Genomic DNA, 224,163 nt, shown 5'->3' with positions numbered 1-224,163 from the left:
TTGGCAGACAGGGTGTTGGAAAAATGTAAGTTGATGTCAACGAGGAGGAAGAACAAACCTGTAATGTTAAGATACAGTATTACTAGTGTCCTGCTTGACACAGTCAAGTTGTTTCAATATCTGGGTGTAACGTTGCAAAGCAGTATGAGATGGGAAAACTGTGGTAGGGAAAGCACATGGTAGACTTTGGTTTATCAGGAGAATTTTAGGAAAGTGTAGTTCGTCTATCAAGGAGACTGCATATAGGACATCGGTGTGACCTATTCTTAAGTACTGCTCGAGTATTTGGGATCAATACCAGGTCAGATTGATTAAAGATGTCAAAGCAGCTCAGAGGCGGGCTGCTTGATTTGTTACCGGTAGGTTCAAACAAGTAATTGTTACAGAGATATGTTGGGGACTCCAGAGAACTGGCATTTGAAGCTGACTGCTGGACAGTTGTAGTGGTACCATCAGACATTGTGCACACGTACCACGAAGATACGATACGAAAAATTAGGGCCCATAAGGAGGCGTACAGACAGTCATTTGCCCCTCGCTCTATTTGTGAGTGAAACAGGAGGGAAAGTGACAAGTAGTGGTACAGGGTACCATCTGCCACACGCCATACAGTGGCTTGTGGAAGATCTACATAGATGTAGAATATTTCTGCAGCTATTTTAGATTGTTACATATAATGAAGAACTATAATCTGAAGCTACTGTTAATATTATTCACCAGATCATTAATGTACAATATGAATAGCAATGGCTCCAACTTGCTTCCCTGGGGCACATTTCAGTCACTTTTAATTGATTATAGTGAATATCACACACACACACACACACACACACACACACACACACACACAGAGAGAGAGAGAGAGAGAGAGAGAGAGAGAGAGAGAGAGATGCTTCCATAAATGCTGTCATAGACAGGTACAACAAAAAGATTGCTAACAACTTAATCATTAAGACAAAAGGCTTTATTCTGTGTTAGACATCACACACACACATTCACATGAATGAAATTCACACTACATGACCACCTGGTCATTTAGAAAGACAGAACCATATACACAAAGAAAAAAAAATACAAAGACAACACAAAAGACAATGGAATTCTGCTGGGATATGCACCAGAAATCAGTACGCGTAAATACTGGCTCTCTAATCAATGTTAACCTTTGACATTGGCCTTGTGGCTGCCATAAGTTCATAGATGTTGAAGCTGATTGAAAACACACACACACACACACACACACACACACACACCTGACAATTCACAATACTTGAAACAACCTAGTTGAAGGCCATCTTTCTCATTTGCTGGCAAAGAAGTCCCACTTCTGGACTACTCCTTATGTACAGTACAAAGGTAGGACTCCACAGTGACATCGAAGCCTCTCAGCACCAACTTGCATCATCAATGATACTTCACAACGGCACCATGAGGTGTGTGGGCAGTGCATGCTCTGATAGCCTAGATGTAATCTTACCCAACAGTAGGTGACTGGTGTCTAAGAACAAATGGTGCCACCCACATCTGGTGGCAGATGCAGAGAGGACCACACCATATCAAGCAGCAGACCCGGTGCCCCCAGAGAAGATTCCTACTCGTGTTGACCACGACACAGGACAGCCGTTAACTTCTGTACCTGCTTTTAGTGGGCAGGTTACCTTTTCTGACACTTGGTGAGCTCAAGCATTATGTGCAGGAAGATGTGCCAACTGTCGGTTAATGAAGACATGTCATTTCCCGGAGCAACTCAGCCTCTGCCCTAGCAAAAGACAGGGATGCTGCTTCTGGTCAGTGTACCCAATTCTCCCAGGATGGTTCTCTTCATTGGCTGCCTCCATATGTTTGCAGAGATGAACTACAGATCCACTTGTGGTGGTGAGGTCACAATGGCATACATGACAGCAGAACATCTGGCCCGTCACAAGATCTCCATCAGGCCTGATTGCCAGCTAGGAGTTGGAACGGTTGGGGTGGCTCCTTCAGTGGAAGGGTGACAACCTGTACACTCTTGATTGCAGGTCCCCCAAATTGAAGGGGGTGTTATGTAAGAGGGCTGAGAACTACTCCTAGCCCTGGTGCAGTCTCCAGTCTGTATATTGAATAGTGATTTTGTGAGTCATTTCTGCTACCATTCTTGTGGATACATGTTATCTATGCTTTTTTCTAACCACTGGATACAGTTATTTCTATGGAATTCTGTATAGGTTCTGATACTGATTCCATCAGGCCCTGGAGCCTTGTTTGGTTTAGATGTTTCCCAACACCACTAACAATAATACCTGTATTGCTCATGTTGTCAAGTTGTGCAGTTTTTGTCCTGTTTCCTTCTGGTTTATGCAGGTGCAAAGACACATCTGAAAGCTCCCTTCAAATTTCTGCTTTATAAAATTCAGTTACTATTAACAGGAACATGGGGAAAAAAGAATTCTCTTTGTTTGTGCCCTAATGTGTGACACTATGGATGCAATATTTTTCCTCATTTATGAGTAGCACTGTATGTCAGGACCTTTAGTTCATGCACATAAGTTCAACCACTGCTAAATTCAGGTATCTTATTTGGAAAAATGTCATGGTTTGGTTGGTTTTTACGGATTTTAATTTGTTAAATTACCATAAGCAGTAGAAAAAATACGATGGAGTATTCCTTACCACAAGGTGCAATGCAAAGCAATTTCAGGTACTGTAGAACTATGTCACAGTTGCTTCCATGCTCTTGAGGAGCACACCCCAGTAGTGTGTAGAAAATGTGAGGGGGGACACCTCTCTGATTAGAATGGACTCAAGCATAAAGGAGTCAGTACAAGTGCAGGCAAGAACTGTAAGATTGCACCTTTAAAATTGTACCATGAGAAACATGGTTATAAATATTCTGTGGCTTTAGTTAGAAGCAGCCAAATAAAAAGTACAAAAAAGAAATTAGGTCACAAAGCAAAGAAAAAGACAAGTCTATAAGTAGGAGTTCTATCCCAGCACCCATGCCCACGGTGGAGTGTGGGGAACTTCTCGTACAGTGCACCTCGCAGATAGCTTGCTGCTCTGCCATCACTCCAGGTACAGTCACTGCCTCTGGATTGTGGTGCAGACATTTTTGGTCCCCACTTCATGATTGGCTCATATTTAAGTAAGCCACAAATGTAAAAAGCAAACAAAAGATGGCAAACAGTGTACTGAAGTATGCATTACTCTATTGCATTTCAAATTTAAAGCAACTGGTTGAAATCAAAACAAAACTGTCTTTACTGTGATGGTAGAATACTAGAAAATTAAATTCCAAAATGTGTTATTTTTTCAACATATAGAGTGAAATAACAGTGTCCTTGTTATTGATGTTCTGTGGTTATATGTGCTGGATATTATCATTATAAAGAATACTGTCTTTCCATTTTGGTGCTGTTGATTAATTTTAATAATGAAGTAATTGGAATGAAGTTGTGCCATTCATGACTATCATACTATGCAGCACTTACAGTAAGTTTTAAACATGCTCAACATGTTACCTCATTCACTATCAAAGACCATGTTCGACATGTTTGAACAGTTTACATTGTTGCTGCTGCTTTCTTCTCTTATTAAAGAGTTTTATAATTTTCAGGCATGTTATAGCTGTAAGTGCTGCATAAGTATAAGAAAAATTCTCTTCAGCCCCTTTCCATGAATAGCATACTGCAAATACTGTAGGTGTATTGTGTATCTGATACTTTTTGAAGTTTTAACTCTTCAGCAGCCTAAAATTTATAGATATGAAATTTTTATTTAAAAAAAAAAGTAAAAATAAAAAAAGTAGATAGGTTTCGACTTTATTTTATGTTGCTTCATTTATTTTTAAACATTTACAATTAAACAGAATTAATAATTAAACAGCAGAAAAAAGTTTGTTTCTGTACTTTTATTTATAGTTCCAAAACATTCTGTAAGAATCATGCTCAATTATACAGGTCCAAAATTTGAGTGATATGGACTTTCAGTTCCTTGTCCAGTTTATCATTCTGAATGTGCTTTTGTATTACGGGTGCCACTCTTCTATCATGGTTCATTACCCAGTACACTGAATTACCTAGATATTTTTTTGCTTCAAGAGTGTTCTCTGTGCCAGTGATTGTAATGTATGCCAGATTATCTGAAAAAATATTCACAAAATATTACTCACTGCACAATTAATAAGAAAAAAATTGAGTGATAATTTGTCCCACAAAATATAAATCTATGAGAGAAACGTAAAACAAATACTTTTCTCTTGAATGAAACAGCACAACAAACAGAAAGTGAGGACAAAATTTTCGTATCAGTAAGATGATTATGATGCACCTGTTGTGTGAATGAGCAATTTATTTGCTTTAAAACACATTTTGGGAAGACATACTTCCATTATCAAGTGCTACAAACAAGGAACACACAACTCATTATTTTAATCAATGGGAAGTCCAGTATGGAACAGAACCAATATGGAAAGTTTGCTACTCACCATATAGTGAAGACACTGAGTTACTGACAGGCACAACAAAAAGACTGCTATATATTTAAACTTTTGGCCAAAAGGCCTTCTTCCATAATAGAGAAAACACACACACACACACACACACACACACACACATATATTTCTGTCATTCTTTTTCTCTGTGCCTGTTTGGGACTGAATGCCTCCTCTATATGGCGAGTAGCAATCTACTGAATCATCATTTCGCAAAGTAACATATATAATAGATAGTTTTCTATTTTGTCCATGTGGCATTCCATACCTTAAAATTCTTGTGCTAATATACAGAGTTAAAAACATGCAAGCAGCAAAACTGCATTGTCAAACACACTTGAATCTCCATTATACATCCCACTGTATAACATTGCTAATTATTGTAAATAAAATAGAAAGAAACTTCCACATGGGAAAAATATATTAAAAACAAAGATTCCAAGACTTACCAAGCGGGAAAGCGCTGGCAGACAGGCACGTGAACAAAACACACAAACACACACACAGAATTACTAGCTTTCGCAACCGATGGTTGCTTCTTCAGGAAGGAGAGGGAAAGACGAAAGGATGTGGGTTTTAAGGGAGAGGGTAAGGAGTCATTCCAATCCCGGGAGCGGAAAGACTTCCCTTAGGGGAAAAAAAGGACAGATGTACACTCGCGCACACACACATATATCCATCCGCACATACACAGACACAAGCAGACATATTTAAAGGCCTAATTTTTGCTAATTATTGACAGCACTTAACCCTCTTACTGAATTCTATTCACTGGCTATCAGTCAACAGTCATTCCCCATCAAAGATTGTAATACCTTGCTACAGGATGCCAACCAATGATTCAGCTGTCCAGTCAAAGACCTTTGAACAGCTGTCGTATAGCACACAGACCAACAGAATGTGTAAAATTATCTTATATCCTTATGAATTATGTTACAACTCTTTTAACTTTGAATCATTTATTTTTACTGCTCGCAAAATGAAATAGTTAAGATTTTGTAAGAATATTTTATGCTAGTGTGGCCGCGGTGGTCAAGTGAGTAGAGCGCTAGAGGTTCCTAGATCAATCCTGAATATGGGTGGGGATTTTTCCTCGTTCTAGTCCCTCTGGGACAGCCCCATGTCTACTCAGCCTGGTATCAAATGATTACTGGAGGTAAAAGGCGGCCGGAGAAATGGGCCTGAACTGGCTAAACAAGATCGGAAATGTAAATCTCATCTCTTTCAACTCCTTGGAGATGGTCTCTTGGTATATGCAAAAGATAAGGTAACCTCTTGATTTTGTGGACATCTCTGTGCAATTGCTAGTCAACTATTGTTGAGAAAACAACAGTTAATTGTGAAATTTAATGCAACAAATGATATGCCAGTTAATCTTTTTCTAAAGTTTGATAAATGGATTCAAGATTTATGTTCGACTAAATCTACTATCAAAGATATCAACATTGTGTGCAACCTACTTTTAATGATGCCTGCAGAATACAATGAAGTGGTTATTGTAATCAATGGAAACACTCTCTCGCAAAGAAAGACTTTACGCTGAGTGGAGGGAGGGGGGGGGGGGGGGGGGGCAATCAGATGCCAACAAGGGGAACTCATACAACTTCACTGGTCAATGTTGTGAAAAGCCTGGTCACAAAAGGGCTTACTGAAGTGTGAAGTTACCAAACAAGAACTCGGGAACCAGCAAACATCAAGGAGGAAGATGGTTTTTGTTTTGCAGCATCACGTGAGTACCAATCAATGAACAACATAAATTGGTTCTTGGACTGGAGCAACGGAAAACTTAATTAAATGGTTTTAGCATCATGTTTGAAAAAGCTTACGGTTTAAACAAAAAAGGAAAGAAACTATTGCCACTGCAAATAGGAACGAATCTCAGTTATATTTTTAAATTTTTTGCAATGTAAAGCCTTGTCATCTGCTTCATCTGAATCTCATGTGAAACTGTGGCACAGAAGATTAGGCCATTTGAGTTACGATAGTACTAAACGCCTCCAGTCACATGTTGACAGTATGGAATTGGACACACCAACAATCCCCACCAGTCGATGCTAAGATTATGTCAAAGAAGAACAATTACAGCTGTCATACTGTCACAGTCATCTCGAGTTGATCCACAGTGACCTGTGTCGGCCAACGTCACTGTAATCATTTGACAAAAAGAAGTATATCCTCGTCAGAGACTTTATACATTTCGCAGTGGCCTAAGCACTGGAATTGAAGTTGGAGGTACTCGCTACCTGAAGATGTTTTGTGCCGTGGCTATTCAATTTGAAAATCACACGATGATTGTGAACACGTATCGAATGAGTTGAAGCACCTTTTGAAGAACAAAGAATGCAGTTTGAGTTTAAAATCAGATATAGTCCTCAGAAAATGGTGGAGGAAATGAACAGAATTCTTATTGAGAAAGCTCATCGTTTGCTACTTCAATGTAAATTAAATAAGACTTTTGGTCAGAAACGGTTTGTACTGCTCTGAACTGTGGCTCTGGAAGGAAAGGTTCCTGTAGCTTTGTGGTACAATGGGAAAGCTAACTTGAGGAAGCTGAGAGTATTTGGATGCACTACTTATCTACTGGTACCACAGGAACCAGGGAAGTTTGGCAAGCAAGTTCTTGAAGTACTACTTCACTGGCTACTGTCCTATTGACTGCAGACTTTAATGTCAGAGGAAGGAAAAATAGCTAAAGGAAGGAATATTGTTTTCTATGAAGGAAGATTTAACTTTGATAGTGCACTGATTGAGGACTGGATTCCAGAACGTGTACAGGGATAATCAGAGAAGGAACACAAAGGTGATAACAAAAGAGACTTTACCGAAGAAAGTGTTAAGTCAAATAATGGGAGTCACAAAAGAACTGGCATACCAGAACTGACCGATGACAGAGAGGAACTGAAAAGGAAACTGTTAGATGTTCTACCAGGAAAAGAGGAACCTTCTGAAATACCTGGATGAGTATGCTGTTCGTGCACTGAAAGCTGAATCGTCTATCAATGCTGAATTGAAAAGCTACAAGGAAACTGCAGCTTGTGAAGGTAAGAAATACTGGTTTAAAGCTAAAGTGGATGAAACTGACTCTATAAAGGAAAACAAGACTTGGACCATTGTTAAATTACCCCCTGGAAGGAAGGCCAATGGTAGTAAGTGGGTATTCAAATTGGAGGAGGACAAGGATGGAAATATCGTAAGACATAAGGCTAGACTTTTGGGTGCCAGGAGTTCACAGAAAAAAAGATTTGGCTGTGCGGAAACATATGCACCAGTGGCTCAACCTGCAACTGTTAGAATAATGCAAGTTACTGCAATCCAGCAAGGACTGGTTCTCACTTATGCTTTTCTTCAAGGATTGCTCTAGGAGGAAATATACACAGTTATTCTTGAAGGAGTGGCTATTCCTCAAGAACTGAAAGACAACTGGTTTGGTTTGCAAGTTACAGGAATCTTTAAACAGCTTAAAGCAAGCACCACTCGCATAGAATCATTCTATTCACACATTCCTTATTTCTTAAGATTCACTCAGTCAGAAGCAGATAAATTTCTTTACTGTACGATTTTAAAGGAACTTCTCATTTACATTGTGATCTATTCTGATGACAGGAAATAACAGAGAGGAAATGGTCAGAGTGAAATTTGATTTAAAATACAAGTTTAAAATAAAGTAACTGAGAGAACTGCAACCATACTTGGGAATTGAGATTCTAAGGAACAAAGGAGATACATATCTGAGCCAAACGTTGTATTTGAAGAGTTTGTAAGATTGATACAACATACAAGATGGTCAAGACAACTACAGATGTTAGACTGGGCATAAAGGAGAGAAAAAGGATCAATAAGCTATGCAAAGTGTCAACTGGATGTTTGATGCACGCAATGACAGCACCAAGACCAGATTTGTGTGCTGTGGTCAACTTCTTGGGCTGATATCAAAACAATCCATCAGAAGAACTCTGAAGATGCTGGAAAAGAGTTTAGAGCGATATTAAGGGAACCACTGATAATAAATGACATTATTGAAAAGGGAATCAAGGAGTTCTTCTGGCCTATGCCATGCAAACTGGAACAAGAAGGAAGATCTGTTACTATTTTTGATGACACAGTCTGTTGGGCAACAAAGAAACAGATTAGTGTTGCTTTGTCTTCTACAGAGGGAGAATATGTAGCTCTGCCAACAACTGCTGCTGAGTTACTCTAGCTGAAATACTTGCTGGACAATATTCAAATTCCACTCCAGCTATCACATCGTAATCACTTCTGTACATGGTTACTGAAGAAATGAGAATATCACTGGTTGAGGAACACGAACATTAAGATATATGTTTGTGCGTCAACTTCACCACTGCAAAAACATCACTGCCGAGTGTGAACATTTGGAGGACCCGATTGCAGGCATACTAAACACTTACCAGCCCTTAGATTCACTGCTTTGAGAACCTTGTTGGGTTTATCTTAATTTCTCTTAATATTAAATGTAAAATCATTATGGTGAGGAGGGGTGTTAAGATTGCAGTTTAATAATTATATCTGTGACTTACATCGAGTAATTTCACAGATTTAAAAACATAAATACTTGCTGCCATTTTTCATTGCTCAATTATTTGTTCAGTTTGATAAAATCAACTTTTAACATTTTGTGAGTGTTATTTAAGAGTGAGAAACTGAAAATTTGTCAGTTCTGATTTAATTCTCTGTACAGGCAGTGTGTTAGATGCCTCTGTTTAACTTCCAATCCACAGTGAGTCAATAAATAGGTGTCTTACAGTTCAATGGTCAGAACTCTTTCTTTTCATGGCACTGCTGTCCGCTTAATGACTAATGCATCCTACGAGCCCAACTCTTGCCTGTAGCTTTTGTTTTTAAGTCCTATTTTTCGAACTAGGAGAGAGAAAATGCTAATGAAGTACACACAAAACTACATTATGAATTGCTGGTAGATGTTTAGTTAACAGTTGGCAGAATGTGTCAGAGTTTACAATAGAGACCGAGACCGCACACAATTAAAAGGAGCTAAGAAGCGTAAATCTCATTTCTAAGCCACAATGAGTTTCTGGCTATCCAATGATTTCAGTGTGTCCATTTTTTCCTATTTCTTAATCTGATAAAGTCACTAGTACACAATGCCTGGCTGCTGTGTCCAGCATTTTCGTGGCCAAGTAAATGATGAAGCAATTGCTGGTTCATTATAGGTTCTACACAGGACTCATTGTCAAAGAATAGTACTCTCACTGCACGGCCTCTCTGACACCCCACAGCAGCTGGCTCCTTTTGTCATTCCATCTGCTCACCCTACAGACAGGGAGTTATCTGCTTCCTGCACCTCCCCCCCCCCCCCCCTCCAACTTCAAAACAGTGTGTTTCTGACATGTAGCAAAGGGAAGGAAAGACAACAGTGCCTTAAAAATAAGTAATTAGAACCTCTAAGAAAACTGGACAAGTCAAGGGGGCACAGCCTCACCATCAGAATATCACACGGAGATGCCAGTACTCGACATTCAAGATTATTCACAAAAGGAAGTCAAGTGGTTGTCAATGATAACTAAGGCTTGAGCTTTTCCAGTTGCTGGAAAGATAGTCTTGTCACTTGTAATGCAAAGAAATGAATAATTATCACAGAAACTAAGAAGAGAACTTAAAAAAAATGAGAGAACTTGAGGAATGTGAAGATTATCCATAAAAGCTTGGAAATGATCCACCGGATAGTTGCACACATTAGCACACCACTTCTGGGATTTGGGGAATCATGCCAGCACTCAATCAGATCTGCCCAGCAGGTTAATGATGAGTGCTGTTGTGCCAGCCATTCTGAATGTGATTTTTAGGCAGTTTCCCACATCCAACTAGACGGATACCCAGATTCGCACACTTTTGCATGCAATTATGCTATTAGCTCATGGTCTTGTGGTAGCATTCTTGCTTCCCGCGCATGGGGTCCCAGGTTCGATTCCTGGCAGGGTCAGGGATTTTTCCTGCTTCGAGACGACTAGGTGGTGGTGCATCATCATCATCATCATCATCATCATCATCATCCTCATCATCATCCATCCATCCCCATTACAGTCAGAAGAAGGCAATGGCAAACCACCTCCGCTAAGACCTTGCCTAGTAAGGCGGTGCGGGTTTCCCGCATCGTCCCCTACACTCCATGGAGTATGGAACTTCATCATCATAATCATGGTACGCAAATTCCATCCACGAGGAGGAAAGAGTCAGCAGCAACAGAAGGTCATCTGTAGTAATAGGACAACAGGCTGGTTTTAACTTTCTTTCTGTTCAAGCAGTCTCTGACAGTTTTGTCAAACAATGGAAAAACCAGGAGCTAATCATGAAAATATTATGAAAAGCATAGATTGCTACTCACCACATAGTGGAGATGTTTAATTGCAGACAGGCACAACAAAAAGACTGCTAAACAAGTAAGCTTTTCGCCAAAAGGTCTACTTCTGAAATAGACAACACACACACACACACACACACACACACACACACACACACACACACACACACCACATCATGTGTTTTTTTCTGCTATTTCAGAAGAAGGCCTTTTAGCTGAAAGCTTACTTGTTTAGCAGTCTTTTTGTTGTGCCTGCCTGCAACTCAACATCTCTAGTATATGGAGAGTAGCAATCTTAATCATTTTCATAATATTGACAGTTATGTCAGTTATATGAATTATATGAATGTTTTCACTCGGTCTCCAGGTTTGAGTGGTTCCATTTACATACTTTTTCATTCTTTTTGGTTATAAAGAAACCAAGACTAGGGTTGCCAACATTTTTTTTGACATGTATCTAATTTCAAAGAGAGGTACATAGCAAGTATATTTCTAAAAATGATGCATTTTGAAACTTCATGTATTTCTTTGCTTGAATGTGATTTTTTCATAATTCTGGCATTAACATTTCACTGCTATGGGCCTGTTTACATGGCCTGCTACGCAGTTCTCCATGTGTTGTGGAGGTGTATACGCACTCTGCTTTTAGTTTCCTAGAGGGCTATGGATATCTGAATGTGTCCTGAGCCACCAAACTCTCACTGCTGTGGACATGTTTTTGCCATATCCCAGTGAACAAAAAAGGTTTCAATATCTTGACTTGTTTACAAGATATGACAATTTGTATGACCGCATGATTCGCGATGCACAAGGATGTAAATGGCCATATCACACACAACCTTCCTTTGAATATAATACCAAATAACTCGAGAATGAAATGGGATATTGTTCTACTCTCAATTTTAAACAAAATTCCGATATCTTATGTACATTTCATTCACTGCAAGCTAAAATCAACCTCACACTATGTGTTTTTACCTCTGCAAGATCTTTAAAATTTCATGCAATATTTTACTTAAATTGATTCAGCACACTAACCATGGGATTAACGAAAAGAAAGTCAGTCCCTTATGAAGTGAAGATATGCAAATATAACATTTTTTCACCTAACAGTTTTCTTAAGAACAGATGATATCTATTTCAAAGCATCTGGCAAGTCTGCATGGGCAGAACTGGGCACATCATGCCCGACTATCCATTGGGTATAAAACACAATAACTCGTGAACAAAATGAGATATAGTTCTGCTCTCAATTTTAAATCAAATTTCAAATCTTACCCACATTTCATTCACTGCAGTGCAAGCTGAGATCAACCATAAGCAAAATTTATGCAATGCATTTTTACCTCTGAAAAATCTTTAAAATTTCAATCAAAATTTTACTTAATTTACTTACAGTGTAGTTTGTATTATGAATAACAAAAATAAACTCAGTTCTTTATCGAGTGAAGATATCACACTGAAAGATGCGCAGAAATTAATTTTTTACCCAATACTTTTTGAAAAATTTGATGCTAAGTATTTCATATAGGCTGGAACGCCATCTCCCAGTACAGGTACCAGCATTTGGCAACCAGTACAGCCATAACAAAAACACAGAATACAAACAGCACTTATCTAGCAGAGAAAGGGTTAAATATGGATTTTTGGTTGGTTTGAAAAAGTGAATAACTGCTGCTACATTATAAATTTATGTTTGAAGAAACAATCAATTTCTTTTTAATTTAAGTTTCTCAAAGCTCGGTCTCTCTCTCCCCAATGGCTCAAACTTGTCACCAATAATTCCTTTGGTAAATGTTAAGATGACTTAAACAGAAAGCATTTAAGATATATTTCTTTTATTGTTTAGTGGCTTAATCACTTGTTTTTTAAGCATGTCAGTTTGCAAGAAATATTTCCCATTGTGCATTAATTTCCTTAGAATTTCTTTAATTAATATAGTTTCAAAATATGAATCCCCTTTGCAGATATGGTGTGTCACATTTAATTTATCTCTAGTATTCCTTTTTACCCAGTCATACGAGTTCTCCCATTTCCATGACCAGTATGTATTTCAGCATTTTGATCAAGACAAAGTTCGCTATGAACATGTACAAAGAACTGAACTACACTGTCAAGTCATATTATACTGGCTACATGCCAATAGCCTAAATAACCACCTCTCGCAGTGCGGACTGTCGCGAGATATGCAGTAAGAGAGTCAATGAGGTTCGAGAAGGTACCGACGTGGGTGCGGAACCGTGCTGACCCTAGTGCTGTGGCCAGCTGCACTAGGTCTCTCAGCAAACATCAGGGTCACGAACAGCCTGAATGAGGTGGTCCCACACATTCCTGATTGGGATTAAATCTGGGGAGTTTGGTGGCAAGAGGAGTATGGTAAACCTCTACCAGTCCTCTTCGAACCACACATGTACACGGCAAGCTGTGTAAAATGTTGCATAATCCTGCTCGTGGATGCCATTGTGCCGAGGAGAAACACACTGCTTGTAGGGGTGCACATGGTCCCCAAGAATAGATCAATACTTATGTTAATCCCTCATGCCTACCAGAATGACAAAATCACCCAGGGAATGGCCTCTGGCCTGGATCCTTCTGGCAATTGTTGTAGGGTGTTTGCCTTCAGATGTTTCAGAGCCTACAAACCGACATGCATCTGACTAAGACAGCATAAAATGTAATTCATCTGGAAAAGGTCAGCTTTTGTCTCTGAATGAACATCCAATCGGGGGAATGGTGGACAAATTCCAGTCTTCATCGCAGATGGAAAACAGTCACTATGCGTGCTTGAAGCAGACACCTGCTGCGGAGTCCCGTACACAACAATGTTCATGATGAGTCGTTGAGGAGACACTGTTGGTGACCCCTTAGTTATCTGGGCAGTCAGTTGCTCAACATTGCACGTCTATTCGACTGTACACATCTCTGCAGTTTTCATTCGCCCGACATCTATGGCCCGTGTTACACCAGTTACCTCGGCACTGGTTTTGAATTTGCTTCGGCATCAGTTTTGGTTAGTGCCATTTTGCCATGCATGGTATATTTTAACCACAGTGGCATACAAACAGTTTACAAACTTAGCCGTTTCAAAAATTTTCTCACCCTTGACCCGAAAACCAATGACCGTGTCTTTGTCGACATCAGATAAATCACTCCATTTCCACATTATGATTGTTCATGCCTGTGAAATACTATAGCTACAAGATTGTAAAATTTAAACAAGTTTTTTTGTGCATGGGTACGGTTTGGACATATGTAGCTGCCAACTTAATTTTCTGCACGATACATTTACTTTCTACACAAATAAATCGCTGAATAAGTGTTAAATATTCGTTTCACATTAATGTACATCATAAGGACCTTCCAGTAAAACAGAATGCAATCAGTCGCTAAAATTTATCAATGTTCATTTCTTCTTTATGTACTCCTAAGGGAAATTTTATGCTCAACTTTGAACCCCAATGATACATCAGCTTAGTTAGTTAACATGTTACACTTGGAAAGACTTAATCCACAGCAATATACTAATCAAAATAAACAACCATGTGCACAAAAGAAATTTAATTTCTTTACTGTTGGTGCTGTGATCATGTGATCATATGGTTCACAGTGTCTCCGCAGAAACATTTTGCTGTGAGCCTCTTAATGCTGACACCTGCAAATAACTCAATACATGTAACTTTCTGAAGAAGGGCACTAAGTGCCCAAAACTGTTCAAAAAATTAAATTTCTTTTGTGCAACTGGTTGCTTATTATTTTGTCACATAAAACTACAGTTGCTGAGGATGGATAAAATGCTAAAAATATTAACCACAAATGATAAAAACGCTGGTTTCACTAAGAAGAACGAGTGGATATCCAGCCAACTAAAGTACTGGAAAGTGGTTTCAGCTGAAAGAATGAATACATGGTTCCACCAACATAACAAATACAGACTGATGTCACTTCAAAAGAAATAAGGAGTAATTCAGTCAATATTCAAAACTAAACTAAACTGAACTGATTGTTTTTACTCAGTTGTTTGCACAGACAGTTTCACTTGACAGAATAAATGACTAATCCACCTGATACATAAATCTACAACTGAAGTAGTCAGTTGTTTCCAACAACTGACTGAATTGACTGTTTTCACTTGGCTGTTTCTGTCATCAGCAATTCAGGCACCCTCCACCAGAACCATCACCAAATCCAATAATTAACATGCTAACACCATGAAGACATGGGATAAATGCCAAGAAAAAAAATGAAGAAACTTCATAAAAGGTTGGAAATCTAAGACTGATAGCAGGATGTTTATTAATGACAGATAAATGCTGAAGATCACATGCAGATAAAAGAAACACAAATGGTGTAAACAGATGCAATAGAAAACTGACGTGCCTACATAAATATGATAGTCTTGTGTGAGGAGATTCAGTCACAACATGCGGGCAAGTCCCTGTAGTTTCAACAGTTGCAGTAGTAGTACTAGTTTTGTTGTTTTTGTTGTTGTTGGGAAGAATGTTATTAACTATAGTAACTATTTTATTTGAAAAATAAAAGTACCAAAATACTCAAGTACATAATAATCTATGAATATGAACTGAAAAGCAGCTACTTAATTTAACTGAGGAGGTAACAGGGTTGTTACTAAAGTTCCGTTGGCACAGGCATCACAATAGCAACATGATTGCTCATTATACAGTATGCATATCTAGATTTTATGATTTCTTTGTCAATGTATGGCTTGAATCATTCCACACCCCGACTGTTTTCCTTGATGGAATCTACAGAGAAAGACGAATGGATTGTATCCCAGAAAGTTTTGTATTCATAAGTGTAATGCCATATATTTCTTTATAATGGATGGTAATGGCAATTCATATTATTCAAAAATGGTCATGAGACAAGTGTACAAAGCAACTTGAAAACAACATTTTGGGTTCCAGCAACCACATAATTTATAGGAAAGAAACTGTATTAAATTCTGCATGAAATTTGAGAGAAATTATAATGATACAAATTCAAACCCTCTTCTTCTACTTATATTATTGCTTGCACTCTGAAATGTAGGCAGATTACTAAGCCTGCCATTTTTCTTCCAACTCCTAACAAGTCATCCCTTTATCCCATTACCCAGGGAAAGGCAGTTGTGTTCCAATAGTTTGAAAATATGAGTTGTTAACACCCCATTTCATTTCAGCTTTCTTTTCTGACTGTTTCTCATTCAGAACAAAAACAAATTCTGAAAACAATAAATAAACTATTGTTTGTTATTGCCAGTCTCTTCATAATTTATATTGTATTTTGCTGACTATTCATCCTATCCTTCAGTATGTGCGGCACAGATTTTCATCTCCAATTTTCTTTTTTCCAGTACACAAATGATTTTGAGCTGACAAGTTGAACCATCATGGCATGTGTCCATAATCTCATAATCCAGTTACGTGAAAGATAGTGTGAATTGAGAGTCACATATATTACATGTGTTATATATAAAATATCATCGGCTTAGAATGAAACCATCTTATAAGTAATAATTGAGATCCAAGGTTTTTTACGTAATAATTATTCTGTAAAAAAATTTGTATCTCAACTATCAGTATGCTGATGGGAGGTGCTGTGTTCAGTGAGGAAAACAAGAAACCATGTATACTGCTAGGTGAGCATGTTAAATGAAAAAAACCATGCACAAGAAGTTTGTTTTATGTGTTTTAATAATTTGCAGCAGTTTTCAACAGCCAGGCATACATTTATCGCCACTAGGTATGTACAATTCTATTTCTATTTATCTTTACATTAATATCTTAATCAATATACCCGAATAATTTTATTTCAAAATGCTACAATTATAAATGAAAACCAAGTATAAAGGTTATGTCAGATAGAATGCAAAACTCATTAACTCAAAACCAGTTTACTTCACCTCTTGTTAAATTTGTGCTTTCTGAGATAGATTTTCATTATAAGCCGATGATGTGTATTTAAGCTGATTTCCAATGGACGTGAAATGAAACAGCAGTAAAATTACAGAGAGAAACGAATGCTAGTTGTACTAACATGACATAGTATTTCAACATCAGTCACAGAGTAGCTCTGACACTAAAATACCACAGTAAAACCAGTGAACGAAGTAGACTTACCGATTATTTTGTGAATCTTATGACATAACTGCTCAAGCAAAAGAACATTCTTCTGGGATAACAACTGATGGACAGCTTGAACAACTTTGTAAGGAACATGCTCTTTGCATAACTCATCAGGTAACAGACAAATCCACTTCTTGAATGATGGACTCCTGAGGAAGAAAAATACTTGGTTTATTATTGCCTGCACAATGGAAAAAGTAGAAAAAAAAGAAAGAAGTAACGTAAAAATGAAACGTGAACTGAATTTTTGTCAGTTCCGTAAACTACATGTATTGAAGGTGTGAATTAGGAAATTTTATGAAAGCTCACCATTTTCATTTTCAAAGTGTGGTATTTTTTATTTAATAGGCAGCATCACTTTAATGATAATGGCATAAGCAAATTCCACAAATTATCCTCATTCACAGGGGTACTAAGCTGGGACCATGCTCTGTTTAAAAATTTGACTTTCATTTTGAAACGTCGTATTAAATCATTATCCCAGAGGATCACGGTCACATTGTTTCATATTTACTGTCTATGCATCTGTATTTATTGTTTTATTGTACAAAAGGTAATGCACACGTGATACTGACACATTGTGTGATCACAGCTGTGCCCTTTCCTTTCTTAATTTGAATGCCCCATTGCATATGAGGAGTACTGATGTACAATTGAGAGTGGCGGAGAAAGTCCAGCAACAATTTTAGGTCACACGAAATGAGAAGTGAGTGAAATTATTTTTTGTTTTTTCTCTCCATACACACACATTGCCTACAGGCCTATTTCAGTCACTGTCTCAATGGTCAGTAATGACCGCAGTGTGGCATAAAAAGTTAGTGCCAGCAAGGAATAAATGATTGGCAAAACTTGCCATTGCTGGTTAATGACCTATGTGTTTTCTTTCTGCTCGAAACACAACAGGAGACAGCAGCTTCCCACATGAAAAGAACAAGGACATTCCACAGTGCAGAAGTGGAATCTGTGTCAATATTGTACACACATCTACTATAGGAGTATATTTTGAAAACTGAAAGTCAAAATTAAGGGTTCACAGATAATGAGCAACTGAATAGGTTCAAGATGGGCCACACCGTGCTCCTACATGGAGCCCTTTTACAGGACTGTCAACAGTTTTTGGATGTGAAAAAGGTGATAAAAGTGACAAAATTTAGCAAACAAGGGACTAACTTTATTTAACATATGCTGACATTTACTTAAAAAATAACATTATTGATATAAGTAGAGAAATATTCCACACCAAAAAGGCTAGATAAGATCATAAGTAACTGTTTAAAAACAAGAATAAATCATTTCCTTAACTTTTTTTCTAATAACTGTCAAATGTGACATGCTTAATACTTATTTTATCTTCCTGGACTGTATAAGGGGAATATCAAACTTCTATGTACTGCACCGTTATCAACAGTAAATGTACAACTTTGGATGTTGTTTGCTAACTAATTACATAAGTTGTGTACAGTTTACAAACTTTCCACCATTATTAATAAACACTTTAGCTCATAATGTAAGTCATGTACTGTAAAGAGATAAAATAAAAAACAAGCTTGTAATTGCATAGAAAATTAGATTGGAGTAATTAATGTTTTTAATTCTTTGATTTTTTGTTATAAATGATGTTATAAATGCATTTTTTCTTTTATTAAATCTAGACTGGAGAGCATCTGCATCTTTTTTCTGATTCTAAACTACTTTCTGGACCTGAAGAGCAGCTGTCGACATGGCCTGGGCAAACCTTGCTTTTTAAAAGTCTTTCTTTTGTAAGGAAGCCACAAGCCTCACTAGTATCAGAGCTTATTAGCTGCGATCAGTTTCCCTGTGCCTGCTGTCATTTTTAAGTATTTCTTCACATGATGAAAACACTCTTCCCCCCCTTCAAGTTTATGTTGACTTTCTTCTTTCTGAACTGCTATTTTTTCCTCTTCATATTTTTGTTTTTCCCTTTCTTCTTCTAGATAGTTCTGGTATTTGTTGTATGCTCTATGCACCAAAGAAATCAGCTTTTTGGTCATAGGTAGTTTCTCTGGTTCATTGTCATCGAATATTATTTTACCTTTTACTGTCATAACTGCAGTGACGTTTTTTCTGAGTGATGCCTGTGTTCTGTAAGATATCGTCTTGATGGAAAGCAACTAATTTACACCCTCAGCAATCCCATGAGACAGAGCTGGAGCTGCTGCCACCACTCTACTTGTCCATGACATTTCGCTTGAACTTTTGCTGGTTTCTAACTGGAGAAGCCTCCTTCCATCCACCAGCTGATCACAGTCAGTATCCTGAGGTAATATTTTTGAGATGTTTACAATGTCACTGACACTTTCTGCTGATGTTCTGTTACATGGATGAAGACACCAGAAATGCTGCAGATTCCTTGACCCTGCCAGCTTGGTTTTATGAACATATATACAGGCCTTAGTAAAATGCTTCTTAACATGAGCCAAGAACTGAAGGTGGTTCTTTCCAGATACCTGCTTGAGAGGTGCTGTCAGAAGCTGAACAATGTGCCTGCCACCGTTTTCTTCTTAGCTAGAATAAAATGCACGAAGTATTTTTTGACACCATCCCATTGCTGAAGCACTCTCTCTGCAACCGCTTGCGGGGTTAACCATCTGGATGGGCTACGCTTTATTAAATGAAGCCTAGGCAATCCCTGTGAAAGCTGCTACTGTTCAGAGAAGATGATGAACTGCACAATGCAGCTGTAATATGAAGCTGTTGTGGTGCCATTTTTGTACAAAATAACTGTTTATGCCTTGATGAAACTGCATGTTGGTTCACTGCCTGAAACCTCTTCTTTTCCACATTTATGACGATATCACACACTACACAAAACACTTCATGATCACCATTTTTCTGTCCACTCAGACACCTTGACTCCTGTTTCATTCTCTCTTGAAAACTAGTTGCTTCTAACAAAACATATGCCCACTTTACTTGGGATGATGGTTCAAATAGCTCTGAGCACTATGGGACTTAACTTCTGAGGTCATCAGTCCCCTAGAACTTAGAACTACTTAAACCTAACTGACCTAAGGACATCACACACATCCATGCCCGAGGCAGAATTCGAACCTGCGACCACAGGGGTCGTGCGGTTCCGGACTGTAGCACCTAGAACTGCTCGGCCACCCGGCTGGCACTTGGGATCATGCACCGAGGCAGGAGGTTATTGTGGAAGAAGATACAACAACTGGGAAGTCTGATGTCAACTCTCACAAGACCATGGGGTGTAAACAAAAGGTTAGTCAGAAATCAGAAAACAGGAGTGGTGCCATATGGACAACAGACCTTTTCAATTGACCCCAATATCAACACTCAGTCGAGATGACATCGTGGACTGGTGAACAATGCACTGTTGCTGTGGAGGAGTTTTACAACGCAGTGGCAGCTATGTGGGTGTGCAACGTGTATTTTCTGCTCTATATAATCATACAGAGGGTCTATACAAGGGTGATGTACTTGACGACAATATTATGGAAATGGAAGAGGATGCAGATGAAGATGAAATGGGAGATACGATACTGCGTGAACAGTGTGACAGAGCACTGAAAGACCCGAGTTGAAACAAGGCCCCCGGAGTAGACAACATTCCACTGGAACTACTGATGGCCTTGGGAGAGCCAGTCCTGAAAAAACTCTACCATCTGGTGCGCAAGATGTATGAGACAGGCGAAATACCCTTCAAATGGAAAAACTAATCCACGGAGAAGAAACAAAAACTCTGAGGTTTGCCGATGACATTATAATTCTGTCAGAGACAGCAAAGGACTTGGAAGAACAGTTGAATGGAATGAACAGTGTCTTGAAAGGAGGATATAAGATGAACATCAACAAAAGCACAACGAGGATAATGGAATGTAGTCGAATTAAGTCGGGTGATGCTGAGGGAATTAGATTAGGAAATGAGACACTTAAAGTAGTAAAGGAGTTTTGCTATTTGGGGAGCAAAATAACTGATGATGGTCGAAGTAGAGAGGATATAAAATGCAGACTGGCAAAGGCAAGGAAAGCGTTTCTGAAGAAGAGAGATTTGTTAACATCGAGTATAGATTTAAGTGTCAGGAAGTCATTTCTGAAAGTATTTGTATGTGGTGCTACAGAAGAATGCTGAAGATTAGATGGGTATATCACATAACTAATGAGGAAGTATTGAATAGGATTGGGGAGAAGAGAAGTTTGTGGCACAACTTGACCAGAAGAAGGGATTGGTTGGTAGGACATGTTCTGAGGCATCAAGGGATCACCAATTTGGTATTGGAGGGCAGCGTGGAGGGTAAAAATCGTAGAGGGAGACCAAGAGATGACTACACTAAGTAGATTCAGAAGGATGTAGGTTGCAGTAGGTACTGGGAGATGAAGCAGCTTGTACAGGATAGAGTAGCATGGAAAGCTGCATCAAACCAGTCTCAGGACTGAAGACCGCAACAACAACAACGGAAAAACTTGTAGAAGCTGACCTCGGGGAAGATCAGTTTGGATTCCATAGAAATGTTGGAATACATGAGGCAATAATGTCCCTACAACTTATCTTAGAAGCTAGATTAAGGAAGAGCAACCTACGTTTCTAGCATTTGTCGACTTAGAGAAAGCTTTTGACAATGTTGATTGGAATACTCTCTTTCAAATTCTGAAGGTAGCAGGGGTAAAATATAGGGAGTGAAAGGCTATTTACAATTTGTACAGAAACCAGATGGCAGTTATAAGAGTCAAGGGACATGAAAGGGAAGCAGTGGTTGGGAAGGGAGTGAGACAGGGTTGTAGTCTCTCCCCGATGTTATTCAATCTGTATATTGAGCAAGCAGTGAAGGAAACAAAAGAAAAATTCGGAGTAGGTATTAAAATCCATGGAGAAGAAATAAGAATGTTGAGGTTTGCCGATGACACCATAATTCTGTCAGAGACAGCAAAGGACTTGGAAGAGCAGTTAAACGGAATGGACAGTGCCTTGAGAGGAGTATATAAGATGAACATCAACAAAAGCACAACGAGGATAATGGAATGTAGTTGAATAAAGACGGGTGATGCTGAGGGAATTAGATTAGGAAATGAGACAATTAAAGTAGTAAAGGAATTTTGCTATTTGGGGAGCAAAATAACTGATGATGGTCGAAGTAGAGAGGATATAAAATGTAGACTGGCAATGGCAAGGAAAGCGTTTCTGAAGAAGAGAAATTTGTTAACATCGAGTATAGATTTAAGTGTCAGGAAGTCATTTCTGAAAGTATTTGTATGGAGTGTAGCCATGTATGGAAGTGAAACATGGACGATAAATAGCTTGGACAGGAAGAGAATAGAAGCTTTCGAAATGTGGTGCTACAGAAGAATGCTGAAGATTAGATGGGTTCATCATATAATTAATGAGGAAGTATTGAATAGGATTGGAGAGAAGAGAAGTTTGTGGCACAACTCGACCAGAAGAAGGGATCGGTTGGTAGGACATGTTCTGAGGCGTCAAGGGATCACCAATTTAGTATTAGAGGGCAGCGTGGAGGGTAAAAATCGTAGAGGGAGACCAAGAGATGACTACACTAAGCAGATTCAGAAGGATGTAGGTTGCAGTAGGTACTGGGAGATGAAGAAGCTTGCACAAGATAGAGTAGCATGGAGAGCTGCATCAAACCAGTCTCAGGACTGAAGACCACAACAACAACAACAACAACAACAACATAATCGTGAACATCATGCCCCACGCCAGTCAGCACATACTATAAAAAGTCTGAATACAGAACTTTGAGGTAAATGGGTGACATACTGAGAAAGAGATGTGGAAGTGTAAAACACAAGTGCACACCGGAGAACGTTGCTTGAGTAGAAGAAGCCTCCAGCCCAAGTCCCACCAATCTGCAAGCAAGCACACACTGCAACCTGACATATCAAATGGCGGGGTGTGGCTAATATTGTATGAGGAACTGCAATACCACCTCTACGAGGCAAGGCCACATGCAAAATCTCAAGGCATTCTATTAACGTGCTAAAGAACATCTTTCCTGATCTCCAAGATCCCCTGAACTATCAGCATATGATTTTCTCCATTGGGGTAATTTGATATCTCAGATATTCTAGTGTGACCCACTACACAGCATCCAGGACTTGAAGGATCAAATTTGGGAGGAGGTTAATCAAATCTCAGTGCCAGTCTTGCAAGATAAGACGTCTTACTTCCATAAATAACAGATTATGAGCATGAAGGAATATGGCGGCCATTTATGTGGTGTCATTTTTAATTACTGGGCATTTTAATTGCTAGCATTCTAAATTATTGTAGTGTTTCTTTTATATTGCTCTGAATAAATTTGTATCTCTGGTTGTGGTTTGAAAATCACCTGTAAGCATTTTCCTTCTCTGCCAAAAAGCTACACAAACCACCTCAGATTGCAGAAAAAGTGACTAAAAGTGATTTATAACAAGAAAAAGTAACTCAATGATACAAAGTGAATTCAGGTGATGAAAGTGACTTGTTGGCAGCAATGCCTTTTGTTTTCGAAACATTACTATCATGAAAAGTCACTAATTCACATTATTAGAAGCAAGTTGTGATGGTAAGCATTCACCACTCAAGAAAAGGATTTCTGTTGTGACTCGCCAATCTTTCAAAGTGCCGCCGTGCAGTTACACGCATCCTCTACAATGCGGCACTGTCTGCCAGCAGCAGTGCTGCTCTAAGTGGCCAGCTAGCCAGCGGCCCCTAAACTTGGACTCAGTTATGATTTGACTGTTAAAGTGTACACTGGAAACTGTCGCTGCGATCGATGCCCTTCCTTGCCCTACATCTGTTAAGGAACTGCAGGCCTTCTTGGGGAAAATAGCATACTATTACAAGTTTTTACCGTCTGCTGCTTTGGTGGCTCAGCCGTTGCATCGTTTGTTGTCACGGACGCCTCTCAAAATGGGGTCAGTGCAGTCCTTGCGCACCATTTTTTTTGACAGTTCTGAACAACCCATGGCTTATGCCTCCAAACTGCTCACGGATGACCAACAAAAGTATTCTCAAATTGAAAAAGAAGCTTTGGCCATTATTTACGCTCTTCATAAGTTTGGAGTTGTTATCTATGGATACAAATTTCATCTTGTTATGGATCACAAACCACTTGTTTACTTGTTTCAGCCATCAACGTCACTTTCTGACAAGGCTGCACACCGCTTCCAGCGTTGGACTCTTTACTTGCCTCGTTTCAATTATGAGATTCATTTCTGGCCGACGGCTCAACATGCGAATGCTGATGCACTATGTCGCCTTCCCATGGGTCCTGATCTGGCATTCGATAGCGACGAACTTTTGTGTTTCCACCTGGATGTTGCCGAGTGGCAGGTTGTGGATGGGTTCCTATCACCGGGGTACCGGCTGGCGGCTGCTACGAGTTCTGACCCTACCCTCTCCCGGGTTTTACGCTGTATTCAGAAGGGCTGGACAGATTGTCCGTCTGCTAAGACTTCTGATCTGTTGCGGAACTATTACGCTTTGCGTTACCGCCTCACGGCTAGGGATGGTGTTATCCTCCTTTCCACCGAAAATGCTTCGCCGCGTGTTGTGGTACCTCCGTCTTTGCGTGCTTAGGTCTTGCACCTCCTTCACCAAAGGCACTGGGATCTCTCTCACATAAAATCTCTGGCGCACTGTCATGTGTATTGGCCTGGCATCCACTCTGAAATCGCACACACGGTCGAAGCCTGCGGCCCTTGTGCGTCAAAGGCCGCTGCACCGAAGTCATCTTTGTCACCGTGGCCTTCGCCTGAGAAGCCCTGGGAGCGTATTCATGCTAACTTTGAGGGACCTTTTTTACATACTTATTGGCTTCTCGTTACTAACGCCTACTCTAACTTTCCTTTCATCTTCCGTTGCACGTTGCCTAACACCTCGGCAACCAGCAATGCTCTAGCTCGCATTTTCTCTTTGGAAGGACTTCCCTCTACTCTTTTTACAGATAATGGTCTGCAATTTGCCTCTTCCAATTTTGCGGATTTTTGTGCCGGTCATGACGTCATGCATATCACGGCCCCTCCGTTCCATCCACAGTCAAATGGTGAGGCTGAACGACTGGTCCGCACATTTAAGGCTCAGATGAGGAAACTCCTGACTTCTTATGCTGATGATGCGCTTCTCCAATTTCTGGCTTCTTACCGTTTCACCCCCATGGGCGACCACACCCCGGCTGAGCTCTTACATGGCCGACAGCCTCGCACACTACTTCATCTTCTGCAGCCTTCCACCTCACAGCCGCGGGTGCCTTCGCTTAGACGGTTCACCACCGACGACCTTGTATGAGTACGGGGACATGGCAAGTGGCCAAAATGGAGTCCTGGCCGCATCTTATGACACTGTGGCCAACGCCTGTATGAAATCCAGATGGACACGGGTGTTGTAGTGTGTCATTTGGACTAGCTTCGGCCTCGTGTGCCGGAAACGCCTGTTCTGGATGCCACTACATCACCTTCGGCTCTACCTGACGCTCAGGATACTGGAATCTCTCATTACTCACAACGCAGTCCTCTCACCATCATATCGGTGCCAGCACAAGAACTGGCGCCGCCAGGGAGATGTGCACATGCAGGAACCAGATGACCATCATCTGTCCGAGCAACTCTACTCGCCTCCTTCTCCTACGGATGCGGACACCGCGCCCACGTCTCCTGTTATAACAACCGGACTTGCCACAATGGGCAGATTGGTGCACGGGGCCCCAGCAGATTTGACCCCCCACGTCTCCTGTCATCACGATCCGTTATCATCGGGGACACTTCCGTCTGTACGGGAAGCCTCCTCCTCGAGACTTTACGGCCAGTCAAACAACACCTATGAACATTAGCAATCTACAGGCCACCTCCATCAAGACCTGTGAAAAAAATTCAAAGGGGGAAAGGTTGTGACTCGCCGATCTTTCAAAGTGCCACTGCGCAGTTACGGGCGTCCTCTACATGCCATGCAGCAGCAGCGCCACCTAAGTGGGTAGCCAGCCAGTGGCCGCTAGACTTGGACTCAGTTATGATTTGACTCTTAAAGTGTACACATGTCTTACTCTGTTTACTTCATCTGTGACTTTCACGTATTGCGTCTTCGTTGAAATATAATTGTTCAACTTGAAGTTATTACAACTTCAGAAGACCCAGAGAGAACTGGAAAATCAACTAACAGCCTCTGTACAGACCACCTGCTGTCCGGCTGCCTAGCCCCAACACTGCTGCAGTCACTTCAGTTCAGTGCCCTTGTTAGGAATGAGGACATTATTATTTTCCAAAACCACCTTTTTTTACACCTGGTCACCTTTCTGATGGTATATTTTCTTCAAAGCCCGAATCTTTTTTAAAAAACTGACAGAGAGGGGTGTGGGGTGAGGAGGAGCATTCCAAACTCTTAAAATAATTGTATGCATTGACAAACACCTCCCACACAGAGGGTGTGGCACCAATTCAAATGGGATGAATCAGAATTTTTTTTGTGATATGTGGCTGTGTTTCATTCACTTTATTGGTGCAGCTGTAAAATATTTTACTGGTATATTGTTCTGTGTCCATTCTTTCTTCAGATGCCATATTATCATCGCTAGAACTTTTGGACGGATGGGAATATCTCCATCTTCTTGCAGCAAATTTACCAAATTGCTCCCAATACAGCTGCTTCCATGTTGAAAGCCGCACCCACCTGTCATTCACTGTCTGCCTTCACAAGGCCCTTTGGGTGAATAATTTTTCTGTCGGCAACTTATCTTGTAAAATATTAACTGTCATTTCTATTGGCATGCTCCTACAGGCTCTGCTGCTTCACTTACTTTCAACTGACAATCGATGAGAATCATATTCTGGGCTTTTTCAGTGATTTCTTTGATAACCACATCTGCTGGCTCTACTGGGGAATCCTTGTCAAACCCAGGTGTTAGAACCAAGAACTAACTGTTCTTACTGAAAAAGTGTCATCACAAACAAAATCCATTTTTGTTTTTATCTTGTCACGTGTAGGGGGAGGGGGGACGGGACGGGGAGGGGGGGAACAACAACAACAACAACAACAAACCGTGTAGCACAACTTACTGCAGTGACCGTCAAATCTAAATATCTCTAAAAATCAGATAATTTTGTCTCAATGTAGTCTAACAGATGGCAGTACACGACAGTACCACATTAACCTGCACTTACAGTGACATCTGTCTTTGAACACAGTCTCTTACTGAACTGCCAATATAATTATTTCGAGGATTACATTCCTTAGTCACCTGCAAGTGTGAGAGAAAAACTGGTATGTTGTCACGCCAGCGAACCATAGACATACACATATTGGCAGCATGTGGTACTCACTTCTGCCTGCACAGGGCCTACCAATAAATCCACCCATAAAGGCAACCCTGCCAGTGCTGAATGGCAGAGTGCAGCAATGCGATGCTGGCCTGAGCATCGGGCAAATCCAACCCTCTGTTACACCTCTGTCTCAGTAGCCAGTCGACTATCGGTTGCCGACCAATGTGTTTTGAGCATTTGTGTTGCAATCTCTGCACTGCAAAGTGGTGAATCAGAACCTTCGTGGACTGAAGGTGTGCGGAGAGCTCTCTGTACTGAGGCACTTGTGAATGTGAATCCATGTTTTGAGAGGCAAACAAGTGTGTACCAATCCCACTGAAAATGGGCTTGAGGGGGTGGCCGCTAGTGTTTGGTGGTGATGGTGGTGGCGGGAGGGTGTGGGTGGGGGTGGGGAGTGTAGGAATTGGCACCTCCCATGGTTTTTAAACCCCCATCCTCCCAGGAAAGTTGCAGAGAAATGAAAAGAAAACTTAACATTCAGATCATTTTAACAAACAAGTACAGGGGACTGGTACATAATTTTGACATATAGAGATTGACCAACATTGAAGCTGTTATTTTCTTTAATCAGTTTTAACCATTTATAGGTTTGGGGACATTCCAATAGGTGCAACATTTCAGTGATTTACAGACAAATTTCGTTTTTATGGCTGCATGCCTCAGAGGGAAAGCTTCACCACAATGTAGTTCTCACACAACACAACAAATTGCAGGAGCATAGTGCCATTATGATTAAAAGAATGACCTCACTTTGTATTCCTGATGATATTTGCTGCACTGAGTGCCTCTCCTAGTTTGTCAGTACATGTATTGCTGATGTTAGAGGAATTTTGCCACCTATTCCCTGAAGCTTTCTCATTGGGAATGTGACTTTCGGACCTGTAGTCTGGCACTTGGACACTGAGTGATTGTGGCCGAAAACAAAAACAATGTGCCAATTGCTACAGCCTGCTCACACTTCATCAGGACATCGACAAATTTGTAACTGGAAGAGGAGTCAAAACCAAGAGATTCCATACAGCCAAAAATGACCAAGAGGAATTTTTCACAACCTCACACTGGAAAAACAAAGAAGGAACAGGTGTTAGTGGATAACATTTGAATCAATTTTGTTCTCCATATGTCGCTGCACTTCAGGCCTCTTTTTCGATACTCTAGTGAAAACTATCGACTTTGAACATCTACTTTTGTCAACTTATTTGTCATACAGACATAAATTCTTAATTCAATCATTTGCAGACTCGCCAGATGTAGCTTATAAGTTATGCTAAATAGGAGTCTGTGCACAGGCCTCAGCTGTTAGGCCGCACTGCCCCTATCGCACAGTCGTCGTTTAGTCTGGATCCACCACCACCACCCCCTTCTCTATCCTGTTGTCTGTGCAGGTAGTAGTGAATTTATTGTGTGTCCACTCTAGCTCAGATTACTAACAAGGAGGTACTGAATCAAACTGGCAAGGAAAGAAAATTATGGCACAACCCGACTGAAAAAGACACTTTCTGAAGCATCAAGGAATTATCAATTTGGTAATGGAAGGAAGTGTAAGGGGTAAAAAGTGTAAAGAAAGACCAAGGCTAAAATGAAGTTAGCAGGTTCAGACAGATGGAGGTTGTGGTGGTTATGCAGTTATGAAGATGCTTGCACAGGAGAGACTAGCATGGAAATCTGCATTAAACCAGTCTTTGAACTAAAATCAACAACAGCAACCACCACCACACAGTAACATGCTCCTGTTCGGTGCCTCTGACTTCCAAACTATGTTATGTATAACATAGCTGTAGAAACAAAATGAATTGGGGTAGATTACTTTTCACCATATAGTGGAGATGTTGAGCAGCAGACAGGTTCATTTAAAAGCACATATATATATATATATATATATATATATATATATATATATATATATATATATATATATATAAAACAGAAAGAAACTTCCACATGGGAAAAATATATGTGCGGATGGATATGTGTGTGTGTGTGTGCGCGAGTGTATACCTGTCCTTTTTTTCCCCTAAGGGAAGTCTTTCCGCTCCCGGGATTGGAATGACTCCTTACCCTCTCCCTTAAAACCCACACCCTTTCATTTTTCCCTCTCCTTCCTTCCTTCCTGACGAAGCAACTGCCAGTTGCGAAAGCTTGTAATTCTGTGTGTGTGTTTGTGTGTTTTGTTCATGTGCCTGTCTGCCGGCGCTTTCCCGCTTGGTAAGTCTTGGAATCTTTATTTATATATATATATATATATAAAAAAGACTAAACGATTAGACAAAATCCTTCAGATTTACACACACACACACACACACACACACACACACACACACACACAAGTATTTATATATGCACAAATCACATATACATATACCCTCTATCACCTTCAAGTTCTGAGGTCAGGCTGCAGCCAGAAGCAATTTTGTATGGTGTGGGTTGGGGGTACAGAAGAGACAGGGGCCAGAGAGATGAAGATAGAGCAGGTCAGGGGTGGGGTAAGCTGCAGTAGTACTGGATGTGGGAGAGTACTGGTTGATTGTGGAGACAAGGTGGTGGACTATAAGTGCAGCAGTGTGAGGCTATACTGTGGTGTGGTGGGAATGGATGAAAGGAGGGGGGGGATATGTATGTGTGACACTGCAGTGGGAGCAGGGAAGGGCATGGAGGCAGGCGGAAGAAAGGCATTGGTGATGTTTGAGGCCAGAGGGGTTATGAGGATGAAGGATATGCTGCAGTGACAGTTTTCAACTATGCAATTAAGATAATTTACTGTTGGTGGAAAGGTTTCAGTAGCACGTGTTGCGAAGCAGTCACTGATGTCGAGCATATGGTGCTGGTACCATGCTTTGGAACAGATAATCACGCATAGTGACACCCACGTAGAATACAACACAGCCGTCAGAGTTAAGTGTGGTACTTTTACAGTTGCCCCCAACTTTGATGGGATAGGCAATAAACTGTGGCAGGACTGAGGAAAATAGTAGTGGGTTGCCCCCAACTTTGATGGGATAGGCAATAAACTGTGGCAGGACTGAGGAAAATAGTAGTGGGAGGATGTATGGAACGAGTCCTTCATCTAGGTGTTTTACAAGGACACAAGCCACAAGAAAAGGGTTGGGGACAGGGGTAGAAAGTGATAATGTGGAGTTGCGTGGGTGGCAGGGGGCACCGAGAGGCAGAGAATGCAATTCAATTGCTCTGGTCTCTGATGGTACAGAGACATGTAGGGTGCGCTTCTTCGTAACTAGGCCAGTGGATATATGATGGATAGTAGGTGACTTGAGACAATGCACAGGTGATCTGTTTCTGGACAGTGAGTAATCTCCATCTGCGAAGGCCACAGTGAGACTCTCCAAATATTTGGAGGAGGAATGCTTGTCACTGCAGATGCAACAACTGTGCTAGGCTGTATGAAAAGGCCATCCTGGAGTGGAATAGGCGCCAGCTGTCAAAATGCAGGTATTGTTGGTGGTTGATTGGTTTCATGTGGACAGAGATGCTGATGGAGCTCTCAGTAAGGTGGTGGGCAACACTGAGGAAGTTGGCTGATTGGGCTGATGTGGACCAGGTCAAGTAAATGGAGGAAAAAGCACTGAAGTTCTGAAGGAATATGGATAGGGTGTCTTCCACCTCATTTCAGATAATGAGGACGTCATTAATGATCTGAAAAGCAGCTTCAATATTTTTAACTTCCTAAATCAGGATGATAAGATTATTTTTTAATAAGCGTCTTATGTTCTTATGGAAAACACAAAGTTTATCATGTCTGTTACCCTCTGTGCTGTCCAAACTGTCATTTTTTGTTTCTCCAAAAATTGTTGCAGTTGTATCCGGTTTTATCTTACATCTCTGACTTTCTGCGAAAATTTAACCTAAAAGAGACATAGCAAAAATACTGAAAGTCACACAGATTTGGTGCTCTTGTTATACTCAATGCTTCTGGAAATTAAGTGTGTAAGTACCCTCTAACTAGGAACATTGAGATATAGACCGTGCCATCTGTGCTGCGACTATGTGAAGGGTGATCACCAGTCACACTCACTTTCTTGAGTTATTTTTGAAGTTATGCATTTATATGTTCGACTGAATGCATCATCCTGGGCTAGTAGTATCACTCGAAGAGTGACAGTCTTCACATTAGTACGAGCAGCATTCTGAGTGATGTGCTTGATGTTGTCCTCAAGTGTACAAGTTGTTTCTGTCAGTTCCCATAATTACTAATAAGCACTACACGGTATGCTATACCACAATCTTTCCCCAGATGGCCAAATTCTGGCATCTACCCAGATTGGTTCTTTTAAGCTTCACTCCCCCATCCCCCTTCCCCCCAAAGTCTTGATAATCATCCTTTACAGCCACCAGTACAATTACTCTCAGCTGTAAATCCATAAACTTTTCATCAGTTCAAGAAGCTAAGGTAAACTAGCTCTACAGACAAACTACGTGAGATATGTTGGAGATGTGCCAATGTAAAACAATTTGGTTTCAACAGTTTCCAGAGATTTAGCATAAAAATGTTATACTTGTTTCTTAGACTTTTTATCACTGAAAGTAACACTAGAGACAAAACACTATTTCACAGAAAGCTTCAACAAGAAGGAATTTCAAAGTGAAAATTAGAATGTTACCTTTGCCAGTAGGAGATTTCAGACCTGGACAGTAACTCACATAGGATATGTATGAGTTTTGCTCTCCTTCCGATGACAGCAACAACTACATTCAGGAGCTCTGGCACCCCACTCCATGTCTTCGCTTCTCCCACGAGCAACTCTCGGAGCACAGGCAGCAGCTCAGCATCATCAACGGTGCGAGACTCCAGGCACTCTGCAAGACAGTGGACCCTCAATCTGTCATACTGTAACACACTTATGATGCATTTATTTACTGTGAGATCAAGCTGTAGATGAAATAGAAGTTAGCATTGAGCACAAAATGTGAATCACTTCCTCGTGACGTGTTAAAATGTTACACCAAATTCCCAATTCCAGCTCCTTATCCTTTACAGCTTTGTGCCCTTCCATTAAAGCGACCTGTTTTACAGACATATTCAAACATTTCATTGCTCCTTTCCAGCCTGAACCAACTGTTGGCATACACTTTTAACATGTTACAAATGTACAATACATACAATAGACCGTTAATCTAAAATAACTTCAATTTTTAACTTAAATCTTCATTACAGAGATGTATTCAGTAACCTATTCAGCAAAATATCATGGGGCTAGAAAAGTAACTGCATTATACTGACATGAAATTATAAAAATAATGAAAGGAAAGGAAATACACTGTAACAGTCACCAACGTCCAATCAAATTACCCTCTTTCGTTTCGTAAAGATACAAATATCTTCTCTCTCTCTCTCTCTCTCTCTCTCTCTCTCTCTCTCTCTCTCTCTCTCTCCCCCTCCCTCCCTCTCTCTCTCTCCCCCTCCCTCCCTCTCTCTCTCTCCCCCTCCCTCCCTCTCTCTCTCTCCCCCTCCCTCCCTCTCTCATATATATATATATATATATATATATATATATATATATATATATAAAACAGAAAGAAACTTCCACATGGGAAAAATATATTAAAAACAAAGATTCCAAGACTTACCAAGCGGGAAAGCGCCGGCAGACAGGCACATGAACAAAACACACAAACACACACACAGAATTACGAGCTTTCGCAACTGGCAGTTGCTTCGTCAGGAAAGAGGGAAGGAGAGGGAAAAAATGAAAGGATGTGGGTTTTAAGGGAGAGGGTAAGGAGTCATTCCAATCCCGGGAGCGGAAAGACTTCCCTTAGGGGAAAAAAAGGACAGGTGTACACTCGCACACACACACACATATCCATCCGCACATACACAGACACAAGCAGACATATGTCTGCTTGTGTCTGTGTATGTGCGGATGGATATGTGTGTGTGTGTGTGTGCGCGAGTGTACACCTGTCCTTTTTTTCCCCTAAGGGAAGTCTTTCCGCTCCCGGGATTGGAATGACTCCTTACCCTCTCCCTTAAAACCCACATCCTTTCATTTTTTCCCTCTCCTTCCCTCTTTCCTGACGAAGCAACTGCCAGTTGCGAAAGCTCGTAATTCTGTGTGTGTGTTTGTGTGTTTTGTTCATGTGCCTGTCTGCCGGCGCTTTCCCGCTTGGTAAGTCTTGGAATCTTTGTTTTTAATATATATATATATATATATATATGAACCTTGCCGTTGGTGGGGAGGCTTGCATGCCTCAGCGATACAGATAGCCGTACTGTAGGTGCAACCACAACGGAGGGGTATCTGTTGAGAGGCCAGACAAACGTGTGGTTCCTGAAGAGGGGCAGCAGCCTTGGCAGTAGTTGCAAGGGCAACAGTCTGGATGATTGACTGATCTGGCCTTGTAACAATAACCAAAACGGCCTTGCTGTGCTGGTACTGTGAACGGCTGAAAGCAAGGGGAAACTACGGCCGTAATTTTTCCCGAGGGCATGCAGCTTTACTGTGTGATTAAATGATGATGGCGTCCTCTTGGGTAAAATATTCCGGAGGTAAAATAGTCTCCCATTCGGATCTCCGGGCGAGGACTACTGAAGAGGATGTCGTTATCAGCAGAAAGAAAACTGGCGTTCTACGGATCGGAGTGTGGAATGTCAGATCCCTTAATCGGGCAGGTCGGTTAGAAAATTTCAAAAAGGAAATGGATAGGTTGAAGTTAGATATAGTGGGAATTAGTGAAGTTCGGTGGCAGGAGGAACAAGACTTCTGGTCAGGTGACTACAGGGTTATAGACACAAAATCAAATAGGGGTAATGCAGGAGTAGGTTTAATAATGAATAGGAAAATAGGAATGCGGGTAAGCTAATACAAATAGCATAGTGAACACATTATTGTGGCCAAGATAGACACGAAGGCCACACCTATTACAGTAGTACAAGTTTATATGCCAACTAGCTCTGCAGATGACGAAGAAATTGAAGAAATGTATGATGAAATAAAAGAAATTATTCAGATAGTAAAGGGTGATGAAAATTTAATAGTCATGGGTGACTGGAATTCGGCAGTAGGAAAAGGGACAGAAGGAAACGTAGTAGGTGAATATGGATTGGCGCTAAGAAATGAAAGAGGAACCCGCCTGGTAGAATTTTGCACAGAGCACAACTTAATCATAGCTAATACTTGGTTTAAGAATCATGAAAGAAGGTTGTATACATGGAAGAATCCTGGAGATACTAAAAGGTATCAGATAGATTATATGATGGTAAGACAGAGATTTAGGAACCAGGTTTTAAATTGTAAGACATTTCCAGGGGCAGATGTCGACTCTGGCCACAATCTATTGGTTATGAACTGTAGATTAAAACTGAAAAAACTGCAAAAAGTTGGGAATTTAAGGAGATGGAATCTGGATAAACTGACTAAACCAGAGGTTGTACAGAGTTTCGGGGAGAGCGTAAGGGAACAATTGACAGGAATGGGGGAAACAAACACAGTAGAAGAAGAATGGGTAGCTTTGAGGGATGAAGTAGTGAAGGCAGCATATAATCAAGTAGGTAAAAAGACGAGGGCTAGTAGAAATCCTTGGGTAACAGAAGAAATATTGAATTTAATTGATGAAAGGAGAAAATAAAAAAATGCAGTAAATGAAGCAGGCAAAAAGGAATACAAACGTCTCAAAAATGAGATCGACAGGAAGTGCAAAATGGCTAAGCAGGCATGGCTAGAGGACAAATGTAAGGATGTAGAGGCTTATCTCACTAGGGGTAAGATAGATACTGCCTACAGGAAAATTAAAGAGACCTTTGGAGAAAAGAGAACCACTTGTATGAACATCAAGAGCTCCGATGGAAACCCAGTTCTAAGCAAAGAAGGGAAAGCAGAAAGGTTGAAGGAGTATATAGAGGGTCTATACAAGGGCGATGTACTTGACGGCAATATTATGGAAATGGAAGAGGATGTGGATGAAGATGAAATGGGAGATACGATACTGCGTGAAGAGTTTGACAGAGCACTGAAAGACCTGAGCCAAAACAAGGCCCCCGCAGTAGACAACATTCCATTGGAACTACTGACGGCCTTGGGAGAGCCAGTCCTGACAAAACTCTACCATCTGGTGAACAAGATGTATGAAACAGGCGAAATACCCGCAGCCTTCAAAAAGAATATAATAATTCCAATCCCAAAGAAAGCAGGTGTTGACAGATGTGAAAATTACCGAACAATCAGTTTAATAAGCCACAGCTGCAAAATACTAACACGAATTCTTTACAGACGAATGGAAAAAGTAGTAGAAGCCGACCTCGGGGAAGATCAGTTTGGATTCAGTAGAAATGTTGGAACACGTGAGGCAATACTGACCTTACGACTTATCTTAGAAGAAAGATTAAGGAAAGGCAAACCTACGTTTCTAGCATTCGTAGACTTACAGAAAGCTTTTGACAATGTTGACTTGAATACTCTCTTCCAAATTCTAAAGGCAGCAGGGGTAAAATACAGGGAGCGAAAGGCTATTTACAATTTGTACAGAAACCAGATGGCAGTTATGAGAGTCGAGGGACATGAAAGGGAAGCAGTGGTTGGGAAGGGAGTAAGACAGGGTTGTAGCCTCTCCCCGATGTTATTCAATCTCTATATAGAGCAAGCAGTAAAGGAAACAAAAGAAAAATTCGGGGTAGGCATTAAAATCCATGGAGAAGAAATAAAAACTTTGAGGTTCGCCGATGACATCGTAATTCTGTCAGAGACAGCAAAGGACTTGGAAGAGCAGTTGAATGGAATGGATAGTGTCTTGAAAGGAGGATATAAGATGAACATCAACAAAAGCAAAACAAGGATAATGGAATGTAGTCGAATTAAGTCGAGTGCTGCTGAGGGAATTAGATTAGGAAATGAGACACTTAAAGTAGTAAATGAGTTTTGCTATTTGGGGAGCAAAATAACTGTAGATGGTCGAAGTAGAGCGGATATAAAATGTAGACTGGCAATGGCAAGGAAAGCGTTTCTGAAGAAGAGAAATTTGTTAACATCGAGTATAGATTTAAGTGTCAGGAAGTCATTTCTGAAAGTATTTGTATGCAGTGTAGCCATGTATGGAAGTGAAACATGGACGATAAATAGTTTGGACAAGAAGAGAATAGAAGCTTTCGAAATGTGGTGCTACAGAAGAATGCTGAAGATTAGATGAGTAGATCACATAACTAATGAGGAAGTATTGAATAGGACTGGGGAGAAGAGAAGTTTGTGGCACAACTTGATCAGAAGAAGGGATCGGTTGGTAGGACATATTCTGAGGCATCAAGGGATCACCAATTTAGTATTGGAGGGCAGCGTGGAGGATAAAAATTGTAGAGGGAGACCAAGAGATTAATACACTAAGCAGATCAGAAAGATGTAGGTTGCAGTAGGTACTGGGAGATGAAGAAGCTTGCACAGTATAGAGTAGCATGGAGAGCTGCATCAAACCAGTCTCAGGACTGAAGACCCCAACAACAATATATATATACCAAGCGGGAAAGCGCCGGTAGATAGGGGGGTAGTGGGGGGGGGGGGGGGGGGGAAGGGGTGGAGGAGGCAGGTATACACTCGCACACATACACATATCGATCCGCACATATACAGACACAGACAGACATATGTAAATGCAAAGAAGTTGGGCAGAGATGTCACTCAAGGCGGATGTTCAGAGGCAAAGATGTTGTTGAATGACAGGTGAGGTACGAAGGGTGGCAACTTGTAATTAGTGGAGGTTGAAGCCTGGTAGGTAACAGGAAGAGAGAATATATTGAAGGGAAAATTCCCATCTCCGGAGTTCTGATAGGTTGGTGTCAGTAGGAAGTATTCAGATAACCCGGACGGTGTAACACTGTGCCAAGATGTGTTGGCCGTGCACCAAGGAATGTTTAGCCACAGGGTGATTCTCATTACCAACAAACACTGTTTGCCTGTGTCCATTCATGTGAATGGACAGTTTGTTGCTGGTCATTCCCACATAGAAAGCGTCACAGTGTAGGCAGGTCAGTTGGTAAATCACGTGGGTGCTTTCACACATGGCTCTGCCTTTGATCGTGTACACCTTCCGGGTTACAGGACTGGAGTAGGTGGTGGTGGGAGGGTGCATGGGACAGGTTTTACACCGGGGGCGGTTACAAGGGTAGGAGCCAAAGGTTAGGGAAGGTGGTTTGGGGATTTCATAGGAATGAACCAAGAAGTTACGAAGGTTAGGTGGACGGCTCAAAGACACTCTTGGTGGAGTAGGGAGAATTTCATGAAGGATGGATCTCATTTCGGGGCAGGATTTTAGGAAGTCGTGTCCCTGCTGGAGAGCCACATTCAGAGTCTGATCCAGTCCCAGAAAGTATCCTGTCACAAGTGGGGCACTTTTGAGGTTCTTCTGTGGGAGGTTCTTGGTCTGAGGGGATGAGGAAGTGGCTCTAGCTATTTGTTTCTTTACCAGGTCGGGAGAGTAGTTGCGAGATGGGAAAACTGTTTTCAGGTTATTGGTCTAATGATTCAGGGATTCAGGACCGGAGCAGATTCGTTTGCCACGAAGACCTAAGCTGTACAGAAGGAACCGTTTGATATGGAATGGGTGGCAGCTGTCATAATAGAGGTACTGTTGCTTGTTAGTGGGTTTGATGTGGATGAATGTGTGAAGCTGGCCACTGGACAGATGGAGGTCAACATCGAGGAAAGTGGCATGGGATTTGGAGCAGGACCAGGTGAATCGATGGAACCAAAGGAGTTGAGGTTGGAGAGGAAATTCTGGAGTTCTTCTTCACTGTGAGTCCATATCATGAAGATGTCAATAAATCTGTACCAAACTTTGGGTTGGCAGGTTTGGGTAACCAAGAAGGCTTCCTCTAAGTGACCCATGAATAGGTTGGCGTACGAGGGGGCCATCCTGGTATCCATGGCTGTTCCCTTTAATTGTTGGTATGTCTGGCCTTCAAAAGTGAAGAAGTTGTGGGTCAGGATGAAGCTGGCTAAGGTAATGAGGAATGAGGTTATAGGTAGGGTGGCAGGTGATCGGCGTGAAAGGAAGTGCTCCATCGCAGCGAGGCCCTGGACATGCGGAATATTTGTGTATGAGGAAGTGGCATCAATGGTTACAAGGATGGTTTCCGGGGATAGCAGATTGGGTACGGATTCCAGGCATTCGAGAAAGTGGTTGGTGTCTTTGATGAAGGATGGGAGACTGCATGTAATGGGTTGAAGGTGTTGATGTACATAGGTAGAGATATATTCTGTGGGGGCTTGGGTTTGTGAATTTTAGGAAGAAGGTAGAAGGTAGGGGTGCGGGGTGTCGGTGGGGTCAGGAGGTTGATGGAGTCAGGTGAAAAATTTTGTAGGGGGCCTAAGGTTCTGAGGATTCCTTTAAGCTCCGCCTGGACATTAGGAATGGGATTACCTTGGCAAACTTTGTATATGGTGTTGTCTGAAAACTGACGCAGTCCCTCAGCCACATACTCCCGACGATCAAGTACCACGGTCGTGGAACCCTTGTCCGCCGGAAGAATGACGATGGATTGGTCAGCCTTCAGATCACGGATAGCTTGGGCTTCAGCAGTGGTGATGTTGGGAGTAGGATTAAGGTTTCTTAAGAAGGATTGAGAGGCAAGGCTGGAAGTCAGAAATTCCTGGAAGGTTTGGAGAGGGTGATTTTGAGGAAGAGGAGGTGGGTCCCGCTGTGACTGAAGGTGGAACTGTTCCAGGCAGGGTTCAATTTGGATAGTGTCTTGGGGAGTTGGATCATTAGGAGTAAGATTAGGATAATTTTTCTTCATAGCAAAGTGATATTTCCAGCAGAGAGTACGAGTGTAGGACAGTAAATCTTTGACGAGGGCTGTTTGGTTGAACCTGGGAATGGGGCTGAAGGTGAGGTTTTGGATTGGGAGAGAGGTTTGGAGGAAAGGTTAACTACTGAATTAGGGTGATGTGTTTCCAGATTGTGTTGTTTGGAATTTTGAGGTTTTGGAGGGAGTGGAGCTGGCAGTGGAAGATTGAGTAGATGGGAGATACTGGGTTTGTGTGCAATGAAAGGAGGTTGAGGTTTGCTGGAAAGGTTGTGAAGGGTGATTGAGTTGCCTTTCTGGACATGGGAAACCAGGAGATTGGATAGTGTTTTGAAAGTTTTTTGAGGTGGAGGTTGCGAAAGCTTGAATTTTGTGTGTATGTTTGTGTGTCTATCGACCTGCCAGCCCTTTTGTTTGGTAAGTCACATCATCTTTGTTTTAAGATATATATAAACAAAGAAGCTGTAACTTACCAAACGAAAGTGTTGGTATGTTGATAGTGACTGGTCCACACATCTCACATCGTTTGATACAGGTGACACTAATAGCTTGATAACTGCCCCAATCATGATCAAGAATACTGACTTTTGTCATACATACATCAAAATTTTGATTTCCTTGAACGGAAACACAAATTAAAAATAACTGTTTTCACAGTCACTTTACCAGAATTTGTTATTCTGTTTGTCTTTCAACTGAGCCTTCTTTGGAAAATTTCTTACTTATAACAACAGATTCCCTTGAAAACAGTTTTATGCATTCTTTATTTTTGCAAAAATTATTGGCAAACATAATTTACAACTTGATGACAAGAACTCACTTCTTAAATACTGCAACACCATCTCAGAGACTTGGCTGTCTACCGGCTGCAGCAGACAGCACGCCAAATAGCAGAGGGTTAGGTTCTGCTGCACACAGTCAGCATCAAGAGCTGCAGGCACTCCGGATTTTGTTAGTAGTTGCATATTTCTGCGGTGCTCCCGCTGCTCTCTCTTGTCACTTGATGGCAACCTGTTGATCGAGTAAGGGAAGCCTGACATCAAATGCTGTCTGAAGTCAGAAGAACTTTGTTGCCTAAGCAACAGTGTCTGGAAGAAGAAAGGAAAACTGAAAGTAAATGTGAAGCTCAGTTAATAACGAAACAGTTCCGTAGATCTAGTCTACAGAACAACTAATTGAATGCTAATACACTAACATAAAACATCCAAGAGTGGAAAGAAAATTCTGACTTAAAGACACTGAAATAAAATGTTTTTGGCGAGATCAACACAACAGCGGAAACAAATTGAATTGTGAGGTAGCCTCAATTAAATGTTTTTGTGCACTAATTCCATAAATTATAATTATTTGTGAACTCACAAAATGTTGTACATCACAATACAAACCAAACCAAAAGGAAATTAGATAAATAACTAGAAGGATGAAAAAATTGCAAATTATTCTCATATTAATCATTTCAGTCACTATTTTTTTCAGCTGTGGAAATAAAATTGCATTTTCCTTTATCAAATAATTTACCTAAACACCCTGACTGAAAAAGAAACAGATATCTCACCAACAAATTTTGAAAAATATTTCATGAATTGATATATCACAGAACTATATACCTGTGAATCACGTGCAATTAAAAAGCGATACCACTCAATAAAACTGAAGTTTCCCCACATTGATACGGAAATGGTTTCAGATGTGATGCGCATGCAGCCTACCCTCCCATCATATGACATGCATTGTTTGCTAACTGTTTTATTGATCTCTAGTGTTTTCTAATAGTAGTGTATTTTAACTAGTTTAATAATTTCTATAATAGTGGTTTGGAGTCTGAAGGATGTTGGGAAAGATTGTGTCAATAATGGTAAGATCATGGGCACGAAGGATGCTGGCATATAAGGAGGTGGCGTCAAATAGTAACGTGTACGGATCCAGGAGGTAAAGGTGTGAGCATGGTGGAGAGTTGATGAAGGAAATGGTTGGTGTCTTTGACATGGGAGGCTAGATTACAGACAATTGGTTAGAGATGTTGCTCCATGTGGGCCAAAATTCTTTCAGTGGGGGCACAATACCAGTGACAATATGGCATCCACGATTCTTGGGTTTGTGGATTTTGGGGGGCATGTAGGAGGTGGGTCTGCAGGGTATCGAGGGAAGGGTCTAAGGCTTTAAGAAGAGATTGGAGTTGGTTTTGAACTTGTGGGATGGGATCACTCTGGCATTGTTTATGGGTGGAGGAGTTAGATAACTTGTAGAAGCATTCTGCCATGCAGTCACTGTGATTCATAACAGTGGCAGAGGCTTTGTCAGCATGTAGGATGATTAGGTCAGGATTTGTTTTGAGGTTGTGAATGGCTGTTCTTTCTTTTACTGAAAGGCTGGTGTTCAGAGGAAGGAATGTGGGGAAGGATGGTGAGGCTAAGTTGAAGGTAAGGAATTCCTGAAAGTTGACCAGCGAATGGTTAGGTGGGGAGAGGGAGGATCATAGTTGGATAGTGGGATGAACTGGAAGAGGCAAGGTTGAATGTTGGAATTAGGGTAGTTTTGGTAGGAGGGATTGCCAGCAATGAATTCCTTCCATTGCAGGGACCAGGAGAATGAAAGTAGGTTTTTGATAAGTCCAGCATGGTTAAATTTGGGTTTAGAGCTAAAGGTGAGTCCATGGATAGCACTCAAACTTCTATGGAGCTGAGGGTATTGGTTGGAAGCTTAATAACAGTGACACGAGAATTTGTTGGCTCTGGATTTGGTGGAGTTGGTAGGGAGTTTTGGGGAATGTGGCAAGGTGGAAAGGTCACAAGTGGACGAGGAGGAACACTGTTGGTATGAAAGGGGTTGGATAGTGGTACCCTGAGGCGGGAGTAGGAAGACAGCAGGTTGGATAAGTTATGGAGGTGATGTCTGGAATACTACTCCAGGAGCTCAAGAGCAAGGGGATACCCACTGGATCTAGTCATAACCCGATCTCCCTAGCCAATTCCCCTCACAGTTGCAATCCTCCCCCCACTCCCCAGAACCAGCCACAATGGAGTGTCCCCTTCATCACCCAGAACCACCCCAGACTGGAACAACTGAACAACATCTTTTGCCAGAGCTTTGATTACCTATTTGTACGTCGTCTCATTGTCACTGTAGGCCTGTACCATGGGACACAAGGGTAGGATGTTGTTTGGTGGCCGGTATCCTCTTCTATATCTCAAACTGAACACATATATTAAGAAGGTTCTTTATTAACCAGAACAGGAAGTTACTCATCTCAGCTGTTAGCACGAGCGACTTAAAGGTAGGTATTTTAGGTGTTGCGAAACAACTCAAATCACTTAAGAAAGGCAAGTCTTCCAGTCCAGATGGTATACCAGTCAGGTTCCTTTCAGAGTATGCAGACACAACAGCGCCTTTCTTAGCAATCATATACAACCACTCAATTGACAAAAGGTCTGTTCCTCAGACTGGAAAGTAGCACAGGTCACACCAATATTCAAGAAAGGAAATAAGAGTAACCCATTGAATTACAGACCCATATCACTGACCTCAAATTGCAGTAGGATTTTGGAGCATATACTGTACTCGAACTTTATGAATCACCTTGAAGAAAATGCCTTATTGATACATAACCGACACGGATTCAGAAAATATCGTTCTTATGCAACACAGCTAGCTCTTCATTCCTATGAAGTAAAGAGTGCTGTCGACAAGGGATCTTAGATCGATTCCATTTACCTAGGTTTCCAGAAGGCTTTTAATGCCGTTCCCTCACAAGTGACCATTAATCAAATTGTGTGCATATGGAGTATCGTCTCAGTTCGTAGTGATAGACGGTAAATCATTGAGTAGATCAGAAGCGATATCTGGCATTTTGCAAGGTAGTGTCATAGGCCCTCTCCGGTTCCTGATTCACATAAATGATCTAGGTGATAATCTGAGCAGCCCCCTTAGATTGTTTGCAGATGACACTGTAATTTACCATCTAGTAAAATCATCCACACAATCGATTCCAATTACAAAATGATCTAGAGAGAATTTCTGTATCTACATCTACATCCATACTCCACAAGCCACCTGACAGTGTGTGGCGGAGGGTACCCTGAGTACCTCTAACGGTTCTCCCTTCTATTCCAGTCTCGTATTGTTCGTGGAAAGAAGGATTGTCGGTATGCTTCTGTGTGGGCTCTAATCTCTCTGATTTTATCCTCATGGTCTCTTCGCGAGATATACGTAGGAGGTAGCAATATACTTCTTGACTCCTCGGTGAAGGTATGTTCTCGAAACTTTAACAAAAGCCCATACCGAGCTACTGAGCGTCTCTACTGCAGAGTCTTCCACTGGAGTTTATCTATCATCTTCGTAACGCTTTCGCGATTACTAAATGATCCTGTAACGAAGTGCGCTGCTCTCCGTTGGATCTTCTCATCTCTTCTATCAACCCTATCTGGTACGGATCCCACACTGCTGAGCAGCATTCAAGCAGTGGGCAAACAAGCGTACTGTAACCTACCTCCTTTGATTCCGGATTGCATTCCCTTAGGATTCTTCCAATGAATCTGAGTCTGGCATCTGCTTTACAGACGATCAACTTTACATGATCACTCCATTTTAAATCACTTATAATGCGTACTCCCAGATAGTTTATGGAATTAACTGCTTGCAGTTGCTGACCTGCTATTTTGTAGCTAAATGATAAGGGATCTATCTTTCTATGTATTCCCAGCACATTACACTTGTCTATATTGAGATTCAACTGCCATTCCCTGCACCATGCGTCAATTCGCTGCAGATCCTCCTGCATTTTAGTACAATTTTCCATTGTTACAACCTCTCGATACACCACAGCATCATCTGCAAAAAGCCTCAGTGAACTTCCGATGTCATCCACAAGGTCATTTATGTATATTGTGAATAATAACGGTCCCATGGCACTTCCCTGCGGCACACCTGAAATCACTCTTACTTCGGAAGACTTCTCCCCATTGAGAATGACATGCTGTGTTCTGTTATCTAGAAACTCTTCAATCCAATCACATAATTGGTCTGATAGTTCATATGATCTTACTTTGTTCATTAAACGACTGTGGGGAACTGTATCGAACGCCTTGCGGAAGTCAAGAAACACAGCATCTACCTGTGAACCCGTATCTATGGCCCTCTGAGTCTCGTGGACGAATAGCGTGAGCTGGGTTTCACGCGACCGTCTTTTTCGAAACCCATGCTGATTCCTATAGAGTAGATTTCTAGTCTCCAGGAAAGTCATTATACTCGAACATAATACGTGTTCCAAAATTCTACAACTGATCGGCGTTAGAGATACAGGTCTATAGTTCTGCAAATCTGTTAGACGTCCCTTCTTGAAAACTGGGATGACCTGTGCCCTTTTCCAGTCCTTTGGAACGCTACACTATTCGAGAGACCTACGGTACACTGCTGTGAGAAGGGTGGCAAGAAGGGGTAAAATCGAACTGGTATCCCATCAGGTCCAGCGGCCTTTCCTCTTTTGAGCGATTTTAATTGTTTCTCTATTCCTCCGTCGTCTATTTCGATATCTACCACTTTGTCATCTGTGCGACAATCTGGAGAAGGAACTACAGTGCAGTCTTTCTCTGTGAAAGAGCTTTGGAAAAAGACATTTAGTATTTCGGCCTTTAGTCTGTCATCTTCTGTTTCAGTACCATTTTGGTCACAGAGTGTACGGAAATTGTGTGTATGGTGCGAAAAGTAGCAATTGGCACTAAATAAAGGAAAGTGTGAGGTCATCAACATAGGTACTAAAAGAAGTCCGATAATTTTGGGTACACAATAAATCACACAAATCTAAGAGCTGTAAATTTGACTAAATACCTTGGAATTACAATTACGAGCAACTTAAACTGGAAAGACCACATAGATAAATACTTAGAAGATGCGACAAACCCACTAAAGAGACAGCCTACACTACACCTGTCCATCCTCTGCTGGAATATTGCTGTGCAGTGTGGGATCCTTACCAGGTAGGATTGACGGAGGACATCGAAAAAGTGTAGAGAAGGGCAACTCGTTTCGTGTTATCGCACAACAGGGGTGCGAGTGTCACTGATATGATACGCGAGTGGGGGTGGCAGTCACTGAAACATAGGGTGTTTTGTTTGTGGCAAGGTCTATTTACGAAATTTCAGTTACCAACTTTCTCTTCCGAACTGTAGGGAGAAATGATCATCATAATTAAATAAGAGAAATCAGAGCTCGAACAGAGAGATTTAGGTGTTCCCTTTTCCCACGTGCCACTCGAGAGTGGAACGGTAGGGAAGTAATATGAAAATGGTTCGATGAACCCTCTGCCAGGCACATAAGTGTGAATTGCAAAGTGACGATGTAGATGTAGATCTTAGGCTAGCTTATGTGGTACAAGCTCCTCACTGCTGGTGACGTGCACTGCACACTATCCTGGCTGCTGTGTGCTGACTGACTGAACTGGAGGCCGAGCTAATTGGGACTGCGACTCCCACTGGGCTGCAAGTGATGGCTCCACTCACTGACTCAATGGACGCCTGACTGGGCCCTCCAGTACATGGCGGCAATCTAAATACTGGCAGTCGGGGGGAGGTAGGGGTGGGTTGGTGGCACGTTTCTTGCAAGTTTATCTTTGGCCTCTCTCTCGATAGCTGCATTGCTTGCACCTACTATTAATCTTCTCGCAACCTCTTTGACGCCCGGTGTGCTGGCAGCAGCTTACGCTAGAACACGTGTTATCGTGCCCTGCAACGAGTGACATCCAATCTGAGATACTTCCCATCCCTTCCGAAGACGTGTTCCGTTGCCCACCCAATCTTCACAATATCCTAGTCCGTCTCTTTGCCACTGCCACTCCCAATCCCCATATCAATACCCTGTCACACGAATCTCATCCCTGTGGAAGACCCAGGTGTAAAACCTGCCAAATGTGCATACCCAGTACTTCCTATTCCAGTCTGTCACAGGTTTATCCTACCCCATCAGTGGTTGGGACACCTGTGAAAGCAACTATGTCATTTACCAGCCACTGCCCAGTGTGAAGTAGTTCTTGCGCTAGCTGCCGGAGTGTACTTTGTCACACTGCGGATTCTATAACTGTGCTCGATGACCCGTCTGCAATGTGCTCGGTGTCAGAAGTCATGTGGTCAGTTGATCTCTCTACCCCTACCTGAACGCCCCTCAGTGTTGAATAGGAATGTGGACCCCGAGAGGTTCTGTTGTTGGCTTCTGCATTGGAGTCTGGCATTGGTGGCACATTGTGATTTGGTGTTGTCGGAAGATAGGTAGCCTCTCCATCGGAAGATGGTAGGCAGTGAGCAGCATGAAATTCGTCAGGTGAAGGCCATCATCTAGGGGAAATTTTGGCTAGTTCATAGACTGTACTGGAGCATCTAACACATAGATTCATTGCAGTATAGGGATCACTGAATTGAGTGCTATTACTGTGAATGCCATCAATTCCAATGATCAGCTCATGATGAGAGCTGGAATATTTAAAGGGAGCCATCGTGAGGCTATTACGCAAAGCTTGGTTCGTTATGATGAAATGGGTCCTCCTCACTCTGCTATATTCACTTAACAGGCTGTTAAACACTGTGTTGGCCACTCACTATGTGTTGTTATGAAAGAGGTACAGTTTCTTGCAACAGGTATTATGAGTTAACAAATATGCTTGTCTCACATCCTTTGGTTTTGTGTCGCAATCTCTTTTCTGCTGGAAGCGTATCTTGCTCGGCAAACAGTGCCGACGACCTGACCTACTTGCAACATATTGACTTGCTTCCTGCTTCTGTTTCTCATGACTTGAATTTCCCTGTGGCAGTGTGAGTGAGTTTTAATGAAAAAAATTTCTGATTTCTGCCCCTTACTATTAAGTGTGGTAACAGTACTATGAAGTCTGAACCATCTGAAACTATGTAATTCTAACTGTTTGTAGATTAAAATGATGCAAAATGCTGTAATTGAATCTACTATTCTAACAAATCCAGCACTTTAAGAGGTCTCTCTCATACCCCATATACCAATCATTCCACCCAATTTACCCATCATTTTCACAATAATTCCCAATAAATGTTTCCTTTGCAAAAAAAAAAAAAAAAAAGGGGGGGGGCTGAGTCTCAGAAGTGGTGGCGAGGGGAGGGGTGGGGGGGAGTGGGGGGAAATGAACGCAGAGATGGGGAAGGATGAGACAGAAATTACGACGTACATCCAATTCCCATAATATTCAGCAACTGTAAAGCAATGCTGCGTTCGCTAGTATAATATAAATACAATTCGTAATGGATATTTGAAATTGTATTAATATATTTGCATTTTATATGTTTTTACAATTATATATATAACTGCTTTTATCCCGATGTTCATGCAATCATTCAAGTTGCGAGTTTGTGTTATGTCTGTGTATGTGAAAGTTCTGAACAATGAAAATTATCAAATAGTTGTTGTCTTATACATACACACAAACATATATATCCGTCTTTATATGGATTTCAATGTTGAATCTCCTAAAAATGAGGTGTAGATATGAAATAGAAGATGAATCAGAAGTATAAATATGAATGTAAATTTACAGATGAAAACTTTATCTAAGCTTGAAGCAAATAACTGTAGATTTCTATTGCATCGCCTCATGCAATCGTATAGGTTTTACATAACCAATAGGCTTATATATGTAAATTAAAAGACAACCGACAGTGTACAGACAGCTTTCTTTTTGTATTCATTTTTAAGCGTCACTTTTAGGGCTTTACTATCGCTGTAATACTACCCCGACAGAAATGAATGTAAACAAGTTACTTCAGCACAGTAAATTGCACAAGTTTAGTACAGATTTTATACTTTTTGGTTTCATGTGAAATTGAAGTGAACAACCAATCTGACGCAAGTTAGAAAGAAATAGACAACACAGTGAAATATGGAACATCAATTCCTGGAGCTTCAGTCAAAGTGTGAACTTGTCTGCCTGAATTTGATTTTAACAATCGTTTCACATGGTCAAAGCAGTTTTATGACCCTGAAAGGTGTTGTGTAATAAAAACAAGAGCAGGAAATGAATACAATCCTGATATCAGTAAAATCAATAGAGAAGACAGAAGTTTAAATAAAGATTGGTTTCAAAAGGGGGACAAAAGTTAAAAGATCATGGCTGTTTTATACTTCCTGGCAGATTAAAACTGTGTGCCGGATCAAGACTCAAACTCGGGACCTTTGCCTTTCGTGAGCAAGTGCTCTACCAACGGAGCTACCCAAGCATGACTCACGACCCGTCCTCACAATTTTATTTCCTACCTTTCAAACTTCAAAGAAGTTCTCCTGCGAAAGTTGCAGGACCAGCACTACTGGAAGAAAGGATATTGCGGATACATGGTTTAGCCACAGCCTGGGGGATGTTTCCAGAGTGAGATTTTCACTCTGCAGTGGAGTGTACGCTGGTTTTGAAAATTCCTGGCAGATTAAAACAGTGTGCCAGACCAAGACTCGAACTCAGGGCCTTTGCCTTTCGTTTGAGTCAAAACGAGCGTACACTCCGCTGCAGAATGAAAAATTCATACCGGAAACATCCCCCAGGCTGTGGCTAAGCCATGTCTCCGCAATATCCTTTCTTCCAGTAATGCTAGTCTTGTAAGTTTGCAGAAGAACTTCTGTGAAGTTTGGAAGGTAGGAGACGAGGTACTGGCGGAAATAAAATTGTGAGGACGGAACGTGCGTTGTGGTTGGGTAGCTCCGCTGGTAGAGCACTTGCTCGCTAAAGGCAAAGGTCCCGAGTTTGATTCTTGGTCCGGCACACAGTTTTAATCTGCCAGGAAGTTTCAAAACCAGCATACACTCCGCTGCAGAGTGAAAATTTCATTCAGCTTTATACTGTATACTGTGCAGGTTATTTTCTCAATTGTGTTCAGATTAAAAATCATTGTTAGCTGAAGAGGAAGGGATGTTTAACTGGAAAAAGCTTAGTTAAAAATTGCCTGCTCATGAAAATTCATCACACCATAAGCTTTGGTGTTGCTCATGGAAGGCTTTAGAACCTTCTCTTGAAAATGGGGTTATTGGTAACGGTCTACAAGACCAGGTAACCAGATAAGAAAAAAGGAATCTCATTGGAGAACAGAATTGCAATGTAATACTGATGCTGCCCCCCCCCCCCCCCCTTTGTAGCAAAGCACAGGAGTCCATTCACAGGAACAAAAGAAGTTGGAGATTTTGATGATCTACAGAGTTGTAAATTTCCAAATACCATTGATCTCATAACACACTATGTCATATAACACTACAGTGTTCCTTTGTCAGCATACTGAACGCAACAAAAAAAGGAAGACAGCTATTTTTTTTCCAGAAATGCACAACATGAATTCCTTGACATAATTGGCAAGAAAATAAGACACGGTATTATTAAAGATATTTTAGATACTAAATGCTTTTCATTGATGTTTGATTGCACAGCAGATAACAGCCACAACGAGCAGATGACTCAAGCAGTTTGCTATGTCATGTCAAATGACTCAGAAGCTGTGGAAGATTTTGTTGACTTTTTGTAGCTAGAGACAAAAGAAGTGGAGGTTATAGTCAAGAGATGCTGCAAAAAATAGAACAAAATGATTTCAACATGAATCACTGCGGAGAGCAGTCTTATAACAAAAGGATAAAAATGGTTGCAAAATATGAAATAGACCAGTCAAGAATACTTGAGAAGATTGTACTGGCCTATTTTGCACCACATGTTGGTCACTCTTTAAATTTAGTAGAAGCACAAGGAGCCCACTTAACATTGAAGCGAAAACTATTTTTGTAACTACCTCTCATTTATATCCATTCTTGTAGCTTCAACAGAAAGATGGGAACTCTTGCAAAAACATGTACCCACAACACAAGCAGGTGGTCTGCAAGAGTAGAGGCGGTCAAAGTTATTTACTAGTATTTTGATAAAGTTATAAAGGCTCTGGAAGTACTTGAAACTTATAAGTTGTCAACACCAGGAACAAAAACCGAGGCAAGATCTATTTTAAACAATACGAGAAAACTCAATTTTATTGCTTTAACTTGCTTCTGGTTGGTGTGCAATATTTTTAAAAATCATTGTACATCCAAAGCTATTTCTGAGGCTCAAGTATTAGCAGAAAAGAACAAGATATCAATGGAATTCTCAACAATGGATCAAGGGACACAAAAAATGGCCATCGAGCTTGTGGAGATGAAATATCCAAACATTCACAGGAATATTTGTTTGGGATGTCCCTATTAGAAATAACTGACAGAGTGGTAATGGTGTTGAGTACCAGGTTTAAGGCACAAGAGAAAATTTGTGCCAAGTTCTGTTCTTCGTTTGGTGTCCAAACTCAAGAAATGGAAGTGGAGCATTTAAAGACCGAAACAGTGGAATTGGCAGATACCTATGTAGAAGATCTTAACAAGGAATAATTTATTTTTGAAACTAAATGTTCCAAACATGATGCACAGGCAATAGAGTGTGGCTTGCCAGACGTCATTATATCATCCGTATTAAGTTCAGTTTATAAAAACAAATTGGTAGAGGGGTAATCCAAAATTACGACAGCCTTAAAATATTCCATGCCATGCCTGTTTCTCTTTCCTCTGGAGAGCGGAATTTTAGCAAGCTGAGACTAATACAACATTATTTTACGAACACAGCTGCTCAACAAAGGTTAACAAATCTCAGTACAATCCCCAAATAGCACAAACAAGCTGCTTCCATAAATTATGATGAATCATAAACATTCTTTGTGCAAAAAGAGCTCAGGAAGTGAAATTTTAATTTTATTATTTGTACAGAGAATAATAATTTCCTATTTTTTTGTATTTTATGTTTATTTGGACTTCGGCCTTACTTCAGTCATTTATATAAGTTATGAGATGGTGATGTTTATTTTGAAAAATATCATTTACATTACTGTTATAAAACTGTGGAAAATCCACGATGAAATAAGACAATATTGTGAAAAGGAAAGACTGCTACTCGTCATATAGAGGAGATGTTAAGACATAGACACAACAAAAACATTGCCATACATGTTGAGCTTTTAGCCAAAAGGCCTTTTTCTAAAGCAGTCAACACACACATATTCACAAAAGCACAACTCACATTCTCTAGCCTCAATGGCCGTACACAGTGGTCATGTATGTGTAATTTGTGCTTGCTTGAATGAGTGCATATTGTCTATTTTAGGAAAAGGTATTTTGGTCAGAAGCTCAACATGTATGGCAGTCTTTCTGCTAAGACCTTGTCGGACCCCTCCTTTTGCCCAACGTAGTGCAGCAAACCAATGTACCATGGACTCAACAAGGCATTGGAAATCGTCTACGGAAATATTGAGCTGTGCAGCCTCTAAAGCCATCCACAGTTGCAAAAGTGTTGCCAGTGCGCAGGAGTTTGTGCACGAACTGACCTCTCTATGTCCAGTAAATGTTCAATAGGATTCATATTGGGCATCCTGGGTGGTAAAATCATTCGGTCAAATTGTCCAAAATGTTCTTCAAACCAGTCGTGAACAACTAAAGCCCATTGCCATGACACATTGCCATACACAAAAATTCCATCATTGTCTGGGAACAGAAAGCCTATGAATGGCTGCACATGGCCTCCAAGTAACTGAACATAACCATCTATAGTCAATGATTGATTCAGTTGGACTAAAAGATCCAGTCGAGTCCACCACACCATTATGGAGCCACCACCAGCTTGTACAGTACCTTGTTGATAACTTGGGCCCAAGAATTCAAGAGTGTGGACGGGAAAGGGGGGGGGGGGGGGGGTTGCCAAACTCGACCCCTACTGCCAGCTCTTACCAACTGAATTGGCACTCATCTGACCAGGCCATCTAGGCTCCAATCGATATGGTCATGAGCCCAGGAGGGGGCTGCAGGAAATGCTGTGCTATTAGCAGGGGCACTTGTGTCGGTCGACGGTTGCCACAGCCCACTGACACTGAATTTTGCTTCACTATTCTACTGAATATGTTCCTCGTACATTCCACATTGATTTCTATGGTTATTTCATGTGGTGTTGCTTGTCTGATAGCACTGACAACTGTACACAAAAGCCACTGCTCTCAGTCGTTACGTGAAGGCTGTCAGCCACTGCGTTATCTGTGGTGAGAGATACTGCCTGAAATCTGGTACTCTCAGCACACTCTAGACATTGTGTATCTCAGAATACTGAATTCCCTAACTGTTACTGAATTGGAATGTCTCGTGTATGTAGCTTCAACTACCATTGTGCATTCAAAGTCTGTTAATTCTCATTGCGCGGCCATAATCATGTCAAACATTTTCACATAAATCACTTTATTACACACAACTACTCCACATATGTACTGCCCTACATAATTTGTGTGCATGATAGAACTGCCATCCGTTTAAAATTTGCATCGTAGCACTACAAGGAAATATTGGATCAAATAAAAATGGAAACAAAAAAAAAAAAAAAAAAAAAAAAAAATGCTTTAGGAAGCTTAATTACGGCACATATGCGGAATTGTCTCAGTATTTATGCCATGACCTGTTACTTACGCGGTATTTGTTTGTCAGTCACCCGGCACGACTTGACACATTTACATTGGTATTTGGTGCTGAGAAAGCTAGTAAGAGCAAGTTTTGGAGCATTAGTCATTTTCTTTATTGAAAGATTTCATAGAAACATTATAAATAAATATACTATTTACATAGTTCCGACAATGTCTGAACATTTCTTCAAGAAAATTTTGCTCGGACACATCAGTAATTCTTACCACACCTCATTGAAAGAGCACTTGCAGTAAATAATACCATTTGGGCGGTACTGTAGCCCCCTCCGAACGGTAACTGTAGGCTCATTTTTTACAGCTATTCCAGGCCTAATTGAGTTGTACAGCCACAAACTTTTCTCTGCATAGTTGATGAAAAAGGAATAATCTAGGTAATGGACTTGGTATGGCTGTGGCTTTTTTCTCACTTCTTTAGATATAGCGTATTGGCTAGAAAGTGTAACTTCACATCCTTTAAGCTTGCACTCACTGGAACTGTGAACTGAGCCACATTCCATCTGAGTATGGCCTTTCTCCAAAAACTTTTGAGTAATCAATACTCCAGTATCGATTGCTAATCATAAAATAGCATTTGATAATATCACGTTTCTGTTCTGATATGTGCAGCCATCAGAATTAAGAATTTTTGAATGGGATTTTACTTAATCGTTCTGGATAAGGTATCCATGATGCATGAGGCAAAACATGATGCAACCAAATCACCTTGCGTTATATTGAATCAGTAACATACTGCAATATGACTTTCTAAATTATACATTGTAAAGTTATGAACAGCTAACTTAGTTTTATAATAAACTGCACTTGCACTTAAAAATGGGGCTACTTTCATGACCTGTAAGTCCATGGTGTACACTGAGCAGAGCTTCTGCTGGGTTTCTTTCTTGTCAGCATCTATTTGCATCCTTGCCTTCTCTTCCCATTCTGTGTGTTGCTACCACACGTCTTCACTCAAGTTACCAAGCCTGTAACTACAACACAAGTCGCATTGGTCTTTCTTGGGGAAAATAAGCTAATATTACCATCTTCTAAAAATCAGGTTAAAGGTTGTTGTTGTTGTAGTCTTCATTCCTGAGACTGGTTTGATGCAGCTCTCCATGCTACTTTATACTGTGCAAGCTTCTTCATCTCCCAGTACCTACTGCAGCCTACATCCTTCTGAATCTGCTTAGTGTAATCATCTCTTGGTCTCCCTCTACAATTTTTACCCTCCATGCTGCCCTCCAGTACTAAATTGGTGATCCCTTGATACCTCAGAACATGTCCTACCAACCGATCCCTTCTTCTATTCAAGTTGTGCCACAAACTCCTCTTCTCCTCAATTCTGTTCAATACCTACTCATTAATTATGTGATCTACCCATCTCATCATCAGCATTCCTCTGTAGCACCACATTTCGAAAGCTTCTATTCTCTTCTTGGCTAAACTGTTCATCGTCCATGTTTCACTTCCATACATGGCTACACTCCATTCAAATACTTTCAGAAACGACTTCCTGACACTTAAATCAATACTCGATGTTAACAAATTTCTCTTCTTCAGAAGCGCTTTCCTTGCCGTTGCCAATCTACATTTTATATCCTCTCTACTTCGACCATCATCAGTTATTTTGCTCCTCAAATAGCAAAACTCCTTTACTACTTTAAGTGTCTCATTTCCTAATCTAATTCCCTCAGCATCACCCGACTTAATTCGGCTACATTCCATTATCCTCATTTTGCTTTTCTTGATGTTCATCTCATACCTTCCTTTCAAGACACTGTCCATTCCATTCAACTGCTCTTCCAGGCCCTTTGCTGTCTCTAACAGAATTACAATGTCATCAGCAAACCTCAAAGATTTTATTTCTTCTCCATGGATTTTAATACCTACTCTGAATTTTTCTTTTGTTTCCTTTACTGCTTGCTCAATATACAGATTGAATAACATCGGGGAGAGGCTACAACCCTGTCTCACTCCCTTCCCAACCACTGCTTCCCTTTCATGTCCCTCGTCTCTTATAACTGCCATATGCTTTCTGTACAAATTGTAAATCGTCTTTCGCTCCCTGTACTTTACCCCTGCCACCTTTAGAATTTGAAAGAGAGTATTCCAGTCAACATTGCCAAAAGCTTTATCTAAGTCTACAAATGCTAGAAATGTAGGTTTTCCTTTCCTTAATCTTTCTTCTAAGATAAGTCATTTAAGGTAACCTGACTTAATGGTGAAACCTTTTCTGCATGACATTTTTCCACATAGAGTCCGTATAGCTGTTGTTTGGATTGTAGAATAGGCTCAAGGTAAAACTTCGAGGAGGATTTCCTGCAGTAATGTGACGGAAGTTTTGGAAGAGAGTCCAGGAATTCTTTCATGAAGGTTCTCTCATCTTTCTTCTTCGTCTGTTTGTTTTGTGGTCATAACGATTTTGTATCAGGACTCATCCCGTGTGTGGAATTAAACAGCCAATATCGGACAGTCCATTCTTTAATCCCAAGAGTATTGAGAGACATCTTTTTGCATACTTTGTGTTTCCTCAGCTCATTTTTGAAAAGATAAATGAGCGTCCCTTTTCGCCTGGATTCGCCATTGTTTTTCCCTGGACGTTTGGTAGCGTAAACCTTCCTCTGACCCCTTAACATCGTTTCCCAAAATGTATTAAATACTGCCTGCCTATCATCAGCAGAAAACGGATTTCTGGCAAATCTTCAAAGTACATGTTGGACCTAATTTTCGTGCCTTCCTTTTGAGCATCATGAAGTGATTTTACCAATTCGACAACATTTGTATCCAATATATGCCTGTCCATGCATTCTTAGAATTTTATTGGCATTTTTCTTCCAATCTTCAGGATGTGGTTTAGACTTCCTTTTCCTGTCACTACTTACGTCACCACAAAATTCTTGGTCTCCACTGTCAGCATCATTATTGCTCCCGTGATCTTCCGGTAATTTATCAAGTGTTTGGCAAACAATGAGCACCATTGCATGGTAATGAGTGTGAAGTACGGTCGTCTCTAGTGGACACTATGACTGTGGTTTCATTTTGAGCATTGTTAGATACAGCAACTGAAGTTTCTAGAAGGAAAAATATTTATTAATTAATTTAAGCAAAGATGAAGCTCAATTTCATCTATTTATGAGAACGACAGCATCAGTAAAAAACTATTAACAATAATCAAATGGCTCTGAGTGCTATGGGACTTAACATGTGAGGTCATCAGTCCCTTAGAACTACTTAAACCTAACTAACCCAAGGACATGACAAACATCCATGCCCGAGGCAGGATTCGAACTTGCGACCGTAGCCGTCGCATGGTTCCAGACTGAAGCGCCTACAACTGCTCGGCCACACCGGCCGGCTAACAATAATCCCAAGAAAGTTAACATGCGTCATTAGATGTTGCAGTGAACAGTAACCAAGAACTTTATATAAAGTAATTCTTCTTCGGTAAATGTAACTTTTCTTGCCTGTTGTTTGTTCTGCATTTACGGGAGATCCTATAAGAATGTGGATAGTCTAGAAATCTTTGGCAGAAATAAATAAAGCACAGAACGAGTGAAGTGGGGGCATTCTGATTTAAATCTCAATAAGACACTTGCGATGCTACTAACATTCAAAGGTGAATAATAAAACAATTTTCTTACCGCTGTCAGTCACTCTCAGGAACGATTCTCCACTTTCATAAGCTGATTTCAGCTAAGAAGCAATTTCTTCTTCGGTAAAAAGATCATCATCTACATCGCTGTCCATTATCACAAATGAAGCTACAAGCATGGAACCACTTTCGAGCACTGTTAAATACATAATAAGTCAGTAACAATGCGCTGTGGCTGCGCATGCTTTTGTATTTTTGTGGTATTGTTTACAGTATCCATAGATTGTAGATACGTGGTATTTAATTCTCTACAGTTCCATGGTATTGCCATTTATTTATTTGGTGTGTCACATACGCAGTATTGTTTTATATAATTTTTTCATTGTAAATAATTAAAAATTCGGCACTATAGCATTAAGAGCAGATGCGCCTACGGTCAACGATATCATCTAACTGAAAAATGAAAAATCGGCACTTTGTCAGTTACGCGTTATTGTTTCTTCATCGATGATATGTTCATTATCTCAGTGTATGGTGAGGAGCAATGTTTCCTTTTCATAATATTATTGTTATAAGAGTGCCAATTTTAATTGTGGGTGGGGGTGAAAAAAGGGATGGCAAATTTAAGCTTGTCCCCCTTGGCAAAAATCCTACTTCAGGTCCTAAGTAGACACAATACGGTGTTAGAAGTGTATTTCCAATACAAAGAACACAATTTAAAACTAGTTATCGTACATAAGGTTCTTAAGGGTGAGCAGCACAACAAAAATGAAATGTTAGCAGTAACAGAATGTTAGAAAATCAAGAAAAATCTAGGACTCGACTGAATAAAGATTAATCATTTATTGAAAGTGACGATGTCGAACAGTAGACAAGCACATAAATTAGAACATAATTACAGTAGGTCACTTGCTGAACTAGGAATCTTCTTCAGAGGACATATAAGCTCGATTGGGTGGAATGGATGAGGTGAACAGAAGGGCGGCAAGAGGGAGGGAGGAAAGGAGGAGAAGATCGAACAGATGGGCATCGGATCTCTGAATTAACAGTGTGGATAAGATTCAATAGATCATAGGCACCTAAACAAAATAAGGGAAGTAAGAAGTTGACGAGGAGGTAGGAAGTGAAACAGGAACAGGGAGGCTGGTGGATATTATGACTGGGACTGCAAAAGACTTGAGTCCAGGGTCATCTCAAAAATGAAAGACATCTCAGAGGAAGAGTTCCCGTTGTCAGAGAAGCCAATGCCGAGGTAAGGGTAGACAATCTGTGTGCAAGATCTGCCCCACAGAACAACATTCCACTTATTCCACTATAAAGACTGCACTGCTTTTAAAGTGAGTGCGACTCCTAACAACTGTTCTCCAACACGTATGGCCAAGGCTGAACTGCAATTGATCCTCCTCTTCATATAAAGATCACCTAAATTTAAAGTGTGGGAACTTTCCATATAAATTGGCCTTAATTTTACAATCTTTGCAAACCTCTGTTCTAGTCCGCACTTCAGGCGAACCTAGTGCACACTATTTCCCTGGCGACCTTCCTCGTGTCACTTCCCTATCTGTATTCCCAACTGTCCCCGTTTTCTGTTTTCCCATCACTATAACCCTTCTCTCCCATTCACCTCTCTTGTTCACTCTGCTTGCTCTGGCTGATATAATAATTCACTGCAGTCAGGATGAAGCAGTTCTGGACAATGTGGCTTTTGTGTGTGTGTGTGTGTGTGTGTGTGTGTGTGTGTGTGTGAGTGAGTGAGTGAGTGAGTGAGAGAGAGAGAGAGAGAGAGAGAGAGAGTGCAACTATGGGAGCCATTGCTGACATGTGTAGTGTCACATGATACCTTCATTTAAGTTACTGGTTATCTGCAAATAATCAACATAACTATATGAGATACTGACCTGTAGTGATTTGTCAAGTTTTATGTCAGGTTTCAAGGAAGTTGATAAGAAACATGAAATCCCTGAAAATTAAATTTACATCAGCTCAAATGTTTCATAATACTGATCCTTTTTTATGCCATGAAGAGTTTTGGAAAGCTTCATGCCTAAAGAGCCTCAGCTAAGCAAATAAATTTTTTTATCATTGATAAATCAGGATCTACAAATTTGCCACTATGCTGTAGCAATATATCGGCCTGTAACTGTTGGCAGTGGGAGCAGCCAAGTGATCTGTGATGCAATGCTAACTCATGAAGAAACATTTTCTGCATACCACCTGTGGAGAATGTTGACCAAAGAATCAGTCACTTACACTTAGAAAATACTGCTATGTACAACCAATAATACTACTAAAGGATCACTGTGATGTGTGACAAAGAATTTTTAACTTGTACCATTTGTTAATGTTTCCCCATTGACAGATAGTCATGGAAATAATGACTGCTTGTCTGCCTCTTTGTGACCTGTTGTTAGCCTACTTTTATTTTTACGAGCACTACAGAATTGACATGAAGGGGGCTGAAGACTACAGTATTTGCAGTTTCTACACAGAAAGCCAGTTCTAAGAGTTATCAAAGCATTCTTTTATGTGTAAAAGATTGTGTCCACTGAGTGGCTATGAGTCGACTTGAAGCAGGTCAAACAATTTCTACTTTTGTGACCATCATGAGAGTGTCAAAAAGTGTGAACTCATCACTGGAGGAAATTGCTATTGGACCATTCTATGCCAGGTGGTCTAGAGGCTTCCACATGACCATGAAGGATTTTGATGAAATTGTATGTGAACATTCACACATGTTCCCAACAAACATTGGTAAAGTTTTCTGCAAACTGTTTTAAACCATTTTCATTACAAAGACCATGTTCTAAACCACCTAAAAAGTAGATTTGATTTGCAAACTTCACATTTTCTTTGAGAGCCAATTTGCTTGAAATTGTCCATATATTCATTATTTCCTTTAAGAGCGAAATGTTGTACAAGATAGATTAGTTTTGTTTTTTTAAAGGGAATATTGCCAGAAATATTATATCTCAAAGCTTCCAAAAACTCATGGGTGCAATGTTGGTAGCTACGCTATGGGGTCAAACAAATGACTATATCTCTGGAAGTATTGAATTAGTGCTCATGAAACTTTACCAATGTTTTTGTGAACCTGTGCAAATGTTTTTGTGAACCTGTGCAAATGTTTTTGTGAACCTGTGCAAATGTTTTTGTGAACCTGTGCAAATGTTTTTGTGAACCTGTGCAAATGTTTTTGTGAACCTGTGCAAATGTTTTTGTGAACCTGTGCAAATGTTTTTGTGAACCTGTGCAAATGTTTTTGTGAACCTGTGCAAATGTTTTTGTGAACCTGTGCAAATGTTTTTGTGAACCTGTGGAAATGTTTTTGTGAACCTGTGGAAATGTTCTCACAAAATTTCAGCAAAATTTGTGAAGGTCATGTGGGAATTTTTTCTGATATTAGATGACTTGGCATGGAATGGCCTTATTACCAGACAACCAGATGAATTTGTGCATAGTGGTTGTCACAGAAGATGCAAAATGAGCAGATAAGGACGGAGTGGACATAACCTGGCAAAAACAAACAGGTATGTTGCTCTGTGCAGAATAAATGTGTACTCTAATCATGACCCTTTGAGCGTTCAGTTGAGTTTTCGATTCCATTTTTATGCACAATATTTTGACAACTGATCCACATTGTCTCCTTCAAACATAAAGAGCTGAGTCATTATGCATACTCACTGCCCCAACACCTACCAGTCAGAACTATTGCCACTGTCACACCACTACTTATAGCAGAGTTCAACTCCTGGCAGTTACTACACGCTTTGCAGTTCTTTCATTTACTAAAGTGCGCGCTGTTACTCAGGGAAACACACATTCTCTCAGTTCTTCAGCTCTAGTGGATGAGATGACCAGTGAGATTTTAATAAATGCAGTACAGGATCACAATTAATGTTTAAAGTGAAACCTCCATCTCGGTTTATTAGGTTTTTTGACAATTATTTTGACAGTTTCATTAATTACGTCACCCAGATGGAATGTAACGCACCACATCCCCTTCTCGCCGTATTTCGTTTCACGATTCTATTTGAGACAGTATTCAATGACAGTCGATTTGCTCTCAGTTTTCATACTCTGGTTTGTCGCTGATGTTTGCCACACTTCTCTACAGTTCCAATAGTATTCCCCATGTGAGAGCTGCCACATCTGCATGGAATGCAGTACATGTGCTGCTATCAGAGGCCTAGATCATCTTGGAAAAATCAGTTGAGAGAACTAATAAATGTGAGATAGAATTGCTGGCTATTACTTACCTTTAGGAAGTGAAATGTGTTGTACAGCTAATAGACACACACAAAAGTGCGTGTGATGACATTATCTATCCTAGCTTTTAGACTATCAGTTCCGTTCTCGGGGAAGAGAGAGGGATAGAGTGGTCACTCAAATCCAAGAAAGAGAAGCATCCAACTGTAGTGAGGATGAGGACAGGCAAAGGATGTAGGAGGGGTCAGGGATAAAAGTGGTATACACTGGTAAGCATTGTGCCGAAATTAGTTCAGAGCTGATAGATGCGTAGTGCTGTTAACAACTTGGACTGCAGGGATGGGAGAGAGAGAAGCAAGGAGGGAATAAAAGTTGGGGGAAAGAGGAAGAGAGATGGTACAAGGACAAAGAGAGAGAGAGGGGGGGAGGGGGTAGAGGGGGAGAGAGCGGGGGGTGGGGGGGTTAGGGAGGGAGGGAGTCAGATGAGTTAATGAAGACTTGGACCAAGAGGGTGTCCATATGTGAGGATGAGTCAATGCGAAAGTTCCCATGGCTGGAGTTTAGTGAAACTAATATTTGGCAGGGAAATCCAAACACCCGATATAGTATAGCAAGTACTTAGGTCCCTTGAGTCATGCTGCCAAATAAGTTTATCTTGCAGAAGCCTTTTCAAGGCGTTTGACACAGTTCCCCACAGTCGTTTAATGAACAAAGTAAGAGCATACGGACTATCACATCAATTGTGTGATTGGTTTGAGGAGTTCCTAGATAACAGAACGCAGCACGTTATTCTCAATGGAGAGAAGTCTTCCGAAGTAACAGTACGCTTGTTCGCCCAATGCTTGTGCCGCAGGGGAGTGTCATAGGGCCGTTGCTATTCACAATATACATAAATGACCTGGTGGATGACATCGGAAGTTCACTGAGGCTTTTTGCGGATGATGCTGTGGTATATCGAGAGTTTGTACTGAAATGCAGGAGGATCTTCAGCGAATTGACGCATGGTGCAGGGAATGGCAATTGAATCTCAACGTAGACAAGTGTAATGTGCTGTGAATACATACAAAGATAGATCCCTTAACATTTAGCTACAAAATAGCAGGTCAGAAACTGGAAGCAGTTAATTCCATAAATTATCTGGGAGTACGCATTAGGAGTGATTTAAAATGGAATGATCATATAAAGGTGATCGTTGGTAAAGCAGATGCCAGACTGAGATTCATTGGAAGAATCCTAAGGAAATGCAATCCGACAACAAAGGAAGTAGGTTACAGTACGCTTGTTCGCCCAATGCTTGAATACTGCTCAGCAGTGTGGGATCCGCACCAGATAGAGTTGATAGAAGAGATAGAGAAGATCCAACGGAGAGCAGCGCGCTTCGTTACAGGATCATTTAGTAATCGCGAAAGCGTTACGGAGATGATAGATAAACTCCAGTGGACAACTCTGCAGGAGAGACGCTCAGTAGCTCGGTACGGGCTTTTGTTAAAGCTCCGAGAACATACCTTCACCGAAGAGTCAAGCAGTATATTGCTCCCTCCTACGTATATCTCGCGAAGAGACCATGAGGATAAAATCAGAGGGATTAGAGCCCACACAGAAGCATACCGACAATCCTTCTTTCCACATACAATACGAGACTGGAATAGAAGGGAGAACCGATAGAGGTACTCAGGTTACCCTCTGCCACACACCGTCAGGTGGCTTGCGGAGTATGGATGTAGATGTAGATGTAAAAGGATACAGGAATTCTTAGTCTCACTTCTCACAACATTTACTCCTTAAATGTTTTTGTTGCTGCTGAGAAAAACCAGTTTCTGCTATATATCAGCCACAGGCCATCTATGTTATGTTTCCATTGGAGTGCCTTCACCCTGCAGTTGCTTACTTTCAGCATGTGCATGCCTTTCCTTTGGAGACTATTTACAAATCAAGGGCATACTGCATTATGGATGTAATACCATTTACGAACAGTGAATCGACACGTTGATTGTTACGAGTGCCTCCAGAAGGCACCAGCCACGAAGCTACAGGAAAATGGTGGCACTGGTGTCCTGGAAACAAGTTAAGCCTGCACATCACATGGTCGCAGATATCCTTCGCCTGCTGGATATTTAAGGGAAAGTGCAAACTCCAGCAGCAGCATTCAATTGCTCACCAAATTCCTGGCCGTGAGCTGGCTACAACTCATAGCTCACCAGACAGAACTCGTCAAGACCGGCCCAGATGCTCACATCTACCAGCACTGTCTCTGCACTGCTTCAGGGTACGCTGCACAGAGCAACACCATGGATGTCACTCCGACAGCCACTCAGAATGAGGCTCCCCGCTGGTATCGGTATTATACCAGTGGACTTTGTTTCTGTTACTCTCACGTGATCATGGATGATGTTCGAGTTGTTAGCTTGAACCAAACTCTATTGTTAACTTATGCTGTGAATAAAAGTGTTCTTAAGTTCAACCGGGAAATCGTAATTCACTGGAGTGTGCATCACCCATAATGGGTTTTAACAATTTTGGCTGAATTGTGATTTACACAGTTACTGCACTAGGCACGAAAATATTTTTCATGTACATTTTGCCTTTTTGCCTGGCATTTAGGATAGGTTTATGTACTCTGGTAAGAATGTATTCTACAAGCTCCAGTCCAACACAAAGCAAGAAATTGGCAATCTCAACTGGTTCACAAGAAAATTAAAAATGTATCTCACTTGGCATTCTTTCTACGGAATATCCAAATAGCTACATTCTGGAATTGAAACATTTTGTTAGCTACATGGCAAGTAGCAAGGTTTGTTGTAAAGCTGCACGACAAGTAGATGTGTACTATGGAAAGAGCTTGAGTTGCAGATAGGCAGAACAAACAGACTAGAACACACTTGACATTTTGCGCAAAAAGGCCTCCTTCTAAAGTAAAACATTCATACACATTCACGCACGCACAATTCAAACACATGACCACTGTTTCTGGCCGCTGAGGCCGGACTATCCTTTTCATAATACTGTTGTTATTCCATCCTAGAATTTCCACTGTTTGAAATAGTAATGTACTGTAAATATGACTTAGTATTTCCAGGTACAGGTAAATATTTTCTTTGAGATCATATCACTGTAATACAGTGAACATTAAGCTACCTATAGCAGACAAACAGCAGCTATATGGTATAACTGAGGAGGCAGCAACTTCTTATAAAGCTGCAACTCTGTCTCTTATTTACTAGAAAAAAAATTTAGCTGTCATAAGTACAAATAGCACTAAGTAAGGCAGTGATAGTTTATATGTAACATATTATTCAATTATTGTTCTATGTATTTATGGTCTACCATGTAATTTAGTAATGAATGATCTCCAACACAAAGCACTATATCTTTACAGCGTTATTATCTTCAGTTTGTTTATGTTATCAGTTAGTATTCTGTGAGACAAACTAAGTTAAAAATGCATATTATGTTGAACTCTATAACCTTTTGAAGTTTATTGTCTTAGTGTCACACTGCCAAGTAGCTGTTACATGTTTTAGTAGCAACATGAAATCACAACAAACAACTGGCTGCATCCAGCTAGCAAAAATGTAACACAATATTATTTTTCCACCTGAAGACGAGTGTATCAACTTTCGAAACATGTAGGTGGATGAAATAAAAAGAGTGACTAATGCAGGTAATTGTTTTATTTGCACATTTAATGTTCCATGGAGCTGATGCAATCTACTATTTGGGAAAAGAAAAAGGACACACTCTCTCAGAGATTCAAGTGATTGACTAAATACGCTCTTTTGTAATAAAATGTTGACTCTCATGGCAGTGATTACTCCAATTAAAACTCCGAGAGGTCATGGTTGATACAGAAAATCATTCCTTGATGTTTTGTCTCAGTCTGATGGAGAGATTTTTAGAGATAAAAGAGAAAGAGCATAAAAACTTGAGGGACAACCAGCTTCTAGAGCTGTATAGTGGGCTCCACAATTTGCCACATATGATTCCAGCTGCAGGATTATCTCTGGCTGGCAGCATCATTCTCAGTTAGAAGTAATTGACTTGTTCTATTGGCACATTTTACCTAACTTAACATGTTCTTCTCTGTTAAATTATTATGGTGTTTGTAAATTTTTATGACCTCTCTACACATCCACGCACAATAATGTGCTGTGCTTGCTAAACCACTGAATTTTATTTTGTGGTTTATTTATCTTAAAGCACGTTTCACTATAACCGATTTGACAGTTCGTTCCCACCAGTAGTTCCTCTTTTGTTCCACTAAACAGATGCTAACACTTATACCATCATGTAATTGCCCACGATTACGCAGAATGTTTTTATCTCAGTCATTGTTAATACATGCCTTACATCTTGTGCCATTCTTAATCATTCTTTTGTTTTGTTGGCTGGTTTACAGATCATTCCAGCACCAAAATTTGCCAACACTTTCTCAATGTTGTTAGTAAAAGGATGGATAACTTTACAGGTTGGCAGCCATTGTTTCTAATTAATCCTGGCTTTCTCTCTTCTTAGATGGAGTATCTGATCCCCTCCTTACATGAAATTTGACTAGAAGTGATTCAGCTAATACTGCAAATTAAACAGCTCACATATTTTATTAACCTTGTCCACCAAGATTTTAATGAAACTTCTTTTTTGTCTTAGATGATGGTTGGTTTCCTTAGGATGGACCAATCGGTGTGTGTGTGTGTGTGTGTGTGTGTGTGTGTGTGTGTGTGTGTGTGTGTGTGTGTGCGAGAGCGCGTGCGCTGGTTTTTTGTAATTGAGTTTCTTGGCTTTTCTGACACACCCAAAAAATGAAGTTGACCGCTGCTCTATTTTCCCATCGGAACTTCAATTTTTGGACTGATTCTACTCAGATGATACCTGTGCTCGGTTGAGATGATAGCTTTGTAGTATGGACATACAGTGAAGGGTTCTATGTCTTTTTGGTATATCTTAATTTTGTGTTTGACTGAGAATTTTCTGAGCGGAATGATGTGTTCACCTTGTTAGCTCTCTTTCTACCCAGATGCCCAACATCTTTATGGGGGGCTTGCAGGAAACAGCTCTTAAGCCAACCACATTTCGGAGGTATAGGGATGATGTTTTCATAGTGTGACCATGGAGTAGATACATCTACATCTACATGACTACTCTGCAATTCACATTTAAGTGCTTGGCAGAGGGTTCATCGAACCACAATCATACTATCTCTCTACTATTCCACTCCCGAACAGCGAGCGGGAAAAACGAACACCTAAACCTTTCTGTTCGAGCTCTGATTTCTCTTATTTTATTTTGATGATCATTCCTACCTATGTAGGTTGGGATCAACAAAATATTTTCGCATTTGGAAGAGAAAGTTGGTGACTGAAATTTCGTAAAAAGGTCTCGCCGCGACGAAAAACGTCTATGCTGTAATGACTTCCATCCCAACTCGTGTATCATATCTGCCACACTCTCTCCCCTATAACGTGATAATACAAAACGAGCTGCCATTTTTTGCACCCTTTCGATGTCCTCCGTCAATCCCACCTGGAAAGGATCCTACACCGCGCAGCAATATTCTAACAGAGGACGAACGAGTGTAGTGTAAGCTGTCTCTTTAGTGGACTTGTTGCATTTTCTAAGTGTCCTGCCAATGAAACGCAACCTTTGGCTCGCCTTCCCGACAATATTACCTATATGGTCCTTCCAACTGAAGTTGTTCGTAATTTTAACACCCAGGTACTTAGTTGAATTTACAGCCTTGAGAATTGTACTATTTATCGAGTAATCGAATTCCAACGGATTTCTTTTGGAACTCATGTGGATCATCTCACACTTTTCGTTATTTAGCGTCAACTGCCACCTGCTACAACATACAGCAATCTTTTCTAAATCGCTTTGCAACTGATACTGGTCTTCAGATGACCTTACTAGACGGTAAATTACAGCATCATCTGCGAACAGTCTAAGAGAACTGCTCAGATTGTCACCCAGGTCATTTATATAGATCAGGAACAGTAGAGGTCCCAGGACGCTTCCCTGGGGAACACCTGATATCACTTCAGTTTTACTCGATGATTTGCCGTCTATTACTACGAACTGCGACCTTCCTGACAGGAAATCACGAATCCAGTCGCACAACTGAGACGATACCCCATAGCTCCGCAGCTTGATTAGAAGTCGCTTGTGAGGAACGGTGTCAAAAGCTTTCCGGAAATCTAGAAATACGGAATCAACTTGAGATCCCCTGTCGATAGCGGCCATTACTTCGTGCGAATAAAGAGCTAGCTGCGTTGCACAAGAGCGATGTTTTCTGAAGCCATGCTGATTACGTGTCAATAGATCATTCCCTTCGAGGTGATTCATAATGTTTGAATACAGTATATGCTCCAAAACCCTACTGCAAACCAACGTCAATGATATAGGTCTGTAGTTAAATGGATTACTCCTACTACCCTTCTTGAACACTGGTGCGACCTGCGCAATTTTCCAATCTGTAGGTACAGATCTATCGGTGAGCGAGCGGTTGTATATGAGTGCTAAGTAGGGAGCTATAGTATCAGCGTAATCTGAAAGGAACCTAATCGGTATACAATCTGGACCTGAAGACTTGCCCATATCAAGCGATTTGAGTTGCTTCGCAACCCCTAAGGTATCTACTTCTAAGAAACTCATGCTAGCAGATGTTTGTGTTTCAAATTCTGGAATATTCCATTCGTCTTCCCTGGTGAAGGAATTTCGGAAAACTGCGTTCAATAACTCCGCTTTAGCGGCACAGTCGTTGATAACAGTACCATCGGAACTGCGCAGCGAAGGTATTGACTGCGTCTTGCCGCTTGTGTACTTTACATACGACCAGAATTTCTTCGGATTTTCTACCAAATTCCGAGACAATGTTTCATTGTGGAACCTATTAAAGGCATCTCGCATCGAAGTACGTGCCAAATTTCGCGCGTCTGTAAATTTTAGCCCATCTTCGGGATTTCGCGTTCTTCTGAACTTCGCATACTTTTTCTGTTGCCTCTGCAACAGTGTTCGGACCTTTTTTGTGTACCACGGGGGATCCGTTCCATCTCTTACCAATTTATGAGGTATGAATATCTCAATTGCTGTTGCTACTATATCTTTGAATTTGAGCCACATCTCGTCTACATTCGCATAGTCAGTTCGGAAGGAATGGAAATTGTCTTTTAGGAAGGCTTCTAGTGGCACTTTATCCGCTTTTTTAAATAAAATTATTTTGCGTTTGTTTCTGATGGATTTGGAAGAAATGGTATTGAGCCTAGCTACAATGACCTTGTGATCACTAATCCCTGTATCAGTCATGATGCTCTCTATCAGCTCTGGATTGTTTGTGGCTAAGAGGTCAAGTGTGTTTTCGCAACCATTTACAATTCGCATGGGTTCGTGGACTAACTGCTCGAAATAATTTTCGGAGAAAGCATTTAGGACAATCTCGGAAGACGTTTTCTGCCAACCACCGGTTTTGAACAAGTATTTTTGCCAACATACCGAGGGTAGGTTGAAGTCCCCACCAACTATAACCGTATGAGTGGGGTATTGATTTGTTACGAGACTCAAACTTTCTCTGAACTGTATCATCGGAGTCTGGGGGTCGGTAGAAGGAGCCAATTATTAACTTAATTCGGCTGTTAAGTATAACCTCCACCCACACCAATTCGCACGGAGTATCTACTTCGACTTCACTACAAGATAAACCACTACTGACAGACACAAACACTCCACCACCAATTCTGCCTAATCTATCTTTCCTGAACACCGTCTGAGACTTCGTAAAAATTTCTGCAGAACTTATTTCAGGCTTTAGCCAGCTTTCTGTACCTATAACGATATCAGCTTCTGTGCTTTCTATTAGCGCTTGAAGCTCAGGGACTTTTCCAGCGCAACTACAACAATATACAACTGTAATTCTGACTGTTCCTTGATCCAAGCACGTCCTGTAATTGCCAAGCACCCTTTGACATTGCAGCCCATCCCGCACTTTCCCGAGGCCTTCTAACCTAAAAAACCGCCCAGTCCACGCCACACAGCCTCCGCTACCCGTGTAGCCGCCAGCTGAGTGTAGTGAACTCCTGACCTATTCACCGGAACCCGAAACCCCACCACCCTATGGTGCAAGTCAAGGAATCTGCAGCCAATACGGTCGCAAAACCATCTCAGCCTCTGATTCAGACCCTCCACCCGGCTCTGCACCAAAAGTCCGCAGTCGGTTCTGTCAACGATGCTGCAGATGGTGAGCTCTGCCTTCATCTCGTAAGCAAGACCAGCAGCCTTCACCAAATCAGATAGCCGCTGGAATCCAGAGAGAATTTCCTCAGATCCAAAGCGACACACGTCATTAGTGCCGACATGTGCCACCACCTGCAGCTGGCTGCACCCTGTGCTCTTCATGGCATCCGGAAGGACCCTTTCCACATCAGGAATGACTCCTCCCGGAATGCACACGGAGTGCACACTGGATTTCTTCCCCTACTTAGCCGCCGTATCCCTAAGGGGCCCCATTACGCGCCTAACATTGGAGCTCCTAACTACCAGTAAGCCCACCCTCTGCGATTGCCCGGACCTTGAAGGCTGAGAATGATCCTCTGAAACAGGGCAGGCAGCTGCATCTGGCTCAGCCAGAGACAGTGCCTGAAGCCGGTTTGTCAGATGCACCGGGGAGGCTTTCTGATCAGCCTCCGGGGACGCCTTTCGCTGCCTGCCACGCCTTGGAACGACCTCCCAATCAACCACAGGCGAGGGCTCAGCCCCACTGCGGACAGCAACCGGGGCAACCACAGCGGCAGACCGATCTGGGGACAGACAGGACGAGGCTGACACCCCCGTGATACCCAAGTCCGGCTCCCCACAGTGGTGCCCATTGGCAACAGCCTCAAGCTGCGCGACCGAAGTCAGCGCCGATTGCAGCTGTGAGCGAAGGGATGCCAAGTCAGCCCTCATCCGAACACAGCAATGGCAGTCCCTGTCCATTCTAATCGATGTTGAACAACAGTTACTGAAACACGAGTCCATGCCTAGATAACGCAAGCGAAACACGCAAAGAATGTATCAACTAACCTGTACAAATGCCTAACGACTGCGCTACAATCTGCTGAATTTACTATTACAGTAACTAAAACTTGAAATTGCGCCTCCTATACGAAACTCACACGCAATTTAAATAAGAATCTACGAAGTAAACACTAAAGCGCGATGCTACAACTGTCAAATACTATAATACGCCCGAAATATATGAATTAAACAATGCAAGTACCCAAAAACACGCAAAGAAATTAATTAAACTATCTAACAAATAAGTAAGCTAGGGTTATATGACTTGCTGCTGCAGCTGCTTATCCAACGGCGGCAGAGAGCACAATTAAGGTTTTTTTTTTTGCATCACCACAACTACATTCATACGAACGTTTAATTTACTATGGAAACGGAGAAAGAATACCGTCTATCTTTCCTGGTCATCATGAATAGACAGAAGAATGATGGCTCTATGGTGTACTGATTATATTGTATGCTCACTCATGCTGAATCACATTTATAATTGTACACATCAAGTTGGCACACCCTGTCGCAAGCTGTGTGTACTTAAAAGATCTGCACACAAAGCTGACAGTCTCCGTCCCAGGTAGGTTGCCTAAAGAGCTCACCCACCTAAAAACAGTATTCAGAGAAAAAGGACAACAAGGACACTATCAGTTAAAGACAAATTCCGGGAAGTGGATAAAGAGCAGAGGTCACAGGAAAAAAATCTATAATTTTTCTTCCATTTACTGGCAAATAAATTTATTACATATAGCCACATTCCTGTGGAAATCTCAGATGAAAGTGGTTTTTGCCACTGCAGACCTTCTACGATCAGTGAAAGACAATTTGCTACTGTGGAAGGCTGGAGTTTTTAAAATACGTTGCCAATGTGGGACGGCTTACATAGATCACACTACATGCACCGTGGAAGAATGCTGCACCAAACATCACACAATACTATCCTTCTACAACCAACTCACTCTACTATTGCCTAATGTTGTATCTATGCATCGCATTCAATGAAGTATGATAAAACAACAATTCTGGTCACAGCAACGGCTTTCTGGACTCCTTTATTACAGAATTCATGAAAATATGCACATCCAAGAATACTATGAATTGTGAAAGCAGGTGCCAGTTGGAGAACGCGTAGAACCCCATAAATTCACGTTTTGCTCTAAACGGAAATGATTGGAGTACATCAGTGGCCACAGCGAGTGGCAACCCTGACAACAGCAGGGTTCTGAAATTCCACCAGCGATGACAGTGCACACTTTTGAGCTGTAGCTATCGAGAATGCAGGGTGCAGTCGACTGCAAGTTGTGTCTCACATTGGCACCAACGACATCTGTCACATGGGTTCTGAGGCAATCCTCAGTTCGTACAGGTGGTTGGTGGAGGTGGTGAAGATTGCGGGCCTTGTGCGCAGGGTGTAAGCAGAGCTCACAATTTGCAGCATCGTTATCAGATGAGCCAAGCGGAGGATCTCAACCAAAGGCTTTGTCAACTCTGTGATGATCTGTGCTGCAGATTTCTAGTTATTGTATGGGGATCTGTAGGGCTCCCCTTGATATGTCAGGGGTACACTACACAAAGGAAGCAGCTAATTGGGTAGCAGAGTACTTGTGCAATGCACATGAGGGTTTCTTAGGCTAGGCCATAGTTTGAGGTGCTGTGATGAACACTTGCCAATCGATTCACAGCAAGTGAAGTCAAACGGCGTTCAGAATAAAGACACTTTGACAGTCACAATTTTATCAGTACACTGTTGAAGTATTCATAGTAAAGTTTTCGAATTTTCTGTCCTCCAGGACAGTTCTCACATTCAAAGTTATTCTCAGTACAGAGAGGTGGCTGAAACCCGAAGTGGAAAGCTCTGAGATATTTAGTGAGTCTTGGAACATCAGGGTGTATACACGGACAAGCAAAAAAACTTCCCGGATTTTTCCCACATTTCCCGGTTAAAAATACACTGTCTCCCGGGTGAAAACACACTTTTTCTGTGTTAAATGAAAGTATATTTTCCGTCAGAACTGCAAAACTTATCAATCCTTTGAATGGTTATGGTCTTATACAAGGGCGCAGAATTTCCTGGCACCTTAGAAAATGAAACTCAGGGAAAAGAGACACGTTTTGGAAATATCTTCAATGTGCAGCAACATGTACGCAGCGTATTTTCGTATTATGAAAGTATACATTGGAATTCCATTAAACGCAGCATGTTACTTTCCAAATCACTGAAATCGAGATTGCGATGCGCTTTTGTGAGCCAGTCATAGCTCATGTCACGTGAACTCGCCAGCTGATGACAGTGGATATTCAGAGCATAGGACACGTGATGTAGTCGGCCAACAACAACATTACTGATAAGTGGCACGAACACACAAACAGGGACAGTTAATAGTTTAAGTTAATATACATAGTGTTACTAAAAGGAAAGCAAAGTTTCCTCATATATTATTGGTCTCTAAGGTTAATAAGCTGCAAGAGAAGCTAAGCTTTGCCATATAATGTTGATCTTTTTTGTGCGAGTTACACTTTATGATATATCACACAAATGTGCCAGTAAATTTTTAATAATGACATAAATGCCTGATCTTCAGGGTTTGAAATCCTTCTAAATCGCTCATCATCAAAGAGTTGATTTTTAAATGAGAGTCGAACACTCTGCGATTTAAGAAATTCATGGTACATTCTCACACATAGACCAACTTACGTAAAAGGTTATTTACTTTGAAAGTAACGCATTCGCAATATTTTCCTGCGACCTGTTAAAAATACATTCGTTTCTGCAGTTGCCAGAGCACGCAGATAATAGGCGAGACCGCACTCGTGCAGCTACCATGAAGTAGGAATCCCAAATGTACATACGTGTAAAACATTGAAAGATTATACATTATGTCATAAAAGAAACAGGACATCAGAGGATACTCTGAGATCATCGGAATTTCATGAACCATAACTGAAATGTGCACATTTAAAGTGCATACTGAAAGTGCACATTCGTATGTCCAGATTCCCAATGAAGTAGACCTCGACTTGATATTAAGTTTTTCAGAGTGGTTTTAGGGGTGTAAATTTTGTTAGAGCATCAGTATTGTATTACATCACGTTTGGTTCTTTATAATGGCATAATGCCATACATGCTAGAAGATCAAAACTTGCACTTCAAATGCAGCAAACAGTTGAAACTAGCCAGTACTGTGGAATTAAACATTTTGTTTCAAATCCATTGACTGCCTCTGCGGAAAAGGTCAATAAAAGTCAATTTTTTTTAAGCAAACCAACAAAAATAACTTCATTGTTCAGCAAGGTGATTAATGCTTGACTGTCACAAAGGTGGAAATAAAATAAAATTTGAAACTAAAAATATATGATAGCCTTCAGTAATTATGTGAATGTATTTTAATTCACTTGATAGCTCCTGGCCACAGATATCCGCTTTATTTTCATTTGATGTGAGAGTAAATGAAGGGTAAACAACAAAATCACTGAATGTAAACACGGGTCACGTGGAAACTACCCACTACAACTCAGACTGCTCTGCACATCAGCCCCAGATCTACAATATTTGCTAACCGGATCAAAACTAAAAAAAAAAATTGAATTTTCAAAAATATGTTCATCTTGTAGTGCACATCTTTCTGGAAAGCCTGAAACGTAAAACATATGTGTTCGAGGAAATGTAAGACATGTTATTTGGTCTTAAGTGTGCCAAAGTGCAGTGCCACGCCTCTTCATACAGCAGTCTTCTATCGCACGTCACTATATTTCGCTCTGTGGACACACATATCCCAAAACCTCGCAATTAATTGTGAATGCGATTATTTGTAATCGGGAGAACAAGAAATTTTCAGAAAATTTGGACTCTTTATTGCCTGTTAGCAAATAACTTGCCGTTCTGTGTGACATAAAATTAAATATAGGATACATAAAACCAATAAAGACAAGAGACTAGCAAGAAAGTACACATTTCTCCAATCCTTAGCTCCTAGCATTTTTTCTCTCTAATCTTGCTACAGCTTTACACAGTGTGCTTTCCTTTCTGCGACAGAATCTATTACCTCATCAAAGTTCGTCAAACGTTTTGCTACATGAAAAAGCTAAATGTTGTTATCTAATACTGAAAAAGCTGTTAATACAAATAATACCCAAGACTGGTGTGGTTTCTCGATCTGATTACGTCTATTTTCTCACTGTCTGCTAGATAAAACAAAATAGGCCTTTCTAATATTGCAGCAATTTTGTAACACACACCAAATAAACGAGACTGTTTTGGCACAAATGGTCATTTTTATTATACGACAGAATATAATTCACGAATTATCAATACCAAATGCCTATTAGGCCTACTACAAGCAAAAAGCTTTGTGTTAAGAAATAGTTTCACATTTCATTCATACGCACCAGTTTCTCAAATGAGATCGAAGAGTAGTATCACAAAATTTTTATATAAATTTGGAATCCTTTTATTCCTCCTTAATTCATGTGACGTCCTCGTTTCTTCTGGTTCCTCATTCTAACAAACAATCTTGTTGTCACCAATTCTGTAGCTATCCCTGCCATTCTCAAAATTTGCTCGCCAATTAACTTCTCTAACCCTGCCAGAATCACAGGTTTAGTAACCTCATGATTATTCTCCGGTTAAGCATTGTTAAATGTTTGTACAACACGTTTTGTGTGTTACTTCCAGAATAGAACTTAAGTGGCTGCTAGCTGGGGTCTGTACAACTGGTCCTTACTAGTGTAGCGATCTGGCCAAAAATTTTCTGTCAAAATTTCATTTTCTTTGATACACTGAGAAGATAATACGGAATCTCTCTCACTTGTTACTGCTGTTAAGTCATTTATTTCCATTCTAGTAGTCTGAATCTATGGATTTCCTTAGTAATTATAACAACGCTGATCATTCGCAAACCCAATCAACCATATAATCAGAAAGCAATTGGCATTTATCCATTCGGCTTTACTCCGCTCAGCTCGTATAGCCCCATCCCCTTTTGTCTGCGGAAAGTTTATTTCTAGATGCGACGAAGATTCTTCTGACAGAGACATCACGTTCACTATGCACACATTCAAAAATAAACTTATGATTCATTCAGAAATCAATTTAAAATGTGTTCAAGAATGATCAAAACCAACAGGGATGCGTTTCAAAATCATATGAATAATCAATTGGCCAACCTGCACTGGATCTAAGAGATTTGTGAAACAATTTATTTTCCCCCCCCTGAAGAATACGAATTTGGCACCCCCTTTCTCCGGTAGCCTCTAGCTGCTTCCTGCGACTGCTTGCACAGCCAACAGCCACATTCCTGTAGCCAGAAGCGGGACAATCTACTACTCAACTGCGCATGCGCATGAGCCTGCTCGTAACTGCTAAAATGAATCTAATGTAAACAGTTGTGACTTCACACTCAGCGGAGGCAATTTGTTGTTATGAAGCATTGCATAGTCTTTCTAAGGCCTTTGACACATTTTGCTGTTGGCAAACGCTTGTATGAGCACTGTGTTTTGTTGTTGTATATCGGTAGCGGGATACAGTAATATCCTTTGTTAGAGTATTGATTCTTACCAGACAAAATTACAAAAATTTAACTGAAAACTAAACAAAAAAATCGTGGTATTCTAAAAAATTCCCAGGTTTTGCCTGGTTTTCTCCCAGATGAAAAAATTCCCCGGTTTTTCCCGGATCTCCTAGTTGTCCCGGGTCGTATACACCCCGAACATATATTAGAAAGACAGTTCATTGCAGTTGACAAAAAATATTGTCTATTGAGGTCGAAGTTGAGTGTGAGAGTGAAGTCATCTGGTTGCATATAACACGTGTAAGTGAAACTAAGTAAATTGTTGGATTTTTTTACCGGCCACCCGATTCCGCTGTGACAGTTACAGAGTCATTCAAAGAAAGTCTATGATAAACAGCGTGTAAATAACAAGATCATGCAATACTAACTGGACGCGACTTTAACCCACCGAGTATAGACTAAGATGTCTATGGATTCATTGGGGAGGAGACAGACAGACAGGCAGGCAGTCATGAGAAATACTTCTGAACATGTTTTCTGAAAAGTGTCTTGTGCAGCTAGCTCAGCAGCCCACAGGCAATGGAAATATCTTAGACCTTGTAGCTATAAATAGGCCGGACCTTATTGACAGTGCCAGTATAGAAACAGGGATTAGTGATTGTGATGTCATTATAGCATCATTGATCACCGAAGTTAATAAATCAGTCAAGAAGGCTAGGAAAGTGTTTCTGCAACATGGAGCAGATAAGCAGTTATTAACATATCACTTACACAGTGAATCTGCATCTCTTAGTCCCACTAAGGTGGATGTAGAGGAATTATGGCAAAGTTTAAGCACATTGTAAATTGTGGTCTGGACAGTTACGTACCCAGTAAGTGGATAAAGGATGGAAAAGCCACCCCATTGTTGACCAGTCTGGTGTGGCAGTTGAAGATAGCAAAAACGAAAGCCAAAGTTTTAAATTTCACATTCAAGAAATCATTCACAAAGGAGAACCGTACACAACACCATCATTTGACCACTGGGCAGACTCCTGTATGGAGGACATAAAAATAAGCATACCTAGAATAGAAAAATAACTGAAATATTTGGAGGAGGGGGAATCACCAGGTCCAGATGGAATTCCAGTTCAATTTTACAAAGAGTGCTCTACGGCACTGGGCCCTTACCTAGCTCACATGTATTGTGAATCTCTCGGCCAGCACAAAGCCCCAAGCGACTGCAAAACAGCACAGGTGATTCCAGTGTATAAGAAAGTAAAAGAATGGACCCGCAAAATTACAGACCATTATCCCTAACTTCTGATTGCTGCAGAATCCTTGAACTTATTGTCAGTTTGAATATAATACAATTACTTGAGACTAAGAAGGTTATGTCCACAGATTAGCATGGTTTTCGAAAGCATCACTCGAGCGACAGTTTGTTGCTGTTCATTCGCATGAATGGACACAGGCAGACAGTGTTTGTTGGTAATGAGGATCACCCTGTGGCTAAACATGCCTTGGTGCACGGCCAGCACATCTTGGCACAGTGTTACACCGTTCGGGTTATCTGGATACTTCCCACCAACACCAACCTATCCGAACTCTGGAGATGGGAACTTGCCCTTCAATATATCCTCTCTTCTCGTTATCCACCAGGCCTCAATCTCCGCTAATTTCAAGTTGCCGCCACTCATACCTCACCTGTCATTCAACATCATCTTTGACTCTGCACTTCCGCCTTGACTGACATCTCTGCCCATACTCTTTGCCGTTAAATATGTCTGCTTGTGTCTGTATATGTATGTATGGATGGGTGTGTGTGTGTGTGTGTGTGTGTGTGTGTGTGTGTGTGTGTGTGTGTGTGTGTGTATGCGCGCGCGCGCGAGTATATACCTATCCTTTTTCCGCCCCTAAGGTAAGTCTTTCCGCTCCCGGGATTGCAATGACTCCTTTCCCTCTCCCTTAAAACCCTCATCCTTTCGTCTTTCCTTCTCCTTCCCTCTCTACTGAAGAAGCAACCGTTGGTTGCGAAAGCTAGAAATTTTGTGTGTGTGTGTTTGTGTGTTATTTTATTGTGCCTGTCTACTGGCGCTTTCCCGCTTGGTAAGTCTTGGAATCTTTGTTTTTAATATACATAAATGATTTGGTGGACATGGTGGGCATCAATCTGCAGTTGTTTGCTGGTGATGCCGTGGTGTATGGTAAGATGTCGAAGTTGAGTGACTGTAGGTAGATACAACTTGGACAAAATTTCAAGCTGATGTGATGAATTGCAGCTAGCCCTAAATGTGGAATAGTGTAAGTTAATGTGGACGAGTAAGAAGAATAAGCCTGTAATGTTCGGATACAGTATTACTAGTGTCCTGCTTGACACAGTCAAGTTGTTTAAATATCTGGGAATAACATTTCAAACTGATAGGTGGAACGAGCATGTGAGAACTCTGGTAGGGAAGGAAAATGGCTGACTTTGGTCTATTGGGAGAATTTTAGAAAACAGCAGTTCACCTGTGAAGGAGACTGCATGTAGGATGCTGACCAATTCTCGAGTACTGCTCGAGCGTTTGGAAGCTGTACCACATCGGATCGAAGGAAGGCACCGAAGCAATTCAGATGCGGGCAGATAGATTTGTTACCAGTAGGTTCGAACAACACGAAAGTGTTGCAGAGATGCTTTGGGAACTCTCACGGGAGTCCCTGGATGGTAGGCAGTGTTCTTTTTGAGAAATACTATTGAGAAAATTTAGAGAACTAGTATTTTAAACTGACTGCTGAACAATTCTACTGCCATGAGCGTACATCATACACAAGGACCACAAAGATAAGATACAAGAAATTAGGGCTCATAAGTAGGTGTACAGACATTTGTTTTTCCCTCGCTCTGTTTGTGAGTGGAACAGGAGGAAAAATGACAAGCAGTGGTACAGTGTACCCTCCACCATGCACTGTACAGTGGCTTGTGGAGTATCGATATATATGTAGATGTAGATGTGATGTGGTCAGTCTGTCGCCACAATCTTAACACGTGTGGAACACACAGCTTGCTAATAAATTGCAGGAAGGACAGGGGATGTCTCAGTTTGTTTTTGATGGCACGCTTGAGAATGGCTGGCTGATGCCTATTCAAAATATCATGTAGTGAAGTGAATGACAGCTGCAGGCCCGAAACTTCTCTGAATATTCAGTTCACTGCAAAAGTTTTAAAATTCACAGTTATGCAACTTGTCTGCCTAGTGGAACACATGATCTCTCAGGTTTTCCTCTGCATGATTAATTACACACTTCCAGGTATTCAGATGAAATGATGTTTCAATTTTTATGCACAATATTTTGATGACTGGTACAGTCATCTTAATCAGGTGCTGCAAGTTGTGTTGCAGCAAGTACTTGCTGCTTGAACTCCAACCAGATTACGAGGTACTGTTGGCACCACACCGCTATTTATAAGTTCATCTCCTATCACCTGGGGATAAGATAGTTGGTGAAATATTAATAGAGAACCAGACCCCAAGACTTTTTAAAACTGATACCTATGTCACGGTTTATTAGGTTTTCTGACATCTTTATTTCTATAGTCTCCTTAATTACAATGCCTCAGAAAATTGGTGTTTGCACAATCACACTGATCTCATTGTACTGCATCTCGCAATTAAGTATGAGGCAGTGCTCAGTGGCAGATAATTTGCTTAGTTGTTTTACTTGGTGTGCCAGTGATGTTCCTTGTACCTCTCCTCAAGTGCTCCAGTAGCCTACCCCACAAATATGAGCCACACTCATATGGAATGTGGTACATACAGAGCATTCAGAGACCTACACTGACTTAAACGTGACTAAGAAAGTGTTTTAACTATGCCGACTGGAGTAAAATATGCTGGATGCCATGCTTCTGCAGGGGGTTTACCTATTCATGCTTCTGTAGGAGGTTTACCTATTTTCCCACAGAAAGGAGCAAAATAAGGAGAATAACCAATTCTAGTCTTCACTTTCTCTAACTCAGTCTCAACCGCTTCCTCAGACATTGCTGATTTTGACTGCAACACCCGCTTGATCTGTCGATCTTACTACTCAATCACCTGGAACACTATTCTCGATTCTACTGAATGTACCTTTCATACACAGCATGCAGCAAAAGTTTTTGAAGCCAGCTAAAGACAAAGATTTAGTTTACAATGTACAGATGGACCATTCTGTTAGCATACATCTGATATAGCATTCTGCATTGCTCAGATAAAACAACATAGCAGCTACATGAGAATACTACAACAGGAACCTTAACTTGAAGTTGTTTGAAAATAACGACTGAACCAAAGGTGAGCACCCATCAGGGAAACAGAAGGCCATTGAAGTTTTAGGAATTCATATTAGCTTGGACTGTGAATATTAACATACACATTTTCTGTCTCGATTTTAGCTATCATCTGATCAACATTGTTCACAGTGTGGTCCATCATGTGCAGTGATGAGTAAAGCAGCAGAATGATGAACTGCCATGTTCCAGGCACTAAAAGGAAAGAAGGAAACGCAAAAGCAGTATCAAAGGTGTAAGCCAGAAAAAAAAAACACACACACATACACCCACACACACCCACACACACACACACACACACACACACACACACATTCAGTCAACAGGTGAGATTCAACACCATCCTCAACTGATGTGTGGTAACTTCAGCAGAGGGGACCAAGTAATTTGTACAGTGAAGCTTTACGGCATCTTATAAATGTGAAGTTACCCATACCAAGGATCCAGACAGCCACTAAAATGTTGAAGCTCATCCCAATTAATAGTGAGAAAACAAAAAATGAAAATGTGCATAAATATTGAAAATATTTGGAATTTAAGAGAAGTGTATATTCAACATGCACTGAAACACGAACAGCTGGAGCAGAGATGGCAGGCAGATTTAAAACTCCTGCACACTTTACCTCTCACTTCTCTGCTTGCCACTGGTTGATGCACAGGAGCAGCCAGGTTCCTGGATTTCAGTACCATTTGCCCCTGTGGCACAGAGCAATTGCAAATGGTCAGAATAAAATATGCAGTATACAGTCTAACTTGAAAATACTACTATTTATTTATGACATGTTTCAGATTGCGATCATCCACTATCACATTTGAAATTTTGATGAAACATGTGTTCTGTCACAGATATTTTACAGAGGATTTGGAGATATAATACAGGGTGTCTCACTCAAATCTCCCCGATTTCAAAGACCAAGGGGAATAATGGACCACAGTAGATACAGCAATGAAAAATTCACCACACTGTAGAGCATCTCACAGAATTTATTTATCATCAATACACTTTTACATGTGGACCATTTGTAGCACAAACAATATCGAGTCTATATTCAACTTCTTGACACGCTCTTTGTAACATTTCCTCTGTTATTATTGCAATCCCATTACTGATATGATGTCGCAACATAGGAATATTGTCCACTTTGGTCGCACACACGTGGTCCTTCATGAATCCCCACATGAAGATATCTAGCGGCGTAATGCCGGGTGAACGTGGTGGCCAGGCAATGGGTCCTCCACGTCCAATCCAATCCAATGATTGGGATATTTCTTATCCAGGAACTTGCGAACAGCTGTTGACCAATGCAATGGAGTTCCATCTTGTTAGAAAATGATGTTGGGTTGCAAGTCTTTTATCTGAGGGTACACAAATTGCTCCAACATGTCCAGATACCCTGAGCCATTCACTATTTGTTCCACAAAGATGAACGGTACAATAATCCTGTCATGCATTACCCGCACCAGACATTTAGTTTAGGGCTATCACGAACATGTTCAATGACAACGTGTGGATTTTGCGAACCCCAAATATGAACATTATGCCTATTAACCTTTCCTGATAGGTGATAGGTTGCCTGATCTGAGAATAAACATCTTTCCAGGACGCTGGCATCAATATCAGTACGCTGCTGCATGTCCGCAGCAAACTGTTGTTGGTGGGGTTTGTCGTTCGGCGTCAGATGTTGCAGAATTTGTACTTCGTAAGCACACATACAAAGATGCCGGTGAACTACACGATGCAAAGTTGATCGAGGTACATCAAGTTGCCTAGATGCTTGACGAATTGACTTACGTGGGCTTCTGTGAAACATTTGTCTGATGTTCACCGTCTCTTCCGAAACTCCGTAATGTGCAAAACACTTCCTGTTGCCAGAAACTTCCTGAAGCATTCCTTAATTGTTTTCATATCAGGTGGATCACATTCATACATATGACGATAATTTCTTTGCACAGTAATTGACGATTTTGTTTCCGCAAACCACACTACTGCTTGCGTGTGCTTCTGTGGAGTTTTCATTTTCACTTCATATGACCATGCTGCACTCTGGCGATGATACTTGGCACTTCTGATGTGGGAATATAAATTCTTTGAGATGCTCTACAATGTGGAGAATTTTTCATTGTCGTATCTACTGTGGTTTTTCTCTCCTGGGTCCTTGAAATCAGGAAGGTTTGAGTGGGACACTCTGTATAAACTCTCAGAAAAACCTCTGTAAATTATTTACAAAACTGTTTCATCACTATTCCAAATTCAATAGTGAATGCTTGCACTCAGAAACTGGTTGTCAATAACTTGTTACATGCGAGTAAGACTCTATATACTGTGTACTATAAACCAGATCCAGCTATTCCGTTGTTTCCTGCCTCAGTGCTGAGATGTTTACTTTGAAGACACAACTTTCCCTCCTCCTCCTCCCCAGTCAAATGTTCCGTCCATATAATTACCACATCATTGGTGGGATGTTAAACCTTACCACTGCTCAGTTTTCCTGTTTGCTGTTTCTAGCATTTTAAATGTTAAGTAAACCTAGCCATCAAAAAAACACACACACACACACACACACACACACACACACACACACACACACACACGCACACACTATTTCATTATAAAGGCAATCATCACTGTGCATAGGAGTGACTTATCAAACCTACTAATGTTTCGCTTTCCAACTGCGTTGCTTCCCAGTTTTTTAGGTACTTCCACATGTAACTCATTATACCAAGGATGCACTGCAGGAGTGCTGCATTTTCTTCACCCAAGGAATTATCTGCAACAAGAAGATGACAAATCAGTAACTGGCCAATTACAAGTCTATTTTTTTATAAAAATCATTATATGTGTTATATGAGTACATTCCATATATCCTCAAACTACTGAATTGATTTCAAACTAACTTTGTACACATGTGACTTACTATCTATAAAGAATCACTGTGGAGATAATAATTAACTACCTCCCTTACAGATGGCAGAGTGACATGAAGTATAACTATGAAAAGACTGAAGCGAATCAAATTGTGTGTACACATGACTCATTTTTTGTATAAACATACCGTGGGGATGGGATTGGATATGACAGGATTTAGAGAAAAAGTGCAGGGTGAAGTTTGCTACATGTACCGATGAAATGTGTGTGCAAATATGGGCGAAATATGTTAAACAATGGAAAGGACAACTGCTACTCACAATATACCACAGATATTGAGTTGCAGAGAGACATAACAAAATAACTGCTAAACATGTAAGCTTTTGGCCAGAAGGACTGCTTTTTTAAAAACCTCACACACATATTTTCACATAAATTCAAATCACACACACACACACACACACACACACACACACACACGACCACTGTCTCTGGTTGCTGTAAAACATATGTATAACATGTAAATGTTTGAAATATACTAACACAATTGTATGCAGGTGAATATGCGAACAAAAGGTTAGTATAAAATAATTTTGAACAATTAGCACTTACATGGCTCACAGTCAATCTTTAGCAGAGTATGCACAGTGATAAAGATTTTGTGACTCATTAAAACAGTGCCCAGACCAAATGAACTCAGAGGCCTGTGCCACTCTACAAAAACACACTGCATTGGCTGTCTAACAGCTTCAGCCTGCTAGTGATTGCTCCCAGTGCATTTCAAACCTCACACATCCTGTGTGGTCACATCCTGCATATAGTGTGCAGTTCGGCTTATCCACAGCTTTGGGAACATCAACTGGATAAATGAAAAAGCGAAGTTCTACTGGTTCTTGATAGAGTATTTTGTAATGCCATGTCATCAAGTATACATATCTTTGTATCTGACAATGGCATAACAGCTAGAAACTGGTTTGTAACATATGATAATTAATAGTGTAGAATACTACATCAGTGTCATTTGTTTTTTCGTTTCTAACATTAAATCTGTTCCTAACACATGCTCTCTCTCTTTTCAAGCATTTATCCCAACTGGCAGAGTCTGCTGTTATAGTTAACAGAATTTGGCATGTTAATTTTAAGGGGTGGCTGGATGCCCTTCCTGTCGCCACCCCGTACCCCCCTAGGACAGAATGTGGGTACCACAACTGTCTGTGTCTAGTGTAATCCATGGAATAGTGCGAATGTGTTTCAAAGGTCTGTGAGTCGTGTAGCTAAGGCAGAACATAGAGACCAGCCGGGTATTCACCTAGCGAGATGTGGAAAACTGCCTAAAAACCAAATCCAGGTCAGCCAGCACACCAGCCCTCGTTGTTAGTCTGCCAGGCGCATGCAATCCGGGCCCAGCGCGCCTACCCAAGTCCAGAAAGCAGCGCATTAGTGCTCTTGGCTACCCTAGCGGGTCCTTCCTAACACATGCTCAGGTGGCATAATTAATAGTGCACTACCTGCACTAAGATACGGTTCTGGGTTTGCCAGTTTGAATCTGTATGTGGCACACCTTTAATTTTAGAAAATATTTAATCAACACTTATTTAATCATTAACACATATTTCACACAGTAGTAGACTCCAACAAAATCTTTAGTGTCCAAACTTTGGAATACAGGACCTGCAGAGACAGAAGAAACCAATTTAAAGGTTGATCTGCCATGACTGTGAATCTAGAGGTGTGTTTCATCATCAGAAGAAATATTTTGGTTACTTTCATTAAGACTTTAATGCTCCACTGATAGATGTAACAGCTCTGATACAGAATGGAGAGCCGCTGTTTAACACAATTCAGATTGTAGCAGCTTTTTACAAAGCAGTAGAAGATTGATTTCTTTCTTTCCTTTTAACATATTATGTCAAATTTAACTGGGGGACTTCACAATGCCATGCTGACACTATGGGTTAACTTACAAAGTAGACTGCTGTGAAAATGGGTATAGTCATCCAAAATTGCTTTAGGACTGACAGTAAGAACAGAGCTGGTAGGAAGCGAAGCCCACACAGCAGGCCAGGTAACTTTCCACAAACATCACACTACTTGCAACTGCAGCAATTCCCCTATGTTACCGAACCTGCAGCTGACACTACAACACTTTCAGTTTTCAGTGGGCTTTAGCTGCAGCCAGCTTGCTGTCCTGTAAGATCACTGTGCCCTCTGAATTTCTGTGTTTGTTATTACAGTTTTAAGAGCTATTCTTGTATTTGTTGTAACCATTATTCATTGTTTGGCACTGAACAATGTCAGCAAGAAGTTCACTGAGAGTTATAACTGGAAAAGTTTGAGGTGATTCTTTTGGCCAGAGGATCGTCATATGAAGGCAATCAAGAAAAATGGTTTGCACAATATGTGCTTACTTTCAGATGAAGAAACATTGAAACCTAACACCCCTGAGCAAAAGCGTCACGTGGATAACCAGATTACCAGTTTTGATTTGTTTCCAGAACTTGTGATTTTTCGTCATGTTTATGATTATTGTGGCAGGAAGAATTATGCAACTCAGGAAGTTTTGGTCACAATTAAAGAAGCAGGACAACTGCAAACCTACATTTATAGCATACATAGTTTTGGAGAAAGCTGTTGCCAATGTTGATTTGTAAACATTCTTTGAAACTTTGAATGTAGCAGGGGAAAATGCAATGAGCAAAAAGTTATTTATAGCTTGTGCAGAAACCAGACTGAAGTTACACGAGCCAGAGGGCCTGAGAGGGAAGCAGTGGTTGAGAAGGAAGAGAGATTGGGTTGTCGCCTATCTCCAACATTTTCAATCTACACACTTAGCAAGCTGTCGAAAGAAACCAAGGACAAATTTGGAATAGGAATTAAATGTCAGGGAGCAGAATAAAAACAATGTGGTTTGCCAATGGCACTGTAATTCTGTAAGACACACCAGATGACTCAAAAGAGCAGCTGAATGGAGTCGACAGTGCCTTGAAAAGACGTTACCAGATGAACATAAACAAAAATAAATCAAGAGTAATGGAATGCAGTTGAATTAAATTAAGAGATTCTGAGAGAATGATATTAGAACTCTTTCCAAGTCTTTGAAGGTTCTCTTTACTGATACAAGTTCTGGAACATCAACAGTGAATTAATCTTTTATATTACTATATAAAGAGAAGACATCACTTAACATTGTCTCCAAAAATCTCAAAGTACAAGATCGATTTACTTAAAATTTTTACACTATACACTAATGAACATTTGGATGGACATAGGAATGTATGTAATTTATGAACCATTACCACCCCAGTGGCAAGTGGGAGAATTGTTTTCCACTATGTTGTCAAGCCTCATTTGACACTATTTTTCATGGCTCTCAAATGCTTCATTCTCGAATCTGACTGTACTAGGCATCAACTCTCCATAGTACTGTCATATAGGGAAGCCTGTGTTATTTCGGTGTTGGAACTGCAGCAGTTGTGTTCAGAGAAAGGTTGTAATAATCATGAACAAGTTAGTAGGAGCAAAATGGCTACTACTTCACACGCAGTCCTTTCTGAGGGAGAGATTGTAGAGCTTTTAGAGAAATGTACAAGTGTAAATGAGGTGACAATGATTTACCATTATTTGTTGTTTCCGTTAATCGTTGTGTGGTACTGAACAATGTCAGCGGGAAGTTCATTGAAAGTTACAACCGGAAAGTTCAACATCATTCTCCTGGCCAGGGGATTGCCATATGAAGGCAGTTAGGAGAAATGGTTTGTAAATTATATGCTTATTTTCAGAATGAAAAACTTAATGGTGGCCCCCCCGCTCTCCATTACCAAAGTGATCAACAGAACTGCTGCATCTTTGCATATAAACAAAAATATTGTTGTGAAGGAAATGTTGAATAAAGAAAAGGAAGCTGAATAACCACCGAAATTTAATGCCCCTGGGAAAAAGAGTCTTATGGATAAGCAGATTACCAATTTCGATTAGTTGCAGAGCGTTGAATTTTCACTCTGTAGCACAGTGTACACTGATATGAAACTTCCTGGCAGATTAAAACTGTATCCTGACCAAGACTCAAACTCGGGACCTTTTCCTCTCGTAGGCAAGTGTTCTACCAACTGAACTACCCAAGTACAAGAGCTGTGGGGATGGGTCATGAGTCGTGTTTCAGTGGCTCAGGTGGTAGAGCGGCTCCCCACGAAAGGTCATGAGTTTGAGTCTCGATCCAGTACATAGTTTTAATCTGATGATGTTTGGTTTGTGGGGCACTCAACAGTGCGGTCATCAGCCAATTTTTTCACATTCCCATCTAACCACTGTCACGAATGATGATGGTGAAATGATGAGGACAACACAAACACTCAGGCCTTGGGCAAAGACAATCCCAACCCAGGTGGGAATCAAACGCAGGGCCCCATGATCCACACACTAGCCACTAGACCATGAGCTACGGACACAATTTTAACCTGCTAGGAAGTTTCATATCAGCGCACACTCTTGGAAACATCCCCCAGGCTGTGACTAAGCCACACATCTGTGCAATATCCTTTTTTCGCTTCTGTGAAGTTTGGAAGATAGAAGATGAGGTACTGGCAGAAGTAGAACTGCTGGGATGCGCTATGAGCTGTGCTTGGGTAGCTCAGATGGTAGAGTACTTGCCCGCGAAAGGCAAAGGTCCCGAGTTCGAGTCTCGGTCCAGCACACAGTTTTAATCCGCCAAGAAGTTTCCTATCAGTGCACACCCCGCTGCAGAGCGAATATCTCATTCTGGAAACATCTCGCAGGCTGTGGCAAGTGGGAGAATTGTTTTCCACTATGTTGTCAAGCCTCATTTGACACTATTTTTCATGGCTCTCAAATGCTTCATTCTCGAATCTGACTGTACTAGGCATCAACTCTCCATAGTACTGTCATATAGGGAAGCCTGTGTTATTTCGGTGTTGGAACTGCAGCAGTTGTGTTCAGAGAAAGGTTGTAATAATCATGAACAAGTTAGTAGGAGCAAAATGGCTAGTTCTTCACACGCAGTCCTTTCTGAGGGAGAGATTGTAGAGCTTTTAGAGAAATGTACAAGTGTAAATGAGGTGACAATGATTTACCATTATTTGTTGTTTCCGTTAATCGTTGTGTGGTACTGAACAATGTCAGTGGGAAGTTCATTGAAAGTTACAACCGGAAAGTTCAACATCATTCTCCTGGCCAGGGGATTGCCATATGAAGGCAGTTAGGAGAAATGGTTTGTAAATTATATGCTTATTTTCAGAATGAAAAACTTAATGGTGGCCCCCCCGCTCTCCATTACCAAAGTGATCAACAGAACTGCTGCATCTTTGCATATAAACAAAAATATTGTTGTGAAGGAAATGTTGAATAAAGAAAAGGAAGCTGAATAACCACCGAAATTTAATGCCCCTGGGAAAAAGAGTCTTATGGATAAGCAGATTACCAATTTCGATTAGTTGCAGAGCGTTGAATTTTCACTCTGTAGCACAGTGTACACTGATATGAAACTTCCTGGCAGATTAAAACTGTATCCTGACCAAGACTCAAACTCGGGACCTTTTCCTCTCGTAGGCAAGTGTTCTACCAACTGAACTACCCAAGTACAAGAGCTGTGGGGATGGGTCATGAGTCGTGTTTCAGTGGCTCAGGTGGTAGAGCGGCTCCCCACGAAAGGTCATGAGTTTGAGTCTCGATCCAGTACATAGTTTTAATCTGATGATGTTTGGTTTGTGGGGCACTCAACAGTGCGGTCATCAGCCAATTTTTTCACATTCCCATCTAACCACTGTCACGAATGATGATGGTGAAATGATGAGGACAACACAAACACTCAGGCCTTGGGCAAAGACAATCCCAACCCAGGTGGGAATCAAACGCAGGGCCCCATGATCCACACACTAGCCACTAGACCATGAGCTACGGACACAATTTTAACCTGCTAGGAAGTTTCATATCAGCGCACACTCTTGGAAACATCCCCCAGGCTGTGACTAAGCCACACATCTGTGCAATATCCTTTTTTCGCTTCTGTGAAGTTTGGAAGATAGAAGATGAGGTACTGGCAGAAGTAGAACTGCTGGGATGCGCTATGAGCTGTGCTTGGGTAGCTCAGATGGTAGAGTACTTGCCCGCGAAAGGCAAAGGTCCCGAGTTCGAGTCTCGGTCCAGCACACAGTTTTAATCCGCCAAGAAGTTTCCTATCAGTGCACACCCCGCTGCAGAGCGAATATCTCATTCTGGAAACATCTCGCAGGCTGTGGCTAAGCCACGTCTCTGCAATATCCTTTTTTCCAGGAGTGCTAGTTCTGCAAGGTTCGCAGGAGAGCTTCTGTGAAGGTTGGAAGGTAGAAGACAAGATACTGGCAGAAGTAAAGCTGTGAGGACGGGACGTGAGTCATGCTTGGGTAGCTCAGATGATGCAGCACTTTCCTATGAAAGGCAAAGTTCCCAAGTTTGAGTCTCGGTCCAGCACAGTTTTAACCTGCCAGGAAATTTCATTAGGATACCACTTTCCCACTGCCATTTCAACCCAATAAAGTTAATATGGGACCAACTAAAAGGTTGCATTGTCAGGAATAATAATAATAAATTTATCCTATCTGCAGCCGAAGCACTCACACAAGAATCTGTCAGGAAAATCACTGCTGAAAATTGGAAGAAAGCTGTCAAACATACGGACAGCACCAAGGAAAGAGCATGGCTCAATGAAGCTCTTTCGGAAAGTCAGTGGAGGGCATGATAATTTCATTTAATGACAACTGTGACAGTGATAAAGACACTTCAAGAAGCCATCACAACAATAAGAGTGACATCAGTGGAGTTTTCCTACTATCACAGTAGAAATGGAGCACAGGCAGATTCTGCTACATGTCTGGCATGTGCAGTTTAGACCTGGAAGTACCCACATAACAAAGTAGAGTGTGGCCTCAGTTGCCGGAGGCTGCAGTCGTGTGTGAGAGTTGCGTTTGCGCATGCGCGCTCACCTGTGTGTCGTCTATTTATGATGAAGGCCTTACTGGCCGAGAGCTTTATTTGTGACAGTCGTTTTGTTGTGCCTATCTGTGACTCAGATCTCCACTAATGGTGAGTAGCAACTTCCCTTTTCATAATATTGTAACAAGATTATAGCATCGTAAGTTTTGAAATTTTAATAAGGAGGCCTTAAAAACAACTAATTCCAAAGGACATTCATCTTACAAATTCAGTATGTATCTCAAAAAATAAATATTACTGTTTACAAAAGGCTTATACGCGGAAAAAAAGGATTTTTCCCAGATTTCCTGGTTAAAAATACACTTTTGCATGGGTGGAAATACGGTATACCTCTGGTGCAAGTGACATATGCTTTCCCTTGGAGCTATAAAACTTACCAATCCTTTAAATGGTGAATGTTTTATACACTGGCATAGAACTTCCCAGCACTTTAAGAAACAAAACTCAACAAAAAACATTGTGTTTTGGAAAGATCTTAGATGCATGCCAACATTTGCACTGCATGTTTTGGCATTATTACTGTATAAACAGGAATTCCACCAAGTACATCACAGTAGCTTCCGAAGCATAGAAATTGAGACTGCGATTTACTTTTGTCTCAGCCAACCATACCTCATGTCACATGATCTCACCAGCCAATGACAGACTACAGGCCATGTGATGTACTCAGCCAATAGCAACATCATAATTAAGTAGCACGAACACACAAATAAAAAAGTTAATGGCCTTCGAGTATAGCTACAAGAAAAGCTAAGCTTTCATCTACAATATTTGTCATTAAAAACTCCCTCATGCTCCACCTCCACCCCACCCTAACCTCCACCAATGGTGTTATTAGGCAGGATCGTAAGAACACTGCTTAAATTCCAGCAACTGGATATTTCTAACAAGTACAATTATAAATTTCAGTACAGTGCACCGAACCTTTTGTGAGTTACCTGGCTGACTACACGTTCTGTTGAGCACTTGAACTTTTCCGTAGAAGAACCAATCAAGGATAAAATTGCCCAAAAACTCACATCACACATTTTTTAAGAATAATTGTACATTTTGCCATCATTACTGCCTAATTTGTAATCTATGTAACAACTAACATAAATATAGAAAGTTAACCTTGAAACTTGGTCTTTTTTAGCACGTGTTATCCTTTAAGACATATCAAACACAAATCTGCTGGCAAAATTTTAAATAGTGGCATAAATTACTTGTCTTCTGCACCCAGAATTTTTCTAAAGGGCTGGTCCTCTAGTTAGTTTTGAATGACAGACTGCCGCTCTGTGATTTTAGAAATTCATCGCACACTCGCATACATAACATAATTTATCTAACATAAAAGGAAATCTACTTTGAAAGTAATCCTTCTCAAACCATCATTCGTAACATTTTCTCACAACCTGTTAGATATGTAAACAGTTGTGACGTCATACTCATCGAAACAAAACCCACGAGCAAGATGTACTGAAAACAGTTGATTGTTACGAAATATTGCACAGTCTTTTGACACATTTTGTTGTCGGCAGATGATCGTGTGTGGGCTGTGCTTTGTTGTTGTAAATGGAGCATGTTCTTTGCAACTGAAGTTTCATCTTGGTGTCATTTTTCCATTTATGTTTTATTGCTGCAGTAGCAGGCTACAGTAAAATTCATTGTTGAGAATTATCTGTTCTTACCAGTCAAAATTACAAAAATTTAACTGAAAACTAAAATAATGAAAAATTCCCAGTGCAACAAACTACCATGTTTTTCCCAGATTCCTACCAGATGAAAAAATTCCAGTGTTTTAACTGGATTTCCCAGTTGTCCCTGGTCATACACAGCCCGTTACAATATCACTGCTGTGATTCCAAGGCCTTGTTATTTGTACTACTTTTGTTCTTTCTAAACAATTGTGGTTATCTATTTAAGAAACATTTCTCACCATGATAAACAGGCTTAATCTCATTTTTTGTTGAGTTAGAATTAAGCAGGGTGATCAGAAAACTTAATAACAGTTTCAATACAAACCTAATGTGATCTGTTTCTCGTGTCAAAAACGTACGGGCACCTGATTAGTAGTTGACATATGAGCAGACCCTTGTGCATCATATTTAACTCAAATTATCTCACATTAGAGATCTCTGACAGTGTTCTTGTTATGAGCATATGAAAATATGATGTATTCTTAAGATTTCATTTGCAGAATGTGTTCACCTAACTTCAATAACAAAAAAAGTTTCCCATATGACAAAAATTCGGTAATGCCTTGAGAAAATGCATTGTTGCTTCAAATAAAACTAAAATCATAATGTACTTTAACTCTTCCAGAACACATTGATCCAATTTTCCTATTTATGTTTCGTGCAGGATGTGGTAACTCTGTTCCAGGCTTTCAATACTAACATTATTTTGCACAGACTATAGTTTCATTTTCTTTCTCTCAGTCAGTTTCAATTACGATAGCAGGGCATTGCTTCTTCCTTATATATTCTTTCCTCATACCTGTAATTTCAAATAAAACTGTACGCATAGCAATGAGCTGTTTTCTTTTCTTCCTTGCCATCAGTTTTACAGGAAACAGGAAAGTTGTATTTATGGCTCAGTTCATGATTAGAATACCATGAAAGAATATGAATCATCCAAAAGTTCGTAGTCCTACCCATTCACAGATTAAAACTGTGTGAAATACTGCCACTGAAACTACTATCCTCATAGATCCAGCAGCTGAAGAGGCCTCTACATCAAATGATTTACCCATTCACTCTAAGTGACTTTAATTCCCAATCAAGATTTCTTTTGCAATAACAATAAACAACGCTCAAGGTCAGAAAGGGGGATAAGAGAAAAGAAAGGTAGGAGGAGGTATTGGGATGTGACAGGGTGGGGCAAAACAGTTTAATAAGTATATACAATTCCTATACATATTTAGCAATTGCGAAGTACTGCCAGATTTGCTAAGCGTTAATACAGTATTTATGAAGGAAGAAGAAGAAGAAGAAGAAGAAGAAGAAGAAGAAGGAAAATACTACAGAAAGCTTTTGGACTTTTAATTGATGAAGACAAGATACTACAGAGGATAAGAAAAAAATGCACTACAGAAGGTGTACAAACACTATAACTTCCTCAATATTCTAAAGAAGACAAAACTGAGCTGTTATGGCCACATAGCAAAAATGACAGGGAATAGACTACCTACGGTCAAGTCAGCGTGAAAAGATCCCACACGTCCATCAGCACTGTTGCAGTTTCAAATGCAAATTGCAAACAGCTGCAGGCGAAAACAATAGCTGTAAATAGAACTGTGACAACACAGCTGCAAGGCCATAGAGATGTTAACAAAATCACATTACGTGATTGACTGAGGTAAGCACAGTACGTTACCACACCCAGGCCACTGCAACTATCGGGGATCTTTTAATGCCGACATGACTGTAAAACAGTGTTCTGCAGAACAATATATAGAATGCGAGGAAGAGGATGACCCAGAATACGGTGGTGAGATAACTTCTGGAAGAACACAGCTGGGATAAATATCACCCTCAAATGAACAAACAGTGCATGCACTTGACAGAAAGAAATTGAAGTGTCTCGTAGAATGCACATACTGTTGATAATGTCCTTGCCACACATAAATTGTAAAGTAATGACTGAATTAATAAATGAAGGACTGAGTCATTTCATTTTTCAAGAACTAATATTAACACAACAAAATGGGACGTGCGCACACACGAACAAGTGAATTCGAGTTTGGCAGATTGGATTTGGACTTGGTTGCTAACTTTTATGATGCCCACCACCCTTCCCTTCCTGTTGTGTAGCAGTTGGTGTTTCTTCAGACGACGCCTAAATATTTCTTGGATGTCAATTTTAACTATTCCCCTAGCTAGATATTTTTGTAGAGCTTTCTCTGAATTTTACACACATCCCTCTATATCTGCCCAAATTAAAAAATCCTGGCTCATGTCCACGTTACGACAAGCACGCACTTACCCAGTTTACATAACAGCAAGATTTCTTACTTTCTTCTACTGTGCTCATTACTACTGGCACAACTATACTGCGACAAAACTTTTCATATCTCCTAGTCCTTGGACTAAATTACTTTTTGCTCTCCTGTTCAATATGGAACATGAATTTAACAAGATGAAGAATCAAAACTACGTATACCTCAATATGTTTTGTCAGTTTCAGTTCTGTTCTAGTTCTCCCTAATGCAGTGTCTGGTAAGGGAACATTCCTGTAGCGTCGCAAATATTATTAGCATTCTTTTTTTTTTTTGCATCGTGCAAATAATGTAAAGTACAGTATTATACTGATTATCGTACTTAAGTTAAAAACTTCAATTTAAACTTACCATCATCTCCATAGCCTGCAGGAGCTACTTCAACCCATGTTTCGAACAGCAGTGGTACGAGGGTTATTACGTAGTTCTGAAGTACTTCTTTCTCATCTGCTGTTGTCGAAGAGCTGTCAGAGCCATGCTGTAGTATGTTTGGTAGGTCACACACACTATTAACATCACCCTCAAACAGAGGAACATGCTGCTGTTCTGATTTTACACTGACAGTCCTACAAGCATCTTTAAATCCAGTGTCTACAGCAGCAGATAGTGAACTCATCAACGTATGGAGCCGTGTTAACACCTATAAATAATAGACATTAACATTTTATGCAGAAAATAACAAAAAATTCGAACATAAAAATACTTAATAATGGCGCCAAATATACATCAGTAAACAAGAGTAAGAAAAAGTGGATTTTTTTATTTGAAATGATCTATGAATATAACTTCTTATCAAAATTCATTGCATCATAATTTCCTTTGTAGTACAATAAGTAGCTACAAGAATATATTCCCCCCCATGAACCATGGACCTTGCCGTTCGTGGGGAGGCTTGCGTGCCTCAGCGATACAGATAGCCGTACCGTAGGTACAACCACAACAGAGGGGTATCTGTTGAGAGGTCAGACAAACGTGTGGTTCCTGAAGAGGGGCAGCAGCCTTTTCAGTAGTTGCAAGGTCAACAGTCTGGATGATTGACTGATCTGGCCTTGTAACACTAACCAAAATGGCCTAGCTGTTCTGGTACTGCGAACGGCTGAAAGCAAGGGAAAACTACGGCCGTAATTTTTCCCGAGGGCATGCAGCTTCATTGTGTGATTAAATGATGATGGCGTCCTCTTGGGTAAAATATTCCAGAGGTAAAATAGTCCCCCATTCGGATCTCCGGGCAGGGACTACTCAAGAGGATGTCGTTATCAGGAGAAAGAAAACTGGCATTCTACAGATCGGAGTGTGGAATGTCAGATCCCTTAATTGGGCAGGTACGTTAGAAAATTTAAAAAGGGAAATGGACAGGTTAAAATTAGATATAGTGGGAATTAGTGAAGTTCTGTGGCAGGAGGTACAAGACCTATGGTCAGGTGACTACAGGGTTATAAACACAAAATCAAATAGGGGTAATGCAGGAGTAGGTTTAATAATGAATAGGAAAATAGGAATGCGGGTAAGCTACTACAAACAGCATAGTGAACACATTATTGTGGCCAAGATAGATACGAAGCCCACACCTACTACAGAAGTACAAGTTTATATGCCAACTAGCTCTGCAGATGATGAAGAAATTGAAGAAATGCATGATGAAATAAAAGAAATTATTCAGATAGTGAAGGGAGATGAAAATTTAATAGTCATGGGTGACTGGAATTCGGGTGTAGGAAAAGGGAGAGAAGGAAACGTAGTAGGTGAATATGGATTGGGGCTAAGAAATGAAAGAGGTAACCGCCTGGTAGAATTTTGCACAGGGCACAATTTAGTCATAGCTAACACTTGGTTTAAGAATCACGAAAGGAGGTTGTATACATGGAAGAACCCTGGAGATACTAAAAGGTATCAGATAGATTATATAATGGTAAGACAGAGATTTAGGAACCAGGTTTTAAATTGTAAGACATTTCCAGGGGCAGATGTGGACTCTGACCACAATCTATTGGTTATGACCTGTAGATTAAAACTGAAGAAACTGCAAAAAGGTGGGAATTTAAGGAGATGGGACCTGGATAAACTGAAAGAACCAGAGGTTGTACCAGAGTTTCAAGGAGAGCATAAGGGAACAACTGTTAGGAATGGGGGAAATAAATACAGTAGAAGATGAATGGGTAGCTTTGAGGGATGAAGTAGTGAAGGCAGCAGAGGTTCAAGTAGGTAAAAAGACGAGGGTTAGTAGAAATCCTTGGGTAACAGAAGAAATATTGAATTTAATTGATGAAAGGAGAAAATATAAAAATGCAATAAATGAAGCAGGCAAAAAGGAATACAAACGTCTCAAAAATGAGATCGACAGGAAGCGCAAAATGGCTAAGCAGGCATGGCTAGAGGACAAATGTAAGGATGTGGAGGCTTATCTCACAAGGGGTAAGATAGATACTGCCTACAGGAAAATTAAAGAGACCTTTGGAGATAAGAGAACCACTTGTATGAACATCAAGAGCTCAGGTGGAAACCCAGTTATAAGCAAAGAAGGGAAAGCAGAAAGGTGGAAGGAGTATATAGAGTGTCTATACAAGGGCGATGTACTTGAGGACAATATTATGGAAATGGAAGAGGATGTAGATGAAGATGAAATGGGAGATACGATACTGCGTGAAGAGTCTGACAGAGCACTGAAAGACCTGAGTCACAACAAAGCTCCGGGTGTAGACAACATTCCATTAGAACTACTGACAGCCTTGGGAGAGCCAGTCCTGACAAAACTCTACCATCTGGTGAGCAAGATGTATGAGACAGGCAAAATACCCTCAGACTTCAAGAAGAATATAATAATTGCAATCCCAAAGAAAGCAGGTGTAGGTAGATGTGAAAATTACCGAACTATCAGTTTAATAAGCCATAGCTGCAAAATACTAACACAAATTCTTTACCGATGAATGGAAAAACTAGTAGAAGCCGACCTCGGGGAAGATCAGTTTGGATTCCGTAGAAATACTGGAACACGTGAGGCAATACTGACCTTACGACTTATCTTAGAAGAAAGATTAAGGAAAGGCAAACCTACGTTTCTAGCATTTGTAGACTTAGAGAAAGCTTTTGAAAATGTTGACTGGAATACTCTCTTTCAAATTCTAAAGGTGGCAGGGGTAAAATACAGGGAGCGAAAGGCTATTTACAATTTGTACAGAAACCAGATGGCAGTTATGAGAGTCGAGGGACATGAAAGGGAAGCAGTGGTTGGGAAGGGAGTAAGACAGGGTTGTAGCCTCTCCCCGATGTTATTCAATCTGTATATTGAGCAAGCAGTAAAGGACATAAAAGCAAAATTTGGAGTAGGTATTAAAATCCATGTAGAAGAAATAAAAACTTTGAGGTTCGCCGATGACATTGTCATTCTGTCAGAGACAGCAAGGGACTTGGAAGAGCAGTTGAATGGAATGGACAGTGTCTTGAGAGGAGTATATAAGATGGACATTAACAAAAGCAAAACGAGGATAATGGAATGTAGTCGAATTAAGTCGGGTGATGCTGAGGGAATTAGATTAGGAAATGTGACACTTAAAGTAGTAAAGGAGTTTTGCTATTTGGGGAGCAAAATAACTGATGATGGTCGAAGTAGAGAGGATATAAAATGTAGACTGGCAATGGCAAGGAAAGTGTTTCTGAAGAAAAGAAATTTGTTAACATCGAGTATAGATTTAAGTGTCAGAATGTCGTTTCTGAAAGTATTTTTATGGAGTGTAGCCATGTATGGAAGTGAAACATGGACGATAAATAGTTTAGACAAGAAGAGAATAGAAGCTTTGGAAATGTGGTGCTACAGAAGAATGCTGAAGATTAGATGGGTAGATCACATAACTAATGAGGAAGTATTGAATAGGATTGGGGAGAAGGGGAGTTTGGGGCACAACTTGACAAGAAGAAGGGATCAGTTGGTAGGACATGTTCTGAGGCATCAAGGGATTACCAATTTAATATTGGAGGGCAGTGTGGAGGGTAAAAATCTTAGAGGGAGTCCAAAAAATGAATACACTAAGCAGATTCAGATGGATGTAGGTTGCAGTAGGTACTGGGAGATGAAGAAGCTTGCACAGGATAGAGTAGCATGGTGAGCTGCATCAAACCAGTCTCAGGAGTGCAGACCACAACAACAACAACAAGAATATATTATTCTTAAGAAAAGTAATGTTCACAAATTAGTGTCAAAACAGACATATCAAGCAAATACTACGATATAATAAACCCAGAGCTTTTTTTTTTTTTTGAAGAGGTTACTATTTATGACCCAGTCACCTTACCCAAAAATATATTTTTATATTTCCAAGTTGAGCAAAATACACTTTTTTTTATCTTACAATAAATCATCAGTAACTCAATATCTGCTACTGAATGAAGGCATTCACCAGACTCTTCCATTTTAGACTTTAGTTATATGCACCCCATTTAGCTTCTACCTGTTGTCTAATGTCATCTACTCCACCTTCCATCTGCCTGTCCACTCATTCTCTTCCTGTCTCTCTTGAAAGTCAACCTCATCCACTAACCTGGCTACATATCCGATCCACCACCGACATTTCATTTTCTTCATAGTCATAAATATGTCTTCACTTCACTGTATTCCCTGATCAATTGTTTTCTTTTCCTGCATCTTCCAGTACTTCCCAACAGCTATTTCTACACTACTCACTAAATGATCCTCAGTTTTTGAAACTTTTTTGTAGTAAAAATTCATGTCTCTCAGCCCTAAGTCAAACTGGTAACACACACTTAATTGTAAACTCTCATTTTCATCAGAAGCTAAATTTTGAAAACTTTTTTGTCAAAACCATCTCAGATGATCTACCTTCATATGTTTCTTTCTCTTTCCAATGACACAGTCATTGTGTTCAACTGTTGCAAGTTCAAAAATACATTAACTGGTCATATGATTTTCACAGCTGATTTGTGCCATTTTCTTTAAATCTGTTGCATACAGTTTAGTTTGGTCTTATTAGGTTTACTTTCAAACTTCTCTGTTGAGTTCCTCCACAAGTTCTTGAAATTTATATGCAGCAAAGCTCATTGTTCTATACTACAGCCTAGTAACACATTCCTTCTTTGCTTCCTTTGTCCTTGCCTGACTCTCTTTTTATCTTGAATTTCTCCCAATCCTGATGAGGCCTAATGGAGGTTATGGTCTTGACATACATTTTTTTCAGTGTGCTAATGTATATGCATCAGTGCCTTGTTTTCAAAAGGCTATTGGTAACCTATCAGTTTAGTTCAATGAGTCAAATCTTTTCCAAAATCTCTGAAACCCATACCAAACAGTAACTTATAGTCATTGTTTCATTTGCGAGTGATCCATGCTGTGATATGAGGGCTGTTCAAAAAGTAAGGTGACTTTCCAAATTGCATGGGCAACATACATTTGATAATTTATTGTTTGTTGGTGTTGTTGTATTAGTAAACATGTCCCGAACGTTATTCACAGCATACTTCATTTGTTTTTGACAGATAGAAATGTTAGATGTTTTTCAAAGTGCTCAGTGATTTTCAATTATTATAAAAAAAATGTCGAAGCTGTGAAGAAAATTGTTTTAGAAAATCATCGAGTTACCATAACAGAAGTTGCTGAGGATGTTGGCATATTGGTCAGCTGGTGTCATGCAATTTTTTCAGGTGTTTCGGGCATGAGACGTGTGTCAGCGATGTTTGTTCCAAAACTTCTCAATTTTGATCAGAAGAATCGTTGCATGAGCATCGCTCAGGACCTCTTGAATTATGTCAGTGATGATGCTGATTTGCTCAAAAGGGTCATAACTGGCGACAAAACATGGGTTTACGGTTATAGCATGGAAACCAAAGTCAGATCGTCCAAGTGGAAGCATCCCAGAGAGCCAAGACCGAAAAAATCATGCCAAATTCGATCAAATGTCAAAGTTTTGCTCACTGTTTTTTTTTTTTTAACAATTACTGTGATGTAGTGCACCATGAATTTTTGCCCCAAGGTCATACAGTCAATAAGGAGCATTACCTTGATGTTATGCGCAGTTTGCGAGAAGCAATACGCAAAAAACATCCGGAACTGTGGAAAACAATTCATGGCTTTTGCATCACGATAATGCACTTGCTCAGTCACCTTTGCTTGTGTGAGATTTTTTGGCCAAAAACAACACGACAATCATGCCTCAGCCACCATATTCACTGGATTAGGCCCCCTGATACTTTTTCCTGTTCCCAAAACTGAAGAGACCTACAAAAGGATGAAGATTTTCAATGATTGAGGAAAGAAAAACTGCATTGCTGGAAGTACTCAAGATTGTACCAAAAAGTGCTTATGAGAAGCGCTTCGAGGATTGGAAGAAGCATTGGCATTGTATCTGAGGGGGGATTACTTTGAAGGGGACAACACGAATATTCTACATCTACATCTACATCAATACTCCACAAGCCACCTGACAGTGTGTGGCGTAGGGTACCTGGAGTACCTCTATCGGTTCTCCCTTGTATTCCAGTCTCGTATTGTTCGTGGAAAGGAGGATTGTTGGTATGCTTCTGTGTGGGCTCTAATCTCTCTGATTTTATCCTCGTGGTCTCTTCGCGAGATATACGTAGGAGGGAGCAATATATTGCTTGACTCTTCGGTGAAGGTATGTTCTCGAAACTTCAACAAAAGCCCATACCGAGCTACTGAGCACCTCTACTGCAGAGTCTTCCACTGCAGTTTATCTATCATCTCCATAACACTTTCGCGATTACTTCATGATCCTGTAACGAAGCGCGCTCCTCTCCGTTGAATGTTCACTATCTCTTCTGTCAACCCTATCTGGTACGAATCCCACACTGCTAAGCAGTATTCAAGCAGTGGGCGAACAAGCATACTGTAACCCACTTCCTTTGTTTTCGGATTGCATTTCCTTAGGATTCTTCAAATGAATCTCAGTCTGGCATCTGCTTTACCAACGATCAACTTTATATGATCAGTCCATTTTAAATCACTCCTAATGCGTACTCCCAGATAGTTTATGGAATTAACTGCTTCCAGTTGCTGACCTGCTATTTTGTAGCTAAATGATAAGGGATCTATCTTTGTTTGTATTCACAGCACATTACACTTGTCTACATTGAGATTCAATTGCCATTCCCTGCACCATGCGTCAATTCACTGCAGATCCTCCTGCATTTCAGTACAAACTCTCGATATACCACAGCATCATCCGCAAAAAGCCTCAGTGAACTTCCGATGTCATCCACAAGGTCATTTATGTATATTGTGAATAGCAATGGTCCTACGACACTCCACTGTGGCACACCTGAAATCACTCTTACTTCGGAAGACTTCTCTCCATTGAGAATGACATGCTGCGTTCTGTTATCTAGAAACTCTTCAATCCAATCACACAATTGGTCTGGTAGTCCATATGCTCTTACTTTGTTCATTAAACGACTATGGGGAACTGTATCGAACGCCTTGCAGAAGTCAAGAAACACGGCATCTACCTGTGAACCCGTTTCTATGGCCCTCTGAGTCTCGTGAAGGAGTAGTGCTATCTGGGTTTCACGCGACTGTCTTTTTCGAAACCCATGCTGATTCCTACAGAGTAGATTTCTAGTCTCCAGAAAAGTCATTATACTCAAACATAATACGTGTTCTAAAATTCTGCAATTGATCGACGTTAGAGATACATGTCTATAGTTCTGCACACCTGTCCAACGTCCCTTCTTGAAAATGAGGATGACCTGTGCCCTTTTCCAATCCTTTGGAACGCTACGCTCTTCTAGAGACCTACGGTAGACCGCTGCAAGAAGGGGGGCAAGTTCCTTCGCGTACTCTGTGTAAAATCGAACTGATACCCCATTAGGTTCTAGCGGCCTTTCCTCTTTTGAGCGATTTTAATTGTTTCTCTATCCCTCTGTCGTCTATTTCGATATCTACCATTTTGTCATCTGTGGGATGATCTAGAGAAGGAACTACAGTGCAGTTTTCCTCTGTGAAACAGGTTTGGAAAAAGACATTTAGTATTTCGGCCTTTAGTCTGTCATCCTCTGTTTCAGTACCATTTTGGTCACAGAGTGTCTGGACATTTTGTTTGCTGGAACATTTTTGAAATGAATTTTACGGCAGACAAATGCCTGCATCCAGGAAAAGAAATTATAATATTACCAACTCATCCATTTGAGGAGAGGATGTATACAAGGTGGTTCATTGACCGTGACCATGCCAAATATCTCACAAAATAAGTGTCAAACGAAAAAACTACAAAGAATGAAACTTGTCTAGCTTGAAGGGGGAAACCAGATGGCGCTATGGTTGGCCCACTAGATGGCGCTGCTATAGGTCAAACGGATATCAACTGCATTTTTTTTAAAAGTAGGAGCCCCCATTTTTTATTACATATTCGTGTAGTACGTAAAGAAATATTAATGTTTTAGTTGGACCACTTTTTTCACTTTGTGATAATGGCGCTGTAATAGTCACAAAAATATGGCTCACAATTTTACACAAACAGTTGGTAACAGAAAGGTTTTTTTAAATAAAAATACAGAATGTAGGTACATTTGAACATTTAATTTCGGTTGTTCCAATGTGATACATGTACCTTTGTGAACTTATCGTTTCTGAGAACGCATGCTGTTACAGTGTGATTACCACATTAATGCAATAAATGCTCTAACTGATTTCCATCAACCTCAATGCATTTGGCAAAACATGTAAAGACATTCCTCTCAACAGCGAGTAGTTCGCCTTTCGTAATGTTTGCACATGCATTGATAATGCGCTGATGCATGTTGTCAGATGTAGTCGGTGGATCGACGACCAATCCACCTGTCATGAAATATGCTATTCAATACCGCGTCAACCACACGCGAGCTATGTGCCGAACATCCATCACGTTGGAAGTACATCGCCATTCTGTCATGCAGTGAAACATCTTGTAGTAACATCGGTAGAACATTACGTAGGAAATCAACATACATTGCACCATTTAGACTGCCATCGATAAAATGGGAGCCAGTTATCCTTCCTCCCATAATGCCGCACCATACATTAACCCACCAAGGTCGCTGATGTTCCACTTGTCGCAGCCATCGTGGATTTTCCATTGCCCAATAGTGCATATTATGCCGGTTTACATTACCACTGTTGGTGAATGATGCTTCGTCGCTAAATAGAAAGCGTGCAAAAAATCTGTCATCGTTCCGTAATTTCTCTTGCGCCCAGTGGCAGAACTGTACACGACGTTCAAAGTCGTCACCATGCAATTCCTGGTGCATAGAAATACGGGACGGGTGCAATCGATGTTGATGTAGCATTCTCAACACAGATGTTTTTGACATTCCTGATTAGCGCGCAATTTGTCTGCCACTGATGTGCGGATTAGCCGCGACAGCAGCTAGAACACCTACTTGGGCATCATCATTTGTTGCAGGTCGTGGCTGACATTTCACATTGGCTGACCACTTCCTGTTTTCTTAAATAACGTAACTATCTGGCGAACAGTCTGGGGACTTGGATGATGTCATCCAGGATACCGAGCAGCATACATAGCACACGCCTGTTGGGCATTTTGATCTCAATAGCCATACAACAACACGATATCGACCTTTTCCGCAATTGGTAAACGATCCATTTTAACACGAGTAATGTATCACGAAGCAAATACCATCCGCACTTGCGGAATGTTATGTGACACCACGTACTTATATGTTTGTGACTATTACAGCGCCATTTATCAAAAAGCAAAAAAAGTGGTCCAACTAAAACATTCATATTTCTTTACACACTACACAAATATGTAACAAAAAAATGGGTGTTCCTGTTTTTAAAAAATGCAGTTGATATCCGTTTGACCTATGGCAGCGCCATCTAGCGGGCCAACCATAGCGCCATCTGGTTTCCCCCTTCAAGCTAGACAAGTTTCATTCTTTGTAGTTTTTTCGTTTGATGCTTATTTTGTGAGATATTTGGCCCGGTCACCATCAATGGACTGCCCTGTATACCCTAAAAATGCTTAAGCAGAAAATTAAAGTGACTGAGAAGGATCACTGTTTTAACTTGTCCTTTATCATTACACCAGTGTTCCAGTTTTAGACTTCTCTTTATACAGAGTCATTTTATAAACATTTTGCAACTTCCTTTTGTATTACTTTTCTGCAACTTTATCCATTTCTATCGAGACACTATTGTCTTCAGGTGCTTCTACTTCCTTGAATGGCTTCATATACCTCATTTGTTATTACTAAGAGGCCAGATTTTTATGTAGTTCCATACTCGTTACCTTCACAACTACTCAGGTGAAAGATGTAAATGTTCACAAAATATGTTGTCCGTATTACTATATTTCATTTTATCATTATGTATTTTATATATTTCATTATAACAACAGGTTTTTAACTTTACACTATATAAAATACTGTATTTAATTTTTTTACTGTTCCTCATATTTCTCCACACAATCAGTACGCCACTACCTTTGGAAAACATCCAAATCCGACATACCATAATGGTTGGAGACAAAGTACATTATGTATAAAAATCAGATTCTAGTGCAATAAAACACTATTGGTTCCACTTTAATTGGGTTATGAATAACATACTTCTGCTTGATTTTCTAAGATTCGTAATTTCAGTTCTCAATATCAAGGGACAAACAATAAAAATAATATTTGTAGGATTGTAGTAGCCATTACTGTGTGTAACAAAGGGCTTCGTGTGCTGTCGTGTTTGCCACTGAAGCACACAAAAGACTAATGGCCCAAAGTTTTCTGACTACTTATAACTTGTATTGATTCAGAACTACAGCTGAGTTGGCATAAGTTGATACCTGATAGTTGCAGTGGCCTTGACACAATATCTTTGCACAGCTACAAAAACCAATCACGTAATGCGATTTATTAAACGTCTCTGCGGCAACATCTCAACTGTTGTCACAGTTCTACAGACATCTATTTTTTTCATCAGCATTTGTTGGTGCTTCACAGTTGAAAGCTCGCAACAGTACTGGCAGCAGTCAGGGTTCTTCTTCTGCCAACTGAACTTTAACAGCTGCTTGTGCCAAAAATGATTTGCCAAATAATACTTCTTAAGAGTTCACGGCTGTGTGTATTCGTGACGTCCCCTGATGCATCAAAATAACCTTCAAAATTAAGATATTTGGTTACACTGGATGGTGCTTCCACTAGTGATGGAGAGATTGTACTATGTCAAGTGCGCAATAAGCAGACTGGTTCTCTGCAAAGTTCCAATTTCTGAAATATATATGTATTGATGTGCACATACAGAACAAAACAGTGCAATCGTCTAAGAAGCAAATTTTCCACAACCTGTGTTCTGTTATTGTTGCTGCGAAGTTTCCACGGTACAAATATCACGGTAAGTGCTGTGGGCAATACATTCCTGATAAATTGACATTAAGGAAAACTATTTAAATTTTTGTTGCCAGGAGGCTCTTAAAAGTGTGACGACTAGACAATGGACGTATGTGTACATTTGACTGGCAACCTCACTGATGGAAAACTTGATGGAAAAGAACCGTTAAAGCCATTATTGATTTCTTGCTAATTATTGGAATGCACAAATCATTCAGCAGTAGCTCATTTTGTGACTGGCAGTCTTAAAGGGAATTGAAGAAGGAAAATTCCTTGTTATTAGATGTCACAGCCCTCATGTTAGCAGTGGCAACTGTCCTGCAGACATTCTATCCACAAGTAACACACTTCATCAGTCTGGTCCGTGCACTGCAACAAATCACCAAACAAATGTGTGGTAGTTATCCAGAAGTAAATAAAATAATTTCATACACCAAGCAGGTGTTCCTCAAAGTTTTGTGGTATATGTTACTTCACACAGCACTGCTCCTGCACTTGGTGTTGCTGCCTGAGCAAATCCTAAGGAGGAGTGGTACACAGAATGATGCTGTAGGTTTTTATAATGAACATTTTCAAGCCACACAATCATTTCTGAGGAAACCTTCAGTTTATACAAGAGGCATAAACTGCTTTCATTGAACATAACAACTCCATCTTCCTTGCCAGCAGAATCAAGGAATTAGAATCTATCAGGTTGCCTTTGCAGAAATTGTTAGAAATCTTTGGGATGCAAATGAACACTGACTGACATTAGAGGTGCTACTGCGCAGAAGGTAAAAATCAGTTTGACTTTTTTTGCTAAGAGATCAAGGCTACTTGACTTTTGCTACTATCTACATTATCCTCAGAGGGGGAGAAGATGATGTTGCAGTGGACATCTCCAAGAATATTTCGTCCCTAAAATTTGCACCAACATCCTGTGACAACTAGAGATCATTTTCCTTGTACAAAAACACTGTTTCTGATTGGTGTCATTCTATGATTGTAGAGAATGTGATTAAATACCTAGCAGTTCACAGCACCCCAAATTAAAGGGAAGTTAAGGTACCTTAGTAATTTCACTGAAGGTGGAATTTTAGTAGAGAGATGTGACCAAAAACATTTTTTTTATTAGTGCAGCATAGACTTTCAAAATAAAAACAAATTAACTAATGTAAAGTGCATCTTTTCAACGTACTTTTCATATTTTTGTTACATTTAAGTGCATATTAAGATAACACAGCTGGCTGTACAAAAGTTGATTTGATTTGAAATTATTATTTTACATTAAATCTTTAACATATTTTTGTGATATTAAATATTCTCTTACACATTTCAAATGTTTTCATTACATACATATGTGAATATTTTGCATGTTGACATAACATTATATAAAAATCCACACTACTCATTACTGTTGGAATATCATTATTTTTAACTGCCCAATACATGTGTTTCTGATTTGCCCCACCCGCCTCCTCTTAGTATAAGAAAGAGTTAATTTTCCATCTATTTCTGTTTATTTACGTACTACTGCACAATTTTAAACTTGGGTCATTTTCACGTACCCTGTTAACGATCCCCTTACAAAAACAATGTTAAATCTTCAGAACACTGTTTATAGATACTATTAAAGCTAAAAGCAGAGAATAAACAGAACACTGATAAAGTTATCTGCAATAAAATAGTATGTATACAGCTGAGACAAAACATTATTACAACTGCCCATCACAAGACTGAATGCCAGCTGGTATCATTGCAGTCACTTGACAGAAAAATATGAAGCAGAGATGAATCGGGGATCATTGTAGCGAACGACGTGGCATGGCAACCGGCCGCTCAGCTGTTTGCATACTACTGTAATGAGCATCTGCGGAAAGGACAGTGAAGCCACAAGTAGGCAACAAGACATCGGATGCCAAAACGTCATCACAGCAGGATAGATTGTGATCTGTGGCAAATTTGATGACAGAGTATAATACTGGTGAAGGCAGAAATGGTTCGGAGTACACCAATCAGTGGACACCGTGGAACATTAGGCTCTGTAGTAGACGACCACATTCCATCATCGATCTGACGACAGTGTCATTTCTGACTGCAGTGTATATGTAGGCAAGGAGAAAATAAATTACCTGATTTTTCCCACATTTTTCAGTTAAAAATATGCTTTTTACTGGGTGAAAATACGCTTTCTCCATGTTAGGTGACTTTCACTTGGAACTGTAAAACTCATCAACTCTTTGAATGGTAAAGATTTTATACAGCAGTTTAGAGCTTCCCAGCGCTTTAGGAAGTGAAACTCAGCAAACAAGAATGCCTATTGGAGACATCTTTGATGTGAAACAACATGTACACTGCGTATTTTTGTACTACAAAAGTATAAAACAAATTCCACCAAATATAGCACTAAAATTGAGATCACGATGCACTTTTAGCAGTCAGTCATATATCATCTCACATGACTTCGCCAGCCAATAACAGCAGATATTCAGCATAGGATATGTTGTGTAATCAGCCAATAGCAACACCACCGTTAAGTAGTGCAAATGCACAAATAGGAACAGTTAATGGCTTCAATTAATATACATATAGTATAGCTACAAGAAAAGCTAAGCTTTCACACATAATATTGGTCTTCTTTGCATGAGTTACTGTTTAAGATATATCAAACATGACTGTGACAGTAAAATTTTAAATACTGACATAAATGGCTGGTCTTGGGGGCCTGGAATTTTTCTAGGTGGCTGGCCTTCAAAGTGGGTTTTCGATGATAGTCAAACGCTCTGCAATTTAAGAAATTCTCACACATAACATTATTCATTTTCTGTAAAAAAGAATTTACTTTGAAAGTAATGCTTCTTAAATGACCATTGACAATATTTTCCTGCACTCTGATAGAAACTGGTTCGTTTGGCCACTAATCAGAGAGCACCAGAAAGCTGGCATTACTGTGTATGTGCAGCCGCGATGACATAGGAAGCCCATGCTTCGTGTTTGCTCTTCTTACACTCCTCCTGCTGCATTTCTGTTTGGAATTTTGTGTGTAGTGGGGCATATGTGACCACATACTGCACTGTGGAATGATGTTTGGAGGGGACACATGGAGATATTCTTCGTATGACAATTTTTTTTATCATATCCTACACAGATAAGGAAGGCAGAATAAGAAAGCAGTCCTTGTCACAATATTCATTACGAGGTACCCCACTATTTTGCAATGTCGTGATTTCTTTTTTTTATTCACACTCTGCAATACTGTTACATAGCATTTTCAATCAGGTTTACAGCAACACAACACTGGGAAAAGCTAAGAAGAAGGAATACAAGTTTCTTACAAAAAGCTAGTTGTTTGCATTACCAGAACTAAGGACAATAAGTTTTTCATGGCTTTTTCAAACTATGTAAACAATTAACAAGGTTGTTTGTGAAGCCAAGAAACTGTGTAATAGGCTGTTCATATTCTGCTCCATGGTAAATAAAAGCAATGAGTTATAGTGATAAAACACAGTGTGCTGCCAGTCTATAATCTATCAAAGAACAGTTTCTGTAAATTCAATAAGTAACAACACAAATTAAGAAATAAAGTCAAATGCACATTCATATGCCAAGATTCACAATGAAGTAGGCCCCTACTTGGTACTATGCTTTTCAGTGTGATTTTCAGGATGCCAATTTTCCTCGTGTACCCAGTACTGTTTTACCTCGTGTTTGGTTCTTTCTTATAGCATAATGCCATATGTGCCAGAAGACGAAAATGTGGACTTTAAATTCAATGAACATTTCCAACTAGCCAATAATGTGGAATGCAACATTTCATTTCAAATAAATTGACTGTCTCTGTAATGTGATTAATGCCAGATTGCCATTAACGTAGAAGTAAAATAATCAGGAAACCACAACTAATAAAATATATTGGTCTTCCATAGTTATGTGAATGATTTTAATTCACTTGATATCTCCCAGACACAAAAATCCGTTTTGGTTTCATTTGACGAGACAGTTGTAAATGAAGAGACAGCAGCAAAATCACGAAATGAAACACAAGCCATGTGGCGACCACCACTGCCCCACTACAGTTCAGATTGCTCTGCGCATGCACATATCTGGCAACTTGGATGCACTAGAAAAAATTTTCTGGGTTGCTTCTGGCTGCTTGTTGCTAGTGCTCATACAGCTAATAGCCACACTTTAAGTAGCCAGAAGCGAGAGAAGGCTCTGCTCGTATGCTATCTTAAGTTTCAGCCTGCCAGCCACTACTCAAACCAATATAAGTTTAAAAGCTGCGATGTCACACTCAAGTTTGTCGTTAGGAAGTATTACACAGTCTTTGTCGGCAGAGATTTGTCTGCACACTATGTTTTGTTATTGTAAATGGCAGGTTTTCTTTGGAATTTAAATATTATTTTGGTGTTTTTCTCTCATTTATGTTTTATTCCTGCAGTAAGAGGCTAAAGCAATATTTTTTGTTAGGTTATCAGCTCTTACCAGTCAAAAGTACGAAAATTTAACTGAAAATTAAAACAATGAAAAATTCCCAGAATTCTAAAACAATTCCCACGGTTTTCCCAGTTTTCTCTCCGATGAAAACATGTCTGGGTTTCCCAGTTGTCCCAGGGCTTATACGCTCTGAGTGGGCACTGGATCATTATGATTGGACTGTGTTTCAATGGAAACATTTCAAACAGCCACACAAACCATGCTTCTTGTTACTCCACATCGACAATTACATTCACTTCCACCATCACCGACGTGAATGTCTGCTCGGAACATGCACCACACTACAGACGTGGGCCTCAGGGGGTCACATTACGCTATGTCAGACATTCACCTGAGCCTCCGCAGCCCCTGTGGCAGTAACAGAAGGGACCACAATAGTAAAGTGAAGTACGTGAACACCACTGCCGAACACCCACACCCCTCGAAGCTCGCAGTATTCCCAACAGCAGTGGCACTTTCCAATGCGGACAACTATCTGTAGCAGTATCATGCTACAGGGTCAATCCAAATGAAGTGATCCAATAAAAACTAAGTTAGTTGCTTGACCATTTTTAAATATTTTAATTTTTTTGTATGTGATTACCCTATACTTGAGAAGTTCAAAAATGTTTTTTAAAACATTTTGCCTTTCACCTTTACTGAATGGTGGCCATTTTTGTTTGTATGTGCGCCAGCATGTTTCAGTTTAGAGATGTTGGCAAAAATAGTAATATCCCTGCACTGGGTTAAGTTACAACATTCAATTGACATGATTGTTTTTAGAAAAGTGACCTCTACAACATTGCCTATTACATAAAATATCCTAAATTCAAAAATAACCAGCCAAAATGACCTCCAAAGTTTGGTATCCAAATCTTCAAAAATCCACTTTTAGGCCCAAAAATAACAAACAAGGAGTGATTTATGAGACAATTTTTTTTCCTATAACTAGATATCATACACTGCCAGCCTCATATAGAGCAAGAACACTTACAAATGTTTCCTTAATTTTTTATGAATTTTTGAAATTTGAAAAGTTTCATTTTTTGTAAAGTTTGGGGTTAGTTATCTCAGGTGGGACTGAATATAAAAATATTATTTTTGCACTGTTTGTACACCTATATGATAGCAACATACTGTAAAAACTTCAACATTTATATCTGACTGTCAACAAAGATACGAATTTTTGAAAATGAGGAGTTAATTCACATTACTCTACAACTGATCTTATGGCTGTTGCCTATTCATGTGCGATATTGGCGGGATATAATCAATTATTATTGAAGTATGGTACTGAATTATATTAAAAAGTGGAATCTTTGAAGGGCAGACAAAACTGCAACTAACCACATATGGAGACGATTTCAATGGGCGGTGGTCACTGTGGTTAACCATATAATATTTTCCCCCCTTTACTGCTCAGGGGCAATTAGTCTCTCCACCAACCACCTAATTGTTGCCTAAAATGCCACTAGACAGCAGTGCAGGTCTTCTGTGTGAATTTTTGCTGTGTATTCAGAACAATAGTTGATACTTCTTCATTGTTAGCACTGTTCTTGGAAGTGGCATGTAGTATTCTGTGTAGCTCTTCTTTATACGACTGTTTTTAGTAAGTAATTGCTTATATTTGTGTGTTGAACATATATAAGTCTACGTGCACTGTAACTTTAAATTGAAATAGAATTTTCCATGTCTTACAGACAAATTTCTGTGTGGTTTGTCCTGCTAATCACCGCCCTTCCGCTCCACCCAGTATATTTTCTTTGTCTCCATCGAATATGTCTAGCTGAAAAGGAATAACCGAGGATGAATGTTACCAAATTTTATTTGAAGAAATACCTTCCAGTGACAGCAGTGTTGACAGTGATGGCGGTGATAGAAATGACCCCACATTCACAACAAGCTGTGCAAGTTCTAGTCTTGTGTGCAGTCGTGATTCTTGGGATGACAGTGAAATTGATGACGTCAGTGAAAATAATATTTTGCCATCTACTGTTCCATCAACAGTCACGGTAAACTGGAGCCAAGAAACAAGTGTTGACCAAGTGCCATTATTTATTGGAGAAGGTGGCATGATCGCAGAAATAAAGAACAAAATTAACCTAAAGCCAATTGACTTGTTTTGTGAATTTTTCGATGAAACACTAATATAACACATAGTGTTCCAAACTAATTTGTATGCTGCACAGAAAGGCAAAAATTTTGTGCCCACCAACAAAGTTGAAATTAATAACCAATATCACTTGTCCAATTGTATTGAAAGACTACAATTCCAGTATGAACTATGTGGATAATTTTGATGGACTAATGTCAGACTATGCAATTGACAGAAAAAAGCAAGAAATGGTGGATGAGACTGTTTTTTCACTTTTTAGGTGGCAGTGTGACAAACACGTTCATTATTCACAAAGAAATCGAAATGGAGCAGTTCTCCAATAAAGACTTCTGTCGAGAGGTGTACAAAATCTTGTTGACTCCAAAAATAGTTTCAGTGGCAGCTAATTTTGCTTCTGTATCTCAAAGTAGTATAGCAACCCAGATCAAATCACACAAACCATACATAGACGAAAATATTCACCACGAAAGCAGTAAACATCAACCAATTCACTCATCATCTAGAAGATGCGCAGTTTGCAGTTCAAAGAAAAATCCAGCGTGAGCAGTGTGGATGTGTTCAGAGTGCAAGTACCTTTGTGTCTGAGATCAGGCAAGGACTGTTTCAAGAGATACCATGAAAATTAAAAACTAGTTATTTCAAAGTTCAACCACCAAATATCGAATTTGTATACTGTAATGGGGTGGTGGTTACCTGTAGTGACCACATTTAATGTTAATATTTTTTTGTTGTTTAAGTGAATTTTTACAAACTCAATGTATAAAACATGTCAAAACAATAAAACAAATGTGTTACAAGTAAAAGAAATTTGAAATTTGCAAATAATTTTTCTTGCCCCACTAGAGTAAATTTTAGAGGTATTTACCTGCCCATCAAAGAGTTATACTATCCTTCGAGATGTAACTGTTCCTAAACCTGGAGGTGAATGTTAAGAACACTTATTTCTTCAGACAGCTTCTGTGATATAGAATAAGACCTCCCAGTTGCTGTGGAAGTTCAAGCACTGAAAGTTTCTTTGAAACATTTTTCATTGGTATCCAAACTTTGTCACTAGTAGATTTCTTGAACGATGTTCTTGGGCCATCATGGTGGTAACAATGCACAAAACATCATTGTTTTCCAAACTTATTCTTTCAACCTCTGCAAGCCACCGCTGCTTTCAACCTCTGCAAGCCACCGCTGTCCATCATACACACATACCACTATGTCATTCAACGTTAAGGACAGAAATGAAATCTTATCGACACAATGATCCTCAAAAATTTCAGTTTCTGATGTTACATTGCACTGAACTAAGTTCTCTGCAATGCCAAGGAATTTGTGGAAATGCCTTGTTCCTTTTATTGCTATACAGTTTTCAAATCTGGTATGAAATGTTGTTTTCATTTGCAGAACCATTCTTCTTTCTTGATCAAAAAATAGGAATGCCTTTAATATTATCCTTGCAAAAGACATACATGTCCTGTATTGTGCGAATTTGGTCTGTGGTTGCTATTTGTAGGCTGGCTTTACTTACTTCATCACATGCATTTTTACCATGGCAAGATGCAAGAAAGTGACATTCAGCCTCCAACCCTACTTTGTGGTTGCACAGATTTGAAAAATTCTTTTTGTTCTTATACTGACTACCACTTCCATCTGAAAAGTATATCGGCTTCTCAACCTTGGGAAAACTCTCTTTTATGTAATTTATTACATACTTTTGAAACACATGTACAACCAAAGTCTTGTGCTCCAAGCAGTTGCTTAGAATGCAAACTGAAGAACTTCAAACTTCATCTTTCTCATTTTTACAGTAGAGAGTAAATGAATGCACTGTTGCCTGGTCATTGACCCAGTGGTGCCCTTGTATTACATCCTGAATCACAAATGTAAAATTGTGCTTTTTTTGTCCTTTGAAAACTTACTTTGGATTTTAGTAATATAGTGGACACTTTTGAGTTTTTGTAAGTTATCAATTAAAGATTACAAGCACTCTTCCTGAGATTTAACCACTGTTATCATTTCTGCCCTGTCAGTTGTGACCCACTGCTTGAAGGTAATGGTATCTGGCATTTCCTCATCATATTCGTGAAACAATTCAATAACGGTTTCCTTACCAGGGTATTTATTACACAAACTCATCATGCAGTCATAACTGTTAGTATCACAGACCATTAAATCTAGTAACTCTTTGTAGTTAAGATCGCTGACGTTCACACTTGTAATCACCAGTTTTTGCTATCTTTGCAACCTGGGTACATTCAACTGTTTTCATCATCTTCAAAAAACAGCTGGATTTTTTAAATAGTTTCTTCACTTATACCTACTCCTTTCTTCTCTCCTAAAACTGGAAAAATGCTTGTTCTTTCACTAATTTTCGGATTAGTTTAACCAAACGATGAGAAACGTTGAATTCATGAACTATGTTTTCTCTTGGCAGTGAGTCAGGGAGCAATCTTAAAATTTTAACATTTTCCGCTTTAGGTGTCACTGAACATTTAATTTTTAATTTCTCTATTAAGCTCAAATATTCAGTGTCAGATGATGCTGAGGGTATGTTTTCTTCTTCTTTAGAAATAATGTTGGTATCTGTATTATTAAAGCATGATTCCAAGTCTTTTCTAATTTTGTCTGAAATTTGTTGCACCTTATTTTCAATAGCTGCTTTTCTTTTTGGTCTACTTAATTTTATTCCTTTCGAAGCAGGAGATATGTCTAAGTTAGGACAAGCAAAATCCAATATGCTAACAGCTTCCTCATTAGGAATATAAATGTCATTAACATGATTCTGGTTCTGGATTCACAACAAACATCTTTGAGTAGCAATTTGGGCACAGAGGATTCCCAGGAATCACTTTATGTTTCACATGGGAAGCTATTTCACTCTCACATAACAAGGACAAATGTTCAAATTTAATTTCCCTCACACCTTTAGTAATAGGCTTATAATGAACATTAAGTGGATCACAGCACTTTCTTCCAAAAATGTGGTTGTACTTCAGAATATATTTCTTCTCATGATACACACACAAATGTTAGAGAAGAACTTATTCAGAATTTTAAAAAAGTTTGTCTAACTTCATCAAAGTCATTGACATTTTTTAAGTTTTTTGAAACAACAGTAAACTGTTTTGTGACACATTTCACTTGCTATCTGTCTAACAGAGCACTGTTCAGCCATGTTATTGCATACCTGTAAATCTCTCACAATTATTTACAAATTACACACAGAACAAAGCACATTACACATTCTACACTCTCCATGATGTATGTACATCCACTCTAACAGAGGTTTCAGAAACAGACTGACTACAACAATGCCACACCCACCAATAATGTACTTCTTTACTGACGATACACCTAAACGTAGGGCATTTTTATTACCATAGAACAAACGCGAAAGCTCCTATTGTTTAATATTGCATTATTAAAAATAAATAAACTATATGAGTATTGGGTGATAATGTTAATTAAATATGTGTTACAATTCAATTTTATTACAATGAAACAATAAACCATTTAAATAGCAAACAGCCATAAGATCAGCTGTAGTGTAATGTGAATTATTTCCTCATTTTCAAAAATTCATGTCTTTGTTCACAGTCAGATATCAACATTGAAATTTTTACGGTACGTTGCTATCATATTGGTGTACAAACTGTGCAACAATCATATTTTTATATTTAGTCCCACCTGAGATAACTAACACCAAACTTCACAAAAAATGAAAATTTTCAAATTTCAAAAATTCATTAGAAATGAAGGAAACATTTTATGTGTTCTGGCTCTATATGAGGCTAGTAGTGTATGATATTTAACTATAGGAAAAAAAACACACACACTCATACTCACCCCTTGTTTGTTATTTTTGGGCCTAAAAATTGGATTTTTAAAAATTTGGATACCAAACTTTGGAGGTCACTTTCACTGGTTACTTTTGAATTTAGGGTAGTATGTGTTATAGACAATATTGTATATTTCACATATAAAAAATTAATATATTTAAAAATGGTCAAGCATCGCTGGACCACTTCATATGGATTAACCCTACAGTGGATCGAGGAGCATGACAGTGAACTGGAGTGGATGCCTCGGCTGTCCCATCAGCCCTACCTGAGCCCCGACGAAACACACCTCTGTGACGTTACCAGGCACCAGGTTTGCATCCAGAAACCACTGGCCCACAGTTTACGAGAACTGTGTGACCTGTGCGTATGCATCTGGTGCTGCAGTACATAACTCTGAAAATGCACAAGGGACCTGCTCAACCCCTGCCACACAGGATTGCTGCTGTACCACGTTCCCAAGGTCGGCTGATGTGCCCGTATAAAGTTCTAGCTCATCAGCATACATTTGTTGGTTGTTGGAGCATCACAACTCTGTGACAACAAACATATTTCGGCACCAATGACACAGTACTGCATTACTCAAACAGAATGATGATACAACGAAATTGTACTTGAGATACGGTTTCAAACGAATGGCAGTTCGTGCAAACACGTTCGGTGGCAGTCATGTTCGGACCTTATGCAAAAGGTACACCAAATATTTACAAAGATGTTATATATGTATCGTATGTATCCAATTTTTATCGAGTAGTATGCACACAGGAGGAGGAATGGTACAGTAAATTTAATGATGTTGCAACTATAGCAGAGTGTAGTCTACAAATTACAAAAACATAATAAAACATATTGTAAGATATTACATGTACATATTAAAACCATAATATCTTAGGAAAGAAGTGTCTTGATATAATCACCTGTTTCATGTCTGTGTCTGTCTCGAGTCACTGTAATTGTAGGGCGAGCTTTGAGACAGTGCAAAGCTTCATCATAGAACTGGTAAAAAATTGTTGAGCAATTTCTCATTTCCTAAGTAGTTCTGTTCTTTTAAAATACTATTGTATCGGCCTTCGAGACAGTTACACATTTCCACTTCTTTGTATACATTCCATATAGCGCTTTTTATGTCTTGTGCAGAACCTCCATTAAGTCACTGATGCCAAGAGCTTTCTGTTTTAACTCCTTCAGATGTGCTTCAAAGGTAGACAGGGACAAATTGTGGTGCATCCTTCAAAATAATGCTGAAAGTTCTTCCCGTTTGGCCAGTGTAAAATTTTGAGTGATTTCCAAACAAGTTTTGTACATACCTAATTTTTAACATGGCTAAGCTTTAAGAGGAATATGTTACAATTATTGATGATAAATCGCAATGTAAAATCCAGGCGAAAACAACACAGAAGGGACAGATTCCTACTCACCTCATAGAGAAGTTAGCACAATCAAAAACGCTGCTAAAACATTACAGCTTTCGGACAAAGTACTGCATCTGCAGTAGAAAACACACACACACACACACACACACACACACACACACACACACACACACACACTAATAAAAACACAACTCACACACATGGCTACTGTCTCAAGATGGTGGAGCTTTAATAGTGCATAAATAAACTGAAATTTGAAGTGCCATAGAGTCATTTAAAGAACTTTTCCCAGGTTACTAAGCTAAATGCCATTTGAGAAATATAGCATTGATGATAAGTACATCTTCTACCCATAAAGTTTCATACATCCGTTTATCAGACTGTTTTAATATTTTAGCAGTAGTAGCAATGTTTTAATGATGAATATGATGTTTGCTCTCAGAAGTACTTGGATGAGTAGCGTGCTTCATACTGACAGAGACAACAAACACGTATGGCAATATGTGTCGTTAAAGAATTGTGACCACTTAACATCCAACAAATATACATAAGCATCTACCATATATAATGTTAGCTATGTTCTGTTTACTCTCTGCTTTTAACATTAACATTAACAATAAATACCGTACTGAAGATGTAAATTTATTTTCGTAAAATAATGTTAAAAGCGCACTTGAAAATTATCAAGCCATAACTGTGCAATAGTGCAGACAAAAACCAAAATTAAAGTGGCATGCAGTCATTTAATAAATGCTTCCAAGGCTATTAAGTGAAATCCCATTTGCAAAATGTAGCACTTGCTTACATTTTTCTCAGCACATAAGTTCTAGTTTCTATCTTTTTTTAAACTGTAATTTTTATTTCCTTTTGCTGTTTCCATCCTGGACAACACCACCATATTTCCGAGTTCAAAACTGCTAACAAAAACAACAGAAATGATGGACTGCCACCTACTGAGACATACAGAAGTTCAAGTAGTAATGATGGATAATCAGACAGACAATCACTGCCCAAATCCAGACATGTGCACAAAATGCATTAGGTTTGCAGTGTTTGTGTAGATGCTACGTGCAAGTGTGTAGAGGGCTACATATGACACTGCAGACGAGAAGAGTACCTGGTGAACAATGGAGGGCAAACCTGCACCACGGGCACTAACCAAAGCTCTCCTATAAACATCAGAGCGAGTACCTCATGTTGCTCACCTCTGTATGCCTCAAAGTAATATTCTTATCATTAAATATATGCATTTTTTTTATTATTCTCTTCGTGTAATACATCACCTGTATTCTCCACCTGACGCTCGTCAGACGGCTCCCGAGATTCACTGTAAGCATCCGTCCCGGCTTCGAATCTGAACGAAGTCTTGAAATCATATCGAAAAATTTGGGAAGAACTGTGTGTATGTGGTGAGCCATAAGTTTCGGATATGAGTCCAAAACTGCATCCAGAAGCAGCAGAGAGTCTTCCTGAATGGCATGGTTTATGTGTGTCATGGCACAGCACATGTAGGAGAACAGCACATTCATCAATGGCAGTATATGGACTTCATCTACCTGTTAAAAGGTATTGTCATTAATACACAGTAGCTGAAAACATTACTATACAAATGAATTGAGACATCTCAGATAATAATTATGCAAACCATAAAAACCGAAGAAGAGTAAGACAACTCAGATCAATAAAATGTGATTACGTACACTCAAATATTAAGTGAGGGGAGAACATTAGAAATGGTATACAGTCTGTCTTGCGCATAGCACTGACGAAGCGCAAGGGCTTAAAGAGCCAAGAGTGTGAAGTAGACAAATAAAACTTCACTGGACAATAAACTTCAGTGGGCACCAGGAATGATGTACAGTGGCTTGTGCTCACTGTGACAAATACATTGTATCAGGAGATAACAAATCCATAATCAAAGTTTAGACAAGAAGAGAATAGAAGCTTTCGAAATGTGGTGTTACAAAGGAATGCTGAAGATTAGATGGGTAGAGAGGTACTGAATAGAATTGGGGAGAAGAGGAATTTGTGGCACAACTTGACTAGAAGAAGGGATCGGTTGGTAGGACATGTACCGAGGCATCAAGGGATCACCAATTTAGTATTGGAGAGCAGGGTGGAGGGTAAAAATCGTGGAGGGAGAAGAAGAAATGAATACACTAAGCAGATTCAGAAGGATGTAGTAGGTACTTGGAGGTGAAGAAGCTCGCACAGGATAGAATAGCATGGAGATCTGCACCAAACCAGTCTCTGGACTGAAGACAACAACAACAACAACAACAACCAATGGCGTTATAGTAATTTATAATAAACAAAACAAAAAGAAGAAAAATAAAATGGTACTCATTTATGATGTTGAAATGAACGATAAGTGTTGACACAATATAAGCATATAAGTCAATAACAAAAGTTGTGCACTGGTTCAAATAAATGTGAACTGGATATTTGCATATCTGAGGAACATCAAATACTAAAATAGACTGTAATCATTTATTTGTTATTTCAAAAATATAATGAAAACTGAACAAAGTGAGGCTGAGAAATTTTGTTTTCTGGTGAACAAATGTGCCACAGATACTGTTGTGATGTTGGAAACAATCTACAAATCATTTCTTCGTTTAAAAACATGTAGATAAATAGTAAACATCATCTGGGGATTTGTAAACCACCAATCAGATAACAATTTCAAGAAAATTCACAAACTAGTCCTCAATGCTGATTATTTTTCAATATTGTAACAGTGACAAAGGGGCTACAGTTTTGACACTGAAATTCATCAAATGAAGTAGACATCATGACTGTGTTAACTTTTTTTTATGCAAAAAGGATAGTACTATCGTAGATCCTTTCGACAGGTCATACTCCCCGTAAAATTTCTATTCTCAGATTCTGAAAAGATTGCAGAACAGCATGCATAAAAAAAGACACAAGTTGTGGTAGCTGGTAGAGATTAGAAGGAGAGTGAGTACGAGTCTAGGGCCTAATACTGAGGGATGCACATATAAGGAATTAAATTAACACACTATGTCAGTGCAATGCAGACTTACTTCCTTCCCACTGTACCAGATACGACGAGTCTGAGAACAGGGCGCCATGGTCACTTACTAATCGACTCATTCTCTCTTGCTGAAGTGCACTGAACACTGACAGGGCAAAATGTCTGTCAGGATCTGATAGCCTCTAGTGGAGATTTTTGTGAGACTGTCGAGAGCGCAAGATGAAAACTAAGTAATGCAATGTGCACAATTAAAAACTGCAAATGTAGTGTCTGGAATAAGTTTGATGCCATAGTCCACACTTCAGACAAAAAAGTATAGACATCATCCTATGCAAACAAAGTGTTCGTATTCTTGTTTATTCTACCTCCACAGTGACAACACATATGAACTCTTTCATACAAAAGCTAGGCACAGAGCAATGTCACTGTTGTATCCTTGCAACCAAAAATCACACTATTTCTATATTGTTTTTGTCATGACGAGTTCTGTTTTGAGCTAATGGCAAGTTACGTAATTTACCTGTGTTCACAAGCTAATAGCAAGTTGTGTAGTGTATCATTGATTCCTGTAACTTTTTTGGAAGTCTGCTGTAAATTTACTTTAATAATTAATCATCATTTAGATAATACATTTCATCCACATGTTCTATTCTCTTGTACTGTTGTCAAAGACCCAGTAATATGCCAGCAATGTGTGTGCATCAACTTTACTGTCAGACATTCTCTGAAGAGAGACTACTCTCTAAAATACACATGCACTCTCTCTCTCTCCCTCTCTCTCTCTCTCTCTCTCTCTCTCTCTCTCTCTCTCTCTCTCTCTCTCTCTCTCTCTCTCTCTCAAGTTTTCAGTTAAATGGGCATACATACATACATACAGGACAATATGCACTCCTGATCGGTCAGTCACTGTTTGTACCAAAAGACTGTAATGATGAGTTTTTAGTTAAATGGGCAGTGGTGGAGACTCACCAGTCGAGTCTCCGAGTGTACATAGATCAAAAGTTCGGTGATGACATCAAAGGACCTGCTGGAGAGTTTAAAGCAAGTATTGAGAGCTTATTTCCAATACCTAGTAGCTGGGAGATTGGTTATTCTGCCACAGTGATGTATCTGCTTATGTAGCCCTCCCTTGATGCAGCCATTTTGCTCCCCTAAGCAAGATTCGTGTGATATCTTCTTGTTTCTGAGCACTAAAGGATACAGATTTGATGACAGGAGCAACTGAGAAAAATAGCAAGGGAAGAGATATCAGTCATCACTGAAGGCAACTATCAAAACTGTTACGACGACATTATCACTTTTTGGACAAGAAGAGGACTTTGAAACAGATGAGGTTGCTTTATTAAATGAAATCCAAATACATAACTTTAAATATTGCTCTTTTTTGCTGGTACACCATTATACAAACCAAATCTGGTGAAATGTAATTTAATTACCTTAACAAAATCTAGCACATAATTAGACTTAAGCTGACACAGATGTGTTTCATTGTGGCTCATCCTGAACTGTGTTCTTTAAGTGGAACACTTGCAGGCTCCACAAAAAACTTTGAGAAGATGCCACCAATTCTCATGTCCTGAAGCATACTATCTGAAGATGTGAAGAAAAGGGTCCAGAAATCAAAGAATTTGCTTTATCTGCTCAAAACCTGCAATTACAAAACAGTACAACTGAGGAAAAACTAACCTAAAATCACTGCACAGTTTCTCATATATGGATGAGAATGGACACAGTAAAAACTGTCAGCCTTTGGACGTTTAGTGCTCAGACACTGAACTCCAGACACCTGAGTGCCACTGGGAACCTCTCACACAGCATTAGTTGTCCAGAACTGTGGATATGGAAATTTTCCCTTCACCACACTCCTTTCATCCAACATCTATAGTCCCCTTATACCACATCTATTTCTTCTTACATTGTATTTTAAAATTGCATCTTATTTCACATTTATTGTTTCTGTTTATATTTTCTTGTAACCATAATGTATTTATATTAATGTCTCCAGTAGTCATTTTGAACTTTAGTTCTCCTTCCATTCTCACCCAGAAGAAACTCAGATAGATCTCCTACCCCCACTCAATCTCTCCTAACAAATTCCTTGTTCCCCCCTGCAGAATGATATTGTGATACTGCAGTCTGAGGCCCAACTACCTCAAAATGCATGTCTGAAAGAAGAGACGTTATTAGCGAAGTACAGCTGTATGAAATACTTCAAAATTAATTCACTCACAGAGAATTCCTTGACATCAGCTGTATTAGGTACAGAGCTACTACACAATAGTGACAGGAACACTTGTTTCATTCTCCCTGTTGTGGGAAACCAAGTGGGGATGGGAGCATTAGAAGGTGAATTTAGTGGACTACAATGCAAGGATGTTGACAGCGTGACATGTGGAAGTTTGGGTTAATCCGTGGATCGTGCAGCCAAAGTGGTTGTGACGACCACTTGCGATAAGCAGAAAATCTGGGTCTGAGTTGTGATCCGGCACAAATTTTCACACATCACTATTGGTTAGTAGATCTATACCTAATATAGCTGATGTCAAAGAATTCACAGACAGCAAATTAATTTAAAAATAACTAACTTTACCTATTTCTGTTAGTTATACTGGGAGTAGCACCTTCTGAAGGTAAACTTATCTGCCCATTGGTCAGAATGGGAGAAAATAACATGTAGAGTGCCACAGGGGTCAGTAGTGGGCCTATTCTTGTTCCCAACCTAAATAAATGATGTTCCAATGACTTCAAAGTGCAGTTTCAAAACTACAATGCTTGCTGACAACACAAGCATACTAATCAAGGATCTAAACTTAACTCTAGTAGACACAGCTCATCTAATAACTCAACAGACTACAAGTATTCACAGCAAGTAGTTTGTCTCAAGCTCTCACACTGTGGTGGTATACACCTAGTCAAGGTAGCAACAAGTCCCACATTGTTTCTACTGTGCAGATGAAAGGTGGTTATGTAGAAACATTAATTTATGGTAGCAATGGTAGAGGAATCACTGCATACTGTGCACACTTTTTCTTAAGCTTAAATGTGCATGCTTAATTTATATGTTGAAAGTGTTATGGGGGCTGTTAAACACAGAAGGACTTTGTAAAGAAGTGGTTATGTGACTTTGTAGGTAGGGGGTAGCCGATAATCTTCCATCGCCACAGTGCTCTCCTGCTGACGGTGATGCTCCTGCAGTTGGCGAAGTAGTTCACTACTGCTTCCAGTGGCACTGTGCACTGCACAGCAGGACTGCAATTTTAAGGAGTGACATGAGGACAGAAACAGGAGACTGAAAGGTAACGGTAATTATGAATATACGACTGACAGATCACAGTAACGAAATTGGCATCTTGGTTAAGCACTCTCCAGCAGCTAATACCAGCAGTTACATTCTATACAGCAACCGCAGAATGAAAGAAAAAAAATGCCGAGACAAGGTTGGTAATACAAAGAATTTCACTGCAAACACAACACTGCTAAGGACAACAACAGTCAATAGGGATAACAGGAAGCAAAGTACCTGCAATGTGTTATCACAATAAGTGTGAAAGATTTAACAGCGTGATAACAACCAATTCACTAGGTAACAGTAAAATAAACAAAGGAAAGAAGAGAGGAGAGCTACCATTCAACATGAAAAATGGTTGCTGTGTGAGTACTGGCTCAGCACATAATACAAGATATAATAAGTCTTCTAAATGGAAGAGTCTGCAAATGGTTTCAACATCTACAAGTCTGACCACAGTTACTGACGGCAAAGCTCCACAAGTCGAACTTCGGTGGCAAGGTGGTTAACTCTGGCAACAGCAACAGCTACGGCTACAAGACACCCGATCGACGTGTCACGGTACATCACACACACGTGAAGGCGTCAGCTTCGTACTGGGGTACAATCCACTAGAAAACTAGATGAGCTGTGATGTGGACCATCTACAGTTGTATGTAGTGTTCCATATTCATGTACATCTACATCTACATGGATACTCTGCAAATCACATTTAAGCACCTGGCAGAGGGTTCATCGAACCACCTTCACAATAATTCTCTATTATTCCAGTCTCATACAGCACATGGAAAAAACAAATACCAATATATTTCTGTGAGAGTATCATTTCCCTTATTTTATTATGATGATCATTTCTTGCTCTGTAGGTTGGTGTCAACAAAATATTTTTGCATTTGGAGGAGAAGTCGGTGATTGAAATTTCACGAGAAGATTCCTCCGCAGCAAAAAAGCCTTTGTTTTAATGATGTCCATCCCAAATCCTTTATCCTCTATTTCACGATAATACAAAACATACTGCCCTTCTTTGAACTTTTTCAATGTACCCCATCAATCGCATCTGGTAAGGATCCCACACCCCCAGCAGAGGATGGACAAGTGTAGTGTAGACAGTCTCCTTAGTGGATCTGTTACATTTTCCAAGTGTCCAGCCAATAAAACGCAGTCTTTGGTTAGCCTTCCACACAAAATTTTTTCTGTGTGTTCCTTACTATTTAAGTTGTTCTTAATTGTAGTTCCTAGGTATTTAGTTGAATTTCTGTCCTTTAGATTTGATTGATTTATTGTGCAACCGAAGTTTAACGGATTCCTTTTAGCAATCATCTGAGCCACCTCACACTTTTCATTATTTAGGGTCCAACTGCCAATTTATGCACCATATAGATACCTATTTTAAATTGTTTTGCAATTTGTTTTGATCTTCTGATATCTTTATTAATCAATAAACAACAGCGTCATCTGCAAACAACCTAAGATGACTGCTCAGACTGTCTTCTAAATTGTTTATGTAGATAAGGAACAGCAAAGGGCCTATAACATTACTTTGTGGAACACCAGAAATCATTTCTGTGCTCATGAACTAAGTACTTTAAATAATTTTCAGAGAATGCATTTAGCATAATTTCGGATGATGTTTTGTGTGTACCCCCAGATTTAAACAATGAAAAATCCAGGATGAAATGTAACAATATATTATGAGTAGCAACTTTCCAGATTTAAGCATGTATTTTTGCCAGCATATTGAGGGTAAATTGAAGTCAGACGATCTGAGCAGACATACGCCCGGAAAATTTCAGAAGTCACATCAAATACCTTTACCGGGAGGAGATGGTTCAGGATATCCACGTACTGGATAAATTACGCGAGAAAAGAGCCAGGTTGCTGTGTTCACTAAATTTTTTACTGAAATGTAGAAACAATAACTTGATTCCAACTTTCGCCAGAGTTGTTCATTTTATTAATAGTGTGGCCGCCAACAATATAAAACGCAAGGCGAGTCTGGCTTTATTAAGAGAACGAATCCGTTATACGCGTCGTGAGTTAGACACTGTTGCCAGGAATTTATATTATTTACATCTGAAGATTGCAGCAAAATGTTCTTCCCTTAGCTGGGACTGGATTGACGGTGTATCTTGGGCCAAGGCAGACTGGGCTCACAGGAACAGTACGAACAGGCAAAGTGCGAAGTTTAGCCAACTCGTAACACGAAAGCAGCAAGAAGCTATCTCTGGACGATCCGTGGTGAACCTTACGGAGAAATCGTTTGACGATGCGACGATGTCAGTGCTTGCGAAAGGTTTAAACTTCGCCCCTACTCCCTCCTGTTTCACTGCCTTTAACGGATTTCATCAGTTCCATTGAGGAAGCTATTAGACGTCTCCCTGCGGATAATGCAGACGAAATTCGACGTGAATCTTGCCGAACATTGTTGAAATGTGCGCCACAACGGAGTAACATCTCGCCAGCTGAAAGAGCTGCTCTCCGCAGCCTCAGAGAAGATACTAGCACAGTCGTACTGCCTGCGGATAAGGGTAATGCCACAGTTCTTCTGACAAGGGAAGCCTACAACGAGAAGATATATTGTCAGCTAAATGATTCCACGTACCGCAGAATTGAAAAGGACCCAACAAGCCGAATATCAAGGAAAACTGCTACCCTTTTGAACGACTGTTCTCTACCTGAACAAATTATCAAGAGATTGAGACCACACAATGCAGTACCACCAAGACTCTACGGTCTTCCCAAGATACACAAGGATGGTGCCCCACTACGATTAATAGTGAGTAATATTGGTGCTGCCACCTATTCTACAGCAAAATATCTGGCCTCACTACTAAAGCCGTATGTGGGTAAGTGTTGCCACCATATACGTAATTCCGAGGATTTTGTCAGTCGCTTGAAGGAAGTTAAGCTTAGCAGTTCGGATTTATTAGTCAGCTTTGATGTGGTCTCACTATTTACCAAAGTGCCTTTAATGGAATCGTTACACCTTATTGGTAACTTATTCAGTGCAGAAATGACGGCCTTGTTTGAACATATACTCTCCTCAACGTACTTTCTATTCAATGACGAATTCTTTGAACAAACAGACGGCGTCGCCATGAGGAGCCCTTTGTCCCCTGTGGTAGCTAATCTCTTTATGGAGGACTTTGAGGAGAAAGCACTTGAGTCTGCTGTCTTAAAGCCTACGGTCTTCTGGCGGTACGTAGATGATACTTTTGTTGTATGGCCTCATGGCAGACAGGAACTGGAGAAATTCCTTCATCATTTAAACTCTTTACATGAGAACATCAAATTCACGATGGAGATTGAAAAAGATGGCACTTTACCATTTCTAGACGTGCTAGTATGCCGTAAAAATGATGGGTCATTAGGACATTCTGTGTACAGGAAACCGACTCGCACAGATCTGTATCTCCAGGCGTCAAGCTGCCACCACCCAGCACAAACAGCCGGTGTTCTCAGTACCTTAATACATCGAGCGCATGTAATATCGGACGATGAAAACCTCCACGCAGAATTAGAACACTTGGAGAAGGTTTTTAAAGAGAATGGCTACACTTCACGCCAAATAAGAAAGGCCATGCGCAACTGTCATAACAAGAAGCAGCGCACTGAGGACGCTGATGACGACTTTAAATCAACTGCGTTTCTTCCATACGCCGGGAATGTGTCGTCGAAAATAGGCCGATTACTGATGAAGAATAAAATCAAGGTTATCTTCCGTCCACCAGCAAAGAACCGGGCCCTGGTTGGATCCGTTAAAGACGATTTACAACTGAAGAAAGAAGGCGCCTACAAAATTCCCTGTGAATGTGGCTCTGCATATATTGGCCAGACGACAAGAACTGTCCATGAACGATGTACAGAACATGAAAGATACACCCGTCTGCGGCAACCGTCAAAATCGGCAGTAGCAGAGCACTGTATTTCATTGGGACATTCAATGGAATACAATGGAACAAAAAAATTTTTGCTCCGGTTTCTGGATTTTGGGATCAGTGGAAATACGTCTTGCCGATAATCTTATAAATCGTGACAACGGCTTTGAACTGGATAAAACTTGGAATCCTGTTATTAAAATTATACATTCACAGCGGAATAGACAGCGTCACTCGATACTCAACGACTAGATGATCTTTTACTTTCACCACCGAGGGCAGCACGTACAACTCGGCTATGCCGCGCATGTCAACACGTGCGCGAGAATCGGTATAAATACCGCGACTGCACCTGGGCTCTTCAGTAGGAAGAAGAGTTCCACCAATAACGGTATATGAAACTAAAGGGTACACCACCCTGATAGGACAAATTCAGAGCAAACTAACTGGTGCTCTTAGCACAACGTACAAAGGGGACCATATAGTCTACCAGGTGACCAACGCAGAAGACTTTCTCTATCTAAAACAAGAATTCCGAAAACGAAAGTTTGAATTTTTCACTTACAGCGATGACCCGAGAGGCACACTAAAAGTAGTCATCAAACGCCTCACACCCCACTGGACTACAGAAGAAGTTAAAGAAGCACTTATTGCCAAAGGCTTCCCAGTCAAGGAGGTATACCAGATGGCAAAACCAGTCAGCATCACCACAGAAACGGGCGACGTCATCCCACAACCCCGAAATAAAATGGCAAATTTTCAAATAAACCTGCCAAACACTGCAGATGCACAGAAAATCTTTAAACTCGACATACTACTGCACATGACAGTTTCAGTCGAAAGATTTCGGAAACCAAGTGGCCCTACCCAATGTTATCTCTGCCAGAAGTTTGGCCATGGCGCAAAACAATGTGATGTAACACCAAGATGTGTAAAATGCGCCGGTCCCCATCTCTCCAGCGCCTGCACCAGGAAGCCTAGTGACCCACTAGTCTGTGCAAACTGCTCTGGAAACCATCCAGCTTCATTCAGAGGATGTCCAGTTAGACTCAAAATCGCCGAAGTGCGAGCCCAACGTACAGCAGCTACTGCAAGGGGACACCAAGTCCCCCCCTCAAGACAGCAAAGACCACCAACCATAGCTCACCAGGGGATAAGCAACAACAGACCCCAAACCTCACCTATGCCTCCAAGCCTAGCAGATGAGACATACCGCCCTCTGCCACCCAGAGTAGAGGAAAACCCGCCAGGGACACAAACCGAAGCTCATGAAACTTCACCCCAAGGAGTTAAAACGATGGCGCAAATAGTAAAGGCTACCACCTCAATCTGCACACCCACTATCAGACCCCACCCACAATCGCGCCCACAATCAAGACCAGAAGTCGTGAAGCAGCAAGCGAAAGCAAATGTGAAAATGGCCCCCCCACCAATAGCTCAAAGCACATCATCGTCATCAGTTCTTCCCCCACCCCTACCCCTGCAAACCTGCACTAAGCAGACGAAAGCCACAATACAACCCCCAAACCCAAATCAAGAGCAAAGAAAATCCACCCAACATCAGGCAAAAGAAGAAGCTGCTCTCCCAACCAGTAACACGGCTGAAACGACGGAAACAACCACTCTTCAGGCGAATACCACCACACCTGAGCAACCGACCGAGCAAACAGACGAAAACGGGAGCACAGCAAACTCCACCCCAGAACAAGAAACTCAATCCACCCCACAAACCTGTGAGCAGACACAAGATGCTGAACCAAAGCAAATGCTGGAACAATTATGGGACTTCCTCAAGTCACTAACCCAAACAAACCTCAGAGTCATATTTGGCAAACTAAAAGACACCTTCGCACAGATCATGGCCGCCCCAGACATGATGACAAAATTCACCCTGCTTTTCACCACCATCTTGCCAATCTTCTGCAGTGGAGGATAGAAGCAAACACCCACAAATCACCATTTGGAATGCCAATGACATATACCAACAACGACACGAGGTGGAACTCTTCTTGGAGGAACATGGAGTGGACATAGCTCTCATTAATGAAACCCATCTGACCCCAAACCAAAATTTCCAGATCCGTAACTACGTCACACACAGAACAGACCGGCCAAACCGCCCAGGTGGTGGGACAGCAATTCTTGTAAAACAGAGGATATGCCATCAGAGAATAACTCTGCCTCAGCTCCAAGTCGTAGAAGCAACCGGAATCGAACTCCTCATAGAAGGCCACGTCACCCATCTCATCGCTGCATACAATCCACCTCACCATAACATCCCTACCATAGATCTAGACGCCTTATTAAACGGAAACCACAGAGTCATTATAGGGGGGGGACCAAAACTCAAAGCACAGAGCCTGGGGTTGACGCACCACGAACACTAGTGGTAGAACACTCTTAAGATACCTGGACAATGATCCAGACATTGAAATAGTCGCTCCAGAAGAGCCCACTCACTTCCACTACGACTCCAGATGCCGGCCAGATATACTGGACGTCTACCTACACAAGAACATCTCTCTGGCCATAACAACTGAAGTAGTGAATGCTCTTGACTCGGATCATAACCCAGTTATCCTTAGATTCGAGGACGATCGGGATGGTCCGGAGGCGAGAAGGAGAGTTACATACCATACCAACTGGGAGCGCTACAAAACGCTCATCGCCCAACACATACCTGACATTGCTCCAGAGATGCCCCGCAAAAAGGACATCGACCAAGCTATTCAGGAATTCACCCATATAGTGTCCTCATGTAGCAAAATCGCAACGATAAAGATCACACATGAGCAAGGAGGCGGCGATTTACCACCTGACCTGGCCCAGCTCATTGCGGACAAGAAGAGAATCCGAAAGCTCTGGCAACGATTCCGAGATCCTCAAGACAGAAGAAACATGGAAAGGATGGCCAGAGAAATACGGCAGAGACTGCAAATGCTCAGAAATTCCCGCTGGGAAAGAAGCCTGCAGGAGGCAAACACAACCCGGACCACCTCTGGAGCAAAATTAGAGCCAGAAGGCAACCCCGGAAGGCCATCAATCCTCTACATGGAGAAAATGGTATCGTGTACTCGCCAGAGGAAAAGGCAGACGCCATGTCAAACACGCTCGAGCGCCAATTCAGAGAAAACATCGCGGATGAAGACGAAGAGGAAGTAGAGAGGAACGAAAGAAGGGTCCGCCGCTACCTCAACAGAAAACTTCGACAGAGACAAGACACCTTCTTCACCCCAGTCAGCGAACGTGCAGTTGGCGCTCTTATCAGGCGAATCGGCAACTCCAAAGCCCCTGGTCCTGACAGTATCAAACCTCCCTTCCTCAAAAACCTTCCTGAACCCGCTATATCACATCTCACAGCCATACTAAACAACTGCCTAAAAATAAACTATTTCCCTTCAGCCTGGAAGGTTGCAAAAATCATCTCAATCCCTAAACCCAATAAAAACCATCTATTCCCACAAAACTACCGGCCAATCTCCCTGTTAAACCACCTCTCTAAAATCCTAGAAATCTTAATACAGATCCCATTGTTGCACTACCTCCAAACAAACAACATCCTCTGCCCTGAGCAATTCGGTTTTCGTGCTGGCCATAGCACCATACATCAGGGCATTCGCCTGATAGAGCACATCTGTACAGAGAAATCCCAAGGACATAGCACAGCTGCAATATTTCTAGATATTGAAAAGGCGTTTGATCGAGTTTGGCATGGCGGGCGGCCTGCTCTACAAAATGTTCCAAGTAAACATCCCAACCCACATAGTAAAAATTATTAGATCCTTCCTCACAAACAGGAAGTTTTACTCAGCAATAGAAGGCGCTGAAAGCGCACCGAAAACAATAGAAGCAGGGGTACCACAGGGTTCTGTGCTTGGTCCCCTCCTATACCTCTTATATACTAACGACGTACCTAAAGCACCAAGAGGAAATATAGCGCTGTATGCAGATGACACAGCGCTATATCACAGCGGCAGAAATTTAAATTACATAGTGGCCAGCCTGCAACGACACTTAGAAGATATGATCAAATGGTGCAATGTCTGGAAAACGAAGATAAACCCTGACAAGTGCCAGGCAATAATATTCACAACCAAACGCAAACAGCCACTTAGGAACTTAACAGTAAACAACCAAAATCTACGGTGGAGAGAGACAGTCCAGTACCTAGGCCTAAAATTGGATAAACACCTGACATTCAAACAGCATATAAATGAGGCGTGCAACAAGGGCGCTGCACGCCTCTTTCAGCTGTACCCCCTGCTAAAAGGAAGGGGTCTCACGACAGCAACGAAAATCAAGACATGGAAGACAATCATCCTACCAGTTATACTATACGGATCGGAGGCATGGAGTATGGCCGCTGACACAAATTTAACAAAAATTGAAACGTTACAAAACAAAGCATTTCGCATCATAGCTGAAGCAAACCGCTATACCAGCAATGAAGAAATCCGAAACATGTTAGGACAACCCACCATCTATCATATCATCCAACAAAAATCAATCAACTTTTATGAGGCTGCACGCACATCACGATACCACCTCATCAACACCCTTGGCAGGGATATCCACCCCCAAATTAAAACCCCAAAAACAACCATCGATCGAATCTTTAGGATCTAGATCTAACAAATTTCAACCTCCTTACAAACACCACCATCTAAGCCCCTCACAAAAATATCTTACCTACATCACTCATTAGGAAAGGAGACCCCAAAATAATTACCAAATAAGTCAAAGCTCCGAAACACAAAAGATAAAGAGGAGAAGACAGAGTGCAAAACGCACTGGTTCTTCTAAAACATGGGGGAAACCCAGCTAATTCGACTCGGCTCTTCAGTAACGCAGACGAGTCGTCGCCTGGACGCCGAGCGGGGAGGACCTCGCAGCGCAGCAGAGCCGCCGACCGCCAGCAGCCGTAGCTCGCCCGCTACCCCCTCCAGCCGGCCGCGCGTCAGCCGGCTGCTACCAGCGCCCCACCGCCAGTCGCCCGGCTGCGCCCGGGGAGCGCGCATCCGCCGCTCTCCGCGTAGCCGCCCAGCGGCAAACCGGCCGAGTGCCGGAGGGTTGAGCCTGCTCCCCTTCGACACAGAGCCGCGCAACTCACCGCGGTCCGCCGCGTAAGAGCTTCTGCTCATAGCTCACGGTAGCCTACGGTTACCCAACGCCCCCAGCGTGATTATCACGTTCTATTAGGGACTCTGAGGCAGTACCAGGGCTCCTTAACCGGATCACACCCGCGTGCTGCAGGCCTTTTCTTCTCCCGCACCTCCTTTAGGTGCCGCGCTTTGCGCATGCTAGGTCGCAGGGAACTCCCACTTCAGTAGGGAACAACACACCTTTTACTTTTCGCGCTCGTGAAAAGCAAAATTGTCGTCCCCCCTCTCTAATAAAAATCCTGAACGCAAGATGGCGGACGCCGCTTGTACCTCCCCTGCCGTTACCCGCAGCATGGCTGCAACGCAAGAGGCGCGAGGGTCGACTGCACCCGTCGACACTCGCGTCCCGCCCGCTACCGTGGACAAGGGGCCAGCTGGTGACGTTCGGCAGCTTGGCGCGAAAGCGCAAAAGCAGCTCGAGAAGCGCCGGCTGATCAGCGAACTCTTCGGTGCGGACGTATCTCCCACGAAAACAGCCACACTGAACATTATGCTACACTCGCCTGCTACTGGGCAATCATGTACCATCGTCCCTCCGACGCCGCAGCCTCAAAGAGACCGAAGCCGTGGCGGCGGATGCGGACCCAAATAACCACTACACAGGGGCCTGGCAGGTGAGGGGTCCAAAACGCTAACACCAAAACACGACACAAACACGCGAGCAACCAAACTCGCTAGTCAACCGAAAGGCGCTGTTGCCTACACCGACTAGCACACCTCAGGCTAGCAACACTAACACGAGACAAGACACAAACACGACTACGGCGAACAACAACCAAGCACACAAAGCCGCAGCTGTGCCCACACAACACAAGACTGGTTTTCCCCCAGTCGTTATACAAAACTATGGGAACCTCAGTGCCCTTAATACCACATTCGCGAGGAGGCACCCTAACTGCACACTACACGCAAAGTACTCTGGGGATAGGGCCTCACTGTACGTTGCCACAGACAATGAGTACAAAGATCTTCTGACCTTCCTCAAAGGTCAGAATATCGAACACTATACGTACAGAACACTGGACGAGAAAACCCAGCAGTACGTGATTAAGGGAGTGGATCCCAGTACCCCTAACGATACAGTACGGGAGGCGCTCTGTTATCTGGGATTCGACTGCAAAAGTGCATCCCGCATGACAGGGTTCCGAACACACGCACCACTACCTCACTACATGGTTGAGTTGGCCAACACGGCTGATTCCCCCGACATCCTGCAGATAAAAAGCTTTATGCAGATGGATGGACGTACGTGTAGAACTCTACGAACCACCCATGGCCCCCCAACAATGCAACAATTGCCAGCGATTCGGCCACTCGGCCGTCCGTTGCGGCCTGGCACCTCGTTGCCGCGGATGTGCTGGCAATCACAAATCCAACACATGTACACAGACACAACCACATCAGCGACGCTGTGCCAACTGCAATGGGCCGCACGCGGCCAATTACAGGACGTGCAGCGCATACAAACAAGCGCTGAAGCGTAAACTAGAAAAACATAGGGCACTCAACGACATCCCACGTCCAAGGTCGGCGCCGCACCCAGTTAGGAACGGCGTCACGTTTGCCAAGGTTGTTCGCCCTGGCGGGACGGCACAGGCTGCGGAACTTCAGCGCCCTACACCCACACAAGAAACAACCGCTGCCACAACCACACAGCAGCCACAGACAACACCTGTAAACCAGGAAGCACCGGTGCCAACACCTCTGCCTCCAAACAACACGACCCCACTCCCTGAAATCACGTGCTGCGGAGAAACGCACGCCACACAGGGAAACGCACCAACACAAAAACCCCCAGAACCCCAAGCCCAGAGGAAGAACAGACGTACACGAGGGCACAGGGCAGGGAACTCCAAGACGCCACAACAAACCACCCAGCAACAACAGACCAGTAACACACAGGAAAACAGTCAACAAGACATAGAGACTGTAACCCACACTACTATCCCCCTCACCACAGAAGTAACACAGGCGCCTCAACTTCTGTCACAAAACATAGATACAAACGCCGCCCCTAACAACATACCACTACCCGCACAAGCGGCCGCTAACTCTGCAACAGCATCACAGGCTGCCACATCCAACACCAACACATCACCTGGGAGAATAATGGAAACATTATTTCCTCAACACACGACCACTCATATCCTTGCCAAGGTGCTGACGGTCGTCACTACACTCATTACACAGCTCATGAGCGCCGAACCCGGCCAGTACTGGGCTATCATACGCACTGCCATCTCGACACTTTTCACTCCCCTACATGGATAACATTCCACACCCGCCCCGTAACGCAAACCCACGCACACTATCACAGATCCTGTTCTGGAATGCAGACTCGATCTACAACAAAAGGGCAGAATTTGCCGCGTTCTTAGAGCGCAAGGGAATCCTTGTGACACTATTGAGCGAGACTAAGCTCAAACCGCATAAACAATTAAACTTTCCTGGCTACTGCGTCTATCGTACCGACCGACCGGGCAATCGTCATACACAAAGACATTGAGCACACAAACATAGAGCTCCCTGAACTGGAAAAAATCGAGGCCACGGCCGTCAGGGTCAAGTTCAATGGAGCCTACACTACACTGATATCCGTATACAACACTCCTGAAAACATTTCAACACGCGATATCAGCACGCTACTCAACATATCACCGCGAGTAATAGTCGCTGGAGATCTGAACGCTAAACACCCAGAATGGAACTCACGCATACGAAATCCCAACGGCAAAAAACTGTACGAACATTCACTAGGCAGAAACTACATCACACTAGCGCCGACTGAACCGACGCACATTCCCTATCAGAGGGGACACAGGCCAGATGTGTTAGACATGGCCCTCATCAAGGGCATTACATCGACACTCAACGTTACCGTTGTAAACGATCTGCCCTCAAATCACCAACCTGTAATACTATACATAGAGGAAACACTGCAGCACATGGAACAACGCAAGATGCTGGACTATAGGCGTGCGAATTGGACCTTGTTCAAGGAAACGCTCGATAGCCACATCCCACCCATACACGAAATTAACGAAACAGCGCAAATCGACGAGGCAGTAGAAACCCTCACTAACGCCGTCCAGGACGCAGTGGCGGGCACCATACCGGAACGCACGCCACAACAACACAGTGCTGCGCTGCCCCAGGAAATCCTGGGCCTCATCTCGATGAGGAATCGCCTGAGGAGACAATGGCAGCGTAACAGGCGACAGTACTTCAAACGGCACATTAACAGGCTACAGGGTATCATACACAACAAAATCCAAACACACAGAACACAACAGTGGGACAACAAACTCGAAGGGCTGGACACCTCACGTCCTGGCGTGTGGCAACTAGCCCGACACTTCACCAGAGAGAAAATGTACACTCCAACGCTACAAGGGCCAGACGGATCTGCATACTCAGCGGAGGAGAAAGCAGAACTGATGGCCCGCACACTCGCAGCGTCATTCACTCCGAACCTGGTACCATCAGATCCAGTGTTCACACTTGCTACTGACCAGGAGGTTACACGCATTTTAGCCCAACCATCGCGCGATGACATTCGACATGCTAGCACAGCCGAAGTCTCCTGGGCTATAATGCATACCGCTGCTAGGAAAGCCCCTGGCCATGATGGCATTCAAAACCGTGTTCTCCAGGAGTTCACGGATAAAGCTGTAGAATACCTCACACATATCACGAATGCCATACTAAAACACCAACACTTCCCCGCCTTTTGGAAGACGGCCAAGGTCCTGATGTTCAGGAAGCCGGGGAAAGACCACTCCCTCCCACAAAATTACCGACCCATCAGTCTGCTGAGCGCACTCAGTAAGATCGTTGAGAAGGTAATACTAAAACTACTCACTAGGCACTGCATAACGAACGACACCCTGAGACCGGAGCAATTCGGCTTCAGGAATCACCACTCAACAACACAACAACTCCTCCGTGTTGTTGAATACATCACACATGGATACAACATGAACAAAGCAACTGGCGTGGTGTTCCTGGACATCGAGAAGGCTTTCGATCGTCTGTGGCACAACGGCCTAATACGCAAACTTAGCGACGCAGGGTTCCCAGACGGGCTGGTGCGTCTCATACACTCATACCTCACAGACAGGAGTTTCAACACTGACGTGCAGGGAAAACAATCAACACGACACGGTATAAACGCGGGAGTACCCCAAGGAAGCATCCTAGGGCCCCTACTGTTTAACCTGTACATAAACGATCTCCCAACCACACACAACACAACGATGGCAATCTACGCGGATGACACCACCATCCTCGCGCAAGATTGGAAACCATCAAACATTACGTCACGATTACAGACTGCACTCAGAGCGGCTGAGCCTTGGTTGGAGAAATGGCGTGTTAAAGTAAACATCGACAAGTGCGAAGCCGTTCTGTTCACAAGAAGACCGAAACATCTGTGCAAACATCGGCACTGTAGACCAATAACACTACATGCACGCCCAATACGTTTCTGCGAGAAAGTCAAATACCTTGGTGTCTGGCTGGACCGGAAACTACTCTGGGGGGACCACATACAACACATGACCAACAGAGCAAGCGCGAGGCTCAGACAACTCTACCCTATGCTCAACAGGCGTAGTACACTGAACAGACGGGTGTCGAGGTCCCTATACATGACACTTATTCGACCCCTGATGACGTATGCAGCCCCTGTCTGGGGATACGCTGCGCCCACACGTCTGCGCCGTCTGCAGATCATACAAAATCAGAAGCAAAATCATAAGCAATGCTCCACGATACACACGCATCGCGGATCTTCACCGGGAATACCGCCTTGAGACTCTCACGGAGGTAATCCATAAACTCGCCACGAGACTATACAGAAACTCTAGACACTCGCAGAACCCGTTTATTCTGAATCTGGGGAACTACGACCACAACCATAGATGGAAACATAACATACCAAAAAAGATACTTGCTAGGACCTAACATCTATGGCCAAGTGCACGCAAACACAACGGTACAGGTGAGCCCCTGCCTGTCAGCCACGACTACTGGATAACCAGCTGTAACACACCTGCCGAAGAACCGGCAACACGCAGGGAAGCCGTACCGTACACAACATGCAGACAAGCTACACCCACCCCTCACACAGTGAGATGATTTTTGGCCAATCACCCACTAATATATAACGAACCTTGATTGTTTCAGGACTGTTTCAGGAATGCAGCAGCAGATCAGGACACATCGCCATCGCGTCACGGTATGATGCATGATACCCACACTAACAAACCCAACCTTACATGAACTGTCGCAGCTAGTAAGCCACTACTGCTCTTACTACCCATCCCACTGTCGCAGAGGTTTTTTTCCCTCGGCACGAGCCTTGGCACTTTTTTTCCTCTGCTCTTCAAATCGCTACCCTCATTCGCGTTTCGCCCACAATCTATCACCTGATGGACCGTGTTAATGCGTAATCTTACCCAGACGCACGGATAACATCACAGCCCAGCATCCTGTGATCGACTAATTAGATAACTAACAAGTTGACGGAGGTGACAGTAGAACTTTTGGTTTGGTCACCACGTTGGTGCGGGCGTGGAGGGGCCCCATCTCTGTTTAAAATGTTTGAAAAAATGGGCTCTTCAGTAGTTGTGTACTCACCTGATGATGGCCGGACGTCTCTGGGCCGAAATATCGTGGCAGAATGTCGACGGGATCCGGCTACATACCCGGAAATTATTAGAAGAACAAATACGCCGGGAAAATTTCAGAAGTCACAACTTAGGTTGTTTTCAGATGATGCTGTCACTTGTCATCTAATAAATCAGAAGATCAAAACAAACTGCAAACAATTTAGAAAGAATATCTGTATGATGTAAAAATAAGTAATTGACCACAAATAAGGAAAAATGTGAGGTCATCTAGATAAGTGCTAAAATAAATCTCTTAACATTTAGCTACATGACAGATCAGTCAAACTTAAAGGTCGTAAATTCAACTAAATACCGAAGAATTACAAATACACTGAAAAGCCAAATAATCTGGTATAGGCATGCATATTCAAATACAGAGATATGCAAACAGGCAGAATACGGTGCTTGCGATTGGCAACACCTATATAAGACAACAAGTGTCTGCACAGTTGTTAGATCGGTTACTGCTGCTACAATGGCACGTTACCAAGATTCAAGTGAATTTAAATGTCATGTTATAGTTTGCGCACTAGCGACGGGACACAGCAAACTCCGAGGTAGTGATGAAACGAGGATTTTCACGCATGACAATTTCACGAGTGTACCATGAGTATCAGGAAACCGGTAAAATATCACATCTTCAACATCGCTGCGGCCGGAAAAAGATCTGCAAGAATTGGACCAACAACAACCAAAGAGAATCTTTCAACAAGACAAAAGTGCGACCCTTCCACAAATTGCTGCAGACTTCAATGCTGGGACATCAACAAGTGTCATTGTATGACCCATTCAACGAAACATCATTGATATGGGCTTCGGAGCCAAAGGCCCACTTGTGTACCTTAGATTAATGAACGACAAAGCTTTATGCCTTGCCTGTGCCAATCAACACCCACATTGGACTGTTAATGATGAAAACATGTTGCCTGGTCAGACAAGTTTTGTTCAAATTGTATTGACCGGATGGACGTGTACGGGTATGGAGACAACCACATGAATCCATGGACCCTGCATGTCAGCAGGGGACTGTTCAAGCTGGTGGAGGCTCTGTGATTGTGTGGAGCCTGTGCAGTTGAAGTGATATGGAACCCCTGATATGTTTAGATATGACTGACAGATGACACATACATAAGCATGCTGTCTGATCAGCTGCATCCATTCATGTCCGGTGTGCATTCCAATAGACATGGGCAATTACAGCAGGGCAATGCAACAACCCACATGTCCAGAATTGCTAGAGTGGCTCCAGGAACTCTCTTCTGAGTTTAAACACTTCCATTGGCCACCAAACAACCCAGACATGAACATTATGAGCATATCTGGGATGCCTCGCATCATGCTGTTCACAAGAGTTCTCCACCCTTTCGTACTCTTACGAATTTATGGACAGCCTTGAAGGATTCATGGTGTCAGATCCCTCCAGCACTGCTTCAGACATTAGTTAAGTCATGCCACGGCACTTTTGCATGCTTGAGGGGCCCTACAAAATATTAGGCAGGTGTACCAGTTTCTTTGGTTTTTCACTGTACAAACAACTTAAATTGGAAATAACACACAGAACACGCTGTGTGGAAGGCAAACTAAAGACAGTGTTTTATTGGCAGAACACCTAAGAGAAGCAACAGATCTACTAAAGATACTGCCTACACTACACTTATCCATCCTGTTTTGGAGTACTGCTGCACAGTCTAGGATCCTTAACAGATAGGATTAATGGAGTACACCGAGAAAGTGCAAAGAAGGGCAGCATGTTTTGTATTATTGTGAAATGCAGGAGAGAGTGTCACTGACATGATACAGGATTTATGGTGGACATAATTAAAACAAAGGTGTTATTCATTGCAGTGAAATCTTCTCACAAAATTTTAATCTCTATGTTTCTCCTCCACATGTGAAAGTATTTTGTTGACACCAACCTAAATAAGGAGAAATTATCATCATAATAAAATAATTGAAACCGGAGCTAGCAAGGAAAGGTGTAGGTGTTCGTTTTCTCCGTGTTCAGTTTGAGATTGGAAAAACAGAGAATTGTTGTGTGTGGTTCAATGAAACCTCTGCCAGGCACTTAAGTGTGATTTGCAGAGTATCCATGCAGTTATAGATGAAAAGAAACTGTACATTAAGCCCAACTGACAGAAGGAAAGAGCTAGAAATAAGAACTTCCATATGGAGAAAGGTCCAGAAAATACACCATAGAGACAGCGGAGTTCCTGAACTGAAGATTAAATGTCCTTTGAAATATTGCTATGAAAGAAAAATAAATAAACAAAAAGTGGCTAGTAACCCACATGCTGTTTGCTAACATGGTCGATGACTCAAGACTGCAAACATTCACTGGAATGTAAGCAGTTAAAAAAAGGGCATTGAGTCACAAAATAGCGAATCATCAAAGATTGATCACAGGAGCACATCTAAGTGATGGAGTGTCACCTCACAAATGGTGATGACTAAAAAGAAAGTGCCAATACGCACGTGAAGACAAGACCAGTGGTGGTGCCAAAGTGGCACCATCTGCCAACAGATGGCAACACGCAGATCATCCGAAGGAATGGAAGCGCTAGCAGGCGGTTTGCACTCAACTTAGCGATAGCACCTTTGTGTACACTGACGATTCTACGACAGACTGTGGTGTTGGGTGTACCTTCTCCATTGGCACTGACAATTTTCAGTATTGGCTTCAAGAACAAACTCAGTTTTTACAGCAGAGCTCTTTACCCTCGATCAGGCTAGCCAGTACATCCGGCAACACAGAATTCTTAATTGTGCAACACACTCCGATTCTGTCAATACCCTTCAGAGCACTGCTGTAGGCAGTCCATGCCTTAGTGCAATGGGTCTAAGAAAGCTAACACTTGCACGTTGTTGAGGGAGCCACCATAATATTCCATGTGAGTTCCTCGTCACACCTGTCTTACAAGAAATGAGTCTGCTGATTCTGCTGCCAAAACAATTGAAAATATCTGAATGTGTGTATTGTGTTGTGGAAAAAAATGGGAACAACACTTTGTTTTAAAAGGCTCTTGATGCAGAATTAATAGTAATTTATGGAAAGTAAAAGTTATTCCATACTGTGATTAGTTATTTAAATTATTGTACATGACATCTTTCATCTTAGCCAGAGGATTTGTTGTGATAAATGTTGCTGCTATTCAAGGTAGCAACTTGTCCCACTACTGTGCCGATGAAAGTCTAGAAGCGTTCATTTACGGTAGTGGTGGCAGAGGTAAGACAGCACACACTGTAGGTGCATTTTTTATTTATGCACAGATTGTTGTTGTTGTTGTTGTGGTCTTCAGTCCTGAGACTGGTTTGATGCAGCTCTCCATGATACTCTATCCTGTGCAAGCTTCTCCATCTCTGACATCCTTCTGAATCTGCTTAGTGTATTCATCTCTTGGTCTCCCTCTACAATTTTTACCCTCCACACTGCCCTCCAATACTAAATTGGTGATCTCTTGATGCCTCAGAACATGTCCTATCAACCGATCCCTTCTTCCTGTCAAGCTGTGCCACAAATTTCTCTTCTCCCCAATCCTATTCAATACCTCCTCATTAGTTATGTGATCTACCCACCTAATCTTCAGCACTCTTCTGTAGCACCACATTTTGAAAGCTTCTATTCTCTTCTTGTCCAAACTATTTATCGTCCATGTTTCACTTCCATACATGGCTACACTCCATACAAATACTTTCAGAAACGACTTCCTGACACTTAAATCTATACTCAATGTTAACAAATTTCTCTTCTTCAGAAACGCCTTCCTTGCCATTCCCAGTCTACATTTTATATCCTCTCTACTTCGACCATCATCAGTTATTTTGCTCCCCAAATAGCAAATCTACTTTACTACTTTAAGTGTCTCATTTCCTAAACTAATTCCCTCTTAACTTAATTCGTAGCTAGTGGGTAGCAAACATAATTTTCCATTATCACAGTGCTTTCCTGCAGGCAACGAGGAAGTTCAACACAGCTACAAGTGGCACTACACAGCAGGACCACATGCTGAAAGAGTGGCATGATTGCAGAAAGTGAAGATTTAAAGGTACAGGTAACTACAAACATATGACTGACAGATCACATTCACGGAGTTGGTACCCTGTTTAAGTACTCTTCAGCAGCAAATACCTGTGGTAACATCCATTATACACTTTCAAACAAGTAGCAATGGCCTTTTAAAATAAGAACTAGACATTACTGGTCATACACTCAATAAACATAGTGTCAAATTCCCTGGTGTCAACTACATAACAAGTTACAGCAGAGTCATCACATGGAGAAACTAATCAAGAGCCTCAGTTTAAGATGCTGTGACCTCAGAAGCATCTCCCACTGTGTTGACCTGCAAACAAGAGAGTCAGCTTGTTTTGCATACTTTTGCGTTTACTTCCTATTGCCTAAGGGAATTATCTTCTTTGGCAGGGCACCTGAAGCACATAAAACGTTGTTATGCAGTAATGAGCAATAAGAATACTGTGTGGTGCAGATAACTGTACATCTCAGAGGCCTTTTGGAGAATCTTGGTAATCTTAAAATTACTTCCCAACAAACTTACTTCTTAATGGTTTTTGTTGCTCATGACAAAATTCAGTATCAACAGAGCTATGTAGTACTCAGTCTCACCACAAGACGCAAAAGTAATTTTCGTGTAGATTTTTCCCCCTTGTCCATGGCCCAGAATGGAGTTATGTACTCTGGTAGTAAGATATTTGACAAGCTCCCATCTGACATAAAGCAATAAATTTTACAAATTATTTGAATACTTGCTGCAGCACTCAGCATTGCCTGTGACGTTTAGTATCTGCCACACAAAGTTACCAGCCCCGTGCCTTGTCGCATGGAAAACTACAATCGCTTTAAATCGACGGGCGTCATTTTGGTTCAGTTTTCAGTTTCGAGTAAGGCTGTGTTTAAGCACGTCTTGAACTGTTCAAACAGTTTATGACACAGTTCGGGACATCTCACATCATGTTCGAAGAGCATGCAATCTAGTACCTTTTGTTGGTATTATATCCACAAGCTGTCTTACCACTTGTATGACACTGTGGATTTTTATTATAAAAATAGCTATGAAACACTGACTAAAATATATTCTAGAGTATATACCATATGTCACAATGGCACCTTTCTGTCATATTCTGGAGCTTTTGCTCATCCTGCAATCTAGTGATATCTGATGGTAATATCTTTGACACGCGTATTGCCACTGTAATTTATTCTTGTGATAGCAATTACAGTCAATTCACCTCAATATATTTACATTAGTAACAACCTTTACCCTTCATATATTACATACATATATGCTTCAAGTCAGATTATGAAATCTTATGAAGACGATCTTTCTCTTGTCTTTAAGGTGAAGTGTGCAAAATTTCAAAATCGGAATAAAACTGAAGATCTATATGAATTACAAAATAAACAAATGGACACTAGTTCTAGATTTAAGAAATCAAATTTACTGATATATATGTGGCAAGGACTCAGAAATTACAGATATAAAATTATTTTCTTTGAAAAAAATACAACTGTAATCAAGTAAATGTCAAGTTACTGACATAAGATAAACAGCAGCTTATAGTAAAACTGAGGAGGCAGCAGCTTTTTTGAAAGCAGCATCATCTTTACTACTTCCTTACTACTAAAAGAAATCTGATAAATTTAGGGTATACGATAAATTGCACAAATCTAAGGGCTGTCAATTCGACTGAATACCTAGGAATTACAATTACAAGCAACTTAAATTGTAAAGATCACATAGATAATATTGTGGGGAAGGCGAAACAAAGACTGTGCTTTGTTGGCAGAACACTTATAAAGAGACAGCCTACATTAGACTTGTTCATCCTCTGCTGGAATATTGGTGCGCGGTATGGGATCCTTACCAGATAGGATTGATGGAGGACATCGAAAAAGTGCAAAGAAGGGCAGCTCATTTCGTGTTATCGTGCAATATGGGTGAGAGTGTCACTGATATGATACGCGAGTTGGGGTGGCAGTCACTAAAAAAGAAAAAAAAGAGGCGGTTTCTTTGCTGCGATATCTATTTACGAAATTTCAATCACCAACTTTCTTTTCCAAATGCAAAAATATTTTGTTAACACCCACCTACGTAGGGAGAAATTATCATAATAATAATAATAATAGAAATCAGAGCTTGAACGGAAAGATTTAGACGTTCCTTTTTGCCAGGCACTTAAGTGTGACTTGCAGAGTAACCCTGTAGATGTAGATTCAACTAAATTTCGATGGCATAAGCATGAACAGCACTGGGCTGTATAGCGATAGCTTCTTGTTACGATAATATACAGTTTAAGTTTCTGTGATTTCTTATCTTTTGTTATTGAATCATAAAGGATTTGAGCAAATGTTAGCAGAGGTTAAAGTCTCTGTCGAATGCCTATTGGCGACGAGCACTTTGTGTCAGCCACATTTTTTTTAAGCATTTGGTATGAAGGTTACTAACGATTTTTCGTTAGCACATATTTGTTCAGTTTTTACTTATTCTCTTAAGTTGTATGAGCCCATACGAGTCAAAGGTACTCAATTATGGATGAAGTCATTAGGTACAACGAACAAAGCAAAGCAATTTATTTATTAAAAATTCTGAATTTGTGATAGTATGTTCACACGAGTACTGGATATCGGAATTAAGTACTCTAAATTACTGCCAAAACTAAGAATGTCTCTCCAGAGTAAGAGAAGTGTGCCACATATGCCTTACATATGGGAATCTCATGTTTATCACTCAAATGATTCACTGACACTAGCAACCTACTGCCAATGGAGCATGCAGGCTATTGTGAGCCTTTCTGTGCAAAGGAAAAGGATAGGTTATCGAATGAAATTCATATTTTTTTTGCCTAGTGTTCCCCAAGTAAATGCTCCAGGTTCTTTTGGGAGAGTCTTTGTAGTTAGCTGCAAATCATCTATAAATTTCCAATCTGACACAGTAAACTACTGACATCTTCCTCTTGGTCCAAGTACAATATATGATAAAAAATATCCAGATGAGGTGGACATTAATATAGGATATGTCCACCCTTATGTTTATGACAGGTTGAACTCTGCTGGGGACACTCTCAATGAGGCGTCTGAATGTTTCTATAGGAATGGTTGCCTATTCCTCCTCAAGAAAAGAAACCAGTGAAAGCACCGATGTCGGACACCCACTTGAACGCTATTGTCTACAAACCACTGCCTCATTCGTGCTGGTTCTCGAGAGTGTGAAACGTCATGCAGACAAAAATCAATCATTGACTCCCAACTGTTTCCCTTCTGTTCGCAATACACAATTCTATAAAACAACAAGTGAAATTCTCAGTATTTATAATACTAATAAGGAAATTGCAACCATTCATCTGAATCATCCTGATGTGCGATGCATAGAAAAACATAACAGCAAACAACATTCCCACTAACTTCTGAGCTCTTGCTCTTTTTCTAGCTATGTGAGTGACAAATAGAAACACGTAACAGAAAACAATATTCACACAATCCTTTGAGCTCTTACTCTTTTCTAGCAAGGTGTGTGACACACAGAAAAAGAGCAAGAGCTGAAAACTTAGTGTGAATATTGTTTTCCATTACATGTTTCTGTGTGTCACATCAGGCAATTTTATGCAAGTGGTTGCCTTTCCCTTAATTTATGAACAATCCTGTAAAATGTGTTCATATCCTTCCACATATAGCGTTTTCTTAGGTGCAGTAAGTGGACCATACCCAAATCAACATTAACATTGAGTATAGATTTAAGTGTCAGGCAGTCATTTCTGAACGCATTTGAATGGAGTGTAGCCATGTATGGAAGTGAAACATGGACGATAACTAGTTTGGACAAGAAGAGAATAGAAGCTTTCGAAATGTGGTACTACAGAAGAATGCTGAAGATTAGATGGGTAGATCACATAACTAATGAGGAGGTATTGAATAGAATTGGGGAGCAGAGGAGTTTGTGGCACAATTTGACAAGAAGAAGGGACCGGTTGGTAGGACATATTCTGAGGCATCAAGGGATCACAAATTTAGCATTGGAGGGCAGTGTGGAGGGTAAAAATTGTAGAGGGAGGCCAAGATATGAATACACTAAGCATATTCAGAAAGATGTAGGTTGCAGTAAGTACTGCAAGATGAAGAAGCTTGCACAGGATAGAGTAGCATGGAGAGCTGCATCAAACCAGTCTCAGGACTGAAGACCACAACAACAACAACCCAAATCAACCACAAAAAATGCCCCCATACGGTAAATCCATCACCTCTGTACATCACTGCTGCCATTATGGCAGGTAGTGTCCTCCCATCACATTATCAGAGGATATAGCACAATTTATCAATGTGAGTCACTCATTTCCAGCCATCCACTGTCAAATAGCACCACTTCTTATACCATTTTAAGCATCATTTATTTTTGATTATAAAAATGTGTGCCTTACAAATAGGTGCTCAACCAGTGTACTCCATTCTTTTTAACTTCATGCACACAATCACTGTGTTAGTTGGACAACTGGTGACACTCACGTGATTCCTTCCACAAGTTTCACGAAATTTTTTACAATCACCATACGCAATGTTCGGCAGTCCCTGTCCATTAGTATACGAGTACTCAGTTTAGCTACAGTTGCTCCTTCATGTTTCCACTTTACAACTACATTGCTAACAGATGACATGGCATGCTTTAAAAGAGTTCGCATATCCCCAATAGATTTGTTGCTCACGTGGCATCCAATGACTAGTCCACATTCGAAGCCACTGAGCTCTCCTGGCTGACCAACTCTGCTCTGCAGCTTCTCTGCTGACAACAATGTACTCCCTGCCTCCTTTTATGCTGGTGGGTCTGCCTGTCGAGGCATCTAGCGATCAATTCAGTGTTACATAAAGGTCCCCAGACAGTTTGATCAAATAGTGTATATGCTTTGTAAATGTGCACAGTTACCCTGGAACGTAGCTTCTTACAATATACAGGTATCAGAGTGAACATTATAAAAGTAAATAAACACCTGTATAAAGTGTCAATGACAACAGGTGTCACCCTGATAATGAACACAGCAGTACTTGGTCAGAGGCTGTGCAAATGACACGAACAATTTTGTACGGCCGCACGGCAGCAAGGTCTTTAGCGCCCACGCAAGTGTCAGTAAAATACACAAAACAGGAAGATAAAACAGCACATAAAACTCAGGTAACAAATGTTGGAAAACTACTTGCAAACTCGCACAGAACCACACAAAAAAGTATTACATCAGTAGTAAACATTAACGACACAGGATGAAAGTGGTGTCAGGAGCTAAAACAATATAGCAGATGGACACCGCTGGCTGACCACAAGAATAAAAAATGCAGAAGACAGCCACTCTGCAACACACTAAAACCTCCAGCCTAAAAGTTAAGCCCTGAGTCCAGAAACATCACAAAACATTAAAACCTTTATCACACTCGTCTCACCATCAGCTAAAATAGAGTGCAGATCCCCACCAATATTTGCTCCTGTCCTTGCGTCACAATATAAAATGCACTCTGTTAAAATATGGCAGATAGAGATGTGCACGCCACAAGCATCACAAAATGGGGGATCCTGTCGACATTGTAAAAAGCTGTGTGTGAGGATGCGTGAGGGCCACTTCATCTCGCAGAAGCAACTGACACTAGGAATGCCGCGGCCGGGTTGTCGTCTGCACCAACCACAGCTTATTGGCAGTCATTGCCAGCCAATCCTCATCCCATAAATGACAACTTGCAAGGGAATAAGGCACTGTGCCACATCCTGTCCTCTGCGGACCTCTGCGGGCCTCCTCGGCAGCCTGATCGGCCCGTTCATTTCCCCGTATCCATACGTGACCTGGCACCCGGCAGAGTGACATCTGCTTATCCTGCCACTGGAGCAAGTACAGTTAGTCATATACCAGCCAGACTAACTCCTCAACTGGGTACACGTTCTGTAACAATTGTAAGGCACTGAGGGAACTAGAGAAAATGAGAAACCGTCTGCCCCCAATACGAAGCATCTGCTCCCGTGCCTTCAGACTCGTGAAGAGTGCAGCTGAGAAAATGGCATATTCGTCAGGAAGGCGAATCCTGGTGACGCGGTTGGGGAACACGACAGGGCAGCCGAGGAAATTTCCTTGCTTGGAGCCATCAGTGTACACTATTGTGGAACTGTGATGCATATCTAAAATGTTTAAAAACAGAGATTGAAATGTAAAATCTGATATACGATCTTTCTTAAAATTTGTCAACTCTAAAATAAGTCTGGGCCTCCACAGAAGCCACAGTGGAAACCTGCTCCTACCAATGATGTAAGACGTGAAGACAGGCCACATCCATCTCTAGAAGGCAATTCTGTGCATGAATCCCATAGGTCTCATTGCATGTTGCCAGTTACGAAACAGCCTTTCCAGTGGAGGCTAAGCAACAGTATGGCAGGTGGGTTTGTACGGTGTGGACAGTGTTTTATACAACTGGTGCACCGTAAGCAGCCATCGCCTGACGTGAAGTGGTGGTTAACCGGCCTCTGCAAGAGGCTTGGTATGGGGCTTGTTCTGAATGCCCCAGTGGCCAACTGAATCCCTTCACGGAGCGCCACGTCTGACATCGTTAAATAAGAGTGTCTTGCAGACCCATACACCGTGCACACATAATCGAGCCAAGATCACACATATGCCTGTAAAACTACTTCCTTGTGCTGTGGCTACATCTACATCTACATGGATACTCCGCAATTCACAGTTAAGTGCCTGGCAGAGGGTTCATCGAACCATTTTTGTACTACTTCTCTACTATTCCACTCTCAAATGGCGCATGGGAAAAAAGAACACCTAAATCTTTCCGTTCAAGTTCCGGTTTCTCTTATTTTGTTATGATGATAATTTCTCCCTATGTGGGTGGGTGTCAACAAAATATTTTCTCATTAAGAAGAGAAAGTTAACGATTGAAATTTTGTAAATAGATCTTACCACAAAGAAAACCACCTTTGTTTCAGTGACTGCCACCCCAACTTATGTATCATATCAGTGACACTCTCACCCCTATTGTGTGATAACATGAAAAGAGCTGTCCTTCTTTGCACTTTTTCAATGTCCTACGTCAATCCTACCTGGTAATGATCTCACACCATGCAGCAATATTCCTGCAGAAGACACACAAGTGTAATGTAGGCTGTCCTTTTAGTGGGTTTGTCGCATCTTCTAAGAGTTCTGCCAACAAAGCACAGTCTTTGTTTTGCCCTCCCCACAATATTATCTATGTAGTCTTTCCAATTTAAGTTGCTCGTAATTGTAATTCCTAGGTATTTAGTCGAATTGACAACCCTTAGATTTGTGCGATTTATAATATACCCAAAATTTATCAGATTTCTTTTAGTACCCATGTTGACGACCTCACACTTTTCTTTTTTTAGTACCAATTGCCACTTTTCGCACCATTCAGAAATTCTCTCTAGATCGTTTTGTAATTGGAATTGATAGTACGATGATTTTACTAGATGGTAAATTACAGCATCATCTGCAAACAATCTAAGAGGACTGCTCAGATTATCACCTAGATCATTTATGTAAATCAGAAAAAACAGAGGGCCTATGACACTACCTTGCGGAGCACCAGATATCACTTCTATCCTACTCGAAGATTTACCATCTATTACTACGAACTGTGACCTCTCCGAGAGGAAATCATGAATCCAGTCCACACAAGTGAGACGATACTCCATATGCACGCAATTTGATTAATAGTATTAATGGTATTAAAAGCCTTCTGGAAATATAGGAATATGGAATCAATCTGAGATCCCTTGTTGACAGCACTCATTACTTCATGGGAACAAAGAGCTAGTTGTGTTGAACAAGAATGATATTTTCTGAATCCCTGTTGGTTATGTATCAATAAGCCTTTTTCTTCAAGGTGATTCATAATGTTCGAGTACAGTATATGGTCCAAGATCCTACTGCAAATTGAGGTCAGTGATATGAGTCTGCAATTCAATGGGTTACTCCAATTTCCTTTCTTGAATATTGGTGTGACCTGTGCTACTTTCCAGTCTTTGGGAACAGACCTTTAATCAAGTGAGCAGTTGTATATGATTGCTAAGAAAGGCGCTAATGTGTCTGCATACTCTGAAAGTAACCTGATTGGTACACCATCTAGACAGGAAGACTTGCCTTTCTTAAGTGATTTGAACTGTTTTGCAACACCTAAGATATCTACTTTTATGTCATTCATGCTAACAGCTGTTTTGGTTTTGAATTCTTTAATATTTACGTCATCATCATTCATGAAGGAATTACGGAAAACTGGATTTAGTAACTCTGCTTTAGTGGCACCATCATTGGTAACATTTCCATTGCTATCATGCAGTGACGACGGTATTGACTGTTTCTTGCCACTGGTGTACTTTACATAGGACCCGAATCTGTTTGGGCTTTCTACCATATTTTGAGAAAATGTTTCATTGTGGAAACTATTAAAAGCATCTCGCATTGACATCCACACTAAATTTCGAGCTCCTGTGAAACTTAGCCAGTCTTGGGGATTTAGCGTTCTTCTGAATTTGGCATGCTTTTTTCGTTGCTTCTGCAACAGTGTCCTCACATGTTTTGTGTTCCATGGTGGATCAGTCCCATCTCTTACTAACTTATGCGGTATGAATCTATCTATTGCTGTCAGTACAGTATCTTTGAATCTGAGCCATATCTAGTCTACACTTACATAATTAGCTTGGAAGGAATGAAGACACTCTCTTAGGAAGGCATCAAAGCAAATTTTTGTCTGCTGTTTTAAACATAAATATTTTGTGTTTATTTTTAGTTGTTTTTAAAATAGAAAGAAACTTCTACATGGGAAAATATATTAAAAACTTCCACATGGGAAAAAAATATATATAATATATTTTTAGTTGTTTTGGTTGATATGGTTTTGAGCATTGCTACAATGACCTTGTGTTCACTAATCCCTGTATCCGTCATGATGTTAAGACATTTTAAGATACTTAAAGCCTTAAGTGACTATTTTTTTCAGGTCCTTAAGACGTGGTAACTACATAAGCTTAGAGTCAAATATGAGGCACAGAAACCTCACCGTGCCTTTAAAAGTAAGGGCAGTGTCAGTCATCTTCAACTCAGGAAAGGTTACAATGGAATGAGAATGGTTAAAAAGAACACACACAGACTTCTCGTTGCAAAACTCAATATAACTCTTTAGTGCCCATTCATCCAAATGTTGAAGAGTTAGTTGCAACTGATGTGTTGTTTCTGCAAGGCTTGAAGAACAACAAAACACAAAGAAGTCATCTGCAAACAAAGAACACTGGACAGGACTTTTCACTATGACTGTAGTGCTATTAATAGCTATGACAAAGACAGTTACACTTGAAATGCTTCCTTGAGGGACACCATTCTCCTGTCCAAAGGGATCAGACAGGACATCCCCAACTCAGTATCTAAAATATCATGGCGAGAAGAAAGGACTGAATAAAAATAAGAAGACAACCACGAATATCCCCTTCCTGGAGCAGCGTCACGATAAGATGCTCCAAGTAGTATCGTAGGCCTTCTCAATGTCAAAAAATATACCTAGAAGGTGATGCTGGCATAGGAAGACAGTGCAAATGAGAATTGTCTAAAAGAGTCTCTCTTAGGCACTCAAGGAATCCTGAGGAGTAAGTTGACTTTTGTGTAGAAAGGAACTCTAGCATTAGCTCAAGATAGTTCATAAAAGTACAGTGAACATACTTCAGTTTGACTGCTTGGAAATTCAAATCATACAATGGAAATCCAGGAAGGACTGTAACAATATTATTAAAAGGATAGTTGCTCCTCACCATATAGCGGACGAAGACACTGAATCGCAGATAGGCACAATAGGCACAACAAAACAGTCTTCTTGTTGTGCCTATCTGCGACTCAGCATCTCTGCTATATGGTGAATAGTAATTACACTTTCCATAGTATTTAAATTCAAATCATGTTATACATGAGTAAAATCTTTACATTACAGCTAACAGTAGTACATAACACAGACATTTATTATAGAATTTTGGGACTCACATTCTAAATCTTAAGTCCTGGGATGCACATACTTTCAATAAATATGCGGAACAGAAAGAGAAAAAAAGACAAAGAGGGAGAGAACTGCTCCCAGGTTATCAAGTGCTGGGCCACTGGCTTTTGGGTACCTCTAACCAACATGCAGCGAAAAAAATTAGAAACTCAGTTTCTTGGAAATGGAATACTGAAACTATTTAAAAAGTTGTAAAACTGAAATGGCTGACAAAAATCATTGACCAAAGTGTAGTAATTTGTTTCTACAAGTTTTATGGATCAATACATTATCAAATTTGAAAGTACAAGATTTCCTGTAAAATAAACCTGGAAAGTGCACAATGAAAGGCATGCCTCACTATAAGATAGCTTTTGTTGTAAAGAAAAGAGTAACAGACTTGGTATAAGAAGTCCCTCTGAAAGTATTTCTCCATTAACCATAAAATCTGTAAACTAAATGTACTCACTAACAAGTGCCGATGCATGAATTTATGAAGAAATCTTTAGGTCTAAAGATATGTTAAGACAAGAAGATGGTTTTCTTGAATACATAGTATGGCAAGTTTAAAAAAAAAAAAAAGTCTATGAATCCAAATACTTTTGACTAAGATAATACAAAAGAACAGATATGGCAATGAGACCAAAAATTCAAGACAAGACAGACAGGAATGACTCATACATTGGATAATACTGTGTAGCGAAAGTTGTATTTCCACTCAAGAAAAGCAGCAACATTACGATGATAAAATCAGAATGTTTATAAGTAGCGGAGTGCCTATATTTGACTGAAACAATAGAAGTAACTGATTTTGTGACATTTTACGGGTTCCTTGCCAGGAGCGAATTGTATAGTTTCATCTATGTGCTTTGGTAATGAAGTTTTTGAATTTCTGCAACTTAATTTAATATTTAATAGACACAGTTCTTGTGTTTTCATTTGTGTGAGAAAGTAAACAGTTCTGTGACATTTTAAAAGTTCCTAACCGGGAGAAAATTATTTAATCCCACCTGTGTGCTTTCGTAGTTTGGTTTTTGAATATCTGTATGTTAATCTAACAATGGAAAATCCAGGATGGACTGTAACAATATTATGAGAAGGATAATTGCTACTCACCATATAGCAGAGATGCTGAGTCACAGATAGGCACAACAAAATGACTGCCACAAAATAAGCTTTCAGCCTTTGTCCAGAATAAACACACACAAACACACACACACACACACACACACACACACACACAAATGCAACTCTCACACATAACTGGAGCCGGAAATAGTCTAATATTGTATGTTAATCTATTTTATTAGACACATTTCTTACGTTTTTGTCAGTTTCTACAGTAGACTTTCACAGCATGTCATTAGTCATTTGTTTGGTTGGGTAATGCAGTCTTTAGTATGGATAGGGACTGTAATTACTGTGTGCAGATGCGGGCTATGCAGGTGACACTTTGCTCTCAGGTCCAGGCTGTGTTGGCTTTGGTTACATAGCTTGAGGCTGCAGTGGATGGGAATCACAGCGGTGTACTGACTGGGGCGATCCAATGAAGATCCAGGACAACTAACATGTCTGCCAAACAGTCTGCACTGATGGCCAGCCCAGTTACTGCTTGGGCTGACGTTGACCCCTTACCTGCTGTCAAGTGTGAGGTTGCCTTGGGCCACAACAGTCTTGCTGGGAGACAAACATAATGCCTCCCTGGATAGCCTGACAAAAGGTTAAAGCTTGTCTGTGGCTGACAATGTCCCTCAGCCAGATGTAGCCACTTGTCCTGCTTCAGTGGAAACATCTCAGCCTGTAACTACCGTGTTATGGGGCCTCTTATTGTAGGCAGCAGATTCCTTGACTTGTGGCATAGGGTGGTGTGGTTTCGGGCTCCGCTAAATAGGTCTGATGTCCATTACACACAGAAGGCCGCTACACAGGTAACTGAGGCTGTGTGACATTTGGCGGTTTCTTAGGTTATAGGGTCATTCTGTGTCAGTTCAACCAGGGGTTCCATCTCCCAGTCTCAGATTTGACTGAAATTCAGTACACTAATTCTACCATGTGTGGAACACTCGTGTACAAAGTATTAGTTTCCCCTGCCAATTAGTTCCAGAATTATGACTTGTGAAAGAAGGTGGCGTGACCCGGAAATTGCAACCCGCATCTGGCAATCTATCTTCAAACCCAACTTCAGGTCATAATAACTTTGGAACTATTCCACACAGTCCAGTGAAATTTTTACAACCCAGTAACATCCATTTAGAGAACACACTCCATGAATCAAAACACCAACAACATATTTCTGAGGGAAAATAAAAAATTCCAAAATGTTATTAAAAAATGTAATGCGTTTAAAGGTACATATTGTAGGTGCCCTCTATGCCAAATATAATTCACTCAAAAAGGGTATAATTTTTTGTGGTAAGCTTTATGTGGCCTATCAGTCACAAAAACTAAGTTACATGCACACGAAAATACAAAAATTTGAAAAATTACCTGAAAAACATGGATTTTTTAAGTGTGGTAGTACAAAAGGGACAAGTGGTATCCAAGCCAAATTTCACACACTGCATAAGTAGACCATAATGATATATATCTCAAAATTTCAGCATTTTATTGCAAGACATTTGTGTACAATGGAACTTGACAGATGTATTTGGTGATGTGTCCATTGTCCACAACACAATTTTGTAAAAACATATAGTAAAGTGTTTTGCCCCTTCTTATCCTCTCCCACAACTGTTTAATCACTAAGCAACAACATATAGACAGATTAACACAACCTATCATTAATGTTTACTGCACCTTAACTGATAAAAACCAGTCGATTGTGCTCCGAACAGAAATTCTCCCACACTTTAGCTACTGTACTCTGTACACTGAGTGGCAAATTGTACTGTCTTCCTGGCACTGTGGTAGGAACTGGAACTGCCATAAGAATATGTTCAAAAGGAATCCAACACCTGTCTGCCAAACGTGGCCAATGAAATGATCTTGCTGGTCCTGCTGGTGCCATGAAGTTCACAAATACGTCACCTTCTGCTTCACAGCACTCTGCAACACATCCTAAGCACCACTTGTCATCATAAACAGCAATAACAGCAACCTGGTTGTATGTTGCTGCTTTTGCTTCTGAATCCTGAGTCAGACACACTGTGAAGACACATGTTGTGCATTAACCTATAGTTATAACCGAACAGTCTGCTATCTGCACATTGTCAGAGTCTGCTGGAGAGAAGTGATGATGGCTCCTTGTGCCTGAAACAGTTTTAACGTGTTCTAGTCTGCTTTTCAGCAACTCTTCGACTGATTTCATCTCAAAACATAGAATGATTGTATACCAGAGATATTTTTCTGTGTCCAGGTAAATAATTGAAGAGTTGTTAGAATGTGACCTGCTGTAGGGTGCTGCAGACTAGCTCGTGATGCCATGCTCTTAATGGTAGCACCAATACCATCACATACATTTTCACCATGACTCGTTGCGAAAACATTTCATTCTGCATTAATCTGAATATCATGGTAATGCATGCATAAATTGTTGAGGTTTTTTACTGTTTTTGTACTGACTACCTGCCCCATCACTGAAGTATTTCGCAAAATGTATGTGAGGCGGTTTGTTTTTCACTTATGCCATGACAGTGTGAATGTGGGCATGAACTGCAATGGCATCATGAATTAAACAGTCACTAAAAATGGACAGGTTCATGGCAGACACATCACCTGATTCACCTCCATAGTAAATCGCAAATGGCTGGAGAGTTGCTTGACTCTTGTCCGAATGATATCCTTGGATGGCATCTTGAGTTGTAAATGCATAATTTTCAGAAAAGTCTAGTATTACTATAATTTGATCTTGTTTCAAATTATCCTTACAGAACTGGAGATAAGTCAATTGTGCTGTTGCTGTGAAGCTGTGTGGGGTCAGTTTGTCCGTTTTTTGACAACACATTTCAACCAAATCTTCCGCTGTACCATGCTTTGTTTCAAGACTTGTGCAATCCATGTGTTTCCATTATTTATAAGAACCAAGTTCATCGTCATCCATAAGGAGTTCACCGTATAGTTTGTAATTCATGTGTTTTGCACGATTTGCCTTACCAGGACACTTTTCACACCTGTAGGAACTGATGTCAAACACTAGCAGCTTCATTGCACCTTTGTAATCCAGACCAGAATCCTTTATAGCAGCAAACATCAGCTTAGCATTTTGATGGGTCTCACATACACAAACATTGTATGTGCCCCTTGCACTTACAGGCACAACCCATTTTGGCTGAAGATTGAAAAAAAGACTATAAACCTACTTTGGTATTGGGATACTTTTCCTTGAATTCTACATATAGTTCTGATATGTTGCATAGCAACAGTCTTTTTTGCATCTGTACACGTACATTTCCCATTTTCACCGTTACATAGTCTTTTTTCCAAGCATTATTCAGCTGTAGTCATTATTTTCATAAAACTCCGACACTAGCACCTTTATTTCTGAACTCAATTGCGTACCCTGAGCCTGCTGAAGTTGTGGAAGCACTCCTTGGGTTGCTTTTATTTTCCTAGCTTGCTTTACCATATATGTAGAAACATTGAATTCCTTTGCAGTGTAGTCAATAGACCAGCTGAAATGTGCAAGGGTAAGAATAGCTACTTTTTTCTGGTGTGTGGATATGGCACATTTTTCTTTCAAATCATGCACAATTTTGTCCAAATCAGAGCATTTCTGGCATGATTTTTGTTCCTTTGGAGCAGATAGTTCTTCCTCTTCCACCATTAGTGTGTCAGCTATTTTGTGTTTTAATTCCATTTGAGCTTCTTGTAGTTTTCTTCTACCATAGCTGGGACTGACTGTTTTCCCAACTTTAGGTGTTTTCATGGGAGACAAACCAAGAGCAGTCACTGAAGTATCCAATTGCTAATCTGCTGTGGTTGTAGGTGGCTGATGCTCTTCATCACTGTCATGTAAATTATCAGAATATTCTTCATTTTTTAGCAGTGTAACACACCTGGAACATAACTTTTGTCTTGGTTTCATGTTAAGTCCCATGCACTGATTCACTTTCAATACTGCTTTTACCAATTTCTCTGAGGCTACACTTCACTGTCATCTTATGAATCCGAAATGGATCAAAACAACTTCTTTGCAGGAAAGAATACTTATCCAGAAACACTTTCATATGATGATAACAAACACTAAAGTTTCCTGGAACCATACTTCTTGTGCCCACAGGGTGTATCCCGGATCTCCATAGCAACAAATCTTGGTCCAATTCATCCAGATCATACAGTACAAAGCGAATGCCACACTTCATTCCATATGTTACTTTATGACATTCAGATGCTTGTGATTTACCAATACTGCAACTTGTTTGAACAAAAGCACCACTAGTACACTCTTCTACCCCCATACTGGACTTTCCACAACAGTACTGACCAGTCTGAACTAGAGTGTTAAAAACATGAGTAACCTGTAATTGTTGCTTGTTTCCTTTGTTGTTCCTGCCTAACAATGACTCATTCTGTACCTGAAAACTACCACTGTTTAACTTTCTGTTGCCTAATGGTTCCCAACAATTGCTGCAGCTTTATCTGAAACAAACTGTATGCATCATCACTATTACTTGCTAAATCGTATTAACAGAAACTTAACCAACTACCTCTTTATTATACACATATGCATTGCAATAACAAGTTGAAATTTGGCCACATATTATGGTCTACTTATGCCGTGTTTGAAATTTGGCTTGGATATCACTTGTCCCTTTTGTGCTACCACACTTAGAAAATCCATGTTTTTCAGGTAATTTTTCAAATTTTTGTATTTTCATGTGCATGTAACTCTGTTTGTGTGAGTGATACAGGCAAGATGAGTTGTGTGCGCTTAGGCCACTTTTTGAGTGAATTATATTTGGCATAGAGGGCACCTACAATATGTAGCTTTTAACGTATTACATTTTTTAAATCACATTTTGGAATTTTTTATTTTCTCTCAGAAATATGCTATTGGTGTTTTGATTCATAGAGTGTGTTCTCTAAGTGGATGTTACTGGGTTGTAAAAATTTCACTGGACTGTGAGGAATAGTTCCAAAGTTATTAAGTTATTAAGTTGGGTCTGAAGATAGATTGCCAGATGCGGGTTGCAATTTCCGGGTCACGCCACCTACTTTCACAAGCCATAATTCTGGAACTAATTGGCAGGGGAACTTAAAATTTTGTACATGAGTGTTCCACACTTGGTAGCATTGGTGTGCTAAATTTCAGCCAAATCTGAGGGTATCAGCTGGAACATTTTCTCAAATTGGTAGAATTGACATGGAATGATCTGTTAGTGTATCTCTGAGACTGGAGCCCTTTCTGTTTTTCACAAAGGGTGCAGATCACACACGCAGGAACAAAATCAATTTAGAAACCATACAAATAACAGTCATAATTAGGAAAGTACCACAGCTCCAAGCGCTAATAGACAGCAATGATGCTCAAATCGTTACAGGCACTGAAAGCTGGCAAAAGGCCAAGATAAATTCAGCTGAAATTTTTACAAAGGACCTAATGGTATTCAGAAATGATAGGCTAAATACAGTTAGCAGTGGTGTCTTTGTTGCTGTTTGAAGCAGTTTACATTGTTGCAAAATTGAAGTAGATACTTCTGGTGAGTTAGTATTGGTAGAGGTCATTCTAGGCAACTGAAATAAATTAATAGTTGGCTCCCTATATTGACCTCTCAAGTCATATGATGAAATTGCTGAAAGGTTCAAAGAAAATTTGTCTAATTTCAAACACATACCCGATTCACAAAATTATAGTTGCTGGTGACTTCAAGTCACTCTCAACATATCGGCAAAAGTACATGTTTAAATCTGGAGGTATGCATAAAACATCATTCAAAATTGTGCGAACGTATTCTCTTAAAATTATTTTGGGCAGTTAGTACATGATCCCACTTGAATAGCAAATGGTTGTCCAAACACACTTGAACTCTTAGAAACAATTATTCCTGTGTTAATAATGAGCATCAAAATGGATACACACATTAGTGAACACAGGGTTGTCATAGCGACACTGAATAATGTAACACCCAACTCTTCCAAAAATAAATGAAAAATATCTCTATTCAAAGAAGCAGATAAAAATTCTGCTTGACATATTCCTGCGAAACAAACTCCACTCCTTCCAAATTAACACTGTAAGTACAGATGATTTGTGGCATGAATTCACAGAAACACTGTCAACAGCAACTGAAGATATACCTGCTTCCCCGTGGTACACAAAACAGGTCAGAACATTGTTGCAGAAACAACAAAAAGAGCATGCCAAATTTAAACGAATGTAAAAATCCCCAAGGTTGGTGATCGTTTACAGAAGTTCAAAATTTAGTGCGGACTTCATGGTGAGATGCTTATAATACATTCCACAACAAAACTTTGTCTCAAAACCTGGTAGAAAATCCAAAGAGAGCCTGCTCGTATGTAAAATATGCAAGAAACAATCAATGCTTTCTATGTGTGTTAGCAATCGAAATACTATTGATGACAGTGCTGCCACAGCAGACTTACCAAACACAGCCTTCACCAAAGAAGAACAAGCAAATGTTCCGTTCCAGAATTTGAATGAACACCACCTGCCAACATCAGTAACTTGGATGCAGATAGCTTCGGAGCAGTGAAGGAACTTAAATCACTTAATAAAAGCAAGTCTTCCAGTCCAGATTGTGTACCAGCAGGGTTCCTTTCAGAGTATGCTGATACAATAGCTCCATACTTAAAAATCATGTACAACCACTCGCTCAACAGAAGATTTGTAGCCAAAGACTGGAAAGTTGCACATGTCACACCAATATTCAAGAAAGCGAGAGAATTAATCCACTAAATTACAGGCCCCCTACCATTCATATCTATGTGATGTAGGATTTTTTAACATATATTGTGTTCGAACACTATGATTTACCTTGAAGAGAACAGTGTCTTGACATATAGTCAACACAAATTTATAAAAAAATTGTTATTGTGCAACACAAGTAGATCTTTACTCTGACGAAGTGCTGAATGCTATCGACAGCGGATTTCAAACTGATTCCTTATTTCTAGAGTTCCAGAAGGCTTTTGACACCAGCATCTTGTACTCGAACTGTGCCATTATGGAATATCATTTTAGTTATGTGACTGGACTCACAGTTCCTGCCAGAGAGGACACAGTTTATAGTAATTTACGGAAAGTCACTGAGTAAAACAGAAGTGATTCCTGGTGTTTCTCTGTTTCTCAAGGTAGTGTCACAGGCCCTCTGCTGCTCCTCTTTATCACTGATTTAGGAGACAATCTGAGCAGCCATCTTATGTTGTCTGCAGGTGATGCTGTCATTTATCATCTAGTAAAGTCATCAGAAGATCAAAACTAATTGCAAAACAATTTAGATATCTGTTTGGTGTGAAAATGGACAATTGACCCTAAATAATGAAAAGTGTGAGGTCATCTACACGAGTGCTAAAAGGAACCCACTCAACTGTGTTAACATGATAAAATCAATCTAATCTAAAGGCCATAACTTCTACTGAATACCTAGGAATTACAATTTCGAACAACTTAAACTGAAAAGGAACACACAAAAAAATGTTGTGGGGAAGGTGAGGCAAAGACTGTGTTTTACTGGCAGAATGCCTAGAAGATGTAACAGATCTACTTAAGATAATGCCTACACTACACCTGTCCACCCTCTTTTGAAGCACTGCTGCATGATGTGGGATCATTATGAGATAGGATTAACGGAGTACATTGGGAAAGTTTAAAGAAGGACAGCACATTTTGCGTTCATTGAGAAATAGTGGAGAGAGTGTTGCAGACATGATAAAAGATATGGGATGGACTTCATTCCAACAAAGGCATTTCTCATTGCGGCAAGATCTTCTCACAAAATTTCAATCACCAGTTTTCGCCTCTGAATGCGAAACTATTTTGTTGATGCTGAGATACATAGGAATAAATGATGATTATAATAAAATATGGGAAATCGGAGCTCACATGGAAAGATATAGGTGTTCATTTTTTTCCACGTGCTGTTCAAGAGTGGAATGACTGGGAATTAGTGTAAGGCTGGTTCAAGAAACCCAGCGCCAGTCGCATAAATGTTATTTGCAAAGTAGCCATGCAGATGTAGATCAAAAAGAGCGAGAAGAAAATCCTAAGAAAAATACTAAAAACGAATCATCACATGCATGAAGAGAGTTTATGAAGGTCTGTGTACCAAAAGTCAGCAACTAAATGCAACCAAATGCAGAACGATATTTCAAGTACATCTAGATCACACACAAAAGAAAACAGGCTATGCAAGATGACTGTCAAACATGTCAGACACAAACAAATCTCCTTGTCACTAATGGCTGAAAGAAATAATAAATGTTCTGAAAGAGAGGAAGGTTGAAAATAATAAAATTCTATGGAAAATTTCAAAAGGTTTTTAGTTTCATCTCCAAAGTAAATCAAAATAAGAACTTGAGCAATATGGTCAAAAGTTTGAAAATGATGACACTGATCAAATGAAACAATTTTAGATATATTCATTTTGGATACTGCTGAACACTGTTAACTCTATATTAAAGGATGTGTGACACAAATACACAAAAACCAGGGATTAAATCAGTAATAGTTATTCACAAAGTCAATTAAAGGCTCAAATGGAAAAGGTGAATAGATTGAAAATCTCTTAATGGCTCACAAAATCTCACAAGGTAAGTTAAAAGAAAGAAGATGCTAAATAACAGGCAAACACAATGAGATCTACAGACGAATGTCACAGATAACTTCTCTCTCTCTCTCTCTCTCTCTCTCTCTCTCTCTCTCTCTCTCTCTCTCAATGTTGTTTGTATTGAATAAATTCTACTTATTTTTTGGATCATGATTCAAAACTAATTTTCCAAGATGAATTTTACAAAGATACATCAATTACCTTTTTGAAAATTGATCCAAGAAGTTTTACTGCCTCTCTACGAACAGCAGATTCACACTCTAGAGAAAGGCGAGTAACATTTTCAATCACTTGGGGCAAGTGCACACCATCTAGAACTTCTGATGAGAAATTTGCCACCAGTTCAGCCAGACCCCGTATAGCATCCTGACGCATTGAGCTATTGTGATGCTGCAGTCTAGTAAGAAGCTCCTGGACAAATGAAATTCCAAATTTACATTCACCTTAATCAAACAATCATGTATTCTTAAAAATATCATTTAATGCACCTTAGGTCTATCAGTTTTGCACACTAATTATCCACAACAATATCAGACATGCCTATCTTTGTAATAAACATATACAGTGCAAGGTTTTAAAAGTGAAATTCTAATAACAATAACAGACACCAGATTATTTCTTTTTTCCAACATTGGAGACAGCTTTTGAATAACTTTCTTTCTTTCACTCACTCCTTTTTACAGCCTCCCTTCCCTTATTTCTTCATATAAACACAATTCCCAACCCACGGTGGAAGTGAGAAAATGATTCTAGTTGTTACACAACAAGTCAAGATTTTTATTGTTGCCTTGAATCCAAAAATTACTCTGATGTAGCTCTCCATAATGATCTACCTTGTGCAAGTCTCTCAATCTTTGTATACCCACAGCAACAGACATCCATTTGTAACTGTTTACTGTTCAGATATGAAGAGAACAGAAGCTTTTGAATTCTGCTGGTACAGAAGGAAGCTGAAGGTACACTATGTTCGTAATCAGACAAGATACCTCCCTCTGGTGATGCATACGATGCACACAATTTGAAGGATCTCTCCTATCTGCATAGTTCACAGTAGCTGGTGGCAGAGTGAAGGGTTCAGGGTAATCTATATCCTCCCCTCCACCACCAGCCTTTCTGAACTACACAGATGGGAGCTATCCTTACAACACATCCTCCACTCCAGTAATCATCATGGCCTCAATCTCTGTTAACCTAATGTGCCTGCACCGTCCACCCAAAAGTTCTCCTTCCTCTGTCTTGTCATTCCCTCGAAACCTTCAGCGTGCACTGCTCCTCACTGGCTCTGATAACCGTACATCACGTGCCTGGACTGTGTTCTTGCCACCCCTCATAGTCCTAGGCAACAAACCGGCTGTCTCCCTCCAAGCTGCTAGCCAACCACCCACAACCACTCTCCAAGTCTCTCTCTCCCTCTCTCCATCCAACTTGACACTACCCCCACCACAACCTAGTCTACCTGCAAAAATGCAGCATTGGCACTGTTTGTCCGGCAGGCATAGACACATGTATTCAAGTGTGTTTCCTCTGTGCGGCTTACTTTCTAGTTCGAAAAAGAGTTACTTCAAGAGCTAGTGAGTTTTTCTTTCTTTTTGCGTGTGCCTATCGACGACTTTACGCTTTTGCTTTTCGGTGTGTGGGCTCCTTTAATCCAAAAGTATCTGCATGGTGCCAGAACTTTCCTACAACATTTATATACATTACTGGATTTCTCAACTATATTACGGACACTTACGCACAGTACATTAACTGAAGTCCTTGAGACACACAATATTCAGTTTATACATGTATTTAATTTATACATGAATATAATTTTCCAAAAACTGAAATATAAAGGAACATCTATTTCTGGCCTAACACAATCCATTACAGATGCATTACACAAATGAAACTGTGTAGCTGCTATGTTTCTGGATTTGGCTAAAGCTTCTGAAACAATGACCCACACAGCTCTGATGCAGAAACTTTAAAGCTGTGGCATACGTGAACGTGCAGCACAATGGATAAAATCATATGTTGACAACAGGAAGCAACATGTTACAACAGATCACGGTTGTTCAGTCTCTTTATAAAGAACAATAAATATTGAGCACCGATGACGACATCAGTAAATGCAGAAAAAAAATTGGAAACACTTGAAACAAGCACATTTATCTCAACAAATAACACAGTTAATGGCTCATATAAATTGTCTCTTTTGATTACATACATGTTCATGTTGTTTTCTAATAAATATAAAGCAGGTCACACAGATAAGATCTGTAAGTGAAACAATACTGGAAGAAGTTTCTGGGTAAAAGTTTTGGGTACTGTGTTAGACAATAACATCCAAAGGAGATAACGTGTAGAGCATGTCTGCTCTAAGTACAAAATAACTTTCACATTATGCCAGTAACAACATCTGTATACAGTATACCACTGACTTTTTAACAATACATACAGCATGGAATTACTGTGTAGAGAATCTCCAGCTGCATGAACACGAAAAAGAATGTGTACTGGGAAAAAAGCAAAGTCATTAGGATCAATGTGAATAAAAATCTAAGTGACTCGTGAAGAGGTGTTTTCCATAATCTAAAAGTAATAAATTTTTCATCTATGTACATTTACAGAACAACAGTGTCATTAATAAAAGACAATACACTATTTGCAAAAAATGCTGAGGTCCATTCTTATGACACAAGAAATAAGTATCAGCTGAAAAGTATACCATACAGAAAAAGTTGTTGAAAAAGGGCCAGAGCACTCAGGTGCACAACTGGCACAGTGGTAGCTAAGAATCTACGAGACAGTGTGAATGAGAAGACGTTCCAAAAATTTCTTAAAGATACTCAATGCAAAAAGATTTTTAGTGTAGAGTAGTATATATGTAAACAATGGGGAATGTTTTATCATCATTATGTATTATAGTTACATATGTGAAAGAGTGAGTGAAAATGATCCATGAATATAATACACACATAAGGTAAATTATAGAATGTTGCATATGTTGTCCAAAGTCTGTGCTGCAAACAGCTGATATAAAGACTATTTAAGTAACTCTAAGGCCCAAACATAAATACAAAAGTAACTACACACAATTAATACCTCTTATTCATATTTTTTTTATTTATTTTTTTTTTCTTTGTAGCATGTAGGATAAAATATGTTAGACATTGGATTAATAATTACATGCATGCCTGAAAGAAATCAATTCACTGATCACAAATTCCTTGACATCAGCAGCATTAGTTATAGATCTACTAGCCAATAGTGAAATGTGAAAATCTGCTTATTGTGAGTTGTCGCCTTAACCACACAGGCTGGCCCAGCCCAAATCAAGGTTCGAGTCCCAATCCAGCACAGATTTTCAAATGCCGCTATTGGCTAGTAGATCTATACCTAATACAACTGATGTCAAGGAAATCACAATCAGTGAATTAATTTCAAAACATTAAATTATAAGCAGACTTATCCTATCTAATGAGGCGTGTTCAAAGAGTATTGCACCTTCTCCTTTTCTGTGTAAACCAATGAAGTGTGGGAAACTAGTTTCAGTGGAGATTTGGTAGGAGACATTCACACTCATTCATGAATTTTTCCCACCTGCAGAAAGTCAGTCACTGGCACCTGGGCTATGAGTGAGGACAACTCATCAGATTCCAGTTAAGATGTAAAATGAAGGAAAAAATGACATTGCACCAAATTCTACCAAAAGCTTGGTGATACCCAAGTGGAAACCATTCACAAAATTCAACAAGCTTTTGGGGATGGTGTCACAAACAACTTACATATAAACGAGCAGTACGACTACTTCAAAGATGGCCGCACTTCAATGGACAGCAAATTGCCTTGACGCAGACCCTCAACAAGCGGAAACAACATTGTTGCTGAGTAAGTTTTTTTTTATTTTTTTAATTATGGTTTTAGGGCACAAAACTGCTACGGGCCTAAGCGCCCATTCTGTGTCTTAGTGAGGGGTAAAAAACCAAAAGATAAATCAACAGCAATGGGAGCGAAACTCCAGGAGGAGGGAAACTAAAAATGGAAGGAAATCTTAGAAAACTGCTATTGAAGCAGGGGAGAGGGGGGGGGGGGGGGAGGGGGGAGGTCCCAGGAAAAGAGCTTCAAATGACTAATGTCATCTCAATGATACTGACAAATTCAAGGACACGAACGCCTGAGTGTGTGTCAACTGCTAAAAGGGAAGATATAGCAGGCGACTTCTGTAAACAGGTGCGTAGCAGATTCAAATAGGGGCACTAAAGTAAAATATGTGTCACCATCCACAGTTGAGAGCAGTGGGGACAAAGTGGGGGAGGATCGCCACTTAAAAGATGTTTATGGCAGTGCCCAATCCAGAGTGTAGTTAAAATTACCTCCTCCCAACGATGAGGCCAGGAGGAAGAGGTCCAAGCACGGGGAAGAGGTTTTATGTCCCACAATTTATTATCGGGAAGTGCAGACCAATGTGTGTGCCATAAAAGAGCAACACGACAACATAAAACGCTATGTAGATCGGCAAAGGGAACCATGCGAACAGCGGGCTGAGAAGAGAGACTGTAGCCTTTGCCGGGATCCAATGATGCTGCCCCCCCCCCTCCCAAGTGGAGCATGTGGAGGCAGTCCTGAATCCAGTAGATCAGAGGGTGGACAGGATAAAGAGCTTGGAGGCTGAGAAGGGAGCTGAGTGAATCTGAGAATATAATATACTGTATCTGGATGCAATGGACAGCGTAAAGCTCCGCAGGAGCCGAAATCTAATAAGGGTGTTGCCAACAATATAGCCACTCCCGACGCCAAAGGTGGTCTTGGAGCCATCAATGTAAATACAGGTGGCATCCTCCATTTGTGTGCATACAGCAGCAAATACCCAACAATAAACTATATGGGGGGTACTATCCTTGGGAAGTTGGCAAAGGTCACGGAGAAGACAGGTCCAGGGGTGAAGCCGAGGTGGCCCCATTTGTCAAGAAAGTTTTAGGAAATTGGAAAGAAAGTGAACGTAACAGTTGACAGACGTGGACTCCTAGTAGTAATAGTAAGGTCGGCCTGTGTAGCCCAAATCCAAGGAGGCGTCAAAGAAAAGGGCATAGGGCGGATGGGCAAGCATGGAAGACAGAGGAATAGTGTAACAACTCAGAAGGACAGCTTACTGATTTGACAGCAGAGGTTTAGCAGTCTCGGCGTAAAGGCTCTCCAGTCACTGAACGCATTCCATGGTGGTGCAGGGAGTGGCAACTGACCCTTAACATAGACAAATGTAATGTATTGCAAATACATAGAAAGATGGATCCTTTATTGTATGATTATATGATAGAGGAACAAACACTGGTAGCAGTTACTTCTGTAAAATATCTGGGAGTATGCGTGCGGAACGATTTGAAGTGGAATGATCATATAAAATTAATTGTTGGTAAGGCGGGGTACCAGGTTGAGATTCATTGGGAGAGTCCTTAGAAAATGTAGTCCATCAACAAAGGAGGTGGCTTACAAAACACTCGTTCGACCTATACTTGAGTATTGCTCATCAGTGTGGCATCCGTACCAGATCGGGTTGACTGAGGAGATAGAGAACATCCAAAGAACAGTGGTGTGTTTCGTCATAGGGTTATTTGGTAACCGTGATAGCATTACGGAGATGTTAAGCAAACTCAAGTGGCAGACTCTGCAAGAGAGGCGCTCTGCATTGCAGTGTAGCTTGCTGTCCAAGTTTCGGGAGGGTGGGTTTCTGGATGAGGTATCGAATATATTTTTTCCCCCTACTTATACATGCCGAGGAGATCACGAATGTAAAATTAGAGAGATACGAGCGCGCACGGAGGCTTTCAGACAGTTGTTTTTCCCACGAACCATATGCGACTGGAACAGAAAAGGGAGGTAATGACAGTGGCACGTAAAGTGCCCTCCGCCACACACCATTGGGTGGCTTACGGAGTAGGAATGTAGATGTAGATAAAGATGGTGGACAGAGTCTAGACGCCGAAGAATAGACAGCCGGGCAGAGGAGTAAACTATGCTTCCATAGTCAAATTTTGAGTGCACTGAGCATTATATAGGCAGAGTAGGAGCACTCGGTCCGCTCACCAGGAGGTACCACTCAGAACACGGAAGATGTTAAGGAATTGCAGACAGCGAGTCGACAGATATGAAACATGGGAAGTCCAGCACAGTTTTCAGTCAAAGGTAAGTCCCAAGAATTTGGCGACGTTCACGAATGGAAGGTCGATAGGGCCTAGATGTAGGGAAGGTGGATAAAACTCAAACTCTGTGCGACGCCAAAAATTTCCACAAACGGTCTTACTGGGAGAAAATCGGTTTCAAAGCCCCACGAGTGGAGGCAATCGAGACATCCTTGAAGATGTCGTTCAAGAAGACTGTTCCGTTGAGAGCTGTAGTAGATTGCAAAACCATCGACAAACCTGAGACATTGGAAAGGAGACAATCCATAATTGGATTTATAGCGACGGCAAACAGTACAAAACTTAGCACGGAGCCATGGGGAACCCCATTTTCTTGGGAGACAGTACAGGAGAGAGTAGTGTTCACCTGCAACTTAAATGTGCGCTCTGTCATAAATTCATGGATGAAAAGGGGTAGCTGACCTCAAAATCCCTAAGAGAATAGTGTGCAGAGGATGCCTGACTCCCAACAGGTATTGTATGGCCTCTCAAGTTAAAAAATATAGCTACTGTTTGACGTTTCCTGAGAAAATTGCTTGTGGTGTAAGTAGAGAGAGCAACAAGATGGTCAACTGCGGAACAATGCTTTTGGAAACCACATTGGGCAGGTGAAAGGTTTCACACACCAGCCACAAGCCCGAACGGCAATTTACGATAAGCTCCAAAACATTATATACACTACTCCTGAGAGAGAGGGGCAATAGTTAGAGGGGAGATGTTTGTCCTTTCCAAGTTTTGGAATAGGAATGAAAATAGCATCTCGCCATCTTCTGGGAAAAGTATTGTCAGTCCAAATTTGAATATCAAGGTGAAGGATGTACACAGACTATAGTATTATAAATGCGGCAACATTTGGACGTGGATGCCATTCGGTCCCAGGGCGGAAGAGTGAGAGGAAGGTGGTACGTGTTGGGAGTTCACACATAGAAAAAATGGTACTGTAGCTTCCACGATTTTGATAGGAGAAAACAAGATGTCGTACTTCCGATGCTTGTTTCTTTGGGAGAAAGGCTGGTGGGAAATTTGAAGAGCTCAAAATCACAGTAAAGTGTTGACCCAATGAGTTAGAAATTGCAACTGGGTCCACTAAGGTATCATGCATGACAGTGAGGCCAGAGATCAGGGAGGAACTAGACACACCAGATAACCGCCGAATTCGACTCCAAACTATAGGCGAGGGAGTGAAGGTTTTAAAGGAGCTGGTAAGAATGTCCCAGCTTACCTTCTTCCTATCACAGATGATGCAAGGGCATCGTGCATGTAATTACTTACAGCAAATACAGTTGGCCAACATAGGATGATGGTGGAAAACGTAAAGAGCATGTTTCCACTCATGTATTGCATCATGGCATGCTTCGTTCCCCCAAGGAACTGGGGAAGGGGGGGGGGAGGGGGGCAAAAGATAGATATGAGGTATCAAACATTGCGCGGCTGTTAGAATAACTTCTGTAACATGAATGTTGTCCAATCGGCTTCGAAAACCTGCTAGCGTCTTGGCGCTTACATGGCAGTTGTGGCTGTAATCAAACGACACATGGAAAATGGTTACTCAAGTGTGTAACAGCAAGAGCAAACTATTTAAAGCACTGAGCTAAATGAATAGTACCAACCGAAAGGTCCAAATGAGAGTAGCGAATTCTGTGGATATTCCAAAGGTTAATTGACATAGGGTGGACAGAAAAAGGGGAAAAAATGCACCTCTGTTGCAGGCAACTCAACGACTGCTGAGAGCCAGTGGCCGACGGTGCAGAACAGCATTCAGCCAAAGGCAGAAGATCCTAATCCATAGGTTGTTCGGGGGCAGCTCCTGCCGCCAGTGATCAGCTGGTTGATCGGCTGCCAGCACGTGCCTCTCAGTGACACGGAAGAAGGCTGAGGGTGGCTACCGCTGGGTGGCACTGTAGAAGAGAAACGCCATGGAGGAGAAGGAGAGGAACTGTTTTTCTTATGAGCACTGACATGAGGGAGGAGTCGATAGTTGTGAGGTCTAGGTATGTATAAAATCTTCACGAGTAGGCTCTTTTTTGGAAGTATGGGCGTCCGATTTTAGGGCCTGTGATTTAGCAGCAGACTATGTAGTTTGAGCCTATGAGTGAGTAGGTGATATTGGGGAGGTAGAATGGGCAATCTCTGGGCTGGCCGAACTGACTACCGTGCCGCTGAAAGTGAGATCCCAAGTCTCCATGACTACCTCCTCAGTAGGTCGAGGAGATGCTAGGACAGTGTTATATTTACCCATTGGGAGCACAGAGGGCTTTCTACTGGCGAATAACTTACGAGTGGCTAAGGTAGACACCTTTTCATTTACTCGGATTTCCTGAATAATTCATTTATCTTTAAAATTAGGGCAATCTCTAGAGGAAGCAGTGTGGTCACCCATACAGTTCATGCAATAAGGGGATGGAGGTGGATAATCACCCTCATGGGCATCCCTGCCACAGGTAACACATTTGGCTGCATTGGAACACGACAGGTTGGTATGATTACACTGCTGACACTGATAGTAATGTGTGGGGTTGGGGATGTAAGGACGAACTGCCGACACCGATAGCAATGTGTAGGGTTGGGGATGTAAGGGCGAACTGAAATTATCTCATATCTCGCTTTAATGTTAGATAGAAGCTGAACTCTGCCAAACATCAAGAAGAGAGTGTGGGTCGTCAAGTGATCTTGTATAAACCACCCTGTGGTGTCACCGCCAGACACCACACTTGCTAGGTGACAGCCTTTAAATCAGCCGCGGTCCAGTAGTATACGTCGGACCTGCGTGTCGCCACTATCAGTGGTTGCAGACCGAGCGCCACCACACGGCAGGTCTAGAGAGACTTCCTAGCACTCGCCCCAGTTGCACAGCCGACTTTGCTAGCGATGGTTCACTGCCTACATACGCTCTCATTTGCCAAGACGATAGTTAGCATAGCCTTCAGCTACGTTATTTGCTACGACCTAGCAAGGCGCCATTATCAGTTACTATTGATATTGTGAATCATGTACCATAAAGACCGACATTCGTCATTAATGGATTAAAGTTAAGTATTCCACCAGCTACGTCCATTTTTCTAAATTCTAATTTCCTTGTCCTGTTCCAGACCTCACGCCAGCCTGCACGAGCTAAAACGCGTGCCTTTCAGCCTCCTCTAGTAACACAGTGTTGGCTCTCCTGACAACCACAACATTGGCGACGAGGCACAACCGCGTTCTTATCGATATTCCCCTGATTTACTTGTGTAATGGCTTCGCCACAATCTCCAGATGTACTGTCTGAATTTTATCGCTTACAGAATCAGCAGACGCAGGCCTTACTGGATGCCCTTGGACAGCTCGTCCAGGGTCAACGTGTGATGCAAAACGATGTGGCAGCCGCCGCTCCACTGCTAACGCAGCCACAACACGCTGTTGCACCCACTTTTCGACCTTTTGATGCTGCACTGGAAAGCTGGACGGATTGGTCATGCCAATTTGGATTCCATCTCGCCACCTACAGAATTCAAGGTAACGAGCGGCAGCCATTTTTGTTGTCTTCGGTCGGCGTACAAACGTATCGTGTGATAGTCAAATTATTTTCCCAACGCGACGTAGCAACTATATCCTACGAAGAAATTTTGTCTGCATTAGATGCATATTTCAAAGAATCAGTCAATGTTGTTGCGAAAAGGTATACCTTCTTTCGTACAAAATGTACGGCAGGTCAGACTAATCGGGAGTGGGTTGCAACCTTGCAAGGCCTTACTAGGGATTGTGCTTATGAGTGTCAATGTGGACTCCCTTATTCAGATACTATGGTACGTGATGCAATTGCACAGAACGTTTCTAATGTTCGTATAAGGGAACAGATTTTGAAACTAGTCAATCAATACCTTCAACAAGTGATGGACATATTGGATCGGCAGGACACATTTGACTTTGCTTAGGAATCATTTGAAACTTCGGCAGCAGTGTGTCAGATTAACCGGCCTGCCGGGCAAGCTGCATGGAGCAGTAAACAGCCCCCGCGCCCAGCTGCCGCCAGGCTCTAAGCCACGTGTGCCACGCCGGCAAGCAAATGCAGTGATGAAATCATGCCCGCGGTGTGCTACTAAACATTCGCGTGAGAATTGCCCGTCCTGCCAATCTATTTGCTTTTATTGTAATAAAAAAAGGACATGTTCAAAGTGTTTGCCAGAAAAAGCTCAGATCAGAAGCTCAAAACCGTTCCAGGCCCTTTGCTTCGCGCTGGTATCGGAATCGAACCAAGGATACTCAGGCTCGCAAAACTTCACAAATGGAAATTCATGTAGTTCATTCCACTCCGCCCAATGCCACTCTCTCTAATAGTGACTGTGTTAGTCCCAAAAATAGTGTGCGTCGACATCGCCGGAACTCCCGTCAAGTCGCAAGTGATTATGTACCAGTGTCAGTTCACGTTGCACGAGACTGTCGCTCTTGTTGTCAGCAGGACAATAAACTTTTTGTAAACTTGGACATTAACGGCAAAGTGATATCATTCCAGCGATACCGGAGCTGCAATTTCACTGATCAATCAAGACACTTACAAACTGCTGAGCACACCTCAGTTGCGTGCCACAAATGTTAACTAGCTATTTAGGTCAAGAGATCCCTGTGTTAGGACAGTGCAGCCTTCTTGCAACATACAAAGGACAAACAAAACTTGTGTCATTTTATGTCCTTCGTTCTTCTTCTGCAGTGAACTTGTTTGGTTTCAATTTATTTCAGTTGTTTAACATGTCTATAGTAATCAGGTCCTATCAGTGAACCAGACGGTGCCTTCAGACAGTGTTTCTCGTCTATGTGAAGAATTTGCAGACATTTTTGCACCGGGCCTCGGTTGAGCTAAAAACTATAAAGCACATTTGGAACTGAAAGTAAACACGCAACTGAAATTTTTCAGAGCGCGCAATGTTCCCCACGCATTGCGTGATCAGGTCGCAAAAACATTACACAATTTGGAATCACAAGGTGTAATTGAACATGTGCAGGCTTCTCTCTGGGCATCACCTTCAGTAATTCTGCCAAAACCTTCCGGCAAATTGAGACTTTGTGTGGTCTTCAAGGCAACAGTGAATCCACAACTAGTAATTGCAACTTTTCCTTTACCCCGCACAGAAGATCTTTTTGACAAACTGTGCCCGGGTAAATATTTTTCGAAGTTGGACATAGCAGATGCGTACTTGCAAATACCAGTGGACGAAGAATCCCAGCGCGTTTTGGTGGTTAACATGCATCTTGGTTTGTATCGATTCAAACGACTGCCATTCGGGTGTGCATCCGCCCCTGCATTGTTTCAGTAATATCTACAAACTGTTTGTGTGTCGGTCCCTACTGCAGCAAATTATCTGGGCGATATTGTGATCGCCGGAAAGACGGAAGAAGAACATTTGACCAATCTCAGAACATTATTTTAGGTCTTGCGACAAAATGGTCTTCGCTTGCGGAAGGACAAATGTGTGTTTTTTGCTCGGGACTTGCCATACTGGGGACATGTACTCAATGCCCGAAGCATACATCCCAGTCCAACGCACCTCCGTGCCATACAAGACTTGCCGTTGCCGCAGAATTTGAAGCAGCTACAGAGTGTGCTCGGAAAAATAAATTACTACCACTGCTATGTGCCGCGTGCCTCTTCCATTTCAGCTCTGCTTCATCGCTTACGCCGCAAGGGTGTTCCGTTCGTTTGGACGACGGAATGCGAACGCGCCTTTTGCCGGTTGAAATCGGCGTTGCTTTCCAATACTTGCCTTACGCCATTCGATCCCCAGAAGCCCCTCTTGTTGACGATGGATGCATCGGATTTCGGGATCGGTGCTGTGTTTGCGCACAAAGATGGATCGCACGATCGCCCTATTGCCTTTGCGTCCAAATTGCTCTCGTCTGTGCAAAGAAATTATTCACAGATCGAGAAAGAAGCATTGGCTCTCATATTTGGTGTTACAAAGTTTCATGATTTCTTCTATGGTCGTCACTTTACCATAATCACAGACCACAAACCTTTGACATCGCTTTTTCATCCGACCAAGCCTGTACCTCCACGTACAGTGCAGAAATTCATTCACTGGTCTATTTTCCTCTCGCAGTACTGCTACGATATCTTGTATAGGTCCACTGCTAAGCACGGAAACGCCGATGCATTGTCCCGCTTGCCTGTTGCTGAGGAAAGGGCATTCGATTCCTCCTCATTGATGCAGAAACCGATGACGTGGTCGAATCGTTTTCGATTGATTTTTGTTGTGTAGCTACAGCCACAGCTGCCGACCCTGTCCTTGCTCCCGTTCTGCATTTTGTTGCTACGCAATGGCCCTTGTCAAAGCCGCGGATCAGGGACCCGTTGGTTCGTCGATTTTTTGCTCACAAGGAGAGACTTTTTGTACGACATGGTGTTTTGCTGTTGTGTTCTGATAATGATCAGTCCAGGGTCGTGGTACCACGTTCGTTACAGTCTTCTGTCTTACAGCTTCTCCACCAAGGACACTGGGGTATAGTGAGAACGAAACAACTTGCTCGCCAGCACTGTACTTGGTTCGGTATCGATATGGTGATTAGGAATGTGTGCTCTTCTTGCATGGCAATCAGCACCAACGTGGAAATTCTTTGCGTGGCCAAAAGCCACTTCCCCTTGGCAATGCTTGCACATTGATTTTGCTGGTCCATTCTGGAATGCTCGATGGTTGGTTGTGGTAGATTCATTCAGTAATTTTCCTTTTGTTGTCCGCATGTCTTCCACGACGTCATCTGCCACCATCCAAGCGTTATCTGCTATCTTTTGCATTGAAGGTCTTCCACAGACTATTGTTTCCGACAATGGCCCACAATTCATGTTTGCAGAATTTCAGTCATTCTGCAAGGCCAATGGTATTCAACATCTGATGTCCACGCCGTTTTAGCCACAGTCAAACGGTGCCGCTGAACTATTGGTCAGGACTTTCAAGTCACAGATGTTGAAGTTGAAAGAGTCGCATTCTTGGGAGGACGCGTTATTGCTCTTTATGTCCTCTTATCGCTCTCAGCCCCGAGATGGTCGCTCGCTGGCTGAGTTGCTCCACGGTCGTCATCATCGATCCTTGATGTCTTTGCTACATCCGCCGCATCAGGTTCCTGTGCAGCGGGAGACACCTGCTTTTGCTCCAGGCGACGTTGTCTACTGTCGCCACTATCGAGGTTCATGGCGTTGGCTCGAAGGGCGCATTCTTCGCTGCCTCGGACGCGCTATGTATCAGGTTTTGGGGGCCTCTGGTAAGGTGCGCCGGCATCTCAACCAGCTGCGCCTCTGTCGCTGCACGGGATCTGCCGCTCGCCGTCTGCTTTCAGCGACGGTGCCGTCTGGTCAGCGCCCCGGGGACCCATCTACTGTCTCGCCTCAGCCCCAGGTGTTACCGACACTGCCTTCCATTTTGCCCCATGGCGACACACCACCGCCACTGCCGCCTGGTTCTCCCGCTGGCGACGCCCGCAGTGGACATGTCGCTGCAACCGCCGGGTGCCTCCATGGGTCACGCACCGCCGATCGCTTCCCGTGACCAGTTGTCCTCCGACATGGAACTCTTGCCCGCTCCGGACCATATGTCGTCTTCGCGCGCCGGGTGCATACACCGCATATTGGCGTCCACCCTGGAGAAAGTTTTCAGGCGTTTCCTAGCTCCCCACAGTCCGAATGGCAGGGTGCGGGTGGCACAGCCTCGCCTGTTGTTAGGCTCCCCACCTCGTCGCATACGTCAACTTGGGGTCCTCCCCACGGCAGGCGGAAGCCTTATGCCACAACCGTATGTCGATTTGCGGGGGAGGAATGTGGTGTCGCCGCCAGACACCACACTTGCTAGGTGGTAGCCTTTAAATCGGCCGCAGTCCGGTAGAATACGTCGGACCCGCGTGTCGCCACTATCAGTGATTGCAGACCGAGCGCCGTCACACGGCAGGTCTAGATAGACATCCTAGCACTCGCCCCAGTTGTACAGCCGACTTTGCTAGCGATCGTTCACTGCCTAGATACGCTCTCATTTGCCGAGACGATAGTTTAGCATAGCCTTGAGCTACGTCATTTGCTACGACCTAGCAAGGGGCCATTATTAGTTTCTATTGATATTATGAACCATGTGCCGTCAAGACCGACGTTCGTCATTAATGGATTGAAGTTAAGTATTCCACCAGCTACGTCCGTTTTTCTGAAGTCTAATTTCCTTGTCCTGTTCCAGACCTCACGCCAGCCTGCGTGAGCTAAAATGTGTGCCTTTCGGCCTCCTCTAGTAACACGGTGTTGGCTCTCCTGCCAACCACAACACACCCTGCATAATGAGTTTCAAAAACGGCGCACTTCCGTCCAGACAGAGAAATTGTGTAGCACTGTAGTTCACAGCAATGTGTGCGCCTGGAGCGTATTCTCTGTTTCTAACAACAAGGTGTCATTTCATAACTGGGAACAAGACTTTACAGAACCTGTAATCACCCCTCCCTGGGCCTGGCCTTTGCCAGAGGGTTCATACATGACCTGCTTGTCTACCCAGGATGGGGAATTACGCGTTACCCTGTCACCAGCTACGCATGGGTTGGCCTTGAGACACACTCAGGGAGGAAAGAGAGAGAAAGGGAGGAACAAATAAAAGGAAAGAAGAGAAGAATTACCAAACACCGCAGCGGAGCAGAAGGTAAAGAGAAGAATCGCAGAAAGGAGGAGGACAAAGTATGGACAGAGACTTTACAGTATAGAGATAAAAGAAGAGAAACCATGTCTTACAATCACAAGTGTCTGTCTCCGGACATTGTCACAAAACATACTCCAAAGAGAGGGAGAAGGAGAGGAAGGGGCAGGAGGGGGGGGGGGGAGGGGGGGAGGTGGAGATTGGGGACAGGGAGGGATGTGGAAAGGGAAGGTATGCAGCCCAGAAAAGAAAGAGAGCTGCACTTGCTCAGGGTCCCATGCTTTCCACGCATGTACCACAACAGAATTGTGGACTCGAGGAGGGGGTGGAGGGTGGGGGGCTGGTTTGGTTGGTTGGTTGAATGAATGATTAAAAGCACTGAACAATGAGATCATCAGTCCCTCCTTTCTGGAACATATAAGTCGGCAAAACAATACACCAAAAAAGGCCTAGAGAACAAAAACAAGGAAAGAAAACCTCCAAGACCTACTGAAGGTTGACAAAGCCTAGAAAAAGTAACAAGAACAAAGAAAATGGGGAGAAGGAAGAAGGCAGGTGTGGTGCCCCATCTAGGGAGCATCCACAGACTGCCAAAGGCAGAAAGTACAATGGCCACATACCAGAGGCACCCCAACCAACAATACCCAGCAAAGACTAGGTACACATACAGGGCGAGAGAAGCACAGGAAAATATAAGAAAAACGCAAAGTGAAACAGAACGTGCAAGAAAGGGGAACCAGAGCAAAAGAGCAGGTAGGGTGAGGACTGGGGTGGGCAACCAAGCCCAGACAGCTGCAGCAAAGTGAAACAGAACGTGCAAGAAAGGGGAACCAGAGCAAAAGAGCAGGTAGGGTGAGGACTGGGGTGGGCAACCAAGCCCAGACAGCTGCAGCCCATTCGGGGCAGAGGAGGCAACAGGGTATCCTGCTAACCCCTCAATGGGCTGACAAGGCTGAGGCACCCCGTCTAAGAGGGAAAAAACCATTCATGAATAAACCATAAAATCATGGCTGCTGCTGAGGCATAGTCCGCTAACACGAGCAGTAGCAACTTAAGAGTCTGCCAGAAGACATCTATGTTAGGGCAGTCCAGCAATATGTGGACCGTCGTCAAGTGAGAACCGTAGTCACAGTAGGGCAGATCCTCACAACAGAGGAGATGACCACGTGTCTGCTACGTATTACTGATGCAGAGCTGGCGAAGGACAATTGAGTCCTTGCAGGGGGCCCACAGAGAGGACCTCCGCAAATTACCGTCTCCTCTATTGCCCATAGTTTGTTCGGCAGTCAGAGTATGCCATTCCATATTCCAAATTCCTAGAATTAGAAGGTGTAATACTGACTGAAGATCCTATTCCGGAATACAGAGCTTGCTGGTAGCAAATTTGGCTAGCCTGTCAGTGAGCTCATTTTCTGGGATACCAAAATGACCAACAGTCCAGACAAAAACCACTGAGTGTCTACTTTGTTCGAGGGCAAAAAAGGAATACTGAATAGTCAGGACCATGGGATGGCGAGCATAACACTACTGCTCAAAGAATCACTACACATGAGGAAGGACTCACTGGAGCAGGAATGGATATGCTCAAAGGTATGACAGATGGCTAACAACTCTGCAGTGGAAATACTGGAGCCATCTGGTAAGGAGCATCCCACATTAATGTAAGCAAAGACAGCACAACCGGCAACCATTGAGTCTACAGTACAGATTACTTCTGAACCTCAAAACACACCGAGAATGGAGAAAAACAGTTGGCCGAGGACCTCAGGGTGAGCTGAGTCTTCCGGACCGGGTGGTGTGTCAAGAGAGAAGTGTTGATTAAAGATGCACTAAGGAAGTGCATGTGAGTGGGCCAAAAGAAGAGGTGGTGGAGGGGAAAGCTGTATTTCAGAAAAGGGACTGGCTGCAGATAGTAATTGTAACCCCAGAACTGAGCTGCCACTGCAGGAGATGGATCACCATATCTGGAAAGAGGAGACAGTAGTTTGGGTGCTCCAGGTAGCAGCAGATGGGTAACACATAAGCGATAAACTGCTGCTGACACAGACACCAGTATGGTGCAGTCCCAGCCCCACTAGGATGCTGATCATGGGGCTAGTCGGAAAGGCACCAGTTGCCAGTTGTACCTAGTAGTCCAGCATCTGTAACATGATGTGATACTGAGGCATCAAAGAGCACTGGGGTGCAACCAACATGTCCGCTTTAGTCGACAGAGATGGGGAAGCCACATCAACCGGGCATCAAAGATCATTCCCAAAAAACAATGAGAGTCCACCACACTGAGTGACTGGCTATCAAGGTACAGATCCAAATGGGAATGGACTGTATGGCTGCAACACAATTGTATAACACAGGTCTTAACAGCTGGAAAATGGAAGCAGTGAGTCAGCCCACAATTGCATTCAGTATACTGTTCCTGCTGTCTGCAATCAACAACACTCATAACGGAAGAACAAAAACAAATACAAAAGTCATGAACATACAAGAAGGGGGACACTGCAGGAGCCATCATTGTGACAAGACCATTAGTCATTAAAAAGAAAGGGACACTCAAAACAGAAACCCTTGGAACCTCATTCTCCTGCAGTGAGGAGGTGCTATGGAAGGCACAAACCTGTACCTGAAAAGTGTGACACAAACGAAAGTTCCACATAACAATCAGGAATGGGCCATGGAAGCCTCATTCGTGTACAGTGGCATGAATGTGTTGACACGTGTGGTGTCATAAGCCTTATGCAGATTGAAGAAGACTGCATGCAACAAGGTGATGAGACTAGGTAAAAGCCATTCAGATAGCAGAGTCCCCACTAACTGATCTGCAGTAGAGTGGCCTCGGCAAAAACCACTCTGGTTCAAAGAAAATAAAGGTCGTGGGACTCAAGGATCCAATACAGTTTTTGACTCACCGTTCATCCAAGTAACTTGCAGAGGACACTGGTTAACTTACGGTTGGTTGGTTGGTTTGTTGGTTTAGAGGCGGGAGAAGGTACCAAACTACGAGGTCATTGGTCCCTTGTTCCTAATAAAACAATGCCACAAGTGTTAGAATGAAACGGACTAAACATGTAACACAAAACTGAAAGAAAGGAAAAGTCACAAGAACGAAGGGATGGCAACGAACACTAAAAGGAACAAAAGAGGACAAGAAAACAACAGAGAGACACTAGAAACAGAAGAGCACATTAAAGTGGCTGGCCAACCACGAGAATAAAAAGGGAAAGCCAGCCACTCTGCAACACATTAAAACCTCCACCCTAAAAGCACTAGGGTAAAGGACACAGAGGGACAAAGGACATGGGCTAAAACCTACATAGAAGTATAAAACCCACTCTCATGGATAAAACTCAAACCTAAAGCCGCTGTGGAGGCATTGTCGCTCAACACCAAAGGCAGGGTGCTGGGAAAGTTAAAAGTCTGCTGCAGAGTGGCTAAAAGTAGGCAGTCCATCAAGAGGTAGACGACTGTCATTTAGGAGCCACAGCGGCACTGAGGTGGGTCCTCGCGACGGAGTACATAACCATGCATTAGCCATGTATGGCCAATGTGGAGCCGGCAGAGGACAACTGATTCCCTGTGAGAGGCATGCATGGAAGACTTCCACATATTCATAGTCCTCTTAATGACATGCAATTTGTTGTGTGTGCTGTTATGACATTCCGTCTCCCAAAGCCGGAAAACCTTGCGATGCAAGACAGAACGCAGGTCAGCTTCGGAGATGCCTATCACCAGAAGCGGTTTCCGCGTCGCCTGTTTGACGGGTAGCACTGGCGATAGCTTGTAGGCTGCTCAAAGAGTCAGAACACAGGAGAAATGACTCACCAGAGCATGAGTGGATGTGCTCAAGAGGATGAGATATGGCCGCCAGCTATGTAGCGAAAACACTGCAGCCACTTGACAAGGAGAGCTGCTCAATATGTCCTCCATGAACATATGTGAAGCCTATGTGACCATCAGCCATTGAGCCGTTGGTGTAAATCGCTATAGAGCAACAGAACACGTCAAGAATCAAGTGGAAGTGACAGCGGAGAGCGGCAGGGTTAATAAGAGTCATTAGGGCCATGCAAAAGGTCCCGGCGAAGCTGCAGCTGAGGTGTACACAATGGAGGCAGACATGAACGGACTGCAAGTAGAGATGGTAAAGGGAAAGATTCCAGTTCATAGAGAAGGGACCGCACATGAATCGCAATCGTTAGCCCCGATCTGGGCCGCTGATGCGGGAGATGGACTGCCGCAGGCGGGGAAAAGGAGACAGTAATTCAGGTGCTAAGGGAACTATGAATGTGTCCTGCCTAACTGGCGAGCAGTCGCGCACGTCTGATCTGCAGTGGAGGATCACCAGCCTCCACCAGTACGCTGGTCACCGGACTCGCCCTAAAACCTCCTGTTGCTAATCAAACCCCACAGTGGTGCACAGGGTCAAGTAAATGCAATGCTAAAGGCACTGCTGAACCATAAACGACACTCCCATAGTCAATTCGGGATTGGACAAGGGCTCTGTAGAGCTGCAGTAGCATACAGTGATCTCCACCCTCATACAATGTGGCAAGGATATGATGTCGCCAAATCGTGTCATATGCTTTAAGTAAGTCAAAAAAAGACGGCAATCAGGTGTTGTCTTCTGGAAAAGGAGGTGCGGATGGTAGACTTGATGGATACAAGATTATCAGTGGTAGAGCGACTTTGGTGAGAGCCGCCCTGACATGGAGTCAACACGCCACATGACTCCAGGGTCCAACCCAACTGCCGACATACCACACATTCCAGCAGCTTACAAAGAATGTTGGTGAGGCCGATAGCTATCCACATCAAGCGGGTTTTTACCTGGTTTGAGCACCAGAAGGATGGTGCTCTCCAGCCACTGCAATGGAAAGACGCCATCGCACCAGATCCGGTTGGAGATGACAAGAAGATGTCGCTTGTAGTCAGATGAGAGATGTTTAATCATCTGGCTGTGGATGTGATCAGGCCCAGGAGCAAAGTGCTCGGCAACTGCATTTGTGTTGGTACATAACTCTTCATTTATGGTAACACTGGGAACATCTGTTGGTGCCTGGTACGTGAAAAGACGTTTGGTCTTTGCCCAGACTTGGGAAGGTGACATGTGGCACCCAATGGTGGAGATGTATCTTTCCCAACGCTCCTTCTTCTGTTGTTTGATAAGGTAGCGAACACGGGCATGGAGCCGTTTAAAGGCTATGCAGTGCTCCAGGGAAGGGTGCCGCTTATGTCGCTGTAGAGCTCGCTGACACTCCTTAATTGCTTCAGCGACTTCCAGCGACCACCAAGGGACTGCCTTATGCCTCGGGCACCCTGAAGAGCGAGGGATCGCATTTTCTGCAGCATAAACAATTGTGTTAGTCACCTGCTCAACCATCACATCGATGTTACCATGTGGGGAAGATTCAGCAGCGATAGCAGAGGTGAAAGTTCCCCAGTCCACCTCGTTCAAAGCCCATCTGGACAGGCATCCATGCATCAGACACTGGGGCAGTGACAGGAAGATGGTGAAGTGATCACTACCACACAGGTCGTCATGTGCTCTCCAGTAGCTAGATGGGAGAAGTCCTGGGCTGCAAATTGATAAATCAATGACTGAGTAACTACCATGAACCACTCTGAAATGTGTGGCGGCCCCAGTATTTAAGAGACAGAGGTCGAATTGTGACACTAAAGTTTCGACATATCTGCCTTGGCCAGTAAGCATGGTACCACCCCACACGGGGTTATGGGCATTAAAATCTCCCAGAAATAGGAAAGGTTTAGGGAGTTGATCGATCAGTGCAGCTAATACATTCAGGGGTAGTGCACCATCTGGAGGAAGATATGCATTGCAGACAGTCATTTCCTGTGTCATCCTTATTCAGACAGCCACAGCTTCAAGAGGGGTTTAAGGGGCACTTGTTCACTGCAGACCGAGTTTAGGACATAAACTTAAACTCCACCTGACACTCGATTATACTCGCTATGGTTCCTGTAATATCACTTATAGCCGCGGAGGGCAGGGGTCCGCATTGCTGGGAAACAGGTTTCCTGGAGGGCAATGTAGACAGCAGGTGTAAAGCTTAACAGTTGCCGCAATTCCACTGGAGGATGACATCGTGAGACTGGGAAGGCATGGAACATTCAATGAGGCAGTTTATGCCTCATTCACCTGCTGCCACCGACTTACTGCCTGAGCAGTCTATATCCAAACTGTCTGAGGGTCTGGCGAGATCTACGTCCTCAGTGGATGCCAAAATCTCCACCCCATCCTTAGCTGCAGAGCTTACAGGTAGTGGTGGTGTGGGTGCCACCGGAATTTCCTTGGTCTTAGGGGTTTTCTTTTTGGATTTCTCTCACTGCTCCTTGGGTTTCCCTGGCTGGGAGGACTTCACTGGCTCAGTCTCCGGGACTGAGGATGAGTGTGAAGCCCTACCACCAGCTGCTTTTGAGCTCTTCAGCCACTGACAGGTGTCGTCTTTCCCACTAGAAGAAACCTGGGAAGGGAGTGACCCAAGCGACCCATTTCTAGCTAGAGAAGGTGAAGAAGGCTTATGCCTCTCCGGCTTAGATGTGGGGCCGGACATCCCTGATGGTTCGGGGGTGTTGCTCCCGAAGTAGGTGGTGCAGGAGCAACAGGGAGGGAAATGCCCTCCCCCCCCCCCCCCCCCCACCACCACCACCACCACCAAGGATGCAGGTGTAGTCTTCCGGCTCTGAGAGGTGACCTAGGTTGGCAGAGCTGATGAAGCCAGAACTGCTGTAGCAGCGGCATAAGACAATGTCATACGCACAGGATACAGGCGTTCAAATTTTCTCTTAGCTTCAGTGTAGGTCAGTCCATCCAGGGTCTTGTACTCCATGGAGAATCCTGCAGTCAGGCGAGCAAGGCGAATGGTACTCTCCGCAGCTGACACAGATGGGAGGCGGTGCACATGGAGTATTGGGATGTGATGGGCGTTCAAAATCTCAGCATGTGATGCTGGAAGAACAGAGAAAAGACATATGGCCGAACTTCCAGCACTTAAAGCACCACATCGTGAGTGGGATATAGGGCTTTACATCACACCGTTAGACCATCATCTTGACCTTCTAAGGTAATGTATCACCCTCAAAGGCCAAGATGAAGGGACCTGTGGCAACCTGATTATCCTTTGGACCCCGGTGAACAATCCGGATGAAATGTACACCTCATTGCTCTAAATTGGCATGCAGCTCATCTTCGGACTGCAAAACAAGGTCTCTGTGAAATATGATACCCTACACCATATTTAAGTCTTATGCGGCATGATGGTTACAGAAACATCCCCCAGCTTGTCACAAGCGAGTCACTCCCGTGACTGGGCAGAGGATGCTGTTTTGATCAAGACTGACCGAGATCTCATTTTGGACAGGTCCACCTCCACGAACTTGTCCTCTAAATGCTCAACAAAAAACTGAGGCTTCAGCGACATGAAAGATTCCCCATCGGCTCTCAAACATACAAGGTACCAGAGTGAATAAGATCCACTGCCATCCTTAGCCTGACGTTTCTCCCATGGTGTGGCCTGGGAGGGGAATGATTCGGGATCGTACTTCTGTGCGTCGAATTGAGCTCCTGATTGCTTAGAGACTGCTGGTGTTTCACCACCAGCAAGAGATGATGGACTATGCTTCATTGCATGGCTTCTGCCCTGATGCCACCCACTCCGACTAGAGGCCCTCCACACAGGCGCCACCAGGCAGGATGGCCATTGCCGGGAGTCCCTATGCCCCAGGGGGATGGGCATCTACCCCTTGGCATACATGGGGAGTTAACGGCGCAGGCATCAGCAGAGAAATCCCTGGGGCATCAGCAGAGAAATCCCTGTATGGTCAGGGGGCTACAACCAACAGGGCACATGGTGGCCCAGACTGGCTACCGTACTGGATATCAGTTGCAAAGAAGTCCACGGTCATCGTTGACGCAAAAATTGACACTGCATAGTGCATGGTGGAAAACGCGCCCAGGAAGGTGTCCTCGCCCAAGAGATGGAGAATGGGGAGGACTGCAATGTGACAACGAGAAAGTGGGCTAAAGATCTCAATGCACGACGGACATGATGCACCTTGTAAGGTGCCCTTCCCCAATTGGCTCACTCTTCGGGAAAATTTTGAAGAATGGAGGTGGAGGTCAAACTCTACAGGGGACCATTACATAAAGGCTGAAACGTGTGAAACTCCTTTTAGTCGCCTTGTGCGACAGTCAGGAATATCTCGGGCCTTTTCTAACTCTCGGACCCCCAGGGGGGACTGGTTAACTTATTGGACAATAGCTGTCCACCTGAAGAAGCAATTTACCCAATTTCAAAATAGGAATAACAACTTTTCTTGCCAATGCGAAGGGACTTCCCCCTCATTCCAGGGACAATTACAAAGGAGAGTCCGGGCCGGTGAGGATAACACTATTCAGGGAAATTCCAGGGACACCCGTAGGAGGGCAACAGTCAAAAATGTGCCTGGTTGTAGCCACTTCCTGTGAAGAGGGAGTATACGGCCCTATGGCAGCAACATATCCTTTGCAACAAATCTGTTTCTGGCATTCAATAAGATAAAAGGCCCAGGTATGAAGCCGTTTATAGATCAAGAGGTGGTCGAGAGATGGATGCTGTTTGTAATGCTGAGGGCATGACGGTGGCCTTTAATAGTCACAGAATTTGGGGAAGACCACCAAGAAACAGTCATCTATTAGCGAAAACCCATGGAAGAAGGAATCACCAAAGCAGATGCTGAATGGATGGTATTTGTCAAACTCTGTATAGACTCATCAATGCTATCGTGTGGTGGAACAGTTGGGGTGGCAGCCTAGGAATTGGCATCCAAATCTGCATTATTAATGGCCCATCTGGTAGGGGTCCTGGCAAGTGATGCTGGGGAAAAGTTAAGGTGATGATCGCTGTTGCACAAATTGTCATGTTTCCAACAATGGTCAGGGGGGCTAAGATAAGTGTGTGCATTACCAAGTACAATATTTTGATGAGATTAGGGTTTTGTACCTCCAAATCAATAAATGTGTTTCCGACAGCCAAACGTTTAATACTTTTTGAACACTCCTCGCAAATGTACACAATCTATACACAATGCACTTAAATGGGACCAAATAAAAACCAACTGACCTTAACTTGGGTCACAGAAATTTAACATCAAGTAAATGCAGTCTTGGCTGTACTGTTTGAATAATGTGCTGTTTTTACCACTGCTGTCCTGTTTCAACCCTAAGAGTTGTTTTGAAGTGCACATGTACATGCGACCATACATATGCTATATGTATATTGAAAAAGGCATCAAAAACAAAAACAAAATGCCAAGGCATGTTCCAAATGCATCAGTGATCCTTCTAAACACAAATCAATCTGTGAAACATAACACCTGTTAACTATGCTCATACCTGTTGGCAGAATGAAATAAACAGTACAAACAGGTTTTCGTGTCCCACACATAGGACAATGCAAGGACTTGTCATTGTTGAGGTAAGCCTACGTGGATATAGAAGATGTATCCGTGTTGTAATTTCATTCTGACAATAGATGAGTATGTAACTATCTAGTATTATGTTCCATAGTGTGATTTATATTAAATTGGATCAATCATGCATTTGGAACATGTCCCAGTACTTTATTCATGACTTCATTTACAATCTGTGTATTGCACACACACGATGGGGCATGTTAATCCATAATGGGGCACAACTCATGATAGAGGTGCGATACAGCAAATTCTTTTAGTTAAAAGTTGTAAGTGGCAAAGAGGGTCACACATTGCTACTAATAACTGTGACCTTGAACATGATTTTCAAAGTGATTTGGAGGTTAAAGTGATTTTTTTAAAGGGAGGACCCTAGAATTTAAAATTTGAAAAGAGCAGCAAATTTTATGTATAAAATGATCCATTATTATAGGTCACAGCAAGAATTAATGAAAGTTGAATAAGCAAACACGGTTTGAGTTCTAGGAGGGATTAACTTTGAACAGAGAAGGGATACAGCAAAATATCAGGGTGTATACATGGACAAGGAAAAAAAATTCCCAGATTTCCCGGTTAAAAATACACTTTCTCCCCGGTGAAAATACACTTTTTCCGTGTTAAGTGACAGTATATTCTTATTCGGCACTGTATAACTCATCAATCTTTTGAATGTTTATGGTTTTATATACCGGAGTAGAATTTCCTGGCACTTTAGAAAACTTAACTCAGGGGGGACCTTTCATGTGCAGCAACATGTACGCTGCATATTTTCATACTACGAAGGTATAACTTCAAATTCCACCAAACGCTGCGGGTCACTTTCCAAAGCATTGAAATCAAGCTTGTGATGCACTTTTGTAAGCCAGTCATAGTTCATGTCACGATCTCGTCAGCTGATGACAGCATAGGTCACGTGATGTAGTCAGTCAACAGCATGATTACTCTTAAGTAGTGCGAACACACAAATAAGAAAAGTTAATGGTGTAAATTAATATACATTGCATTCACCTATAATATTGGTCTCTGAGATTAATAAGCTGGAAGAGAAGCTAAGCTTCCATGTATAATGTTGATCTTTTTTGCGCTTGTTACACTTTAAGACACATCACACAAATGTGCCAGTAAAATGTTTAATAATGACGTAAATGTCTGATCTTCTGGGCTCGAAATTCTTCTAAATTGTCACCCTCAATAAGTTGATTTTTAAATGAGAGTTAAACGCTTTGTGATTTAAAAATTTCATCGTACATTATTGCACACAGCTCATCTTCGTAAAAGGAAATCTCCTTTGAATGTAACGCTTTTCAAATCACCATTCAAAATATTTTTTCGCGACCTGTTAGAAATAGGTTCGTTTCAGCAGTTGCAAGAGAGTGCCAGATAACAAGCGTCACCGCGCTTGCGCAGCTACGACGACACATGAAGCCTATATTTTCGTATGTGTAAAACATTAAAAGATCTTACATTATGTCATAAAAGAAACAAGACATCAGAGGATACTTCAAGAGCGTTGGAATTTCATGAACCATACTACAACGCATAATTCGGCTTGAAATGCACACTCATATGCAAATTTTCTTGGAGTACCAGTACTGTATTATCTCATGTTTGGTTCTTTATTATGGCATAGTGCCATACGTGCACTTGAAATGCAGTAAACAGTTGAAACTAGCCAATAGTGCGAAATTAAACACTTCGTTTCAAATAAATTGACTGCCTCAACAGAAAAGATTAATAAAAGCCAAATCTCTTCAGCAAATTGGCAAAAATAACTTCATTGTTCTGTAAGGCAATTAATGTTTGACTGTCAGAGAGGTGGAAATAAAACCTACAACTAATCCCATATTTTAGCCTTACGTAATTACGCGAACGTATTTTAATTCATTTGATAGCTCCCGGCCACAAAAATCCGTTTTGTTACCATTTACTGTGAGAGCAATATACAAAGAGGAAACAACAAAATCACTAAACGTAAACACAGGTCACGTGGAGACAACCCACCTCCCCACCACAACTCAAGACTGTTCTGTGCATCAGCCCCTGATTCACTAATTTCCGTATTGGGGTACATTAAGTAGTGGTGACCAGCCACACTTCAGTAACCAGAAGTGGGAGAAGATACTACTCATACGCGACTGAACTGCGCTTGCGCAAGGACCCGCTTGCAACTGCTCAAACGAATCTAATTTAAACAGTTGTCAAGCCACATTCATCGGAGGCAATTTGTTGTTACAATGCATTGCACAGTCTTCCTAAAGCCTTTGACACACTTTGCTGTTGGCAAACGCTTGTACGAGCACTGTTTTGTTGTTGTATACGGCGCATTTAATTTGGAACTTAAGTTTCATTTCCTTCCCCCCCCCCCCCCCCCCCCCCTCCCCTGTTCATGTTTTGTTGCTGCAGTATTAATCTGCAATAATGGGATACAGTAATATCCTTTGTTAGAGGACTGGTTCTTACCATTCAAAACCATAAAAATTTAACTGAAAACTAAAACAATGAAAAATTCCCGGAATTCTAAGCAATTCCCGGGTTTTTCCCAGTTTTCTCCACGATGAAAAAATTCCCGAGTTTTTACCAGGTCTCCCGGTTGTCCCGGGTCATATACACCCCGAATATAATGTTCGATACAAATTAGATGGGGCATCCTGAGGGATGAGGGGGCACACTTAAGGACTTGTAAATCAATTATCTCTGCTTTATTTGTGTTTGTTCTGTCCTGCAAATGTCAAAATAACTTTTATATGTTGCCATGTATTTATTTTTTCCAGTAAACATGTTAATTAAAGTGAAGTTCAAATCTCTCTTCAATCTTTCCAAATCTGACACCACAAATGAAACAAAAGTCAACCTTTGAATGACCTTCAGTTATTAACTTTATGATCATGATTACCAGTAAATGATACAGGACCCCTTATGCCTCTTCCAATTTGTATCTAACATCGTATTTTGCTGTATTCCTCCTGTATTCCAAGTTAATCCCTACTAGAACTAAAGAGATACTTGCTCATTTGACTTTCATTGAAGCTTGCCACAACCTTGTATAATGTAGCATTTTATATTTAAAATTTGCCGCTCTTTTCACACTTTGGATCAAATATCAGTGCTCCCATTTTTTAAAAACAATCACTTTAGCCTCCAAATCATCTTGGAAACTACATTCAAGGTCATGGCCATTAGCAGCAATGTGTGATCCTTTTTGCCACCTACAACTTTATCTAAAGCATTTTGCTGTATGTCATCTGTATCCAGAGTTATTTCCCATTATGGATTAAAACGGTCCACCCCTTATATGATCACAAGCACATGTAACAAACTTCAAAATGACTGTATGGATTGAGACTGACTTGTGTTGTAAATAAAGCATCTTATTCCAATAACATACCGTCTCAACAAATCATTATTGTTTTAAATGTCATGATTTTGCCAAGTTTGCATTCAGCTGAAGCTATTTAGGGAAAATGAAAGGAAGTTAATCAACAAATCAATTTTAGGATTTTTAAAAAATCAGTTCCTCAATTCTTTAAGTCCATCATTTTATACAACACTCAATGAAAATACTTACACATCCTTTTTAATTACCTTCACATTTAGTTTTCTGCTTGAGAGGGGCTCCTCTGAAGATGGTGCTTTCAGTTGTTCACGAATAACTATCTTTTTAACTTTGAAAGTAGTATCTGTCACATTCTGTCCTTTTGGAAGAAGCTGCTTTTTCTTGAGTTTAACTTTGGACTTTTCTTCCCTTTCAAATTTTTTGCTTCTATTTTTCTTCCCCATGATGCTCCAAAGTACCAAGCTGACCCTATGGCCTGGAATAAAAAGAAATTAGTCATCCTCTTATAAAACACAAATTACTGAGCCTTCCTACAGAAACAAAATTTCTGTTTATGTCAACAGTATTAAAACCTGATAGTTTACTAAAAAAAAAGTGTCAGCAAGTATTTCAAAACTCTTAGCTAAAATCAAATTAAACCTAAACCAAATAACTGCTACCTAGAACACAACTGTAGAAACAGGTAAAGATTGAGAATCTCACAGAAGCCAGCTTTCAGAGTCAGAGGTTCCTTGAGCTGAAACAACAGACAAAGGGCTGGAGAAAATGAGACCAGCAATTGAATAGAAATGCTTAGAAAAAACTACACAACATATTCTCTCTTTGGTCTTATGATAGGTAACATACACAACAAATTCTCACTTTGATCATATGACAGATTACCCTGTGTATTAAGCAGTCAGATATGATGTTTAAAATAACATAGGGAGATGAGGAACGTATAAAAACATGAAGACATTCTCAGAATCCACACTCGTCGAGTTGTCTGAGGACATTATACCTACAGTTGAACAAAATCGGACTGCTCAAACAAAAAGGAAAACCTCTGTTAGGGGGTGTCTGCACAGGAAAGCCCACTGCATAACTATTTCCAGTAGGGTCAAGTAACTGAATGTGGAGTGATATTTCCCGAATCCCCACTGAAAACAACTACGCAGTTGTGTGGATTCTGAGCTCCTGACAGGGGGACAGATGACCAAATGCTTCAACATCTTTCTGATGCAGTTACTGTGGGCAAGTCTAAATACAACAACTAATGCAGCATTTGAGGTCCTTCCTTGTTTAGAAGAAACTGGTTAACATAGTTTACTTCCGCAATTCTCCTGTTAGCTAACTAAAACAGTGAGGATATTTCTTTTACTCCCTGTGAGGTCCCGCACCATAGATCGACATATCCTCCAGTGCCCAGGTGACATATCATGTACTGCAGACAGTGAAATGGCCCCATGGAAACATGGCAAACATATTACAAATGGTTGAGGCTCTCAAGGCTAATTATTGACCTATTACCGGTTGGCTGTCTCAGAATCTTCTGCACATGTTCGATTAACATTCATGTAGTTTGCAGTCATTCCCCCCCACCACAAAAGATAGTGAGCACTGACTACAGATCCATTAAGTTGGTTGGTTGGTTTAAAAGGGGTGGGGGGGGGGGGTGGGGGTGGGGGGGGGGGGGAGGACCAAACTGTGAGGTCATTGGTCCCTTGTTCCCAGTAGAGCAGTTACCCTTAGAAGGGAAAGAAGAAAACAAAAAAGACATGCAGCACAATAACAGGAGAAAGGAAAAACCAGAAGACTGGCAGAAGTACAACAAACACTACAATGGACAAAACAGAACAAGAAAACTACAGCAAGATGCAAGAAACAGGGAGAAGAGGTTAAAAACAAGAAAGCAGATTACCATGGCTGGCTGACCATGAGAATAAAAAAGAAGAAGCCAGCCACTCTGTAACACATTAAAACCTCCAGCCTAAAAGCCCTAGGGTGGAGGACACAGAGGAACAAAGGACATGCGCTAAAACTCAGGTCAAATGATAAAACCCACCCTCACGAATAAAACTTAAAACTAAAGCTGCCGTTGAGGCACTGTCGCCCGGCACTGAAGGTAGGGTGCAGGTAATGTTAAAAGCCCGCCACAGTGCGGCCAAAAGTGGGCAGTCCAGCAAGAAGTGGATTACTTTCATTTGGGAGCCACAGTGACACTTGAGGTTGGTCCACACGAAGGAGGAGGTAACCACGTGTGAGACACCTATGGCCAATGTGGAGCTGACAAAGGACAACCGATACCCTGCGAGAAGCCCACGCCTTAGCAGTTTCCTTAATGACACACACAGTTTGTTGTGCATATTGTTATGCCACTCCATCTCTCACAGCTCCGTTAGGTGGCAGCGTCCACTGGTGAAGCTACAGGAGTCTAGGAAGTCACATATTTAGCTTTTCCTGTTTGTTTCACAGTTTAAATCTTAAGTTAGTGGAATGGATAGGGTGTGTGCATTCTGTGTGCAGACGCAGGAGGAACTGGTTGTAGTTCACGAGCAGCTGAAGACGTTTATTGGCAGTCGTCTGTTTGCAGGCTGCTGTCACCTGTTTCACACACATGCTCTGCTGCCAAGGCACCTTGTAGCATAACTGTTGCAGGAAATCTGCATTCACTGTAGAACGAGCTGCGGGTTGTAATTTGTTTGCATAGCTCTAGGCAGAAAATTAATGTGGAGGTTGGCCATCTGCCCTCCCCTGTTCACCCTGTGAGTGGGCAGGTGGCTGCTCCTGACACATGGGGGGTAGGGGGGGGGGGGGGGGTGTTTACTAGCTTTCAGAAGCTCCAACATTAGACATGTTATGGCACCCCTTAAGGAAACAGCATCCAGGGCCAGAAAGAAAGGCAATGTGCACTGTAGGAGGGCCTCAACTGGGAAGTGAATGACCCAGTGACTGTGGCTATCTAGTGAGCAGGGCGCAGTCACCACATGCAAGTTGTGCCTCACATCAGCACCAGTGTCATCCGTCACTTTGGCTCTGAAGCCGTCCCCAGATCATACCGGATGCCGGCAGAATCAGTGAATACTGCTGGCCTCGTGGATGGGGTATCAGAAGAACTCACAATTCCCAGTATCATTCCTGGAACTGATTGAGGTCCTTCGGTTTGGAGTCAAGTGGACGGTCTCAACCAAAGGTTCTGTTATTTCTGTGATGGTCTTCGCAGCAGATTTCTAAGCCTGCTTTAGCGGATGAAGAATTGTCACTGACAATCAGTGGTGCACTACACAACAGAAGCAGCCATTCGGGTAGCAGCACCTGGGAGTTTTTAGACTATGCAGCATTTTCAGGTACTCTGATGAACACTCGCCAGATGACAGGCAGGATGCAAAAATCGGACAGTTCGACTGTAGAAAGTTTAGTCAGTAAATTGTCGAAGTATTGTTACAAAGTTCCTGAATTTACTGTCTCCCAGGGAAGCTGCCACGCCCAAATTTTTCTCAGAACTGAGAGTTAGCTGAAACCAGAAGTAGAAAGCTCCAAAATATTTAACAAGCTAAGGAATCTACATAGAAAAGCGAGATTAGATGCCACAGTAGGTGAAGTGTTCAAACTGTCAACAAAAATATTGCGTCTATCGAGGTCAAAACTGAGTCTGACTGTGAAGTTATTTGGACTCAAGTAGCAGGCCTAGGTTAACTCAAGTTAATTATTGGATGTTTTTACTGGCCACCCGATTCCACCATAACCTCGTAAAATCATTCACGGAAAGTCTACGCTCAGTAGGCCACTAGTACTACATGATGGGAATCATGCAGTACTAGCTGGAGGTATCATTAATCATTGAGTGCAGACTGTGAGGTCAATGGATTCACTGCAGATGGTACTATCAGGAAATCTTGCAAAGTATTTTTTGAACACGTTTTCTGAAAACTGCCTGGAACAACTAGTACAAGAACCCACACGCAATGGAAATATTTTAGACCTTGCAGCTACAAACTGGTCTGACCTTATCAACAGCGTCAGTGTAGAGACAGGAATTAGTGATCACAATGTCATCATAGTGATGATAGCTACTAAAGTAAAGCTAGGAGAGTATTTATGCCAGAAAAATGAGATAAGTGATTGTTAGCATCCCACTTAGACAACAGACGGGCAGAATTTAGCTCCAGTACGACGGATTTAGAGGGATTATGGGCATAGTTTAAACTGACTGTTTATCACACTACTGGCTTTGGTTTTGTTTTGCTTTAGGGTGCAAAAGACAACAGGGGTCATATGCGTCCAGGTCAAAACTATAGAACACAAAGACAGAGAGGAGTTAAAAAATAACTACACATCAGCTCCAATTGACATAATAGAAGACAACTAAAAACAGGTACGTGGAGAAAGTGCTAAAAAAAGACACCATGCAGAAACGGAGGTCCAAAACTAAAAATTAAATCCCATGCACCATATTGCTTTGGCTAATAAAAAGTAAAATGCGGTTGACAGCCCACACATCATTTGCTAAAATGGCCAATAACTCAGACAGCAAACCCGAGTGTTGTGTACACAGTTCTGTGTAGTCAGCATGTACACAACTTTCCCACTAGAGCGCGCCCCACTAAGCACAACAGCGCAAGCGCAGCGCTCACCCGTCTCCACACTACGAGGTGGCACTGCCATAGAGACAGACCAAATTCTGCTTCCGCCGATCCGCGTATTAATATGTAACGCAGCCAATGAGATTGCTGCTAATGTAGAACCTTTTCTCCTCACGGATCAAACTCTCGCAGTGATACATGAACGTGCGAGGTATTATAATGAGTACAGACCTTCAATTAGCCAGTCTGCATTTGTCTGCACCAGTCTGTACCAGTCTGCATTAGTCTGTACGAGTTCTACATTTGTCTGTACCAGTCTATAGTCAAGTTTCAGTCTGCGCCTAATAAGATTACCACATTCCTGTACGTAGCCATGAAGATAAATGTATAGACACTTTTGCCAAGTATCAAGAGATACATGTGAGAATAAGATTAAAGTACCAAGACCAAAGGAACTTCAGATTGTCAATTGTAAATAGCATCCACAACCAAGTTAAGTAATTTTTATGCTTGTTATTATTTTAATAAATGTGTGTGAAAATTATCAAGTTCTGTTTAAAGTTGGTCGCCGTCAATCTGCTACTCTAATCGTGCCAGTGACATTTCTATTGTCTGGCCGAACGGCAGAAGATAAACACGCCACGATAAGACCACGAGACATATTGCTGACACTCCCCTACTTCGTTAGAGCAACAAGTCAAATAATCTGATGGTGTGTGTACTGAAGGTCTTACAGTACGCACACCACACCAAGCGAGAACGGAAACAATTAAAAAATGGGCAGTCGATCAGGAAGTGGCGGAAAGTTAAAACGTGGGCACAATGTGTACTACGTGGTGGAGTAGCGCCACTTATCAAATGATAGTGGCTAAAAAGGCAGTGCCCAATATTCAGCCTACTTCAAATGACCTCCTTACAGTGGGAGGGCCGAGAGGAGATCGTCCGAGCCACTGCGAGAGGCTTAATGTGGCGGACCTTATTCCCGTGAAGTGAGGACCATTGGCAATGCCAAAGGGACGCCACCTCCTGACAGACAACAACACACAGATCTCTGGAAGACAACAACACACAGATCTCTGGACGGAATACAGGAACTCGTGGGCTGAGGTATGAGGACAGCAGCCTTGGCAACAGTGTCACCAGCCTCATTTCATAGCAGAGCAACATGACCAGGAACTCTCAGAAACATCACTCTGGCTCCATGGGCAATGTAGAGCACACTCAGAGTTTGAAACGAGTCTGAGCAGAGGACACAACTCAAAGGCTGTGTCGCCGGATGTACTCCGTGGCCTGACACAGGGCAAAGAGCTCGGCTGTAAATACTGAGCAGTGTGCTGGAAGCCAATATCGAAACATAGCGGAGCCAATAACGAAGGTACACCCAATGCCACAGTCAGTCCGAGAGCCATCAGTGAATACAAAGGTATTACCACGAAGTTCCACGCGAAGGTCGTGAAACTGAAGGCAATAGACCGAGGCTGGAGTCGTGTCCTTAGGAGTGAATGAAAGCCAAGATTAAAATGGGCTGCTTCACAAAGCCAAGGTGGTGAAGGGTGCACATCCACTGCGAAAGGTGCATGCAGTTTGAATTTAAGCCACCGTAGCAAGTGGCAAAAGCGGACTCCAGTAGGTAACAGAGAAGAGGGATGCACCCCAAACTGGCGATCGAAGGAATCATCAAAGGAGGCGGCATTGGATGGGTGGCCACACATGGCAGACAAACAGCATGCATACCTTCTGAGAAGAAAGTCACAGCGGTAGGACAGTGGTAGTTCATCAGCTTCACTATACAGACACGCAACCGGGCTAGTATAAAGGCGCCCGTGGCCAAACGGATGTCACAATGGTGGATAGTGTTGAGTCAGCATAAGATGGATGGACGTACAGACGCATATACAAAGCACCCATAGTCGAGTTTCGAACCAACAAGGGACCAGTACAAATGGAGGAGGGTGGTTCAATTGGCACCCCAGGAACTACCACTGAAGACACGAAGGACATTGAGAAACCGCATACAGCGGGCTGCCAGGTAAGACACATGGCAGGACCAAGAAAGTTTCCTGTCAAGCATGAACCCCAGGAATTTTGTAGTTTCAACAAACGGAAGGTCAACTGGCCCAAGATGTAAAGATGGTGGGAGAAACCAACTGCGTCACCAGAAATTCGTACAGATGGTTTTGTCAGCGGAAAACCGAAAGCCACTGTCGATGCTCCAGGAGTAAAGACGATCTGCATGTCGCTGAAGATGCCGCTCAGTGAGACGCGTCAAAGGAGAACTGCAATAGATGGCAAAATCGTCAACAAAAAGGGAGCCGGAGATGCCCGGGGGAGACAGGCCATTATAGGGTTAATGGCAATAGCAAACAGGATGACGCTCCGGACGGAAACCTGAGGCACACAGTTTTCCTGAATGAAGGTGTCTGACAAGGCAGAACCCACACACACATTGAAAACTCTGTCTTTTAAAAATGCCTCAAGGAAACAGGGCAAGCGGCCACGGAAGCCCAATGTGTAAACGGTACGGAGGATACCAGTTCTGCGGCAGGTGTCGTAGGCCTTCTCCAAATCAAAAAACATGGCCACAGTCTGGGATTTCCGCAGAAAACCATTCATGACATGGAGTGGACAAAGCAAGGAGACGTTCAACTGCACACTGTGAATTCATCAGTAAATTGCGAGACTCGAGCCACCATACCAGCCGGGCATGAACCATACATTCCATCACCTTGCAAACACAGCTGGTAAGAGAGATGGGGTGGTAGTTAGAAGGAAGGTTTTCGTCCTTACTGGTCTTAGGTATGGGTTTGACTGTGGCTTCATGCCAGTGTCTGAGAATGTGCCTTTGCCCAGATGTGGTTGTACATGTTAAGCAGAAAGTGCTTGTCCGCAAGAGAAAGGTGCTGCAACATCTGAATGTGGATGGCATCTGGCCCTTGGGTGGAGAATCGGGATGAACTGAGAGCATGAACTAAGTCCCTCGTGGTAAAGGCAGCATTGAGCACTAACGATTCGGAGAAGAGAAGGGTATCACCTGAGCCTCCTCCACTTGTTTAAGATGGAGGAAGGCAGGGTGACACTACACAAAAGGCTGACAAATTCTCTGCAGCTGCCCAGCTATTGCACCTACACAGAACTGTCTGCACGCCCCTGCCTGAATGCGGCGTGGCAATTGTATCATCAGCCCGAGGATTGTGGTATGGACATTTCAGCAGTGTTGTCAATTACGTAGGTAATAATGTGATCTGACAAATCCTGGGTGCTATACCAGTGTTAAAATACAGAAAGCGGCTTGTACAGCATCCAGTTTGTGTTACTGAGCACCCTTCGCGGCCACTTTCTTTCAAGCACTGTCCTGTCTGGGGTGTGAATCCACATCTCTAGAGTAATGTGCACAAATAATGGAGAGCATATGAGTAGACTGACAGCAGTGGATGACCCTGTTACAGTACTGAATTGGGCACCTCTGCCCACTACAGATAATGTTCTCAATGGCTCTACACCTGCACAGGTATCTACTGAGCCCCATAGCACATTGTGTGCATTATAATCCCCCACATGGTTGGGACAGTAGTATAAAGAATTTAGTGAGAACCTGTCCTTTCAACAAGGGTGAGAATTTTGACTGTCTAGAAGTAGTACAATTTTGACTGACACACAACGTGGTTCCAGCTATGGGCCCATTAGGAACAAAAGGACCATTTCAACGTGCCTGTGAGATTACACTGTGTTTATTGCACACAAAAGTGATATTCTTATGGGCGTTTTGTAGCCTTCCCTGTATGATCCAATTATTACATGGAAGTACAAGATTTCAGTAAAGAAAAATGAGGAAATAAATGCTGTAATGGCTGTGCAAAACCTCACAAGAATTGAGCAATGTTTGAAAGGCATTCTGCTGTTTGTAAGAAAAAACTATACTCATTTCCACTGTCTGTAGTACAAGCCTATAGTCCCAGTACTGAAAATCCCAGACGAATGTACATCGGCTGGGGACCATAACTGCACGAGGGAAACAGTTGAAGTCCAGGTGAAAGGAAAACATTCTTGTCCTGTTCTTAAGGGACATTACTCTGCTGTGATAATTTAAATTATTTTGTATTGTATATACTCTATTTACACAGATATAGTACTTTCCCATTGAGAATTTTGCACAACGCAACATGATTATGTATTAAACTACCAACCGTATCTATTTCCTTCCTTCTATTCCATTTCCCTACTGTTTACACTATAGCACTTCATACTGTTACAACGCAAGTGATGGGTAACTATCTGACAGCCTTTTGTGTGCCTATTTGTGACTCAGCATCACTGCTATATGGTGGGTAGCAACTATCCTTTTTATAAGATTGTTACATTCCATCCTGGATTTTACACTGTTTGATTTAGTAGAACTGCTTGACATAGAACATAGAAGAGGACAGATAGGAGGAACACACTGTTAACCTATGATGCACATTCACAGATACAGTGACAACTTATAAGGTGGTGGAGAGAAGAGATGCAAAGAGTTCTACACTCTGTTTACAGAAATAGTGACATATACTTTAGCTCCCTCCACACTAAGGTTGTCCTTTCTGTGAAGGTTGTAATCACATGGCACAGGGGCACTGGCAATTTCAAAATGATATGCCTTGGAGACATAACAAATTGGTCTTCATTACACTACCCATAGTTTCTCTACATTTGTTCAGAGGTTTTTTCCTTTCTCTAGCACTTATTTAACTGAGGTAGAGTGTCTACAGCAGATGGGACTGAGGGTTGGGGGCAGATTTACTTAAGTAACTTAACAGTTTCCTCATGCAGCCATCAATGCCCACAGCACTTCACCAATGGTCATCATCCACCCAGTCAGACAAGGCCAAGATCACAACACCTGACAGTTTTGTAAGAGACGTTTATGGCTTCTTGTTCTTGGTTCTTTTCTTTGACTTTGGAAGCGCTGGCCAGGCTGTTTCCAACTGGACAATTCTCCTGAGTCCACTTTCCTGTTCACCAAGATGGTGCTACATTCTTCTCACCAAGAGGGTGCAATATTCTTCTCAACTATATGCTATACTGTCACCATTGTTTCTTTTCTGTGCCTGCCGGTTTGTTTATTCAGAGGTGCAAGTTGTCGTGCCTTCAGCAGCTGTTATTGACTGGGTGCCAGCCTTAGTCTTTTGACAAAGGTTGCTTCAGTGCTAAAGCAAATGACATGACAGGATGTGGCTGCAAGCCTCTAATGACATCTCCACTTCAGAGTATGATTTGACTTACATAATTTTAAACTCCTCGATTTTCTTTTCTTCTACGTAGATTGGACATTCTGTGAGCAATCAGCACACATGGGCAGAGCAGTGACCCAATTATATCGTTTGTCAGCAGCTGACTTATCTTCCATATGTAACCTACCATTTGTACTACACAGGGATATAACTGAACCTCGACACTTTGAAACAGCACATGAGGTTAGCTACATGTGGCCAATTTCTGAGATATGTCAGCAATGTATTTGTTCAATTTCAGTATCTTGCATCTCAGAATAAAATCTCCTTCCTTTCAAGATCACCATTTACTCTTTGTCATGTTGTTCACTCTGTTGTTGTTGTTGTTGTTGTGTTCTTCAGTCCTGAGACTGGTTTGATGCAGCTCTCCATGCTACTCTATCCTGTGCAAGCTTCTTTATCTCCCAGTACTTACTGCAACCTACATCTTTCTGAATCTGCGTAGTGTATTCATCTCTTGGTCTCCCTCTACAATTTTTACCCTCCACACTGCCCTCCAATGCTAAATTTGTGATCCCTTGATGCCTCAGAACATGTCCTACCAACCGGTCCCTTCTTCTTGTCAAGTTGTGCCACAAACTCCTCTTCTCCCCAATCCTATTCAATACTTCCTCATTAGTTATATGATTTACCCATCTAATCTTCAGCATTCTTCTGTAGCACCACATTTCAAAGGCTTCTATTCTCTTCTTGTCCAAACTATTAATCGTCCACATTTCACTTCCATACATGGCTACACTCCATACAAATACTTTCAGAAACAACTTCCTGACATTTAAATCTATACTCTTCACTCTAGTGACATTATATCTTGCAATTCTTTGATATCAACATTCATGTAATTTCACGTGCTGTGCAGCACATATTGTATGGCATATTCTGCAGTATGGCATTTAACAGCTTGGTTACTTGGGTGTACTTCACTGTATCAACCAGGACTGTGTCATAATGCGGTAGTTTAAGTCTTTCTGCAATTCTGTCCATCACTTTATGCATGTAGAATGGTGACAGTTTCTCAAGCATACCTGCTGTCCATCTGGGAATAATGGAACTGTTATGAACTACAGGCCTTTGTGTGTTACTGTATCTGTTTTCTTTAGTAGTGGCAGATAGCCATATAAACTCTCTTAGAATTGGGCAGTCCTTGTGACACACAATGGTCAACACAACAGTGATGGCCGAACCATGCACAAAGCTTGCTGGTTGTATTTGCCAGCCCTCAGCCCGGGAATCCAGAGTACGCAACAGTCTCACCCAAGTCAACAAAGACTGAATTTCCTGAGATGCTTGCCACCTGGCACTACCTGAGGGGCACAATAGGCTTATCAAATGCCTCATACACAGTGAGCATTATCACTGAAGATTGAAGTGATGACACTTACCTAAGCCAGAAGTCTAGGGTAAGACGCAAAGGGACAGGTTTCGAGTTGGCGAATCCAACGAATGTAAGACAACGGCCACAGTTATGGCTGCAGGGGCAAAAAGTTACTGAATAGTTCACACAGCGTTTTTAGCTTTATATTCTGTGCCACAAGTTTTTAATTGCTATGGAAAATACCTTGCAAATTTCTGGGATTAGGACTGCACTTATTCTAAATACACTATGCATTTGCTGACTATATTAATTTCAGGGTATTGCAAGCAATTTTGTCTGCTGCACTCTCAATGGATGTCAGCAACCATCTAATAACAAGCCCCGTCACACTCACATCACATCTCATACCGAGCACTGTCAAATTATTTAACTTTACATGTAAGTTGTGGTATTGTAGTGTTCGTGACTGAGTCGATCAACACACAACCACTGGTGTGCCCAGGTACCAAAGGACGACTGTATGTTGGTTTAAGTCTAAAGAGCAGAGTACAATCACAGTTCCTAGAGACATGAATCACACTACTTTGTTGTGGCTAACAGCCCACAAATGAGGCTTCGGTCGGGGGTAAGCCTAGGGCGCTGAAGGATGTACAAGACTAGGCACCAAAGGTAAACAGAGGTTGCTACAGAATGGACAAAGCCTGCGAGGCTGCCAGCAAGTGAAATGCGCTCGAGGTTTCTCTGACACAGCGGTGAGATACACCTTGTTTGACTCGGTAAAGTGTACTCCGATTAATGAGCAGCTAGGCAAGAAGGGAAAGCAGAAAGGTGGAAGGAGTATATAGAGGTTCTATACAAAGGCGATGTAGTTGAGGGCAATATTATGGAAATGGAAGAGGATGTAGATGAAGATGAAATGGGAGATATGAGACTGCGTGAAGAATTTGACAGAGCACTGAAAGACCTGAGTCGAAACAAGACCCCAGGAGTAGACAACATTCCATTAGAACTACTGACAGCCTGACAAATCTCTACCATCTAGTGAGCAAAATGTATGAGACAGGTGAAATTCCCTCAGACTTCAAGAAGAACATAATAATTCCAATCCCAAAGAAAGCAGGTGTTGACAGAGGTGAAAATTACCGAACTATCAGTTTAATAAGTCACAGCTGCAAAATACTAACGCGAATTCTTTACAGACGAATGGAAAAACTGGTAGAAGCCGCCCTTGGAGAAGATCAGTTTGGATTCCATAGAAATGTTGGAACACGTGACGCAATACTGACCCTATGACTTATCTTAGAAGAAAGATTAAGAAAAGGCAAACCTACATTTCTAGCATTTGTAGACTTAGAGAAAGCTTTTGACAATGTTGACTGGAATACTCTCTTTCAAATTCTGAAGCTGGCAGGGGTAAAATACAGGGAGCGAAAGGCTATTTACAATTTGTACAGAAACCAGATGGCAGTTATAAGAGTTGAGGGGCATGATAGGGAAGCAGTGGTTGGGAAGGGAGTGAGACAAGGTTGTAGCCTCTCCTCGATGCTATTCAATCTGTATATTGAGCAAGCAGTAAAGGAAACAAAGGAAAAGTTCGGAGTAGGTACTAAAATCCATGGAGAAGAAATAAAAACATTGAGGTTCGCAGATGACATTGTAATTCTATCAGAGACAGCAAAGGACTTAGAAGAGCAGTTGAACGGAACGGACAGTGTCTTGAAAGGAGGGTATAAGATGAACGTCAACTAAAGTAAAACGAAGATAATGGAATGTAGTTGAATTAAGTCAGGTGGTGCTGAGGGAATTCGATTAGGAAATGAGACACTTAATGTAGCAAAGGAGTTTTGCTATTTGGGGAGCAAAATAACTGATGATGGTCGAATTAGAGAGGATATAAAACGTAGACTGGCATTGGCAAGGAAAGTGTTTCTGAAGAAGAGAAATTTGTTAACATCGAGTATTTATTTAAGTGTCAGGAACTCGTTTCTGAAAGTATTTGTATGGAGTGAAGCCATGTATGGAAGTAAAACATGGACCATAAATAGTTTAGACAAGAAGAGAACAGAAGCTTTCAAATGTGGTGCTACAGAAGAATGCTGAAGATTAGATGGGTAGATCACATAACTAATGAGGAGGTATTGAATAGAATTTGGGAGGAGTTTATGGCACAATTTGACAAGAAGAAGTAACCGGTTGGTAGGACATGTTCTGAGGTGTCAAGGGATCACCAATTTAGTACTGGAGGGCAGTGTGGAGGGTAAAAATTGTAGAGGGAGACCAAGAAATGAATACACTACGCAGATTCAGAAGGATGTAGGCTGCAGTAGGTACTGGGATATGAAGAAGCTTGCACAGGATAGAGTAGCATGGAGAGCTGCATCAAACCAGTCTCAGGACTGAAAACAACAACAACAGGCACATCCAGTGCAAGCCCAGTATGAAATAAGCGCGAGCTCGTGTGAACTCCAATTGGTAGGCTACTAAGCATGGTTGGTGTAAGCCCAGAATGTGAACTGGTTACAGAGCTGTCAGGTAGTGGCCTAAATACTCAACCAGCAGAAGGATATCTGAGGAGGCACACAACTAGGGGGAAGTGAGGTAGTGGCCATGACAGCAATGGTGTTTGCAGGGATTTTATGCCTCTGGCACCACAGGGTACCATAGCGGCTCCTGGATGTTCAGTTTAAAACAAGCCAGTGTCAGTTTGTTGATGCAGATTGTTTATGTTTGAGATCTAGGAAAATGTTGTTAGTTGGCTGTAGAGCCAGCAACTGACAGGACATGACTGTATGGTTAGTGGCTTTGTCACAGGTGGCAGCCTATAGCAAATATAATGACATTGCTACTGTTCTAACTCCCTAACCCAGTGACTACATTAGAGTCTTGAACAGCTAATAAATTTGATGTTTTTTTTTTTTGAAACAATTCCATTACTGTCTCTAATGTCTTCTACCACACCTCATTTAGCCAACAGTTTCAAATGCTCTTAACATGTACTACCATTTTAATCATTGTACAGGTGTTCCTTGTTTGAGAAGTTGATTGTTCAGTGTCCAGCACAAGCTGACAAGAGTCCTTAAGATTCATACGGCAGGCCTTTTAATATTATATTCTGCTTCCTCAGTTTGGTGGTTTTTCATTTAAATAATAATCATTCCTATATTTCAAAGATTATTTTCTCCGATATTCGCAATTTACCCTTACATATTTCACAATGGTGGTGTCCACAGGAATTTCATTATGATTGATTATGATGCCAATTCGTCAATTAAGGGATTACTTTACACTGAACAGACGAAATGATTTGATAAAACCTATAATCAATACATGTTTTATTGCTGGGATACACAAAGCTTAGTGTGGATGAAATATCTGAGGTATAATTACATATCCCTAAAGAGAATAACTATACAAAATCCCAAGTACTGTCTTTCTTGCCACAGAAGAGCTAATTGAACCCGACTGAAAGCAGTGCAATCTGGCAACCGAGGGTGTCACGTGGATGCGGTATGTAGGCATGGTGATCAGTACACCCCAGTCCGGGCCACTACTATTTGATCAAGTGGCTGCTCAATTGACATCACAAGACTGAGTGGACCCTAATGCAGTCCGTCCGTCCCCCCCCCCCCCCAAAAAAAAAAAAAAGAAAAAATGCCTTGAAGGACCCGGACTGAACCCGAGTCCCCTGCACAACTGTCAGCCACACTAACCTCCCAGCTGTTGGAGGCAGACAGTTAAAAAGTACTGAATGAATAATAGAGTTATATGTCAACAATATGACCAAATGGTTAAAATCTCTCACATTTCATACTTATCACAGTGCTTACAACATAGGAAACCGTTTTCATGTGGCAGCAATGACATATACACTTACTCTGAGATCTGAATCCGATGCTTTCAAAAATGGTGAATAAATTAATTAAAAATAAAATCTAAACAGAGCACACAGAGAACAGACAGCATGTTAGACAGAGATGTAATTAAAGTTTTCCTACAACACAGAACTATTTGTAAAGGATTGACGTAAAAATCGTTTTACAGCATGTAATCATGACGACAGACAGCTTAAGCCTACCTAAATACGATTGCGTATCCAAAGCCATGTATACATCAAAATGAAATTCATTTAAGAAAACTATAAAATTATGAGGTAGAACAGTACTATCTTCGCGATATGAAATATCAATACAGGCAATACACACACACACACACACACACACACACACACACACACACAAAGACAAAACACCATTCTATATTTCAGAACCAATCATGCATTCCTTGGGGAGAAGAGAGGGATATACTGGAGAAGGAATGGCAGACCAGTTGATCAAAGGATGAGAGAGACCCACCAGTAGTGAGGACGTCGCACCTCCCCCCACTAAAACTCCTGGGGCCACAGAGACAAGAAGAAGACTTCATGCAAGTGGCAACAGCACTTCCTGCCCAGAACAAGAGCTCATCTAGGATACACCCAAAGTCTTCATAGTTTTCTGACACAGGATTAGGATACTGTCAGAAAGGAGTGCATGTGATTTTTCACAGAATTTAGCACTAATAATTTTTTTAAACGGTAGTAGAATTACTTGTAACTTGTTACTTTTAATTTGATACCTAGTTTTTGGTCCCTCTGACGACTGAAAACTGATCGTCATTCAACTGAATGACGGCAGTATCGATATATCAGATGTAGCACTTCAGTGAAGCCGGAGGTTGTTGGCATATAAATTACCTTTACAGGATGACAGAACTGGCGAGATATTGATGTACATGGAGAACGACAGTGGGCCTACGGCCGAGTCCTGTGGCTGTACCGAGATAACGTGCTTTGTGGATAACTCATCATTCCCACAGATAACAAACTGAGTGGCCAGCATGTCTGATTGAATAGTAGTGGGCCCAGGTTAGATTCCCGGCCAGGTCATAGATTTTCTCCACTTGGGGTCTGGGTGTTATCCCCATCATCATTTCCTCCACATCAACACACACGTCACCCAATGTGGCATCAAGTGGGAGGACTTGCAGCTCATCGGCCAAACTTCCACAAATGGGGCTCCCGGCCATCAGTGACAAATGATCATTTCATTAGTTCTCTGTTTCTCAAGCAGCCACTTCGCTGCACATCTGAAAATTTTAGTTGCCACATTTTTCTAAGCAGTATGTAAAAGTCTGTATCAAATGCTTTGCTGAAGTCTAGAAGTATCAACTTTGTGGCCTCATGGTTGTCTATGGCACATGCCAGGTCAACAGTCATCGTAATGAAATGTTTGTGCTGCGATGTTTACAAAAGGTGTACCGACATTTGCCATATAAGTTGAATGCGCATAAGTATTCAGTCAGCAGGCAGTGGCCAACATATTTCAGAGGATTGCATACAGCGGGCTAATATCCTATAGTATGCACCAATTGAATGACAGTGAAGATCCTGTAGAATACGCAAACTGAACTGTACCACAATGATGTCACAAGGAATTTCAATTTAATCCTTAACTGTTCATTCCAGATAGGTGTCCACATCATTACTGATCTTACTTGCTCCCTGATTACGTAGGATCTATCCAATGGCTTAAAGTCATGGAAGCTTCTGGAATTTTTAAGTGTTTGTAATTCTGTAAAACATTTCACAAGTTTTGAACATAGTTGCTATGCACCTCTCCAAAATAACATACAAATAACTTTGTGCTTTTAACATTACAATGCTGAAGCAAGTATAGTGAAGCAGATAATATTGACTTTCTAAATGTATTCGTTAATGTCCCTATCGAGATACGCTTTTAAGTGTCCCTCTGGTACTACAACACTGGGTTTTTACATGACTTTTTCCAAAGAATGACAGCTCACCAGTCACTAAAATACTGTGTTTTCGTAACGTGTGGATACGTTTCTTTAATTAAATGTCTAAAAGTTCTTGAATTGTAAATCATAAAGATATCATATTTCATGTTGTTACATCTGACAAAAAGACAATCAAGTAATAGTTTAACCCCAGTAGCACGAACAGTGCAAAAGTTTGTTCTTCGACTTGGATAGTAGGTAAAACAGTAATTTTCACTAATAATCCACTGATACTACAAGTAGCTGTGTAACAGATAAAACAGCGCCACTTGAGCGTAAGACAATTTCTAAGAAAACGGTACACGTGAATTATGGTGCAGTCAAGAAAAATAAAGCAGTTGCTGATTCATGATTCAGCACAATAATATTTCACTTCTTGGTCGATCACATTCACCATCATATGGGGCATCCCATTCATTCAGTTAAATGGTAAAAGTAAACTGACGCTTTCAAATTGAATTTTTCTGATCGCCAGATAATTGCAAGTAACGTTAAATGACATAAAAATACACTCTATGAACAAACTTTCTTTCCTATGTAGACTGACACCCAGTCATCAACGCATAGAAAAACACTTACAGCCTTAACATTAGTGCAACTTTCTGCCTCCAGTCTTTACTGAATATAGCTCACACGAAATTACAACACGTACTTACATTCACAATAACGGATGTGTACACCAAATAAAAGCAGGCGTATGTAACAATGTCCAATAACTCAATATGAGAAACTACTTTTTCTGCGTAACCATCACACAGCCAGCTTCTACAACCGATATTCACAGTATGTGCTCATACGTAAACGCAATACAATGAGTGGAAAACAATCTATCACAACTTCACAAGTTTGTTTACATTTCACGCCAAAACACGTGTGCGAGAACCTCGCAATTCACGTGCAGTGTCGCCAACACTGACAGACTTATTTCCGTTAACCAAATTTCAAGATCTGCTAGAAATAAAACAAAAGAAACGCCATAATCTTGCGAATAAGGACAAACTACCTATTTAAATTCTTGTGAGCTGTTGGGAGAACGTAAGGTGATGTCTATCATAGACAAGTGACTTACAGGCGTCGGGGTGAGAGTTGGGCAACCATTTGTACAGTATATAAATAAACTGAATTCTTCTGCAACGTCCAAAGCATCTCAGACATATATGTCATCCAGCTTGCATTGCCAGGTCGTATGGTGAGTGTTGAATTCTCCTCAGAACAAGAATGGGGATTGAATTGAGTAACCAAAGCTTGCCACTTATCAATTTCTATTTTTAACCTTGGAGGGCTGTATAATGCCCAAATGAAAGGGTCCAAAGTAGTTGAACTCACATCGCTACTGTCTGGAAACTTCTTTAATGTACGGTATGGTTCTACAGGACTAGCAGAGGGTGAAAGCAGTGACCTAACAAACCATATTAAACCACATTTTCCATCATATCTGCCCTGTGGAAAAATGTGGTTGCCTGGTAATGAGAACAAAGGATTTGGTTTAAATCACACTTCTGATTGTTCTACAATGTGTGGACTTAGCAAAGTTACTCTCTTTGCAGATATTCTCTGTTTGAAGTGTCTGATCTGCCATTCCACAGAAGAATTGTAATCGTCATTTTGATGTGCCAAAGTTTCCAATAGCATCTGGAGTATGCAATGGAATTGAGTAACCCTTGTCATGCTCTTTGAATTTCACGAATGACCTGCTCAATCAGATTGAAAAGTTTGTCTTGCAATGTGCGTAACTAACCTCAGACAAGGCAGTCTTCCTGTTTCCAACTCGGGATCTGAATCTCCATTGCAGTAGTTGTTCTGTGGAATAGAAGAGTGGTGTTGCTGCCAATGTGCGTTGCTACGAATTGCTCTTAGCGGCAGGGTGCTGGTTGCAGCAGTCCCTTGGGGTGTAGGCACTAGGTGGGCGATCTGGTATCATTGCTGTGTGACGGTAATTCTGTGCGTTAGGATTGTCAGAGCTGGAAAGACACGTTCATGACGTAGTGGAGGTGGAGAGCACACTGCGTCAACACACCGTCCACAGGAGGTAGCTATCTAAGCTAACTTGAAAGTGACACCTTGCCTAGTAGCGACTGGTGTGTGTACTCTGGGCACACACTGTTTACCACGTCATGTGCTTGGTTTCAATAGACACACCGCAGACGAGCGTGATTTTCACGTCAGTTGTCACATCATATGGCAGAGCAGCATTGGCTGCTTAAGTGATTAAAACTAAAAAATAAGACAGTTAAAAGATAATTCCACAGAAGGGACATATGCATCTACTGGCAACAATCTCATAAATTGCAACAAAATCTGGCAGTATCTGCTAGTCACACTGAACCACACATATACTAAATTTTTATAGTGATGTTAATTTCATCTTTAATCACCTTTTTCGACGTGCATCTTATGTGCAGGAAGTTATATGGCGAAATAATCACGTCTGATACAGTTTTTTCACTTAGGCTGGTGTCTAGTTTTTGATTTACACATTGGTTCGTAATTGTTGTTGTGGTCTTCGGTCCTGAGACTGGTTTGGTGCAGCTCTACACGTTACCCTATCCTGTGCAAGCTTCTTCATCTCCCAGTACCTACTGCAACCTACATCCTTCTGAATCTGCTTAGTGTATTCATCTCTTTGTCTCACTTTACTATTTTTACCCACCACGCTGCTCTCCAATGCTAAATTTGTGATCCCTTGATACCTCAGAACACATCCTACCAACCGATCCCTTCTTCTTGTCAAGTAATTACATCACTTATTAAGTATGTCTCTAGATTAGGCCTACTATATTTTGGAATGAAAAAAGGACTCTTTCTATATTTCTGAACTAAAAAAGATGTTAATGTTATTCAGTAGCTGAACAAAGACCACCAATTATTCACTAATCACAGGGAAGTGGTAAAATGAGTGCAATTTACCGCCATAAATAGTTTTCACTTACTAATATGTGGTAATCGTTTCTGTACAAGCATTTGATGAATATAGTGAGCTAAAAATGAAAAAAATTGATATTCGACATGAAAACACAGTTTCAAAACTGCACTACTACACTAGCAATATTTACTTTGAGAACCACTGACTGTTCACCTATTGTTGATCTGTGAACTTTGAGGGGTCAGGGAGTGAAGGAAGAAGCACTAGACTATGCAGTGTGAGTAGAAGTAGGAGGTAATGCTTCTGCTATCATGCTCAGTTGTACCAACCATTTCCTGTGGTGTAAATTACATGTGAAAGTAGTAAGGTTTTATAAAAGCTTACCAAAGTTACATTCATGATCAACTACAGTGTCTATTTGCAGTAATGAATATGAAATCCAATTAAGACTGTGAAACACATTTATTACTAGGTCTCAAAGGTTAGCAGTATGCAACATGGAATGTTCCAATTTCTGCTGCCAAGTGTGTATCAGAACAATGAGGTCATTGGTCAAGAAAAGATAAACAAACTACAGATGAGCTTTATTTCTACATTCAGATATTTAAAAACAATTATTATTATTGCTTTCCCACCATTGCTCCTGCTTTACAGTAGCCCAAGAATATTTTTCTGTAGAGCTTACCTTAATTAATAGCCGTTTACCATTCATTAGATAGCTTTGTAACTAATGTTTTTATGAGTATATTGTGCTTTCAACAGTCCTAGAAGGGATTGAAAGACAAATTGTTCCTTTTTTTTTGCCGCTGATTCTGCATTAGGGAGAAAAGTCTTCTACATTTGTTTTGTGGAATGGAAAAGCAAAGAAGAATTCAACAATTTTTAGAATTTTCGAATGGCAAGAAGAATGTCTGGATTCCGCAAAACATCTGGTCTACTTTTTGTGAAAGTGAAGATTAATGAAATCATAGTTGTGTTCACACTCTTCATTCACAAACTTTTCAGGCAGTTAAATTCATTAAAACATTTCACATCATCTGCACGTTCACCTCTGTCCAAAAGATCTTTAATGGGTGCATCTACATCCTCTTCAAGCAGTAAAATTCATTAAAACATTTCATATTATGTCCAGATACATTGCAATACAAGAGATATTTATTTGTTGATTCCACATCCTTCCACTTATATCCAACCACCTCTGAATATATCCTGTACATTTTTCATTGACTCCAGCTACTGCTGCTGTAAATTTGACACATTCAATGTCCAGTCCGTTTTTACATTTCTCTTCCAATAGAGCTTCCACTCTTAGGCACATAAATTTATTGGTCTCACGAACAATGCGTATGTTGTAAATGGACAGAAGGATTCTAAGGTCTTCAACAAGTAAATTAGTTTCATTCCCAAGCTCTGCTTTGCATGAATGCAATAAGCTGAAAGTATTTGTAAATGGTATAGATATATCTCGCAAAATTCATTTTTCAAAGAACTCTTAACATTGTAGTGGGTTACTCTGTGAGAGCAAGCTTGGTTTCAGAGTAGAGAACATATGGGTGAGTCCGTCTACCCCCTGAAGTAACGATAACTACAGTGTTTTGCTAGGGGATAGCATTTTTTTCTGTCCAATATCGACAAATTCTGAAAATTCTTGAAGTTCAGGAGTCTGGACTGTATAGTTCTGTGAATACTGAGACTGTTTGAAAATTATATTTTCGTTATAAATATCCAGCTTCTCCTCAGATTGAGAAACGCAACTATTTAGAAAGTTATCTAAACATATGATCCCAGTTAAAAGTTCTCTCTCTAAACTATAATTTCTGAAAAAAAACATTTTTCCTTTCTGAATCCTAACCCAGCTTACAAACGTATTACCTCTTGCAAATACTGCACATTTTCAAGGAGTCCCTTATTCTGAGCGAAAATTCTTTAAAAAAATGAATACATAATGCATGCATTCTCATCAGGCTGTTGACCTAATTAAATTAATTTGGATTGCAAATCACCAATTTTCCAATCAATCTACTGAATAATGATGGGAAATATTTTTACTCATTCATGGTTACAGCTATCAGTAGAAATGCCACAGTAAGTTGTGTCATTATCTTCGAAACTCTTCATAGCACTTTTAACAAAGTGAGGACCAAGCACTGAGGTAAATATTTCTTCTATTTTCGTTCCTGAACTCGAAAGCTTTTTTACCCCATTGGAATCAGGAAATGAGATCAAACTGGTTTTGAATTCTATCACCTTATAGCTGTTATGATACTTCACAACACAAAACACGAAAGTGCCTCCAGTGGCACACAAAAATCAAATGGTTCAAATGGCTCTAAGCACTATGGGACTTAACATCTGAGGTAATCAGTCCCCTAGACTTACAATTACTTAAACCTAAGGACATCACACACATCAATGCCTGAGGCAGGATTCAAACCTGCGACCGTAGCAGCAGCGCAGTTCCAGACTGAAGCGTTTGGAATCGCTCGGCCACAGCTGCCAACAGTGGCACACACTTCATCTTCTTCTTTACTGCTTGTCTTCACGAAAGCTGACTTACTCTTGAAGAGGGTGCTTCTCCTGGGATAGGTCTTTTGTGCTTTTAAGCCTTCAAGTGTGTTTGTAAATTCACTTTCGAATTCACCCCTGCCAATTCTAAAAAATGATATTTTTCTTGCTCTTTCATAGTAAGCATGCACTTCCTTTTAGGCATAAATACCATATAACTCTTCAAACGGCAACCGAACAATGAGTTGGAAAGTAAGGAAAATAGAAAATAGATTGTCAGAAGGGGAGGAGTGGTGCAAGAGAAAAAATTTCCACTGTTTTGTTCAGCGCTGACAACACAAGCCTTCGTCCCACATCTTAGCGATCACCTACTGTGCCACACATTGCACAAGGTATCAAGAAAGAGCCGTTTAAAAACCTTTGTATACAAATGTGATACTTACCTGTGATAATGAACATGACATTAAATTAAGCTTGTTGTAACACTGTTACATCGCTAAGGTTGGCAGTGTTCAGCTACAGCACAATGTTTACTGACAATTAATAACACAACAATCCAGGCAGTGGCCATACCTTGTGCACAAAGTTTAACACTCACTTATTACATCTTTCAGTTTTGGCAATGTCAGATGCTCCTCAGAAAATTTGCTGTATAATTTATCTCTGAACGAAGACAAATCAAAACTCCAGACATTTTAACCAATTTAAGAATTTCTCCTGGAACCAAAGTTCAGAACCCAAAAAGAGATAATGCCTGGAAACATCCAGATGTATTTGATCCCTGCTCTAGTTAGTTACTGGGGACAGTTAGCAACTCTGGAGGACTTACATAAGTTCAGTTTGAAACATGTTTCGTCCTATTGATTATATATTTGTAATACACTCCTGGAAATGGAAAAAAGAACACATTGACACCGGTGTGTCAGACACACCATACTTGCTCCGGACACTGGGAGAGGGCTGTACAAGCAATGATCACACGCACGGCACAGCGGACACACCAGGAACCGCGGTGTTGGCCGTCGAATGGCGCTAGCTGCACAGCATTTGTGCACCGCCGCCGTCAGTGTCAGCCAGTTTGCTGTGGCATACGGAGCTCCATCGCAGTCTTCAACACTGGTAGCATGCCGCGACAGCGTGAACGTAAACCGTATGTGCAGTTGATGGACTTTGAGCGAGGGCGTATAGTGGGCATGCAGGAGGCCGGGTGGACGTACCGCCGAATTGCTCAACTCGTGGGGCGTGAGGTCTCCACAGTACATCGATGTTGTCGCCAGTGGTCGGCGGAAGGTGCACGTACCCGTCGACCTGGGACCGGACCGCAGCGACGCACGGATGCACGCCAAGACCATAGGATCCTACGCAGTGCCGTAGGGGACCGCACCGCCACTTCCCAGCAAATTAGGGACACTGTTGCTCCTGCGGTATCGGCGAGGACCATTCGCAACCGTCTCCATGAAGCTGGGCTACGGTCCCGCACACCGTTAGGCCGTCTTCCGCTCACGCCCCAACATCGTGCAGCCCGCCTCCAGTGGTGTCGCGACAGGCGTGAATGGAGGGACGAATGGAGACGTGTCGTCTTCAGCGATGAGAGTCGCTTCTGCCTTGGTGCCAATGATGGTCGTATGCGTGTTTGGCGCCGTGCAGGTGAGCGCCACAATCAGGACTGCATACGACCGAGGCACACAGGGCCAACACCCGGCATCATGGTGTGGGGAGCGATCTCCTACACTGGCTGTACACCTGTGGTGATCGTCGAGGGGACACTGAATATGCACGGTACATCCAAACCGTCATCGAACCCATCGTTCTACCATTCCGAGACCGGCAAGGGAACTTGCTGTTCCAACAGGACAATGCACGTCCGCATGTATCCTGTGCCACCCAACGTGCTCTAGAAGGTGTAAGTCAACTACCCTGGCCATCAAGATCTCCGGATCTGTCCCCCATTGAGCATGTTTGGGACTGGATGAAGCGTCGTCTCACTTGGTCTGCACGTCCAGCACGAACGCTGGTCCAACTGAGGCGCCAGGTGGAAATGGCATGGCAAGCCGTTCCACAGGACTACATCCAGCATCTCTACGATCGTCTCCATGGGAGAATAGCAGCCTGCATTGCTGCGAAAGGTGGATATACACTGTACTAGTGCCGACATTGTGCATGCTCTGTTGCCTGTGTCTATGTGCCTGTGGTTCTGTCAGTGTGATCATGTTAAGTATCTGACCCCAGGAATGTGTCAATAAAGTTTCCCCTTCCTGGGACAATGAATCCACAGTGTTCTTATTTCAATTTCCAGGAGTGTATATTGCAAGCACTGTCAATTTGTTTTGAACACAAGCTTTCCGATTGCTATTCGATGTACCATGCCAACGTTTTGTGCATGTCCTTCCTAGTGTACTCTTATACACGAAGGACCAATGTTACATTCTCAATATAGATTACTATTATTCATTGCATAAGCTGACCGATTGGAGGGACATTGTTTGTATCACAAGATAGTGCAACAGTAGAAGCTCTTGACACGACTGCTGACTGAGGGATGGCTCTACACCTGCAGGCAGCTCTAACTGCAAAATCCTATCCATGCACTGCCGTGAAAAGCTTATTACTTCCCTTGATTGGTTTTCATCCTACTCAGAATACTGCCCATTTTTCTCTCATTTATTCTTCTTTGTGCTCCTAGGTCTGTCTCTATGGAGCACCTAATAAACTGTGGCTGGATGAGGTGATGTCATAGCTGGTACAATCAATTATGATTCCCTTGCTATATCAGCCCCCCCCCCCACATGAACCACAGACGTCTCTCTTAGTGGGGAGGCTTGCATGCCTCAGTGATACAGTTAGCTGTACCTTAGGTGCAACCACAATGGAGGGGTATCTGTTGAGAGGCCACACAAACGTGTGGTTCCTGAAGAGGGGCAGCAGACTTTTCAGTAGTTGCAGGGACAACAGTCTGGATGATTGACTGATCTGGACTTGTAACACTAACCAAAATGGCCTTGCTGTTCTGGTACTGCGAACGGCTGAAAGCAAGGGGAAACTACTGCTGTAATTTTTCCCGAGGCCATGCAGCTTTGCTGTATGGTTAAATGTTGATGGCGTCCTCTTGGGTAAAATATTCCAGAGGTAAAATAGTCCCCCATTGGGATCTACGGGAGGGGACTACTCAAGGGGACGTCGTTATTACGAGAAAGAAAACTGGCGTTCTACAGATCAGAGCGTGGAATGTCAGATCCCTTAATCGGGCAGGTAGGTCAGAAAATTTAAAAGGGGAAATGGATGGGTTAAAGTTAGATATAGTAAGAATTAGCGAAGTTCGGTGGCAGGAGGAACAAGACTTCTGGTCAGGTGAATACAGGGTTATAAATAAAAAATCAAATAGGGGTAATGCAGGAGTAGGTTTAATAATGAATAAAAAAATAGGTGTGCGGGTAAGCTACTTCAAACAGCACAGTGAGCGCCTTATTGTGGCCAAGATAGACACGGAGCCCACGCCTACTACAGTAGTACAAGTTTGAATACCAACTAGCTCTGCAGATGACGAAGAAATTGAAGAAATGTATGATGAGATTAAATAAATTATTCAGATAGTAAAGTGAGACGAAATTTTAAAAGTCATGGGTGACTGGAATTCGACAGTAGGAAAAGGAAGAGAAAGAAACGATATGGAATGGGCATAACTTAATCATAGTTAACACTTGGTTCAAGAATCATAAAAGAAGGTTGTATACATGGAAGAAACCTGGAGATACTTACAGGTTTCAGATCAATTATATAATGGTAAGACAGAGATTTAGGAACCAGGTTTTAAATTGTAAGACATTTCCAGGGGCAGATGTGGACTCTGACAACAATCTATTGGTTATGAACTGTAGATTGAAACTGAAGAAACAGAAAAAAAGTGGGAATTTAGGGAGATGTGATCTGTTTAAACTGACTAAACCAGAGGTTGAAAAGAGTTTCAGGTAGAGGATAAGGGAACAATTGACTGGAATGGGGGAAAGAAATACAGTAGAGGAAGAATGGGTAGCTTTGAGGGATGTAGTAGTGAAGGCAGCAGAGGATCAATTAGGTAAAAAGACGAGGGCAAGCAGAAATCCTTGGATAACAGAAAAAATATTGAATATAATTGATGCAAGGAGAAAATATAAAAATGTAGTAAATGAATCAGGCAAAAAGGAATACAAACGTCTGAAAAATAAGATCGACAGGAAGTGCAAAATGGCTAAGCAGGGATGGCTAGAGGACAAATGTAAGGATGTAGAGGCTTGTCTGACCAGGGGTAAAGAGACCTTTCGAGATAAGAGAACAACTTGTATGAACATCAAGAGCTCAGATGGAAACCCAGTTGTAAGCAAAGAAGGGAAAGCAGAAAGGTGGAAGGAGTATATAGAGGTTCTATACAAGGGTGATGTACTTGAGGACAGTATTATAGAAATGGAAGAGGATGTAGATGAAATGGGAGATATGAGACTGCGTGAATAATTTGACAGAGCACTGAAAGACCTGAGTCGAAACTAGGGCCCAGGAGTAGACAACATTCCATTAGAACTACTGACAGCCTGACAAATCTCTACCATCTAGTGAGCAAAATGTATGAGACAGGCGAAATTCCCTCAGACTTCAAGAAGAATATAATAATTCCAATCCCAAAGAAAGCAGGTTTTGACAGATGTGAAAATTACCGAACTATCAGTTTAATAAGTCACAGCTGCAAAATACTAACGCGAATTCTTTACAGACGAATGGGGAAACTGGTAGAAGCCGACCTTGGGGAAGATCAGTTTGGATTCTGTAGAAATGTTGAAACACGTGAGGCAATACTGTCCCTATGGCTTAGCTTAGAAACTAGATTAAGGAAAGGCAAACCTACATTTCTAGCATTTGTAGACTTAGAGAAAGCTTTTGACAATGTTGACTGGAATACTCTCTTTCAAATTCTGAAGGTGGCAGGGTAAAGTATAGGGATCGAAAGCTTATTTACAATTTGTACAGAAACCAGACGGCAATTATAAGAGTCAAGGGACGTGAAAGGGAAGCAGTGGTTGTGAAGGGAGTGAGACAGGGTTCTAGCCTCTCGACAATAATATTCAATCTGTATATTGAGCAAGCAATAAACGGAAACAAAATAAAATTTCGGAGTAGATAGTAAAATCCATGGAGAAGAAATAAAAACTTTAAGGTTCGCCGATGACGTTGTAATTCTGACAGAGACAGCAAATTACTTGGAAGAGCAGTTGAATGGAATGGATAGTGTCTTGAAAGGAGGGTATAAGATGAACATCAACAAAAGCAAAACGAAGATAATGAAATGTAGTCGAATTAAGTCGGGTGATTCTGAGGGTATTAGATTAGGAAATGAGACACTTAAAGTAGTAAAGGAGTTTTGCTATTTGGGGAGCAAACTAACTGATGATGGTCGAAGTAGAGAGGATATAAAATGTAGACTGGCAATGGCAAGTAAAGTGTTTCTGAAGAAGAGAAATTTGTTAACATCGAGTATAGATTTAAGTGTCAGAATGTCGTTTCTGAAAGTATTTGTATGGAGTGTAGCCATGTATGGGAGTGAAACATGGTCGATAAATAGTTTAGACAAAAATAGAATAGAAGCTTTCGAAATGTGGTGCTACAGAAGAATGCTGAAGATGTGGTGGGTAGATCACATAACTAATGAGGAGATGTTGAAGGGGATTGGCGAGAAGAGAAATTTGTGGCACAACTTGACTAGAAGAAGGGATCGGTTGCTAGGACATGTTCTGAGGCATCAAGGGATCACCAGTTTAGTATTGGAGGGCAGTGTGGAGGGTAAAAATCGTAGAGGGAGACCAAGAGACGAATACACCAAGCAGATGCAGAAGGATGTAGGCTGCAGTAGGTACTGGGAGATGAAGCAGCTTGCACAGGATAGAGTAGCATGGAGAGCAGCATCAAACCAGTCTCAGGACTGAAGACCACAACAACAACAAGTATAAAGAACAAACTGATTTTCTACCTGAACATGAAATTGAGGAAGAAGATTCAATAGTTAAAACCAATTTAATACTTTCTGCAACTAAAACAAAATCAAAAAGTTATCCAGAGTATGGAGTGTATATTGGTTAAACATTCAACAATGATCCCATCACTTTTCCTGAACAGTAGTTGTCGATACCAGCATTATTTTACGAATTTTGGATAGCTCAGTGTAACTTCATTTTCTTTTCTGAAATTTTTCATATATTTGAAGCTAAAATTAATGAAAAGTCATTACTTTCTAAAGTATTTTACCTTCGATGCTATAGTCGATAAGTGACAGTTCTCAATGTACTGTTGAAATTACGAATTATTTGCACACTTAAAATTTCTATTATTAATCTCGCAATCCTATATTGTTTGCTATGTTTGTTTCTGGATTCATTTATGAAACAATAATCGAAATTAATAATGTAACAAAAACTAGTAGGAATTATTTTGTTAAAAAAATTGTAAACCCATTGGAATGTTGTTATTTCCGCAGAGTGTCGGACATAAGCTTGCCTTTGACGTGATCGGATGAATTTTTGTATAATAGGTGCAAACAATGTAATTTCGACTTAGTTAATGTGAAAAATCAAAATACTATGTGATATACTATGTTGTTGTTGTCTTCAGTCCTGAGACTGGTTTGATGCAGCTCTCCATGCTACTCTATCCTGTGCTAGCTTCTTCATCTCCCAGTACCTACTGCAACCTACATCCTTCTGAATCTGCTTAGTGTACTCATCTCTCGGTCTCCCTCTACGATTTTTACCCTCCACACTGCCCTCCAATGCTAAATTTGTGATCCCTTGATGCCTCAAAACATGTCCTACCAACCGATCCCTTCTTCTAGTCAAGTTGTGCCACAAACTTCTCTTCTCCCCAATCCTATTCAATACCTCCTCATTAGTTACGTGATCTATCCACCTTATCTTCAGTATTCTTCTGTAGCACCACATTTCGAAAGCTTCTATTCTCTTCTTGTCCAAACTAGTTATCGTCCATGTTTCACTTCCATACATGGCTACACTCCAAACAAATACTTTCAGAAACGACTTCCTGATACATAAATCTATATTCGATGTTAACAAATTTCTCTTCTTCAGAAACGCTTTCCTTGCCATTGCCAGTCTACATTTTATATCCTCTCTACTTCGACCATCATCAGTTATTTTACTTCCTAAATAGCAAAACTCCTTTACTACTTTAAGTGTCTCATTTCCTAATCTAATTCCCTCAGCATCACCCGATTTAATTTGACTACATTCCATTATCCTCGTTTTGCTTTTGTTAATGTTCATCTTATATCCTCCTTTCAAGACACTGTCCATTCCGTTCAACTGCTCTTCCAAGTCCTTTGCTGTCTCTGACAGAATTACAATGTCATCGGCGAACCTCAAAGTTTTTACTTCGTCTCCATGAATTTTAATACCTACCCCAAATTTTTCTTTTGTTTCCTTTACTGCTTGCTCAATATACAGATTGAATAACATCGGGGAGAGGCTACAACCCTGTCTCACTCCTTTCCCAACCACTGCTTCCCTTTCATGCCCCTCGACTCTTATTACTGCCATCTGGTTTCTGTAGAAATTATAAATAGCCTTTCGCTCCCTGTATTTTACCCCTGCCACCTTTAGAATTTGAAAGAGAGTATTCCAGTCAACATTGTCAAAAGCTTTCTCTAAGTCTACAAATGCTAGAAACGTAGGTTTGCCTTTCCTTAATCTTTCTTCTAAGATAAGTCGTAAGGTCAGTATTGCCTCACGTGTTCCAACATTTCGACGGAATCCAAACTGATCCTCCCCGAGGTCTGCATCTACCAGTTTTTCCATTCGTCTGTAAAGAATTCGCGTTAGTATTTTGCAGCCGTGTCTTATTAAACTGATAGTTCGGTAATTTTCACATCTGTCAACACCTGCTTTCTTTGGGATTGGAATTATTATATTCTTCTTGAAGTCTGAGGGTATTTCGCCTGTCTCATACATCTTGCTCACCAGCTGGTAGAGTTTTGTCATGACTGGCTCTCCCAAGGCCGTCAGTAGTTCTAATGGAATGTTGTCTACTCCGGGGGCCTTGTTTCGACTCAGGTCTTTCAGTGCTCTGTCAAACTCTTCACGCAGTATCGTATCTCCCATTTCGTCTTCATTTACATCTTCTTCTATTTCCATAATATTGTCCTCAAGTACATCGCCCTTGTATAAACTTTCTATATACTCCTTCCACCTTTCTGCCTTCCCTTCTTTGCTTAGAACTGGGCTGCCATCTGAGCTCTTGATATTCATACACGTGGTTCTCTTCTCTCCAAAGGTCTCTTTAATTTTCCTGTAGGCAGTATCTATCTTACCCCTAGTGAGATAAGCTTCTACATCCTTACATTTGTCCTCTAGCCATCCCTGTTTAGCCATTTTGCACTTCCTGTCGATCTCATTTTTGAGACGTTTGTATTCCTTTTTGCCTGCTTCATTTACTGCATTTTTATATTTTCTCCTTTCATCAATTAAATTCAATATTTCTTCTGTTACCCAAGGATTTCTAGCAGCCCTCGTCTTTGTACCTACTTTATCCTCTGCTGCCTTCACTACTACATCCCTCAGAGCTACCAATTCTTCTTCTACTGTATTTCTTTCCCCTATTCCTGTCAATTGTTCCCTTATGCTCTCTTTGAAACACTGTACAACCTCTGGTTCTTTCAGTTTATCCAGGTCCCAACTCCTTAATTTCCCACATTTTTGCAGTTTCTTCAGTTTTAATCTACAGGTCATAACCAATAGATTGTGGTCAGAGTCCACATCTGCCCCTGGAAATGTCTTACAACTTAAAACCTGGTTCCTAAATCTCTGTCTTACCATTATATAATCTATCTGATACCTTTTAGTATCTCCAGGGTTCTTCCACGTATACAACCTTCTTTCATGATTCTTAAACCAAGTGTTAGCTATGATTAAGTTGTGCTCTGTGCAAAATTCTACTAGGCGTCTTCGTCTTTCATTTCTTAGCCCCAATCCATATTCACCTACTATGTTTCCTTCTCTCCCTTTTCCTACACTCGAATTCCAGTCACCCATTACTATTAAATTTTCGTCTCCCTTCACTATCTGAATAATTTCTTTTATTTCATCGTACATTTCTTCAATTTCTTCATCATCTGCAGAGCTAGTTGGCATATAAACTTGTACTACTGTAGTAGGTGTGGGCTTCGTATCTATCTTGGCCACAATAATGCGTTCACTATGCTGTTTGTAGTAGCTTACCCGCATTCCTATTTTCCTATTGATTATTAAACCTACTCCTGCATTACCCCTATTTGATTTTGTGTTTATAACCCTGTAGTCACCTGACCAGAAGTCTTGTTCCTCCTGCCACCGAACTTCACTAATTCCCACTATATCTAACTTTAACCTATCCATTTCCCTTTTTAAATTTTCTAACCTACCTGCCCGATTAAGGGATCTGACATTCCACGCTCCGATCCGTAGAACGCCAGTTTTCTTTCTCCTGATAACGACATCCTCCTGAGTAGTCCCCGCCCGGAGATCCGAATGGGGGACTATTTTACCTCCGGAATATTTTACCCAAGAGGATGCCATCATCATTTAATCATACAGTAAAGCTGCATGTCCTCGGGAAAAATTAAGGCTGTAGTTTCCCCTTGCTTTCAGCCGTTCGCAGTACCAGCACAGCAAGGCCGTTTTGGTTAATGTTGCAAGGCCAGATCAGTCAATCATCCAGACTGTTGCCCCTGCAACTACTGAAAAGGCTGCTGCCCCTCTTCAGGGACCACCCGTTTGTCTGGCCTCTCAACAGATACCCCTCCGTTGTGGTTGCACCTACGGTACGGCCATCTGTATCGCTGAGGCACGCAAGCCTCCCCACCAACGGCAAGGTTCATGGTTCATGGGGGGAGGGTGATATACTAAAGAGTGATAAAATTAGAGGACAATATATTTACATACAAAATTCTTTAAACACAGTCTTGAACTTCATTTAGTTCAAACCAATCATGAGGCCTGATGCTTGATTTTCAAGAATCAGACCCCTAGACAAGAAGAACTGCAGCCATCTCAACATGACAAGCTACATAAACTTGAAAGTTTATTGTAAGCTTCGCTCCTCTCAAATCTTCTTAAAAGACTTTGCTTATTAATTACCTGGACTGGGCATTGTTTAATGGAAGAGGGAAGAAGGGGGAGTTTACACAGTTGATGAAGCCTTGGCAAGTATCAGTGCTCAAGTTTGGAAGGAGGCTATTGAAAAAAAAAAAAAAACACTCATCTTTCGATAATGATATAAATGAGTGGGTTGGTATGCTTGAAAATAAAAGGGCACTAAGAGTAACATAGGTACTCAATAAAAATATTCTGAGACTGCAGTATCAAAATACAGTGCCACATTAGTAGTTAAAGGATATTGCCAGAAAGAAGGAATAAATTATAATGAGACTCTCACTTGTGGTGAAACTTTCATCACTAAGATGCATGATCTAGTGGCTAGGGTTGCTGCCTGTGGATGAAGGGGTCCCAGGTTCGATTTTCGGCTGGATTGGGAATTTTCTCTGCCCAGGGACAGGATGTTTGTGTTGTCTTCATCATCATCACCATCATCATTATTTGTGACAGTGGCTAAGTTGTATTGTGTAAAAATTAGACTGTGTAAAAATCGGGACATTGTATGGATGCTGATGACTGTACAATTGAGCACCCCATGAAACAAATATCATCATCATTAAGATAACTTTTAGCTCTTGCAGAAAGGGGAGACCTATTAATTCATCAAATGAATATGAAAACAGACATCTGAATGGGAAGCTAGAAGAGGAAATATATGTGATTCTTCTGATGATGTTAAAAGACCTTATCAAGGAAAAACGAAAATTTGATGTTTAAAGTCGTATACATATTAAAGCAGAGTGGCCATTGCTGGAATGAATGTCTACATAACACTTTGATAAATATACTTTGATAAATGTTCCAATGTGTGTGAATTCTATGGGACAAAACTTTTGAGGTCATCGGTCCCTAGACTTACACATTATTTAGACTAACTTATGCTAAGAACAACACACACATGCATGCCCAAAGCAGATCTCAAACCTCTGGCGGGAGGGGCCATGCAAAATTTGATAAAACTGCGCATGTCACAGACCAAAGCAGATCCATGTATACATTATAAAAGAAGCATGGAAGAAATTTCAATCATGGCCATGTAGGTAAATGATATTTTTTATTTTGGCCAACACTGGATATAAAATGGACCTTTTTAAAAAAGTTACGGTCAGAATTTAATATGCATGACTTAGGGGAAGTTAATCGATACTTGGGCATGAATATTTAAGAGGTACCAACAGAATAGAATTTTGGATTGATCAGTCTCTGTAGCAAACTTTGTTGCAAAAGATTATAAGCCTTTTTCTACCTCAATCGAAAATAATGCAAGACTGTTAATCACTGTTGAGGACAAAAAATGTAAGTAATGTGTGACCTATTTGGATGTTGCAGGAAATCTACTGTACACCGATGAGCCAAACATTATGACCACCTGTTTAATAGCGTGTTGGTTCACTTTTTAAACACAGTACAGCAACGATTCTGCTTGGTATGGATTCTATAAGTCCTAGGCTGGTTTCCAGATGTATGTGCACCAAAAATCTACACTCAAGTCGATAAATTCCCCAAATTATGGGACAGTACTTTGTGGGAATGGAGCTGGCGCCCGGTATGTCCTCCAAAGGGTATAAATAAGGGGCATTTGCTGCCAAAGCCATCGATCTGAGTTCACTGTCAAGCTCCTCAAACAAGTGCAGCTCGATTCTGCCCTTTCGCCATAGAGAGTTATTCTGCTGGAAGATGTCATCACCGTCAGAGAAGACTTCAACCTTGAAGGGATGCAACTGGTCTGCAATAATGTTCACGTAGTTTACTGCTGTCATGGCATCTTTGATTTCAATGGGCCCCACGAGCTCACCCAGTGTACCCCACAGCATAATTCTGCTCTCGCTGGCCTGCATCTGCCGTACAGTACACGTTTCAAGCAGCCATTCACCTGGAATACCCAGCCATCGCCATGGTGTAACAAGAAATGCAATTCATTTGACAGGGATCACATTTCTATGGATCCATGGTGAAAAAACTATGATGCTGTGCCCACCACAGACGAGATGATAATGTCGTTTGATCAACACAGGAACACATGGGAGTCATGTAATATGGAGCTCCATGTTCAACAGTGACCTCTGAATGACGTGCTCTGAAAAATTTGTGCCTGCACCACCATTGTGCTCTGTCATCAGGTCTGCCACAGTTCGCTGCCTACCCTAGATTATATAGTGGAGGATACTCCAACCTCTGCATTTTGTGATGAGATGTGGACATCCAGTAACATAAGGCTCAGAGATTCTCGTTCCCAGTTGCAGCACCCTTTGTCAAAACCGCTTATATCAGTGGATTTCCACATTTGGGGCACGTATCTTCGCTATAATGACTGCCCATTTGTCTCTCTTCCAGTTACATTCTTTCCTTACCGTATCACGTGCCTGCAACATTTAGAGGAGGCATTCAACCTCGTTATGGGCAGTGGTCACAATGTTTTTTTCTCATTAGTGAACTCAGCACAGACTTCCAGGCCAGATGTGGCATTTGCCACAAATGCTTAAGCAAGTTTTGCAATGATCCAAGAGAAAAACATTGGATGGCGAACAAGAGAATATTCAAATATTTAAAGGAAACTGCTGATTGTAAGATGAAGTATTCTAAAAAGGGAAATATAACTTTAGAAGGATGGGGCGTTGCAGACTGGGGAAGTGAGCTGGAGTGCAAACACTCCATCACTGGAAATTATTTTAGCCTAATGGGAGGATTGATATCCTGGTCGTGTAAGAGACAGAGGACAGTTGGTTTGAGCGCCATAGAAGCTGAATATGTGGCCTTATCCTCCTCTATCAAAGCAGCTCTCAGAAAATGCTGGGTGAAATAGAATCTCTTATTAAAAATAAAAGAAGTTATAATATTTTGTGGCAGTATGGGAACTGTTACACTTGCCAACAATAATGTCACTAGTATGAGAGCCCAAAATATTGTCATAAAGCATCACTTTAGAAGAGATCACTTAGAGCAGGGCAATGTAACCATTAAATATCGATACACAGAAGAAATGTTATAACATCTGCTAACCAATCCTCTGAATAATAACAAGTTTCAGAAGTTGGTGAAACGTTATGGTCCAACCTGCGACGTGTAGCGCTCAGTATCTGAAAAATATTTGTTCAAGCGGGTGTGTAGGAGATATGTAAACAAAGTATTTTTTCACTTTGTATAGTTGCTCATAGGCTAAATTGTGCGAGTGCATTAGACATCTGTGAAATGATATTCTATGGTTATTGATTGGCAATGGGATCATGTGCATAGCCTAAATGTAAAATGTGTTAATAAAATATAAGTTTTATTTTGTCCCGGACGAATTTTTCCACGTCATTCCGCTGTGCT

General features: G+C 41.4%; 1 protein-coding gene across 3 annotated transcripts; it reads right to left on the bottom strand.

Annotated features, from left to right (window-relative positions):
- Positions 1 to 3,785: 3,785 nt before the first annotated feature.
- On the bottom strand, positions 3,786 to 206,523 carry LOC126279124 (testis-expressed protein 10 homolog). Of its 3 annotated transcripts, none has more exons than XM_049979607.1 (10): positions 206,390 to 206,523; positions 188,590 to 188,816; positions 160,962 to 161,171; positions 117,303 to 117,575; positions 93,260 to 93,548; positions 81,732 to 81,847; positions 39,784 to 40,051; positions 31,834 to 32,029; positions 16,925 to 17,079; positions 3,786 to 4,117 (listed from the first exon to the last, which is right to left on the bottom strand). In XM_049979607.1, the coding sequence occupies exons 2-10, from the start codon at positions 188,782 to 188,784 to the stop codon at positions 3,924 to 3,926; spliced, it is 1,896 nt and encodes a 631-aa protein (XP_049835564.1). In that variant the 5' UTR covers positions 188,785 to 188,816; positions 206,390 to 206,523; the 3' UTR covers positions 3,786 to 3,923. The 3 variants fall into 3 exon arrangements, with proteins under 3 accessions (XP_049835564.1, XP_049835563.1, XP_049835562.1); XM_049979606.1 differs by having other exon boundaries at positions 206,324 to 206,444; XM_049979605.1 differs by lacking the exon at positions 206,390 to 206,523 and adding an exon at positions 205,977 to 206,243.
- Positions 206,524 to 224,163: the final 17,640 nt, after the last annotated feature.

The sequence above is a fragment of the Schistocerca gregaria genome, chromosome 6, assembly GCF_023897955.1.
Source record: "Schistocerca gregaria isolate iqSchGreg1 chromosome 6, iqSchGreg1.2, whole genome shotgun sequence".
NCBI classification, from domain to species: Eukaryota; Metazoa; Arthropoda; class Insecta; order Orthoptera; family Acrididae; genus Schistocerca; species Schistocerca gregaria.
The sequence above is the reverse complement of the archived record's forward strand: the minus strand, read 5'-3'. Positions and strand labels throughout refer to the sequence as shown.

What these genes read in the sequence shown, in the direction of transcription:
- LOC126279124 (XM_049979607.1), bottom strand. Translation starts at nt 188,784, where the DNA reads ATGGGGAAGAAAAATAGAAGCAAAAAATTTGAAAGGGAAGAAAAGTCC. An exon ending in GGTGTTGCAGTATTTAAGAA is followed by an intron (nt 32,030 to 39,783) that starts GTGAGTTCTTGT and finishes ACTGTCTTGCAG; the next exon opens with AGTGCCTGGAGTCTCGCACC. An exon ending in TAAGATTCACAAAATAATCG is followed by an intron (nt 4,118 to 16,924) that starts GTAAGTCTACTT and finishes ATATTTTTTCAG; the next exon opens with ATAATCTGGCATACATTACA.